The sequence below is a fragment of the Columba livia genome, chromosome 4 (genome assembly GCF_036013475.1).
Source record: "Columba livia isolate bColLiv1 breed racing homer chromosome 4, bColLiv1.pat.W.v2, whole genome shotgun sequence".
In the NCBI taxonomy this organism is placed as follows: Eukaryota; Metazoa; Chordata; class Aves; order Columbiformes; family Columbidae; genus Columba; species Columba livia.
Genome location: NC_088605.1, coordinates 72,506,000 through 72,754,095, shown reverse-complemented (window position 1 = coordinate 72,754,095; position 248,096 = coordinate 72,506,000). Strand labels below are relative to the sequence as shown.

General features: G+C 40.2%; 5 protein-coding genes and 3 long non-coding RNA genes across 28 annotated transcripts; 3 read left to right on the top strand and 5 right to left on the bottom strand.

Moving 5' to 3' along the window:
• Nucleotides 1-30,313: 30,313 nt before the first annotated feature.
• Nucleotides 30,314-64,453, bottom strand: PPA2 (inorganic pyrophosphatase 2). Its single transcript, XM_065062815.1, has 12 exons — nt 64,291-64,453; nt 62,574-62,638; nt 60,844-60,888; nt 51,883-51,936; nt 49,830-49,949; nt 48,065-48,151; nt 46,737-46,863; nt 38,945-39,072; nt 37,117-37,202; nt 35,929-35,998; nt 31,519-31,558; nt 30,314-30,492 (listed from the first exon to the last, which is right to left on the bottom strand). Exons 1-12 carry the CDS (start codon nt 64,427-64,429, stop codon nt 30,464-30,466), a joined length of 990 nt encoding a protein of 329 aa, XP_064918887.1. The 5' UTR covers nt 64,430-64,453; the 3' UTR covers nt 30,314-30,463.
• Nucleotides 64,454-65,353: 900 nt separating this feature from the next.
• On the bottom strand, nt 65,354-73,505 carry LOC110356372 (uncharacterized). The gene is made up of 3 exons (XR_002409581.2): nt 73,104-73,505; nt 67,675-67,779; nt 65,354-66,043 (listed from the first exon to the last, which is right to left on the bottom strand). It is a non-coding gene; the product is annotated as an uncharacterized LOC110356372 (long non-coding RNA).
• A 1,223-nt stretch (nt 73,506-74,728) lies between these two features.
• ARHGEF38 (Rho guanine nucleotide exchange factor 38) lies at nt 74,729-108,781 on the top strand. Its single transcript, XM_005515257.4, has 14 exons — nt 74,729-75,083; nt 84,966-85,156; nt 87,332-87,455; nt 91,728-91,875; nt 94,898-94,915; nt 98,991-99,190; nt 99,707-99,840; nt 101,513-101,617; nt 102,502-102,618; nt 104,421-104,741; nt 106,203-106,343; nt 107,198-107,396; nt 107,575-107,798; nt 108,554-108,781. Exons 1-14 carry the CDS (start codon nt 74,888-74,890, stop codon nt 108,737-108,739), a joined length of 2,304 nt encoding a protein of 767 aa, XP_005515314.4. The 5' UTR covers nt 74,729-74,887; the 3' UTR covers nt 108,740-108,781.
• On the bottom strand, nt 75,959-107,237 carry LOC110356313 (uncharacterized). The gene is made up of 5 exons (XR_010472577.1): nt 105,472-107,237; nt 96,942-104,567; nt 95,383-95,526; nt 81,762-92,826; nt 75,959-78,212 (listed from the first exon to the last, which is right to left on the bottom strand). It is a non-coding gene; the product is annotated as an uncharacterized LOC110356313 (long non-coding RNA).
• Nucleotides 108,782-116,809: 8,028 nt separating the features above from the next.
• On the bottom strand, nt 116,810-132,874 carry INTS12 (integrator complex subunit 12). Of its 6 annotated transcripts, none has more exons than XM_065062810.1 (9): nt 132,648-132,742; nt 131,048-131,161; nt 129,322-129,507; nt 126,309-126,472; nt 124,197-124,349; nt 123,477-123,664; nt 120,841-121,000; nt 119,375-119,533; nt 116,810-117,779 (listed from the first exon to the last, which is right to left on the bottom strand). In XM_065062810.1, exons 4-9 carry the CDS (start codon nt 126,462-126,464, stop codon nt 117,198-117,200), a joined length of 1,398 nt encoding a protein of 465 aa, XP_064918882.1. In that variant the 5' UTR covers nt 126,465-126,472; nt 129,322-129,507; nt 131,048-131,161; nt 132,648-132,742; the 3' UTR covers nt 116,810-117,197. The 6 variants fall into 6 exon arrangements, with proteins under 6 accessions (XP_064918882.1, XP_064918885.1, XP_064918881.1 ...); XM_065062813.1 differs by having other exon boundaries at nt 129,336-129,507; XM_065062809.1 differs by lacking the exon at nt 131,048-131,161 and having other exon boundaries at nt 132,648-132,874.
• Nucleotides 132,794-184,456, top strand: GSTCD (glutathione S-transferase C-terminal domain containing). Of its 5 annotated transcripts, XM_065062805.1 has the most exons (13): nt 133,025-133,209; nt 134,375-134,538; nt 139,182-139,613; nt 141,387-141,845; nt 147,375-147,629; nt 148,361-148,454; nt 171,083-171,198; nt 171,416-171,460; nt 171,867-171,995; nt 173,571-173,704; nt 175,477-175,507; nt 179,614-179,683; nt 183,373-184,456. In XM_065062805.1, exons 3-13 carry the CDS (start codon nt 139,203-139,205, stop codon nt 183,507-183,509), a joined length of 1,881 nt encoding a protein of 626 aa, XP_064918877.1. In that variant the 5' UTR covers nt 133,025-133,209; nt 134,375-134,538; nt 139,182-139,202; the 3' UTR covers nt 183,510-184,456. The 5 variants fall into 5 exon arrangements, with proteins under 5 accessions (XP_064918876.1, XP_064918877.1, XP_021138629.2 ...); XM_065062804.1 differs by lacking the exons at nt 133,025-133,209; nt 134,375-134,538 and adding an exon at nt 132,794-132,905; XM_021282954.2 differs by lacking the exon at nt 134,375-134,538.
• Nucleotides 169,628-173,576, bottom strand: LOC110356306 (uncharacterized). Its single transcript, XR_002409423.2, has 3 exons — nt 173,309-173,576; nt 170,270-170,338; nt 169,628-169,763 (listed from the first exon to the last, which is right to left on the bottom strand). It is a non-coding gene; the product is annotated as an uncharacterized LOC110356306 (long non-coding RNA).
• Nucleotides 183,563-247,633, top strand: NPNT (nephronectin). Of its 12 annotated transcripts, XM_065062799.1 has the most exons (15): nt 183,563-184,765; nt 185,039-185,189; nt 201,397-201,497; nt 209,573-209,623; nt 216,792-216,884; nt 218,928-219,020; nt 224,767-224,886; nt 225,688-225,807; nt 230,465-230,599; nt 231,834-231,956; nt 233,842-234,231; nt 239,484-239,579; nt 239,956-240,054; nt 243,240-243,496; nt 245,675-247,633. In XM_065062799.1, the coding sequence occupies exons 2-15, from the start codon at nt 185,182-185,184 to the stop codon at nt 245,768-245,770; spliced, it is 1,782 nt and encodes a 593-aa protein (XP_064918871.1). In that variant the 5' UTR covers nt 183,563-184,765; nt 185,039-185,181; the 3' UTR covers nt 245,771-247,633. The 12 variants fall into 12 exon arrangements, with proteins under 12 accessions (XP_064918871.1, XP_021138636.2, XP_064918874.1 ...); XM_021282961.2 differs by lacking the exons at nt 183,563-184,765; nt 209,573-209,623; nt 218,928-219,020 and adding exons at nt 195,707-195,886; nt 197,832-197,933 and having other exon boundaries at nt 184,899-185,189; XM_065062800.1 differs by lacking the exons at nt 183,563-184,765; nt 185,039-185,189 and adding an exon at nt 197,854-197,933.
• Nucleotides 247,634-248,096: the final 463 nt, after the last annotated feature.

The following is a 248,096-nucleotide window of genomic DNA, read 5'->3' as shown; positions in this document are numbered from 1 at the left end:
TCCAATCCCAGCCATGCTGTGATTTCATGAAGTGTGGCCTCTAGTACCAGCCGTGGGGTCAGGAGCCCCAGGGAAACCAGATCACAGCCACAGGGCCAGGGAAACTGCTGGTCTGGAGAACTTAAATCTCAAGTGGGTTATGAGAAATGGAGGACGTTGCATACTTTAGCAGCTTAGAAATGGAAAGCATCAACCAACAGAGCAGGACAACCCAAACTTTGCAATGAAGGAGGGCAACACACAACCCACCTCCATCTTCCGACTCCAGCACCACACTCAAAATGCATCACTAGGGACGTCAAAACAGGAGCTCTAGACAGCACATATTCCCAGCTCTGCTTGGACTCTTGCCTATAACAGGTTGGGACACCAGCTACCCAGCCCAGGCCACTGCTCAAGAAAATCTGTGTTGACAATGAAGGAGGGAGGAAGAGGGTGCAGAGCATCACTGCTGGTTTCCTACTGGTGTTTGTGGACACAGATGAACATCCACTGCTGTTGTTTCCTTGCTGCTCGAGTAGCAGCCGCAAACACACACCCGGCAGAGGCAGCACAAGGGGGAGACTGCAGGGGTTCATTGGTTTATTTGGGGTACTTATCTCTACCTGTTCATGCGGGGTTTTTTCAGTTGAGTTTCAAGTTATTGCCAAATGGTGGGATGCTCCAACAGTATTGTGCTAGGGGAGGTTTAGATTGGATATCAGGAAAACATTCTTCACCCAAAGGGCTGTCAGGCATTGGAACAGGCTGGAGCTACCATCTGGGGAGATACTTAAAAAGACATGTAGATGTGGCACTTAGGGACATGGTTTGGTGGTGGACTTGGCAGTGCCAGGTTAATGGTTGGACTCAATGACCTTAAGAGTCTTTTCCAACTCAAATGATTCCATGATTAAGAAAAAAAGACAAAATTATAAAAGCCTAAAACCTCTCATATAATCCAAATCACATGTAATCTAGACAAAAGCAGAAGCAATAAGAGTGTCTAAACCAATACCAGGACATACATTCTTGCAGGCATCAGGGAAACGTTAGTTTTCATGGTCCTGTCTTTTAACTTCAAGGGATATCAGGACAGAATCCTGAAATACTCTCTTCTCTTTAAAGGCCCTGAGTTTATCGTCAGCCCTGGTTAGTCCATCCATCAATGCCACACGCCTTGGGAAGGCGCCCTGCTCTGTGCATTCCATGGCTGAGGGTCCCAGGGAGGCAATGATTTAAAACTAAGAAGACTGATGTTCACCCAGCTCTCAGCATATTCACAGATGGGAAGGTTTTGAGGCAGGCTGGCACCCTGCGCACCCACATGCCGCTCTGCTCTGGGTGCGCCTTAACGCGTTACACAGCTGGAACCCACAGGTGTGCTCCTTTAACAAATGCCTGTTGCCCCTTTAGCTTCGCCCAGAAAAAAATCCAGCCATTAATGAACGTTCCCACAAGCCACCTTTTAACATGAGCAGCTCTCTTGGGTGACTTCCACGGTTCTCACTGCAGAGGCGGTGCTGCCGTCGGCACAACACACCGGGAAATCAAACCCACCCTGCCGACCGTGCTGCCCCCACAAACACGCTGTCCCTGAGCGAGACAAGGGTGGTTTCCTCATGTGGCTCAGGTGGCAGTGACCACCACTCACCATCACTACCCAGACCACAGGCAGCCAGCCCTGATACACCAGTTACAACTGGGGATGACCAGCTGAGCATCCAGCTCCCGGAGGTGATGCCTTGCCTTTCCTCTTACCCACTTGTTCTGTTGTCTTCTGCCTTTGGACATCTCATAGAGGACAACACAGCTTTGTCATGGAAATGACTGAAAAGCCTGTGATGACAAGCCAAGCCAGGGTGAACAAACCCCAGGTAACATTGAAGAGGAACAGGTGGCCAACAATACAGGAAAGTATCCAGCATAGAAGAGTGGGAAAAGAAAAACAAACCAACCAACCCCCAAAATCTCACACACTTAAACAAAAGTATTTATTTTGGAGAGGTAAAACACCTTATGGAAGAAGGCAGAGATTCAGAGGTGGTGGATAATGGTGGTTCCTCCGTATGCACGTTTTCACCACTACATTCAAATACAAATCGGGAACTATTTTAAAAACCTCCAATCTTTTCACTCAAGTAAAACTCGAAGCAGGGTAACAAGACCTTGGATTTAAATGTGAACCCTGTGGTTCACACCTCTCTGCAAAGCACAGTCCTAGAAACGCTCATTCTCCGGCCCGCAGGCTGTCCGGGAGCACACAGCACCGTGTCCGCCAGCAGAGCCAGGCAGGACCCACTGTTAATTCTACACTTGGTGACAAGTGTCACACCAGCCTCACTGAGGCTTGCTGATGGCCCAGCAGCACTGCCATTAGAATGGGTAGCTATCATCACCTCCGCAGTAAATTAATACTCTGCTACTTCACTGACACAGTAACATGTTTTTTTCAGAAAAACATGCATCTGCCAAGTTTGTTGCACACAACTAATAATTCTAAGCCACTTGGTAAATGAGCATTTTGTCTCAGAGGACTGACAGTTTTACCCGCACCACCCCATAAGCTACAACAACAGCTCTTCCTCCATCAACTGTGTGTGAGACATTTCATTTTCCAACTAAGTTTATGTATTAAGTGGGTCCCTTTACTTCGACCTGTAAATGATTCCCTAAGTTAGTTTCATTACGGCAAACACTGTACTAGGAAAAATTCATGCAGAACTTACTTGTAAGTCCATCAGCTCCACGTTTTACTTGTCTCACCTCCAACCGGCAAAGTGAATAACTAATGTGCATCAAGTTAGCACAGAAAGTGTTGCTGATTTAAAGAAAAAAAAAAAATCCTTCTGTTTCAAGGGAAGAAAAGATAAAAACTGAGATAAAAAGAAGAGAAAAGAGAAGGCAAAGGTCTGTTAAAGATCTACTGCTGCTCTTGTGATCAGAGAAACCTGTGGCTGGAAGCAGTGTACTTGACTTGCACGTTGCTGGCAGCCCCTGCAGGGAACACAAGGGAGGGATCCCTGGATGCCAGGCCATAGGGAAGGGAATTGTATACTTCCCACAACATGGTATACAACCAGAGCAAAGCCTTTCAGTTTAGAGATCTCCTTATTCTTGACTTCAAAACATTGCCTTCCTTCCAGCTTTGACACCTGCTCCTGTTCCTTTCAAATGTAGGAATGAGGCCACACACTTTCTCCCCCAGACCATCTGGCCCTTAGTTCAGTGGTCCAAGTACTCACAACCTTGACGTTCAGGTCCTCCTTGTCTGAACTAATTCAGAGGACCTCCTCACAGGATGCAAAAGGCTTAAAATACTCTGGGGTACACACAGGCACATCCCATCAACCCACTCCTTTCCACATCATGTTAAAAATCCCCTTCAAATCCTTATGTAAAGGAGCGGGAGGAGGGAGAGCCTGCTGTTCCACCTCCTTTTGAGATGGGGTAAAACCCATGCCCCTCTCCTGGCTCGTGGTCCCAGCAGAAGCACAGCACTCGCTGCTGAAAGACACCAAGAGAGGCTTTGCAGGTCTTTCTTTCCAACCCAGCCAAGCTAATCGAGGTTAACCCGTTTCTCCTGCCAATGATTTGCTTCAACTAGCACATCAGATATTTTGCCTTCATAGTATTTTACACAAGGAAAACGATCCCAGGCTAAGCACATTTCCTTCCAATGTCACAGCAACACAGCTGTACGCTCCTAAATCAGAGCAGAGAAGCCAGCCCGGTGCCTTGCAGGAGCCGCTTGGGACTGGAGTTCAGCTTCCTTAGAGCTTCCACTGCATTAGCAACTGGAGCCTCATTGGATTTTCAGGCGTAATCGTCTTCCTCTTATTTTTCTGCTCCTGTTGTGATTATTTGTAGAAATGACAGCACCATTATCTTCTTGTATGTAAGCCTTCGTACAGACCACTTTGGTAAAGAGATTTAACTGGAGGGGATGGCTTAAAGTGCAGTCTGCTCTGAAAAAGCATGGGGAAAGTGGCATCCTGGGGCTCCCAGTCTGTATTGTCAATTATTGTTGCAGCTAATGTGCCCAGTTTGGAAGGGGGGGGTGGCATTTTCCCCCCATCTATTCCTCCCTAAACAGATGCAACATATCTCCTCTGACTAGCCCTTCTCCCCACCTGTGTAGTCCTGGCTCTGTTGACATTTGTACAGGCGCAAAGCTGGTCGGATGGCAGGAATCCAGTTCTAATTAATGGGAGCAAACGGTTTGCTATAAACAGAGGAAGGGTTGGCATGGGGGGAGGTGACAGATGTCAAGCAAGGGGAAAACATCTATTAGCTGTTCCCCTCCTCCACCACCACCCCCAGCACATTTGTTTTGCATGACAACCCTTCAGTTCAGGCCCTGGTTTCAGACATCCAGACTCTATATATTAGATCTGTATTTGAACCTTTGCAGCATCCACGCAGCCTCCTAAGGCAGAAGGACACGATACTGGAAGGGACCGTATAAGGCAGAATTTTAAAACCTCAAGCTTGCCTGCTCTTCAAGAGTTTATATAGTCTTCTAATCAGTAACCCTGGCAAATCTCCCCTCTGTCTCTCTGCTGTTAACACTCTCCGCACCAGATGCAAGCACGCATTTTATCAGAGGGCTGCAGTCCGCACACATTTATTCTCCCAGCTCTTGGAGCACTCCAGCGGCTCTGGCACAGGATGCAAACGAGAGCAGCCCATTCCTGCCTTGACCCAGGTGGTGCAGCACCCTCAGTCGAGCTGCAGAGACTCCTCAGCCGAGCTGTGCCAAGAAAGACAGGGGCCAAGGCCACGGCATGACACACATGCCTTGCAGAGGACGCCTTGACCTCCTCCTGTCCAATCCCCAGGCAATAATTACAGCTGATTTAACGGTAGCACTGAGAAAACTCACTGGTATTGAGACAACACTGTGAGGAGGTGACAGGCAAAACTGAAGCAGTACAAAGAGGAAAAGGGGGTTGAGAGTTCCCCACAGCGCTCAAATTGCCAGGTGCAAATCCCAGATGTGTAAGGTGACGAGGCAAAGGTGAGCCTCTCTCACAGGACTGCCAAGAGGACACGGGGAACATTTTACCTCTGGTATCTCGGTCATTTTCCCAGCAGCAGCACACTGTCATTTTACAGAAGGAATTGTGACCCAGGATACCTAGCCCCAGCACAGGCAGAAGCATGGTTTCCAGGTTAAATAAAACTGCAAACCAGATGTGCTTCTGTCAAGGAAACCAGGTCAAGCAGAGCTCCTGCTGCCATGTCTGTTATGTGAAGAAAGCAGTGCCTCCTCTTCCTCCTCCATGTTCACTATCATTGCACAGCAGCAGCTGCTCCCTTGGGCAAGGCAGGCAAGCAGCTTTCTTACACATACTTAGACCCAAAACCACCCCACATCTTAAGTGCATGGGAAAGAAGAAAACTTCACAAAGTCTGAAGAGGACCTGACAAGTTTCTTGAATCCAGCAAGTATTCCTGTGTGCTCTCCTCATATATTTGCAGTAAGATGCTACAAAACTACTCAAATACACAGCTGAGTATGCACAGAGTCAGGTGCAGCTGACATTTGACCAGTGGGGAGCTTCAGGAGCCGTTTTCTTCCTCTTCCCGAGAAAGCAGAGTTTGCTGCCAGTTGATGGTCACCAGTTACACCCAGCTGATAGGTTTCTCTGTAGATAGATCTCCACAGTGTAATTTATTGACTACAGCTCTAGGAAATCGACTGCCCTCTTTTGGAGGGGTTATGTGTTGTGCTGATAAAAACAAACCAAAGAGATTTGGTGCTTATTTGATGTCTGCCTGCTTGCATCTAGAGCACAGACAGAGCAGCAAGCAGACACTCTTTGATCCGTGGAGGGCCCTGCTGCTAGTGAGTGTTCCCAAACAGCTCCTGGGAAAGAGCAAAGTTCTTACTTGCTCAGTTAGCCATGATCAATCAATTACAGTTAAGAAGAGAGATGATACATTACACATGACGTCTTGCCACACCGTCCGGAAAGAGATCTCTTGCCTATCACGCATGCAAACGTCTTCCAAAAACGCAGCTGGGTTCCTGTGTGGAGGCATGGTCACCATTTTTAAATGACTGTCAGAAGTCATTCAAGCCTTTAGTGCAGGGCTGAAAGCAAGAGCATTAGTCCAAAACAGTCCCCTCCTGCAGGAAGGAGATTGCGCCCACCACTCAGCCCAAATTATAATAATGTATTTGCTGGGCCAGAGGGAGAGAACTGCCTAAGGGGAAGCATGACTTTGTAGTGCAGGAATGGAGAGCTCTGCTGCCTGTTCTCATTTCTGCTCATGGATGTGATGTTAATATTAAACAGCACATTAAAAGACAGTGCTCAGAGACAGCACTTGACCCCTGCCTTCCTCTTCATAGACAAGCCCCTTCCCCAGTGGGCTCTCTCCTTCCCCAGTTATACTTTAAAAACAGCCAGAAGAGCAACGTGATGCTTGTCAGGAGCTCAGCCCCCCCGAGCAATAACTAAGCTTTGATCAGCACTTAGGCAAAGGAACACTTGGCTGTGGGGTGAGGTCACGCTCCTCCAAGGGCTGTGCTGCAGGGCTCCCATTCTGAGCGGTCCCGGCGAGAGGAAAGCAAAATCCAGCTGTTTGCAGATGGCGGGGAGATGGATCACTTCAGTAGCGACTGAACAAGGAATACAGGGACCACAGTTATGGATTTCAGCATCTAAACTGTGCTTAGAACCTGCTTTAGGCACCCAAGCCCATTACTGTGTTTCTGGGTCACAGTTTCCTTGCAAAAGAGTCTCTTCCAAACCACACACGAATGTTATAGCAATAAAGACATTAACAATTTAGGTGTTTGGACACTATGGTAACTGCACCTGAATTACATATCCTTGAACTGGGAGAGCTCTACTGTTTTTTTCCTGTTTATGTTAACTTCCTTCTTTCCTGCTTTAAACTTTCACCCCTTATGAGATAGGGCCTATTAAAACACTTGGCTTTTCCATATTTTCACCTTAAATATACCTCCTTTAGAAGACTGTTCCATTGTTAATCTGCAGTTTACTAAAAATAAATAAAAGGGGGGGAAGGGAAGAAAGAAAAAGACTGTTTTCTGTAAAACCTTCCAGTTCATCTAGCCCATCTCAAAGCAGGTGTAGACAAGAATAGCTGCTCAGCGTGCGTGGAAAATTGTTTTACTAAATGTGGAAGGAAAAGCATTGATTCAATCTCATGGACATGAGAAGTCACAATTGCACAGAGTAGCCATTAGTGCTCTTGCTGCTGTGAAATCTGAAAGGATGGAACAGCCACTCGTTCAGAGGCCAACATGAAGGCAATGAAGGAAGCCAAAATTACTCTTCTGAATTTCCTCTTGCTGCTGCTGTAATTGGGCACCCCAAGGTTTTCTCTTCTCAGCCACAATGGTGAGCAGTCAAACCTGTCACTGCACATACAGTAGGTAGCACAGAATTGACAGCCAGGGAAACTTTTTCATTGATTTTTCGTAATAAGATCAATAAAATATTTTGTTATGACCCGTACAATCCTATTTGCATCATCAAGAGATGGGAAGGACGCTGCCATGTCTGAAAACGACAACAAACCAAAAAACAAGAACCAAAAGACAGCACATACCCCAAAACCTAGTGATGCAGATCTGCTATAGAAGTCAGTAAAAATCCATACAGAATGATTTATTTCTCAATTCTAATCATACCATGTTAAGTACTGGCTATCTGCAAGGATAAAAAACCACTCTCTAATCCCTTGGGGTAAGGTGGTCAGAGGTAAAGATATTTACATTCTCTTCCTTTAGTTTAACTTCATGTATGTGGAAAGTAATCCCCCCAGTTTGGGCATTTTTTCCCCCCACTACCACTACAGTTTAAGGGAAAGAAAGAAGCAACGTCTTGAAGTCTATAGAAAGTACATGGCTAAATACGCTATAAGCTCTTGGAGCCTTGCGAGGCTTTCAGAGCGCACAGCTTGAAAGCTTTTAAAGCCGCCTGATATTGGAATACAGACAGCTACTTCAGCTTCTTTTTGACATCTCACATTAACCATGCAACACTCAGCCAGCCACTTTGAAAATTATTTGAGCATAGACCAACTGTAGATCAGACTACATAAACATCTAATTCCATACTTATTAATTTTTTTTCTTCCTTCAATTACAGATTTAGAAAGGTACACCTTGTTCATACAATTTGTGATTGCTCACAAAATAGCCTATGGCACACTGCAAAACCTGGGATGCGAGTAGTACACATTCTGGGAGCTGTTTTATGAAATGTATGGTTTTCTCAAAGCCTTGGCTTACAAGACTAAGCTCAGACTGAGAGAGCTATTCAAGACACTGCTGCCCTGACCCTCTTCCCTTTTCAAGATGCAAGAAACTCTCACAACAGCTTAGTTCTCCAAAGGTCCTTCCCAAAAAGCAATTCATAAAGTTTTAAAGCACTATGGTTGCACTGGATATGGGACTTGTGGGAAAGTTCAAGGCGACACAATGCAGCCATTCTGCAGAGCACTACAGAATAACCCTGGACGTGTAAGAAATGACACCAAAAGTGAGCGAGCTGCCCTCACCCTTGCCTATTTGTCAGTAATAGAACAACCGAGTAATTTTTTTGCAGAACTCTAGCCAGACTCATTCTTTACTCCAAGATGCACACAAGCTATACTGAACAAGAAGCACCACCTTGTAACTGCTACGAGTCAAAGCAAGACACGGACCAAGGATTTCTGGATGTATCATATGTGACAGAGGAAAGACTGGCTTGAGAGACAGAAAAAGGAGAAAACTCATTCAATCTCATTCAATTTCCTCCTTAAAAGAAAAAAAAAAAGTGAAATAGTGAAAAATCAGCATAATCCTGGCATAACACAAAAGGGGCGAGGAGAGGAAGGACTGTGTGAGGAGAGAGATTGCAACACTTTCTTGCTGTGGATGTGATTTTACGGTTGCCTGTTGCAATGCTGCAGGAAGCGAGGCCGAGACAAAGCGGATCGTTTACACAGCAAAGGGAATCTACTGAGTGTCCGGGGTCTCATTTATAACATAGGGCTCCCTCTGATACACTCCACAAGCTGCGACCTGAATGCAAACTATGACCAGACAACACTACCTACAAATTGTGCCCCTGGGAACGGAGCACAAGAAGGTTGGGTGTAAAGTGAATCCACAGGAGTGGCAGAGAAATGGATCTGGGTCGCCAGAATACAAATCTCAGAGCTGGCACCACATCTAGCATGGGAGCACCCAGATGCCAATAATGACCACAAAGAGTCTCAATCCCTTGGGGCCACATCAGTTTCTGCAGTTTCCAAATTCCTCCAAGGGATTTGAAGATTTGCTTCTCTGCATTCCTTCTTCAGGTGCTGATGGGATCTATTAAAGTGAGTGAGCTGCCCTCGCCCTTGCCTATTTGTCAGTAATAGAACAACCGAGTAATTTTTTTGCAGAACTCTAGCCAGACTCATTCTTTACTCCAAGATGCACACAAGCTATACTGAACAAGAAGCACCACCTTGTAACTGCTCAACACAGGTACCTCAAGAGGAGATGCAGGGGTAGACAGGCAGCAGAAGCTCTTACAGCTTGCCCAGGGCCTTCAAGGGTTTATTAAGGAGCAGCATCACTGGTTCACAATACATATCCTCTGATTAAAAGCCCCTCTAGTTCTACCCTTAGTGCTAGACTCATTTCCTTCAGACCACAGCTAGTTTGGCATTTGAGATGTGGCAGACTAAGCCTTAAAGCCCCTCTCTCTCTGGAAGAGATCCAAATTTGTAATTCTTAGTTCCCATGAAACCATCCTCACCATTAAGCTAACACTATCCCAGAGCTGAGATATCCACTCCTTGCTCAACACGCTAGAAGTTAGGCAGTGCCATTACCCAGGTTGATATTTCTTTAGCTGTCCAGACTTCTTTGCATCAGTAACAAGACCTCTTCTTTTTACTAAGAAATCACACTCGGTCTCAGCAGTTTAAACCTCACCATACACTGACTGCAGCTTTGCAGGACACATGGTACCTTTCAGAGCTCTCCACTCTTCTGTGAAGCTCACCACCCTGACCAGCTCAACAGCATCAGCTGGCAAACAAATTTAGAGAGAGCTTGCTTTTTTAAAAGGCATTATGAGAATTATTAGATGACCCCTATCTATCAGATTATTTCAGTAAATTGATTTGAAGCCTTGCTATGTATACTTGTCCACTACAGTCCATCAGCCAAGAGAAAAACCTGCTTATGCCTTCATGATATTTTCCTGCCATGGAGCTTTATTACTATGAACACCCATACCAATTCCAGAAAATGAACAAAAAAAATCTCTGCCATTGACAGGAGCTCACACATGACTGCAGAAGGGAACAGCCTACCAGGTTCTGCAGGCACTGAAATGCAGCTCTTGGTCCTTGTGATTCAAAATGTTTCCAGAAGACCAGAAATCATACCTATGGTCTCCACTTCCCTTCCTTTTTTTTTGATCCTCTCTACCTCCCTTCATAGCAACTCAATAATCAGTTTACCATACCTATAAAAACCAGCATTATAAAGAGAATAGCTGTAACCTGTAAGGAAATTAATAGAAAGGCTTTTTACACAGAGTGGCAATGAACAGGATCCAAAATGATGCCTTTCATTTTAAAAGAAGCATAAAAATACAAACATTAAAGCTCCTCACTTTGGATATTTTCAAAGGAAAGTCAATGAACAACAAATCACTTCAAGTAATCTCACATGGGAGCCACACCCAAACTGTGGTGGTTTATATTTGATTTTAAGGAACCTTGAAAATGAGAAAGGAAGAAAGGAGTTGGAGGATAACTAATTCCCTTAGGCTGGAAGATGGCGGGATGACTGAATCACTAATAAATTATATTCAGAAAGTCTAGAAAAAAGTTACTTTAAGGTTACAAGCAAACAGGAGGTAAGAAAACCCCAGGAGGGAATGCCAGAACTTCCACACACATTAGAAGAAAGTCAGCCTCACTCTTTTTCACAAGAAGAAAACGCTTCTGTAACCAAAATAGACACTTTGCAAAATGACCTGACTCATTCTGGATACAGTCAACACACAAGTTTATTTATTTGGTTAGTAAACTGTCCCTAAGTTGTCTAAACAGGTTAAGAACACACAGTTCCTCCACCTGCCCTGCCGAAACATGGGGTGACCCAACTATTGTTAAATCAGCCTCCACCCAGCACAGCTGGAGCTGTGTCTTGGTCTGAATATCTGCCCTTCCGACATGGTTTGCTCCTTATCAGCCAAAGCAAGAGGTTTCACGCGGCAAAGTAAACTCTTGTGAGCTGCACAGGAAGAAAGTGTAAGGTATGGTTTCTTGCTGTAATGCACAGAAAGCATTAGCCGGAGAAGTAAACAGAGAGAAAGGTCAGTAACAGCCAGTTAATAAACCACACTTCTTAGCTGGAACACAGTCTCTTAAAATTAGTAATAATTTAGCTGAAGCCTGAAATGCTTCCAGACACAGGCAGTTTCTCCTTTGTTTGCTATCTCAGATTTCTCTTTGGTAACCCACGATTAAATGGCATCATCTTGGTAAAACCAAGAGGTTTTACCTGTTTTTTGGGCCCCAAGACACTAACCTAGTTTGAACATACAAGCTCTTGTGCTCAACCGCATATTTACTTCCAAAATGTGTTAATTTATTACACTAACAAAGCATCCCTATCAATGCTACACTAAAAAATTCAGGCATTCGTTAGCTGGAAGGGCATTTAATCACAGGATTCAATGCAGGGACAGACTCTTCCATACATCACAAAGCTGCTTTTCTGCTTCCACCAACACACACAAGCCTTTCACTTTCTCATGGCATATCACAAGAGCCTTAATCACAGCCTCACATCAAACCCCAACGCCTGACACACATCACAGCCCATCTCTGCTTTTGCTTACAGAACAGCCCCAGGCAGGGAGGCAGGGGTTACAGACACCCAGCTCCCTCCCAAGTTACTTTATCACACATGGAACACAGAAAGAACATGGATAGTTACACCGCAGGATGAAGCGGCACAACCCAGAGTGCTTTTGTCATTTATAACTGGATTATTTTTTTCATTTAATGAATTAAGCTATGTTTTGCACCCCCCTCCCCCTTTTAAATATAAATTATATAGTGAAAACAAGCAAAAAACCACCCCACCCAGCTATGCCAAATCAGTTGCCAGGCTCTCAATTGCACAAAGTATTTTCACATGTTTCAGTGATTTCTCCCCTGGCAGGGCTGATGCCTAACAACAAGGAATTTAGCCCAAAGAGGGACTCAAGCAGCTCCACACTGCAAAATCTAACTGATCACCAGGCCTTGAGTGGCACTTGGGACTGCGATGACACAACCACTGAGCTTACCCAAAGCCCAGGGACAATCAGGTACCTCAAGAGGAGATGCAGGGGTAGACAAGCAGCAGAAGCTCTTACAGCTTGCCCAGGGCCTTCAAGGGTTTAAGAAGCAGCATCACTGGCTCACAATACATATCCTCTGATTAAAAGCCCCTCTAGTTCTACCCTTAGTGCTAGACTCATTTCCTTCAGACCACAGCTAGTTTGGCATTTGAGATGTGGCAGACTAAGCCTTAAAGCCCCTCTCTCTCTGGAAGAGATCCAAATTTGTGATTCTTAGTTCCCATGAAACCATCCTCACCATTAAGCTAACACTATCCCAGAGCTGAGATATCCACTCCTTTCCAAGGGCTTCTAATGCATCGATCACTACATAAAGAAGAGCATGAAACACCAGAGCCTCCCTCTCCTCCCCAACCCATTCCCACCTCACCAGAAAACCCCATTGTGAGGCATGAGGTGGGGACTCCAAACTCTGAGCTTAAGGAAAAAAATGACACTTTCTACACTTCTCAACATTACCTACTATCATAATCTCCCTTTTTCTATTGAGCTTTACCCCTCAGCCCAACTGGGAAATGCCCCTGTACAGCCCCATTTTACCAAGGGAATTACACTTCTGGAGCACCACAGCAACGATATCTGAGATAGCAGTAAAAAAAACCCACAACAGTCCTGTTAAATCTTGTCAGTCCAGTTGCACTACAAGGAAACACAACACATGCTCTGAGGTACAAATGTGGTGGGAAGGGTAAGACAACAAAAAGGCAGCTGTTAGTGCCCTTCAACATACACTTCAGCTTCTTCAAGTTTAAGCTTCAAGACTTCTTGCCAGTTAAAGCTGCTCAGTGCTTTCCAGACACACCAGTAGCTTAGCCACTTCTTTTTTAAAGTAAACATTAGCTTTAACCAGGCTTATTTGAGATCTCAGAAACAGAGCATTGCATTTAAAAAAAACACTGAAGCTTCATGAAAACCAAAGGTACTAAAACCAAACTCACCTTCTTAACTCATTTCCCCCAAAGGCTGCTCAGATCTACCTCAAAAAGAGTCCTCCTCTCCTTTGCTTTTGTTCTGTAGCCTCTGTTCAGAGGCAGCTGGCCTTTGCCTGCCCTGGGGAGGGAAAGCCCACCTGGGCACGGCAGCCCCCGCCCCAGCCCTCCATTAGTCCCAGTTACACCCACCCTGCACAGCTGTAAACACTCTCAATCAGCCCAAGTCATCAGGGAGCAGGTGAACTCATTAATAAAAAGCTGTAGCATTGTATCAAAACAGTTTCATTTGGATACTCTCCTCCTCAATACTGAGATTTTCACCTATAGACTGAAACACTGTGCCCTTAAATGATTCTGCCTCATAAGCTTGCCAATTTATCTTTAAAAAAAAAGTAGAAATGACAGAACCTGCTTTTTGTATTCCTCCCAGTTAATTGGATTTAACTGGGTGGGGAGGAAGGGAACTCTCTGCTGGTTTGGTGACTTTCTGAGTGATGCTGTAATTCAGCTTTTCCCTGACACTCCAGAACGTGCCATTCCTTGCTCAACAGCAAACTCCCATTCCTGCCATCCAGACGGTTTCTGTGGCTCCACAGCAGACTGTCTGAGATTTCTGTCTAGGGTACAGAAGCATAATTATACTAATTATGAGAGAGAAAAAATAATAGACACAGAAGTCCTTTTCCCTAATCAGCTCTAGGTCAAAGCTTTACCTACAGCTAACAAGGAAATAATCTATTAATGAGGAACCAGCATAGTCACAGCAGTGCAAACATAGAAAGGCATAATTTGCAACAAATGGGTTAGAGCTACGTTTTAAAAAATGGCAGAGTCTTGGGTTTATTTAACTAAAGACATTATTATCTCGAAACTAGAACTGCCTCAGTGCTTGGTCTTGGCTTAGAAAGATGCTTTGGCATCCATCCAAAGCAATGGGTGCAATATACTGAAACTTCAGAGTTCAGGGCTACCAGAGTAAATGCTGAAAGTCCAGAAAAATCTTTGAAAATGCCAATGCATTATATTGGCCATTTGAAAAGATGCTTTTTTTCTTATTTATCCTGCTAAGCATGCTGCTTATTCAATACAAAGATGCCATCCATTCTTGAATTACGGTAATGTGTAGATCATCAGGACTCTGGGCATTAAACCACCCTAGGCAGTTTAGATCTTTCTAGAGAAACTGGGCTGTTTTGTTTTCTTGTACAAATATTTCATTACATATTTTATACGCAAGCGGGATGCTGAGAAATTGTGAGGTTCACAGAAGCATCAGTGCGGGCTTTGCATATGCTACAGGTGGATTTTTTTGGTAACTGCTGGTAGATGTCCCACCCGCAGCAAAAGTGCAACAAGATGCAAGGAACTGATTTTCAGTGCTGTGCCATCTATGCTTCCAAGAGCAAAGTGATGCAAGCGTTACAAGCTATCCTCGCTGTGCCTTCGCTGTTGCTATGACTGATAAGCTTTATCAGGGCAGCAGTCTGGAAGGAAGCCTGCTTTTTGTTTTGCTTTTTTTCAGGAAAGAAACACGTGCACAGATGCAAATCATGACTGACAGGTGCAGTGCAGATGGGACACAGACTCTGGCTTTATGTTACCTCCTTTAATTCTGTTTCAACTGTTGAAATTGTGTAGTTATTGGGGGGTTAATGTATATTTAATATGCAGACTGCTCAGAGGAACGTTTGGGAGGAAAGTAGTACCAAACACATACTCAGTACAAGCACATACTGCTCTTCAAAAGTATTAATGTCCCCTAAGGAACAAGCTATTGATCTACTTGTGGACCCAGGTTTGTGGCACAGCAGCGCCACACAAAAGCACTTAACTATTCCAGCCTGTGGATTCTGCAGCAGAAGCAATTGTTGTGATTTCAGCAAGTAGGTTCCCCATGCAACATGCAGGAAAGGGCTCAAAGCTTCAAAGCGCGATGCACACAAAACAACTCACTGCATGGTAAGCTGCGTCAACCAGCACCAGGGAGCATCAAGGAGCTAACACCCATGTCTTTGGGGGGCTTAGGCTCTTCTTCATCTGCAGTTCAGCATGTTGAGCTCTGCCCTGCTTGCCCCTTTGCTCTCGTAAGGAAGGGCAACATCTTTACTACACAGCGTGGCCAGAGGAAGCAGCAGTTTCCTTGCCCTTCCTCAGCAGTTAGAGCACTCGTTCAGGATGTGGGAATTAAACACAGCTCCCTGCCTACTTGCTGGGACTCAGATCCATCTGTTCAGCTTCACAGCAGCTGAATTTTCTCAGAAATTAGAGGGCTGAACACGCTGACCTCTGAGCCGTCTTGTAAAAGGACAGGTCCGAAAGCTGCCTGAATGGAGCACTGCAGGGAGAGCAGCCTGGCCGCGGCTCAGGTGAGAGGTGGCTGTGCCACACCACTTGGCCCTGGAGAAAAGGCTGGTGGCTTCTGAGAATGGCAACAGCAGGACTGTCTGCGGCTGAGGATCAAATAGTTTTTGAGCTCAGACGATCGCAAACTGGCTGGGATGGGAGGTGTGCTGGTCCTTCCTCCAGACGAGTGCCTGCGACACCAGTGCTCCAAATTAGAGGCAGGGAGAGGCAGCATTTCTTGTCCACAATAAGCAGACCCACCAGAACAGAGCCCAAGCACAATGCTTCCCACCAACCAAGAAATAAATAAATCAAAGGACTATCTGCCTCTTCAGGAAATTAAACAAACAATATCCAAGGCCATTCTTGTTGCCTTTTTACTTATTAAAATTTCCAAACAAAAATGAGGCTAAAACTCTGAATGTCTGCTACTTTTATTTGCCCATTTCCTCCCACTTTGTGGGTTAGGTGACATATGTAAGAGCAGACACATGACACAGTTTACTTTGCATCTTCCCTGGGATAACCTTCCATGTTTATGGCTGACCAGCAACCCAGGATCATAACCTGACAAACATTAACGTGATGAAGGATCTTCAGATACCACCATCCCTTCTAAAAATATATATTTCATTTCTAAAGATAATGGGGAACAGCTGTTCAAAGCAAGGCAAGGCAGCATCCCCTGTCTGATGTTAAGAGAAGTCTGACAACCTCACATCAAAGACAGAGGTCATAGCTGTTTTGTTTGTGGTTGTAGCTAAGAGTTGAGAGACAAATAAGGAAAGCATTCACTGTAATGGAATTGTTAAATTCAGTTGCGGGAATGGGAGAACTAGCTTACACTCTAAACAGGATAAACCAGCTCATACTGGTTTACATAAAACGCCCTAAATAACAATGCCAACACTGTGTGTCAAATCACCGAACTAACAGAGCATGAGATCAAATTGCTGTTGGATAATCAACAAGTCCTCTGAGAGACTGTGCTTATCTTCAAAGAACTGGTATCCACCTACCGACTCTTCAGGGTGTCTCAGGCTCCTACACCCCAATTTTCTTCATAAAAGCTTTCAACGTTGAAAGGATGGTAAAGAGAAGGGACAGGCTGTTGTAAGGCAGGCTATTCCCTAACACATGGCATGGAGAACATGTCATCTCTGCTAAAATGCACCTTTTTTGGCTATGGCTGGCACTCTATGTATACAGCACGGTGCAAAGCTTTCCAAGTCCCCTCCTCGTGCCTCTGCTGTCTCCACTTCTCCTCGTATCACCTTGCAGGCTCCCACTGCGTGCAAGCAGGCAGCTGGAATGGCCTCGCTGGTGTGCATGTGAGAGCACAGACATCATCCAGAAACGACTGTGTAGAGCCACATACAGAATTTAAAAGTATCTGCAGTGCTCTGGGTTTCTGGTCTAGCAACTCTGCCTCAGTATGTCCCTGCGCTTTTATTTCTGTAAGGCAGCAACAATTCAATCACAGTTCCAATCTCAAATCTTGTTCTAGAAATGACACAGCAGAAGCCCATTTTTATTTGTCCCTGCAACTGCAGATCACAGCTACCTGCTTCTCAGCTTTTGGGGTAGTTTGCTTGTTCCTGAGTTTTCGGTGTTTTTCAAGGTAGGTTCTGTTTTGATTTGAAAGCAGGAGAAAGAGAAGAGAAAGTAACCATTAACCTTAAAAAATCTGTGAACATGAAAGTTGTGTGTTCCTTTTCAAGTAATGCATGTTATTTCCTGTCTTTTTATTTGTGACTGCAATTATTCTTGTGTTGATAATGTAGGAGGCAGAAGGCAATCTGTTTGCTTTCAACTATGTTGACCATGCAAAGCAGATTTTAATCTAAACAATAAGCAGATTCAAGCCAGAAATAAACATGTTGGTCTCCAAGTAAAGGAAGCCTACAGGACATTCTCAGAGTAAGATTTTTCAGGATTAGTTATCTGTTAAGTGAAGTCAACTGGCAGCAGCCCCTTTATTGACAATAACAACACAAAATACAGCAATGCCAATCACTATTTCAATTTCTTAACATTTATACAGACCGTTGGTTTTTTGGGCTTTTTGGAGTTGGGTTGGGGCTTTTTTTGTAAGTCATTACACAGCACACACATAGTTAAACAGAGGATCCAAAATGCGTCTACCCACCCTTGTCATTGTTGCATTTCCCCTGACCTATTTACTAAAGAACAAATTTCACTACAGATTTATGGGGTCTGAAAAAAGCTATTAGTGAGAATTTGATTTGCATAATTCAAGTATCACCATTTAAAAGTAAATGTTGTTTATTATCACAAAAAAGCAACAAAATTGAAGTGGTGTTACTAGGTGGTCACTCGCATTGCAATGGGGAGAAAGGTCAAAACCATTTAGTGTTTTTAAAAAAGGAAAAATATCTTCAGAGTAGGTCACTTCCAAACACCTAATTCATCCCTAATAGCAGTTCACTGTAGCTTCTGTAATTTATGAGTCCCAAGGATGTACTTAAACATCTGCAATTTCATTATTTCATTTTTTTATACCATTAGCTTAAAATTTTGATGAGCCATTGTGCAGGTAGCAAGTGGAGAAGTTGAGGATTACTACTGCAGGAGAAGCAATGAACCCAGCTGTTCCCCATGATCAAGAAAGGATTATTTCCTGTGACAGGTCATAGCTGAGGATTTTCTTGCTGTCGTTTAATACCTGCGGCAGCTGAAAAAACAGCTGCTTCATTTGAACATTTCAAAATTCCCCAATGAAAAAAATAACCTTTGGTTTTAGGGGTTTTTGTGTTTTGAGGGGTTTTGTTTTGTGTTTTGGGGGGGACTTGGGGGAGTGTTGTTGTTAATTTGTTTGTGTGTGTTGGGTTTTTTTAAAGAAAGAAAGAAGAAAAAGCTGCAGAGCTCACAATCAACTCATTTGAGATCTCTCCAGTTCATACAATCCCACTCCTCTCTAACAAAAACATAGCAGTCTTTCATGAAACACAGCAGAGTAGGCATGTCATAACAGCCTCTCGAAATAACCAAGGCTGTTTTAAATACATTCGGCATAAGGTACTGAAGTCTTGGAGCATTTCCAGAAGAAAAGCAGAAAAAATATTACATAGCCAGTCACAAAGAGCCACTCACTTCTCCCACTCTTCCATGGCCACAGCCACCCCGACACGTTAGGGCAGCATCCTGCCCTTCTGCCCAGTCCCATCATCTCTTTAGGATACCCCTTTGCCTCCTGGAAGACAGACTCCCCTTTAGCCAGGGTCTGACCCCTTATTCCAGTTTCGTCTCCTGGTAATTATGGGAAGGGAAGCTGGTGTCTCAATGACTCCACAGCTTGGAGATTCACACGCTTTCTCCAGGAGTTGCTCCATCACCACGTGCAGCCACACGTGCTCCTCCTGTCCTTTTCTGATGTATTCCATGAAGCCAAAGGATCACAGCAACAGAACTAAATTAGCCACTCCCTGTCTGCTTTTCCCTCCTCTACCTGATTTTTACATTTAGTGTTGGACTAAGTTTAGAGCAGGTCCGATTCAGCAACGGACTGCTAATAATCAGAGAAGTAGCACCACCACTGGCCTGCTGCACCTTGCTGGTAACAACTCCTTTGAGAAGTACCATTCACTTCTGGCACCGCACTTTCAAACAGGCTGAGTTCCCTTCATCAGGTCAGTGCTTCCCAAGCTGTGTCACACACCCCACGCACAATTTGCAAAGCCAGTTTGAAGAGATACGCGCTAAAACCAGACGTGCCCGCAGTTGTTTCTCTGGGGGAAATGGGAACAGTAAATACAGCCCATGCTGCTGAATGCTTCTTCCTCTGCCTGCCAGCAGCCTCGGACCTGCCACCACCTTTGTATGGAAAAAGTCAATGCTGCAGGTGGAAATTAGCAATCGTTGAGCATTTACTCGTCTGCACAAGAATTCTTTATGCTGCTTTGCCCTCTCAGCCTGCATTTTCACAGAATTAGGCTCTGTGCACAAAGGTATTTCACTGTGCACTGTTTTCACATCTCCCAGTATGGAGCACAACACCAGAGACCCTCCTGTACCATATGACAGTTGGTCCCAGGAATATCTTTGCCTTTCCCTTCCTCAACTTGTTCTTCTGCAGTAATCAACAAACTACTTAGTGACAATGAGGACAATGTGACCATGCAGCTGTGCTCAGTCATCTGACTGCCGTGTGGTTTTAACTTGGAAGTTAGTCTGGATGAAGCTGTGAATTCTCCTCATCTTACCTTCTCTCTTCCCTCACCTCCTGTAAGTCTCCTAGAGATTAAAATGGCATTTCCCCACTCAGGGTATTGAAACATTTCTCACAAACTCATTTCAACATCCAGAAAGCAAATTGCAGGACATTCAACCAGAATTCTTGCATCAGTGGGGGAAGAAAAGGCGATGACAGTAACACACAGCCCTCCATGGGAAGCAGCTTCCAGGAAAGCCGCCCTCTGAGCTGACACACTGCACCACTTCCCCTTTCTCCATCCCAGCGCTGTGGTTTCTCTTGGCCCCTTCTGCCAGGCAAGGAAGGGGAAGGAAAGGGAAGGAAGAAGGGCCGCCAGGAAGGCAGCAGCTGAGCTACCCCTGCTGATGGCAGGCAGAAGTGTGGGGTGTCACAGGAACCCCCAGCCCGTCACCGCTGTGCCCGTCTTGGCCAAGCCAAAGGGGCGCCTGGGGAAGCTGCAGCTGACCCTCACTGCTCAAGATCAAGCTCCCTATGTAGGTGCTTAACCAAGAGTCACCCAAAGGTCGCTAAATGATTCAGTCTGCAATTGAACTTGAAAGTCCCAATGCTCTAAGTCTGCTGCTTGCCGTAACCACTAAATCACATATAGAATCAACATCTGCAGTAAGTCTTCAGTTTCACAAAGCATGACTGCACTTTACATTTGGGATCTGGAACGCAAGAGGCAGTTTTCCAACTACTTTAAAAGGAAAAATTAACTCAGACTTAAGCCCCCTGTTTGTTTTGGATAATGTTTTCATTTTAACTTAATCTTTATGCAGCTCTCTCCCCCCAAACTTATTTTCTTAAGGTTGCCTGCATCTCTGAACTATGCTTTCTAACCAACTTCTACATGTAATCACCTTAACGAAAAAAACATTGTCTATTCTAACTCATACAAGGAATTGGACAAAGAGGGAAAAAAATAATTACAAAAAAATTTGGAGAACCATGGAAAATGCATGGCCAAATGTTAAAGTTTCTGCAAACATGGAAGTACTCTTTCTGTTCCTCCTGACATTTCCAACTACTGTTTTCCTTCTTGGGTCAGTGCCTGCATTGTACAGGATCTTTTCTTGAGAAGACACTAAAACTAGGAAAATAACACAAGATGGCTTGAGAGCTCGATGGCTTTCAGAAGTGCATGAATCAACTGTTCCCTCTAAGCTCATCCTCCTTTCAGAAGTTGTTGGGGAAGCTGAGGCTACCATCTGTATAAACCCTAAGCATCGCCACAGTCCGACCATATTCTCAGAATTAGAAACAAGCTACCGTGGTCAAAGTGTGTGTCACCGGGGTTTTGCCCAGCGATACAGAAAAGCTGATGGGCACTGAGAAAAGAAAAAAACAACAAGGGAAAGAGGGTCTCTTTCATTTGCTCCCACTCACGAGTATAAAACCAGAGCAGTAACACACAAGGTGGGAAAAAAGATCCCTCAAAAAAAAAAATACACTTATTTCTTCCATCTCCATAGTCTCCTTAAAACCCTAATCTCTCTCTCTCTCCTTTTCATATATTTCACCTCCTCTCACCTTGAGCACCCAGACAACTCCAGTTCCAACACTCCTACAAATCTGTGCTCTCCAAACATGAGTGCACAAGCCCTCGCCTTGCCTGAACACCCACCCCCCCAGCCTCAGCAAGGAGAAAACTGTCTACAGCTCTATCGCTGCCTAATCCCATGTGACAGATCAATTTTTCCTCTAAGTTCCTCAGCTTTTCATTCTCCGCTGTGCACCCTTTCTGCTGACTTCTTGTCTCAACAAAAAGGCAGAACTCCTCTGAGGGCAGCCATATGGCATACGAAATACACATGGGATGCCAAATGTCCATCATCTGCAGAAATCGGTTGTGGCTGGATCATACTATAATGCTAACTCCCTGTCAGCCCTCTACAAGATCATCTGCAATGGGCCTAACCAGAATTAACTTTGGAAGGGGAAAGAGGAGAGGGAAAAAAACAAAGAAAAATAAAGAATAAAATGGCCTTGTGTTTGCCAACAAACAAACCATAAAAGTGTGGTTGAACTTCTCCTTTCTGTGCTCCTCGGATGGTTCTCTTTTTCAGATGGAAAGAGGAACTGTGAAAAGAAAGACTTTTCTCATCCTCTTTCCAAACTGGCATGATGAACATCCAGAGTTGCGGTTGTTGTTAGTTTTGTTTTGTTTAGTTTTTAAGGATGAATACTTCTTAAAATTCTGAGCTCCACAGTCACATCATCCTACCAGTAGCTGGGACTCCACTAGAGAACAACCTGTTTTCTTACCATTTAAAACAAAGCAGAGAGATTTTATTCCTGCATTGCAGCCCCAGTTCTGACACTATCTATGAACAGACCACTTCTCCTGGCTGCAAGAGAGCAGAAGACACGTCCATCACTAACCGTTCAGTTACCACTTCCTCAAACCCGCTGACTTCTTTACTCTGGTTATCCCTCCATTAGCCATTTCTAGCAAAATGCCCTTGGTTCAGTTATACAATCAAAACTCCCAACGAGGGCAGATCTGCCTGAGCCTGTTCTGAAAATTAAAGAGGAAAAAAAGCAAGAGATCACTCAATTGATTATCACAGCTGGGTTTTGCTGATAATACTGTAATCCAGTTAATGAAGTTGCAATTGAGTTTAACTTGGCTCCACATCCTTCAACATAAATATTCTGCCGCTGGCATTAAACATGTTAACATTTGAACATATGGTCCAACCACCACACTTTTACTAAAAGCCAAATACACACACTACTAAACCAGAATTTCTTATTAATGAAAAACTATTAACAAACGTAGTTAATTATTCGGACTGTATGAATACTTCAACTGAAAGGGCTCAGTCCCATCACAAGTACTTTCAGTCACGCTGCCTAAAGTATTGTCTCTAGTGACAAGATTGAAATAAGCAGAAAGACGAGACCTCGGCAGGTCTGCATTAGATGCAGAAGTTCCTTCATCTAACAAAGGATTTTAACCTCCCGTCCCTGGCACCAGCTGTGAGGTGACAGGTCTCTGTCAACACTGTAAAAGTGTTTTGCAGTAACATAGTGTAGGCCAGCTCAAAGAGTTTGTGAAAACAATCCAAGTGATGCCAGCTTAACTCCAGAAAGGCGGCAACTCATCATAGTTTGGTGGCACATTAGAGAAATACATGTTGGTTGGTGTCATTTGTGGAAGCTCTAGGATTCAGTTGGCAAAAGGACACAACAGACAGGTTTTAGTCCAGGGAAAAGTACTTCCTCAAGGTGAGTCATGTTTCATTTACTTTTGCCTCCTTTGTGAATACAAGGCTGACTTTTCTGGGCCTCAGCAACATGTGGTACATAGGCCATCAACACACTGAGATACAACACCATGGATTTAAGGTCCCAATATCCTACATTTTTACTATTTAGAGTATGCTACATTTATCACTTAAACTTTGGTCCTGCTTCCGTGACTGCTTTGTGTTACAAACAGCCATTATCGCTCCATATAATATATAGCTGTTTGTCAAACAATAACACTGTGATACTACAGTACAGAGGTTGAAGAGTCAGGATAAGCCTCTGTAGAGTCCACTCCCTTCACGTATCAGTCACTGCCCCTATGTAAGTAACCCACTAATGTTCACTGCTCCCCTCAAGTTCTCTCTATAGCAGAACAGGAATTGCATTTTATTCTTGTCCCATCTCTTATCTGTCTCTTCTGTTTAGACTGTCAGCTCTTTGAGGTGCTATGTGTATTTCAACATACCTACTACAAAGCTCCTGATCATGATTCCAAGTTTTAATAGATGAATAAAATGGTTATGGCTGCAAAATTTGTTTTTTTTTTTTCATTATTTGTATTTTGGAAAACAGCATCTTTAAAATCAGAAAAAATAGCTTCCTAGTTGTAATACGGAATGAGTATGTCATTTTTATGGATACTCTGTATCGCTCAATGGGTCAGAAGACTTCAGTGTAACACTGTTTCAAAATCAAGCATTTTAAAATAGGCATTTTTAAATCGAAAAATTTACAATTGGAGCATTCAGAATGTAAAACCCAATTATTACAAAAGAGAACTGGAAATGAGTCAGCTATTCCTATTCACTATGCAACTAATCATCATAAAGAAACAATTTTTGCTACACTTATTTTAATAAACCTTTATTTAGAGAGGAATCAGACTTTAAAGTACAAGGAAAAAAGATCCTGAAGTTTCAGGAGCTGATGTGCATTAATAGCTACAGTTGACTTGGTCCCTTCCTGCTAAAGGGCACTTCCCCCATTTTTCTCCCTTCTCTGACAAAAGAACTTTTGGTTTGTTATGTGAGATCACCAGATCATGCATTCAGTGACAAATATCACCCGCTGTGCAACTTGCATACATTACACTTTCAGGAAGACCATAAGCATACTGGTATGATTCAGATGAGCTATACTACATATATAATCAAGAGCTTGCACGTCACAGAAACATCATTATGGTATTTTCAAGAATTGTGTCACTTCTTCCAAGAAGCGTGAATTGAAAAGAGACATCTAAAACTAATTTGCATTTTAATTTTAGTTGGAGGTCCCACAAACCATTCTGGCTCAAGACAGTTCCAGCTAAGTAATCAAGAGAGCTACTTTTATAAAGCAGATTGTCATAACCAGGCAGCAACACCTGTACAAGGTTTGTAGATAACAAAGATGTTCTGATGACACTCAGGTCCATAGAAACACGAATCTCAAATCTCGTATTTGGACAGAAGATGCCATTTCCCTTTCCCTCATTCTCCTCTTGTTCACCCAGTCAGCTGCATGACAAGCTACAACTTTTCATATACACTTCACAATGACCCTTGTTCAGCTGCCCTGCTCTTACCCTGACTCCTTTTCTCTTGCAGGATTTCCCTTCCGTGCTCACACAGCTATAGGAACTTTGACAGGATTCCAAAACTCTTCAACTGAATACTCAGAATGTTTCTGCTGCCAACCTGTAGGGTCAGAGCAACATCTGTTAGTAATAAGGCTTCCTTGATGTTTAAATGTTTAAAGCAACTAACGCTCACACCATTACTGTAACATAAACAGACACTGTTCCTATTTATAGACAAACACAAAAAGAGATTTATATGGTTTGTCCAAGTCAGAAAACTGCCCAGGTAAAGGCCTAGGAATTCCCAAATTTTCAATTCCCAAATTATCACATCCAGGGAATAAATAATCTAATTAAAGTAAGGCAATAATGAGGCAAGAAGTAAATTTCAGTGAACAGCTCTGTCAGGGGAACTTTGTCCTCACCCGACTGCACCTTCCCTCTGCTCCCAGACCTCCAGGGAAAGCAGGCTGCCAAACCCAACTTTTTATCACATAGTAGGTCTTCTGAATAGCAGGAACTAGCAGGTTATTTTCACTTGGACTCTTAAATCAGCTTTGTTCTCAGGCCTTCTATGATTTAGAGTTGAAACGCTCAAAACTCCCAGGTGGTCACAAGTTACACTTTGAAGTTGTCTTTTCTGTGCTCCCAAAACACCACGCACAGGTCATTAGGGCACTTAAAGACCTGCTTAAGAATTGAGTCTAGTCTCCTGCACAACTCACAAGGACAAAGGAGCCAATTTACACCTTGCACTTTCACTACCATTGATGCTCTTTTCACTCTTAAGATAATTACGCCATCAGACAACCCTCGGGCAGATCAGTCTCCATCTGAAGTCCTTCAGAAAGCCTGGCAGTATAGCCAACCTTCTCACTGTACACAAAGCTGAATGCATCCTGTGTTTTCCTTAACACTGAAGGAGTTCCCTTCTCAATACTGTGGAAGCGTCAGGTCTCTGGTAGAAATCAGACCACTGACAGAAGAAATCTTTCTACCCATTTTACAGGTTACATAAAGATTACATGGTCTGTCCAAGTCCACAAGGTACACTATGGAAAAGCAGAATTTGAAGTTGATTTTTTGTATTCCAACCCAGGGCTTTTGACACCAGCTAGATGTTCACTCTTCAGCATATTTAAAATGTGAAATACAAGATGCTTTAGAAAAACCCCTGTAGCTGGTATAAGAGTAGCAGACAGCAGTAAGATAGACTGATAAACCAGTTTCATAACTCTCCAATATCCCTGTCCTAATGTAAGCACCAATAAATGAGCATAAAGCTAATTATGGCTATGAAGCACAGCTATTTCAGTGACTACATTTACTCTCTTCATCCCGCAAGAAAAGCTTAGAGGACCATCCAGTGATCCACTAGCATGGAACACTGCACACAAACCCCTATCTTCAGGTCTGAAAGAAACCCCTTAATTTCCAGGCAAGCATTCATGCATATGCAGAAGCAAATCACAAGGAGTACAATCAAACACAAACATTTTGCATGTGTGCTGTAACTCTACATAATGCAAGTATTATTCTTCCAAAGGTAATAAACAAAAAAGTTAGTATTGAACTTCGTGACATCTGTGAAGAATCTAAAAACTTTGAGGATGTTCCAAGGGAAAAAGCTAATGAGCACCAGTGTTCTGGCACAGAAGATATAATCTTCATGCCCAGAATAGTGCAATTCTTTTTAACTTCTGCATTTTACAAAGGGAAACCCTTTGTTGATCCTTCCCGTAGGCCAACCCATCAACAAAAATCTTACGTTTGACTTAGCATACTGAATCAGTGGTAAGACTTTCAGTTGTAACATCAGATAAATGACAGAAAACATGCAGCAGTATCTGAATTCTGCCCATAGCTCTTAAAAGCTACTGCCGCAAGAATTAGGAATGAGTGAATGAATTAGCCAAAGCCAACAAATAACCACAAAGCAACAACCTCCTGCAGTGAGCTTGACTTTTTTCGGTCTACCCTCTAGACCCCATGTGTAGATGGAGCAGCAGAGCACCGTGTACACCCAGCATCCTCTGCACAGAACAGGGAGCTGCAAGACATCAAAGGCTGCGCCTGGATCAGACAGTCAAGGTTTGCTGAGCGCCCAGGTCGTGGCTGCACAACCCAAACAATACCCAGAAAGTCAACTCAGCAATAAATATAACTGCTGCTTTACATTGTATTCCCCCACACAAGAGACCAAAGATAAAAGTAGTACGTGGCTTCCAGGAGCTCAGGGAAGCAATCCCAACTTCTGTGTGGTAGATACAGCATCTTCTTCCTTGCAAATGCATCCTATTGACCTCTCCAGTCATGTGAAATCAGCATCAATAAATATTGCTGCAGTATTTAGGCAAAATTGTTTTAAAGCATTTCAGTCACTGCTATTTAATATTAATTAATACTAATATTAATATGGGTTGTAATTAATTAATATTAATAATGTAATTAATTAATATTAATTTGCCTGAACCTCCTAGATCTGACCTCCATTCTTCCAGCTAACTTTTTCACCTCTGCTTCTGTAAATCCCTGATCTCTTGTCCTCAGGGGGTGGAACCCAGGTTATCAAACCTGGTAAGAAATCACCTTAAGCTTTACAGCAAGGGCAGAAAACTAACAAACAAAACCGCAACAACCCACAAACTCACGAAAAAAAACCACCCAAACCATTTTGAACCCAGTGACTTCATATTGGTTTTGCCTTTTAACTGGACTAAAAAAGAGCTACAACCCATTAAAAGACTCAATCCCAGTAAAAGCAAAGAGAAGCATGAAATCATAGTTTGGTCAGATTAGGATTGCTTCACACCACAGCTCTCAAGTGTTAAAATAAGCGGCAACCCCAGGCAAGTTATGGTGAGGCACTCTCCTTGCATAACCTCTATGAACAGTTCTCCCAAACACACTTCAGAATTACTTTCTATTCTTTTGGGGGTTCTCAGAGACTGTCTGTTGTTACTAACAGCATGAAATAACATCCTGACAGTGACAATCGCATACTATTTTCACAATCCTTTTATTTTCACACTTTTAAAGAATAATGAACATTATTCCCACCTAAGTAAAATTCAAACCCCATTTTTGACTGGGGGGACGAGAGTATGGACTCTATGTCAGTAATATGTACTATTTTAAGCAGCAGCTAATGATTTATATATGTAAAAAGAACCTTCACTATCACAATAGCGGGCGGGGCAGGGAGAAGCAACCTCTCCTTTCTCTCCAAAACAGACAAAAAGAGGAAATCAAGATCCAAAGTTAAAGTTATCCTTGAAAGATATATATTGAACACAGAAAATACAGTTCAGATGATTTATTTCCTATGGAAAACTAAAAAAAAAAACAACCCAAACTTATTTCCCCTTCAAGACTTCTTTCCAGGAGGTATTAGTATCAGATACAAAAGAGTTGTTTTCATAGAACTACTGAGAAGTGAATACTGCTACGCTAAGCTTCCCACTACAATGAAACCAATTTTAAACACAATATAGGCATATAAATGCAGCCAAACAGAAGACCGAGCCTGCAAAAAAAAGTCAAAATAAAATTAAAAATGTGTTTATTGCACAGACTGTTTTTTCCTGAGAAGATCTGAAAAACATATTCTAGTTTCTCTTGTCTCATCCGCCTAATCCTCTTATTAGCAGACATTCTCTCCATGGGTATTTCATTACACTACATGTCAGTAGCATTCAGTACATTTTAGTAGCAAGGTTACACATGATGTTACATCTTTTTGTCCCACTTGGGAAAAACCTCTAGAAAATGTACATAAACACCTGTTGAAAGGAGCCCAAAGAAGGTCAGCTGTTTATATACTCTATATCTAAGAAATATTTTACCATTTTCAAATTATGCAAGTATTGGGCGTTTTCTGACCACTTCAACTTTCAGGTTTCCCAAGTACTATCTGTTATTTTCCAGCACAAGGTCTAATCTGATCTAGAAACTTCTTTCTCTTTCTGAATTCCTAACCACATGCTATCAACACAGTTATAAATGAAAAAACACTACTAAAATGATTTGAAGTAAAAATGAAGTAACTGCTATCTATTCTTGATAGTTCAGCATGGGTACTTATTTTTTCATATGGGTAGATGCTATCATTCTATGTCTCAAAAGAAAAAAAGGACAGCGATGACCACTATATGAGGAAGATAATTTGATTTTACACAGTGGCCTTCAGCACTTTACAGAACAGTAAGCATCCTAGATATACCACCAAACAGGCAAATCCAGCAGCTATTCTGCACTGTGCAAGAGCTCACCTCAAACCAGAGTAATCTCATACTCAGAGGCTGCACATGGACCCAAGACACTAGGAAAGCATTTACTTTATTAAAAAAAAGCTATTATATACCTCTAGGTGTAACGCTACATGTACTTACAACTCTGAAGTGTAGAAAATCAGTACTATAAATGTAGGTTGGACTTAATGTATCTTTTAGCTAAAAAAAACAAATATCTGAGGTTTACGCTGCATTTTTCTGTGTATAAAACAATTCAAAACTCTATGCAGATGGGAGAACTCCATTTACTTGTAAATGCTGAGGCCCCAACTGAGATTTCCCAAGTGACTGCTGCTTATGCACTGGCCAACATTCTAGAGAGTCTCTAAATCAGGAAAATTATCTCCTAAAATCAAAGAAACATTGTGAAAGTCAAAAGCTTTCTTACTTATGACTTACTCTTGTAAGGAAAAGTTAGTCCTCTACGGCAAGCCACAGCCCAGCTTTTTCAGTTCTTTCCATTTCTATCATGTGTCAGCAATATTAACCTTTTGTTTCAGTCATCGTACAAAGCAGACAATGCTCACCTTTGGTGTTAGTAACAAGCTCGATAAAGCCATCTGTCTATATTATCATTTCCTCTGTTCTTACTCAACAGCTGTTTTTTGGGTTTTGTTTTTAATGAACACTGTGGGTGCAGACAGGTCAGATATAATCCTGCAGTAGAAAAAGTGGCAAATATTTTTTCCATCCAAGCACAAATCTCCGTTCTATACATTTTATTCATCTTGTCGCACTGAACAAGGAACTATCAAAAGCCTTCAGGCACACACAGTTCTAAAAATGGAAGCTTTCCATAAGGAAAGTCCTGCCTGTGTGATGGATCACACAAGTTACCACAACAGGATGTGGTGCAGAGTGCACACGTGCATCCTTACTTCAATTGTTATGGCCTTAGCCCTTCCTAGTTGAATTACTCTTTAGAGTGAAGTCGTGTTTGTTTTCTTTAGAGCAAGTATGTTCTGCTCATAACTATGAAGCACGCAAGGAAAACTGGGCACAAAAGTGAATACAACTCGGGAAACAGTGCACAGTCATATTAAAGAACATGGTAAACTACTCAACCTATTGTATAAAGGTTATTGTCTACTTGAAAAGGATTACAGTCACAGTGGCCTGACAAGCCCTAAAATACAAATTCAAACAGTATTCTATGCACCTGATGGCTGGATTATTCAAAAATCCGGAGAACAAGGTTGAAGATACCTTATCTCCCATCTCATTTGATACTATGCTTCATGAGTGGCTAAGAGCAATTCTGGAGTTCTGAGATTCAGAAACAAACAAGCAAGCAAGTCTTCTTCCCTCCGCTCCACCCTGCACAAAGAAAGACATGGAAACATTCATTTTATAACGGCAGTGTTTATTTACATGAGGGAAGGTTTACACAAGTTGAAAAGTTGTTTCAACAGGAACACAACAATTACAGTCCTTGCCTGTCTTCAAAAAGGGATGACTTTAAGATTTGATGATGCAGCTTCAGAACACTTTGACGATCACTTGGGAAAAAAGTACCAGGAATCAACTAAAACAAAAAAATATACATCAAGAATGACATTAGTTCTCTACAACTAACCAGACACAAACACTTGAAAAAGAAACATTGTGCCCTTTCAGTTGTCTCCCACAATAATACGTCTGAGTCCTATCCCCAGCCTACATAAAGCACAGCCTCAAAATAATATCTGTTCACTTTAACAGTCTGGCTGAAACAATCCTGCAACAAGTTACAACAGTGACGTGACCATCCCTGGAAAACATCAAAGATCAGGCAGATTATGTTCAGTTGTCTGTCAGAGGTCTTAGATGTAATACTTCAGTAAATAAATGCTATTTATTGGCATGCTATATAAAGGCAAATGGAATGCAACTTGCTTTCCCATGACACAGACTACACAGATGTTACTTTGCAAACAATCTGGAACTCGACTCACGATTAGGTTTTTCTTAGTGTTTCTGTAACTCCCTCCACCAAAAAAGTGTACAGATGTCTTCTCTATAGTTATAGCCAGCAGAAAAAGATCTTTTTTTTAAATAGTTAACAAAAATAAAAATGTAGGATGCATTCTTATTTCTTGACAAAAAACACATGTTCTGTTAACATGAAAAACAGTCTCAACAGTGAAAGAGAATTTTATCTTTAGAACTTGCACTTGAAAATTAAGTATGGGTATGTCACTTCAGAAAAGGGGCTGTTTGATTAGTTAGCTACTGTGAAGAATGACAAAAACTAAGGCAAAGTAACCTATCTCTTTTAAAAAGGATAAATGTCATGCATTTGGCCTTCACGATCAGTGAAAGAAAAGTTTAGTCTTATCTTTTTATGTGGACTACACTGCCACTCATACTCAAAAGTAATTTCCCCCCCCAAACCATCCATGATTTTCTGCCCATGTTCTATTTAACATCAGACTGGCTTTGCAATCTGATAGAATGTAACTATTATCATTCTCACATGCACAAAAACACCTTTTTCTAATACAGCCGTTTTTATGTCAATTTTTAAAGCAAAATATTAAAGAAATCACATGGTGTTTGGGGAAAAACTTACCTTGTGGGGAAACAGAATCTCCAGGCACAGGCACTGGTGCCTAAAAAACCAAAACAAGGCAGAACAACAAACATCAACAAAAAAATCCCCAACATATCAACATTTAAAGTTTCAGACATAACACCCAAACTTAAAGCTGTTATATTTAATTGCTGAAGTCAAGAGATATTACTAAAAACAGAACTTCTGTTGCCCCCACAGGAAAATGCTCTACTTTACAGACTTTCCTTTTTATTTTTCCTTTCTCCACCTCCTTTAACTTCTATACAAGTTTCCTGCTTGCTCATAAATGACAAAACAAGCACATTAATAATGAGTGATAGATTAACACCTTACCTAATGTAAAGGAAATCTTCCTACTGTATTGTCTTTGAGGATAACAGGATTTGCTGTTTACACACTATAGAGTAAAAATGCCTTTCCCTTTACATTACTACACGTTTCAGTATAAAGGTACGCATGTGAATATATATAAACACACACAATTTACATTGCATATATGCAAACGTTTTTAAATATATGTCTAATTAAAATATTTTACAATCACATTTTGACAGCGTAGGATTGAGTTCTGTGGAAAGTGACAAATAGTTTTAAAATGCAGGTCTGTAAGTCTGGGTCCATTTCAAAGATGGATACACCACTATTCAATCACAGTATTACACAGCACACCTTGTTCTATTACTTAAAAGGCAAAATTAAAGCCAGTTCTAACAGCAGCAGGAAGCAACCCGCCTTATGGCGAGGATGCTGGTTACTTGCATAGCAAAAATCCTCCACTGCCCTTCCATCAGCTTATAAACAGACAAGTTTTCCAACTGCCATAAGGGATGGAAAAGCAGCAGAGAGCACCTGAAGCACGGGGAATCCCGCCACGCTCACCTGCACACACAAATCAAGTGCAAAAAACCATGTGGATGCTGGCCTTTGCCATGACACAAACCCACCCAAACCAAGCCTACCCAAGCAGAAAACCCCAGGAGTAACCACTTAGGTGAGCCATGCAAAAAAGAACTGTCCAAAGCAGGGTTTGCAGCTGTTTGAAGCTGCAGGAGAACAAAGACACGCAGTGATCACCCATGTCATCCACACCAACAGGTGGAAGTTCCTGCACGTGAAGACGCTGCTGAAGCCTTTGCAGTACTGTGCAGGCAGACAAACTGAGCCAGCAGACACACAGCCAGCTCAGCGCAGCACTGCTGCGAAATTCCCTCTTTACCTGCACAGGGGTTTGGTTATGTGACTGGTCTGAAAGGATGTGCCAACAGAACAATTGTAATCCAGGTCTTAGAATCATAGAATAGTTTGGGTTGGAAAGGACCTTCAGAGGCAAATATTTTCTTCTGTAAGACACCGTTCTGCATTTTATCAAAAGAGAACTTATCTAGCAAAGCTTTCCTAGTTCACTTTTCAGTATTATAAGTGAACAATGATGTGATAAGTCTCAGAAACGCTGCTCTACAATAACTATATATAGATTGTCCTGGACATTTTCCAACTTGCAAAGTCCTCAGCAGCTTCTTCACAGAACAAGTGAGCAAGCAATTCTCAGGATTGATGTTAAACAAAGGTTTGGCTGTCCTGGGCAGTTTTACAGATGGCAACACTTAAAAGCCTGAAATAAACTGTACATCTTAGCAGTAACACATTCAGCTACAAAGCTCTATCCCTCCTGGGTTTAGTTTCCAACATACACTAACGCTGGACCTGAGAAAGAGATGAAACAATTTTCAGAGGCTAGAGAACACTAGACATTTTCACCACCTTAGTGTTAAAACTCAGCTGGGTCTGTAGTTGGAGGGGGCTGCAGTAATTTTGGCTGGTTCAAATGTTCACTGTGTGTTCCCATAGACAGAGACTGACTGGACATGGCAACTTCACCAGCTACACAATCATTCCTAGTTTGCCACCAATACAGATGACAGTACACATGTCCAGTGTGTAAAACCCAACTTGGTGGAGTGGAAACTCCCTAGAGATAAGCCATTCTAGTACAACATCTGTAAAATAATGATAAGTCAATAATAGCACAATAAATCCTACTGAAATCAACGGGAATATCTTGGGAACTACCCAATCAAAATCTATATGAAATTCTGATTAGTGCACAATTTGGGAAGCATTTGGTAAGGATTTGTTTGCTTTCCTTTTGGTTCATAGTTATATTTCTCTCACCATAAAAATGTGTTCATACTAATATTGAGTGTTGTGTTTTGTTTTTTTGAGAACTCAATATACCTGATTAATTATCACTCACTCAAAAATTCCGTAATTGGAGTGTGACCCAGAAAACAGAATTGTAGGGAACCAGCTCTCATTGCATAAGCAACTCTGAAATTTTGCAGTAGCTGAAATATGTTTCTCATTGTATTTGCAAAGCAAATCTCCACCTCAGCTTTCATTCTTCTTTTTCATCCACAAGTTAATAGATGGACATAAATCAGAAGAAACTGTATCTGCTTTTAGTTTAAAAAAAGACCAAAACAACACAAACAAACAAACCCCAGACAGTGGCAGCTTTCATTTAAAATTACCACAGCCATTAAAATTCTGCAGCCAACGCTCACGTATTTTCACTTCAGTTTGAAAGAGATGAATGCCTGACAACCGAAGTGGGTGGCGTAGTGTACTAGACAAAAAGATACCTGCTTAATATGTGCAAGTCAGTCTCCCTGCTTATATTTAAAATTTGACTGTCCACCAATCATATGTGAAGAGCATTTTACCTTTTTTTTAGTTATCGTAGACTGGTAATTGTATGAATGGTATTTAAGACTATTGCATGTTTTCCCTGTCTGAAAAGTACCAAGAAACAGTAGCCTAAAAGACACAAGATACGTAGACTGAACCGAAACAGAATGATGGAAAGGAGTCTGTGGTAACAACTTCACGAAAACAGTACGACTTCAAGAAAATAATGTGAGGCACAAAAAAGCCAAGAAGTGACAATTTTTCATAGAAATGCACACACAATAAGAAAGACTAAGTTTGATACAAGGTACCTACTTTATGAATTGGTTTTACTAACCACCCCCCCAAAAAGAGGAAAATTTTAGATCTGTTATCAAGAGAGAAAATAACAGATAGTTCTGATTAAAACAGGTAATTATTTACATGCTTCAAACAGCACAGAATGCAGAAGGAAATATTCCTTTGCAGGTTTGTCAGCCTGTAAATATGTTTGAACTTGAAATTTTAGTTGCATTTAAACACTCATTAAAAGTTATTGTAAATTTGAAAGTATAGAGAAGGTTAAATATTTGCTTATAGCTGTGACTGACATGTCTAAAAATATACTTGAATTCCAAAATGAGTTTTTCTTTCATTTAAAACATACAGTCCCATTAATGAACATTTGCAAGTGCAACCATAAAGGTATTTTTAAAGAACTGCTGAAAGCAAGAGACCTGAATAGGAAAAACAGTTAAGTTTTACACTGTTTTACAATTTAAACCAAATTTTCTTTGCAACTGATAGTCTTATTTGCTTGTGACAAAACACCACCCAGGACAGCACATTCTTACTAGGAAGTGCTGTTGGAATATTAACTGCACAGACAGCCGATGGCATCTCTTTGACACCCAGACTTGCATAATTACTGTGACTACCAGGACAAAACGGTGGCTGTCCGGGCAGCCAGCCACATGTGCAAAGTACCTGCCACGCTCATGTGGTCGCAGGCTCAATCATGGTGTATATATATATATTTTTTAAAGTGAAACTTAAGGGTGCTTTTTGCCACGTAATTCCTAGTAACTTTGCTTAATTTCCAGCATCCAAACTAGCATATTTTAAAACGGAAGAAATTCTCCTTCACTAGCATTTGCACATGAAAGCTTCAGACCTGCAGGACATTCCTCTCGCCTGAACAGGAAACCTGCATGTTTTAATTTTATGTTAATTTTCAGAATATGACAGGCATTCTTTAAGAAACATTCAAAAAAGCACTCCTGTCTCTTATAGCAATGCATTTAATTATGCAAGTAGACAAACAAAGGATCCCTTTAGTGATTAGGGACTACAGTCAGCTAGTCAATGAGTTCTAACACTGGGTGGTAACTCATGGCAACAGGGGAGACAGCAGGCTAGATACAAATAGCAGTCCATCTTGCCATTCAAGATCAGAAGAAACAGCACTGCAAGGCAAGGAAAAAAACAAACACAAAAAACCCACCCCACCAGAACAGTAACGAACCTGCCAGAGAGCACAACTGGACCACTGCAATGAAAGGTTATAATAATAACGCTTACATTTCCCCATGAACTTTGCACTTTTCTTTCTACTTCATGCCTTAAATTTTTGTTTACGGATCATTTCAGTTTAACTACTTTATTTGAGTTTTGGAGCTCCAAATCATCCTATTAATCACTTTTTTAAAAAAGGGGGGGAAAAGTAAACATTATCCTTACCTTCTGCACAATCGATCGGGCATCCTCCTCACTGCAACAAAACGGGCTGCTGCTCACCAAAACATTTGTGCTGAAAAACAAAATCAGAAACATGTTTTATCAATCAGTGGAAAAAAGACACACATAATTAAGCATCTACAGAAAAAATATCTTCACACATAGCGCTCAGAAATGTGTATCTGAAAGAAACAAGGAAGTCAGACAAAGAACTAACCAGTAATGCTGGAAGGGAATGGGGTTGTGGAGGGGTGTTCTTTGTTTCTTTTGAGGGTCTTTTTAGGCTACACATTCTGTATCAACGCAAGTAGTGCTCACACTCAGTGCTTCTGGCAGCTAACCTGGATATAGTTCAGCAGACCACAGTTGAGAAACTAAATCCCCCCCAAAAAGTCAGGGATAAACTGGCCCTTCCTGGGGCAGCTGAAGAACACCCAGACGGCCAGCACAGCTGGGGTGAATATCCCCCGGTCCCTTGTGCCTTGAAGGACGGCCTGATTCTGCAGTAGGTCACCCCTGGTTTGCAGTACCCTGCCTGCAGTATCTAGTAAGAAAGAGGGAAAAACAGGTCGAAATTCTGTTCCTACATCAAGCAGCAGATACCTGTACTGTTTCCAGAGAGCACTCAAACTCTGAAACCAAATACTTTGCAGAAATGTTCCCTATGAATGTATGTCCTTTCACACCAAAAGTGAGTTTGGTGATGAGTTTTTAAGGTCTTACACAGTGCCCAGTAAGAAGTTCCATTCCTCAAAGCAAGACTGCAATTTTAGTTATTTTTTTAAATATTGTCAATATGAAGCTCAAAGTGCCTCTGATATGATCAAGAACAACATCTGAATATTATCCTACAGTATTCTTGCCATGCTAAAGTACAACTATCAAAGTGTACAACCGCTAAGCTGCTCAATCTCTCAAGATGGAGAGAAAGCCACATTTTCCCCATAAAGCAGAAGATGACAGTGACTATCTAAGCACAGCCTCCCCCACAGCTTTTACCCTCTGGTTTAGCTAATGGCAATCTACAGCCCTTGGAGAGCATCAGGCAGAAATTAATTATCCATCAACATCATGAGCATTCCTGTCATCTCAAGCTAAGAAAATCTAAGGGTTTCATGCACAGCTGCCACATGTTAAATACCTCCGGTACTAGCAAAATACAAAGAGGAAAAGACATGACTGAATACTTACCACTGAATGGTACCTCCATCAGCTTTTTTATGAAGCAAAGCCTTCCAGTACTCGTGGGTGGATTTAATAATTTCAAGAGCAAAATCCTAGTTTACATTAAGGAAAAGTTTTATTATTTAAAATGTTATTATGCAGAAAAAGGCCACAGAACTGGTTTATTAAAACATACTGTTTCATGTGTTATTTTAAGTGGCCTCCTTTGAGGCCTCATTAGATTTCTGGAAAATATAACACCCTTTTTATGAAAAGAAACAAACTTCACTATCTGTCAAATACACCGGCAGCACATTCAGAACTTTCCCTCAGTCCGCAGCCAGAAAATACAAACGCTGCACAAAAAAGTTAAATCAGCACTAGATGTTAAGCAGACACCTACAGCTGTAGAAAACTGCACCAGGTCCTAAATGGGACAAAGTGTGTGAACTATGACTCCTCTGTTACACGTGCACATCAGGGTCAGAGTTCAGGTTTCCCCTCTAGTGGCAAAATTTGCATTTACTTCATTAATTGCCCAATCATACCCTTAAGCATTTGCAACGATGTAACATGTCAGCTGTTTAACAGTTTGTTCAAAAACAAAAGTAATATTGGGGGTGGGTAGGAAAAAGCCTCAAAAAAATAAAGTAAAAGAATCCCTCAGTGTCCAGATGATGATATCTAGGCTGGTTTGCAAAAAGCTGTCAACACAACTTTCACATTTCCTAACAAGGAGCGACTTGGCAAAATGCCACTGGAACATTGTGAACTTCACCAGAGCTGCTGGAGCGAAGCCACGGCCGCCTCCCCACATCCTGGGTCTCTAGAAATGCTGAGAATCATTCAAGGGGTCCAAAGCAGCTACCTCAGGACATTTAATGCCTCAAGCCCAAACTCCAATGGCCTGACAGGGATACACCCTGTTAAACTGTCCATACAGCACAACACTGCTTTACAGAGCAGGAAATACCTCTCAGAGCAATTCCTGGGAGAACAGGGGAGATATCAGGTTATCAAACCTTAACAGCTCTACATTTGATTGATTTAAAAGACAGCTTTAGTGCAGAAGGGAGTCAGGGCATCTCTTTAACCAGACAAAACATGTAAAGTTATCTGTGCTGGATAGAAGGTATTTTAGAACTTTGACAGCACACAGCAAAGGCTGAGCTAGCTGACACATGGACATCATTCATTAGGAACCTGTGATTCTTCGCCAAAAGTAGTTTACAGAGAGTGTGCAATACAAAGCACTTCTACCCAAATCACACCCAATTTCCTCTGGAAAAATCCAGCTATTTTCTTCAGCAAGGTCTATTCCCAGGTCCACTTTCCTTTCAAACACTGGCCATTTTTACTGAAGATGGCTTGAAACCCCATTTTTTCAGCCTTCAAGCCCAAAACAGCTCACATGCTTTTACACAGAATTACTGGGAAAAAGTACACCCTGAGCAAACACCAAATACAAAAAAATCTGCATCCTACTGACTGTCTTAAACTGCAGAGCCCTAAGAAAATGTCAGGAGAATTTATCAATCAAGACTGAAAAAATAACTGAAAAGACAATCTGTTCATTCCTCTGACAGAGAATGAAAATGCTTTGGAAAAAGAAACCTACAAACATAGATGCATGTGTAGACCTCACCAGGATTAGGACTGAATGGGTTTTTTTGCAGACTTCCTTTAATAACCTATGAGTTTTTGCCTGAATGAAAAGGAAGACAACAAACATTATTTATTGCTAGCCTAATAAATTGTATTCAAATACCCCTCATATAAAATTCTTCTTTTTAAACATCGTCCTTTACAATTCCAGATGACAGAAAGTACATCTTTAATTTTGGATTATCATTACCTTGTCTTTAAATTCTCCGTTAAAAGCAAATTGGTTTTCTGGTTTACCATCAGGGACTTTATACAATCGGAACCAGTCAACCGTAGCCTCAAGGTAACCTGGTTTGTACTTCTTAACATCATCAATATCTGTAGGTTAAACAAAAAAGAGAGAAAAGGACCAGTGATTTTTTACTCACAGTTTTTGTAACATTCATTTTTCAAAGTCTCGTCAAGGATCTGCAAGGAATTTGATTTCACTGAGCACTTTCAAAGTCATTGGGGAACTTCACTTCATTACATTAGTTGCCCATAGTTGATACCTTATGATTTCCCAACCACACTAAACAGGTAAACCAGTTGCCTCCCGCTCTTCGTTAATTAAGACCCAAAGGGACAATGAATAAAAGGACCACACTTGTGACAGGAGAGGAAGAAAACTCCACATTTATAGGCTTTCATCTCAGTAGGTACCTCTTGCAACACTTAGGATTATTCAGTGAGGTATTTTTTTCCTGAGCAACTGCTGCGACTACAGGCATTTTTTGATAATGAAAGAATAGCTAGTAGTAACAATTTTAACATATGGATTTTAAAACCAGCACCTCAAAACAAAATATAGGCTTGGCTTCTCAAAGTTACAGTAAAGGCATCCCTTTGTTCATATTACTTCCAAATTGAACCCTTTAGATGCAAGACAGACATGTGCCAGGGGCACTACACACTAACTCTACTGATTACCCTGTGATATCTGCATACTCACAGTGATAAGCCAGTTGTACCTTTACCTCTGCAATCCTACTGTGCAAAGACAGAACAGGACGCAAAGAGGAATGCACGTCGTTTGCAGGACACCCCCGGAAGGCAGCGATGAACATTGCCCCAGTGGGTACAGAGAAATCACACAGTCATACACAAATTTTGCTCAAGGGCTGTACTGCTATAGGATATATGCAGTTCATGATCTTAAACGTTTACTTCTGATGTGCATGTTAAAATTTACCGGGTGTCCTGTGAGACCAATATCACTCCTATCACTCGCAATGAGGTGGCCCTATTAGCCCCTTGGCAAATTAACTCTCTGGCTATATGTTTACAAGGATGTGCCTTCAATACAATTTTAATTGATTTTGACACAATAAAGGATTTTGTCCTTTCTGGAAGCCAAGTACTTTTTGTAGCTGGTGTGATGCTTCTCTTTCCATCTATTTCCCTCCTGCAGACACTTCTGATTAAAGTAAGAGTTGACTTTTTTTTGCTGTGTTTTGCATGCAGTCTTTTGGCTATTTCATAACCTCACTCTGCCCAGGCCACCTTCCATGGTGTTATTCTGTTTCTCTAGTGTTTGTAAGTCACTAGCTCATTTCTCCTATCCTGATTCCCTGGCATCTCATCCTGTCTCTTGCTCTCTCTCTCACTCTCCATACTGCTTGGCTACTTCACTCTCTTCTCCCATAGATAAGCCCCACTCATTGACCTCTCCTAGTTGGCAGCGATTCCTGATGGATACTATTCTGTCTATCCAGTCCTATAAAGCAGATTTTCAGAGCTGCTTAGTCCACAGAATTGACACCTGGTCATGTGCTTTCCATCTTCAAGTGCCTAAATGCCTTTGTAAAATCTAGGCTGTGAACCTGAACAGACACATTCAAGTATTTCTAAAGAGAACAGTAAGAGAAGGGGAAAAGCCTTGTGCTACAGACCATACAATTATCTGCAGACCACCAAGAGAGAGGACGTGTGGACTGAACTGTGAGACCAAATCTGCGTGAGAAGATACGCTGAGTGTTCACAGGCATCTGATAGATGCCACTCCCAAATTCCACTGGATCACACACTACCCAAAGAATAGAACATTAAACTTTGAAGAACCCTATGTAAATTTTTGCTTCTGCATGCACTTAATGGGGCTACGTGTTTATGGACTTGGAGTAAAACACATTTTGAACTTGGCTGCTGGCCATCTGCCCGTAAAAGATTAGGGAGTTTTGTTGACAGAATCCCAGAAAAAAACAAGGGCACATAAGGCTGCACTAGAGGCAAGTCTTCTAGCTGGAATACATGTTTAAGAGTACAAGAAGCCTTTCACTGGGGTGAGGGGTGAGATCAGCCAAGAAGGAATGATTTAGAAAAGGCTGGGGTCTTGGTAGGGGCATGATGCTTCATCTGGACACTAATAAAAATGCAACTCCAATTCAAATCAGTTTCAGGGCTCCAGTGTATCATCCTGTTCTCGACAAGCAAGGGAACAACCCTCCTCCCATCTTGAGCCCCTGTCATCTCCTCCTCTTGTGAGGTTTGAACTCACAATTTCCAGTAGTTGTTTAAAAAACAGTATCTCCTCAAGTCTGTAAAGCAAACCAGACTGCTGAAGCAATCTCCTCACTTTCAAGCAGCACATGAACTACAGGTCTCTATCTCCAGACACTGTTTAAATTCAAGCATACTTTCTCAGACCACTGCTCCTTTTTTCTGGTTCCTGTTCCAAAAATCTTCTCTTCTCACTCTACTTCTCCATTTGTCCTACTTGGTTATTTGCCTTCTATTCCCATAAAAACTGTTCATCAAAACTGCTTTGTTGTCTACTGACTGACGCTTGGGCCCTTCCCCATCTGTGTTTCCTATCTAAAGACTCTGTTCTTTAAAGAAATCAAATACTAGAATAGGATTTGGGGCAGGCTTTCCTTACCTCCTTAAGATAGGAATGACCATCTTCACAGACAGCATCATCTCTCCGAATTTCACACTCTCTACTAGAACATACCTTGCCTAGGTAAAACGGCTCTGGAGAATCAGGCTAACAGCACTTTATGGCCTCTAAAGTACTGCCCGCTGTATATTCTGGTTTTGAGGACTTAAGAAGGGGTTGCTTTCATTTTCTTGGTTCTCTGCAAGTTATTCACCATCTCCATGCTTCACTTCACTATTCTTTAGTATGAAGGACAGCTACTGGACACCAAATGAAGCTCAAATGGTTGGAAAAAAAGAAGGCGGCAACCAAAACATGTGTACTACAGTGGGATTTGGTCACAAGCAGCAGGAAAATGAGAAACAACGCAATAAAAAAAAAAAAAAAAAAATTATCCAGTTGCTGTGGAGTCAGCACTTAGCACAAAATACAAGGAAAACAGCAGCTCTCACATCACTCAACAGCTACCTCTTCAGTTCATTAAAAGGCACCATAGAAAAGCTTGAAAGACAGCTCGTCCTCCACTCTGAAATCCAAAACAGCATCTTTGGGATATCAGGGTGAGAAGGAGAAAAACATAGTAAGAAGACTGAAGAGCAGGCAAAGAAAAAGAAAAGAAAGGATCACAATAAGCAGTAGTGATTTACTGGACTAATATCTATAGAAGCTAGCTGCATATTATAACTAAAAAAGAAAACACTTAGGTGTCTTTTCCACAGCAGACACTGTTAAGACACTTCTTTCTGATCCAGGCTGCTTACCTTCCCTTAGAGCTATGTACTTGCGCTGAGGTCAAAAGGGGCTGAGCAAGGACAGGAGTAGCAAGCATCTACCTGATCTAACACAGTTTCATCTCCACAAGCAAGACCTGCTCAGAATGACAGAGGAGAAACATCAGGCTCCTGCAGTTACATTATCAGCATGTACTCACTGGGCTCCAGGCAGTAATTTCTTTACATTGTCTACATACAACCATAGGTGCCATGTTTCTGGTCACTAAAGCACCAAGGGTTAAAAAGAGATGGCTAATCACTGAAAATCTCTAGAGGTTGGCACAAACAACTGCTGCTAGCTCTCTGTCAAAGGACTGAGCCAATGCAAACGCAGATCCCAGTTCTATCTGGCTTTACAAAAGAGAGCAACAAAGGCATTTGTACAAAACTACCATTTTTAGTACAACAGATGCTGCTTCTTGCAAGCAAAGCTAAAACAACATGCTTGCAGCAAGCTTTCTAAACAAGGTCTGTGGGAAGAGAGGACATATGTTTTTAATAACATCTTATAAACATTTACAGGAAGCAGCAGCTACATTCCATATAAAGGCATTTGGTGTATTTTGTGCAGCATGGTGTGAGGGGGTAGGAGGGGAGCCTTGGTACAGATAATTAATTTCTTTATATTGAATGCTTACACAAATCCACAATAAAGGTTTTCAGGGCCTCTGCTGCTGCTCTGCATATAAATACACTCACATGCAAGGATCTATAACAATATATGGTAGAAAGCATGCAATATGCTTTGTTTTTGCTATGTAGGGTTTGATCACTTAACTCAAAAGGCCCATCTTGAGTTGCACATTGGAAAGGAAGAATGACAACACACCACAGTTAACTCTACCAGGGCCAGCAAATGGTAGTGCAACAAGACCAGTGGAAATCACCAGCTGCTGTTGAATATACCCAGGCATCTTTCCAGTGAGCAATGGCAAAAAAGGGCTGCTAAGATTCCAGGCCAGTAAATCACCTCCAAAACACCATCGAGCATTCATGATTTCTCCAATTTGCTAAGGGAAGGTAAGATGACCTTTTGAGAGTCAGACTTTTCATAAGCTGCTTTAAACGTGCTTTCTGATTCAACTGCCAGTGATTTTCAAAACCTCTTGCCCAACATAAAGATGCTGTATACATTTAGACCAAATTACAGCACAAAAATATCACTCATCCTTCCTGAGTCTAACCTTGTCAAGCGCATTAGATACATATGTGTATTCCAATGTTTTTAATACAATCCAAAGTTTGAGATAGACATGCGGCTTTTCCACTCCAAGAACTTGCTGCTTCTCCTGGCCAGTTTTTTTTACAAAAAAGCAAACAAAAAGGAACAATAACAACAACAAATCAGCCAGGTCTATTATTAATATATCACCAAGATTCAGCATTTTGGTGTAGAGGGAACTTTTAGGCTACTTCCCAGACTTGCTTGGTCTGAAGTTGCTTTGCTGGCCCGCTAATGGCCATCTGCCCTAGCAAGTGCCTGAGCAGAAAGACAACACAGCGGTTTTCAGGTAAGCCACAAAGACAGATCTTACTGAAATAGGTAAATCTGAGGGTGTCCGGTTTTAATCTAAAAGAAACTTTCTCATACAAATACCTGCGTCTGACATACAGCTTGTATTTGGAGTGGGATTGTCCCCAGGCCCACCAGTATTAAGTGCTAAAATTTCAAACACATTACCTTCCAAAGTCAGTCCAAAAAGACACTAAACCCCTGCTATTCCCATTGATGACACAGTTCCCACTTGAATAGGTGCTAAGCATTGCTTATCATTCCAGGGTATTGTCACTATAAACTGGAGTTTCTCATTGCTCTGTGTGAGAGAGAGTTCTAGGCAGGGTTTCCAATTTAAACCAGTATTTATCAATAAATGCCTGCAGGACACAGTACAGTGGAGTGCCATGAATAAACAATGAGAACTGTTCAGAAATTGGGACTGCTCAGTTTTAAGTTCTGTGAAGTCTCAGAAAAATCAATTGCACTTATGAGAACGATCACAATCCCAGAAGAAAAATATACAGAGTACCTGGGGTGTGCTTAGAGCATCAAGAGGAGTTAACATACTGCGTGGGCTCAGGATGGGGTTTGCAAGTAATCACCACTCTGCTGTCTCGGAATTATCTTTTCCAAATGTTCACTGGGGCCTGTGCACACACTGAGCTGAAAGCAAATGTGATGATTCTCAGTCCAATTCGAAATGTTCAGGAAATGATACAGAAATGGCTGGACAGACTTAGAAGGCAACACTTCACCTCATCTTTCCCTAGGAGGCCACCACCATAACACAGCAGCATGTCAATTATTGCAGGAAATACCAGTTTTATCTGTAGCTGCTATCCATTTATGCTGAAATAATTAACATTTTGGGGAAGGGGGAGAAGCAAGTATAAAAGGACATATTGTACTGCCTACTCCAACAGATTTGTTTGTTTTCCGACTGAAGAAGGATTGCTGTTAAACACTGCAAGCTAGTCATGTTTTACGAAAGCAGATGGGGGTTTTGTTTTTCTTCCTTTTTCTTTCCTTTTGTAAATCCTGGACTGCAACTCCCATCCCAAAGGGAAAACATATTAAACTGGATAAATACTTCCGCACTTCTCCAAACCTCAGAAGGACAGTTCTCTTCCTTAAGTTTTACACCTATTCTCTGATAAGATACACACAGAAATCAACTACATGCAAGGGTTTGCAGGGCTTTTTTCCTTTTTTAAACAAGACTAAAACTCTTGCTACCCTCCCAAAAGTTGTAACAGTCATTACCTAAAAAACCAAACAACCACCCACCCACCCACCCACAAACCGAAACACCAAACAAACAACAACAAAAACCCAGAGGGCTTTCAAATAGAGTTATTTAACCCAGTGGCATAACTATTTCCGTTTTATCCCTACTTAGTGGACTTCTTTTTAATTCTCTCATCTACTTTTCTGATTAAACTTTCAGAAATTGCTATGGAAAAAAGGTAAGAGTTAAACAGAACAGTGTATAGAATTAAAGTGCTTATTACTTGTCTTTTAACTACTGACACTCATTTCATATATCACTGCACATTACAGAAAGGTTTAAATTGATACTAACATTAACAGCAGACTATTACTTACTATTTCTTTAAGCTGAACTTCTTAGTCTCTAACTGTCAAAGTAGTTAGAGAGTCATAAACACTATGTAGTAATTCATCTGCCCAATGATTTCAATCAGCATCAACCCAAGAGTTTCTTTTTCCTCATTTCCTCTTCTCCCCTTCTTTCCCCACAAGCCAAGTATTCTCCATGTGAAAGCCATCTGTAAGAAAACTCAGAATGAAGGGCCAGTCCAGTGATATACTTACTTTACATTCAGAAACCAGGAAAAAGCCTCAATGGCCAAGAAACAATTCCTTAAAAAGCTACTGGATAGCCCTATTCCTACAGAAATGCCACTCTGTAACTTGGTGCTCCCTACCAACAAACAGGAGGCTTTGGTCATACATACCTGATGGTATGTACAGTCTTTGGTCTCGTAACAATCACTATGTTTTAGACAAACCTTCTCACTTAATTCTCATGATTCCCAGTAACATTGCTTTTGAAGAAGTGAACCCCTATTTATCAAGAGAAAAGCTGCACATTACCCATGCTGTAAAAACCTAACTCCCTGCAGATTAAACACATCTGTACCATCTTCTTAACAAACAGTCTGCAAGCAGAATTACACCTCACATACTATTCACACAGAGACATTTTAGTACTGGAATTCCATTCAGATACCAGAAGAATGCTCACAAGAAGGACAAGTCTGGACAGGATATTTTCCCCTGCACAGCTAGTCATCATCAAGGCTGACATTAGGGTGAGCTGCATTAGCAGTTTACTTGGTGAATTTTCAAGCTAAAAGGTGACACCTGATCACTCATATTAGGCAACAAACCCTGGACGTAATCCAGTTTTAAGTGACAAAACACTGGAAATGTACAGCCCTTTTCAAAATGTAACACAATGCCTGCAAATATAAAAGGAACAAACACTTTCAACAAGTAAAATAGCAGTGTGCTACATAAACTTTGGTGGGTAAACATGTGCTACTACATAGGAGATAAGCCTGTGATTTTAAGAGGTCACTGAGGCAGTTGTGTTTCAGAAGCCAAAAGACTTTCTGCATGATGGGTCCTCTTGAAAATCCAACTGAACCTTTTGAAATGCTTAATGTCAAAGCACATATGCCCTCCTTGAAGGAAGCACTTGATTTAAACAACAACAAAAAAGTCCTGCCTTACCACTGCCTGCCTCTTCTTGTTCTGGGTAGCCTAAACTCTGGTACCATTCTACTGTGCAAGTTGCTGACATAACCTGCATTAAGATAAAAACACTTGCCGTGGATTTTCTGCGCTTCTGGGTCATCCACACTGATAGCAATTATCTTCCAATCGGTCTCTCCTTCATCAACGAGGGCTAAAACACCCAAGACTTTCACCTGAACAATCTCACCAGAAGAACGAATCTGAAACAGAACATAATGTCACAAGGATTTGGAAGATACTACATAGAAGTTCCCTTCTACTGTAAAGACAAAATAATTTTACTACATTTTTGACAAACAGCTAACAGAATCATAAGACAGACCTGTAAACTCAATACATATCTATTTAACATTACTAGTCTTTGTCCCACCATTGCTATTCTTCAACCCTCAATTCTCCAGTCAGCATTTATTTAAGGAGGCAACACAAGCTAGAAAATTTTTCATTCTCTTCTACCCTCTTTCTCCCACACCTTCTTGATCTTCACCCCAAACTGCAAGTCAAAAGTATCTCATACTCATTTAAATCCTTCCTGCCCCTTGACTCTCTACTCTCTCAACTCTTGATCTTAATCTATCTCTTGCTGTTCCCTTCTCTAGACTCCAATATACACATATAAACACACATCCCTTCCCCAGAAATATCAACACAATTCTTTTTTGCATTTTCTTGGGAACCAGCTAATACTCCCTCTATAACTCTTTCTGGATCCCTTCAAATTCAGCTTTAGGCTCCTTTCCTCAAATAAAGACACCTTCATTGAGGTCATCAGTTGTTTCCCCTTACTTAAAATAACCCAAGAGATCTCTCTTCCAAACTCATCTGTTTCTTAACCCTGTCTTTCTGTGATACCACAGAGGACTGCTGCATTCTTTGCTTCCTCCAGATACACAGAATTTTATTTCAGTGAGCTAAACCTTTCTGCTATACCTGCTAATGATATTTTCTGCAGCTCTTTTTCATTCACACACTCTGGATCTCATAACTCTGCAACAGGTTCGTGTATTCTCCTCTAGAGAAGACGAATCGACTTCTGTTTGCACCCAGGAGAAAATGCAAACCCACCTCCTTAGTGGATCTAACCTTGTAATTTTATGTGCACGATGCGGCCATATTTCAGAAACCTCCTCCTAGCTCCAGTACTGCTAACAGGATGGTGTTCTCTTATTTTCCCTTTTATGTAGTACACAGGCTTTACCCAATCTTGCTTTTTTTCTCTCCTTTTCAAAAATCTACCATTTCTTTACCTGTTCCCTCCCCAGATCCTCTATTCATACGTTTGTCATTCCCCGAGACTATTACCATCTTTTCTTGTTTTCCATCTGCCCTTCTCTTTCAAGAGTTGTTACCAGATTGTTAAATTAGCCTTGATAAATTAAATTAATCCTGATAAAGACAAACCTTTGAACCTATTTCACAAACATCGATAGGATCGTTATCTCCACAACATCCCGTAACATTGTCTGTATGGTTTGGATCTTCCCAGGTCTGTCAAATAAGAAAGAATTATCATTTACCAGCTGATCTGCAATTACAATTTGTCAAACCTAAATTATTAAAACACAAATAAAAGCATCAGCTTTCTGAGAACAAGCTTGCTCAATGGGAAAAGAAAAAACAAACAAACAGCCAATGGATTGACACTGAGGTATGAAATATTTCTTTGTATTTTGAGACATGTACATTCCCAAGAACAGCCAACAGTTTAAAATCAAAGTGGCTTCTCCAGGAGGCAAGTTCAAATCCCTGCTCCGAGCTCTGTACAAGCAACAAATCATAGCCAAGTTATACTACCTTAATTACTAGACCAGTACTTGTTTTGTCTCTTACTGGTTAGGAATAAGTAACTCATTACAAGTTGAGAAATTTTCCTGGTCACAATTTTGAGTCCAAAGAAATTTTGTTGAAAAGGTATTAGAAAACTTTTTTTACAAGGATCTACATTGTCAACTCCTTTTGCCCATGGCCAAACCTCCACCTCAAACTTGTTCTTGAGAACTTGACTGATACTAAAAGGCAAAAAGTCCTCTTGTGATAATGGAGACACTGAATTGGATTTTGTTTGTTACACCTACTAGTATAAATCTGCAGGATCACCTAGACTTCAACAACTGGCGGTGTAATAATACAACCGCTATTTTAAAGTCATCACAGAAAATAAAAATTACAATTATCTCCAGCCCTGTCTGAGTCACAAGGTAACAAAGGGAGCTGAACATTTCTCCTGAGGGAAGTGTCATCAGTCCAAAATAATGCACTCCGTGCAGGAAAATATTCCAATGTTTAATTTTGGTTTTGCACTAAGGCACATATGAATTTCGAAACATTAGATGGAATTGCTGGTTCCCAACTATACATCCTCAGAAACTTTGTCTACTGAGACTGCTGACTGAATAAGAACTTCATTGCTACACTCCAGCACCTGCCTGGTATCTCCTCTTCAGGAATTAAATACATCAGCAAATTTTCAGAAGTAAACTTTCATTGCTTATGCAGTTAAGTGTACAGAAAATAAATTACTCTTTTCAAGGTCCATCATGTTCTTCAGTACTAATTTAAGTTCAATGTGTTACTCACAGAAATTAAAACAGTTTAAAACTTTCCCTTACACTTAAAGTTTCAGCCATTAGTTGAGCTTTTTCAAGGCTCGAAATTTTGAACATCATAATCAGTAAAGTCTCAGTTCAGAGAAAAGTTAACTAAGGCAGTTGAGGTTTAATCTAAAAAAGAACAGCACTTGTGTTGCTCTGTTAAAGATATTAAGAAATCCCAATTAAAATTTATGCTGCAATACATAAAAATACTAAATTCTTTTTTTTTTAAATGCCTTGTTTAAGCAGAAAAGTGCTACTTAACAAAGTGTTCTTGAATGGCAGGCCATGACAGCTTAGTTCTGTCAATACAGTACAGAGATACAGACGAAAGATTCAAGATTTCTTGATCATTTAACTCTTTGCTGAAACACAGCACGTATTTATGCCCACACCCAAATTCTGATCAAAATTTATGGACACAATAAAACTCAACATAAAAAAATCCTAATTTACAAATGTATTAAAGAGAAACATCCCTCTTGCAACTGATTTGCATTCAGGCAGTACCCAAGATTTACAAGGCAATTTACACAGAAGACAGAAAACTTTCACCATTATAACAAAAACGTTACCTGTGGGAGGGCACCATAATTCCATATATAACCCTTGTGAGGAAAGATATTTGCCACATATCGAAGCTTGCCTTTCTTTATATCTTGTTTAATGGGATTCAATGGCTCCTCAGTGGCAATCTAAGCAGATCATGAAAAAGAAAGAGACCAAAAGAGAATGGTAAAACAGAAAGCAATTCATTCTGTACCCAACCAGTTAGAAAGATCCATCTGGGAGCATGTGCTTGTTGTTTGAGAAGTATTAAAAGTATGATGGCCCCACTCAAAATCTCAAGGGTCATGTTCAAAAAGCAGTTTATTAAGGTTTTAAATAATCTGAAGTACGCAAGGAAAAAATGAATCTAGAAGAGAAAGTCATAAATTTATAAGCAGGTTGTCATGGTCAAACATAAATATTGAAAGGAACTTAAGTTGGAAGCTCTTGCACTTTATAGTAAAAGTTCAACAGGCATACAAATAGGCAGCACAATTTCTTCTGACAATGGGGACTTTGACAGCAACAGGTAAAATGTTTCATCTTCTCACCCCCAGTTTGTTGCTCTCCTACTGCATAAACTCTCCCCAAGAGCTGAGACAGAGGTTCTCAAGTTTCCGGTTTCACACTTGATTCTACCTGTTTCTGGTCATAATTTAACAGTGAAGACCTCAAATATGCCACCTGGGACTTTGACAGAAATGGAGCTCAGCAATGCTTTTTCTTGATGTAAACCAAGATGAAGATGAGTAACTGACAACAGCAGACAAAAGTCTCATAAAAACCACCTTCAGTAAAATCAAGGGAAGAACAAAAGAAATACAAACAACTGATGAGCAGGAGATCTGACCACTGGAGGTGTAACTGTGGGAAACATTAATCCTAAGGCAAGGTTTAATTTCCTACAGGGAATCTCAGCGGAGATGCCGAGAAGACCTGGTATTAGCATCTTACCACAGTCTGGACTGAAGGACTGCCAGGACACAACAGGAGGCAAGACAACTGCTGTAATGATTAATTCAGGAAGTTTCAAGTATTTTAAAAGTTATAGATTAGAGAACTACATCTGGCTCTATCAAGCCAGGAAAATCTAAACCCACTGATTTCTGAACCTAACAGGACAGCAAACTTCCCTACGCTTGACATAATGTGCCGAGAGGAGGAAGAGCAATCTGACCTTTACACAAAGAGCTCAAATAGTGTTGTCAAAGGGAAACTCTGCAAAAGAGAACTCAGTTTCCACAAAACAATCATCATCTTAAAATACAAGGTAAATATCCAATGTAACCCTGCTTGCAGAATAACAACTGTGGTGGTAAACACAGTTCAAATGATTTTCCAACATCATGGAATGGAGAAAACAAAATTCTAAAATAACAGGCTGGGAAGGTTCTTCAGTGTTATTTTTAATAATCAAAATACTTAACAGCTCAACCGCAAACTTCCTTAAAAGTACCCAGGAAGCATGCCTAAAATTAATACAAATGTTCAGTAAGATCAGACATATCCTGGTGAGATCTGTTGCTTCATGAATGCTACAGATGAAGCATTACCCAGCTCCAATATCGTAACTGCAGAGGAACAACTCACTAGGCTCTATTTTTAAAATATCTCCCTGCAGGAGTAGATACTTCCAATCAGTGAGGTCCCCAGGTATTTTTTTTTGTCACAAGGAAATGCTTTTTCATTTGAAACTCCATTTGTCAGCACACTATACATCAGAAACAAGAGGAATTGTTCGGAGTGCAATGCTGTATGAACAAGCAAGAGTAAACCTAATGTTGGACAATGTCCTGCAGGCCAGTGCTCTGGGACTCTGCTGCAGGTGTGCTGCACTCTGCAGACAAAGGGCTGTCAAGAAGCAGTGCCCATCTGCAGAAGAGAAACTAAATTAGAACCTCCACACTTTGTAACCACGAGGAAAGTGTCTGTACGCACAACTTCGCGTTAATTTTTTAACAGGTAAATTTCATGTGTAAAGAGAAATCCACACTCTGATTGAACTCTGACTATTGGAAGCCACTGCATTGTCGAAACTTTCATAAATACCTATATAATCAAGGTAGTTTTCTTCATTACCTCCATTTTTGCATTCGTCCAACGAGGCACTTCTACAATCATATTAAGCAGGACCTAAACCAAACAAACAAAAGGCAGAAGTGAAAATAAAATCTACTTGGCAATTAGTATTTTACAGTAAGACAAATTCTCTCCTGCACATTCAGCAGCAACATCACATCTCTCTTCCAGTTGCTTTTACCTTAAGTAAAATTCACTTACTTCTACACAACAATATTCAATCTCCTTGGTTCATCCTTCCCCCACCACACACCTTTGAAAATATGAACAACTACAAGTAATGGAAATCTACATGATGTTTTTCATTCGTGTATCAATATTAGTCTTCAAAAATATTCAGAAAGGCCATGGAATGGTTTGCCACAAGGCAGTGGTTCAGTCTACTCCTCAAAGAAGACTGGATGTTTCTACAGAACAGAGTCAGCTTCCCTCAAACACTGAAAAGGAAAATCTTTCATTTTTTCCCCTTAAGATTGATTTTTTTTCAGGCCCTCCACTTTTGCCTCATTCATCTTTTTAAGTGTAACCACCACTGACAGTTCTGATTCTCAGTCAAATCTGGCTGAAGTGAGGCAAAATGAATCCACAGTTGATGGCAGAGGAAGGACATGGGCACAGACACCTCATGTTTGTGTTAGTCTTCTTCCTAACAGAAACAAAGTGAAAGTTGTTTTAAGAAGAGGGTGGGAATAAACCTAAAACATGAGCTTTCATGCTTTTAGAAGAAAAAAAAAAAATGTTAATTATGCCCTTCTTACTGAGGAGGTTAAAGCGACATTTTCCGAAGAGAAAAACTCTATGTCACTGTCGTATTGTTTCTTCTTCTGAAGCTGTCAAAAGTTAAGCACTAGCAAGGATCAGAGTATTAATCCAAATGGGTAATTTGAACAAACCACCCAGTGATGCCTACAACCTATTTTCTCCTAGATTACTAAAATAACCCCAAAATATCACATTGTCTGAGACATATCTTCACAGGCAAAGAAAACTTGCACTGGGGTTAAAAAACACAACAATTCAGGAAAAACAAAATATGGTTTTATAGAAGTTTACAGGAAAAAAATACAAAGCTGAAGGAACTGAAGACTTGCACTGAGCCTTTATCTACACTGCAATTAAGGCTCCAGCAGACTCTCAAATATTTGTATTTTTGCTCCTTGTATTCTGCAGCTGCAACAAGTAAATACCATTACCAGGGTCAATGCCACAATCTGATTAAAGTAATTCAAATGGTTCTATGATCACCTCCTCCAAAAGAAACCTGGAACATGGAAGGCAAGAAAGCAAAGGAAAAATCACAACTGTCACTCAGCGTTTCTCCCATGAGATCACAAGCCATGTAATCCTGACAGCAAATTCCCAGTAACTTTAAATTAAATTTGCCATCCATAAATACTGTTTGCATACTGCAATCAGTGGCATGTCAGATGGAATCACTCTTCCCAATCAGGTCATAACCAAATAAAACAAGAAAAAAAAAAAAAAGGGGAAAAAAGGGGGAGGGGGAAGTGCTTCAGATCGGTTTCATAAAGTACACCTTATGGATATAAGAACGGTTGAAACAGAGATGTCAACACTAAGGAAGCAGACAGAACAAAGCAACATGCATGCAGCAGCAGGTAAGGGAAGGGCTGGGAGCGAGCCAAATAAAGCCTGCACATCCATCTGAGTAACACATGGAAAAAAATGCACAGCATGAAAGCCACGGCTGACAAGAAACTCTTAGGGAACTGCCAAGCAGGTCAAAGAAATGTTCTGACTGGTAGCTACAAGCAGAAAACTTACAAACAACTCCTGGAGTTATACACAGTATCTTCCCCTCCAGAAAAATCCTGTATTTTTGTTGTTTAGATGCCACTGTACATTTTCCTGACCATGTCTAATATAATGGCTCCAGTAGACTGTAAATCTTGGGTTTGACTTTAAATTGGTCAAAAGTTATTCCAGGTCTTCATTAAAACAACTCTCAGGGCTGGACAACAACAGGAATGAAATTAATACAATGCTGCTCTCAAAAACAATAAAAAAATCACTTGGATTTAACTCGGCTCTAAGAGCAGCCCTTCATAATTTGTGGTATCAATCAAATGCGAATTGTCAAGAGTCTTAAGTGTGACAGCTGGACAGGTTAATTTGTATGCAAAAAAATCCCCGAAAGTACTCTAATGCTAAGCTGCCACCAGCATTTAAAAGAGATTAATAACTTCATGTAGTGCTTCCATTTAAAAATAAAAAGTTTTATTTATAGGGCAATTGCATTTTCACAGTGATGACACAGCATTCACTGGGGTGGAAAGGAGAGCACATACTAGATAGATTGACAGATAGAGAGTAGTATATTCCTCTGCTTTTCTAGGGTTTTTCCCTCCTCTTTCCTATATGTTTCCCTCCTTGCCTAAATATCATCCAGGAACTTTTCCATCACTCTTATTTTCCCAGACCAATCACCTATTTCTTTTGACCAATTGGATGTTCTCCCCCATCCCTTGCTGCAAAACTGTCCCTGCCTCAGCTGCAAGCAGAAATGCACGTGTCAGACACCACCTGTCTTCACACATTAATTACCATCTGCATATACCATTCATTGATTAATTTTGGATGGTGAATTCATCTGGTGATTGATGTTTTTATCTTTATTTTGAATCAGTAAAGCAAAAAATTCCACCTCACCAAACCCCCAAGTGAGCAATTCTACCCCCTCAAGCAATGGTGAGACTGTTCCAACAGGCCTTTGACATACCTTCCGGTGACAGAAAAAGAAAAAAAAAGATCTCTCATGAAACAAAAACTACTGCTTTGGAAATTTTACCATTTAACTGCCTTAGTATGACAGCAGTCAACTGGTTTGCCTATGACATTGCTGCATGCTGCAGTCCAAATTTAATCCAACCCCACAAGGACCTAATACAGACTCTATACCGGGGCAGATGGAGCGGTTCCTATACGCCAGTCTCACACCAACTCTGCTGATGGTTCCTTCAGAACAGGCTCCTGATTCATGCAAGAAAAGAGGAGGAAAATGTCTCCTAAATTCAGAAAAAGGGACAGAATTCATATGCTAGGCGAAGTGACCTGACAGAGGCCAGAAGGACTTTCAACTCATGGTATTACAGCTTGTCTGACTTTGGGTGAATGTGAACACAAGACAGACATTTGTACTTATGTTCTATTATACCTTGAAGAAGTGATGGAAAAAGAAAAATCCACTTGCCCAACACAGAAGAAGTGAATTCCCTAATTCCTAAAATCAAATATGAAAATCAGCAGAAAATTACATCAGAAGGGACAAACAATATGTCTAAATGATACCCTTTATTTCCTAAGAACTACGCATTACATGGGAACTCATGTAAGATATTAGTAAGTGTTTGCTTAATTGGGGTGTTTTCTTTAACACTGCTTGGCAACTGATTGCATTCCATTTCAGTTGAACATAATTTTTCATGTATCATGATATCATTTTGCTGAGACAAGCAAAACCACCTCTTCTTCACACAGAGAACAGGACCAGTTTTTGTTTTGTGAAATAAGAAAAAACACAGGAAGGTAAAAAGATATACAAATACACTTCAACGTATTCATACGCAAGTGCTAATATCAAAACAAGGAAAATATAGACTGTTGTGCCCAGGTAAACTCTGAGTCAGCACTGTCTCCACTGAGAGCGACGGATAAAAATAACTGCTAGCTCTGGCTGTACGGATTCTTATAGAGGATAACTCCATTTTGATCAGGGTTTGTTATTACAAACCTGAATATCACAGGAAAAAAAATAAAGTATGTACATTTCTGACACTATTTTTACAACCTTCCTCCCATACACACTTCTCAGAAACAATTCTTCCTTACCTAACTTTCCCTTTCTTGTTCAACTATTTCCTTTCCCAGTCTTCCCAAGTTCCTTAGCCGGTGCATTTGAGGGGAGGGATTTTGAACAGGCACCATTTGCCCAAAGGTTGCAACACTTAATGCTCAACTCCAAAGGTTCAGCTAATTTGAAGCTAATTTCCTTTGCAGAGCAAGGAAAGCGACAAAACAAGAGAGATATAAGAGAGGAACAGAAACTCAGTACAATTTCATAAAATGACAAACATCACCACTTTTTAAGGCCTGACTGGCATTTGCCATCACCCTTGCATGACCAGGAGAAGAGATATGCTAAAGCTTACAATTACTTGAATCATTTTTATAGTAGAATGCTTAAAAATCTGAAAGCATTAGAGACAGCATTTGGGGGCTGCTGAGCATTTCACAGAGAAGCTCTGAGCTCACTACACAGATAGAAGAAAAAGCATTTATCATTTCCATTTCTTTTCTGTCTGCTCATTTGCAATCTTGCAGGGATTCTCATCAGCCATCAACTAAACATGGCAGCATGCACCTGAGGACTAACGGGAACAAACCAGATGATCTGCAGTCCAGCAGCAGTGTGAACAAAGGATGATGTTTAAAAGGAAAAGGAAAAAAAAAAAAAAGAAAAAAGACAGAAGGAAAATAAGTACTGTCATGAAATATACTCAGAAATAAATGCAGAGGGTCCTGCTTATAAAATGAGTACTCATGTTACAAGCATTCCCAATGTAACACTTGCTATAAGGCATTTCCCAATGAAAACAACAAACCAGATGCTAGCGACATCTGGAGATCAAATATACTGTATCTAAATAAGAAGTCAATGGAACTTTTCCAGTATAAATTAACATGCCACATAGCAAAAAAAAAAGGAATGTAGGACCCAGCATAAATGCAAAGTGCCTGCAGCCTCTTCATAATGTGCTTCCCCCATGTTATAGTGAAAAGGGAATCACGAATACTGTGTAAGTTTTTACCCACAGGCACCCCGGAGGTGATGTCAGGTGTATTCTCTGATAAAGTAATTACAGGACAAATTCACCTGCAAAACTACTCAGTGTACAATCATGACATGAATGAAAACAAAACACTGACTTTCTCAAGTTCCATGAACCATTTAGTTGAAGTTAAGCTTGACGAAATCACTGACAGAACTTTCTCTCAGTAAACCAACTCTACTCGAGTAGATTCTAACTGGACCATTGAGTGACAATTACTTCTGGTCAAGTTCAAGCATCAGGATGAAAACTTCACTGATCATCTAAAATTTGGAACACACAAAACCTTGAACGTACATAATGGACACACTACAGCCCATGTTACATATACCAAAAAAAGGTCAAATGTGACCAAAGAAGGTTATAGAGGCTGCAGGTAGTACACACAATACAAAGTACAAAGTTTGCACCTGTACTGCATTGGAAATGACGACAGCTTTCCCTTTCTTATGAAACGTACTGACTTTATCATAACTCTGACACCAGTTTTGAATGCTTACAAGCACGTGGCCATCTATCAGATCACCTATTCAGATGACACAATCACTCTGATGACCGCTTATATCTCACCTAACTATTTACTTTATCAGAAATTTTTTCCTGATAAAAGCGATTCAACTCAAGTCCACAAGGGCACTCCAACACTGCGCAACCCACAGGATGCAACAAAACAAAACTCGTCTTGTTTCTTTGTATTTTTTTTCAAATGCGCTTGTGGGTGTCTGCTAGTTAGAGGACTATAATCTCTACATGCTTGGACAGCTTCCTTAACCAAGGCCAACATTTGAAATAAAACTTTGTATTCAAGAACACCTGGGTGCTCTGAATGAGATGACATGTGAATACTTTACCAAAGACATACAATGACAAGCAGATTAGAAACCCTTTCACTATACCAGGGAAACAACATGTCACATTTGTCTTGAATAGAAAACTACGACCTCTGCAAACTTTCTTCCAGCTAGACATGGAAGACCATATTCAATAATCAGCCTCTGACAGTTTTGACTGTAACCACAGTGGGAACATCCATTCTTCCAGACAGAGATGTGAAACTCTTCACACCTTTCACAAAGATTTACTTGGGCACGAGTGGCTTCTGAGTGCTTGCAATGCTTAAGACGAAGCAGAGGTTCAGATTGCAAGCTGGTAATAATTTTGAGAATGAAGCTGAATATGGTTTCTTTCAGCATAGTTTCTCCCTCAAAGTACCTTCTCTCTAGTCTTCAAATGGCCAAAAAATATGTGCTAAATCAAAAAGATCAGCTGTCAACAGTGGCTGCAAACCTAAAGTTAATTGAGACCTGGGAAAGTCTAACACAGTGCAAGAAATGGCTGCAGTACTGAGAACAGTTCATACAGAAACACCCCAGTGTTTGCCTTAGAACTACAAGCGGAGACTGCAAAACAGCTAACAGAGACTTGTACCATGTGCACTCCCTTATCCCATGAATTTTGAAAGCTGAAACCCCTCTACCTTGAGACCTTCTTTCCTGGTATCAGGAATGCCAAGAACAATTTAAAACAAATCAGACAGACTGAGGAAACTCATGCAGAATTATCTTCATCTTCCATAGCTAGACTGCTATCTGATAAACACCAGTTCAGAGTAATTTAGCATGCATGCTTAAGAGGCCTTGCCCTTGTTGAGAGTAACAAGTAATTGTCACCCTAAAGGAACAAGTTTTGAAGATGCCACTGTGTGTCCAGGGCAAGAGGCACTATCACATTTGAATTCTGACCGAATTCAGTGCAAGTACCAACTGAACACCAGGTATCAGAAATAGCCTTTGCATCCCTAGACAAGAGTAAGGAGTACAGTGCTTCAAAGGTCTTCAGAAATCAGTAGGTGGCATTAAATTCCTCGTTTTCCCTTTATCCCTTAAGATAGGCTCTCTCTACATACAAGCACACAGGGATGTGTTTCCACCAGGCCCAGGTAAGGAGAGCTGCTGAAGAGCCCAGTATAAGAAGAAACTGCTTTCCTGAATCCAAAGATCCCTCTATTATTTTTCTTCTCCCTGAGTCCCAAAAATTATGATGAAAAAGGGTTTTCTGAACGATTTGTGTTCTCACATTTCACTATCTAAGTAAAGACCAAGCACGTTTGGAAAGCCTATAGCCTGCACATTTGTTTGTATCAGAAGTCCATGAAAACTGGAATGTACATTTGCCCTTGCTCATTTTCTGTAGTTCTATTAAACCACAGTCCAGAGGTCGCTCATAGCAGGAGTTATGTGAAGCACGTCTGCAGTCTGCACTGGCCCAGGAAGCAAGAGCTGCTCAGTGTCACTGGCATTTTTGCCCCCTGCTCCATAGCCTCATCCAGAGATCACAAAAAGAATACTAGAAACATGGTTTTCAACAAAATAACATGCTTCCCACTACACAGACAAATGCAGTTTTGAACAGTTTTAGACACTGAATAAAATAAGACTTTGCATCTTCGTACCCAGCAGGTTTTGTCACAGTATTCATAAGCAGGTAAGAAACAGAATACCTGACTTCCAGCAAGAGCAGTAATTAAGAATTCATAGAACCAGAGAATCATTTCGGTTGGAACAGACGCTCAGGATCATCGAGTCCCACCTAACCTAACTCTAGCACTAAACCATGTCCCTAAGAACCTCATCTAAACACCTTTTAAACACCTCCAGAGATGGTGACTCTACCACTTCCATGGGCAGCCTGTTCTAACACCTGACAACCCTTTTCATGAAGAATTTTTACTAATATCCAATCTAAACCTCATCTGGTGCAACTTGAGGCCATTTCCTCTGGTCCCATCACTTGTCACCTGGGAGAAGAGACCAACCCCCTCCAACCTCCTTTCAGGCAGTTGCAGACAGCGATCAGGTCTCCCCTCAGCTCCTGTTCTCAGGCTGAACAGCCCCAGCTCCCTCAGCCGCTCCTCATCACACTTGTGCTCCAGGCCCCTCACCAGCTTTGTTGCCTCCTCTGCACTCTCTCCAGCACCTCAGTGTCCTTCTTGTGATGAGGGGCAATGTTGCACGTCAATGATTTTTGATAAAGGCTACCGGCACATACTCTTTATCCTCAACAATTCATCTTTCAGACACAACTCTGCATCTACTAGGTAGTATTTAAATGGGCATCAAGCAACAGGAAATCTAACAAGTGTTACCTAGGCAATGTAGGCTGAATGAATCACAGAGCAAAGAGAGAGGAAATACATAGTGCAGGACTGCGTGGGGACTGTTGCACAGTATAAAAATCAGTGTACCATGCACTAGTTGCAGAACTATGAGAACTCAAGACAGTTAGGACAGTTCTTCCACATCAGACGGGTAGTAACAGTTTTGCAATATGACTGGCCAAACAGGTAAGAGAAGTCAAAGATGGGGACACATGCCCACACAACACACCATGGCCTTAAAGCATAGTTTCATTTTCTTTACTTTTACTTTCCTCTACTAAGTTCTACATACTCCTGTGCCAGGGAAAGCACCACAAAAATGCTACATTTTGGGAAAAGACACTTGCATAAACAAATCTTGTTTCACAGAAAAAGTCTGAGCAGACCTTCCGTTGTTTGACTTCTGTTAGGCTTAGCTTCAGTGCTGGTTAATGCTGGACTGTGCAGATGTGATTTTTCTCTCTTTGGGCTTCCCAGATGAGTATAGAAAACAGCACATCCTCAGTTCAAAAAGTCTCAGTCTGATTTTTGCCTCAACATACTTGAGATTTCTGAAGTTTTGTATATATACCAAAGATTGCCCACAGTCAGAGCATAACGAATATTTCATTAATGGAGGTTTTATTGCAAATGTTTCTGAATGCAACAGCAAAATGATAACATATCTACACTGCAACAGTCATAATGAACCTTTCAAAGAGTGGTATAAAAGTGTTTGCCTTTGAGAACATCTTGATGAATAAAAGAATGCTGACGCTTCTGGCTCATTCAAAGAAGAGAATATTAAATCCCTTTAAGCCTTCTCCTCCTAAAAGACTTGCATTTGAAGATATGTCAACTATATTCAGTGAGAGCAAGTTCACTTTGCAGAATAGCAAAGTGACGTTGGAAATGAAATATAGGGAATAGTTAAAATTAAAAAAAAAAAAAAAAGAACAAAAAGCTTAGTAATACCTCAGTTCCAATAGTCTTTGACCTCTTTGCAGGAATCTCTTTATCCTATAGGGAAAGAGAGAAGTAAAGAATTTTATAAAGAACACTAGAGAGCAATACAGTATTCACATAAATATAGACAACAGTAGTTTTCAATGCAATTGAAACATCCCTTTGTGAGCATAAAAGCCTAAAGTATAACTTTTAAAACTAAGTACTCAGTTCTGTTTCATTGTGAAATTATAACCATCCAGATGTTAACACACGAAGATGAAAATGTACAAGGACACATCCACTTTCTCCCAGGTACTAAAAAATGTAAGCAGCAATTTAGGCCTGTCCTGAACTGATTAAAAACACAGTCGTCCTTCTGCTTGGTTGAAAAAGATAAAAAACAATATAAATAAAATCATTATAGAAAATAAGGCTGGAGTTATCCATCATAAAATAAAGCCCACATAGATAGACTAGAGGAGGGAAAGAATATAACACACAACCCCTTATGTCTTCCTCTTGCAAAGAAGGCAAAATTAACAGAGACCTTCACAATTACTCCCTTTCCTGCTGCCCGCTCAGGCGCTTACGTCCTCTGGAATGCTCTTTCTTTGCTCACACACCAAAATGAAATCCTCTCCACATCAATCAGACATCACTGTACTACATTTTGATCTACAGAAAAATCACAGACTATTATCCACCCCTCCAAACCTCAGACTCTAGATGCAAGGACAACAATGCCCCAGGGAACATGTGATGAAAATACCCATTGCTTTTCCAGCAATAGCACCCGCTGAACAGTAATGACTCTCCGAAAGAGACTTACTTCTTCCATTGACTAACATGCTTAGGGTCTGCTGAACAAAAAGGTTTTGTGCATATTTTTAATCTCCCATTTTAAATAATTCAGGAGATTGGTTCATTAGTTCAGAAGTCTCAATCTGAACACGTTACAACTGCTGACCTTTCTCACCATTCATATCAGCCATAGAGACCCAGCAACAAATCAAGAAAACAGCCAAAACCTTCCCAACCTGTTTGTGTAACAAGCATGCCATAATAAGAAAACCTAAGTCTAAACCAAAGACTGGCAGTTCCCACCAGTGACACATAAAACAGGTGTTTCATTATTGCTATAATGAAACTCCAGGGAGTGTGGCTAACAAGACGTGAAAGTGCTCAGCTGCACCTCACGCCTCGTAATTCTCTAAAGGTGCGATTACCACTTCTCTCTTGGGCATTATTGTTGGCGTCCAATTGTAATGCTCCTTTTGGGAATTAAAGAAATACACGCTAAGTTATATAAGTGTGTGCTGTACAACTCCTACTGCAAGGAAATGCACGCTTTTAATTGCAGATATAGAAAAATACCACTTGAACAAAAGTAATAGTAGAAAATTAATTCAAGAGCACGTAAACACAAACCTAAAATGTACAGGAGAACAATCACTCGGCCCTAAATCACTTGGAGACTTAAAGATACACCTAGGCTTGTCTACACAGTAGTCATTATGTTTCACTGCAAGTTACTGAACTCAGTGGAGAAAAATTGGTGGAGTTATCACACCTGTATTACATAAGGAATCAGCCTGAGTTAAAATTGTCCTTTCTGGTGCTATACATTTATCTGTTAATTGCTAAAAAAATATAAAAAATCAAAATTGCATTTTTACCTGAAGAATTTTCTACAAAATAGAAATTTAGAAATTTTAGAAATTTAGAAATTAATTGTATTTCAAGGCATAAATACATACCTCTTTAGATCCAGCAAACAGTGGAATGTCATGAAATGGGGAAATATATTTACCCTCTGCATTCTCTGGAAAACAAAACAAAAAAATAGCATTACGAATCTAAAGATGTGCCATAAGATGATGGTATTGCTAACTATTATGCATTATAGAAATGTATTATATGCCACTATTATGCATGAGTTGAACTTTTTCTGAAGTTTAATTCCAAGGACTGAAAAATAACCTACATGCAGAATAAGAAATTTGATTGTTTCACAAGGATTCATTAGAATCAAAATTGTTGTTTTAGTATTCAACACCACACTTCTCTTCTGACTACCTAGCAATACAAACTATGAAAAGAAGATCCTTTGATTCCCTTTTCTTCTCCTCCCTGGCAATACACAACCATTAAGGGAGGAAACAATACCAATGGATCCTTTCCATAAGTAATCAGTGAATTCCTCTGGGTTTCTAGCAATGTTGCCCTTGTGAATTCACCATGTTTCTAACAAAACTGAGTTTCGTGACCACAAAAAGAAAATCCCCAACTTAGGAGGCCAAAGTCTAGTCAAGAGAACAAGTGGATAATTGAATAACTGCTCAGGCTCTAGAAATGAAACACCACGCCTCAAAACACCAGAAATTGACATTAACTAAAGGGAGGCCCAATCTGCACCTCAGTCTTGTTCCTTTCTACAGTGGGAGCAAGACTCACCGGAGTGGGTGGTTTAACCTTTTCAAACTACTCGGAAACTTTTCAACGTATCAAAAGGCCAAGTACTGCATCGAAACAGAAACATCAACACCACCATAAGGTACTAACGCACTTCAAGGAGTTTCTCCTCTGCTAGCACCCCTCTTCACACTAAAAAAAAAAGCAGACAAGGGATTTCATTTAGCTTTGGGCTGTACTTGAACCACCCCAGCAAAGAGGAGTACATGGCCGTTGTTTTTGCAACTCCTGGAAGCCTCCCAGATGCTCCTCACAAATAAAACCAAGTTTAGTGGTGGGCTGCTCATTTCCACTAACTGAAGTGACGTTCTCTAGACAAACCCCAGCGCTGGCAGCCCCCCAGGGACGGAGCACAAGGGATGTCTGGCAGGGTCCTGCCCACAGGGTACACGACTCCTCCGCTTTCCTCACACCAGCAGACGTCAGAATTAACCGCTTGTAAGTCAATGGACCAAAACCACTGGTGGAGAAGTGGCGCACAAATAGACAACGTTGCTAACAGAATGTGTAATACTGAGACTGCACAGCGCCAGCTCTCACTGGAGCGCTGCCCGTGCCCCCCAGTGCCGCTCACTGCCTCACAGGCCCCTGGGGGCTGCAGCCCCACGTTTTGGGTGGCAGCCAAACACAGGGACAGGACTGTCAGCACCGCAAAGGTGAGGTGAAGCCAGGGCCTCCCAGCCAAGGCTGCCCTTGGGGTCCCAGGGCACCCCCTGGCCACTGTGCCCAGGATGCGTTAGCACTGCATCCCCAGCACCTCCGCCCCAGCAGGGACTCTGGGGAAGGGCACAGCATCCCCTCCAAAAGCGCATCTACCAGGAAATTCCCCGTCTTTCCACACAGAACTGTCCCCCTGCGGCTGGGGGGGTGGCTCAGTGGCGACACCTCAGCCAGCCCGAGAGGCCTCGGCGGGAGCGGGGAGCCGCCACCGCCTCTCCCCGCCGTGCAGCGCACCGAGGCGGGGCAGCAGACGTTTAACGGAGCCCGGGGGCTGCTACTTACTAAAGTAGAGGCGGTAATCGGGAGAGTCGGGCCGCCCCCGCCGCTCCGTGCCGTACCGGGCCATGGCGCCGAGGCAGCGGCACGGCGGCCGCCCCCACCCCGCCGCCAGCAGCCGGACCAGCCCCGCCGACGCGCGCATGATGGCGACGGCCGCCGCCTGCCCTCCCCTTCCTGTGGCCGCCGCGCCGGCCCCCGCCCCGCCTGGCCCGCCGGGACACCGCGCATGGCGGCGGAGGGTGCTGCCGGCTCCCGGGTTGTGCCTGTCCCTGTCCCTTCCTGCCTCAGCGGCGAGGAGAGACAGCCGGCCGCGGCCGCCACCTGAGGGAAGCACGACCGACAGCCCCCTGAGGCACAAAATGGCGGCGTCGCCCCGCACGGGCCCTGTTGAAAAGGCGGGTGGTTTTTCCTGACGGGATGACCGCCGCCGGGAGGTGGCTGCTTAGAATCAGAGAATGATTTCAGTTGGAAGAGACCTTAGAATCATGGAGTTCAACCATAACCCAACCGAACTCCAGCACTAAACCATGTCCCTAAGAACCTCGTCCAAACGGCTTTTAAACCCCTCCTGGGATGGTGACTCCACCACTGCCCTGGGCAGCCTGTTCCAATGCCTGACCACCCTTTCCATGAAGAATTTTTTCCTAATATCCAATCTAAACCTCTCCTGATGCAACTTGAGGCCATTTCCTCTTGTCCCATCACTTGTTACCTGGGAGAAGAGCCCAACCCCTCCATGCTCCAACCTCCTTTCAGGCAGTTGCAGACAGCGATCAGGTCTCCCCTCAGCTCCTGTTCTCAGGCTGAACAGCCCCAGCTCCCTCAGCCGCTCCTCATCACACTTGTGCTCCAGCTCCGTTCCCTCCTCTGCACTCTCTCCAGCACCTCTGAAGAGAAGCTGCTAAATTAATGTACACCGTGATTAATTTACAAAAGACATACCCATCGTTACCCAATTGACATGATAAATGCTTTCTGACCACCCGCAAAATGACGGGATATTTTTCAAGTTTTACATCCTTCTGCATGACAAGAGGGAAACAGAAGATTAAGTCACACGTTGTTTAGAAGCAGAGTGCTTAGTTTATATTTAACTAATAATTAATAGATGTAAGTAATGAACTAAACAATTATAACCAACATAATCAATTATTTTTTAGTATAGATGTATTGTATGTCAACAATTTCAAAACTTGTAAAGCATATGTAATAATTACGTGAATATAACCGATGCAGGAACATCCAGTCCTTTGTGCACTTTGTGGAGGATGATCCCCAGTGTTCCTCAGCACTGATAAAATAAAGAATGCTGCTTAACAGTATAACTGACTCTGCTGTTTATTTCTCTGTTTCAGAATCAGGTGATGGCAGCAGGGTTTTCATCCTTACCTGAGGTCCATGTTGGTGTGAGGACCCTTCCCTGCTGGTCCCCAGGGCGGGAAGGGTTCATTTAATCTTGGCATGTACAGTTTTATGTCACTCAAGCCAGTCCGGGTCTGCAGCACGTACAGGCAGGCTCTGTCCAAGGGTTCCCAAATGCAGATGCATTTTCGTATTGAACCCTGCTGACGCTTAAATTAGATTCTCATCTCTATTGAGGTTGTGCTGTTTTAAATGTTTATTGCCCCTACGTATGATCAGATTCCTTTGAATTCTGTTTTCATCGTTCTTTGAGGAGGATTTTAAACAACTTTCATCCAACGATACAGGTGGTAGTTCTGAGAGTAGTGCCTCTTCATGAATCTTTCCAAAAATCCTGAAAAGGGGCAGAAACCAGTAGTTGTTTTTTATTGGTGCAGACAGTGAGGCAGAACAACTTCTGTTGTTGTCATCACTCAAATCCCGAGCCAGTCATCTTATGTATTCACCTCTAAATGTGGTCAATATTAGCTTTGAATTTTAACTCTGATTTGAATTAACCTGCAAGATAACTCCATGTTATTGTGATTATTTTACACGGTTATTTTAAATGCTATTGGGAATGATTTATTTGCAGCAGAAAGGCTATGTCAATCTCTTCCATCAGACTTAAACAGTATATAACTTCTGTTTATTTGTCCCTTCTACTGTTTGGTAGATCAGATCCCAAAAGAATCAGAATTGTCTGTTTGGCATGTGCAGTAAGGACCCAGAATTATTTTACACCAGACAGGGATATTGTGCTGATGGCCTCAGCCACTGTTCAACCCATGTACTCCTCTGACAGTGGTCTCCTCTGATTTATGCCACTGATTGCTGTATTTGTCACAACAGACTTATCTCCAGCAGAACAGGCAGAGAGGCTATTTGGCAGGCTGATTACCCAACTCCGCAGGAGCTACAAAATAGTGCTTAGTGTTTTGGTGTTTCACCAGGGGAGTTGGCATCGTTCTTCACTGAGTTCAGCAAACACAAGGTCTTCAAGGGTAACCTCTTCACCTGGGAATACGGAGGTGAAATTCCTGATGTACAGTCTCTGTTTGAAGCTCTTCATTTTTTTTTTTTTTTGTCAAAGGGGCAAATAATCTGTTTGTCATGGGGAAGCATAAAATAAAATTAAAAAAAATAAATTCTGTTATAAAAAAAAAGTCTGTTCTGTGCTTTCTTTGAGTTGGCCAACTGCTGAAACAGGTAAGGTTAAACCCAAACATGTGCCATAGGCTTTGCCTTCCACCTCTGCTTAGTTCTGAGCTATCTGGGTTTCGTTTGTGGATGATCAGAACCTTTGAAAATCACTCACTGAGCACGCACACAGTATTTTTACACTTGCAAAGCTGGCAGTTGGGTGTAAGGTTATTCTAGAAGGACTCTAATATGTATTTGTTTCCCTATAGGAGTTGGGAAGTGAAATACACTGCTGTGGCCAAGAGTCCCTGTAAGATGCACAAAGTCTGAGCGCAGAGTTCTCCCCTGCCTTGTGTTGTCAATGTGGTCTTATCTAAAGGTTTCTCACCTGTAATGGGAAATCAGCTGTGAAACACTTGGAATTTATGAAATATAAATGAGGTTCTTTTTAGAGGCATAAATAGCCGCCATGGTGTTACATAGCAAGAGTAGATGATGCAGCAGAAAACCACACAGAAGCCCTGTTAATGCTGCCAGAGCAGACAACGTGATGTTTTAGTACTCTAAGGTATCAAAAATTCTCCTAATACTGCAGAAATTGTAATAAAGCTCTAAATAGATTTGACTGTATTTCTCAGTATTATGTATTTTATTATATAGGCCATGGCAGAAGTACGCACAGTACTCCTCAGGTCAGATTTGGGTAAGACCAGCTTCCTGGTGAGAATAAATTTGCCTAACATTCTTGAATCTTTGAAACAAATGAATGTTTTGATTCCAGTATCTACCTCAAGCAAATCCTCCAGAACTACCAAGGCTTTTACTACCAAGATATCATTTCACCTCTTTTTATTCCCGAGCATTTTACATCCAGCTCCTTGAAGTAGCATTCCAGTTGGGCCAGCAAAATGCGTGTGATCCCATCCATTAACCTTGAAACAGCTCCCACTGAAAGACAATGAAAATATTGCTATTTATTTCAATGGAATTAGAGGCAGGTCCTTAAGACTTAAGTAGGCCTTACATGGTACTTAGGTTTTATGCTTGCCCTCTGTGCAGGGGTGAATCTCATTCCAGCAGAATGCCACTGGAGTATAGCAAAAACTAGCAGCAGTATAATCACCTAAGCCTGAAGGACATCCTTACTTTAAAAGTTTGTACTCTGCAGTGTACATTTAATTTATTTTATGTATATTTATGTATATATATATATACACATGTATATATAAAACTAGTGGTTTGCCTATGAAAATGTTGTGCAAATTAAATGCAGAAAATGTCTATATTATAATTTAAAAAAAATACAAAAACACATCAAAAACCAAACAACGGTTTCTTTTCCTCCTGAATGAAAATAATTTTCATCTCTTCAGCTAATAAGGCTTTGAAGAATTCCATTAGTACCACTATGTGCTATTTCAGTGCGTTTGCTCTTGACTGGTGATCACATCATTACCATTAAATTGTGCTGTAATGTGACTTCTATCTCCGTGGCTTATAAGACCATTAATCTGAAGGAATCAATTCTTGGCAGCCTTCTATTTGACTGCTACCTGGGTGCAGACGACCAGCAGTCGCAGACACCCGTCCTCGCTGTCCAACCGCCTCGGCGAGGAGGTCACTGCCCGCATTTGCCTGCCAGCGCTCACCGTTCAGCCGTCACCGCGTCACCGAGAAGCTGATGGGTCGGCTCGTGTCAGCGCTCCCTAGTGCAGATCAAGCCAAGCAAGACTTGCCGAGGCAGCGTAGGGACGTGGGCTGAGTTAGTCAGGCTGCTTTTTGGCCAAAAGAAGTTAAGGAGCGTTAACAACTCCTTCTGCAGATCTTTGCACTGACAGTCTGCATCAGGAGGAGGATGACGAGGTGTTGGAGTCAGTAACCTCTTCCATTGGCACCACTGGATTTGGGAGAGGGTCTCTATTTGTATTTTACACGCTGACAAATGCCTGGTGGCTGCAAAAGACTACATCATCTAACTGAAGGGAACAAATTGTGTATTTTGGGAAGCAGAATTAAGTTTGTCGGGTTATGTGAAATATTGTGTCCAGTTGTGGCCCCTCAGTTCCAGCAGGACAGGGAACTGCTGGAGAGAGTCCAGCGCAGGGCAACAAAGATGCTGAAGGGAGTGGAGCATCATTCGTGTGAGGAAAGGCTGAGGGAGCTGGGGCTCTGGAGCTGGAGGAGACTGAGGGGCGACCTCATTAATGTTTATAAATATATAACGGGTGAGTGTCATGAGGATGGAGCCAGGCTCTTCTCAGTGACAGCCAATGGTAAGACAAGGGGTAATGGATACAAACTGGAACACAGGAGGTTCCACTTAAATATGAGAAGAAACTTCTTCTCAGTGAGGGTGGCAGAGCCTGGCCCAGGATGCCCAGGGGGTTGTGGAGTCTCCTTCTCTGCAGACATTCCAACCCGCCTGGACACCTTCCTGTGTAACCTCATCTGGGTGTTCCTGCTCCATGGGGGGATTGCACTGGATAAGCTTTCCAGGTCCCTTCCAACCCCTGACATTCTGTGATTCTGTTAGTTTCCATCTCAATGTAAATAAAGACAGAAGCTCCTATCCCAAAGAAGCTAAGGACCTTCGAACAGATTGTGAATCCTTTTTTTGTAGCGATAAACTCGCTTCAGTAACCCTATTGCTTTAAAAAGTCTGGTGCTCTGTATTTATTCAAAAATCATTTTTAGTCATAATATTTGCTACTGTGTGTAGTAAGATGTCAAGTTTACACTCTGTTTTTATCTGAATACATTGTTTCTCTGAGCTATTAGTTTCAGTTTTAACCATGCATTTTGTTAGGCTCCCCATAATGTATGTTAGGATTCACTTGCCGGATAAACTTATCTGGACCTCTGCCTAAAAAGTGATTTGCCTGTCAAGCGGCCAGGACACTGTGGCTGAGTCAAGCTCCATCAGATACGCTCAGTTCTTGCCTGCTGGGCATATGTACTGAGTTCATTTTAAGCCCCATGAACCAAGGATTTTCAGCCTACTGTAACTCCCACCAAAACTTGTTTTTGAGTATGAACTGAAACTCATCTTTTTTTCAAGACTCTTATCTTTGTTAGTCCAAAGCGACTTCCCCATCACAAAGCAGAAATCACCAAATTGTCGTCTTTCCCATTCATCCTTTCATTTGTTCTTTCATGTACGTGCACATACACAAAAAGAGAGAGAAAAATGATTCCAGTTCAGCTGTAAAACTACTGTCTGGAAACATAAAGTTTCAGTGTGAAGCTGCAAATCTATGATCATTCAAAACAGAGACCTAGAAGGAAAATCTTGCCTATCACTCATGACAGTCTTTTTTAGGCTCCATTCTCCTCGTGATTTGTGAATTGCCAAACATAAGGTTCTCAAAGAATCCCACAGAAAATTTTTCATCTTTGGTAATTTCTACACCCCCCTATTTTACATCGAAATGGAACGATAATGAAGATTCATCTTCCTCTCCTTTTATCTGTGCCTTGCTCACTTGCTTGTCTCTCCTCATTAGCTTTGATATCACAGTGCCATCTACTTGATCAACAGAATCAGGTTATTTTCCTTAGGAAATAACTGCCTGGCTGTAACCCCACAGAAATGGAAGGGCTGCCGGGTTCCTCAGCCAGTTCTCCTCTTCAGCACCTCCCAGCCCCTTGCACAGACTGACACAAAGCCCCAGCTGGACACTGATGGATCCGCTGGTGCTGTGAGGACAATTCAAGCCCTGCCGACCCTTTTCTCAGCATCTCCTCTCCGGCAGGTGTTTCGTTTTGAGAGCCAGGTCCCTCTCTCCAGGCAGAAAACTCATCTGCCTTTTGTATATGTAAACTCGGGCAGAGCCTTTGTTGGGAGTAAGAAAGCTTTGCAGCAGTCGGAGGAGATGGATTGAATAGCCTGATAGGTTGAGCCATCCCTTCCTAAAAATACCCACAGCCTAGCCTGAGCCCCAACAGGCATCTGCTCTATTAATTTCTCCTACAAATATTTAGACAAGAAACACTACAGACAGGCCTAAAATAAATGATCGCTGTGCACTTACTTCTAGAGACCCGTTTCTCTACAGGAATCACCAGTCTGGCAAGATCAACAACAGGAGTGAAGGTGACACTGCCACACTAAGTAACTTTTCACCCACAAGACAGGCTTTTTTCTCTTCTGGTACAACTGAAAGATGTTTGAAGATTTTTTTTTTCTTTCTGTGTATATTTCAAAGTAATTTTGATTCATTCATTGTGAAATATCAATGTGTAGACTCCAATTTTACCTGTCCTCAAGCCTTCCTTTTTTGATTGCTTTTATCCTCACCCATCACTTTGTTCTTACCTTCTCAGTATAGCTGCAGCAGGTGGGGTGTAGCAACAGTGCTCAAAGTCCTCGCTGGGCCTTACGTGTGGTTCTCCTTATCAAAGCCTCAACTTTTTGTCCCTCAGAGGACATCTTCGCTATGATTGATATGACTGATATGATCTGTGCCTCCACGCAATGGGAGGAGGCACTGGAGTCACCCCACAGCACCATTTTTCCTATGCGCTCTGGGGTATTAAGTTATAAAGAAATCTCCTGTAACAGCTGTGAGGTATTACAAGAAAACAAATAACTGTTTGCTTACTTAATGGCCATCAGTCTTCATGGCGCTCCCAGTTGGTTTACAGCTCAAGACTGAGATAAAGGTTAGCATTGACCGTGCAACAATAACCTCTTATATGTGACTAATACAGTTGCTTGGGAACACAATGCCAATATTTTCTCCGTTGACACCAGCACCTGTTGTGTCCCTTAAGCAGGGTGGCTTCTGTGCAAATAACTCCTATGTGAGCGCTCACATCTACTGGATTCCAGTTTGCTTTGTGGAACGAAATGAGCACAACACAGAGCGGTTAAAGAGATTTTCACATTAATTGTAAAAAGAGCGTTTTGTCTGCTTAGATGCCAAGTACTGCCTCTTGTTTTACGAATTAGTGACTTTGATACTGCTTTACCATCAGTTGTCACTGAAGACAGAAGGGAGCAGGCGTGATTTGGAAACTGAGAGAGGGTTGTTCGTACTATTGCGAATGGTAGCTGAAGTAGAGTACTTCACATACAGTTCTGATCATGTTTTCTGTGCCGTTTTGTTAGAGTCCAGGTAAAGTGCAGTAAAGAGTAATAAGAGTTTATAGGGGTATCTTGCTCAAAAACGCATCTCGTTTTTACATATTCCTCCCACTGACTGCACGGGCACAGGTCATTACTGTAAAGTGATCATCGGATTTAACATGATAATGAATGAACCAGGATGTGTCTCAAACCTCCTTCCCTCCAAAGGTGATAGAGAAGGCACCAGTCCTGAAGGCACCCCCCTCACCTGGAGTATTATGCTATTTTCAGCCTTTTCCACGCTGAGTGACACAGAGGAGATGTTTGGAGGTTGGTGAAGGTATTCATCTACATTTCCAAACTGCGGCGTAAGCTGGCCCTGGGCTCCTGGCTGCCTCAGAAGTAGCGCTGCTGAAGCCAGGGAAACCATTGCAAGTACCAAGGCAGCAGCAAACCACAGCCAGCTTTCCCTGCAACCATTCCCTTGCTGAACAAACACATACCTTCTCACACTCCGCAACTGAGCTGAGGAGGAAGAGGAAGGCAACTTTTGCATGTGGGCAGATTGCTGTCGTTATAAACACCTGAACAAACTTTACTATATGCTATCTTGGCTGCAACTCTGCGCATGTGGCAGAGAACCTACGAAGCCAAGAATGTATAAATTTGCTCTTCAACCTCCACCCAGCCAAAATATATTCCCCAGTTCTTCCCCCAAACCATCTTAATTTAAATAAACAGAATGAAATCTCATATAAATGGTGGGATCTGTGTCTTGAAAAGCATGACACCGTAAAATCCTGGCTGGGGGAAATACCTTCTCTGAGCAATGCTGGGTCAGCCTGAGCCCCAGCTGCCCACATGTGCCCTGCACTGTCCCCTGCCTTACGCTGCCACAACTATTTGCGTAGTACGGATGAACTAAACAGGAGCACGGATCCAGATGGAAAACAGCCCAGGGGAAAGGGTGGAGGGAGGAAGTTTTCAGCCAGATCAGTTCCTCCATCTCATCTCAAATGCGGGTGTTTACACTCTGCAGCAATTGTGGGAACAGAATTATCCAGGGGAGGGGGGCCATTGGGGTGGTGACTGTTTAAACCTGTTTTACCGCACTTGGTGAATGCTAAGCCATTGCTTTGGAAAAAAACCCTCAGAAAGTCCCCAGTGTAAGGAAATGGGGTTGTTGATTTCCCTCAGCACCCACCTTAATCTGTTTACTTGTTGCTGGGGTTTTGATGGTTGTCACAGGGTGTCACTGGGTCAGTCTCTGCGTACGCCTCTCCTCACTGTCACCACTGCTTTGCTTTTCAAGGAACTGTTGTGATCTGCCTTGCAAAACAGAAAGAGTTTCTTAGGGAATATCAAAGAGGAGGCGAGACGTCACACATGAATTGCCTACGTAATATGTGACTTCTCTGCGTTAGCACAAAAGTCTTCCCAGTATCACCCTCGCCTCTTTATTCCTCTGCCAGTCTGTGTTTGGGCTGGACACTTTGTGCTGCACTGGCACAGCGCTGCAGTTTGACGTCGTAAATTGCTGAACAGTTTCGTAACCTTTTCCTTTCACTGCTGGGTTAAAACGCGGGGCTTTCATCAGGAGGTTGCATCACAGGACCAGCTTCTTAAAGACAAATAAAACTTGGAAAGGAGGTTACGCTACTACATCGCATCCCCGCTTGTGTTTTACTACGCAGTCCTTTGGGGACACAGCATGGCGACGCTAAAGCAATACGCTCTGCCAGCGTGTGTCAGAGGGACGTGAATCAGCGTATGTCGGGGGGACGTGAATGTGTCCCCTGGCAGATGCTGTGGCAATGAGCGTGCGTGACACTGACACCGATTAGGCTGCGCCATGGGGCTCCCGCCGGGCAGGGAGGGCTGCAGGGGGTGGGTATCACAGCAGCAGCAGTGATTGCTACTGATGGCTGCTGGGGCTCTTCCCAGGATAAGTCCGATCCAGGCTCAGATGCCAGCAGCTCCTGCTGTTTTAACATGAGCTTGATTAGACTGGCGCTACGGAGGATCACTAGACAGTCCCTGCATGCCAGAGGCTAACAGACAGGATAATAAGATTCTTCCAGGGGCTGATCCAGAGGTATTACGAGCAGGTGTTATGGTGTCCAGTTCCTCAGCCATCTAAGCACAGTGATTTGTTACGACAGCCTCCGTGGGTCCTTGGCAGGCTTTCGTGTCACCTCTCTCTGCGTAGTGTAACACAGGACACATCCTGATTTGAAATGAACCTTGGCTCCGTGCTGCTTGAGGGGTTTTCATCTCACTCCCACCCTTTTTCTTCATTGTGCTGGTGGATCGGTGTCCCTTCAAACCTGTAGATCAGGATTTACCAGCCTGAAGGCTACCCATCTTGTTGGGGTCAGGAGCCTGGTAAATGCAGTTTGATACGTGCGGGGTTGGTGTCCTTGCTGCGCTGCAGGTTGGGCACTTCGGGGAAGGAGAAGGAACGAGGGTCAAGGTGGTGGCTGCTCTTCCCTTCCCCTTTGCCTGCCCTCTCTTTCCCCGCTGCCCTGGCAGCACAGAAAGGGAAGGCGTCCGATGAAAGCGTGGCCGTGCCCTGCGACACTCGGGCATCGCGCTGCCAGCGCACGGCAGGGGCAGCCCATGCAAGGCCATGAGAATGCGGCTGCACTTGGGGGTGCCGGCACCCACGGCCCTGCAGCAGGGTGAGGTTCCGTGGAGCGGGGAAAGCGGGCTGGAAACGGCCGCTGTTTTGGGGCTGGCTCTGAAACCGGCCCCGCCGGGCGCGCTTGCACACAGGGCAGGTGAATGCAAACACCGCCCGGGGCGGCAGCTTGCCGGGGGTGGAGCTGCTCCAGCACAGGTGGCAGGGCTGAGCCCGGGGCCCTGCGCTGCCTGGGGAGCCCTGATCCAAAACCAAGCCCAAAGCCACCAGCCTTCACCTGGGCAGGGAGATCACCTCCCTAAAAATCAAGCTATTGTCCCCTCCCCAGCCACTGCCACCACCAAGCCATGGCGAACACAGACTGCCCGGGGAAGGAAGGCGTGGGGAGCAGGAGGAGGAATTTGACCTTGCTGAGGAACAAGCTGTACATGGGGGAGAGGAGGAGGACAGAGCCCGTGGTGGAGGGCACTGCCGCCACCGGGGACCACGGCGCCTTGAGGAGGAGTCAGTCGGACAGGACAGAGTACAGCCAGAAGTTACAAGGTACAGGGGACGCTTGGTTGGTGCTCTGCTGCGAGAGATGCGCTGGGCTGGGGTGGGATCTCGACGCCCTCCAGCCTGCAGCCTTGAGATGATGAAGGGCATGTCGATCATAGCTGGAATGAACAACAGCCCCCTCTCACCCCTGCCCCCCGCTTCCAGGGGGTGAAAAGTTTCCCCTAATTTTTCTATATAATGTCGTGCAGACAGGATGCAAAATCGAAGGGTTTGGTGTGTTCCTGCAAAACCCATATGCAACCAGGATCTTTCTCCTTTGTCACCAGGATGTATTTGCAACACAAACAGTAATGTGAAAATACGATGGCTCCATCCTATCTTTCTTTAGTTGTTGTATCAAGTGGGATATATATATATATGTATATATATATACACATATACACACCAACCAATTAGAAGCATCAAGGGTGTTTTTTTCTTTCAGTTAAAAATACCAGGATCTATAATGTGTTTATCTGTTGTTCAGATTGTACAAGCCTGAACTGAAGTACATCCAAATACATGTTTTGATGGATATGCTGATTCAAAGCACATTATTATAGAGAAGGTTTCTTTTCAAATAACCAAATTGCATCTGGACTGGAAATTGGCAAATTATGTCTGTATTGGGCCTGTCAATGAAAAATTAAATGTGATGCCACAAATTGAGGAAAAGCATGAAGAATGTGTGTGGCTATTTCTGGGAGTGCTCTGGAACACAGACTTCTGAATTTCTGTTAGTTTCCAGGGTCTCGTCACAAATGCCGGGTTTGACTATTATTACCATATGCATATCACTAATAGTGATTTAACTGCCTAGTGACAGTCACTCTTGTGGCAATAATCCTTTATGGGGAAATAAAATAGGAAAATACTTTGGGTTGCTGTATTATGGTTTTGATGCATTTAATTAGGAAGTAGCATTACTTCAGAGAGACAATAAAAGCAGCAAATAAAATAATAAGCATTAAAATAATAGGGTTTCTATGGGGGCTGCATACACTGAGGACAACAGAGCGGTTCATCGATTATGTTGTTCCCTCCTTGCAATAGCTAATCAATGAGAAGATGAAGAATTGTCGGTTAAGTCAGGCGTGTGCTGCAGGGATTTGGCAGAGGTGTTGCAAGGTACGAGCGTGGATCGCCATGGTTGGGCAGGCAAGGTCCTGGCAGACGTCCCACCAAAACAGCAGCTTTTTACTCATGAAGGGGGTTGCCCAGGTGAGGTTGAAGTTGTCAGAGCAGTATCCAGCAAAAGTGTGAGATTTTCTGTCCCATGTCAGGTGTATTAAGCTGTGAACGTCTCCTGTTTAAAATCTGGAGCAAAGGAGGAGGAAGCCTCGGTAGTCACGGCAGAGCATGAGGTTATGTTTATGGCAGCGGTCCAAGGAAACGGTAAATCCAGCTTTACAGCTCCTGCCACCAGCTGAGACTGCCACAGCCACCTATTGCAAAGCACTGGTCTGCTGATGGCTCATTCTGCTTGCTCATGTTTGTTCAAGAAAAATGGTGATGGGTTAACAAGGTACCGGGAGGCTTTATATTGGATTAGAAGTCGCTTGTCCTCAGAGTGAAAATACAAAGTCGGTAGAAATTCCTATGAAGTGTATTTACGGTCTTGAGAGAAATAAATGGTTGTGTGCCAAGGCCTGATCTGGATCAAATTTTGCTGAGCTAGATGTGCCTGAATCTGATAACGATCACGGATCTCAGACCTCATGTGCTCCCTGCCAGCGCTGACGATGTGCTATGACTGAACGCCTTTATGTTCTTCATTTTTCTCACCAGCACTTGGATGCAAACCAGCTTACTCCAAAGTGAGGGAAGTGGGTTTGTTGGCACAAAGCTTTTGAGTTCTCCATTCTTGGTAAGAAAACCCAACAGATGTGTTGGAGACATAAATGGCCTGGTTTGTATCACCAGAGCGGGACTCTCCCATCACCCTAGAATGGTAAATGCTTTGCAAAAATATACGGATGGCAATAATTTGCACTTGCCTCCCATATGAATTGGAGGAAAAGCTCTTGTGTTTAATCGCGCCTCCCTTCTATAGTCCCCTGTTAATAGCCTTTCTAGCACACAGTCTGCAGAACCGTGGTTGGCATTAGCATGGACAAGGATGTCTAAGACAGGAGCAAACCCTACAGAACGGAATCCCCCATCAGCAGGGGTGGGAAGCCGAGAGTCAGAGGCTGCGGGGCGCCCATCGCTGCTAGTGGCAGGGAACACAGGCACCACGCTGTCCTAACTCGGCAATGCCTCTGTCAGAGTTACAGCACGTTTGTGCGCGGTAAAGCATGGGTGAGACAGCTCTTGAGGGCCCGTCCAGCCCTCTGCGTGCTTTGAGTGGTTCTCTGAGTAGAAACCAGGCTGTTGCCTCCCCCCGCCAGCCATTTCCAGCAGCTCTGAAGTACATACGTGCTCAAAGTGCAGCTCGGTGTGCTAGAAAAACAGGTCCCCAAATAAAAGCCTATAAACAAATAAAACCCAAACAAACCAAAAGCATGTGAACAAGCAGTCAGGCATGCAAACTCCTGACAATTCCATTTCTGCCCTTGGATTTCTCTTAAGTTTTTCTATTTTATACAGAATCCAAAATATTTTCTATAAAGAGTGGGGAAGGGTGCGTACCACCCAGATCTCCAGGGTAATCAAGGTGGTTTGTGCTGCGAGTCTACAAACATCAGCACAAAAGCATTGTCAAAGGTGCAAACCTCTGCAAGTGTTGTTCACTTTAAAATTAAGGATTCATTAAAAACACAAGAAAGTATTTTCATTGTTAATTATTGTACTAGAGACTTCTATTCAATACCTTATCTGGTGTGAATGGCCATGCAACACCTCCTGGCTTTGTTCTTTTTAAAAAGGAAACAAGATGCAAAGTAACCATTATATTCTCAAAGAGCTTGGCAAGCATTAGTGCATTTATTTCAACTCATCCTGTGAGATAATCAGATGCCTGCAGCCCCGTTTTAGACAGGGGAAAATAAGTGATTGCTATCAGAGGACAGGTTTGTGATACAACCATGCAGTCATCTGCAACTCACTCTTAGATGAGCCCAGACATACCTTGATCAAGCCATATATGTTTTTTCTTCCATAGTTCTCCATCTGCTAGACAGAAGCATCATTTTTCTAAAGAGGGAAGAATGAGGTTAAGTAAGATACATTAACTATATTAATATCTATGTATTGCATTAATGTTGGGATAGGTCTTTGAATTAATGTGAAGCTACCGTTCTGTGAGTACCTATGTATTTCGGTAAGAGCAGTTTGCTTGATGTAGTTATCAGCACATAAATGTTTGTATGATGGGGACAGATGCTATCAACCAAAAAAGGCAGACCATGAAAAGGAATTTAAAACGTAGTTCACTGTCTGTTAGGTTTTGGACAGATTGTTGGTTTTTGTTAATAATCATACTCCGAACTCATGCTTGGTGTGAAAAATGAGCTATAGAAAATAGTGGGTTTCCAGAAGGAATCAGAGATCACATTTGCAGTGTTCAGCAAGACAACACATGCTTTGAAAATAATCCTTGTCTTGCAAATCTATCACATATTAACTCAATAACTTTAGCTGAGAATAGGTCAACTGCACTGTTAAATGGTTTGCACATGCCTCAATTTAAAATACACCAGTGACATACATGTAATACAGTGACTCAGATCACACAGATACCACAATATACGGCCTCAGAGCTCATATCTGAACCTCAAATTTTACACTTTGCCTGTGTCTGATGCAGTTATGAGAAATAATCAACAGCAGAAATGAAGCAGAAACCTGCAAAATTATACAAATTCCTGGCAAGCTGCTACTCCTTGGTGTAAAAAGCACAGTCTGAGGCAGCTCATCCCCCTTCGCGCCATCACAAGCAGGGCACCTTCCCCCATCCCATCCCATCCCATCCCATCCCATCCCATCCCATCCCATCCCATCCCATCCCACTGTACCCCACCCCATCCCATCCCATCCCATCCCATCCCATCCCACCCCACCCCACCCCACCCCATCCCATCCCATCCCATCCCATCCCATCCCATCCCATCCCATCCCATCCCATCCCACCGTACCCCACCCCACCCCACCCCACCCCACCCCATCCCATCCCATCCCATCCCATCCCATCCCATCCCATCCCATCCCACCCCACCCCACCCCATCCCATCCCACCGTACCCCACCCCATCCCACCCCACCCCATCCCATCCCACCCCATCCCATCCCATCCCATCCCATCCCATCCCATCCCATCCCATCCCATCCCATCCCATCCCATCCCACCGTACCCCACCCCACCCCACCCCACCCCATCCCATCCCATCCCATCCCATCCCACCCCACCCCACCCCATCCCATCCCATCCCACCCCACCCCACCCCACCCCATCCCACCCCACCCCATCCCACCCCACCCCATCCCATCCCATCCCATCCCACCCCACCCCATCCCATCCCACCCCACCCCACCCCACCCCATCCCATCCCATCCCACCCCACCCCACCCCACCCCACCCCACCCCACCCCACCCCACCCCATCCCATCCCATCCCATCCCATCCCATCCCATCCCATCCCATCCCATCCCATCCCATCCCATCCCATCCTCCCCCTGCCCGCAGAGCACGCTGCTCTTCGCTGGCACCTCCGAGCCTCTCCCCAGTTCCGTGTTTGCTTAGCACTGTACTTACTGATTAACTCTCTGTGGACTACAATGCAGGGAATATCCTATTTCACTGCAAAATGTATTGATCTTTGGAGCGGCTAGTTTGCTAAAGTAAAAGTCAGGACTATTTCCTGAAGTGCAGGAGATGGCTTGATGAAAATAACCTCCCTGTGATGAGAAATCACAATCTAATCTTTTACAGTGTCCAAATTTAAGCTTGGAGGATCTAATTCTGTTAACTTGCACTGTGATAAAGCTGGGGTTATTCCATGAACTTATTGTAGTGTCAGTCAGGCTGGGAAACAGGCTCGTCTTTTCAGAGCAGAATCCATTTTGCGCTGCTGTGTTTGCACAGCACTTGCGGCAATCAAGTCCTGCTGTGTGGCTTAGGGCTCTTAGGAGATACTGCAGCACAACTGCTAACAGCAGCTGGGGTAAGAGAGGAGACTAGGACCCAAGGAGATTTATGGATCCTTCTCTGAGCATATTAGCAAACGTTTTATTAATTGGGAGACTTTACATCGTGGGTCACAATGCAAATCCATGGCAAATCTTGAGGTGCGTGTGTCTCAAGGGAAGCGGTTCAGATGCAGCCCATCCTTGGTTCTTACTTTATTAACATATTAGCTCAATGCCACTGGAGTGGGATATTTATACCGGTGTATGACACACTGGAAAGGTTTATTTGTAAGTATCGGTGCTAACAATAAGGGCATTCTTCTGTCACCTGATGATAAGCTTTCTTCCCTTCCACCACGGTCACATGGGATCTCTCTGTAGTCCTGTCAGCACACGTATAATTAAGCGGTCTGCTGTCAAGGAACTGAAGAAAGATCTTGTGTGTTGAATGTAAATATTTTCTGTACCTTATGGAACAGAAAAATGATCAAAGATTGAACGACCTAATTGCAAGGAAGTCTCTGATGCAGATTTGATGAGGGAACCTGTTGCCCAGGGAGGCTGGTGCAAGGTCATGCTGGTCCTGTGGTGTTCTCCTGTGTTCAGAAAAGGAGCTTTTTGCACGTGTAACCCACAGCGCACATGCAATGAACCCGCTTCTGAACAACGCTGCTGTTGTGTGCGTCTGTGAGGAAAAGGAAAAGCATTTTCCACAACCCTCTCCTGATACTTTTGCATTTCAATGCCCAGCTTGGAGTTCAGCGGATCTAATCTGCACCATAGCGTTGCACTATAATAACTCTGGTGCAAAACTGTAACGACAGCCCTAGGAAGTGAGGTGGTCCCTTACAAGGGGAGCGGGGTCTGCAGTAAATCTCCTTGTGTGTTGTTAGCTCATGCGATGCGCTTGTCTCGCACGCAGTGGGACACTCCATCCTTTCCTGCTGCTCCCATTTCAGACTCCCACAGTCACAAGGATCCCACTGCCCCGTGTCCCGGCACCCGTGGAAGAAACAGGGGTGCAAGAGGCAGAGCCACAGCACAAAGGGAGGTACAAGTGGGGAGAGGAAAGCTGCCACAGCAGCAGTCTCTGAGCTTGGCTGCCTGTGTTTCACTCTCAAATCCAGCTGATAACAGCTGGTGTAAATTCCCATCTGTACTCACTCGGTTATCTGAAGGTGCAGGCTATCTGAGGACTTGCTTTCATGGAGGAATAATTTATCTGGGTGTTGTGAGACTCAGGTTTCACACGTGCTGTAATTTGTTTGTTATACCTTGATAACTTAAGCCTTCCCTGCTCCCCTGTGCCAGACAAAATCTCTATACCTGCACAGCGCGAGTGCAGAACTTGCGTTCTTTGGTGCCCTCCAAACGCTGCCCAAGTAATGACAGGGCCTGTTCCTCATCCCACGCCCCAACATCACTGTACTTGTTGCTACATTCCTTGTCAGCACATTCACTTCCAGATGGGGACAAACTTGGGTCCCATCCCCAAGGGCAGTAGTATCCAAACTGAGCATCTTGCCCGAGAGGAAGGATGGATAGAGCAGGCCTCTAGGAACTGCTCAGTCTCTAGGTGGGAAAGCCAGGGAAATTTGCACACATAGATCTTGCATACCTGCTCTGGCTGCTTCTCCAGTTGCTTGCTGTGGATCCCCCAGTATCTCCCTGGGTCCTATGACACTGGCACATCACAGGCTCTGCTCCTCTGTGCTCTCCCTGCACTGCTGGGGGGATATTTTTAGGCTTCACACTTGCAAGAAGCTTCTTTTGTAAGGCACACAGCTGCTTTGTCCATGTCACCACATAGTGAACCTCCTGCTTTGTGCAGCTAGAGCTGTGTACTTCAACACACAGCTGGAAGACCAAAGTCAACACCTTCCTCTCCGAAGCAAAGTCCTCCAGAAAGGCGGCTCCTGCAGATAACTGACACCGCAAAGCAACAATTGCAAGCATTGCCTTCTACTTTACATTTATATGCCTACTAAAAGTACCAATTACCTTTTTTTGGTAAACTGGTCTTAAGATGTAGCTGTCTAATAAACCATTCAACAGACAGGTTTTTCTTTTCCTTAAACCTGGCTTCTGCAAGGATGAACAAGCCAAATTCTTACTGTAACAGTTAATCTTCAGCAATGCCTCTTCCTGCTAATCCTCTCTCTTGAACAATTCTGGGGCTGGTACACATTACCAGCTAGAAACAAGGCTGCTTATATTCCAGATATGAACTTGCTGTTTGTGCATTCACAAAACTGTTACTTACTCCACAAGGATTTCAGCAAGCTACTAATGTCCTCAAACTGGTTAAAAGCAATCAGCTGAACACGAAATCACAGGTTTTGGCTGTAATCATCACTTCAGGATCTTGATGTTGCATTCTATAGAGACAGACATGTCTGAAAATGAAAATGTTAATGTATTGAGTGAAAATGGACAATTATATTACTTTTAACAAAAGAATACATTTATTAAAAAACATGTTTTCTATAAGGAAACAGCACCTACCTGATATTTCTCATGGTTATTTCTTCCTGTTGAGAACAGTTTTTATTTCCTGGCATTATTATCTATCATGCAATAAGGATAATAGATGAGCCCTGACATAGTTCAAGCATCAAATTTGATCAGGGCAATCTAGTGACATAAACGGAAAGAACAGCCTCTCAAGGGACTGAAAATTTGAGCCTGAAGTGGGATAACAGCGGCTTTGTTTTGCGCATATAATGCCCTTTCCTGTTCCAGTATAGAAGATAAGAAAGTTCTTTTGCAAAGAATCTTGTGTTTACCTTCAGATTCCATCTGATATCGTAACAATGCTGCATCTGAGATGAAATGACACTTCTGAGATCTTCCAGGACGTCTGGTCCTCTCTGCACTTTCTCAGGAGTCACCCTGGACTCCCACATACAGACACATGCATGCAAACATTTTCACATCCAATCTCAAGAAAAACGCTGATTTTGGTGCAGAACTGGAACAGAAATTGATTGTTCATGTGGTTCCTTGTGATTTATGAGTGTGGTAACATACTGTAAGTTTTTAGAGGAAAAAGTACCTGCCGTTTTAGCACGTAAGCAGCAGGTAAGGTGGTGTCATTCTGCACCCCTAGCAGAAAATCGCTCAGAGGGAGCTGTGGAGTGGCGCCAATACCAATTTCGCTCTCTTCCTCACTAAAGTAATGGCGGAGTCTGTTTCTTCCAGAACACAGCACCTTTGGTCCTGTGCGCTCACACCAGCGTGGATTCAGCTTGGAATTCTTTCAATAGCCCAAGCCTTGCAGAGGGGAGACATTCTCATCGTGTTTCTTTTTTATTGTCCGTGTTCATGCCTGTGTTACGCAGACACTTCAAGGTTAAAAACTCAAAAGTAGAAAGTGCCCCTAAATACAAGAAGTCTCAAAAAACAGCCCCTCCTCCCCAGTTTGTTTGGGTTCCTTGTCCTCACTGCTTAAATCCATCAGTAAAGAGGCAGAGATGCAGTCCCAAAAGCAGCTATTTAAAACAAAAGCTGTGGTCACATCAGTCTCACTAGAAAACCTGATGGGAGAAGGATCAATAACAAACCTGTCCTTTCTGAATATCAGTGGCCAGCATAGTTGTAGAAGGGGTTGAGGACGGTGATCCTTGGCCTTACAACATTTCACAGCTCTCAGCGGAAGGAGGTTCAAAGCTTCTGAAAGCTGCTCGGTTTTCCCACACGTCCAGGTTGTCACCTACAGCCTGGTGAGACACACGCTGCTCGGCGCTCACTTGAGTGCTCATGACCTCAGCCTTGACGATAAATCCAAAAAACTCCAATATATTCTGTATTGGCTCTCAGCAAGCAAAGCATCAGATACTGCTTGCTATTGCCTCATTATACAGTGTGCTCCCTATGAGAAGTTGACACCAAGGCTTAGCGTTCTGATCCTCAGCACAGATTTCCATCCTTGGCCGCTAAGCAATAAAAGCCCGTGCTGTCAAAGCGCGGCCTGGGTAATGCAAAGATGAGTAGGGTAATGATATGTCCATTTTTCTTGGTGCTCTGCACCATCTTGTGGCTAGCAGAAAAAATCCACAATAGCCTCTGAAATCTTTCACCTTTTTTTTTTCCCTATGTGTGTTTTTCCTAATGCAAAATATAGATTGTCAGTGTACACAGATAAAATTTGGTGCCCTTCGTACAGATGACATGGATGTCTGCAGGCTGGCTTACAAACCAGCAAAAGGCAAGACCATCAGATAAGTAGGTCCTGTAGCACACATAAATTACCTGTCTGTAGAAGATTTGCTTGCATTTCCATGTGTTTGGAAGAAATCAGATATTCTAGGTCTGAAGTGTGGAAAAATAGTTAAGAATGTTTTGATCCCAGTGATATTTGTTGTTCCAATATTGATCATTAAAGGTTTTCCCACATTCTCCTGTAATTCCTTTGCCTCTATCAAAGAAATATTTTTAAACAGAATTATAGGTTTCATCATCATTGTAACATTATCTTAATTTAAAAGTTTATCTTCCAGTACCTACAACCCTCAGCCTTCCATGAATAGAGGTAACATTACATAGTACGGAGCGAAAGTTATTCCGGTGAAGCTTATTTATGGTAAATACAGCCTTTTTCTTCCGCAGGAAGGTGTTTTCTCCCATCCTCCAAATCATTATAGATGTAGAAGGGCATCCGTGATGGGACAACATCCAGTCCGATCCAGGATTGCCATTTCTTTTCCTGCTCCCCATGGTGATTTTGGAGTTTCCAACAGGCACTGTTTACGTTCCCCTGTGGTCACGCAGGGCAAACTGGGGAAGCACTGGTGCTCCTCACAGATTTCCCTCTTTTAAACAGAAAAGATGTCCCCTCAAGTGGGGTCCTCATCCCCTGCCACTTCACCACAGGAGGATGAAGAACAAGTCAGGAGGCGCATGATGGCCAAGAGGGTGAAAATCATCGCAGAACTCATGCAGACGGAGAAAGACTATATCAGCGACCTGGATCTCTGCATCAAGGAAGTGATTCAGCCCCTGAGAAAGAAGCAGGTGAGCGCTGGGGGCGGAGGAGGAGGTGAGGTGGTGATGTCAGGGTCTCCACTCACCCACGTTCTGCTCACAGATAACCTTAATGCAAGCACAGATAACTTTATCCAGCCTTTCAAACAGCTGTTGTGGAGAAATACCATGTCTAACAGCCCAGTGAGCACTTCAGAATTTGCATTCTACATGGAAAAGGTACATTTAAGAAGGAAGGCTCATAAGCTATCTTTCAGGCAAACGATCTTATTAGGCCAATGATACCTATTTTCTTTTTCAGCTGAGACTTCAAAGACCACCTTTTCCTCAACAATATTGCAATTGTTAGAAAAATTGTGCAGCGGAAAGCTGGGAATAGAAGGAGAGGTTGTCCAGAGAAAGACTCGTATTTATGTGGCCTGCGACATAGCATTAACAGAGGCTGCACAAATGATGTCTGCTGCTAACACAGAATAAAAATAATTTGAAACAGACCTTAACCCAAATGTTCTGTATGTAGGGTTTGTTATGAAATCGGTGACAAAATAGAGATGCAGGGGCCAAAGTGTCTTTAGATGACGTTGGCACTGTCTCTTTGGGAAACACCATGGCCAGCTGAAGCTTGTGCTGTTTAAGGACCGTTTTTCTTCCTTAAAGCTCTGTCAGAGTTTGTTCCAAGCTGTTTTCAGAAGACCTGGCATCTGCTGACATAGCTTTAAGGAGTTCTTGACTTCTTCCTCCTCACTTGTTCATCCACTTAGAAGTATTCCCCACCTGAGTCCCTCCCCAGCCTGGCCAACACTGAGCAAGAGGAGTCCCTGGTTGAACGTGCTGAGATTTTTGACAAGTGTGCTGTATTCCTTTGCCCTTTTCCAGCCAACTGAAAACATACATTCAAATTCTGCCCTTTATCACTGTATTAAAGTGTTCAAGTGTCCATGCACAGTGTAGTTCGAAATACTATGTAGGCATTGTACTGGAGCAGAGGTCGGAAGTCCTGTGCTAGATGTATACTGGAAAAGCAATTTAGAGATTATAACTGTCTTAATTTAATAAACTCGGCATTTTTGAAAGGCTTTCAAGAATGTTATATGGTTTTAAGGCTAGTTGGCGGATAAACTACTGTACTGAAAGTTTGTAATGTGTTTAGAGAAGGATAGCATTTAGAAAATTGACCTAGCAATGAATATGTTTCATATTTCCAAATGGATAAAACACACTTTAGCCCCTATAATACTTACAAAGAAATTAACTGCATTAGTACTGAAAATATATTTCTGATTTTGTTACAATGGCATGCAATTTGATCCTCCTGGCATCTGGTAAGCTGCTATATAAGTCAGCAATTCTATTTCTAATAGACATACGCTCAGAGGGTATCATTATGGATGTCGAAATCAATCTTGCCTTTGTTCTCAGTATCGGCACATTACCACTGGCTATCTCCAGTTGTCCCCAAATATTAACTATTGCTCTGCTGTGCAAGGAATAACTAATTACTGCACGAAAAGTACGTGTCCTGGAAATTTTTTACTTGCTATAAAATGAGTAGGGACACGGATCCAAATTTTCTGTTGGTGTAAACTGATGCAGTCCACCCAAGTCAATGTTGCATGCCCAGGATCTGCAGGAAGCTCTCTAGGTTATATTAATACCCAGAGTTGTAAATGTGTTTCTTTTAGTGGAAATTATACGATCTCAATTGTATTTTTGGATTTATAGGGAACTAACTTAACATGGTACCACCGTCTGGAAGTCTTTGTACCTGGTAGCTGGCACCAAAGCACCAAGGTCTCAGTTTACGTAGTGGCTGCTGTTAGCAACTGGAATCAAACCCACTGTCAGCTATTCTTTTCCTAAGTGGGAAAGTAAACAAGTATTTTAAAGCCAGCTAAGGATCTTTTCTTATTCAGATGATAATATGTATTTCCTTCCCAGGCAAACACTTTCAGGTTAGGGTTAGTTCAAAATAAGGTTAAAAGCACTTGATAACATACCCTTTGTTAAGTGCGTCAACCATATTATACTAATCTGAAAACTGTATATGTGTCCTTGAAGTCACAAGGAGGATGTTTATATGAGGTTTTGCAGAAGTGGTGCTTCCTGGAGTGTTGAATACTCAGGGTTTAGCAAGAGAAGGTCTGTAATACACAATGTCCTTCTTTATCCTTCGTCAGTAGCCACTTAATATTTGTATTCCATTAGATTGCTCGCTTTGACGTGGATGGCTTGTTTAGCAACATCGAATTGGTTCATCAAGTATCAGCCAAACTGCTGTCATTGTTGGAAGAAGCCACGACAGATGTGGAACCACCCATGCAAATAATCGGTATGTTTACTGTCCTCTTGAGTTCTACAAAGCTACGTGAAAGAATAAACATAACAGTCTCCTGTCCTCTACCCTCATCAGACTTAACTAGTACCGCTCCCAGTGGCTAACGTGCTACAAGCTGTCCATAATGACACCGGAAAAATGACATGTGAACCCTGTCCAGTTGCTCTACTGTACTCATATGATCATGATGCTCTTCTTCCATCTATCTGGATGTTGAGGGGAAGGGAGGAAGGGAAGAGTGAGTTTAGCATGAGTAAAAACTGCAGCACTGGGTTATGCCACATATTGATACTATCCTTTTCATCCAGTTTGATACTGCCTACCTAACTCTGCTTGCACACCAACTCTTATATTGCATACTCAGAATCTTACCATTCAAGAAAAGCATTAAAAATGATTGGAATAATAAACACATCACACCTCCCTTGAACATTGTAAACATGTATCTACTGGCAATACAATTCATCTAACAGGTGGTTAAGGCTTAACAGGGACACGGTCAGTAAAGGCAAGAAAGCTGTAATTGTTACGAAGTTTGTGAGAGTCTGGGCAGGAATGTCCATAGGGATCACGGGTATTTCCAGCAAACTGGTTGCTCCTGGATATGTCACCAGTCACAAATTCTGCAGGTGAGACCATGAATGTTAAGGCTGTGATCTGTTTATTCACTTGACATTCTGGCACAGCTGGAGAGATGTAAGAAGTTAACACCCACCAGCTCTCCCATAACTGTTTCTTCAGAGCAGGGGCGGTACCCAATCCACCCTAAGGGATCAGGTGAGAATTCTTAACTTGCTTCAGTGCAAAGTCAGCCAGTTTAGTTTAAAAAACTTCCAGCTATGATGCAGAGGTCAGAGAGGTTCTTTCTTCCCTAAACTGACCACAAAGAACAGGTAACATGTTATAGAAAGGCCTCCTCTTCTCACAAATAATGGGGTAAAAAATTATCGGTTGCTGTTTGACTAAGAAACATGACATTAAAGTATATGAGGCTTGGGAAAGGTATTAATCCTAGCAGGTCTCAGTCTGGTTTGCCAAGGCAACAGCTTAACGTAGTTTGATGCAACTGCGTTGTCTGGCGGTATTTCAATAAAAGTGCATCATGATGAGTCATACCCTTAATAAGCAACGTTCTATTCTAGCAGGAAGTGCTGTGCTCACAGCCAAGAGAATCATCCTTTTAGTTCCCTGCCATATCCAGAAGTGAAGACAAACAGTTCCATCCATCTATTAGGTTGTATTTCTCCAGAATCAGACAAAGAACCATAAAAATGTATGGGACTGTGGATCACAAAGTTGGCTAAATTATATCAGGGAAAAAGATGGCAAGTAAGGTGTGAGGTGTTCCTCTGAATGCTGAGACAAAAGGAGGGAGAACAACTGTATCACTAGAAACAATAAGTTAGTAAGTTTGTCATCCCTTAAAAGTACAGCAAGGTGATAATTTTGTCTTCGGGATCTTCATAATCAATGTATAAATTGTTAAAGTCAGGCTATAGAAAAAGCAGGCTGACAATCTGTTTAACACTCCCATCATATTCTATCATGTTTATGGTGTTTAAACAACTTGCATTGAAATACGTCACTTTGGAAGGCAACCCAGTCCTGGTAAGGTTGAGGAGAACTGCTAATCACCTGGTTTGAAACCAAAACAATGTGGTTGCTTGTATTCATATCTGATTTTAGTCTATCGTTTCTGCAGCTTATGCTGTGTCCACCTTGATGAGTAGTAATGTCCAATAGGAGCAGACTTGTAAAGTGAAACAGTTGGTGCTAAGGACTTGGTATCCATACAACATGTGTCAAGAGGTCTTACTTCAGATGGCTATAGCCTGTTCCTGTAGATTGAGATACGCTCTTTATGGTTGGATGCATAAAATGTGCCGTGGGAGTGTGTCTTCTGGTAATTACCATCCTCAAAAGGATCCGGTTTGTGTGTCCAGTTTTGTGTTAATACAGACCTTTTCTGGTGCTTGGTCTTCTGATGCTTAAACATGGCTGAGGTTAAATACCTTTCTAGTTCTCTCCTGTAGTTTTTCTGCTCTCTGTTCTGGATGCTGTATACAGAGGAACATGAAACCTTAGCAAGCTTATTAGCTTTTAGACCCCTTCTTTCTCCCTTTCCCACTGCTGTCCATGCAGGAAGCACCACTGAAAGCCACAGGGAAAAACTTTCTGTTGTTCAAGCCTTCCTCCTCAGATTTTCTCTTTGAGACTGATGACCACCACACTTAAGAAGAGGCATCAGGCACATTTGGATCTGTCAGAATGTGCAAAAGACTCAGCATTTTTAAACCTGTGCTGAAATACCATGTGGTTTTGGCCCATGAAGCAAGCTCCCACAGTGGTGTGCCCAAAGCTCATCTGATTTGGTCCGTATGGCTCAGAACCAAGAAGGGCTTCAGGCTTAAGAAATCTGTCTGCTTTTAAAAGGCCTAATCCGTGAAATCAGCACATAATTTTTCTCATCACTGAGTATCAATGAAAGTATCTGTCATCGTGGCACAATACATCAGTGAACAGATTTTGCTCATCTCTTTCATTCTGGAGAAGTGAATGATAATTTCCAGCCTCCAGTATCTGCTGAAATAAGCTATAAGTCTACAGCTTGCATTTTTGCTACTCAAAACATAACCTCAGTTGAGGGCTTAGCATAGTATGGGCCGTGCTAAACACTTGGAGCTCTGCTTAATGTTGGTGAAAAGCGTGAGAGCTGTGAATCAGGTGCCAAGGGAGCAGGATCAAGAGAAAGTTTGTTAAGGTTTCCCCTTACCCCCGTGGCTGATAAAGGCCCATGTAGCGAGTTCATGGGAAAGTCAGAATGCAAAGCGCGTTGGTAGCCACCTGCATTTGCATTAAGCACAAGACAGAGCAGACAGACAGCTCAAGAGCATTTAACTATAGTGTGTTTGTGCTTTTCTGGCCGTGGCCTCACTGTAACTAAAATGAACTCATGGTCTTAGCTCTGTCACTGTTTCCTTATTCACACCTTGGAACCAACATGCATTAGAAGCCCAGTTAACCTTCACTGCTAAGGGAAAAAACCCAGAGCTGTGTTACTGTGGTAACTGAATCATTTTTCACTTTAAGACAGAGCAGTTCAATGCAATGTATTATGAAACAGCCCGCTCCGGTCAGGATGAAACATGCAGGATGCCTGACAGCTTGGCGCTCACTCTGTGAATGAATAGAGAGCTCCCAATTAATGTGGTGTTCGGCTTTTAACTTTAATAATCACTACCATAACTCAACCGGAATGTTTATAAAACATTGGACTGGTTGCCACATAGGTGTAATTTTCAGTAAATTCCCGAGACAGGAATTTTCACCATTCCTGTTGTTTGTTATCTGCATTTCCATGGATGCTGATCAGCGTGCTGCTACATCACGGTGTAAGAACCGAGTGAATATCCCAGCAGAAGAGCTGCAGTGTGTCTTCTCCGCTCAGATAATATTTCTTACACATACAGAAACCAATGCAGGAGTTTTCAGCTGAAAGGATTAGGCACCGGAATGAAATGGGAAATGGGTGCAGGACTACTTTAGTGCCTCTAAAATTCCCAACTGTTCTTTTGGGAAAACGGTGGTGTGGAGGACTGGAAATGGAAATGTTTTCCCCCTTCAGTTGTATATCAGCCTAGATACTATATAAAAATGGCTGTAGTCCATGGCAGTTTTATTTAATTAGGGGAGGAGGTTGTTCCTCTGTCAATGTGAAGAAAAATCTCTATTCTAGGCCATAACAATTGCCATTTCAGGATTTTGCAAAACAGATAAAAGTGAAATGGCTAATGGAAGTTAGAGTCATTATTCCTGTTATAACCCATTTAAGTTCATATTCAGTTGGAAAAAAAGTCAAAAGGAAAATTAACAGGCTTACATCCATCCCTCTTACCAGTCCACAGCACAAAAATGGTCTCTCCTTAGCAGTTAAGCTTCTCCTGTGTGGTTTCCACTGAAGGGGCATTTAACTGGGGCAGTGAATTAGGGGGTTGTGTATGAAGGGGTGCAGAGTGTAGAGATTTCATGCTTTTTCCTGGGGGAATTTTTGTGCATTAACACTGATATAATGGTGCCTGGCTATGACAAAGATGAGCAGCTGAGAAATACATGTAATAAATAATGCACATAAACACGCAAGATCGTTTCTAAGGGAAGTAAAGTGGAAGCCAGCCTTTTTAGCTCACGGCTAATGTGGTGGAATAATAAAACTCCTTCTGAGATGCTGTTGTCTGGCTTGACACGCTTTGTTTTTCTCCTTAACAGGGGAAGTGTTCTTGCAGATTAAAGGCCCACTAGAAGACACATATAAAATCTACTGCTATCGCCACGATGATGCACACACCATGCTGGAATCCTATGAAAAGGATGAAGAACTGAAGCAGCATTTAAGACACTGTGTACAGTCCTTAAAGTAAGATCTTTTCAAATGATGATTTCCATCCATAGTCAGTTGCCTGGCAGGGAACATTTTAAATGGATGTAGATGAAAGGTCCCCTGTAAATCTGGAGTTTTATGAGGCTTGCTGGGAGCTCTGGCTTATGCTGCTTTCATGAAAAGATGACAAGCCAGGGGCCATGATTAGATTTCTTTCTCTCTAAGATGGCCAAAAATAGCGGAAGAAAGGTTGCTCTTCCCTTAGCTTCAGTGCCCCATACTGGCAAAAAAAATCCTGCATCATATCACGGCCAATTTGGAACACCTTACCCAGCTCCCAGGAAACTTGCTGCCCCCATCTTCAGTAACACTATTGCATGAATTAAAACAGCGTGTGAAGACGCTATTCACACACACTGGTGTTTCTGGGCCCGTGTTGCAGGGCCCCCAGGACCTGGAGCAGCTGTGTGGTGCCGGACCCCTCATGATGGGGGTGTTTGAGAGTGATCAGTGTCGGAGCAAGATGCCAGGTCCCACCAGTGGAAGGTGCTTTGTGCCCAAGATGCCAGGTGCCACCAGTGGAAGGTGCTTTGTACCATCAGCTCCAGTGCCAGCCCCTTGCAGAACTGTGTTGAGAACTGGGGATGCTGCAGAATAACAGATCCATCTTTCCTCCAGCTGCAGGAACCAGCTCATCCACTCCACAGAGAATGCTTCTTTTCCCACCTATAAACCCCCTTGCCCCCTCACTTTCCCAAAATCGTCATACAGACCTGTCAGGAGGGAACACACCACGGTCTTTCAGATGGGAGATCCAGCCCCAGCTCCAGGAAAGGCCCATTGCTGCATGCTTGTAGGAGGGATGTAAAGCTGTCACAAATAATGCAGCGTACATCAGCAACTCACATTTCAACCATAGCCCAGTTAGTGATCAGTCTGCAGAGATGTCTTAAGACTTAGGAGGTAGGAAGTATGTCCAAGTGAAATCTGGAAAGAACAGTGGAGGAGAATATTAACAGCATTAAAAGAGAAGTGTTCACTTTGAAGACAGGTTATGCTGAAAATAAGGCTTATTTTGTGCAACATGTTCAGTTATTAAATATATAACAAAGTATATGTGCAGGGTACTTAAACTTTAGCTAACCTGGAAGTTTAAAAAACAGATTTTCTTATAAACTCAGGCTTTCAGGCTAATGGGTGGCCCAGTATCTCCCCTAAAGGGGTGTTTTAGTTGCTGATGCCTACAATATTCTTTTCCAGCTGATCAAGAGAAGCCGCTTCTGTCGTTCATTCATCCCTGTTTCTAAGGCAAGGGGACATGGAAGGAAATAAAGATAAAAGATAGTGTCCACATACATGCTAGGGTGGATGCTGCCACTTGAATTCCAGAGCCAGCAAGAGGAGCCCCTGTTCTAACATCACAGCTGGGATTTGTGAAGAGAAAGGTTATTTTCTGCTGAGCCACTGTAGCCTTGGCTAGCAGGAAGTGACAAAACCTTCCCCACAATGAAGCCTTGTTTTGTCTTGTTCTTTCCTGATCAGCCTTTAAAGGGGAACCAGCGAAAAAAGCACTGGTGCATGTTTACTATGTTGAGTTTTTCCCCAGTGCCTAAAGATTGCTGCCAACTCAAATATTAAGGTCTGAAAGAGCACACTCAAAAACAGAGCTGTGGTCATGTAAACCTGTTATTACTGATTGGAGAATACTTCTCCTGGGAAGAAAATTATGCAGCGTTTTTACCAAATAAGTTATAGGCCATTGTGAGAGACAATAAATGCAGGGGCTGGTGGTGACTACTTGAAAAATGTTTACTTCTTAAATATTATTTTTCCCTTTGGAAAGACTGTTGTTCAAGTTTTTTAAAACTGAAATGGGCTCACCTCACTAGGGGCTTCTGTTCCTCAACTGAGTAACATCTCGCATGTGAAAAACAACTTCTATATCAGGAGCAATTTGAGAGTGGCACTCTGCACATCTGCACAGACAAATCAGATTTAATTAGCCATGCTGAGATTCTTGTTCCTGCTGTTGGCTGAAGAGGAGAAATTTCATCCCAAAATGTAGGTGTCTGCCCTGGAGATGTGTGCAAATCCAAATTCTGCGGATTCCTGTGTTTCAGCAGCAATTATGCAAACTGGGGGTGTTGTTTGCTAGCTTAGCCAAGGAAATGCAGCTGGTAAATATGAAAGGATGCTGGCAACTACCTGCTCTGCTTTCAGCCTGAAGTAGCTTGGTCAACTGTTGCAGGGGCAGAGGGACATCATAAGCATGCAAAGTGCTGACAGTACAGAGGCAATGAAAGCACCAGCTTCCAGATGCTCAGTGAGGCACCGGTGGGCAAGGAGATAAGAGCGCAGGCAGTCAGGAAGCAGTGACTGACAATGTGATGTCAGGAAAGCCTAACCCAGAGAAAGAATGACATTTTGGTTCCCTTGCATTTGAGGGAATTCACAGCATAAGGCATTCTATGCATATGTTTGCATGTTTCCAAACTATAATTGTACATCCCTGCTGCTTTCAGTGTATGTATCAACACCATCCTACTCTGAAGAGGTTTCAGTTGATGTGCAGCCTACAAAACACTTAACAGCTTCGTTGATTCTATATCTTAAAAGGCTGAAGTGTATTATTTCTCATTTAGAAATACAGTTCTATTTAAATAAAGTAGATAAGAATGTATGCGGAGTGTAAGAATGACAGGTTTAATTTTACTTTTTGTATTAAGGACTTGATATTACTTACCATTGTTTGCACGGCAACCCAAACTTCCTTCTCTAACAGTGTTAGTACAAAGCTGGGTCTTATAGCCAAAGCCGGGTTTCTGACAATCCTTTCTCATTTGGGGCTGTCCTTTCAAAAAGATATAGGGCCAGATTCACCGGTACCCTCTGGCTGTTTTGTGCAGTTCTGCTGACACACAGCAGCCATAAACCTAAGTTAACTGGCCAGTTACAGCTGCTCTGTGTCACTGAAGTGTACCTGGGAACCTGGCCCCTGATCTGTATAAATCCTTTTAGGAGGAATCTAATCTATGTTTTGTTTTCTTCTGTTTTGCAGAAAGATATACGAGGAAGAGTAAGTACTATGCCTTTCTTACATGCGAAATAATCTTTAAAATATATTTATCTTCAGTATGCTTAAAATTTTACACATGGTAATTTTAAGAACACGAGCCTTTTGTGTCAGTATAACATATAGATTTTTCCAGGACATACAGGATAAAGACTTTCGTTTTAATTTCCCTAAGCCTTTCTAGTTTTCTAATTACCACTGCACTATCTTTGCAGTATCTTTCAAAACTTGTGGTTGATGAAGCTGTGTAGTGTCAGTCTCTGAAATGCAGACGCTGTGAAATCATTTTGCATAGGCCTCTGTAGACCTGCTACAACACACATTAGATTCACAGGTAAAGCTCTTTCTAAGACGATGACCTCTTTGGTAGCCCTGTATGAGAAGCCCACCTTAGGATCTTCCCTGTGACAGTGGCTGGAAGAACATCAGAAAAGAACAAGCTCATTGCAAAGCTTTGCCAGAATACTCACCCAGCCATTGAAAACTTGTGGTTAAGGGACTTCTGTGCCAAATCTGACATCTTTGAAAAGCTATAAAGGAGAGTTTTTCACAGTGGTGGTTTCCGGACATCCAGCAGGTCGGGATCATTGAAATGCAGCATCTCCTGATGTTACCTGCAGGGAGAGGTCAGAGGAGGGGTTAGCTGAGCTGAAGAAAATGATTGCAACCCCAGACAGGAATGTTAAGAGACAAAAGAGCAGCAAGTGTGGTCTATATTAGTAGGTGAGGAACACCTGTGAAGCCAGAGAATTCATTAATCAGTCAGTCGATCACAGGTCATAAATAAGATCAGTGCAAAATAGACTTTGAAGGATTTGCCTGTTGGGGTTTTCAAGCTTTAGTCAATGTTAGGGAATAATAGTATTTCTGCATTTTGTTTTGGTAAGGGACATTCTTGTACACTCCTGTCTCCCAAGGAGGGACAAAGTACCCAGTGAGCCAAAATAAGATCATGTGAGACAGCAACACATATAGAAATAGCACAATACTGGCAGCTCTGCCTTGTGTAACTGAATCAGAAATGAACACCCCATTTTCTCCTTCGAACAGTGTAGGATACATCTCACTTTCTGAGCTTAAACTGGCTCTTATAAAGCTGTGCAGAGTGCAATGAGCCAGGTTTAGCTACAATGCCCTCCCTGAGCTTGGTTGCCTTGCCCAGTGTGGTGGCATTTGCCTTCCCAGCTGACCGAGGGGACACTCAGAAACGCCATCACCTGCAACTCTGCTTAGAGGCTGCAGAGTCTTGGGAACCCTCAGGCAGGACCGCACCCAGAAATCTGGTTAACGTTGAACCGGAAAATACGGTGTAAGTCACCCCAAAGGGTCTGTGATGTTGCTGCTCTGAGATTGCTTTTCATTCAAGCGTGATCAAGAAAACAATTACATAAATACCAGACAGTGCTGCCCTTTGCCAGCAGCTCGACAGGTTAAATTCTGCTTGGCTTAACAACTGTGCAGCCTCAGTGAATTCCCTGGGTTTGCATGAGGGTCTTAAGGCACATTGAATTATTTGCCCTGCATGTCTTGTACTAAAATGAACTGGCACACAGTAAACCACAAAGCCCAAGACTTTAAGTCGCTCTGCAGCCTATGATGCCCATGGAACATTTCAAAACTGCCAAGCTGAATTATGCCACCAGCCTCAGCCCTGCTGTACCGCACTCACTGTTGTTTGCCACTGGACCCAGGTGCTGGGTAAGGAGAGCGAATGAAATTAAATCCTGAATCGCCTGTCTCTGCATAGCTCACCACTATGTGTTTTATAAACAGGTGGGAATCTTTCTGCCTTTGTGACTTTGTTATGTTGGGAGGAGAGAGGAAGGGTATGCTGTGAAACTCACTGCAGTTAACTGAGCTGCATTTACTGTGGCGCTATGGTAATAATTAGGGATGAGATTAGTACAGCTACATATGACATAGAATACTTGCTAAATTCACAATAACATGGTGGGGAGGCTGAAGTAGCATCACAAATGAATTATCAACTCCATTTTCTGCACAATAGATGTCACAAGCCGTTACTCACCTGTCACAGCTGTATGGCAAGGCCATGTCCTGCCAACGGGGTGCATTGCAAACGGGGCTCGGCCATGGAGAGGGGCTATCGTCAGCTCATCTTGCTGGGGAGAATTAGATGAGTTGAACTTTGTGGCATTTAGTGCCCCAGGGAGTCATTATCTTATAACAAACCTACTATCTCTCGAACCATATTGCAAGACTGTGTCATGCAGATAGGCGAACAGAGGGCTGTTTATCACTTGGGCAGCTGTCCAAAGTGCAACTATATAAAAAGAAGACACTTGAAGATTTTTCCATTCATGAGGCAGCTTTTAGAGATTTGCATTCATGGGGCTTTTCAGAGAAAACAATAACAATTTAAGATTTTTTTTCATTATTGCTGCCAGAAGCTAAAAGAAGGGAAAATAGCTCTCTATATTTAATGTAGGATACAGGGGAAATGAGGGGGATTGAAATGATGAGAGGGTTTGGGGACATCAAGAAGCCTTAAAAGGCATCTACTGTTAATTTTTTTTCATGCAGAACTTTCTTCCAGATAATGCCTGTGTGAGAGAGATGCTTTAAATATGCAGATGTCTCTTCTCAAAGGCATTCAAATTGTTAGTTAATTAGTCAGCAGTGAGGATTGGCTCTTGTACTTTTTACACATATAAAAGTGGGAATGAAAGCTTTTTTTTCCTTACTCTTCCTGCTGCACAAAACAATAGATGTCAGCCTGCAAAACCTAGTGGCTGTTCCCTATTTTTTGTGCTTTCCTTCAACATTGTGTTATTCCACCTTTCCACGTGCAGGAATCCTTCTTCGCTTAGCATTAACTCTTGCATGGTTAACCTCAAACAAGCTTTTCATGTCCAAAGCAGCCTTGTTGGGCATGCAAACCCGACAATGCTTGCTCTGCTTTACTGCCCTTCACTCTGTTACCACCAGCTCAAGCTCAGTTGCAAAGGGGAGGTCTGGACGTCACAGGTAGTTCATACCAGCAATGGTGTTAGACCGTTGTCTGGTTTGCTCAGGAACGTGCTGTAATGAGGAGACACAAGGCATGTCTGCTGGACCATCAGTAATGACTGACCCTGGCTCTAGCGCTTGGCCACGTGGTGTTACCTGCTCCATGTTTCTACCATCCACGTGGAAGGTAATGAAGGCACGTGTGGCTTGGTCCCTGTTTTCTCCAGGCTGTTGTGACGACCTGCAAACTGTACAGCCTCTCACCTTCAAGCCTAGAGAGTGTGAGCAAAGGAACAAGCCTGGAGCTGCAGAGCATCTCTGTGCCCGCAGGGGAAGCTGAGGCTTTCCTACCCTCATCCTTCTGCCACCCCAGGCTCCTGCCTTGGTGTAAGGTGACTTCCAGCAGGTTGGATCAAGCCTGGGTGAATATTCTGTTCAGCATTTCCCCAGGCCAGATCTGGTAGCCTTTGGAAGCTCAGGTATCATTAGAAATAGCCAGCAAAGAAAACCCACAGGTAAATGACAGTAAAGCTTAAAAGGCGCTGCAGTGAGTTGAGAAACATTGTGGGAAGCGATGCAGCCATGAACGGGCATGCCAGTTACTCGCAGCAGAGATATTGCAGTTTTAAGCCTGAGGGGCCAGACCAAGATGTAATGTCCCCACTCATATGTGTTTCTCAAACTTCCTGTTATTTGTTCTTCCACCTACATGTCCCTTCCTGGGTGTTGCGGTGTGTAAGTTGCACCACACGCACCCTCAGACTGAGTGGGACTGTTTCAGAGGTGATGTCTAAAGCAATAGTCTGGCAGACTGCTGAAAATACAGAAAACTCAGCGCTGGTGTGTGTTTCTCATTGAGGGGGTGAAAGGAGGGGTTTGTTTACAACGGCCCATGTTCCCTGACAGATGTATCTTATTTTTTGACTTAAGTGGTAATTGCATTTCTGTGACTCAGTGCAAAGCACCACTCTGGTTTTGAAATTTTCTGTAGTTGAAAGCTAAACTGAAGGATATGAAAGGCAGCAGCTTCAGTCGCTAGACAAAAATGATCAGTTTTTGTGTTCAGGGAGTTTATCCTTATGTGACATTGTTTTTGTATAAATTACAGAGGAAAGCCAAATCTAATGGACATGGGATCCCTGATGATCAAACCAGTACAACGGGTGATGAAATATCCCTTGTTACTCTGCGAACTCTTGAATTCAACTCCTGCTTCTCACCCTGACCACAAGGCACTAGAAAATGCCCTTTTTGCTATGAAAAATATTAATGTGAACATCAACGAACTTAAAAGGAGGAAAGATTTAGGTAAGAAAAAGGCACAAAAAATTCTCTGTCTTTGTAGGTTTGGGCTGGTAATTACAAGAGACGTTTCAACTCCAGTCATATCACTACAACAGTTTTTGGCTGGTGCTACCCAAGTTGTGTAATACTCTGGGTTTCAAGAAGGTAACAGATGCCTTGAGGTCACTTGTCCTCAGCCAGCTGTGTTATCTGACCGGTAACTCCAGAAATATGAAAATGATGAAATAATTCATGCTATATCCATGTTTATTGTCCGCAATGCAGTTGCAAACGCTGATAATAATTAAGACGCAGTGATAGTAACATTTCTTATAGACTTGCCATGTTGAAGCCCTAACTTCACTCTTCCCAAGGCTAGTGTTGATAACAGGGTTTTCATCACCTCAAGCATTTTCACACAGGATTACAGCAAGTGACATCAAAGCGTCTGCTCTCAAATGGTTTCATATCTGTGTGCCCATCCCTGTGAAAAGCCCTGCGAATACAGATTATTAGTGTCATGAAATTCTCTGTCTGCAGTGCTGAAGTATAAGAGGAATGATGATGATGAAACCCTTAAAGAGAAGTTTTCCCGACTGAATATCCACTCCATTAGCAAGAAATCCAAGAGGGTCACCAGCCACCTGAAAATACTGACGGGGGGAGAACCTCAGGTACTTACTGATCCAAATGCAGATTTGTATTGACAGCTTCAGTTCTGCCGTTGCACTGGGTATTTTTTTGAAACGTTCTGGATATGGAGCTTGTGGCGTTGCTTTTTTTTCTGTGTCGTTTATAAAGTCATTTTCTGACTGTCACAGAAGACAGGAAAGATCTTTGTGATTGAAACAGAAAATAACGTAATGCGTTCTCCACCTTTTTCTTTTTTATCTGAGTTTCTCAGACATGTGATCTGATCGCCAAGAGGAAGCGACCGGTAGGTTTGTGAAACTCAGCCTGAGATCAGCTTGTTGCTGATAGACCAGCAATAGTTATTATTGGTGCTGAGAAAACGTTCAATCCGTCTTGCTCCGCATTATAACATTCAGGTTCTGAATCTGCCAAGGAAGATGATCAATACTTCTGATTAGGAAAGGCCATGTGGTTTGGCTCTACCAGGAACTGTCAAAACTACCAGATGCAAAGAACACTGTGATAAGTCTGATGGGTGTCAGGTGGCAAAAAAAAAACCCAACTCCTTCATAATTTTGAGGTTGTAATTCAAAACCTAGCAGGATAAACATTTTCAGGAAAGCTTAAATCTAAATCTCAAAGAAAATCAATTACAACTGACCTTGAAAATGACACACAGTGCACCTCACCGCATTAGATGGCTGATTGTAGAAGGTCACTTGCCTTTTTAGATGTGACTTTAGAAGAAATGTGTCTTTTTTTCTGTTTTGTTTTTTATCAGTGGTTTCCCCCTTTCTCTGATGCAAACTACCCCCATTTTTTTTTCTCTTCATTTATTTGTACAGTGGAAATTTTTGTATTCTGAATGGGCAAGGCTAGAAAGTCAAGAAAAAACGGGGAATTAAATTCCATTAAGAGGAGGTGTGACTTTTTTTTTCTGTTGAAGCTTCTGTTTTCTGTTGTTTTGTGGAGTTTGTTTTGTTTGGTTTGAGAAGCATTTTAAGAACCAGGATACATCTGTTAAAGATTCAGTCCTCTCTCCTGCTTAATTAGACTAAGTTCTTAGTTCATATCTCCGAAACATGCTGTGACCACTGAAAAAGAGACTTGACATTTCTCAAATTTCTCAAGTCAAAGGTAGGCAGAAATAAATGCATTTTCAGGGTTGGTTTGTTGTTTTTTTCAGCTGGCATTAAGAAGCCCAAGCCTATTTCCAGCTGCTAAAGGTTTCTAGCAGGTAACAGCTCCACCTGCAGCCAGCCTGGGGGAAATCTCCCCATCACCCACAAAACAGTGCAATGGAAAAATATCTTACCATTTTCACTATTGTTTCCTCAAACGGAGCAACAGCGTATCGAAAATGAAGAGTTTCATTGGTACACGTGGGTGTGCTTGTAATAAAGCAACTCCCCGCTTCCACAAAGACTAAAAATTAAATCTTCTGGCATGTTGCCCTGTGCCTTTGACTTTCCTTTGACTAAAACTGGATCTTGTGAGAATGAGCGGCCAAGCTGTTCTGTTTTCAAAGGGAGGAGTTCAGGGAAGATCTGGGGTTTTTTTCAGAAGTGCTCTGGGCATCTCTCTCATTAACCAGGCAGGGGGATTGGACTGGATGATCTTTCGAGGTCCCTTCCAACCCTTAACATTCTGTGATTCTGTGATTAACCAGGCTCTTTCAGGCTGCCAAAATAACAGCACAAACATCTATTTTAGGTAAAAGATCAAACTTTTAATAAGGAAGAAAAGTTGTTCCAAAGTTTAGAGAAGACTGTGAAATCGTGCGTGAAGAACATTTCGCTCTCCTCGCAACAACTACAGGTGGGTACACAGGCCTTTTTGAAATCTGTGGCCACAAACCATGTCCGTAAGTGGTTTAACTCACGTATCTGCCACTGGTTAGGCAACACCACTTTATTTATAAGCAGGCCTGTCTACATCACAGTATTAAATAAATGAGCTGTGATGTTCCTGCATTACTGAGCCCATGGTAAAGAAGTTTAGAACACCACACATCTGCATTTTTCCCCTTACATGAGTTGTTTGCACACAGACCCATGGGTGCAGTGCAGAAAAGAAGGTGCTGTCTGGTGGCACAGTTACTTTCAGTCACTGCGTGAAGCCGTCATTTGGGTCCCGCACATCTGCCGCAGTGCACCACCAGCTGCCTCCCATTAAAAATGGAACAACTGGGTTGCAGCCATGTGAATTAAGATGTCCTAAAACATATATTTTGGCTGTGAGGACTCATTCCTTCATCCTGATGCTAGGTTGTGTTGAGGGCTGGAATTAGATGTGCAGAATGCCCAGGTGCTGTAAATGTCTTTGCTTCAATCCTCCTCTCTGAAGATGTGGGTTGGCTTGTAACTTGCTTGTCCCTCTTCTGGACAACTTACAACACAGTAGATGCATGAGGCCCCTCAAAGCATAAGTTTGCCCAAAACAGACATGAAGGTTGTTTGAGAGGGCATAATTTTTTCAGCTGAACATTAACAACTTCACTCTTAAATAGTGGACATTGAAAATGTACCAAGCACAGGAAAATGTTTTCATAGTAAACAGTCCCACAGCAGCTGGAAACTGTGCAGGTATCAGACACCGAAAATAGTTCTGTTTCAGTATTACTGCAGCATCTGCATGAGTGAATGCAGTATTTTAAAACAAATTGCAATAAAGTTTAATTTTGCTACCATCTTCTCATTTAGGATTCCATACATCTGGCTGCACAGAATATAATTGGGCTTCAGGAAATCTTGCGAGACAAAGATGAAGTTGACGAATGTTTGAGAAAACAGAACAGTGCAAATCTCTGTGAAGACCTTGTAAGTTTACGCATTATCCAGTGTTACACAACTACCTGTATGTGTGAGAAAACGGGTGTGTGTGAGGAATACTCAGGACAGAAAAGAGGGAAACATAAGTAGGAATCCATTGGGAAAGATGAGTGGGTTTTTTGGTTGAGGTTCAGTAAGAAATAAGATAAAATTCAGTGTAAGTGCACTGTGCTTTTCCTAGAAGAGCTAAAGAAAATTTCTCAAGGTAAATTCTGGGTTTAATCTTTGTGCTAAATTTGCACGTTTCACTTGAGCTTCAACCAAGAGCAGTAGATCTTTGCTTTGCTACTTCTGTTACCAACACTTGTGGTTTTAGAGTGACTTCTGTGATCTTGGTGGTGCTCATGAACTATTAGCTCCCGGAATCACAGATGTGTGAAAATCTCAGCTTTGTTACCTTTTCAGGTAAGTTACTATCCTTCATATAAGGAAACCATGAAAAATCTGGTTATAGCTAACAGGAATTAAAAAGCAGTTTCAAAAAACAAAAAGGTTTTCAACTGGTCTCTTGCATTCAGGGTCCAAATGAACTATAATGCCTGGCCCTACTAAGATAGACTAAAATGTCTCTTCCAAATGGGGTAAGCTGCTTCTCCAAACAGCTGCTCAAGCTGGAAAAATTCAAAGGTGGAGGTTTTCTTATACTTTCCTATGCTTGTGCTGACTAAAACGTAGCCATTTAATCCTTTCCAAACACTGAGAACAGAGTCTGCCAAGAAACAGAAGGATTTTTGATAGACCACATCCTCCCAGATAATGACAGGCAAGTAAGATGTATTTCCTTTCCTTTGAAGTTTCTGCATTTAAGAAACTCAATAACCAGAAAGATACTTTCAATGTCTTTACAATGGATGAGTGCATGAAGGGTGGAAGAGCGCCCCTCTGTCATTGCAGTGTTGTGTCCAGTCTGGATGATGCCCCATCTTCAGAAACATCCAAGAAAAGTAGAAGCAATTCCACAAAAGATGAAACAGAAAACTTTTGCAGAACAATATTTGTAACTCCTATTGGCTCATGACCCAGTTATTTTGTTATTTTGGGTATATATATATATATATATATATATATATATATATATATATACGCTCACTGCACATCATCTTGGCCTTGGGAGAGCAATTCTGGTGCTACAATGGATGTGTGTCCTCTACTGTGGTGTGTTACAGAGGGTAGAGGGACAGCTGCTCTTTTATTCTCACATTCAGCCCAACAACTTAAATCACAAAGAATGTCCAAGAGCTTTAATATGCTGATGAGTTTCACTCACTACAAGCCTCTGATGTATTTGAATAAGTGACTTACAAAAAATAAATTTTATTTCATGCAATATTAATCTCTTGAGACCATTAGAGACTAATGGAAAAGTCTGAGAAAGACTTTATTTTATTTTACCAGGTGTTTAATTCTGTTGGTTACTAGAGATAAAACCAACAAGCATAACGTAATTTAATCAAATCAAATGATGGTTTGTGTTTGCTTAAAAAGGAATTGAGTTACAGCCGTTTCCAGAATAAAATAAAACAAAACAAAGTGCTTTGTTAGCATTCAAGACTGCAATACTGCTATTTAACAAGACCTCATTGCCTCTAGACTGGATACGGGCATGGTCCTTCCAGTTATAGAAATCCCAGTTTTATTGGACCACTGTAGCTCATACTGGACTCCACTTGACAGCAATGCTTTGGGAAGAGTAATTAACAGCTTACTTGACACGTTACCATCAGGATTAACCTGGGTCTGAAGAACGGCATGAATAAAGCGGTAAGTAGGTCTGGTTTCTACCTTTCCAGATGGCTCAGCTGGACAAGCTTGTTTTGACTCCTCTCTCAGCACTACAAGCCTTGTTTCCAGGCCCACAGAAGCTCATCCAGAAGCGCTATGACAAGTTATTGGACTACAACAGCTGCCTTCAGAGGTCAACAGGAGAAGAGCTGGACCTGGCAAAGAAAGAGTATGAGGCTCTAAATGCACAGCTAGTGGAAGAACTTCAGGTATTCAACAGAGCGGCCAAAAAGATTGTGTTGAACTGCTTGTATTTCTTCATCACCCTCCTCAGGAATATAATGTCTGCAGCGCTTCAATCACATTCTGCTGTGGTGGTGCCTGTTCCAGTAAGTACAATAGAAACAGATGCAACTCTGCCTTTACTTGTCTTTTTTCTTTCTGTGTGATTTCGCTATGGTTATGTGGTGGACACACCTGGGAGCTACACTGATTGTGTTTGCTCTGCTGAACATAGTCAGGTTTGGGATTTTCTTTTTTCCTTGCAGGCTCAGCAAAGGTTAAGTTCTGAGCCTAATTTTTGGTAGGCCTGGACTTTTCATTGAAAATTATCCTAAAGCAGCTGTTCCAGAGATAGTAATGGCAAGAACATTACAGTAAGGCCAAAAGAAGGCAGCTGCTAGCATTTTAGTCTTTGTTTCTTAGGGTCTACTTGGAGTGGCCCAGAAAACATGGGAAGATAAATTCTAAGAAAGTACATTAAGACTCCTGTTACTGCTAGATCTGCAAAAGAGAGACAGGTTAGGAGATCTGATTAAATAATTCCTATCAAAAGCAAGTTGCTTTTGAGACCAAATACGCTGCAGAAGCTCCTGCAGACATCTCTAGGCCACTAAAGAATAGCTTTATTGAGCCAGAGATACCTGAGCTACACAGAAGGGCATTAACTCCTCCAGCCCACTCTACTCTTTCTGGGCACCATGATAATTACCTGAAGATTGAAAAATTATTCTGAATTTGTATGAAAATCAGGCAGTGTTTCAGTTTTGCTGTACTTTTGCCTAGAGGAATTGAACCCCCCCCGAGAGGAATGCCTTCCACATCTCCAATTCCACTCACCTGAACTGGAGCAAGATGCTATATAGGAAACCCATTGGATTCAGGCAATTCTGGAGTGTTCCTTTCCATCAAGGCTTGAACACAGCATTTCATTGTCAGGGGCAGATGAAAAATTAAGAAAGAAAGGTCAGGATCAAAACATAGAGCTGAGCTGTTTAATGGGAAAATGAAAGCTTTTATCGCACAAACAAATTGCATTGTTGTAATTTGACTATTACATGTTTCAAAAGCTGTTGTATCAAACATTGTTTTCTATGAGGTTCTGCCTACAAAATGATTTTTAAAATTTTCCTGTTTACATCAGCAAGTACATTTGGGGTTAGGCATGGACCAAAAGCACTTACTCAGCACCACAAATCTTCAGCTTATCCAACTGTTTTCAACCTGTTTGCAAACACAGGGCTGTAGGGTAAGCTGCTTCAAGCCTTCCAGCACACTGGCCACTCCGATAGCTCCTGAAATGCACATTTGTATGTGAAAGCAGCAGTGCAAGGCTGATCATTTTCATCACTGTTTAGAATATTTTTCAATTATTTAACTTGCAATGTTTTAAACCTAATAGCAATCATTAGAAACTTTCTTTAAGCAAGTAATTTTCTTTCCAAGTCATACCTAGCACAATGAGTGCTCTACAGAAGACAGCAATAACTTGTCAGATTTCCTGGCTCACAGCATTCTCAAATCTCCTTACTATCTTGTTTATGAGATCTAACCCACCTTTGTGTTTGCAGCTGTCTTCCTCAAGCATCTGTGAAGTGCAGAATCAGTTGATGGAGAAGGTTCAGAAACTGAATTTTGTAAAAGAAAACAGCAGTGCAACCTTTATTGAGAGAAAATTGAGCTGGGATAAAAAGAAACCTGTCCCTTCTCCAGTGAGTACAACACATCCAAATCGTGTATGAAGCACCATCTTTTGATCACTTTTGAAACAAATCCATTTTTATGCCACCTGGAGGTTTGGGCTTGGCCTTTTCATTGGGGCTGTGAATCGGGTTGTTGGAACGAAGCTGTTCTGTTGACCAGTAACTTCTGAAGATTTTTTACTCTCTTTTCATGTTATTATCTCAAAAATACACTTGAAATTATCTCAGATTATCCTTAGGTCTTTAAGCACGCGTTAAATCTAAGGTTGTATATGTAAACTTTCATCACTTTTCTTAAATACTCTTACAGTCTGTCTTAGTCTTCTAATTCAGAACATTTTGCTTCTCACCTTCAGCTGTGGTTGTGTGTACTAGTGTTTACACACATATACACACATACACCCCCACAGCAGAAGACTGAGAAAATCCAGTTTATATGTGACTTTATGACACTTCAGCCGATTTCTGGATTATTTGGGGTTTTTTTGTTTTTGGTTCTTTGTTGTACTACATATGAATTCAAAGATCATTACTATGGAAAAACAGTTAAGCAAGTGACAGCTCACACGGTGAACACAGGTTCTTGGAGAACAGCAGAAAAAGAGATGCTTCATTAGTGAAATTCCTACATTTCTTTAAAATCAGCCCTTTACTGTTCACCTATTAATATAGTAGTTGGACAGGTCCTTGCTGCATATACAAAGGAGATTTGGTTACATACAGCTGTGTAAGTAACTCGTTGACATGTATGTAAAAATGTTGGGTCTGTTGCCACATGCAGCCCGTGCTGGTTTTTATGCATCCGTGTTGCTTTAGAAACAGCTTCTGCATCATTCCCAATGAATACTTTTTTTGCTTTCCAGCTTGAATCCCCACATCAAACAGAAAGCCATAGGTCCAAGCTACTGTCTACGTACGGCACAGAATCGCTATACCAAGCTAAGCGCAAGTGCAACGCCACACAGGAATTTGATATCGATTTGCGCGAAGGAGAACTGGTGGCTGCTGTGGAGCAGAAGGACCCCTTTGGAAGTACGAGCAGATGGCTTGTTGACACAGGGAGTAAGTTCTCTGCACAAACATCCCAAGAGCAGCTTCCCTTTGGGATATTGATTTTCTTGTCACTCTGGCCCCATCTGTTTGCCTCTGTCATACTGACAACTGCATAACATGGTTGGTTTTGAAATGGTTTTAGCAGTATTTTGCTGCTTATTTTCTCTCTTTCTATTCTGGTGTCTAGTCCATAAAGGGTACGTGTATTCCTCCTTCCTGAGGCCTTACAATCCAGCCAAAGTGAATAAGGACATAGCAGAAAACGGCTTCGGTGATGACGATTTTGATAACATCAGCCTCTTTGTCTCTTCACGGCCCTCCGCTGACAGCAGCTCATCTTTTCAATTGTGTGAAAACCCCACAACTAATGGCACAGAGACTGATGTTTTTCAGGATATGGATGATCAGCATGTAAGTATAATACACACTGTGCCTGTCTTCTTGTTTTTCCTGTTTCACATCTAGAACTATACTGCTTAAAATTAAATGGTTTCCTTTTACACTGTAAAAGATACAGTAATCTGTCAGTATGACATGGGACTCATTATCCTCTGCCCGTTGTCTTTCCTAGATAGCTACGAGGTAGGAAAAGATGACCAGTTAAACTGTGAGTCGCACACACCATTGTATTACCCCACCCCATGTATGACACCTCAGGGTTCTCCTATGAAATAGGAACCTGCAAAATAGCTCAGTTTGGGAGATTTTCCACTTACTGTTGATGAGAAAGATGTGGCAATGCTGATCAGCAAGCCACAGAACTGACCTGGATACCACATTTCAGTACAGGAGCTTTAGGAAAGGTGGTTCTCCCTGAGGAAACATTGCTGGAAACAATCTCTGTCCGGTCCAAGGCTGCTTGGTGTGACAGAAACAGGCACCTGGTGTGAGCTGAAAACCTTACTAGTGTAGTAAAGTGATGAGGACTTGGAGCTTGGTTCATTCCTCCCCATGAAGAATTCCCTAGATCCTTCAATTTTACTTTTTATTTTGGCCCTGGTCATTGTAGTCTGTCTAGCAATTACAGACCATACAGTTATGGACTGATTCGTATACATTATTACAATTTTTCTGTATGTAGAATTCATACTAATACACAGCCACAGGTCACGATGTGACTACATTTCTGAATTAAGATTTTGGGTTTTGTGGCTTTCTTTTTTCAGACCTTCTATGCTGTTTACGCGTTTCAAGCAAGAAATGATCAGGAACTCAGTCTTCAGGAGTACCAGAAGGTTAGGATACTTCGGTTTTCTGACCTGAGTGGCAATAAAGAATGGTGGCTAGCAGAAGCAAAAGGTCAGAAAGGATACGTGCCATCTAATTATCTCGGGAAGATGACATACGCTTAGGAACACAAAGGCCCATTGAGACAGTTTTGCTGAAGTAGGCAGAATAATCATCTATTATGGTTTGTAGCAAGCAAGGCAAACTCACAAGTGATTGACAGAAGCCATGGTATCTGGTACAGCACACAGATGATATTGAGAACCTTCGTCCTCCAAAAGCCATCACCTTTTCAAGACCCGAGGGACAAAATATTTAACAGGAAGACTGATGCTGATTAACATCTTGAGGAGGTTGCTTTTCTACTACCCCATAATTTTCTCTTTTGTCAAAGAGTCCTACGGCAAAAATCAACCTACAACTACAAGTCACAGCTCAAATTATGTTTTTCTTCTATGATATTTAGCAAATAATATTCAGGATGAAGAGAATTAGCCTCAAAAAAGTAAAGACTCAGCCTTCAGGAATTTTGTAGTTCAGGCTGAATTGTTCCTGAACCCTTATCTCAATGAACATAGAAACATCTTAAAACTTGAGCTTTTTGGTTGCTTATTTTTATCCTTGGACACTCCTGTAATGAACTTTTTTCCAGCAGAGATTATTGGAGTGGGAAAAGAAAAAGGGTTTCATTTTTGTAGGGAATATTTCAACTTTAAACATATTAAAATTGGTGGTACCAGCAGCTGGTTCCAGGGAAGAAGGTATGGAAATGGGGCAAGGGGAAGAGGGGGCAGAAGAAACAGGTACTGTGAAATACAGAAGTTAGTTGTTTTGGGTTTTTTTAATTACACAACTACTTCATACAGTAGGAAACATTTTATAGCAATATGAATGCACCTCAGGTTTGAAATTCCACATACATCTCCACACTAACTGCTTTATAGCACAAGATCAGTCTAGTGAAATGAAACCCGTGTTAAAAGACTTGGGAAATTTATTAAGATCTGCAGTGGTGGGGGCGGAGTAAAGTGAAGCAGTGCCTTTCAATGACTATTTACTGCCTGTCTGACTCCTTAGGTCAGATACAGGGATCATAGTGTCTAGTGAATAAGTTATGACTTAAGATGGATCAACATTTCTCTTCCAGGGGAAAAAAAAAATATAAAAATCATCAATTTGCATTCTTAGTGTCTGACGTTAGATTGAACAGTGAAGAATATCACTGAGATGATTTATCGTTTGCAGAATTCGGAGTCAAAAGGCCTGTATTTTGCTAAAGTATCATTAAAATGGCCAAAGCTATTTTAACAAGTTAATATAGTTCACATTGCATCCTCAATGAGCATACAAAACAAAAAATCCCAAGGAAGGATCTGAATGTCAAGCAATACTTCTTTAGGTTCACTAACTACCGTTACCCTTAGGTCAGGCTGGTGCCCTGCACTTGAGCTAGACTGAATAGCAATCTAAAAACACGTCATTGCCATCATCATTGATAACTGAGCATTCATTGCAATTTATTTGAATGCGGTAATGCTCAGGTCCTCTAGTGATGAATGAGGACTGTCTTGTGCTAAACATCACAAAAAAATGACTACGCCTACAGCAGGTAGTGTAACTGAAGGTAAACGCCCGTCAGGTATTTTCTGTACTCCTGCGTAATTGCTTATTATCAACTGACCATTAAAATTACAACACTATTAGAATTAAGGGCACGGGCAGGTTTTGCTGGTCAAGGCTATACAGAACTTGTTGTAAAGGTTTTGTGTAAATTGCTACTTCCTATAGTTGAAGTTCAGGGTATGGCGATGAAATTATTCAAAACCCTTACCAAGACGTAATAGGAAATAACCTGTCAGCAAAGAAAATATGAGAAAAGTTAGGGCAGTTGATACAAAAAATAGTTTTGCTACACTAATGAACCTAGTTTCTTTTTCTTTAGCGTCCCACATTTCCATATGATTTTCTTCAAAAGGTAAAGAAAATTCTCAATCTTGCTTGGAAGATTAATGCAGTAGATCACAGAGCTGAGAACCTGAAATTTGTGCTAGATTAAATCATATGATAGAGAAACTTTTCCAGTTCTCCGAGATGGACATCCAGAAACTGGTATGTGAAACTCTGTGAGCCACTGCAATCCAATAGGCAGTAATAATAGATAGTGCGTTATTTAGCCTAACCGTACATCACCTCATGCACTTAAATCTTGCTGTTTCCATAGCAAGTGAAAAAGGTTTCCATCCATTTTATTGCTGGATGTAGCCATTTTTACAGAAAGCTTTGCCTTTAGTTAAATGAAGAAAATAAAGCTTTGGAGACGGAGTATCAGCTTAGAATAATAGACTGAAAGACTGCAATTCACTCTACCCTACTAAGTTAGCCCTGCTTTGGCTTTTATATTTTAAGATTAAGGGGAAGATGCACACAAGAAGCTTTTCTCTTATAATTTAGAGCATTTTATTTGGACGTGATCTACACTTTGCCATACCTGAAACGGTTTTAGAAATTACTGAATTGTACTTAATAGGCTTAATGCAGTCATTTAAGCACAATGATGAAGTTTTGTATTTCAGACAGTAAAAATTAACTAAGGGCAAGAGTCAGAGAAAAAAAAAAAAGAGAGCTTTCTGAAGTCTTAGCTCTGAGAACTCAGCTTGAATCACAGGGAGAGCTCTGATTTTGAGTGTTAGTACATTGCCCATGAAAAATCAGGCTCTGTGAAGGTGTCTCTAAGTGCACTCAAATGCTGTTCTCTAAAATATTCACTAGGTATCCTGAAGTAACACAAGTGAAGGATGAAATCTACTGAAGTTGGTCACCTAAGTTTCATTGAACTTCTGTGGGATTTGGGAACTTCTAGTAGGCCATATGAAATCACAGTGTATAGCTAGGACCTATAATAATTTTTATATTACGGGATAATTTATATTACTTTATTATATCCTTGTAACTTGGGATCCACAAAAAGTACTTTATGAGGTACCCAGGTGGATTGGTTTGCTTCCTTTCAGAGATTCAAAGTTTTAGCTGCTATCATTTGATATTACAGATGCGTTGCAAACGTTTTGCTGTAAATAGATGAATGCAAACTAAAGTTGCAAAAAATTAAGAGATGCTCTTTGAATCTAAAGCCTTCCTACATTAAGGAAATTTACACCAATTCATATTAGACTTGCTCAGACATATTTTTGTTAAGATAGTGCTTTAAATACTACAAACTGAGCTATGTTAGGTCTTCAGAAATTCCCAAGAATATGCAATGTTTCTGCTGCTGTTTCTTTAATGTAGAAAAGGTTACAGTATTCTAAGAGTTTTCTTATTCTAATTAATGACAAAATTAATTTATTTTGAAGCAGGGACAGGCTGTAGTTTAATGGAATGATCTTGCCTTTATTCAAATGTGCGTTTTACTTACTTGAACCATTGTGACAATAAACACGTGCAAGTACTTCTGAGATTGGGTCCACACAGAATGAAGAATTATTCCTTCTGACTTGTCATCTTCGGAAGCTTCACTGAGTAATTACCTCCTTCAAACACTAAAGTATACTTTTGCTGTCATTTGAAGATAGCTTGTAAAAATGCAGATAAGTGAAGTAAACCTAACACCTGCAATGGGAAACGCAGCCATGACAATCCTCGTGCCTGTAGATCTATTACTGATAATTCCTCTTACAACATTGTTTGTTCAGAAATGGTGATAAATCTTTTAAATTATTGTAACAATAAAAATCTATTTTTGTAAAGATATGTTTTGGTTTGGTTTTTTTTTTAAACGAGAATTTTTCCAGCAGCAAAGAGCTTTATGTGGAATCCAAGATCTGCCTTCTGTCACTGCAAAATTAGCAGAGCAGAAGAAATGGACCCTTGCCTCAGGTAAAATCCTGCATTTCCAATACGCACACTATCTTATCTATTAACATATTAGAACTTGTAAAAGATTATAAAAATACTGAGCAAATACTTCAAAATACACTTCAAGTTTCCAAATGTCACCTTAGTTCTGTTCTTTTGTAGCTGCTCCTGAGGCCGTGTGACAATTATTTACTGTTGTGTCCAGCCAGAGGTCTGTCATGAGTTGTCATAGATAAAAGCTTGTGTTACTAAAATAAATCACAGAACTTTGCTTTAGAACTTTCCTCTTAGACCCAGATATCACCAGCATCCCCAGGTCTGGCCAGAAGAAGCACTCATGGAACCAGAGTAACTTATCATTTGACATTACTTATGGTGTCAGAATTTGGGCACCTATGACACCATATTTAAGTGGAAGTAAAATATTATCATACCAATTTATAAAATGGATAAGGAAAATCAAGTAATATTAAATCACACAGCCGTTTGCTTTGGGAATAGAAAAATAACAGGACTATTTTCCAGTTATTTTTTCTAAATATGAGGTATACTACTCAAAATTCAGAAAAGCCTTCCTTATTTCTGCCCTACACCAGATTCCTCAACCTGACGTGCAAATTCTGTCCAACAATACTGTGGAACAGACTCCTTTCCTGAAAATACAGTTGTTAATTCCATCCTAACTATAACTTCAAAGCAGAAAGCAAATGTTCCCTTCAATCTACTCCATTTTTCAGCAGTGCCTATCTTACATATTCGAGCTAAACACTTGATTTAAAATACCAGGTCTATGCTATAAATCCTTCCTGATATAATACTTCAAAGAATCACAATCCTAACTGACATTTTTATACCAACAGAAGGAGATTTTATATTTCATATAGGAAGCTGGGGAAGTTCCTGTGGAAGAAAGCATTTTGCCAATACAAATTGCAGCTCTACTGCAGATTTTGCTAACATAGTGATATCAGCAAGTCCAGCAAGACTTGGTCTTGTTAGAGGGAGATCGGCATGTGTAAAAGGTACAGCATAATTTTTTTATGCTAAATGAATAGACGATAACCTACACAAGCCATGCCAGTTATAGATGTAAAAACATCAGGATACACTTGAAGCAGGTCTCAGAGGTATTCTAAATGGCACTAGCTTCCACAACTTAAAAACAAAGGTTAATTTTTCTGGCTTTTGTTCACCCCATACGCATTACCTGAAGTAAAACGCACAGTTCAGGTGCCAACTCCTGAACTCTCGCAGGCAAAACTAAATGTATATTCAGAGGCAAGACAGAGGCAGTCAGTTTACTGAATCGTTCTGTGGGAAAAGGTTTTACTACTAGAGTGAACACTTTACTTAGGAGCACTCCAACCATTAGAAGAATATATCTTCACACTCTGCTTTATACAGTAAGCAACATTTTTCTGATTAACATTTAGGAAGAAAATATGCTTTTTATTTGCTAATGGAAACTGCCCGTGTCTTTTCCTACCATAACACTATTAAAAACCTGTGTTAGATAGGAAGAAGGATAGGCTGATCGAAAAGCAACAAAAATTCAGGATTCTTCCTCCTCATGCTGTTACTTTAAAATTGCCCTGGAAGCTGCAGGCACTACAAAGACAAAACCTTTGCTGCTTTCCTCCACAGGAAATAATAGTTGAAAAAGTATGTAAATTCTCCAGGTAGCTAAGGCAATCCTGAGTAAATGAAACTGTTCCTTTGGATGTTTAAGGAACCTCAGCCTAAATCTTAATTATGGAAAATAGCTGCATGTATCAGCTTTACACATGTTTAAAAATACAAGATGACTAAGAAAAGCTGTAGCTTTCACCTACCTATGAAAGTCTGAAATGTTTACATGTTTAGAGACGTTCCCCTTGCCATGGAAGGAACGGAGAGAGGATTGCTGGGTGCTGGTCACAGACAGCAAGACTCAAGAGCCTTTTCCAGTGCTCAGCCTGAGCCAGTTCTTGAGAGTCAAACAAAACCTGGAGCTGCTGGGATGAAGAGAGGGAGCACAAGCTGTGAAACGGGCTGCGAGTGGAGAGCTGGAAGACCCGATACTTCCTCAACTACCTGTCTTAGTTGTGGCGGATAAAGAATTAAGAGTAACCTGCACATGGCTGGGACAAGTTTGAAGGAGTGTAACAGAATCCAGCAGGATATGCAGAAATAGATGAATGGAGGCTTGTGGGTGTGAGAGGTGGATCTAGTCAGGAAAAAGCCACAAATGGCTCCACAGGGAGCTCCTGAGAGGCAGTCACAGCGTCTACAAACCTCCTTTGCAACAGCAGATGGGCCGAGCACAAGACTGTGCTGGGGCTGGGTGGTGAAAGGGGCTTCTCTTCTGCAAAATCTCCCTGGAGGTGTTTAAAAGGCTTTTAGACGAGGTTCTTAGTGACATGGTTTACTGCCAGAGTTATGTTAGGTTATGGTTGGACTCAATGATCCTGAGGGTCTCTTTCAATCGAAATGATTCTATGGAAATGAAGAGAGACAAAACTGATCCCACCCAAGGCCCTGGAAGCAGGAACTTAACTTATTCAGCTTGAAAAATACCCACACACAGAGACAAATTCCCCTTCCTCCCTCCATGCCCTCCAAGTTTGTATAATTATTAGCAGCTAGGCAGAAGACTCAAGATACCACGAGGATACAAGTCATCTTGGACTCTGCTGCTGGCTGGATGCAACTGCCCCCACACAGGTTCTCTCGTGCAATAATCCCGTGGCATCTCCTTCATTTGCTCCTGGAACTGAGACACCAAGTAAACAATGCAACACAGATATGTAAGCACAGATATGGCAGATCCCATGTGGGATACAACACTCAGCATAAAGAGAAAACTTTTCCTATGCAGTGTTAAAAAACCCCTATTTTTTTCATTATTCTTTATGAACGCAAAATATGAACCCTCATTTTCATGAAGGGCTAACGGAATATATTCACATCTCTCAACAACCTTTTCTATTTAAAAGTCCATGCTATTACAGAAAATTTTTTACATATTTTAACAGCTAACATACCTTATATCACTATTTCAGACACTTGGAAATCCACGAAGGAACTAGTAGAGGGGAAGAAAGCTGAGGAGAAAGGAAAATGGTTTCTGAATACCTCTGCCCACTGCCCAAAGCAAACCAACCTTTGTCCCATGAATGCTATGGGAGGGACAGTGGAATACTACCAACGCAGATCGTAATGCTTTGGCCTCCCAAACTCCATGCCCAGGCCCTTGAACCTTCAGACACTCTAGGCAGGCCAGCTTGCCACAAGTCTTAGTATTAATACACATCGACACAGTGCATAGCAACTCTGTCCTGCAACACTTGCCGGTAGATTCAAATCGGAGTCTTCCAGCAGATTTGGGAAAGCATGCCTGAGCAGAGTCTTTCCTGTGAAATACAAATCACGGGGAGAAAGGGGAAAGAAGCTGAACTTTTAGAACATACACAACCCGTTTGCTACTTTGACTATCATGAAGGAAGACACGCACTTAGAAACAGAAGTAGATGTATACATCTCCTACAGAAATTGTTGGAAAAGGCTAAAACAGGCATATTTTTTAAAAAGGAACAACACCCCCCTGGTCATTTACAAACTAGCTGACAGAGCTAGACAAAGGTTTTTATCCATCCAAAGTGTTGAATGGTGACCAACACTGTCACTAACTACTCCAGAGATTTTAAATTATAATCATACAGGCTACGGTAGAACAGTTAAGAGACTAGAGGCTTCATTTTCTAAGACAGGTTGGCAGGCAATACTACTTTGACACATGCAAGGCTTGTGAATTTTGTAGCAGTACTTAAAAGCATGGAATACTTAGGCGATTAAAAAGGCTTATGCGTTTCAGGTATGCCAGAAAGGAAGCTAACTTATTGACACCTTGGACAATTCCTTTCCTTTTCTTCTGTTTCTCCCTCTCTCACGTCAAAGCAACACAGTTCAATTGGACTGTGCTTTTAAGTAAATATACACTGCCTACCACTTATTTTCCATTCATATTCACCAGGACAATATCAAGGTCCTTTACAGATTAAGAAAGCTTGAAAATCCTGTTGTGGCTCTCTTCTGCTCTTTTTACAGGTTGGGGGCTATTTATCTTTTGCCAATGCTCTTTTTTCCTCAGAGAATTACAACACCATCATCGCCATCACAACCCATGAAGTTTCTCACTGTATAAAAACAAAATAGGCCACTTAAAACTCTCACTTTAAATAGAATATGTTATTTAACAGTTAATTTGGGATAACTTCATTAATTCTGCACACCACAGACAACACTCAACAGGTGAAGCATTCTAAGTACCGGAAAATGGGGTGAAAGAAAAGCAGCAATGATTTCCCAGATTAATAATACCTTTATTAATAACATTTAAGAATGACAGTTTCCATAAGTTCAATTTATTAAATGTCCACATAAATCTGTTGTGGTTTTTTTTTTTTTTTAGACTCTAAAATACCCAACTTTTACAATTTCAACTTTCAGTGCTTTGAGCTGAAAATCAGGAGCATATAATAGTGAATTCCTCCAACATATTCAATTAATAGATTTGTCAAGTCAGAAGGAATACTAGGCTCATCAAAGTTTGACCTCCTGTATAACATAGGTTTTGGCTTCCCTGGTTTAACTACCATTTCAGTCCAGTTACTAGGGGATTTTCTTTAAGAAAAAGACCAATGCTGCTATTTAACAGAACACAACCAAGACATTTTGCAAGCAGCCATACTACTTCTTGAGTTTCTTTTGAGCAGCCTTCTTCTTGACCATTTGTAACCTTTTCATAGCATTGAGCTGAGATTCCTGAGAAGTCGGGCCTTTCAGGGAGGTCGACTGATTCCCAGTATCTGCCACAGTTTTGCTCGCGCTGCCCCCACTGTTACCTGCGGTCCCAGCGCTGCCGTTCCCACCGCTCACCTGGCTGCTGGTGCTCGGTGCCGCACTGCTGGGGCTGGGAAGACCTGCTTTGCTGACATTGTCGCTGCTCACTGACCGGCTAAGAGTGGGTTTCCCCAGTGTCAGAGGTGGAGGAGGTTTTGGCTGAACAGGGCTTGTGCTGTTGTTGGCAGATGCTATTTTTGACCCTAGTCCTGGTTTGGAAGTTGCCAACCCCGACAAACCGACAGGTTTCTGGTTATTTGAAGAAGCTGCAGGCTTCCCGCTGGTGCTCTGTGCTGTTGATCCCATTTTGGCAGTCGATGGGTTGGCAGAGGAGGTTTTGGCTGCAAAAGCAGCCCATCCTGTAAGGCCACTGGTTGCTGAAGAGGAAACACTTGTACTGGCTGAGTTCCCAGACACTGCTGCTGAGGTCTAAAAGTAAATACAGCATTCTTATTTGGTAGCATCTACTCATGTAACACATTGCTGCAGGAATACATTGAGCCTCCGTTTGAGTTATTTTCCCAGGAACACCCAGTGGGCAATATTTAATCACTAGTCACTACAGTTTAAAGTATTAACAAGAAAAGGAAAGGATGCCAGGTGCAGACACCTTTTAATTTCCCAGTCACATAAAACCAGGGTTACCTTTTATCCCTTTTTTCTATAGAGCTAATAGCCTAACATATGGCATTGCAAACGCCTGTAAACTCTAAAAGTTGGTTTAACTATAGTAACTACAAAAAGCCCGAATTTGAGAAGTATAAAAACAGAAGGCAACCCACCACCTTTATTGTTTACTGTCATCACTTGGTGTCACTTCTTAACAAGATGACAGATGCTCAGACAAAAATCAGACCCGAAGCAATCAGGTATTGCATTTATTGCAGTATTTTGGTTAAAGTGGGTGCATCTAAACTTTACCCTATCCTTCCCTTCCCTTTCCCCCTCTTGGTTCCTAGCAGCCTGTACCATATAAAATTAATGTCACTGACTTCTTTCCTTTATTTTTCCCTTTCTGGCAGTGCAAAAGACAAACCTCCCACAAACATAGTTTTCTTTGCCTGCAAAGTGCTACACATTAACTTCAGTTCCCACACCTCAAACCCTATTCATCCCAAGTTTTCAGCTGAGAACACACATGAAATTATTAAAAGAGTTACATCAAACATCAGAGTCAAAACAGAAATTAAAATTCTCTATTCAAGTAATACCCTTTCCATATATATCCAGACTGTTTCTAAACAGTAAAGATGATTGATGAAATCAGGCATCACTTTTACAACCTGCTAGGCATATAGGAATAAATAACTTTTTTCACCTCAGCAGAGTTAAGTGTAAATGCTTCAGCAATAGCCATCATATAATATTACTCATGAAAGTCTGCATCCAGACAGAAAAATGGCAAGCATAACTTTGATTACACGAAAAATTACTTTGACTCTGAGCTACAGATGTGCTTTCCTAGGTTAGGGTCATGCTTTGTTAGACTACTTAGTTATTTATTATGCTGCTTCTGGTTTACCACCTTTGACCAACTAGTGACAATATTTATTAAATAATTTTGAGAATCAGAAACGTGAAGTAACATATATGAGAAGGAGAAACCTCCCACAGAGTCAGCTAGAGCTTCCCTGTTACTGTGGGGAGAAGCCTTATAACTACCAAAACACGTATATGTTAACTTGACCACAGACAGCAAATCGTATAATCTATACAATTATGAGGATTTCTACTTGTATAAAATACCATTTAAAAAGAAATCCCTACAGTAAATTCTATTCTCTCCTTTGTAATAAAAACATAGTGAAGAGCTGGATGCTTTAGGGACTCAGTTGAATTGAGATTTTACTTCCCACTCTTTTAGTGTTAATGCAAACCCACTATGCTATAGTACTACTGAGGACACATAGTATAGCAGACTATTTTCATTCATGGTTCTTGTAAGAAAAGATTGGTCTGATTGAAAAAATTATTATCTATGCAGCAAAATATAAACTTACTTTGGAAAATATAAGCTACTTTACCTTGACCTCTGTTGTCCTCTTAAATGCTAGAAAAGTTGTTGGTGGGTTCTCAGGTTTTAACTTAATTTCTGGCTTCTTGACCAATGGATCCTTCACAGCTGGTGCAACTGAAACAACTGCAGGAGCTGGTTTTTGAGGTGGCTTTTGTGTCTTCTGAGCCTGTGTAAGTGGTAGAAAAGAATGCCCCAAACTAGTTAAAACATTGACTGCCCTGACTGTCAACTTGAGCATTATGAGACTGCAATCTAGCCTTTACAATTTCAAGCTGAACAGTGCCTGAGAAATAAGGTAACAGGGGATGTGGAGGTAGTGCTGAGTATGGTACTAGGGACAGAGTCCAGCCAAAAAGCATATTGAACAGGACTTGCTATTTCAGCGTAGATAGAGCAGCAGTATTAACACCTAGGGAACAGGAAAGCACTGGGCCTTCACAGAAATAAGGCAAAGACAGGTGAACTGGAGGAAGACAGGGCCATAATCCAGCAATACTGGGATGCAGGCTGCAGGAGTCTGCTAAGTAGTGGCAGATAAAATGGTAGAATTTATGTCAAAACAAAAAAAGAAAAGGGCATATTGAAGGGAAACGTTGAATGGCTGCAATGGCTACCCTGTGCAATAACTGACCTCAAGCAAACACTCCTCTGAGTTCAAGGCCTGATGATCATCAGAATAATCATGTACTTCAGTCAGTGAAGATAACTCCTAGGCCAGGATCTTACATTGCCTTCTTTTCTTGTTTCTTAGTAGAGCCATTTCAACAGATAACAATTTGCTAAGTTATCATAGAACAGTTCCAAAACAGAACACATTTTCTGCTGCATAAAAAGGTTTGATTTTAAAATGTCAGAACTAAAGTCGTGCAAATTAATTGTCAGTGTTTCATGCACCCAAAGATGCTTTCTTATTCTGATGTTTGTTTCTCACAATGAGATGAGTGGGATCAGAAATAATTAGTCTGTTTAGTCAAGAAATTAACACGCAGATCAATCAAAATAAAGGGATTTTTTTTTTTCCTGGAATATGCTACTATCAGCTTATTGTCAAGTCTGAGAACACTCAGCACTTCAGATTTGGACTGAAATTTGCAGTCTGTTCTTACAGGAAAACAACCACTCATGTCCGAAGTTGAAAAGAAAACTAAAACTGTAGGGCTGTTTGGTAGACACGTACTAAAACTTAATCACCTGAAATAAGTTTTCAACTGCTGCTTACCAAGTAGAAAATAATCCTATTTTATTCTTTTTCACTCAATTTATGTTTTTAAAAAGTATTGTTTAAACAGCACATTACAGAGTACTCTGAGATGCTGCATTAAAAAACACAGCTGTAGCAAGAAAAGCACTGCCGAGAAAAATTGTTCTCCAACATGCTTCCAAAGATTTCTGCAACCTACGAATAATCTACAGATTAGAAATAGCCTGCTGGACTCAAATAGTGCTCATATAAGACAAAAAACTGACTCCTACCATTCTCTTCATCTGCCTGGTACAGCGGGCACAATACCATACAAGTCGAGGATCATTCACTTCCTTGTCTGTCACCTGAGGTTTATGGCAATCCTGGTGGTAGAGATTATGGCACTCCTGACATTCCACTAGCTGATTCCCAGAAATAACTGTCATTTGCCTGCAGAGCAACAGTTAAGAACAGATTAGGGGAGAAAGCACTTAAAGGATTATCCAATTGTTGCAAATTTTGCGAGGCTTAAGATAAAAACTAGAAATATTTTTGCTTTCACATATATTTTCTACTTGTGTCAAATGAACGTCTGCCTCTTCTTCCTGTATGAGCTCTTTCTAACAGATATTTTAGAAATTTTGTATTTTTTTAAAGGTAAGTTATCTCAAGAAAATCTAAAATCTCTGTATTTTAAAATGTGTATACGACACTTCTGATTGCCCTGTTTGATTTTTGTATCAGAAATTTAAAGTCTCACCTGCTTTGCTTTACCAGGGTATTTTATAGATACCTCACTGTATACCAAATTACGACTTCCTCATTATATTAGCATATAAAAGCCTAGTCTACATTTGAATAATTTTGCTGTAAGATATAGAGCAATTCAGTTCAAGAACAAACAATTTCTCAGTAACAGGCCTGTAAGAGCGCTTTCTGCTACAGGATCTAAAAGCATCATCATCCAAGCTGTATACTACTAAAAGATGTTTTATTAGCCATTCTTTTGGGCCCTACTACACAACCAGACACTTGGAATTTGAGCTAATACCAGAATCATGGCTAGATGAAATAGAAAGGATTAACTGTGCAGTACTACCTTGAAGCAAACATGTAAGTTGGTGATGAGGACTTAATTTTGTGTGGGCCTCTGGTAGAAGTAATCACGCTGTATAAATGACAAATTAGTGATATACACGACTGGGAGTATGTCTGTGAATTAGCCAAATACCATTTTCCTAATGATTTCTTATTTCAGATGACAAATCAGGCTATTTAATTGCTAAGCTGCTTTTGCTCATATCCCCAAGGAACAGGTACCCAGGTAACCATGGAAACTCTATTTGTAGATGGGTGGGGAAAGGTAATAACTTATTTCTTTATATAACTGGAAAATGAAGTCTGTAGATATTGTCCATATGGATGCTGGGACATTTTCTAATAAAGATTTCTCTTATAGATGGGCTATTTAAAAACAGAGGGAGAAACCCTTCTGAAATTCCAGGACCCATTATTTTAGATGCAGGATATTTCAAAAGCTGTTTTGTTTGTTTCTTATTCCTAAATAAACTGTGTCAGAACAAAGCAGTGACGCTTCAACCCCTTGTCTCAAGGGAGAAGACTCACCCTATTTTAAAGGATGAAGAACAATCCCAAATTGACTAAAAAACCACAAACTCTTAATGCCCAGAAACAAGTTAAACAAGACTTATTTTTAAATTATATGACAACCAAGAAACAAACCCAATGACTTCTTAACCTTCGGAAAACAAAAAAGTATTCTTAAACACTAAATTATTCTTTCAAAATCAGACTTTTTAAAAGATTTTTTCCCCAGAGTTTTCATCTGCAAACTGCACATGGTTTTTCTTCTTCATATAACTGGGAAGCTTTATAACCAGTGAGTCTTGTTTTTCTAAGATCTGCAGCTATTGGAGAGGGTGAAGTTATTTAAATACTCCTTCTCTCCTTAAGCCTAATTTGATATAAAAGAACAAGAAAAACATAATAGGCATCAATGTTCAATACTCCTAATCACTGTAAAAATACATTTGACACTTAGCAAATCTTGAAGAAACATTTAATGTCTCTAGTTCTTAAATCCATAAAAAAGGAACAGTTAATATTCAAATGCAGTTTTTTGCATTTGGGAACCCACAGCTGGGTTCTTGTTGTTAATATGGCTTCTTGAGTAATATAAATATAAAACTTTTGGCTACGAACAACCCCTGAACAGGACAGGGAAAGATGTACAATTGGGAGAGCCAAACTGCTCCTTTTGGCAGCAGTTGGGACTTACAAGGACAGAAATCATGTGTGAAACCAAATCCTGACTGGAGCGATTTGATGCCTTCAAAAGCATATTTTAACTTCTGTTAACGCTAAATGTATTGTTAGCAAAAACGTTACAAAGATCCAATTTTTGAGCCCTTAGTGAAAAGGAAAAAGAACCTGTCTTGACTGCAAGATACGTTTACGCTGTTAACTGGAAAAATATGCTCATGTGTAAACTAATGTCAAATGATTACAAAAAGAGGATCAACACACATAAATCTCATAATAATGCCACTAAAAATGTTTCCACTATAGAACAGGTTTTATTTTCTATAAATGCTTGTCATTAGCTATTAATATTTTAGCTTGTTTCCCAATAATTCAAAATCAGTATTTATCATGACAGGTTTTTGTATCTTGTCTAGTTTTTTATTTGTCATTTGACCCTTCCTGAAGAAAAGTTGGTTTTCTCATTAAAGGTTCCATTTTCAAGAAGCAATTCTTATTCATGAAGGATGCTTACAGGTATTACTATTTCTTTATGTGCTTAAGTGATTTCCAAGATAAAAACTACAGGAAGCATTAACTCAATAGGTACACAGAAAAGAAAGAAAGGTAACTACACAATTGCAGTGAAGCAATGTTGACTTACCTGCAAACAACACAGGCTAATCCCATTTCCATAGCAAAGTCATCAGCACTGGTCTCCTCAAAGCTAGATAAATCAGGCATGGATAGATCCTTGCTTGTCTGAACCGTGATGGGAGATGAACGAGCCTCTTGCTTCTCTAGTCTGGGCTTCTTTGGTGCATCAGCTCCTTCAGCGCTATCCCCTTTGATCTATTACACACATACACATAGAGAATGTGAAATTGCAAAAAGCTAACGGATATTATTAAAATGAGAAAATGACTGGAACAATTAGATTAAGTAGTATAAGAATGTGTACTTTACACAGAACAAACACAACAAATTCTCTTCAAACAACTAGAAGCTCAAGTTCACTTTTTTGTACTTCGCATCAAATTCCTTGAAAAAGCCTGGGAATCCTGCATTTCAGTTTGCTACGTTTTTGTAACCTCCTGTTATCAGGATATTTAAAATATAGAATCACAGAGTAGTTTGGGTTGCAAAGGACCTTTAAAGGTCATCTAGTCCAATCCCTCTGCAATGACCAGGGAAAACATTCACAGAATAATTATAGCAAGACTTCTGTTGGATTGCCAAAACGGCAACGTGGTTGGATAATGAAGCTCACAGGCTATGCCCAATGAGATGAGTTGACCCACACAAGTTAAAAGGAGACCTTTTGTCTAAAACATCTTCAATTTTATTAACCAAGTGATTTCATTAGAGAACAAAAATTACTTACTTTCTCAGCAGGTCTCTTTTCTGTTTCTTTTTTCACCTTTTCTGATGCAGTGGGCTTGCCATTGCTGTTGCCAGAAGGCAAACTAGAAGCAGCTTTAGCCTCTTGCTTATTGGAAACAGGTTTGGCAACAGATACTTTTGGTTGCTCTACTTCCTAAAAATAGACACAAAAATTGAAGGCAAACCCCACACTTGAGTTACTTACTAGTTTACAATTAGTTAGGTAACAGGTTAGGCAAACAAAATGTCATACAGCATTGATCACCTATATATACACTTAAAAAAAAATATTTCTAAAATATTTTCACATCACATTGACAAATTAGCATGTTTAAGCTGCAGTCAATTATTAAAACTTCCCCTTATCACCCACCTTCCAGAGGAAAAGGTGCTCTTTTTCCAAATACAGATGCTCTTTGGAACATTAATTAAAAAAGATAACTTTTCTGCTTTTAAAACTCAAAGAGGTAATGAACACAAATTTTCAGATAGTTCTGAGGACAAAATTCAATATAAGATGAAAACATAAGTTGACACGTCACTAGATATCAATACTTCATTCCGTTATTGAGAAAACTATTGATCTCTACTTAATCTCAGTCTATACTCACCTATCAGATTAATAACATTTAGATCTCAACAGAAAACAGTAGTTCTTATTAATGATGCGTTAGTGTCAGCAATGGATAATAAACAAGTGAGTCTGTAAATGAGTGATTAATCACAGCAATGTGCATTAGGAAGGTACTGCCCCTCAGCCTGGTAAGAATGGGCAATTCTCTGCTGAATGCTGGGTCGGGTCTTGAGCCCTGAGCTTTAGATCTCCCAAGTTTGCTGATCTCTTCATCTGCCTGACTGTGGTAATCCTGTGCTCCTTACTCTGTTCTTGGATTTTATGGAAAATCACAAATTAATCCTGTTTTCTGAAAATACAAGGAAAGGAATTATTGTACTTTTTTCCACTGCTGAGCGGCAAAGTCCAGCTGATACTGGAAGCACAAAAGACTTCCTCCTCTGTCCTGAGCCTCAGTCTCACCTGAGGGCAGGTGACTACCAGCCAAACTGTTTACTAGAATTGGCTTCTCAAGCCTCTTTGTACTATTATTTAGCTTCCTGCTTCCTCTTTAAACTACAAACCAATGCTTCTTTGAGCTCTGACATAGAGTGATCCTGAGAGTTTTGAGACCTGTGTTAGAGGGAGCTACAGTTTAGGTTTAAGGGAGTTAACAATTTGAACAGAAAGGACACTAAAAACATCACTCACACAGTAGCAGTAATCGTGCCTTTCAGTTATTTGGAAACACATACACATACAAATTAGGTATTACTAATGTGTCAGCGTATGGACCATCATTAGAACACACCAGGCTGACTTCTAGGCATCCTAGGAGAGAACACCACCTCATTATCCATATGGCAATATATAACACTATAAGGATGTCTCTGCTTGGTTATTTCTGTGTACTAATCTCCGATTCAAATATTCTCTCTAGCAGGTGTTTCAGCAATTTTCAGAAGATGAAAAAAAATATGTTTATCTATTGGATGGTGATGGTTTCCGCCTGCAAATCATTTCTGCTTTAAACCATTTGGTGTTTTTCATTCTTGTATGAATTCACCAACAGAACTTCAAGAAGAGAGATCCAGCTTTACGAGTAAATACTTTGTTTTGTTTGATATTTATCTGTGGCAAAAATAATGTGCACTTTAAAGGCCTTTTTGCTCTGATTGTAACTGGAGAAATCCATAATTTTGGGTTTGTCTTAGATAACATGTATGATAGCTTACTAAGAAAAATGCCCAAACCAATACAAAAGTGAATACAAAAAGTACTATTACAAAGTCAGGACACTTGCAATATAGTATTGAATATCTCTTTTACAGCTCTTGGCACATCACCATAGTAAAGAGATTTTCTTTTTCCATTAACTTCAATTAACCAGATTATGTTGCATAAAAGAAGAATTATGAATATGGACATTCCACAATTACTTATACTTTTTTCCTCGATTTCTGATTCTCTTTTAACTTTTCAGCTCTAAAAGATGAATAAGGAATAGCAGAAGATTTAAAAACGCATAAAAAAATGACCCATGCTCTTTAACACCAATACCTTCTGAGATGTACGATAGCTTGAGTCAGTTCCTCTGGCCAAAGACTCATCAAGAAGTGCTTTCAGCTTTTCAGCAGAGTCCTTACTCTTGGAATGCAAGAAGCCAAGGGCTTTCAAAAAAATGGGATCAAGCTCCAAGTTCACTGTAGCAGCCATAGTGTTATCTTTGGAGGTAAAAAAAAGAAAAACAATTAAAACTATATTAATGTGGAACATAACTAAAACAGCATGTGGCTAACTATCTCACAGAAGGTGTTTTGTTTTTTTTTTTTTTTTTGTAAAATGAAATTACATTAAGTCACAGCAAGGATAGTATGTGAATTAATTATCATCATTACAAGATGACTGATTGTGAACTTCAGAGCTGTAGAACTGGAATGTGGCTCTACATCTGAAATGCTGTCAAATCTGCTCTTTGGCATATCTGATGTTCAAAAACTAAGCTAACCATGCTTACATAAATGGAACAAATAATCCATATTCTTGATATTCCATACATACAGAATCTTGAAAAGTATGCCAAATAAGTATAAACTTCAGGAAAAGCAATTAATACCCTTCTTCTTAACATTATTTGCACATACAGTGATTTCTATCTCACTGGTAATTCAAGAATAACAAAGAAAAACTGTTATTGTAGAAAAATTAACTTTTGAAACTTTGAAAAGAACAGCCTTTTGTAACATACAATTTAAGAAATATAAACCATCTAGTATACAACTTTATATATATATATATATCTCAAAAACCTGAAAAAATATGTTGTCCGTTTTTAAATTTAGCTGAAACAGTGAGAAAATTTATAACTCAGATTGTGATTTATCTAAGTTTCCTTGTGATAGCCTAGGTTTTCATGTCAAGTAATGACTATCCAGAACTCTAAGAGGCCATAGTGTCAATGTAGAAGGAATAAAGTGAGGAAAAGGGTAGAATGAGTTTAAAAAAGGTCTGTTTCACAGCAATACAATCCTGCACCTCAAAGCCTTCTCTGTTAATTTCTTTAACAAAAGCGCTAAGAAACCACATTTACATCAGAAGTTGTCCCTACAAAGATAGATATCTGTCTAGCCTGAACAGTGATTAACAAGTAAAAATGTAAGAAATAACATAGAAAGGGAAGTTTCCTGCTCTTTTCCAAAATGGATGAGAAGTGGTATTCATAATAATCCCTTCAAATCTCACTTGAAACACATCAGGACTTCTTTTTTTAATACAGCAATCTAGAAGACATTCTTGAAAAGGCTTCTATCAGTTCTGCTCAAAAGCACTGCCTGGAAAGCTTTTACAGCTGGTGCTTTCAGGGTTTTGTCTGATTAATTCCTTTTGATATTCAACAAGGTGAACTTTTACCTCTCTGGCCAAAACACCAGCAGTGGCAGCGTGCTCCCTCAACACTTGCCTAGAAGTCTCCAGGAACCTTTATCTCATGCTGAGCTTTCACGAGACACCAGAGAATTGCTCAACTAAGATCATCAAGGAGTTTGACATACAGTAGACTTCATAGGGATTTTTATCAATGGACCCAGCAGAGAGTTAAGAATCCTCTTAAAGAGCCTCTTCCTTAATCTTTGCTACTTGTCAAATCATTTTCTGGTGGCCACAGAACTTCTGCTAGTAAGTACCACACATCAGTTACTCCACTTTTTCACTGATCAAGCAGAGACTGTGGTGCAAGCCCCATCCAGCCAACTCAGTCTCTCACGTTTACAGAAAGTGAATTTAATGTATGCGGAAAGCACATACCCTCTTTTCTTTTATGCATCTATCCCTGATAAATTTTCAGGCTGTTTCTGAGTTCTGTGGGTAGGCTGTCTCTTCTATTTCTTTGTTCTGTGAATATGCCTTTCCAAGCTCCAGTACCATTTAATCTTAAATTAGGCCTCTGCTAAACCCGCTGTTGAATGAAAACAGCAGAATTAAACCACCAATTTCAAAAATTTGGAGGGATTTCTTGCTATAACAATCCTTCAGGTTATTTTCTGTGGCTTCTTTTAAGAACATATACTTGTGTACATAAAGAATGGGTAGCCTCAACAGTCATTAGCAACCAACTCAGGATGTCTGTAGCATTTAGAGAACAAATGTAAGCATACTAACTCCATTTTCATCTTTCTGAAGGTAACACTTCCCGGATTCACGACTAGCTCTAATTTTTTTAAAGATATCCATTGTAAAGGAACTGTTAAAATCCAAATTTCAAAATGGTTCTCTGTACTTACTTTTTTATTTGTATATGAAATTGCAGCAATTTTTTCTCTGTTCTCAATAATAAATAAGTTTCACAGCCTACTGCAGTTATAACTAACATATCACAAGAAATTTTTCACGAGAAGGGAGAGAACTGGGCTTATTAAACAATTCAAGTATGCTCAGTTTGGGCAAATATTGTCTTAAAAATAGCATAATCTAAAAGAAGTAGATTGATAAATATGCTCTCCTTACTGGACCACAATAACACAACTATCAAACAGGCTAATACCAATAACTGGCCTGGTCCAAAAAGCACATTATTGCTTTTGGTAGTGGATTTTTCCAGGTGTTTACAGATCAGAACAGTGGTTTGATACTTATTATATAAACCTAAGACCCAATTACAGTCATTCATGTTTTCATTCTGGTGTTCTAGTTCATTCATGTTCTTCTGGCAGTGAAGTCAGCATATAACAACTTGATAGCCTTGGAGCAACAATAGTGCAGTGGTTTAATGATGATGCCATAGGTTATTCTGCACAAGAGCACTCCTTGACTTCCTTGTTGAAGGGGAATATTTGTACGCAAAATAATTCAAATGTTGTTTAGGAAAAACAAATAGGAAAAAAAGTGAGCATGACACCACCATTTTATTTTATAGCTGTTTATAATGCAGCTGTGAGATGAGAGGGCTGTGTTATAAACCTTGAACCCAGGGCAGAACTGGTTTTACACAAAGCAATAACTGGAAGAAGCACACACAGGAACTCAAGTGCAGCCTCTGCAACTCAGCACTAACACATTAGCCCAGCCCGGAAAGTACCTTTCTCGACTTACGCCTCTTTTTGACACCTCTTCACTCTTGTGTAAGAACTGCTTGATGATAGGTAGACAGGACCAAATATGAGGCAACAAAACTCTCTGAAGTACATGAGATGATATTAAAAAACCTATAGCTGGTAATCATTGAGTAACCTCCAATGTGGACTACTCTGAGTGGCTTAAATCCCTGTTGGGGAAAAAAAAACACCTTAATTAGTGGGTTGTCTTAAAATGCCTAAGAATGTGGGTATCTTTCTGAGTCCCTTTCTTGAGCATACTATTGTCTTCTGCCACATACATACAAATTAATTTAGCACTTTACAGAATACGTGGTCTTCTAGTTTAATAGACTTAATAACGATTTCCTGGGTGTCAGAGGCCTTTTCATTTATTTGTCAGCAACTATTTTGCATGCCTATTAATGTATTATCTTATTTATCATTAGTTTCATTTAAATGGATTTACTTACATTAGATTTTCAGGTATGACCATATTTTAATCAACCTGTTTCTGAACTCCTGTTTCTATTATCTTCTGAGACAGGTGTAAAACTGAAAATATTTTTCCAAGAAACTGCACATTTAATTTATAATGCAATGCCATTATCAAACCCCTTCTTTATAAACTCAGCAATACTTGTATTTTTCACGGACACCAATGAGTAAAAGGACTTTCAGTCACATATCCTTTTCAGCTATCTTCAACATCTTCAGCAGTTAACTTAAACCCCAGTAATATGAATCAGTAGCACAAAATTCCTTCCAATGCACTGCACTGTGTTAATTAACAACTAATAATTACACAACCATATTATCAATTCACCTTTTTTCCCCCCACTTTGGATTCCTCTGTGGCTCAAGATTTTCTCTCTTCTTGACTAATCTAATAATGGTGATTATGGCAGATTTTGCTTATTTAACAATGCCTTTTCCAGATCACTTTCAGATTTATTGTAAATCTTGATATAGTAGATTAAGGAAAATCTTAAAAGTAGGAAAAACTGAACTTCAATTTTCAGCTTTTGTTTTAGTATCTTAATGAGGATTTGATTCATGACAACAAAATTTCTTAGTTATCTCCCATGAGGGACATTTCAAAACTCACACTCTTAAGTAGTCTGGACAACTGTATTAATTGGAACAGTTTTATTAATCAGTTGTGTTGCCACAAACATCAGTTTGATAAAAAAAAACATTTATTCAAATAAATGAGATAATCACATCTATGCAATTGAGACTCGCTAAACCATGCTACCACCAAGTGCCAATATTCTGCAAAAACAGACCTGAAGATGGTGTTCAAACAGATGTCACTGTTCACTGGTTTAAGTCACTAGTAAAGTGATTCTATCTCCATTACCGTTTTCACCTTTCCCTAACTTAATGCCTACTGAAATTTATCAGGTTTACAAATTCCCTAGATATCATCCTCCTGGTGATTACTCAGTGGAAGAACCAAACTTTAGTGAAAAGTGAATTTCTGAATTAGCTACAGCAAAGCCACGATCTGATCCTTTGTATCATATTTTCCACAAATTTCTCCCTGATGAAGAAAAAGCCTCACATCTGAAACTCGCTCTTTAAAACGAAAACGCTTAAAAAAAAGAGAAACTCCACCATCTTTTAATCTAAAAATATTCTATACTGTGGTTGAAACTTACATATCCTGTATTGCACACACATCACCTCTGTTTGCTGGGTCTGTTTCCTCTGAATTTCTATACCCACCTGCAGGCAAGTGCTGACTCATTCTGGAGCTCCACCTGGTGCCGGTCCCTATTGCAAGGAAGGAGCAGAACTCCCCGCCTCATTCTAGCACCAAAAACTGGGTTTGAGTCCCATCTGGGTCGCCAGAAAATGATACCGAAAAGTCAGCAAAAAGACTCTTTAACACTGTGTTGAAAGTGTTAAAAAGCAGCATTCTATTACAGCGCGCCACGTGGAGGATTGCTCCTCTAATCTAGTGTGTGCGTGATTCTTGGTATTTATTACATACACCTATTGCACATTCATTTGTCCCTACCACTTAGTTAATGCTGTAAACATAAATTATTTCCATAACCCCGCCCTTCACCAGTAGTCCATCTTTGGTATTCGAGAGTCTTCATCAGGGGTCTCCACAGACTGGTGTCCCCCCAGTGTTGGCTTCTTGGCCTAATTTCTTGAACATGCATGTTGTCATTTTGTGCTGCTACCCAGCAAAAGCCATGTAGCTCTTCCTTCACTTAGCAGAATATTCTGCTTCCCCAGCTTGCAAGCCAAGGACATCCCAGTTTGCCTCATGCCCAGTCTCTACAGAGCTGTTGTTTCTCTGTTGGGTTTCTTCCACATTATGCCTGGTCTTGCTACATTAGATCTAGGGTTTTTTTTCGTTCCTGTTATCACCCCCGCCTCATTACAGCACCAAAACCGAGTCTCTCACAGAATCACAGAATGTTAGGGATTGAAAAGGACCTCAAAAGCTCATCCAGTGCAATCCCCCCATGGAGCAGGAACACCCAGATGAGATTACACAGGAAGGTGTCCAGGCGGGTTTCAATGTCTGCAGAGAAGGAGACTCCACAACCCCCCTGGGCAGCCTGGGCCAGGCTCTGCCACCCTCCCTGAGAAGAAGTTTCTTTTCATATTTAAGTGGAACCTTTTGTGTTCCAATTTATACCCATTGCCCCTTGTCCTATCATCGGTTGTCACCCAGAAGAGCCTGGCTCCATCTTCAGGACACTCACCCTTTACATATTTATAAACATTAATGAGGTCACCCCTCAGTCTCCTCCAGCTCCAGAGCCCCAGCTCCCTCAGCCTTTCCTCACACGGGAGATGCTCCACTCCCTTAATCATCTTTGTTGCCCTGCGCTGGACTCTCTCCAGCAGTTCCCCGTCCTTCTGGAACTGAGGGCCCAGAACTGGACACAATATTCCAGATGTGGTCTCACCAGGGCAGAGCAGAAGGGAAGGAGAACCTCTCTCGACTCTCTCTCACACCGGAGCCCAGCACCAGGACCCGGCGACTCCCGCCCTGGGCAACTCCGCACGGCCCAACGCCCTCAGCTGCGAACCGCCCGCCGGACACGCTGCCCCCCAGCAGCTGCTCCCGCCCCGGCAGCGCCCGGAACGGCTCCAGGGACCCTCCCGGCCGATTTCCTCAAGAGCCAGGAGGGTCCCTCCCTTTAGACATCTGCAGGAGGGACCGCAACACCCACAGGGCCAACGCAGCCGCCTCCGCCCGGGCCCTCCCCGCGCCACAGGGAGACACAGCGCTCGCCCCGGGACTGGGGGAAACAGCTCCCCTCTTCCTCAGCCCCCGCGCAAACACCCACTGTGCTCTTACCGGAGAGGAGGAAGGTGCACGGGGACAGCCACAGCCACCTCCAGCCTCCCCGCCCGGAGCCGGGTCCGGCGCCGCACCGGTTCCCCCGCGCAACCGAGGCCCAGAGGCGGCGGTTCCGGGTAGGCGCTGTTGGCGGGGAGAAGAGTGAGGAACCGGGGCGGGGCCCGGCCAAGCAAGCGCGCAGGAAAGGCCGGGGCCGGGGCGGAAGTGGCGGTGCCGGCGCTGGGCAGGACCGGGAGAGCGCGGCGGGCGGGGCGGGTAAGCGGCCGTTGGCGCCCGCCGGCGCCCGCCTCGCGCTGGGGACGGAGCCGTTGGGAGCTGTCTCGCGGCGCCTGTGGCCGTTAGTGCGGTGGCGGGAAGGGGGCGGCGCTTGCAAGGGTTGCCTGAGGGGGAGCGGGCGGCTCAGGGGCTGGCCCAGCGTCCTCCCCGACTGAGAGCGCTGGGGTTTGGCTGCCCCCGTGCGCAGTCCCTGATTTGAGCCTCTTCCCCGCCCGTCCTCCCTCCCCTTTGCCGTTAGTTCTCTGTTCTGTGAAGGAGAGTTGACTGGAAGCTACTTGCTGAGGTGTTTATCGGTGAATACTACTTGTAGTCGATGGCGGCAAGAATATAGGTCGAGAGGTTCTTCTTCCCCACTTGTCTGCCCTGGTGAGACCGCATCTGGAATATTGTGTCCAGTTTTGGGCCCCTCAGTTCCAGAAGGACAGGGAATTGCTGGAGAAGGTCCAGCACAGGGCAACAAAGTTGATGGAGTGGAACATCTCCTGTGTGAGGAAAGGCTGAGGGAGCTGGGGCTCTGGAGCTGGAGAAGAGGAGACTGAGGGGTGACCTTATTAATGTTTCTAAATATGTAAAGGGTGAGTGTCCCGAGGGTGGAGCCAGGCTCTTCTCAGTGACAGCCAATGATAGGACAAGAGGCAATGGATATAAAGTGGAACACAAGAGGTGCTACTTAAATATGAGAATAAACTCAGTGAGGGTGCCAGAGCCTGGCCCAGGCTGCCCAGGGGGGTTGTGGAGTCTCCTTCTCTGGAGACATTCAAACCCACCTGGACACCTTCCTGTGTAACCTCATCTGGCTGTTCCTGCTCTGGCGGGAGGGATTGGACTGGATGAGCTTTCGAGGTGTCTTCCAGTCCCTGACATTCTCTGATTTGCAGCTTTCGTGTCGTTAGCATGAGGAAAAGGTTCTTTGCCCAGAGGGTGCTGGATACTGGAATAGGCTCCCCAGGGAGGTGTCATGGCCCTAAGTCTGACGACGTTCAAGAAGAGTCTGGACAGCGCCCTCAGACATGTGGTGTGAACATGGGGTTGTCATATGGAGGAACAGGAGTTGGACTCAGTGATCCTTGTGGGTTGCTTCCAACTCAGGACATGCTATTGTTCTATGGCTAAGCTTTTTTTTGAATAAATAAATAAGCAAAAGGTTTCATTGTTGACTACCAGGTCCCATTTTTCTGGGCTGACAAACTGCTGAGAGAAGCTTGGAGTAGATGTTTTATGTAGTAGGTTTGCAAAGGAATTTAAAGTCAGTGGTATTATTTTCTGCAATAAGTGAATTCTAATGTGCTGTCTTTCTTAAGTTTGGCTTCTGTTCTTCATGGCCTATGTTTTATTTTATTGAACCATTAACTTTTATGTCATTGATAGTAATGATTTAGTTTGGTATTTGAGCCTGAACTATCGTGAATTTAAAGATACTTAATTTAACAGATTTGTTTGGAATTTAGATGCAAGTTCTTCGGCAATGGTAAAGGAGGTGTGTCCCTGGACCACCACGCTGGGCATAGCATAGCAAAGGAAAGAAACAGCTGGAGGATGCAAACAGGAGCTTAAAGTGCAACATTCCTTTTGTTTTCCTGCTGAGTGAAGCTCATCTTTTAATCCTTTGAAGGTTAGCTACGAAAACAGAAAAATATTATTGTCTTAAATGCACCCTAATAAAGAATAGAATTTGTTCCACTCCACACAGTAAGTTTAATAACTCAGATCTAAATTGACCATATCAGTAGCAGAACAGGGCGTATGATTCTGTGAAACCAATTTCAGTGTTCCAACACTGCAAATTTGAGAAGAGAAAGGGACTTTGTCAGGAGAAATAGTAGTGGTGTAGTATCTGAGAAGAATTTAGGACTATATTTGAAAATAATGGTGTAGTGTATTGCAAAGACACCTTCAAGTCAGGGACCATGAGCACTATCAGGATCCTTAGTTGAGAGAGATCTGGTTGCCTGTATGAACCGAAATGAATCACTGTCTTATAGATAATGAAATGACAGGTTGCTTTGCCAGGGTCTGGAGGTCATTTGTGGTGTGAGTACCTGTTCTCAGATTTAAGACCCGATCTTGTGGAATGTGCAAGGTTCTTAAATCTCCCTGAAAACCAAAGAAATGAGACATTTGTGTGTTTGTGATGAGAGCTGGAGTTTGTTCTGCTAAGTGTAAGATATTAGTTGCTTGCACTATTTTCAAAAATTAACAATTTGCAGTTTGTTTTTATTTGGTTCAGAATTGCTAACTGGAATGATGTATTATTTCTGTATTAATAGTCTCTGTTTTTGTGATTTCTTAAAAAGGAAATTCTCTAATATTGACCATAACTTTCATATTTGGATTTATCCTTCCTCCTCCCATGTAGGGAGAGTCTAATTAACTGAAACAGCTGCCTTTGCTTAACCCTTCTCCTCCCCCATCACTTTGATATGAGAATCTCTCTCTAAAACTTTTTAATGAGTACTGAATGCTTTACAAATGAGTGGTATTTAATTTTTGTTTTTGCTTTTTGGGATAAACGCAACTTCATTATGTGCACAAAACCTAGCTAAAGAAGAATCTAGCTGCTAGAAAACTTATTAAGAAGAACTGCCAATCAAACCAGAAGAAAATGTGGAAATAGTTTTTCTTATATGTCTGAAAATTCAACAGCAGTTGTTGCAACTTCACTAAAAGCCCCGAGATTCTTGTCAATGAGTATTGAAAGCTTTGTTTTTATTTTGGGGTTAATATAGTTACCTGTGTTTGAGCAGCTGAACTTCAGATGGTACTGAGCATTATAGTTACCTCTGTAGGCCTGTTCACTGGTTCTCTGTGCTTCATGGAGGCAAATCGTACAATTCTGCAGACAGCTACTGGAGAACCTTTTTGTCCTTTTGAGCTCCTGAGTAGATAATTACAGGCAGGTACTGGAGGACTGCTAGCCACTGAGTACAGTAACTTGTGTTTTACTGGACAGTCTTAAGTAGAGAGCCCATCTCGTAGGCCATCTAAGCTTATTTTAAGCACTTCCATACCTGTGTGAGGTGGCTTTACCTGAGGAAGGAGAATACAAGAAAGAACCGAATCGGAGTCCCTCTTTGAAGAATCTGTAACGAGTAATGGGACTAGAGGGTATTGCGCTGATTCAGCATGTCGTACCAAGACCAACTGACCCTATCTAGGTCTGAGCCACTTGCAAAACAAGTAATTTCCTGGGTTCCCTGTTAGCTGCAGTTGCACACTTCTACTGTGTCCTTTACATGGGCACTTTTGTGGTTACAAGCTGAATGACGTTAATTTACTGCTCTGGCTGAGAGGAGGGAAAGTCTTAGCTCTTCCTTTCTCCTCTCCCAAAATTATTTGTTCTCAATCAATTCTGCAAACTTTTCTGATTTTACAGAGCGAGGACAGTACTTCTGTGTAAGTAGATAATGAATGTCACTGTTTTTGTGTCTTTCTGTCTTTGTAGAAGTTCATTTAGGTTCAGAAAAATAATTCAGTCTCTCTGGCATAGTTCTCCATGTTGCAGCTGAGTAGTGGTAAATTACTGTGTATGTTTACAAAAAATTACTTTGAGTTTTGAAGAAGTTAGTAGCCACCCTCAAGCTGTCTGGCCCAGCTGTCTTCCAGAGGTTCTCTTCAAGGCATTTAGAAGAACAGACCTTTCCTGAGTATACCTTTGCTTCAGTCTAAAATCCAGAGCCTTACTTAAAAATGACTGAGAGGAGTGACTTTAATTAAGATACTATGAACTAAATGAAGTGGGCTGCATGCATATTTCTGTTCTCTGACCCTGTCAAGAGAATGGAGTGTGTAGCTCTGGACAACATCTGCTTATCCTGTTTCAGCCAGATCCTAGTATTGGTTTATCTAGTTTGGTGACTTATGCATGTGGTAGTTGTATACATGAGGGTAAGAATAGCTGAGTTTAACCAGACAAATTTCAAGTTGAATTTGAAGCTTCAAAGAGACAGGTGGGTTAATAGGATAGCGTTGTCAGATGTGGCATTTACTAGGTTGAATACAGAGCAGACCAATAACCAAAAAGTCATTCTTTTCAATCAGTTACTGTCTGTGGAACTGACTGACAGCTGCTATCTATTACTCATTGCTACTGGGTAGAAATAGATTGGTTCAACAGATTGAAGGAGAATTCACATTGATGGTGTTCACTCTTTCATCTGCCAGTTTTCATGGCAGGATATATTTGTAATTTTAATCAGTAGCCTGATTAAGTAGTACCTCTATTTGGGCATTTTTCAAATATTTATTTTTTATTTTGGTCTAATGCTTTATTATCCTCTGTGGGGAAACAGTGCTTCAGAGCTGCTGCTCTGGATGAAAATGGACAAGGGCTGGTGTACCTGTACCTATTGAGAGTACCAATGTGGTGAAAAGGTTAATGTTTTACTTGTGCTGTCCTGAGTGATGAATTCGGAATAATTTGTCAGAACAGGTGTTTAACAGATGGAAACTACAGAATAATATACTTTGGAGACAGAAACCTCTTCAGAATTTACCTAAATATTTAGCAGCTCTGCACAGTGTGATAATGAGCAAAAAAGCTGATTATGTCCAGTATGGTCAACCAGAAGAAAAAATTCAGGGGTGAAGTGACTTTTAAGGTGAATGTGTATGTCTGAGTAGCTAGAGTGGCTAGGAAAAGATGGTTCCTTTGGAAAATAAAAACAACTCAAATGCATATGAAGGTACTGTTTAGTATTGAAAGAAGTACTATAGTTAGTACTAGTAACTATGGATTTAGCAGGTAAGACTAACTCTTGACTAATCTCCTCAATGGCATCTTTGCTATGTAACTTTTCCACAGAGCTGTACTTACAGTATTCAATCTGTCTCAACTTATATGATGTCAAGATTTATTAAAAAAAAAAATAGCTTTTAGGAACTACATGGCAGGTGTATTAATTAAAGAGAAACAACAGTACTATTACATTGAGCCACTGTTGTTCTTAGAGAAATTCATGTAATGATTTCAAAATATTTCAACAAACATTGTTACGATCTTTAATGTCAGGTGGACTTGATTTTATTCTTCTACTGCCTCTTTTTAGAAAATTGATTTGCTCCAGTGATGGATGATATAAAATAGTAAATTTGATATACACATGTACAATTAAAAAAAATCAATAAACTAGATCTATCAAATGAAAACCTTTTTTGCTTTTTAAATAATTACATCATATTCATGTAACTGTACAGAGACCTTATTAATCTAGACAGTTATTTGAAAGACTGATGCTGTTTCAATGTCACTTGTGTTTAGTGTATATATATATATGTATGTATATAAAAAAACATACTGGCCTTTCTTAGCAACATCCGATTTTCTTTCTCTTATTATAATAAAGTTTTCTACTATCATGATTGTTTTTAGAGTGCCATCTAGTGTCTAAAGCTTTTCAATATGACTTGTGATTTATAGGTTAATGGTCAATTTTTTTGAGTGATGGAGCAGAAAAATTATTGCATCATTGTTTTACCTTAAACCAGTGTGGAATAGTTTAATAGGAAAAATGTAATTTTCAACCAATTATGAGGAAAATTAATATAAGCTTTTAATATAATGAGAAGACATTAATTTCAGCTATGCTACTGTTGTATTTAACCACTTTAAAGAAGTTGTGTTTGAAGGTGTTCATGTAGCATTCTTGAAATGAATGGTTTTTGTTTTTTTCTACTTACACATCTTCTTGACCTTCAGTTAGTATCTCATCAGGGTCTAGATTAATTTTTAATACAGAAACCAGTATTATTTCCCATGGCCTAAATACCCTAATGTATGCCTTGTAACAGTTACAGAAAGACAAATGTGTGCATTAGGAAACTTACTGTTGTAGATATGTGCTCAGGAACTTGTTTTTTCAATAATATATGGTCAATGTTGTAGGAAATTGATTAAAAAAAAAAAGCCTTGCTATAAAGTGTTGATACACTAAAAAAACTAAGAAGAAATATTGTCTTTTGGTTTTGTATGTTTTGTTTAATGTAGTTTAATGTGAGAAACATGCTAAAATTAAAAAAAAAAAAAGTACACTGATCATTTCCCTGTCAGTGATTTGTATGTGAAAAAATAATATATATATGGAACTATTCTTTTCTCTCAAGAAGGGCCTGCAGTCCAATTATTCAGACAGGATGTCTTTAATAGTGTCTTATGTTAAAATCAGTTTTATCAGATAGTAGAGGGAGCACTATTTCAAACGTTTTTTGTTCTAAATTCTGTATTCTTTTATGAATGTTGTGTTCCGATTTCTATTTCAGGAACGTCAGTTCAGGAGGAAGATGAAAGATAGTGTCGCTGAAGAACATTTATATTTGGATTTTTCTCATCAGTACAGAGATGGTATCTTCCCTCTTCATACATCTATTTCACTGTTTTTGCTATCCTACTGTGACTGCAAATTATTCAAAATTTTCTTAGTGCCAAGTGGTGAAGATGCAAATGATCAGCTTGTGACCAAAAACTTCCTTGGCGGTCTGGAGGTCCATTTAATCTCCAGACATCAGCTTCCAGTGGTTGTGCAGAGCTGCTGTTTACCTGCTGTTGTTGTGAAAGATGGCAAGTTCTGCCGAGCTGGGCTTTCTGTTGTCTTAAGGCATATAATACAGAAAACATACGAGGCAGATCCATCTAAAAAGGATGTTTTGGAACTCTTAGGCTTTAAGAAGACCTGCTTAAAAGCCTGTGCTGAAGTGAGTACATCTTTCTCTTAGATACGTTAGGGTTTTTAATAAGCATTAAATACTCTAAAGTAGACTTTTAATATTGATGTAAACTAAGTTATTTTGGTAAGAAACTTTCATTTGCTTAGAAAAAGAAATTTTCTCAATGAAGAAGTATCAGTATTTTGACATAAACATGAAAAATATTTCTTTTTAAAGATACTACTTTTTGACAGCACAGAAAGGATCTCATATTAAAAAAATAGGTCAGTTCTTTGTTTCATGTCTAGCAGTGTAGTTTCAGTGAGTTATCAAGTACAGTTCTTGCAGTTTAAAGTGAACTAAGGAGTACCTAATGGCTGCCCAGAGAAGCTGTGTGTGCCCCATCCCTGGAGATGTTCCAGGCCAGGCTGGACAGGGCTTTGAGCAACCTGGTCTAGTGGAAGGTGTTCCTGCCCATGGCAGGAGGTTGGAACTAGATGATCTTTAAGATCCTTTACAACCTAAACCGTTCTTTGATTTCAGGAGCACCAGATACTGTTAGCCTTCATCACTGCTAGGGTGCACTGCTGGCTTATGTTTAGCTTATGCACACCAGGATATCCAGGGTCTTTTTAGCAGAGCTGCTACCTGGCCAGGTAGTCAGTCCCTAGCCTGTGCCATTACTGGTGTTCAGTCCAGCCTAGGTACAGGATATTTTATTGAGTTACGTGTCAGTTCTTGTCGACCTGTTCTCTAGCCTGTGCAGGTCCCTCTGAATGGCAGCTCTTTCTTGAATTTTGTTGACGGCCCTGCTTAACTCACTGACATCCTTGATGTGAGTGGATTCCATGTCCCACCCCAGGTCATTGGTAAATTAGACAGGATAAGCCTCAGCATAGACACCTAAAGAGCTCCACTTCTAACGGACCTTCAGGTAGAGTGTGAGCTGTTAACCATTGCTGCTATTTGAGTTTATTTCAACCCATTTATCACACAGCAGTTTACTCATTTGGCAGCTCATCCATCTAGAGTTGGCTCCCTCACTGCTCTCAGGAGGTTGAACTCCACTATTTTGTCATCACTACATCCGTTGCTGCCATTGGTTACTGTGCCTCCAACCTGGGTCATCCCTATTGGTGAGTAGCAGATCTGGGGAAGCATATCCCTGTATTAGACCATCAAGCACTAGCATGAAGAAATTGTCCCTGACATCGTCCAGGAACCTCTGGTTCTAATTTCTTCTTGGAACATCTGGAAAGCTTGATTCTGTATTTGAGATAGCTGCAAAGTGAGTAAACTGCATAAGAAAATACAAGAGTTTAAAAAATTTGAAATCTTTAAGTACAGACAGTAAGAAAAAGAGGACAGGGATAAGAACATGATAATCTTTTTTGAGGTGCTGTTTGGTTAGACTAAAGTTTGTCTATGTTGCATGCTAAAAGAACACTAATAATGCATTTCTGTAAAATAAATGTGCTCAAATCTGTTTGGTGTATTCTGGTTTTATTACCAGCACTTGGTAGAGATCACATACATAAATTGATCACAGCTTTGCTTCTTATGAGGTACTCAGCCACCCTAATCTTATGCCAATAATAAGGAATAAAAATATGCTATACTGTATAACTGTTCATTCTGTTATATATGAGACTTACCTTCCTAATTCTGGTGTTGCAAAACTAATACAGAATATCTGAGCTTCTGAGATTATCGAAGAATGTATTTAAAACTAGAATTTCTTCACTTAAAGTGGACAGAATGGTACTGTGGATTTTGTTTCTCTTTTCGTAGAGACATTAATTATATAAATTTATCTGACAGGTTAGCCAGTGGACCAGACTTTGTGAGATCAGCATACCTCGGGCTGTTGAAGAATTTTTGGCGGCATCTACTGAGCGCTGTCAGACTGTTCCTCCTGACATTTTACAGCTTGAAAGGAAGCTTGGAGAACCTGTCCGAGTACATAATGATGACAAAATTCGAAGGCAAAAACTTCAGCAGCAGAAAGCAGTTGCCAAGGCTGCGGTGCCTTTACTTGGTAAAGAAGCAGCAACAGAGGAAGGAAAATCAGTGGAAAAGCATGAACTCCCAAGTTTGGAACTGAGCATCGCTTTCTCCAAGCTACTTGTCCAGGAAGTATCGGATGCAGTCAACAGGGAGGCACCGCACATCAGGAGAACAAAAACCTCTGACCTTCCACTTTTGGACCACGTTTTTGCAGAAGGGCTTTATTTTACCTTGGCAGATATAGTGCTGTTGCCATGCATCCATCAGTTCTTGGTAAGATGACAAGTTCTTCGAATATTAAGTATTGTATATGTATTTTTTTTAAGAGCTGGAAAGTTGTAAGATATGTTAATTTACAACACAGGGTGTTCCAAAGATGGACCCAATTTCAAAGCAGCATACAGGATGTTTCAAAAAGATGGACCCTATCTCTCCACAACCATGAACCACCCATGAATGAAACTTACCACTTGAAAGGGTAGGGCACAGAGTTTCAAATTTTTACTCCTAGATGCCTCATTAAACTGTTTGTAAATTTTTGTGTAACATGTTGCAATTGTGAAATACACTGCTTTGAAATTGGGTCCATCTTTTTGAAACACCCTGTGTATTGTGATATTAGCAATGTGAACTTAAACTGAAACAGAATATTGAAACGGAATATTTGTCTTTGTTTTTGTACAGACAAAACCAGGGATTGGTGAGATCACCCAAATTACTTTTAGACATATAGCATATAAATAGTCAGTAAATACTGTTAACTGTTAAAACATTATGCTGAAATATTTTTGGTATCAAATTGCCTAGGAAGTTCCTTCATGAAAATACTTAAAATGGACACTTAAAGGGTATTCTAATATGCATAAAGCAAAAGTAGGTAAGCATGAGCCTATTTTAATTTTCGTTTCATTGTACTAAGGGACAAGGCAAAATGAATTCCTACCTATTTTGTTGCACTTTTACTACATGAATATTATCTGGATTGAAATTCTTTTCAGGAAAGATTTTAAACTTTATGTGACTTTAACTGGACATGGACAGATATGCCTAAAAGAAAACAAATAGCTTCTAAGAAAATAAGAGTGCATTTTAGGGAGGCAGTGAATAGAGAGAGATTGAAGGACAGTGGTGGCTTCGTAGAGGTGTAAATACTTGACTTTCCTTACCCATACAAGACCTGAAGAATTGACATGGGAGAGTTCCAAAAGCTCATTTGTTTATGCTACTGCTATGTAATTTCTTGAGGTTGTCTTGTGAATATTTTTTGTTTACAAGTATTTATCTTTAATGTATGGTGTGTTATGATTTCCAGTGTGCTTATTTCTCCTCATAATAGGGTAATTGTTCTTAATCTTTGCTATTGTTTTCTTCTAGTTCCTAGAATGAATATGCTTTGGGAGGAAACATTCCTATGAAGCCAGCCTGGCTTTTTATCAAAATAAGCCAGTTTAGTTGCATATATGTAGATAAAGGTGTGTGCCTAGGACAGCATAACACCTACATATCAGCAAATCTTTTATTCTTCTGTGCAGTTTTGTTTTTCCAAATCTTAGTCTATATTCTTCGTCAAGCAAGGACTGATTGCTGTGACCCTGCTTAGAAATGAAGGGTTGTGTCCAGGGCTTCTTTGGGATGTGGTTCAGCCCCTGAAACTTCAATAATGTGTAGTTTTGTCATTCATAGTCTTGTTGCTGCTAAACTGTTTTCTACAGTTTGTGGAAGGTCCTTTGTTTACTGCAGTGAAAGAAGTTCCTTGGAAAAGGTTACCTTGCTTGAAGCTCTTGGAGTTAAGTTTATAACTGAAAAGTTATGATTGAGTTACGATTCTCCTTGTAGTCCTATGAGATTGGCTTTTTTTTGTAATAGAATCTGTGTTAACTGGATGGTTCAATAAAATACTGATAGAAAGTCCACACTTTCCTTTAGGGGATTTGAGTGGTTTCCTATCAGATTGTGCAAGTATTTTAGAAATGTCGGGAGTGTGGTCTATTCAAAGGTGCCTTTGTCTCTCTTTTCCTTTGCAGTCAACCTAGCATATTCCAAATCCTGGACAAACACCCATGGGCTGCATTCAATTGTCTTAGTCCTTGTTTTTTTCAAGAGGTTTTCTCAGCAAAATGAGGAAAATATGATGTATGCTAGCAAAGTACTATTGACACTGTATATAGTGGGTATAAGCAAATTTCATTTTGAGTGTAGGACTATTTTGCATCTTGTGATATGTTTAGAGATTGCAAAAAATCTCCCAGTCTGTATATGGAGGAATTTGAAACCTTCCAAGAGTTTTACCTGGATGAAACAGGAAAACCACTGACACAGCTGGCAGTCAGGGCACCACATGGAATGTGTAGAAATGGGGAATAAATCTTTGCTCCCCAGCAAAGAATGTTGTTTTAAAAACACTGTCGCAAGTGGCAAAACTGATTTTAGCAGTTCCTGTGCTCCAGGATTCTGTTGGCCAGGCTATTGGTTGTGTCAACTTGACTGTAATTTGAATCAGTAAAATACTCATATCTCTGTACCTTTAGATCGATGATCTGTTAAAAGCTCATTTCACCCCTATTGTAGGGCAGAACCTTATTTACCTGAGTATTGAATCTTTTGTGGTGAACCTCTCACTTTTTACAAAATTTATCTGGGCCTGAGAAGGAGATTCCATGTGTGTGTGTGTGTGTCTTGGTTGCTTTTTATAGCACTTCTCTAGTAACTGCCAGTGTCTTGCAGATTCTGTTGTACAAATATCTAAACAGTGGGATTAGGAAAGTATATCAGAATATTTTTGAGCCTAATAAAGCCGTGCAATTTGATTTTTATTTACTTTTTTTCTTTTAACCCTCCCCAGGCCACTCTTTTCTCCCTCTACCCTTTTCTCACCTCTGGAAAGAGGTAGGGCTTAGTAGTGCAAGCGACTTGAGCTCAGCTTGAAAACCAGTTTTTGGGTGGAAAAGCTTCTGTGATAAGACACTGCGAGAGTCTTGCTTAGCACAATCTGTGTACTTAGTTTTATGAGGATGTATACACAGAAAAGAATTAAGGAAATTACAACTGTGCCTCTATTTCCCATGACAGTAAAATGATACGATTTTGCCGACTACCGATATTCCTGCAGTTACTGTATGAGATGGATATCTAAGCTGGTGTCAGGAAGATCTCTGACTGAAGTTGGTATTTGCATTTCAAGTTTGCAAGTTGGTTTGCCAAATTTGCCTTATGGTGTTTGAAAACAAATGGAACTCCCGGAGAAGATGGTGTCAGTCAGATTCAGAGAAACAATCTGTAAAATCAAGATAACTACCAAAGAACTTTAATATGTGACAAATGTCCAGTTTATCACTTCTTTAACCAAGATTAACATCCTCACTGTATTTCTGCATGATGATAGCGGTATAGGAGTCCAGAAGTAGGTTTATGTGGCTACCTTTGAATTAAGATGATGAGTTATTTTACAGTAATGGTTATTAATTCATCTCTGCTTTGTTGTTTGTTTGGTGTTGTGTTTTTTGTTTTGGTTGTTTTTTTGTTTGTTTGGGGTTTTTTTGCAAATTACATAATTTAGTAGTAACAGCAACTTCTGTATGGATGATACTAAACAAAAGTAGTAAGACAAAACACTTTCCTAGTATTTAAAAAACCTTTAATGTATTTCAGTTGTCTTTATTTTTCCAAAGCCTTTTTAAATAAAAAGGGCATAACTTTTTACAGTAATGTTTGATTTACTGGTGCTGGGCATGAGAAGATTCTTGGATCAGATGCTTAATTGATTTTAGCAATCCAATTGAAATGGTTCTGTTAGACGTTCTGTGAGCACCTGAGAATGCTGTATTTATTTGCTTTTCACGTGTGACCCTTGAGCCCTGGTGGTCTGCATCTTATGAACTATATATTGGGTAATATATTTGTGTTAGCTCACACCAAGGATTGTCCTTGAAAACTGGTATTCAGTTTCATTTTTACCTAAATCATAAGACCTCTGCGATAATGTTGCCTTATTTCTGTTCTCTGGTGAATGATTGTTTTCTAAGCATTTATACTTTAACTCCTACAGTTATCATCAAAATTGAGTAACTGGTAACTTAAAGCTTCTTGCAGGCAGTGGGTTGAAACTACTCTTGTGGATGGAAGTGCCAGAGTTTAATTCTGTGTTAAAATATTATTATCATTTGCATAACTGGACTTGCTGCACTGTGTTTAAAATAACCATTATAGTTGCACTTCCACTTTGCTCTATGAGTGTGAATAATAATGAAGTCTTCAATGATTATGTGTCTGGAAAGTATCATACAATCAGCTAGTCAGGTCTCCTCATATTTATTGTAATTATAATTACCAAAAGTAAGATAATGAAGCTGAAGAGTTGTTTTTCATTACCTCATTCCATTTCTGTTATCTTTCTGAGGTTAGCTTAGTCATGCTTTCTATTAGTTGTAACTGTTTAAAATTAACAGAAGAATAACAAAAGCTTTCTTCTCCATCTGCGAGAAACCACTATTCACTTTTTAAAATACAATTTAAAACACTTGTTAGCAAGTGTAACAGTGCCTCTTAGAATTGCTTTCCAAACGACTTCTTCCTTAAATGAATTAATGTATTTCTGCCTGTGTTACTATTAGGATATTGAATTAGATACTAAAATTACACAGTTGATCCTCCTTTTGCTCCTTTAGCTATTAATAATTATTTGTGATTAGCCTCAGAACATTATAAACACAGCATGCAAGAAATGCTTGAAATTTGGTGTCATTTCAAGTGTTCTTTACCAATTTCTGTTTCCACACTGAGGACAGATATATGGAGGAACACTGCTTTTGCATGGCCTCTTCTGCTGTTTCCTGTAATCACGATTTTTAATCTTCTGATTAAAGCAGGTATGACATCACAGAATACTCAAGGTTGGAGTAGTTGAGGTTGGAGGGCACCTCTGGAGATCATCTTGTCTACGCCTCCTGCTCAGAGCAGGGTTGTGTCCAGTCAGATTTTGAGTGTCTGTAAGGATGGAGATTTTGCAGCCTCTCCTGTTAGAGGATGATCTTCACTGTTCTAAAACATTTGGGAACCTATTGAAGGACACTTCATCTCACCATCCTATATACTTCATTCAGAAAAGAAAAATACTAATTACCATTTTTGTATAAAAATATGAAGTGAAGATAGTAAAAAAGTTTGAATAAATATATGATTTTTAAAAAAAGTTTTGGATTCAGTGCTAGTAAAACAAAAGTGACAGATATAGTGCAAAGACTTCAATAAAGACCAGGGACAAGGTATGCTTGTGCCTGTTTTGCTACATAGCCAAAGGTATTCCAGACTTGCAGTTGCCAGCTAAACAGCTGTCAGTGGATGGTGCCTCTGGAAAAGAAGAGCAGTCAGGTACCATTATGTCTTGATTAGAGTTCAGCATTCATTGCAAATTGCTGTTTGAGTGGGGGATTTTTGTGTTGCCTTTGTTTTTTGGTGTTTTTTTCTTTGTGCTTACCAACCAAAATGAATCATCCTCTTGTTAGGAAATAGCAGATGATTCAGAATGTTACTTCAGTTGTGTTTTCCTGTTACTGACTGAAATAATGATTAAAATTGGTCATGTAACCTTTTTATCCTATTAAGCAAATAGGAACTGCAGATAAAGTCTACTGGCAATTCCCCCGCAGGCCTGAGCTCCTAACTAGCCAGCTTTTTGCGTTAGCCTCATGCTCTGAGTGAGCATTCTCAGCATGGAGCCAAGCTAATTTCTGTAGTTCATGCCACCTTATGGCTTGTAGGATGAAATTTACAGTAGCAAGTAACCTTTCCGTTTTATTTTTCTAGGTTTCCAGCAAAAACCAAGGCAAAAATCTGGTAAATTTGCCTCTGATATCCAGTTGGTATCGAAGAGTTCAAGAAGTACCTGGAGTAAAGAAAGCTGCTGGCAAATGCAATATGGAGCTTCTCCAGCTTCCGGAGTTGATGTCTGCTCCAAAGGAACAGCTACAAGAATTCTCTTCTGTTCCCGATGAATTAGAAGAGGAGAATGAAGATAGCCATTTTATAGGTGGTCCAAGGCCAACTATGACTAAGTTAATGGTAATTAAACTTTTTAATGAAATATTTTTAGTAATAATATTCTGCTTGATTTGAAATTGGTGAAATTTATTAGAATTGCAGAAGCTAAGTCTGACAGCCTTGAACAATTTAATACCTTTGGCTGTTTCCTGTCTGATATGCATTGACTTAGAAGTGATTTTACTTTTTTGTTCTGTTATATTTGATTGATTCAGGAATTGAGTGAAGATAGGACTGCTGGAATCCCTATTAATAATTATGGATAATCAAAGTAACTTTTTGTTTGAATTGCAATATTGCATTCCTCTTTTTAAGATATTTATATAAAGTATGTCAAAAACTGTTGCTTTTATGTTTGGCTTCATTATTGTTTCTGTGTGGTGTTGTGGTTGTTTTTATTTGTCTGCTTGATAAGAGCTTTGAATATCTGGGAACCCTAATGAGTTTTATTAAATAAAACTCTCCATCATGTTCCATAACTCTTAATATTTTTTTGCTTAGCAGCTGACATCATTTTATGAATGAGTTTTATGAATTTTCTAAAGAAAATTAACAGGGCTTTCTTGTGAAAATGAGAGAAATACACAATTTGAATCCCATAAAATGTAGAGTTAACTGCCTATTTCAATTAGACTGAAAATGTTGTGCACAGTTTGATCTGATGCTGTTAAATTTGGTGGGAATTTCCCTACCAACTTCAGTGGGGAAAGCATCAGGGCCTTATTTTCTCTTTCTCTCTCCCTTTCACATAGGAAAACGGTGTTGAAGCAAAGTTTTTTCCTCATCCATGTCCCAGCTGGACCCTCGACTGGACCAATCTACCATCTGCAGTCAGTCCTGGAGAAGGTAAGACTTGTTATGTATGTGTGTATGTATTTAACAGTACCTTTGTCTGGTGTAGTTACTTAACTCTTTCATAGGAAAATATGTCACTTTTAAGCGTATTTTTCAGAGCTCTCTAAAACAGGCAAGCAGTTTTAAGTCTGTTTTAAAATTCAGTGTGTTTGGGATGCATGGTGACATGACTTCCCTCAGCTCATCAACAGCTGATGACCGAACTGGGAATAAAAGCTTGGTCTTGATTCCTGAACCATTTTTTTCCCACTGTTTCCTACTTTCCTGAACTTTTTTTCATATCTAGAACAGTAAATTCTGACTACATGATGTTAATATGATCGGCATGAATGTTGTACGTGGACTGTCTCTCCCAAAGCAGCAGCAGCTGATATTTTTTCTGATGAAAATAACATTAATTAGCAAAGCTTGGTAGCTACATATGAGTCAGTCTTCCCTTTTGTGGCAGAGTTCCCTGCCCTGTAGGGGTTCTTTGCTTTGCTGGATTGCAGGGCAGTCTGATTCCTAGTGCTATAGTTCTACAAATTAAAAACTGATTTACCACAATGTTTGTTGTCTTAATTGGTCTTGTGAATACTGAATACCTCTTCTACCACACAGTTTCCTCTAAAAGGTCTTATACATACTGCCTGAAGTAAGAAGTTAGTGAACAGTAACTCCTTTCTACAGGGAAGAAAAATGTTTGTGTTCTTTTTGTGTAAATAAGGTAACGTAGATACTTGGGTCAGTCTAGCCTCAGTGGCATAGAACTTCTGATTTAAAGAATACAGAAATATACATACAACATATAGATGCTCTTCAACGACCAGTATGTGAAATTCCTCACAGAATATGTTAGGAATCACTGAAGAGCTGTAGACACTTACAGAAATACTGCTTTTGTTTTAATATCTGTGTGAATACATGCATGCATTCCCATCTGCTATATATAGGCAATGAAAATGTTATCGTAGTTGAAGCTGGTTTTGTCTGGTTTGGATCTGTGTGTAGTGCACAAAGCCATGACAAAACCCTCATGTGTACTATGAGTAGATTTATAGTTTTATATGGAGTGTCCATCCTTTGAACATGAACTGTTTCCCTTTGATTTTTGTCCTGAGAGAGCTCTTTACTGGGATGTTGCACACCCTGCTTTAATTATTGATCCTTTCTTTCCTTAACGTGGAAGAAAAACAAAACAAAACTTGAGTTTGCATCTGTCAACATTACATCATGCTTCTTGGACTTTATGTGGATGTTTTGGATATACTTCTTATGTTAAAATAGCTTTGTAGTCCGATTGCTGAAATGCTCAGGGAAGATTAAGTGTGGTGAATTTCTGTAGCAAATTCCAGTGTTTTGTCAGAAGTGAATAAACATTTTTGCTTATTTCCAATGCTTACTGTTTTGGCTGTAAGGTTTAGTTCATAATTTTGTCCAAATATCTCTTCTATTTGAAAGAAAATTTTGTAATACATGCATAATATACAAAACCACATAATGAATGTATATTTTGAAATCTTGTGTTGGAAGGAGTCTCTTGGACTCTGTCTGTCTGGGGGAAAAATCAACGCCTGCTGGTTCCTGCCTGTGTGCTCACTCTTTTTTCACATTTGCTGAAACAGTTACTAATGACGTCAATATCTGAAATCTATTTTCAGTTAAATTTTTGGGAAGATTTGCGAACTCAATAAGGTGCCAAGAGTTATTTCACCTCCCTTGACCCAAGATCACAGTGATGCTGATGCCATTTTCTGATTTAGGGAAACTCCAAATTGTTGTGCTTTTCATTCAGAAGCAAGTGTCACATAGGATAAAAATAAATTTCCTAATATGAGAATTGATTTTCAGTTGGATGCATCTGCATGCTTACCTCTGCTCTTCTAAGTGGTACTGTTCCCTTTCTTGATGCTTTTGCTGGCACAGCCTAATTGTTGTTACATGAATTGAATTCTCAGTATTTTAATACTAAATCCTACCTGGCACACTAGGAAAATAGTCACTGAACCTGACTGGATTTTAAACTGGATTTGAGTAATGTAGTTCAAGCTTCCTAACAAATTACCTCTATAACTGTAAATAAATTTCCTCTTACTAATGTTTATAGCAGTTGAGACAAAGTAAAGAATGTTACAGTTAAAACTCACTTTGTTTTTTATCCACAGTAAATTTGATTTCCTGGCAAATCTTAATTTGTTAGCATATATGATATACTTTCTTTGCTCTATCTCAGCTAGCTCAGAATTTGTGTTATGTGTATGTGGAAGTTCTGGGATTGAATTGTTCAGTCGGTCTGATAAGACCACCTTGCTGTCACAGCTATTTACTACAGAAAAGAATTACTGATGATTACAGTTTCAATGTATTATTTAGATGACACATTTAAGTTTTTTTATAAGGATCATTTACTGTTGCAAAACCAAAGATTGTGACATTTTAGGCAGCAGTAGAAAGGATTTTTTTGCCCTTTTTGGACTTTCAGTCAACCCTGGAGTTTTTGTGTTCCTGTCCTGTGTGTGTGTGTGAAACTGTTCCTTGTCTTCAGGTTAATTTCCTGTTAACTGCCAGGGCTTTGTGGAGATCAAGATCAGTTTGACTGGTTATGGTTAGAGGTGCTTCCTTTAGACTCACCCAAAGCACATTAAGAGGCTGGGGAAAGTGTGTGTCTATGTGGGGAGCAGAGTGTGATAACTGTTGTTGCTGCTTTATTATTCTGATGATATAAGGGGCGTGTCTTTGGTACTGTCAACAACTGCTACATGTACTGAAGCCCTCTTTCCCAGGGAGTGGCTGGACATTACCTGCTGATAGGAAGTAGAGAATAAATCTTTTGTTTTACTTTGCTTCTGCACATGGCCTTTGTATTTGCTTTATTAAACTGCCTTTATATTACCTGCAAGTTGTTTTTTCCATCTTATTTTCTCCCCCTCAGTTCTGCTGAGGAGGGGAGTGATGGAGAGGCTTGGTGGGTACCTGTCAGGTGAGTGTGCAAAAAGATGACTATAATAAAAACCAGGAGTGCATGCACAGTAAGAGACAGTTTGATTATAGAATCTGTGAAGAGTTTGAGGTGGAGGAAGTTAGTATAAAAAATGTAGGCAAATAAATAAAGCTAGAGCAAAATAAATGCATTTTACAAGTGCAGCTTGCTCTTACCAAAATGGAGGACAGTTAACCTGTTAACTTTGTAGTTGGTCCTCTTCATAGGGCCAATTGTTCCTAAACAAGTGCATTTTAATGGATTGCATATAAACACAACTCCCAATGAAGCATGTCAAGTATTCTATATGCTTCATTATTCCTAGTACGAAATTGATTAAATCCTAGTATTGAACTGATTGGGACAAGTGTTTGACTTGAAGAGGTGAAATTTTCCATGTATGAATGTAAAAAGCCAATGTGGAAAAGGAAGACCTTTCACCTCTTCTGTGTCCGGTGTGTGAGAAAGGGTGTTAATCCACCGCAAGGCAATGCGCCCCTGCCTGCCTCAAGACAGAATAACTCTGATCAAGTTGCTTGATTTACGCTTGCTTTGTGATCAGTAGCAAGTTGATGGCCAAATTAAATTATTATATAAAACAGTCACAGAAAGGTTAGCCCGAACAAAACGATACCCTGATTGATACTTGCCCTTTGTTTGCATTCAAGTCTTCAGACTTTTGAGAAAGTTGCTACATTTTTAGAAGTCTTAGACTGTAAAGTGAGACAAAGTTTAGAAAGCCCAACACCTACTCTTCAGGAATAAGGCGCTCCCTGAGATGGTTGTTGAGAAGAGATTTGTTACCTTGATTTATAAGCCACAGAATAATTAATAATATACTGTAAATGCTTTTTTTTTTTTTTTGAGGGGGGGAGAGAAGTAGAATTCAGGAAATATAGGTATATAATACTTAAAAGGTTGCCTTTACGTTGTCTTCCTAAATTATTTATGTCACCTGAGAATTTGATCTTCAGTGCTTTTCCTTTTTTTGAGATGTCTGCTTGTATTAATAGGAGTATTTTAATATATGCAAGAATATAAATCTTACTCAAGGTGCCATATTCAGTTGTTTATGTAAAGATGGAGTACAGAATATTCACATCAGAAATAGAGAGCTTGTCTGATTTACGGAACGAATAGTGACAGGAGGATGAAGCTCTTCATACTGTGCCGCCTTTCTTTATGTTTGCTAGTGGTGATATTTTTTCCCAAAAGGAAATGCTACATTTTTGAGGTTGGGGTATTGTTTTGTTTGGCAAAAATGTAAGTGAAACTGTTTGAACATAATTTCTTAAGACTGGTTATCTTGAAATCATTTGAGTGTGATAAGAAATGCTGAGTAGATCTAGCATGTGGCTTTGAGAATTGACATCACAATATGTATGGCCAGATGAAGAATATAAATTTTTTTCATAAAACTAATTAACTGCGTATGAATTAAGGATATGGAAAGATGGAAATTTCCACTGTCTTTATGTGTTTCACTTAAAAAAAAAAAAACAACAACAACAAAAAAAACAAAAACAAGAACAAAATAACAAAAACCTCTTGATGTTATATGTCTACAGAGAAATTGTTTGTCACAATATCTTATCCTCTTTAAAAACACATCTTTGAAACCCTAAGGCAGTGAAACTTCCCTGTAGAAGGAGGTTCTTTGTGTTGCACAATTGTCACATAGAGCTAATGCTTGTTTTTTCTTTGTGGCATTAATGATTTGCAAACAAGGTTTTGTTTTTAACTTACTGTCCAACAGAACTTAGTGTTATTGTAATAGAAGTATTTTTCTGGCAGTAAGAAAAAGGAATTACAGATATTTGGCTGACACTTTGCACTGGAATTGTTAGAGTATCTTAGGAAGGCAAGAGTGTTTTCCTTTATTGGCAAAATGAATCTGCTAAATAAAAATTCACTGAGATGTGGACCTCAGAAATGCTTTTATACTTGGGCAACCATTGATCTTGGAGATTCCATTTATGTATATTATTCCAAAGCCATTTGGTTTGCCCGCAGGGGTCAGCTCTCAAGGACTGGGTTCTTTCATTGTAAGTGCTTTACATATACTGAGCACTGTGTCAGTAATTTGTTGCTCAGCATACTCTCCCTCCATACCCTACTCACCTTTCCTTCTCTGTCCATAAACTCTGATTTTATGAGACATTTTATAGTAAACTTGCATTAGACTTTGAGAAAGTATTTGTAAATAAAGTATTGAAAATAATTTATTTCAATAGTTTTCCTTCTCATCTGCTTTCTGCGAGACATCATCTTAAGGTTTTTTTTCATTTAGAAGTTAACTATACAAATGTAGTCTGGCTTAGGAGCTGCAGTTCTTTTATCAGATGACAAATTAGCACAATCAAACCAAGTTTCTCCGTGATGCTTGTTTATCAGGTTTGACCTTTGTCACTGTTTAGCAATCTCTATTCTTGATTTCTGGCGTGCCTAACTTAAGAATTAAGACATCAGCTGGTTGCTAACAGAAATGGCTAACATAATAAATGTAGAATAAATGCTGTATTAGATGGAGAGTTACTTGATTTGAAATAGTTGTCAAGATTGATTCAATATATCCAAGTTGCTTCTAGGGTTGTTTTGTGAAGATAGGTTACAGTTATTTTATTTTCTTCTGCTTTTTATATTGGTATTACCTTTGGAATATTTTGGACTTAGGAGATGCTTTCTGAGATGAGAATACATAATGCTTAAAAATCAAAGCTGGTTTAGGGAATCTGATATTGTATTAATTTCCTAATGAAGAGATGCAAATTATCTGTTTTACTTTACATGTTAAAAACAACAGTGTTTCTAAAATGAGATCCAGGCAGTCATTTATTATATATATATATATATATAAAGGAGTTAAAAGAAGCACTTTAAAGTTCTCTATTTCCCTTCCAAACCTGTCAGAACTTTTTGAAAGACTTTGAAGATTTTTTTTTAATAGTTTTGTATCCTATTTTGGGATCTCAAGCATCCTGAAGCAGGAACTCATCCTTCTTCTTCAACTGATTTTTCCATATCAGACAGCTCTTTGCCTGCAAGCCACATGGGTAACAATCCAAAGGAAACTCAACTGAAGCTGCTTCTCATTAACTTCTCCTTAAACTTATGGTTTTGCTGCACTCATTTAAAAGTTTAAACCACATTTATGTTTGTATTGTATTTTGCAATTCAAGATCTAGAAAACCTGTGATCGCAATGGAGCCAGGTTGCCTCATATTCTTAATAAATACTTGAGAAGTAAATGATGCACAGAGAAGTAAATGATGCACAGTTACAGAGAGAATATAGGCAACATTGGTAATTGAGGTAGCAAGTATAAGAAAAGGGAAGCTTATTACTGCAGTTTCACTCTTTTATGTGGCTTATATTAAAAAGAGTATTCTTGCAAAACTTTAGATTTCATATGCAGCTTATTCAGATCTTTTGACTGTTCTGGGATATAGTATTACATAGTTGGCCTGAGGACAGTTTTGATGAGAGTTTGAATGCAATTAGTAATTTTTATACAAAAATTCTGTATGTGTAGCTGGAAACAATAGATATGCATGCTACCAAACCAGGTAACTTGTCCATGGCAGTATACACTGTTCCTACTATTACTGTGTTCTCCCTCCATTTTTCTTTTGTGATTGTCTTGGTTACCAAACTAAACAAAGGGAATGCATTATTTTATATTTTTAAGATGCCTAGTTGGGGACAGGAGGCAAAGCCTTTATATTACTAAGTTAAATTAGTATATAACAATGATATTTAGATATGATGTTGGACTGAATTGAATACTTTTTGAAAACACAGATGATTTGTATGCCTTATGAAAACAATGCCTCTGTATTATGAAGGATGGAAGTTCAGTATGTTTATGTTTGCCTGGAGTCTGTTGCATTATTTTAAGTGATGTTTTGATCTAAATGACGTGCCTAACAGCCTCTAAAATATTGCAAATCTGCAAAGAAAAACCAGCAGTTGCTAGCATATCGTATTGAAAATCATACTAGAAAGAATAATACCAGGTTCTAACAGCTACATTTCGATTCCATTAGGACATATTCTCATTGGTGTTTGGTCTGTTCTGTAAGAAATCATTATGGTGGGAGTGACTGATGGACTTTCCATATTGCTGCTATGCATACTGCAAAGTATCACCTTTGTTTTAGTGTCTTGATTTGTGGAATAAGTGTAAATCATCAGGGAATTACTGAAGCCTTAGCCCTTCTTATTGAATATCCCTAGAGATATGGTTTTACGATTCAGAAGTCCGTGTTAATTATGAGTTTATTAGACTTCTGAGAGATTTGAGTTACAGAACACAGTATATAAAGTGCAGTAGAGGCTTTTTTTAGTCCCATTGTGGTTTGTGTTTGTTTACTGAACATATCTAAAGAATTAAAATTAAATGCTGCAATTTGCCATTTGAAATGGTTTAGGGATGTATGATTTTGGAACTGAAGGCAATTTTTAATGATTTGCATTTGTAAACTCGCAGTCCTCTGAGTTCTGACAGTTAAAATAAAGCATGTTCTTGATTAAGCAGATTTAAACTGATTTAAATCTGTGTGTACCTGATTTTCAGCATGCTTTTGTCGTGATGTGCCTGGTTTTGGAATACGAATTCCTTTAAAAACCTTTGGATTCCATCTAAAAACTTGTAAAGATATGCAAAGAAACCCTGTCCTGTTTCCACATAAGCAAGTGGAAAGATTGCCTTTGTTTCATTGGGGCAAATATTTCCCTTTTTGAAAGATCTGTCTTAACTTTCTAAATATTTCAATCAAATGTTGTAGTAATTAATTCCATATGGATTAGCATATTTGTATTAATTACTAATATCTAGGAGGAGGGGGAGTTAATGCTTTTGTCTCCAAGTATTCTGAATATGCTGTTGAATAAAAACTTAAATTGTTGATGACATTAGTCTTCCAAATTTTTTTTCCAGAATATACTAATATCTTAGTATTCTGGTTGCTGTATAATTCAAATTGATCTTTTGTAGCACCAGCATTGTCTTTAAAAGACATAACTTCAGTATTCTGGTATTTCTTGCTGTAGAATTTCTTCAGTGCTTATTTGAAGGCTGTTCTGTAGGTTTTCTCATTAGACTTGAAACCCAGCTACACTGATGTTAGGATGCAACCACTCTACAGCTTGTGTCCTTTTGCTATTTCATATGTCATCCCTTTGCCACAGCTGAGAGGATGGGGATTCATAATTCATGTAACTATGTAGTGCAATCAACACAAGCATTTAAAGGTAGGGGTTGGTTGGTTGGTTTGTTTGTTTTCCTTTAGTATTTTCATAGGTCACAGCGTTGTTTCCTACACGTTGTAACTGAGGGACAGCTGAGTTTTAAATTTATCAGCTCAACTGTTAGGTGATTATGACTGATCATTGTATTTCAGCTACAAAGCCTAAGCAGTCCTTTCAAGCAGAGACACCAGGAGACCTTGGTTACCTCTGCAACAGCATTTTGGCTTTTTTACTTTCTCCAAAGTGTAATACTGAGTTGTGCAATCTGTCTATCAAGACAAAAATATGAACTGGTTGAGCAGAATCAGAGTTCTTTTTGCTGTTTTCCAAGTGCACTGGTGTGTGTGTGTGTGTGTGTGCCTTTTGGAACCTAAAATCTTCATAGGCCACAGGAGGGCAGCAAAATCTGCTTGGATAAGAAACTCTACCTGGGTGGATGGAGCTGAGCTCTGCAACTAAGGAATCGGTTTGGAGAAAATGCTTTTTATGGGGCAGTTCTCAGCTCAGTTACCTCTAATCCCCAAATTTGGGACCATCTATTGGAAAATGTGATTTGAAACAATTTCTTCCTTCAAATTAGTTGGTGATTTAACAGTTGACATATTCATTGGGTTGGAGGAGGACCTTAAAGCAGTAATTGCAGAGTCCATTGTGCTAGGTGCTATATAAACATGTAGCAGAGTAATGTTGTCTGCCTTCAATGTTCTCAAGTCTAAGAAAAGAGGTAACAGCTGATCAGGGAGTGTTGGAGATGGAAAGTTATCAGCTCAGCTTCTGCAGGAGTTTTATATTCGTTGGAATAAAGGAAAATGCTGGAAAGATATTTGTAAGAGAATGAGGAGCTCAGTAGAAATTTCTGGGATTTTTTCCCTGGCACGTAGGTAACAACATGAGAAGAATTGTGCAAGTGATCAATTAAAAACCGGTCATTTGTTTTTCTTTTTTTTGTAGCAGCACTCTGCGCACATGAGAATGTGTGACTTTCTTCATTAGGAGGGGAGGTCAGCAGACAGAATGTGAAAGAGCTGTCTAGCCTATGTAAATGTTTGAAAACGTTCCCCAGAAACAAGTAAAAAAAATATTCTCTCTGTTAATTGAACCTGTCACAGCTTCTTTTCCTGGTATAATATTTCTTTCAAAAAAGGAAATGTAGGCACTGGGAAGTTACAGAGAAGTTAAGGTGAGAAGATTAGCTAAACATGAGAAAGAAAGTATTGTTTCTGTGCTTGGGCACAGGAAAAACTGCAGCCCAGAGAAAAACTGAAACTGAGCCTGATTTTTCCTCTTCCTTGGTGACAAAGTACTGCAAATGTATTAATGGAGTTTATATGTTATTCTCACTTAGGTTTACTGACATTCACTCATTTTTTTCTGGAAATAGGGTCTTTAAAAACTTTGTTATTGATTTGGGAGGGAAGTAGGAGATATTAGCTGCAAGTTGAAATACCTCAAAAATTATTTGCATTGTCTTTTTTGTAATAGTCTTTGGAGAACCCATTAGATTATTTGTAGATTATTTGTGAAAATTAATTCAACCTGTGTTTTTAGCTTAGAGTTTCTTATTTTACTGCGTTACTGAAACTCTATTCTATCCTACTTTGTATTGAATATCCTTAAGGAGTTATTTTTAAGACTACTGCTTGTTTCCAGAGTTTGTGATTGCTGAGGTTTTATGTCAATTCATAAATTATCATAATAAATAAACAGGAGTTTATTTTGTGGTTATTAAATTTTCCTTCAGAAACGCAGGCAAGCGTGTTTTGAACAACCTTATTTTGCAGTGTCACTTTTGCACGTTGAGGAGATGGAACTGCTTCTTTGTAATGTAAAAAACATAGCACTGTTGAGATACTGTCAAGTTTTGTGCAGCACTAGTGAATTTGTATAAGCTCTTTATTGACATTTTATAAAGAGTTTATGAATCGCAACATATTTCATCCAGGCAATACAATAGGCTTGTGTATATAAAACATACTTTGAAACTAATGTTTCTGCTTGTGTGAACTCTTAAAGGTCAGCATTGTACAAGTCGCTGCATAGACCTTTTTTTTCCATCCCCCAATCTTTGTTGCAAATTTGAGGTACAGATTTTGTTTGCAATCCATAAATCATTCGTAACAAAACATGACATGAGAATTTTTTCTGTTGAAGTTACTTACGGTTGCCATCTGCACTTTCAGTGCTTTTTAGATTTCCATGTTAAGAACCATGAATGTATTTCTTGATTTGGATACAATTCTACATTGGATAAAATCAGAAGTTTCATTTTAACTCTTCCTGAAAGTGAGTTCTTAGGCCACAGTTGTGGCCAGAAGTTTCAAGGAAGACAGCGCTGCTATGTTTAAGAAAAAACCCCACAAACCTAATAGTGTAAGAAGGAAAACCAAGAGCAACAAAACCAGTAAAATTATTTTGTTATGAGTGATTCATAATCTGTTCTGAGTAGCCTGATACTTTCAGAGCTATTAATTGCACGAAGGAAAGGCCACACTACTGTATGTTTAGTGTTTTTGAGAAGATGGTATTAATCATTTTGTATTTGAAATGCATCTTCTCCAGATGGCCTGGAATAGCTTCTGAAAAGTTAATTTTTGGTGCATGTCTCATGTCAAATTTCTGGCATCTTACCATAGCAATATTCACGTCACAGGAATTCACATCCTTTAGAAACTTTTAAAGTATAGAAGAACAAAGGTAAGTAGGAAATTCAACTGTTCGTAGAATTATCTTGTTAAGTGGAGAAGAATCGGAGAACAATCTCCATATTAAAGTCAGTCAAATCTAATCTGAAGCAATAAAATTTGTCCCCTGTTCTTGTGAAACATTAATCTGACAATCCAGAGATAACAGAGAGAGATATGACGCTTTATTTCAGTTTGTGCCAGGAGGTTAATTTAAAACTTTTGCGAATCCGTCATATAGTCGTTAGTCTTTGTGTTGATGTTTAAATTGCTTAGGTAATGTGAGTAAATCAGTTGATAGTATTCATTTAGTCATTCCATCAGCACTCTCTACCTGAAATTTTCTAATGTGTCTGATTGGTGAAGCGCTCTTAAATCTGCTTAAATGCTCTTGCAAAGAAAAAACCCGCACTCCTAAACTTCTGGTTTATACAAACACTCCTTGCTGTCCTAGGCTTTGTACCTGGTATTTTGAAGGCTGCACTAAAAGTTAGCTCAGGTTGCAAATGATTCTCGGCTGTATCTTCCTTTCTGTATCCTTCATCAGTTAAAGGCTTTGGGAAATAGTGGTCTGTGTCATGGACTTTCATGGGCTGGCATTTTGTGCTGCATCCTGGATGGGTTCACGTGTTTCAGTGGAAGTTCAGTGAGACCTAACTGGCCAAGATCTCGAGGGAAAAGCACGGTGCTGTTACTTGCAGCATGACAGACTTATTTTGTGCAAGAAATAAGGCAATTTGTAGATGTAATACCTTGAATCATGCCTCATCTCGCCATTGTGTTTCATAGTAATGTTAAGTATGTTTTGCTTGAAATTGTATTTATCTATCTATATCATTCTTATGTTTCTGTATCATCAACAGAAAGTGCTTGTGTATGTGTTGCCACTTCTCAAAATGCATGTTTCAATATTGTGAATAGGGGTTTGCTGTTTGTAGCTTATTTTTCCCTCATACAGGGGAAGGAATGTAACTAAATCTTTGTTCAGAAGCAGTAACTTGGAAAATGAACCAGGGTATCAAATATACATAGGTAAGCTGGAGAAACCTGACATGCTGCACAAGAGAACTTTTGTGGACTTTAATGACAAATTGGACAGTCGTATGGATAAATTTCTAAACATTTTTCATATTTTGATGGTTTGGGCTTGTTTTGACTTGTATTCTTTTGAACTTGTCAACTGTAATAGGCAGAAGTATTGTTTTTATTTTTAACAAGTTTCATATTACTGCTATAAACCTAAGCGTGAAATGATTTGTATTTTTGTTTACAATGCTCTTTAGAGGTTGTTGCAGTATCTATATTCCTCCACATTCTGTCAACATGTTTCTTTCTTTTTGGTGAGTACATTTTCAAATTCTCTGGCTAGATCCTTTGGTGGATTTTCTTTTTTTAAATAGGTGCACTAAGTAGTGTGAAGAATGGAGAATTTTTATTTTCAGAAACAGGAGTTAACAGTTTGCCCGAAGTCTGTCGTTCACCAAAGATGGCTCTTCACGGCTGCTGATGTTACTTGTTGAGTGGAAATGAATTATTTTGATTCTGAAATCGGGAAAAGAGAGGAAAAGCAAAGTTTGTTCTGCAATGAGAAGTTAAACCATTTTTTGTTGTTAGTAGTCTGCTGTGAAGAGTGTCCTCTAGACCCTGAAAAAGCTTACTGTTATAGTTAGCAAAATGGAAAAAGGGATGAAGCAACAATGCTAACACTGAAAAATGTTTGTTTAGTTATATTTATTTAGTTCTATATTGTTTGTTCTGGTGCTATGTGTCTTCCTGAATGCATGACTTTTTATAAAGAAAAGAGCAGTATGTTGCTGCAGAACAATGCAGGTAAATAAGAGAGGCTGCCTCAGGCTTGTCACCGTGACCTTAGTCAGGAATGGCTTTGCTGTGACTTCTTCACTTCCAGTTTGTGAATATTTGCTTATTTTGAGCTTTCTAATCATAGTAGGCATCTGTTGGTCTGCAGAGGTGTAAGGTCAGGGACTTTTCTGTTGTTTGTATTCCTGTAGTACTTAAGTTTCTCAACAGAAGCAATGGTTTCCCTGCCAGCTCTCTTTGCAGTACAAATCTGCTCTGAATTACACACTGGTGTGCTACTGTATCTGTGACAAATTAGCACACGATTTGGAACTTGTGCCTAGATACTGCTATGCTAACAGTGAAAGGATACCTGAAACCTGACTTGGCTTGCAAACAGTGCTATAGAGAAAATGTTATCTAAATTAAAGCTTTTCAGTACAAGTTGAATGTAATAAATAAATAAATAAATAAGTGAAGTGGAGGGTGTGCAGAATTAGAAGTGTTATTTGAGCCCTAAGGGTGATACCAAAACAACACTTTGCAATGTGAGGAAGCAGCATTTTTGGTCTAGTAGTAGTAGCACCGAAGCATGATTTAGAAACTCGTTTAGCTTCCACCTGACCTAGAATCCTTTCTTGTGCTTTATAATATATGTGCCCGTAGTTAGAGTCCTTGTCCCAGAAGAACCTGCTGTCTGGAGAATATGTCCATTGTTCTTCCTAGAAGAGTCTGATTGCCCTTTCTTCCATATATTGAATTGTACTTTGATTTCACTTGGTTTGTTTCCAGAGTAATTTCCCAAGGAAGAATATATAAGGATGTAGAAATCAGCAAAGAGTTGTAGGTATCTTCGTTTTCTAATATTTTTTCATGTGGTTTCTCTCAGTTTACCTGATCAAAAAATATGAAAGCCAACATAAATGGGTATATAGCAATACTTCAGGATTGTTGGTGTCCCTGTATTCTGTAGCATACTTTTTGAGCAGAATCTATTGCTGTACAGTTTTTGTGAAGCATTACCATAATCTCTTCACTATGCTCTCATCTGTTTTTGAAAGATTGGAAATGATTTCTTAACTAATCTGTTTCTCTAAAAACAAAACAAAGCAAAAACCAAAAAATAAAATTGGAGTGGAGACAGCACAGTTCTTAATCCTATTTTCTATGCTATTAAAAAAAAACCATCTGCCAAATGGATTACTTTCCATCTTATCTGCAGCACGTATTTGACATTCCTCTGCTTGTGCTTGTTACCGGATGCTTGGCCCAGTTGTGATCCCACTTGATGCACATTGGATTTATAAGTTCTCTGTAACTTATTTTGGATGACATTAAGTAAGATGTGATGCAGAAAATAAAACGTACCTTCAGTCAAGCTTTCTTGACATTTTGGATCTTAATTGCTTTGTAAACAAAGGTTAGATTGTTCTTTCTATATTCGAGTCCTCAATTTTTTTTCTAGTTTCATGGCTAATCCATGCACTTTACATTTCCGTGTTTTTAACTGTGGTATTAAGACTACAGCCACAGTTGATTCTTGCTTTTAGGGAGCAAGTAAAACATATGGCAGAGATTATGAATGTTGAACTCCTATGCGAGCCATAACATCAGAAATTTTGTTTAAAGTTTCGTAGCTGTGGCAATGGTAAAGAGGAGAGCTGAAATTTCCTGCAGTGACTTTCTGCAGAACAGACTGATGGTTTGTAGATTCAACTTCATCTGGTTTTGTGTCAAGTTTGAAATGTGCAGGTCTATACATACGTATCTGTTTATGATTTTATTATCAGGGACATGAGCAGATTTTGCGCTATATTTTTTATGAAGGTCCTGCAAGGATAAGTTAATCTCTAATAATTAGGCAATATATCTAGTTCAAGGCGTTTTATGAACGCAGAACTTTTTTTGCATAAGTTGTTCATTGTTTTGATAAATACTATAGGGAAATACTTGCTTAAAAACCAGTAGTTCCTTAAGGCAGTTAAAAAGATATAAGGAAACTTCCTTTTTTAAAAAAATGAATTTAATTTTTATGGTGACTTGTAGAGCTTATTCTTCCTTGCTGCAACCCTGTGTGTAGTTTCTTTAAATGTAGGAGTATTCTTCTTGAGGTGAAAACTGAGTGACAAGAGCTTCAGCATAATCACAGCTTTAGTTTTATGTTGTTGATGAAGGTGATTCTATTAGATATCACAGACTGGTTGGGGTTGGAAGGGACCTCTGGAGATCATCCAGTCCAACCCACCTGCTCAAGCAGGGTCACCAGAGCAGGTCACACAGGAAGGTGTCCAGGCAGGTTTGAATGTCTCCAGAGAAGGAGACTCCACAACCTCTTTGGGCAGCCTGGGCCAGGGCTCCATCACCCTCAAAGGAAAGAAGTTTTCCTCATTCAGATGGAACCTCCTGTGTTTCAGTCTGTGCCCATTGCCCCTCATCCTGTCTTTTGGCAACACTGAAAGGAGTCCAGTCCCATCCTCTGCTACTGTGCAATATACACAAAGCTAAATAAATAAATTTCAAGACTATTTAACCTGTTCTTTCGGTTTTGTTGTTACAAATATGCTGCATAGTCAAGTGCTCCATACTGCATTAATTTCCCATTTGATTTAATTTGTCTGTCTGTTAGAGGGCGACAGCAAACATTCCTTGGTTAGAAGAGTAATGAGCAGTGGTATAATTATTGTTTTTCATCAATATGCGATGACTGTGATTGCTTGCCTGAGAAAATAAAAACTTAATAATTTTATATATAAAGGAAGACATTTTAAGGAAGAAGTAATGCTAAAGTGGCTTAACTTTTGTGTGTTATCCATATGTTTTGAGCAGTTAAATAACTTCAAAAATAATATCTTTTCTACTTTTATGTAGTGATTTTTTTGAGTGTCTTCATTTGTAAATGATGCAAAGCATTCCTACAGTTGGTTATCAGAAATATGTATGTTTATGTATGCTAGAATAGATTTTATCTTTAAGAACTATTAGCTGGGATGTTGCTTAGCAGATGCACTGGCAGGTTTCTCAGAAACGTATTGCTATAAAGTATATAAACTATTCGTTTTTTTTTTTCTGTGCTGGACATCCCCTATTACAATTTATTAGGTGGGGAAGAGCTCTATAGCCACAGATACTTGGGCACCTATTAGGTCAATTTCTGCATCAGCATTAAATGATGATAATACACTAAAAGTATCTGCATGCTTTCCAGCACCACAACTCTGTCCACAGATGATGTTGAGGAAGGAAAAAGAATTCTATGAGATGATCGTTGCAGTAGAAGGGCACATGGCACTTAAATGGGTTACTAAGGGACCTGTGGTATTTACACGCTTGGGGTCTTTAAAGACCTGGCAAGACCTGACCAAGGCTTGACGTAGCTCTAACTGGAGCAGGAGCTTGTACCACAGTATCTCCAGAGGTCTTATCCAAAAAAGCATCGCTATGATGATTTGTTTGGCTGTTTTTTTTAATATCAGAGATAATTTTCTACACAACTCCATGCAAATATTTGCCTGTTGTTTAAAAGTCTTAGGTTTATGTTCTATACTATTCTTGAACTACCTCATGTTTTTACTATTTTCTTGTGCTTACTCATGTATTTTTCATTAAGGCAGATGTTTCAATGAACCTGCTTTCTGGCAATTAGTAGGATGTATATTTCCTTTTTAAGTTTCTGAAGGCAGATGTTTCTTTAGCCTGAGTCTTTGTTTAGTTGACTGAGCTGATTAATTTTTCCGGAAAATTGTTAATAATTTTTCATGTCTGTTGGCTTCAGATCAATTTCTGAAATATTTATGGGAATTCAACAAGCTGTTTGAATGACTTCAGTCCATGCTACCCAAATTTTCCGTCTCTTTCCAACCCCTCAAAGCTGCTTGTCTCATTTTGTCCAAGTATAATTGTCCAGTAATTTTAATTGTTACAGTAATTAAAATATACTGGGGAGACAAAGGAGAGAAATGCGCCGTTTTCCCTTTTGTAAAGACCTCAGTGTTGACATGAGGAGCAGGAAGATACTACCTACATTTAATCCTCTAAATTAATTAATGCAGAGTTTTCATGCGGTTGGTACGTTTATGGATGTCCTTACTGTTTAGTTAGATGACCCTAAGGATGCTGGTAGATTGTACAGTAAACAGAAGCGATGTGTAAAGTTAAGCTGGAAGTACAGCTGTTTGTCCTGCCACCAGCTGTTTGGAGTTGCTTGCTATGGAAAGGCCAAATGAATCAAGTCTTTGTTGCCTAATACTCTTTACATGTAAAACGTAGAGTACTGGGCTGCTGCCCACAGTTTCATCAACTTTTTTTTTTTCCATTTAAATCCTGGTCACTGTTTCAAAGTGGTTGAAGAGATTTATGGGTTTTCTTGGCTATTTGCTTTCATAAACTGTGTAAGAATAATACAAAAGGCCACCCAGCAAAAAGCTGCTTAAGACACAAGTAAAAGGAGCTCTTTTTGTTATTAGAACCATCGATTAGGCCACGAGTGCCCATTGTAATGGAAACTCAATTTTTGCCTCTGCGTTGGGTTTCACGAAGATGAGTTAACCTGTGACAATCTTTGCAAGCTTGAGTACTTTTATTCCTAATAATATCAGTAAAGAAAAACTCTCTTGCTCTTTTGTCAAGGGCATGTACGTTCGTAGTGAAGAACTGTATGCACGATTAGGTTTTCAGTGGTGTTTCCGTGCTGATTTTACATTGCATTAGCCGGAATTAAAATATTTTCTATCTTTAGGCAGCTTTCTGAATTGATACATCCAAATTGTCTCTAATCGATATTTTATATTTGTTCTGAAAGTCTTCTTGGAATGTATTTATTTGTGAATAAATGCTATATAGCAAAAGCTGACACTTCTGTATTATCTGAGAGGCATTTCCCCTTATGTGTAGTCCTTCAGAAATGTGCTAAAACATGTTGAAATTTTACTACATTTTATAAACTTGATATATAATGTTATTGTCTGCATGTTCCATGTTTTCTGACCCATCATGAAAAATTTCTATTTATGGCAGGTTTTTTTAACTTTGCAATCTTTCCATCATAACTTGTGCAGTCAAGTAGCATTTGTTTGTAATGGGTGACGATTGTTATGAAGTATGATCCAAATGATCACACTAATTTTTTTATTAATGGAAAAAAGCAGATATTTATCTTGTTATTTTCATTGATTTGTCTTCCACTGAATTAGAAGTATTTTGTGGTAATTATAGTCAGTTTGTGCTTTACCTAATTTTGAAGGATTTGAATGGTCGATTTGCATTACTGACAATGAAAAGGACCAGGTGGAACAGGGGCATTCAACAAAATGCCCTGATTCTATTTGTGTGAATAAATAACATATCTATTACATCTCTAAAGATGATGGGAGTACCAGTTGACTGTCTTAATGAATACATTTGTTGTGAAGCCTGTTTGTTTTTTTCATAGTAGTAAATGTCAGAATTGCTTAGCAATTGGTCTGGTTTTACATAGTTAGAGCTCCTCAAAGCCAAAGCCAAGAATACTTTGGGTTCTGACCCAAATTGGTTACCCAGAACATGATAAACATAAGAAATTAATAGTGTGTAACTGTACTTGGCTGTCTTGTGCTGCTGCAAAATCTGTCATATGTACTTCTTATAATGAAAGTGAATTATATAATGCAATTCTTGAGGTTATACAAACTTAAATGCTGATTATCAATGGGAGACTGGTAAGCTGGCAGATGCAGATACTGACCTTCAGCTTTAGAGATTCAAAGAGCGCTTAGCCAAAGCCAGTGGCTCACTTCAAAACTGTATAGAAAACATCCTACTTAGCTAGCTATTCCAAGGAATTAATTATGCATACTGGCTAAACTGCAGTTCATCTTGATGCCTCCCCACCTCCCAATTTTGCTAAGAAATTTAATTAGAAAAAATAAGAAATGAAAGGAAAACAGTTAAGTCATAAAGCAGTTACTATTACTGAATTAAAACCTTATGATGGAGTTGTGTAATTCCTATATTTCCTATGAACTCTGGAATGTTTTTTCAGCCCTTTTAACTAACATAAACCACATGTATACCAGATACACTCATTTTATACAGTAAAATTGATCGAATTGACTGAAATTTTCATGAACTCCTAATTTATCGAGGATCACGCTATAAGTGTATGCTAATTGCAGTGTATATCAGACAAGGTAGAAATCTGTAACCTTAGCCAGAATGCCTGGTTTTGAAAGTCATATCCAGCCATTCTGAAATGATGTGGTTATTTGCATATTAAAATGTCAGTGAATTATGGATCAGTCATCAAACCCTTTGCAGTGCGGAATTTAATTTTTGTAATGTTTGAAATGTAGGATGAAATTCCTTTTCATCAGGGTACGTGTAAAGTGAAGCTGTAAGTACTGTTGTTTGTCCGGCCGCCAGCTGTTCAGGGCCAAATGAATCATGTCTGTCTTCTAAGCCAGTTTTTCTCTTTCTAAATTATTAATTCAGGCTTTCTCACTCTTATTGATAAGCAAAGCAGAGACAGGAATAATCCAAATTATTACTATACCTAATATTTAATATTTTTTTTGCTTATTTTGAGGCTGGTGAGAATGAATGAGATTATATACATCAGAAAGTGTCTTTTGGTCTTTCCTTCACCTACTGGTGACTGCACCTTATTGTATAGAGCCAGTTAGCTCTTTTCCTTAAAAGTCCAGGTATAGATATTCAGCACAGAGAGCTCAGGAAGGGAAATGGGCTATGTTCTGCATGTGCTGTGAACGGGCTGCCTCTCAGCTACCAAGAGTTGGTCCCCTGGAGGCAAGATCCTGCTGAACTGCTTGGGCATGAAAGACAGGGGCTTCTGGCCCTCGTTCCGAACTCAACAGGGGCCCGTCTCTGGTTCATGCTGTGGAAGGACGTCTCCTGTTTCTGCAAGAGATAACTGCTTTTAGCCCCTGGTGAGCACTGAGTTTAGCAGGAATTAGCTATTCCCCTTTCCCCACTAGCCAGTAGCTGTCAGTCCATGTATTGGGCTTGTGAGAGGCAAGAACCACATGCTTCTTGTTTTGTTGTCAGGTGGTGATGTCTTCATTGGAAGGAATCTTGCAGAAAGTGAGCAGTCCCTACCTCCCAAGCCTGGAATTTGCAGAGATTTGGTATAATATTTTGCATAGGTAAAGCAGCACAACTCTTGGAGTTGGAGGCCTCTTTCCACATTAGCACAGCAGAGGTTGCTTTTCCTTTGCCTTTATTCTTCACCAGAAGTTTTGCCGTCTTTCACTTTTTAAGGTTTGTATTGATGTGTCTCCCTCCTCACGTCTTACTCAAACACTTTTCTATAAGTGAGAGATGGGTTTGGGCACATAAGGGGTGGAAAATAAAGGCAAACGGATTGATACTTCTGCTGTAAAGCTGTTGCAAACCTGTCTGCTGTGCTGTGTTTGCTCTGGCACCTGCTCTTTCAGCAAGATATTTAGCATTACAGGCAGTAAGAATGTTTGATATCTTCCTTGAAATCCCATGATTGAATAGTATTGCCTGTTTTTATTTTCAAATAATTCCCTAAACTCTGGGATTTTGGAAAAATAGCTTGAAAATATGAATCTCAAAGGCTTCAGAATGAGAAAGATGCACAGAAATTGCAATTAGCTTAACTGTGTAGTAGCTCAGAATTTTGGAACTAATGTTGTGTTTTCAGAGAGGTGGTTATACTAAAGATTTTGCTGCCGGCAATATTAAAATGTGAAAAACTTAGATGAGCATGGTTCTAACAGGTCCATACTAGTGGATAACACTTGTTAATTTGAGTGCATGTAGAGGCTTCATAATCTAATTACGATTTTTTAAAAATAGTGTAAATACTAGATTAGATGTGTAAAAATTGTTAGCTCTTTGTGCCCGCATTGCTTTTTGTTGACTATTCAGATTATGAGTTTTGAAGATGAGCAATTCAAAACCAAATCCTCTAATACAAGAAAGTAAGCAGGCCAAATTCCTGCTTAGGTTGTCAAAGGTCCATTTTCATAGCTATCTGGACTTTGTAGACTACACCAAGATAGTGTATGTGAGAGAAAGGGATTTTTATACCTGAAGTGCTAACGGTATTTTTGCAAATCTTGCTCTGTTGCTTACGTCCATGATAAAGTGGGATATTTCATGATAGGATTAATGCATTAAAATTCTGATGCAGAAGAAGGGAAATATGTATACAATCAGAGCCAGATTTTTTTTTCCCTTTGACCAAACTCAGTTACTTTTGAAATTAAATCAATGGGAAAATTGTTTTAAGAGGAAATCAAATTAAGCCAATGCAGGAAATCCAGGCTGAAAAGAAATGAGACACTGGCATATTTCTAGTGTACCTATATTATATTAACTAATGCTGAATATCTACGTTGTTTTTACTTAAAATGTAATACTTCAATATATATATAGGTTAAATATATATATACACATATGTGGTTAAAAGGGCAAGTCCATACTGAATTTTGTCACGACAAAAACTGTTTATGGTTTTATTGTGCTTTTGGAAAGCCCATTTTTCTGGTATTAGCTGAACCTGAAATTTTATCCAGTTTTGATCAGGAGTTGTGTCTCTGCTTCCTTCTTGCTGTTTGTGCTTGCTGCTGTCACCCACTAGTTCTGGACCTGCAATGTCACACGAGTAGGCTCATAGCACAGTAGGCTCATACCACGTATCTTGAAAAGTGTTGCTTTTGTTTGTTTGTGTTTTGTTTTGTGATTTTTCTCAGAACAATGCAGTGATAATTCTATCTGAGTTAGTTGAATTTGATTAATTATTTGTAAAGTGAAATGTTATTTAGAATAAAATATAATACAAAATAATACATTTTCATGATAGAGATTTAGACAGTAAACTGTATAATAAATGCAATTGATGATGATTTGAATTGCTTTTTTTAGTAAACAGGAAACTTCGCTAATTTGTAGGTTTTCTTCTAAACTACTTCTCAGTACTAGGAAAAATTATTTTTAATAGACAAAGTTAATGAATTTAGTAGAAAACTGGAGCGTGCTTATAGTCAAATAAAAAATGGTGCTCCAAGTAGGAAATACATTAATATTTCAGAGAACATTAGGATTGGTTGGTACACTTAAACCTTCATGAAAACTGATTTAAGAGAGATCAGTACCTTTTTTCTTAGTGTAAGGATGAGCTCATGAATATTTTTACAGTCAATATCTGTGTCAAACTCTGCTCCCTGAACAAGCAAAAAGAATATTAAATGGATCCATTAGCATTCTGTTAGCCCCACAGAGACAAAATACATCTTTACAAATATGTAAATGCTGACTAACCTATTCCTTATATCTGAAGCAACCGTATGTTAGACTTTACCAACCATATTTGAAAGGAATTAATAGTTTTCCCCTTTCTGGTAGTGTTACAGATGTGATGGACAGCCAGGCTTTGCAACACAAGAGTAGTTGCTTTGAGAAGTACCTCCTTGCACATACAGTCATTCAAATAAAGAGGGCTGCTTATTGTGAAAACTTAACATTGGCAGGAGAAAGAGTACAACTTTTAAAAACAAGATGCTTAAGTATAACGTATAGATAGAGTAAATAAGGATTTATTTTGGCAGCCTTACTGTGAATGGATCTGAGTTCTGTGTCTGGGCGTGATTCATAGGTTTGGGATATCATCAGGCTAGAGCTTACACCAATTTGATTACTTTATGTTAAGTTTATACGAGTCTGTTCCTAAAGGTACATTAACAGCAACAAGTGGAAAGTAAATTTTTAAATACGCTAAAGGTACAGAGAAAGCTCTCCTAAATATTTGTGAATTTAGCTTAAAGTAGATTTTGGATGCCCGAGTGTTCCAGACAGCTTTTAGTCTCAGCCATGAATTTCATTTGCAATGCTTTGCTGTTTCCCATTTGAAAATATCAGTGTTGAGAACTGCTGATCACTACTGGATCATTTTTCTCTGTCACCCCCAGGAAAGATGTCTAGAGACCGAGCTCTGAGGAAGCAGCAGCAATTGAACAATTTGGTAGCAGCGGTGACAAAGCTTGCTAAGCCTGGAGATGTGATCGTGGATTTTTGCAGTGGAGGGGTAATGTATATTTTAATTTACATTATGTAATTTCTTTTAGCTTTTATCTTTGGCAGTTCCAGGTGGTTGCTGCCACAAATCAAAGCCAAAGTACAAATGTTGTAATTTTAGCTGTTTTCAAAGGTTCTGTCACTGGTTAGGGATGCTTATCATGTAACGAGTCAACAACACAGGACACTGAAAAGTGACTCAGATTTTGTTGGTTTTGTTTTTGCAGGGTCACGTTGGAATTGTTCTTGCTCACATGATGCCGTCCTGTCAGGTAAATTCTAAATAAAAATTATAGATGGTATGAGATTTCGGTCTCTGATAATGATCTTAAAAAGGTGTGTGTGTGTAGTGAGAATAAATATGAAGACACAGTTGTCTCAGCAGGGGACTTAGATTTGAAACATGCACATTGTTAGCACAGTCCCAAATGTTTGTGGTGCTTTCCTGAGAAAACATAAGTTATAGGAAAATATACAATATTTGCAAACTGATTGATATGGGCGAGTATTAAATGCTTTCCATTGCTGCTGGTTTTCCTGCTAATAATTTTGAAGATCTGCCACAAGTAATTTAGAAGTTTTCTCAATTAAACTACAAATTTTTGTGCTTATTGACTGTGTTGTACTTTGATTTCTCGGTATTATTTTGCCTTACTTTCTCCTATGTATGAAATCTAGGTGGTGCTCATAGAAAATAAGGAGTTGTCTCTGGTCCGTGCTAAAGACAGAAGTGATGAACTAGGTTTAAACAACATTTGGTTCATTCAAGCAAATTTAGACTATTTTAACGGGACTTTTAACATTGGGGTAAGTGATCATAACTTTTCCACTTCAAAACTTCAGTGTCTGGTTAATAGTTCTTAAAACAAGTAAAGTATCAGAGAGAAGAATACTCTGTAGGTCCTTACAGACAGGTATTTTTGATGCTATGAGAAGCTCCTTTCTTATATTAATCTGTATTAAGTTTTCTATTTATGATTTGTTGCAAATTGGCATGGCTTTTGTATTACATGAGTGAAGAAAGAAGTGTCTGCCCTAATCAAATACAAAAATATGAGTGCTGCCTCATGTTGAGGAAAAAGTGGGGTAGATGAGGAAGTAACTATTATATTCCATGATAACCTAATAGCTGTGATATTAAGAATCTATTTCTAGTGTTAAAGTAGTTTTTGTTGTTGTTGTTAAATTCATATGAGTAGAAAACTTTAATTGTGAATTTAGTTTCTTATTAATTTTTAATGTTCTGCTTGAGCCAGAAATATTTGTAACCATGATAGTTCAGTTGATGATTAATGATTGCTCAGCTGAGCTTGCATCAAGCAGTCTGCAAAAAAAAAAGGCTTTGTTTTAATCTGTATCTGAGAGCAACGGTTGCTGTACCTTGAAAAACAACTTTGAACCCTGAAATCTGAGCTTTGCAGTTTTAAACCTTTTTCCTAAATTTACAGTGAACAAAAAGCAAAGAAAACAACGCAAATTTACAAATCCACACCACTGCCTAAAATGTCAAATGTGCTTCAAAAATGCCCTTAGTTTAATGAAAACATAGAGCAGTGTGTATGCACCAGGCCTGTTCTTCGAGCTAGTATTGAGAGGAGAGAGCTGCTTGCCTTTTCTTGCGATGTATTGAGTACAGCAATAATTTGCCTTTCTGGAGAAGAACATAAAGAATTGGGGTGCAACCTGTGCGTTGGCCAAACACACATCAATGCTTGCACAATAAGCTGTTGTGTTTGAATGACATTCTAGTTTTAGTTTGAAAGCACATCAATAAGAAAAAGAAAGAAAAGAATAAGGAGGGGGTTGATGGAAACAGGAGGGCAAGTTGTATTTGATGCTTTCTCCCCCACAGTGTTTGTCTCCTGAAGTTTTTACTCAACGCCTTACGATCAAATGATCAAAATTTATGGGTAAAGGTTGTCTTTTAAATGTGGTCTTCATGTGTATCTGTTACTTCTCTTGTTGCTAAGTCAAAATACAGTTTTGAAGTAGTTCTTTGTATTTCTAAGTCTTTTTTGCTTGACAAGAACTTTTGACTAATCACCACAGTAGTTTTTCTTTTAATATTTTTCTGGAGCTTCATTTTTAATTTATTTGGTATCACAATGCAGTGTACCTACCTTTTGAGTTCATTTGGTGAGTGACTCTTGTTCAGTGTTGATGGTTCCATTGTTAACAGAATGGACCATAAATTTTCGTCAGGTACGAAGGAGAGGAAGAAACAGGAATTAAGGACTAGGCCTTTGGCATAACAGCTTTCATTGCAAAAACTTCCTCATATATTTAAGTAACTCAGTCAACCAAAAAATGCTGCAAGGGGATTGTATTTAGAATATTGCTATAAAGAATTTGCTTGTTCGTTTGTTTGTTTTTAACACTCAGGTGGCTCTGCATGCATGTGGTGTGGCAACAGACATGGTGATTGAACACTGCATCAAGGCACGGGCAGCCTTTGTCATCTCCCCCTGTTGTTATGGCTTCATTCAGAACACAGTGAAGTTTAAATATCCACAAAGGTAAACTAAAGCTAACAAAATAAGCTTTAAAGTATCAACTTAAGAAAATACTGAGATTGTAGAGTTAATCAATTGAAGATCATTGCAATGTCTAGGCTCCGTTGGTTCACAATTCTGATGCAACTGTTTCCTCCTGTTTCTCTTTGCAATCCTGTCCTGAAAGGGAGACAGACTGGTAATTTCTGGGTTATTTTTCTTCTGGATTTATCTACTCATACTTCAGAAGACTTTACACCATCCACATAGTAGATACAGTATGTGGGAATCTATGTAATATGCTGACCTTCTACCTTGAAATCACAAAGTTAATAGAAAACTCATGAAAATTACTGTAAGAAGGGGAATTGACATTTTAATGTTGGAGAAAGATGTAAGCAATCAGCTTAAAGAAATGGGTCTGCTTTATACCACAGTTCACTGCTTGTGAAACGCTCTGATTTATTCCCAAGTAGACAAGCTCTCCTGTATTTCAGTTCATATTTTAAATGCTTTTTCAATTGACTGCGTAGATATTTTGTATTCTTCAAATCTGTCGTGTTGGAGATACTTACGTATTTTTAGGCTTGAGAATTTTAACGCATTTGATATAAATAAAATGTAAAGGGTAAGCATAAAGCGTCAGAAGAGGCCAACAGCTTTCTGAGGCAGAACTAGGTGGATTGTGGTGTTCTTTTGGATTTTTTTTTTCATAAAGCTGAGCTTTGCATTTTGAATGTCCAAGATGAATCAGATTTAATTATACTAGGAATTGCAACATTGTCTTAGATATATATTTGCTAAAATAAGAAACTGAAACTTGCTGGCTTAAAAGGAATCAACAAATCTAAAAAAAATCTTATGCGTTCATGTTAAATATTTTTTGTGTTTTCCTGTAATATCGAAGGCTACTCTCAGAGAAGTGCATGGCAAGCAAATATTTAGAATTTGTCAGTTTGATAAACTTTGCACTAACAATGTTTCTTAGTCAATTTGATTCTTCCATCCCGTTTTGTGTGTCCCTTTTTGTTTCTCTTATGACACACTAAAACATATTAGTATTCTTAAGGCAGAGACAATAAAAATTTCAGCCTTCTAAAGTTAGCAGGCATAGAGCTTTTCCCTGTTGACTAGTTTTAAAATTGACTGGATACCGTTTAACTTTTGACCCGTTATGTTCATAAATCATGAAGACCAGAAATGCTTACTATGTTAGAAAACTTCGTTGCTCCAGATGCTGCGAGATTGTAAATTATGGTTTTGTGTTTGCCAGAATTTTGAATGTGACATCATAGGACTATGTAGAAAATGATCAGCTCTAGCTTGAGCAATGTTTTAGGGTTTCATTTTTTGATGTTTTCCTTATTTGGTATGATCATAAAACATGATAACCTGCCCATACCCCATATTGCCTGTGTTCTATACTCCATTCCATTCTAGAGGGACTTTACTTCTGTGATGTAACAAAATATATGCATGTCTAGAGGTTCTTTACATGTAATGTAAAGTATTTATGTGACAATGTGGAAATGCCAGTAAATCTGTGTTAGCATTTATAATGATTTAAAGAGAGAATTTTTATGAATAATGCAGTAGAAAAAAAAAAGACAACACCAAATACACTTTTCCTTTTCTAGCAAACTGGAACTGGAATGGTTTCTGGTTTTCTTGTAATGCCTTCTGGAAGATACAGATATTGCTATTGTGTTTAAAATGTGTTCAAGTATGTAGTGATTGCTCTGTTTCCCACCTCTGCTTTTTAGATGTTAATTGAACTGGTCTATTTTATTTTTCAGTCATCAGTTCAAAGAAATATTGTCCTACAAGGTATGTAAAAAGAGGGGGAGGCGCAGGGAGAGGGTTATGTGCGCTTTCCTGCATTTCATCAGTTTTCTGATCAAATAAGTGGTTACCTTTTAATTGCAAGGATGAACTTGTGTTATGAGAAATGTTCATTAGTAGCACAGATGTTATTGTGTTTCTTTCTCTCCACTGTCCATTTTTTAAGGCTTTTATTCTTCAATAAAATTAAATAGTTTCTCCACAAAATAACTCTATTATAATTTATGAGATATTCCTAAGATACTTGAACATTTATCAGTTATCAATTACAGGATACCAATTTATTTAGGTCTTAAATACGATGTCTCATCATTTCTTAGGTAAAATTATTGCTTTTACAGATATTATTTTCTAATAAACATTAGATTTCTCCTTCTAATTTATGTCTAGAAGACTGGACATAGTGAGTAGGAAGAACTTACACTCAACAGCAAGAGTTTCATACAGTATTTTTTTAAAAACATTACTCGAAATTATTTGATAAACACTCACGTGTTTTGACCCTGGGGAGCCAGGGTCTGGGTGGAGATAGTCTGCAAAAAAAGACAAAAGTGGGATAAAGAATCACCGAGGCATGCGGATCTGAGAGAATGAAGATAACAGGTAACGGGAGTGAAGAAGGACCAGAGCAGAGAGGTGGACAGCAGACAACTGCTACCAACCTGTTAAGCTTTATCTCGTGCTTTTCAACTAGTTAGTGATAAGCAGCCGGAGAATTGAAGGTTAGATGCTCTTACTGTGGTATGGAAAGAAAATGTCTCCATTTCAAAGAAGCAAGGCTATATAGAAACTTCACTAAGTTTACATGTCAAATGTACAGGGCCTTGGTGTTTGCAATGTAGAAATAAATTTTGGATATGCAGAATAATCCTTTGTAAGAGAGTATGAGAGACGGTATTTCTAATATCCAAATTTTTTTGGGGGACAGTGAGCATAGCAAAGATGTAGCAGGAAAATGGAGATTATCCTTTTTAATCTTCAAGTAAGAGGATGTTAAAAAAATTCAGAAAATTTCCAGCCATCTTATACAGGGCAGTTCAGTTATCTGGTAATACACTAATCTTATCTTCATGACAGTCTGGTTTATGTACACTTTGTTAATTTACATGGAAATAAGTGGCCATAGATTACGATGATAAAAGCAGCAGGGTGGATTTGGACCTGCCATTATCTTTTCCCTTGATTAGCATTCTTTTCAAGACATTTCTATGTTTCTAATACATAATCAGGAAGAACTGGAGTTTCAGTTCAGAAAAAGTTTATTTGCTAACGTATTATTTAAAGTAGACCTGTTGACAGTACAGAGGGAGATGGTGACAATTATAGAGCCAAAGATGCTTAGATAGGATAGTGTGTATAATGTCATTAAAGCTCAATGAGTTTTTTTTCTCAATCTGTTGATCCATGGAGGCTTAAATCACAAGGTGTGTCAACACTGTAGAAATTCCAGCATTTTATTATTTGTGTTGCAGAAGGGCACAGGGGCCAAGGGCAATGCTAAAAAATATTGCTGCTCTTAATAATGTAAGAGTCTATACAAATGGTCTAGGCTGGTTGGTGCCTCAAATAATCCTAGTTATAAATAACTTTTGTTATACTTCTAGCTATATATATTTTTATATTTCATATTAATAAATTGTTACAGGTTATTGGCTAGTAGCCAAAGCTGCCATGTGTTAGCCAGACTTTGTCTGTGTCACCCCCCTCCAGTTCCTGTTTTAAATTCATTTCTTATCTTTCATTTTAGTGAGATCTAAAAAGACATCCAGGAGTCTGGCAATTCCAAACCTTTTTTGATGAGGACATTATGCTGTAATTCATTAGTTTATAGCTGCAAAGAATGAGGTTATGATAGCCGTAGATTTCTACCATGACACATTTTGAGACTCTTTGTCAAGACACTTTCCCTATAGGAGAACTGGAAAGTAAAACTGAATAACTTTGCATGTACAGCTTAGAAAACTTAATAGGAATTGAAGGCGCTGATGTTCTTGTAGGTCATTTAACTGTTTATGCACATACAAAGTTTGGTCAGTTTATAGTTATTATCCTCATGATCTTAGAAATGCTTTTCTTATTATTTCTGCCAACAGGGAATGTGACAATTTAACAACTGTGTCATGGGGAAATGATGTAGTCATAACTTAAGCTCTTAGTTTAACTTTTTAGATCATCTCTGTAGGAAGCCAAGGCATTAGAGTCAGTGCAGGTTTTACCTTGGCTCTGCTCTAGTCGGATGAGCTGAGACCTGATGTTGCAAAGAGCTGGGTTGTGCTGGGTGTCTGAAGGCTGCTGAGGGGGTCTGTGCTAACACGGATCCTCTTCCTCTCCTCCGCATCCCTCTTTTTCTCCCCAAGCTGCCTGTCGCTCCTTCTTCTCTCCCAACAGCAGCCACGTTGCCTGTGGCTCTCCTCCTCCATTCTCCAGTAGTCGGATCTGGGTTTAATGTTTTCAGCTCTTTTGTACTACAAAAATAACCATATTTGAACTGAACTGACCAGGTGTAACGTGTATAAGTCCTAAACACGCTATAAATATTCTCATTTTGTTTGCATATTTCTTATGGAGCTGTGAGCTGCGAACCTTCATGTGAATGAGCTGTAGTAGGGAACAAATAGCTGTGCCTTAACATATGGTGGATTTATTTCAATGGTTAATATTTGAGTACCAAGTAGTGATAATATTTTATTTTATAATATTTGGGCGAACTTTTTTGTGGTCAGGTATCTATTAAATTTATAGATTGGATGGATTGTACTATGGAGGGAGTTACCATCTTGATTTAACATGAAGATGGGATTTCATTCATTTTTTTGTGTGAAACAAAGACTTCTGGATGTTTATGTCCCCTTAATAAAAAGCTAGGGTAAGTATCATTAATTGAGGATACTGAAGGAAGCTGAAATATCCTTAGGTGAAGTTGATATCTCCATCTGTTAAAGGAACCAAATCCTTACAATTGTGATTCTATGTCAGGCAAGAATTAAAGGAAAAGAAAAAAAAAAAGGAGTTTTCTTTTTGATGCAAGACACATGTCTTTTTTTTGAGAACTGTAGCTCTGGAAGCTTTGCTTAGCAGAGCACTTTTTGCTGTTGTCTGTTTCTATTTTCTCCCCATGACATTATAGGAGACTTGGGAATGTTGTACAGTTCTATAATGGTTCTGATTTCCTCTGTCCTGTACTTAATATTGTAGCTGTCCCAAAGAGCACAGCTGTCATCAGAGCATTAATTTCACTGCTACACCTTCGAGGCGTTTTCTTTCACCATCTGGCTAACTTGTGTTCCTTGGCTTGGCCGGGCCTTGAGAAGCTGTTCTGACAGCACGAGGGCTGTTTGAAGGCAAATGGGGATGGGATTCTGCCTGCCTGCAGCCCACCTTGGCTGACAAGACAGGGACAGATCAACAGCAGCTTCTCTAGAAGCCTCTGCAGAAACTTTAAAGTGGAGCAGGGATAGTTTGAAAGTGAATTGTGCTTATTTTGATGTAGGAAGCTTTCCTATTCGCAGCCAGGTGTATTTTGCCTCCACAATCCATTTTGCCTTTGGGATCTTTTGGGTTGAGGCTGAATGGATTTAGCAGAGCAGAAGAATTTTGACCCACAAGGTAATTCTTCTGGGATTCAAACTCACTGCTTGGGAACAATGTGCCACAGTTCAAATCACCCATTTAAGAATTTTGTCTCGGCTGCTTATTGGTACAGAGGTGCTGCCCCATGTTGACTTTGCTAAAAGAAATACATATTGCTCATCGGTAATTGAAAGCAAAATTAGTTTGCAACATGTCTTTGAAGAACGCTATGTGTATACGTTGTATCCAATTCAACCGATGCAGAGAATTAGAGAAAATTTGGCAAGAAACACTCATTAGCAGAAATGTGGTTGTGGTTGCAAACACTTGATGTACATGCAAATTTGCACGCCCCAGCAGTATCAAAATTTAGGATTTGCCCACAAATAATTTTTCTACAAATACAGGCTTCAACACGATAGCGTTTTTGATACTTCTAAACATTTAATTATGTTTTTCTTACTTTATTTGGAAGAGGGAAATGCTACTGGAGCAAATTTCTTTACTTTTTTTCTTTCTAGGAGCACATGGTCCTTTGCAGATTTGCAGATCAGACAGCTGTTCAGCTTCCACCTGAACGCAGGCTAATTGGTATGAATTTCTGTAGCTGTTGTGTAAACTATCTCAGTAATGAATTTACCTTGATATATAAAGGAAAAAGTAATGCGTATGAACAGGACATTAAGTTGCTGTCTTCACATAACACTTGGAAAATGGGAGTTTCTTCACATTTCAGCTCTTACTGTTCTGTTCTGTATAGAAACACTTTTCTTCTTTCAGAATTATCGATATGAGATAGATGATTTACATTTTGCTGGGTTTTGTTGCTTCACCTGTTTCTTTTCTTCCACCATTCTCTGAAAATAATGAAGCCTTTGTAAAGTTTACTAAAATCCTTCTGTTGCCGGTTTATCTTACATTAAAAGCACAGACTATCTGTAATAGTAATTTTCAGCATGCACCCTTTGTCCTGCTTGTAATTGTTTGTTGTAGCTCTCTTTGAAGGGCAAAACCTAATGGCAGCTGGAAACAATCAGGCTAAATTGCAGAGGCTGGACCAGCTTTGGTACAGGCTGGCTTAAGAGCATACAAACCTATTTAGCCCACCTCATTATTAGGATCATCGCAATAATTTTAAAAAAACCCACAGGTTTTCTGTGATTATTTTTTTTTAACAATGAATAATATTTATAATCTGAAGACTTTGCCAAGAACACGGTTTGGTTTAGTCCTATATCTGGAGTACCAGCCTTCCCATTGTAGGGAAACTTATGTTAGAGCTACAGCAGTGCATGACTCAATTTTTACCTTTCAGTAATCAGTTCTGTTTCAGGTTTGTAATTTATTGCCATTCTGAGTAAGAGCAGCTGCCTTCTGTTGGGTTGTTCCTGTACAATTAACAACCAAAGCAAGCTGATCCCTGAGATTTTAGTTTCTTGGTCAGGTGTTAATGATTTCTGAGGAAAAGAAATGCAAGAAGCTCTCATTAAGATAGTGGGAAATTCGTTACTCACAAGGACAGCAAATTACATGACACTTCAAATATTTGGAATAAGTAAAGTGATTTCTTCGTTATGTGCAATATTCTAGTATTCTTTGACTTACCAGACAGGAGCATATTATGCCCTTTTGTATTAATGTTCTGATGGAAGCTATAAAAAAGCTTCTGGGTGAGAAAAGAGAGAAGCGTCTGCAAGCTCTCAGGATATAACTGTGCATTTTTGGCTTGCAAAAAACACTTAGAAAGTATATTAAAGCGGTAGTAACGAATAATCGTAATGTTTTTAAAATACTTCATTTGAAGAATTTAAAGTAGTTCCTATGCTCAGTACACAGGAAGAAAGTCATAGATTCTGAGATAACTGTCTATTTTATAATAAATTTATTGGCTCATTAGCTATCATCATAGGATTTGAAAAAGAAAAGTGTAAAAAGGGCAGTGTTCAGTTACCAGTGTACCACCCCACCTTGTCTCCTGCTTCTTGCCAGGTGGACTGAAAACTGGAAAAAGACCCAAAAATCTTTTTTGAAAGACTGTAACTTTTACCTGTTCTTTGTCTCTGAAACTGCAATTGTTTTCACAAATTTAACTGTTCCCATGCTTTACTCCGACAAAAACAAACCAACCAAAATCTTATTCCTCTCCCTTCCCCTACACCATTACTTTGTCTGGTTTAAGGAATGTTATTTTTTCTTTAAGTTCCGTTAATGCTAATCTGTTTTGGTGAAGATCATTTCCATTTCAGTGTTCTTTTTCAGCTTTGGTGCTTGTGGTATGGGAATCTTGTTGACGTACTTTTAGGTTTTGCTTGCAAATAATTGTAGATTGAATCAGATCAATGCTACAGCCATAGTGAGATTATTATTATCATTATTATTATTATTAATAATAATAATAATAATAATAATTTCATTCTGTGCAATGCATGATCAGATATTGAGAAAACTATGTGGATTTCATTTAATGAAAATATTCTTGAACAGATGGAGACTTTATTTTCCCTGTTGTGAATGGTGGCAAAATGACTCATTCTGCTACTTTTAGAAGATTTTAGGATTGTATTGTAAACTGTATTTTAGCAATTACCACTGAATTTATGCAGCTTCAGTGAAGTGACAAATCATTTTGTTTAGTTGCCTGTAAGCCCCTGAAGTGCTAAAGTGCGGCATTCTGTCTATGACTGTCGTGGCTGAAACTGTATGTTTGTCAAAGGAGTTCTCACCAATTTCTATAGTATCTGTGAATGTAAAAATATGCAGCTGGACCCAGTTCCGCCACACACCGCAATTCCCTCTTAAATGAACAAAGTTCTGCTTCCCATTTTCACTAGACGTGTGTATTTGATCCACTAGATGCAGCAGTGGGACCTGAGTGCAAACATATTGATGGTGTTGTGAACATCACTACAGCCCACCTGACTTATTCTATCTGATCACAGAACTGTTCTATGTATTTCACAGTGTCTTACTGAGAGAACCTACGGAACCAGGCCCCAAATGTGACTCTCCCAACACCCCTTTAGTGTGTACACTTTGAATAGTAATTATATTGCCGTCAGTGGCTGGAGTGTCTACATGTGATTTTCTATGAAATTACAAATGTAGAATGGTGCCACAAGAAGTAATTTACAGAGATCCATCTTGGTTGGCTATATAAACTGGTGATTTCTCCCTGCAACATATAAATCCATACAAGACTCAGTTGGAAATTTCTTTTCCAGGCTCAACTTTATTATTTTATTTCTAAATTGTCTCCTACCCCGTTACTACCCCAATCAAATTCCAAACTACAAAAAGAGTCCAAATGTCATAGCATTGGTGAAGTCAAAATAGTGCATTTCCTTTGTAACTAAGGAATTCAGCTGAGAAGGAGAAGATACGTAGACCCTCAAATATATTTATCTGTACAGTTCTATCAGGACGAGGTAAAATCATTGGCTTTGAGACTGATGCAGGATTGTACCTTGTTCATGACTTAAGACTGTGTGACTATGAGTGGTAAAACATTTTGGGGAAGTGCTAAATCTTCCTTGCAAGAGAGTTTCAACCTGCTGAAAATACCATTGATAAATCAATTCTGTATTTCAAAACATAATTATTATAATGAGTAAATACGTAAAGATAATGGCCTCATCATCTTGGCCTGGCTGCGTCATAATACAAACTTCTAAGCAAAAAACCCCCTTGAATTTATCCTTCCCATTTTTTCTTCAGGTAAATCTGAGATAAGATTAGTTTTCATTAGTAATTGAGTATTTATAAGCGGTTACCATTCATATGTCTCAAACCAACTACACTGAATCACTGTTTGGTATTTTAGTCTTTTATTGATATTGAATCAAATTTTAGATTAAAGTGCAGGAAGAAAATAGCTATGGTTCTAAAGGGAATAGAAGTTTGGCAATTCAGAAGGCTGAGGGCTAAACTAGGCATTTTTTTTCCTTCCTGTGGCTTTTACATTTTATATGGATTTTTCTGTGTTTTGGGAATATTTAAAAATAGTTGTGCCTATTATATTTCTCCATATATAGAGTTAATAACCGTTTTCAAGATCTTTGCTAAATGAGGGTTACAAGTTGCAGATGTGATTTAGAACTATTAATGACTGTGTATTTGAAATAAAACAGATAAGATAGTGGTTTTTTTAAGTGGATTTGGAACTTATTTTTTAAATGAATTACTGATGTGTTTTCCTAACATTGAATATTAAAGTGTATATTTTTTCTGATACTGGTTCTACATTTTAAGAGTTTCCATGCTCTCCTTTGCTCTTGTTTTAGGAAAGCAGTGTATGGGGCTTGTGGATCTGGATCGGGCATGGGCTGCAGAAGAACACAACTACTCTGTCCAGGTTATATCTATGGAGCCAGAGAGTTGTTCTCCAAAGAACAATATGCTTGTGGGCATCCCTACATAGAGTGCGAAACTTGCATTTGATTTGAAGTTGAACGTAAATCTTCAGTGTATAATGACATTTGGCAGATACAACAAGCACAGCTGGGAACCAGACATCACGCGTCTTGAAGCCACTGCGTTTGGAAAAGGAAGCAGCACAAAAAGGCCTAGAAAGTGAACTGCATGTGGAGCACCACAAACTGTACTTGTAATGTGTCATTAGGCAGCTTTTGGTTCTACTGAGGAGTTTCTGGATCTAATGACTGTGCATGGAGTCATCTGTCTGTGAAGGTTTAGAAAAGAGTTGGTCTTATTCAAGGGAAAGTGATTTCCTTTTTAGTAAAGCTGTCTTGGCTGCTTTCACATTGCATTCATGATCAAAACTGGATTTGCCTTCCTAAGCAGAGCAGTGATCAGCCAACAGTGCACATCAGAAAAGATCAGATTTAAGGTGTTAATGAAGAAGGCTGTGCAACAGGTGGTGGCTTGGCCTTGCTGAAGAATACCACACTGCTGGAGGAAGATGATTTTTAATAAAAGTTCATCAGAATACTTCGGGCATCATTCTGCATACCAAAAATGTATTCTAACTTACCAATCTTTTAAAAAGACTTAAAAATTCTCTTTAAATATTACACAAGAGCTCTGTAACAAAGCATTTGAAAGTGTCTTTAGTTAAAGAAAGCAAACCTCTAATTATCCATTGACCGGATAACGGGAGCTAGTGACAATGTCAGCAAATGGATACTTCACTGCCACCAATGCTAATGGAAGTGTGTTGCTTCACATTCTCAAGAAACGTGATGTCAGAAGAAATTTTTAAGGACAGTTCATGTGTCTCTATGCATCATCTTCATTGATTTTATATTCAGTTTAAAATTTGAGCCATGTTGCAGTTGGGGAACCATTAGAAAGGATCAGCCACAGTCACGTTACTGTAAAACAAAAATAAATATTCTGTGCTCTGAATAGTAGGCAGTTTTCTACCCTAATTTAAAATCATCTTTTGACACTAACACAACGGAAAAGAGCTCCTGATGAGATTTTTACTGCATGCTTATGGGTTTGATACATTTATGAATTCTGCCATGGATTAATTTAAATATATCTGAAGTGTGGTCAGTATCAACGTGTGCATGTGGGAAACAGAATTAAAAACAATAGGTATTGAAGGAAAAGGAAGGATTCTGAAATATTTTGTTCTTCGTGAAACTTATCTCTAAAGGGTCTAAATGTGAAGACTGAAGGGAAGCTGCACACTTAGTTGGAAACAGGAAGGTGAGCATGTAGCTATGAATATATACCTTTAGATAATGACAGAGTACCTTTTCTGCAACTTTTTATAGTTAGAGGAGTAACTGGAGGTTAGAAGAATATATAGTATACTTAAAATATGTGGCAATACCAATTACCTCCAGGATTTTCTCTTATACTTGCTCAAAGATAACTCAGGGTTTGTCAATTCTGATCATTATTCATGTTAAATTACTTTATTTAGAACTCCAGATACTATTTCTGGAGTGATAAAACGTGTCTTCTGAAATTCTCTAGGTTGCTACAGTAGACATGCATGCAGCAGAATGGAAAACGGGTATGGAATGCAGAGCTAGAACAAAAAATACCTGGAGTGAGCCCTTTGTATTTTCCCAGGGAGATACAGCTGGTAGTTGCTGAATGGAGCAGACATACAAGTCATGGGAATGTAAGTAGAGACGGGTCATGGCATATGTAAGTACCAAAGCGTAACAATGCAGTGACAGCCCAGAGAGCTGTGCCACGCGTGTCCCGCTCCCACAGAAACATGCTCACGGTGGAGACTCCATTGGTTCAGCACTAAGGAAGCATTTCATCAGCAGGTTGTAAAATTCTGCACCTGTATATGGGACAACCATATGTAAGATGTATTGCAACCCAGTTTTATTAGATTCACCATGAAAATCTTATAAAACATTTACGTTACCACTGATCAAAATGCATAGATAAACCACCTGCAGAGAAGAACCATTATTGCTTCCCACTTAACAAATCTGAAGGTTGAAAGATGCTGCTGATGTGGTGACATCATGCTGATGTAATATCATTTGTTGTGCTTTTTAGATCTGCTGTACCTACATACTTCTCTGCCACCTGTGTTTTCTTAGTTCACAGCAAGTACATTGGAGTATAGAAGTAATTTATTGCTGATCATATTACTCCTGATACAGCTTTTTTTAAAATTATTCCTTCTTTTCGATGGATGCGTTTTTGAGTTTGGAATCCATTCATCAACATTAATGATGTTGGTATGTTGGTGAGGATTGCGTTAAGTTTTGTGAAGCTCAGAAAGAAAAGATCTCTGTTCTGTCTGCCTTCAGAGTGCAATTAAATGAGTGGTGAAGTCGGAGAATCTTACACACGTGAGAACTAAAGTAGTAATTACGATGTTGTGTATGTGATTATGAAATTGGATAGTTGCAAAAAACTTGCTAGTTGCCAAAGGGTTAGAAATAGAAATAGCATACAGAAAAAAGGCAGTTTTCCTGAGCTGTGTTCACTTCACGTGCCAAAGCCGAAGTCTAATTTCAGAAACTGTTTTTAGTATTTTTGTATACTTTAATCCATCAAAAAACTTAGTTTGCATTGAAATTATTTTGCCAGTCCTAAGTGATTGCCATTTTATCTTCCTATTTGTGTGCTATTACAGCTCCCCATTTTCTTACTTTCCCCTCTCCAGTGCTAGTTTTCCAACCCACATCTTTACTTCGCATGTGTTGGAACAGCATTCCATACATATTTTTAACTGCTAACGGCTTTTTCTGATTGTTAAATTGTCGATTTCAAATAACATGCCAGAGTACTTAACATGCCCTTTATTCTGTGATTGTGGTCATTTTTAACATTTTTATTTGTATTTGATTGCATTTGCTACATTGAGTGTTGTAACATTTCATTTCACATTATAATGAGAATTTGGAGGCTTTTGGAAGGAATATATATTTGAATTTATGAAGATAGAGCAGGTAACTGTACTTTGAACTGTTGCAAGTACAACTGTGTTGTAGCTCAAACACCTTCAGTTACGGTAACGTAATTCTAAGCTTATGTTCAAGAGAAATGCAATTGTCCAGTCATGGACACAGGAGACAAAGGAAAATCAGCTCTGTTAAATCAAAGTAATAAATAGGAAAATACATATCAAAGGTAAACGATACAACACTAAATTCATCTGTGCTATGGAACAGAAAACTCAAACATTAGCTTTCCCTTATCTCCGGCATTGTCTTGTTGCCCAACTTTTGATGCGTTTCTTACTTTTGGTGTTTTTTCCATGGATTTCTGTCATTTTGTTCATCCCCAAACAGTAGCATGTCAAAGGCCTCAGCATGACTCCAGTTACAGATGTGTCATTTTGGCATGATTAGGGATTAACGTGTCAGAACAAATGTTCCTAAAGTGATGTTGCACATAAGGAAAAGGAGAGAGAATGTCTGTAGTTTTAGCACTTGTGTGGGGACATGATACCTCTTTTTTTATTAGGAGGCTACAAAGTTAGATGAAAATCGTAGACTTAGGAGGTTGGAGGCGTTCCAAGAGGCCTTGCTCTTTTATTTTCCTGGGGATGGAAGGGAGGGTGACCTGCATATAGTTCCCTGTGTTGTCCTTGCTGTAAGATTTACCTTTCAGAAATCATTGGTGAGCCTACCTGGGCTTCGCAGCTTCTCAAAGACAATAAAGAGCAGCCTCATGATCATACCAGCCACCTCTCCCAGTCCTCTCAGATGTGTCCTATCTACTGCTGCGGGCTCGTATTAGAAAACAGCACCTAAGTGGAGGAAAAAGGTTGTGATATGATGGGAAATGTTAAACATGGAGGAAATGCGTACACTTTTCTCCCCTATTAAATAAACATGAACAAGTCTAAAATTAACTTCACTCATTAAAAAAAAAATAAAAGAACAAGAAACCACATAATAACCACTCTGCTGTGGCACATCTGACTTTTATCAGATGTTTTAGCCTAATATTTTTAAGACAGCCAGGGTACTTTTGGTGCAGGCGTGTGGAGAAGACCAGGGGGTGTAAATAGGGAAGAGTGAATTGCATGGAGGATGGTTATTTGAGATATTCCAGCTGTGGAACTCACTCTCTTTAGCAACTTCGTTTCCTTACCCCTCCCATTTGTTTGTAGAGAGGTTTTTCATCTGGTATTTCCTGGACCGTGGAACATTTCTGGGTTATCTATGGCTGTTTGAATTGATAGATGTAAGAGCTGTTTCTGTGTTTTTTTAATGACAAACTGACCTACTATTTGGTTGCATTTAGTCTATAAAAAATACATATTAAAACACAAGCATAAGGTGAAGAAAATAATGTAGGTGACGTTAATAGCTTGTATACAAAGAATCAAATTATTTTGCAAAGAAAATACAAAAGTGGTGGTCTGGGATAACATAGCCAACTTGGTGTAGAACTCTAGGGGTGCCAGTAAGTTTGTAAGTTTAAAGTTAAGTGATCTTGTTTATAACATGCATGTTTCTTTGTGGCATCTATATTCAGACAATGGAATTTCCCATGACAAACTATCACCAAGCCAGGTTTTAAATAGAGGTTTTTAAAATAAGGATAATGAAGTTATCCATAGTTAAAATAGATGGTAGGGAAGGATCATGGGGGATGGAAGCCTCATGTTTTAGAACCTAAGCCAAGAACTTCGAGCCAACTGCTGTTCACTAAAAACATAATCACTCCTTTCTCAGAGGCCTCCAGTCTGGACCACTGTTGGCAACCAGAAGAATCAAAGTTCTGATTCACTGTTGCAAATTCCAGGCGCCTTCCTTTAATTGAGGTCTGCACTGCCTGCCTTCTGAAAATTAACTTTTATTCTCTGACCACTGAAAGGCTGCTGAACTGCACAGCTTCTGGTTATTATGGTTTTTGCCCAGCTGACATGATTTTTCAGGTACTTCAGCATAAACTGTAGATTTCGTTCATGAATAGATACCCATTTTCGTACCCCTGCTGTGCTGCACTTCCTGAGCTATAATGCATATACATGGCTGTGGTTCAATATAAATTTGGATGGTGACATAATGGGCTGGTAATAACTCCTCGTGTGTTTTATTGACGTTACTTTCTTAAGCAAAATCACATCAGTTATAGACTACTCATGTTGCCGAAGAAGCTGGTGGTTATAGTACGTGTGTGTAATTTTGCACATTGCTTTTGCATGCTTTTAGCTGGCTTTGTAGAAATAGCTAATGTTTGGCACCCATGAAGGTTCTTTTTATTCAACTGGCATGTTCCTATTCAAATACCCATTTCATGCGGTCACCGACTATAGAAATAGTTAAACAATACTGTAAATGGACATGTTTTCTTTGTTGGGATGATTGCTGACACACTGAATTCTTTTCATTAAGTAATTTGACCGCAAGCATCTCTTTACTTTGGAAAAAGAAGAGGGGAAAAAAGCTCTACCAAGTAGGTTTTCCTCTCAGTTTTCATATTTGCAGTGCTTGTATAGAGGGATATAATTAGAATTTCAGGGTAAATTACACAAAGTATTGGATGAAAATCAAGGCTAAAGTAAACATTCAATTCCTCTTTTTTGCATTTGACCATTACAACCAAACATTAGGTTATAAATAGATACCTCATCCATGTTGGAGTAACATTTCATGTTCGAAGTATAATATGAGTCTGGAAAAGAAAATCCTTTTAAAAGTTATTTAAAGCAATTATGCAATTTGAAACTTTTGGTTAGTTTATGAATCTTTATTACAATTGGATTACTTTTCTATGCTCTGTAATAAATACCAAAAAGCCCTCTAAAGTTAAACATATTCCAGCTGAATAATCCTTACTGAGAGAATATGCAACTGCAGTTGTTTTTAGCTCTTGATAATCTTACATTGGTAGGATATCTATATATTAGTATACACAATAGCTGCTGTTAAAAGAATAAATGCTATTGACACGTATACTGTCAACCTGATGGACATAAATAATCTACTTAATTTGTTTTTAGCACTTTGCCTGAAAGAAGCGGGAGCATTCAAGTTCTGAGGATAACACGCAGCACCATTCTGTGTCTACCATCCTTATTCTGAATTTGCTGCACTATGTAGAGATCACTAGAAAGTATAGTTTAAAATCTTTCAAGATAGTTGGTCTTGTATATCTGATCTTGAAGAATGTTACTGTCTTTCCAAATGTCATGTTAACCATGAAAATGTAGCCATATGTGTGTACAAAATTTCAATGACTCAATTCCTACCTTTTTCTACAGGGAAGAGTCAATGAAGTGCAGAAAGTAGTAAGACAAAGTTTTTAAGCTATTGCTGTCAAACTGTTTTTGAACAGTAACACTTTATTCCTGGGTGATCAAGTCCCCTAGACTCATGCCTTACATGAAGCACGGCAGGTTTTCTATGAGTGCTCTCTGGCTCTCCTGGTTGTATGTACCTTCCACACATTGAGAAAGAGTAGAAAATACCTTTCTTTACTCAGTGTCTGGTTTGAACCAAGAAAATAAAAGCTGAAGGTGTCATCAATGAGCCAAGCAGGAAGAAATTACTCAAAGCAGCAAATGCCAGGCAATGCTAGTTTAATTCTAAGCTATACTCCAGACCCTGTTGTGCTGTCATGGTGTGAAGAGTGAAAAAATCAGTCAGGCTTTGACATACAGGAGAACTCTACATTTCTATAACCTCTCTCCTTGATGAAGCGTGTCCCTAGTGCACAGCGGTGGAGCGTTCTTTGAGGCTGTGTGTAATGTAGAGAGTTGCCTGACAAGTGTGCACATCTAACGTTTTATTCATGTCAGTAATGCTGTTAATATTGGGGATATGATTCATAGATTAACTAAAAGTTCATTATACCTAGGTGTGGGTTCAAATATTTGTTGGTTTGAATCCCCAAATTATAAACTTCTGGGAGCCAGGAACTAAAGGTTAGCATCCTTAATGTCATTTACAGTACAAGCAAATCTGATCGTTTAAGTGGACTTCCTTTGCTTCCTGATTTAACTTGTTTAAAATGTATTCCCTTTTCCTTACATGATCATTGCCTTTAGTTTCAGTAAAAGTAGAATCTGAGTACTGTGCAAGCTTGACAGTCGAATTTTCTGATGGGAAGCTGACATTCTTTAACTGCACCAAAAGGAGAAATGACACCTCATTTATCTGGCTAGCTTCTCTCTGTCTTTGAGAGCTGACAGTGTGTCAGTTTAAAGGTGCAGCTTTTACACTATTCATATTATTGCAAAATATTTCAGAATAGTTCAGACTATAGTTCTTGAAAGAAGATAAAGCTTTTCATTGACACTTTCCCAGCTGTCTTTTCAACTCTAATACTTTCCCTATTTGACCAAGCGTAGTTCTCTCTCATGGTTATTTATGTATTAGAACTAAAAAGACAGGAATAAAATTTAGTTTCTGAAATGTGACAGGAACCAACTTTTATCACTTTGTCCTAGTTGTATCTTCTGTCTGTCCATAGAACTGTTCATTAATTTTGTCATTAATTTTGTAACGTGTGGATTCTGCTGTTTAAAGCTCTACAGGGCCCTTTAAAATTTGGACTGTTTTCCATTTGTCCTAGAATGTTTTGATATGGTCTGCAAACCAGTTTTTATAATCGTCGACAGATTTGTTCCAGTCTCTTTCTTAGGTTTCCCCTCTCCTTTCATGCTAACCATTACAATTTGGTTTCTATTCCTGAAATTTTCTCACTTTCCCTTCTTCGGAGTATCTTCATCACTGATAGAAAAAGCTTCTAGTTTGCACCCAGTTCATCTCAGCTGGAACGATTGTATTTCTCTACCTTATAAAAGCTGCAGCTCAGAAAAATTCTGGTTTATTTCATCAGTTGGAGGTCTGTATCGAATTGCATTTTAAAACTGAATCCCAAATTTATTGTCTCCTTTCAAAAGATATCCTTGAAAACCCCTAGAAGTCTTTAGAAGTGTTATTTGGACTACCTTACTGTTTTTCAATCTTCAAGAAGAATATAGTACAAAGTAAAATTGAATGTTACTGCATTTTTTAGCAGAATGTAGAAGAATGAGTAACTGTCTACCAAACCCTGTAGATAACCCTGGAACTGCTTCATTTCCTTTCATACTGAGCACTTAAACCCATCTTAAATCTTTTCCATCCTCTTATCTCTCACAATGTATTCCGAAGACATGAATTTCATGCACGTTTTAGTCTCTCAAATCCTACCTAATGAAAACCACAAACAAAATCTGTGATGCTGAAAGGCATTGAAAGGCTCTCAAGCAGCCAGCTGTGCAATAATCATCATTCCAGTCCTGTGCTTCATTCAACTATTACCACACTATGCCTCTATCAGATCTTTTTTGGTTTTAACTTAAAACATAACGAAAACTTTATTGAAGAGGCAATGGACACAAAGTGAAGCACAGAAGATTCCATCTGAACTTCAGGAAACGCTTTTTCACTGTGAGGGTGGCTGAGCACTGGCATTGGGTTTTCCACCCTTGTGGAGTCTCCATCCTTGGAGCTATTCAAAAGCTGCCTGGACATGGTCCTGGACAACCAGCTGTAGGTGACCATGCTTGAGGAGAGGGCTTGGACCAGATGATCTACAGAGATCCCTTCTAACCTCAACCGTTCTGTGATTCTGTGAAACAGCGATACAAATAATCAGCTGTCCACGCTTTTAACTTCTGAAAGTTCTTTCAGAGATTGCAGTTACATAGAGTTGAACAGTGGAGCTGAGTCAACAAAATAATAACTATATGAAAACTCTCCCTCAGAGCATGCACGGTAGGTTTTCTTGCCTACTAGTCCCCCTCGGAGTCTCAGAATGTACTAGGAGTTTTCTGTATGTCAAAACAAGATTGAAATTAAATAAGGAATTCAGTTAATTAGACAAACCCATTTTCCCTTTGAGAACTGCAATTTAAACTCATTTATATAAGTAGTTCTATGTCAATTTATCAGCAATCAGTAGCAGAGGATACATCTCATTACACAGCTGTAGCTCAGCTCAGGTGAGCAAAGTTACAGCACCTGAAACCAAATGAAACAGAGGGAAAAACCAGGACCCTGAGTGATGGATATATTTTGAGCTGATTTATTCTCTATTTGCCAGAATTAGTGTAACATTTCAGGTTCAGTAAGAAAAAGAAAATCCAAAGGGTTATGTTAAAGTAATACTTGATCATTTCTCTCTGGAAAGTCATTTTTATAATTTATAAATTACAGCATACCTGTATTAATATATGGACCTCCTGCTTTTTTCTTTGTCTGATATTGGCAATGAGCCCAAGGCATGGGGAAAAACAAAGTTACAAAAACAGTGTGACAGTCTATGCTGATATCTTAGGCTACTGTAAATCATTTCCTTCTGGTTCTGCATCTCCCAGTGTATTTCTTGCTGTGAGGAGTATATTTCATGAGCAGAAACAAATGAATCTGTGCTGCAGTAGATTTTCTTCTTTTGTGCTAAAGACAATTCCAGTAACTTGTCAGGCCAATTTATGGCTGTTCTTATATGTTAAAATGCTTACGTAGCCCAAGAAGTCCTAGCTTGCAGTCTGGGCTCATGAAAAAGAAAACTATGTGAAGTTGATAATTATTACAGGTAATAAGCAGGCCAACTGTTCTGTATGATTCAAATCGGTTTACATTAGAACTGTGGTGAAGAACATCTTCATGGAGATCTCTTCTGTTAATGTTGCCTTTTTCTGTTGTTACACTTACAGCAGAAAATGTGATGTTAAGTTTGGTTTCAGCTCACGTACTTGTGGCTGTTTGATTCATAACAGCTTTTCTGTATAGTTATCTTCCGTATGACATATGGGACTCTTTTCCTGTTTTGTTTTATGTGTATTTTCTTTTAGTTGTAGATAGTTATCTGGTGATTTGATTTTTGCTTTGTGATTTATTTTTTTTAAATAATCTGTCATCAGCCTTTAAGATTGTTGAACAAAGGCTTTTATGCACTTTTTTCCCATGAAGGAGATGGTACACTGTTGATTCTGAGTGTTGCCCAATATGTGTATTTTCTTGCCATATAATTAATATTTCTTTGGTAATTTCCAGTCAGGCTAAATGTCTTGTTTGTGCGTCGGTTCTGGTCTCTTCACTCTGACTGCTAAGTGCATGTAGCCCCTGGAGATGATGGTACTTTAGGTGACAGTGTATTAGTGATGTATAGAAGGTTTTTCTTGTGTTTAAGTGTCTGGTCTCCAGAGGAGAAGAGACAGCGTCAGAAATGGGATGCATAGTGTAAAACTGGACATGAAGAACTGTAGTACAATCTGCAAAACACATCACATAAAGCTATAGGAGTTGTATTGGACTCAATGTATTACTGGAACAGTAGGACCTTACAAAGATTATGTGGAAAATGCTGTTACAGAAGCATGACTAAGCCAGGCTCCTTAGGAAACTTAGTCCTACTTCCTTTTCACCAAACCCAGCTAGTTTGATGTGAGGCTTTCTCAGAGGCTGACTGAACTAGAGCACTGAATAATGAGAACTAACTGGTTGAAACAACCTGAAGTAGATAATGATGCTAATGTGGTGGTGTGGGCATTCTAGTCAGTGCTGACAATCACACTGAGTGCATAAGTTTGTCGGTCATTCATTCAACAGGTTCCTAAAGCTTTCTTCTCTTTCTCCCTTTTGCATGCAGGCTGAGGGGCTGTGTGCATGTTTGCCTGCTCAGTCTACAAAGGCATTCCCAATTATTTCACTCACATGCAGAACTCACGCCAATTCAACCCTGTTGCTTGCCTGCAGCAGGGATCGATGCCATGTCATTTCTGGTCTTGTCCACAAAGAACTTTCTCAAGCCCATGTTTTCCAGCAGTTGAATCCCCTTCATCTCCAGCATCACTGAGAGGTGCAGGATGTCCAAGGCTGCGATTAGTGCAGGCAGTTTAGCACCATTTTTGAAGCTGGCTGTGCTGTCCCTCACCATCCTGATGATATTTTTTGCATCACTTGCAGATTTTTCTGCATATAGTGATTGTGTTCCAAGTGAGGCCAAGTAGACTGACTCCCTAACAAACAGAGTAATGTTAAATTTGGGGGATTATCATTCATATTCCCCATATCCACCTTTGGTACAAAAATGGATAATGTGGACAGTTAGAAATAATTTTAAAAGACATATGCAGAAGGGAATTTGGAATTTTACTGGGCTTCAAAGGGAAAATTATTGTTTATTTAGAAGGGAGAATAAATTCTTCACAGAGTAATGAAATGCAGGAAACTTCAACACAAATACCACTTGTAGCTTTTAGAGAAGGATCAAGTGTGCGAGGAAAAAAGCTTATTGCAAAAGGCAAATTAATTCAGTGGACCTGATGCAGAAAAAGCATTTGGAAGATATTGAACTAGTATTTCCAGAGCATAGTGTTATCTGTACAGAAGATAATTTGATACTACAGTGGTTTATAGTTTTGATGATTTTCCTACACTTTCAAGTAGGTCTACAAAGAGAGAGGTGGATTAAAAAGGCCAATTTAGCTGACTGAATTGCTGGATTTTCTTGATGCCTCACAGTTTTCCTACTAGCATGGGACTGACAGAGGTTGTTACCTAACATATGATGGAGATATTTACTCAGTAAATACTACTTTTAAATCTCCCACATACAAAGTTGGTTGAAGAGCTGAATTGCATAGCCCTGGGGAAGAGTAATGACATTGAAAGTTTCATAGGTAATTTGGACTTGGATTCTTTTCTGTACTGTTTTGCAAGAAGTGCACATTGCATTAGCATCACAGATGCAGAATATGATCATGCTTGCCAGTAACTACAAATCAAGTGTTTTTTACACGTGTCATAGTGTGATTTAGTGACTTGGGGTAGTGTGCTATTTGTGGTTAAATTGCTTAGCCTCAATGAGGGTGAAATACTCAGAAGGGAGGAAGGATGGATTTGTGGTTTACGTGTGAAATTGGAAAACAGGAGTTGTATTTTTGGTTTGATGACAGATTATTTGATTTGTGGGAAAATCATTTTCTGTTTGTTAATTTCTGCTTATGTAAATGGGACAGTTACAAACAGTATTGCATGATTCCACTGAATGAAGATAAATTTTAAAGTCATTTCTGTGTGATTTCTGTCCTACCTACTATCTCTACCAGTATCTGTCAGTCCAGCATACAGTCTTTTCAGCACATTTTTCTCAGTATTGCCTGTCCAGTCAATGAGAGTGTTCCAGAAACTGTTTTTGTTCTGTGTTTTTTCCCCTTAGGAATGGTTATAACCACAAAGAGTGTATCAGAAACCTGTATTTAGCCCTGCAGCTGAAGTTTTAAACCCTGGGACTGCTAGGCACAATCTACCCCAAGTGAAGTAAAAGTAAGCAGTATTGTTCAAGAGGAGCAGGTCCCACACAGACAAGAAAAGTTCATTTCACTTGAGAAAACTATACGTAAGCTTCATTTAATTAGAACAGAATTTCCTGTTGTTTACATGCTTTTTTAGTTGATGTTACCTATATTACCTGTTATATACTGCTCATGACATTGGTTCTTTAATGGAGTTTAATGCTGCCCTGTATTAGGTTTTTCTGAAAAATACAAGTGCTGTACTGAGTGGTATTTCAAACACATTCCCGTCTGCGTTGTATAACTGTAGTGTGCCAGACGCCACTCTTGTCACACTTGCCATCCCAGAAGCAGCAGTTGTCATCACGTCTGTTACCCTCCTTGCAGCAGAATTGGCACGCCCCATTCTTTAGAGCATTTCTTCACTCTCTGCCACCTTATCACAAAAATTCAGTTTTATGTGTAGTCAGATGTGTCTTTATGACTTATGGTGTAGAATACAGCAATATAATGGATACCTAAGGCTTCCTCCTCTGGGAAATTCTAGATAATTCAGAACCTCATGGGCACAGGCAACTGCAAGTATTTTAAACTTGTCCTCTGCTCTCAACACAGAGTATCTTAACAAGTCTAGGGTCTGGATTTTCACAAAAAGGTCTCAGCCTGAGTTCAATATATCCATGAGACTGAAAGTCTGAAATCAGGGTCATGGCTGATAGTGTGGTTTCTTTTGCACAAGGTACATAAAGATTTTTATGGGGGAATGGAGAAGAGTAAAATAAGAATGGTGGGAAGGATCCCTATGCTTGCATAAAATAAACGCCTTTTCAGGCAAAATTTACCTTCCTAGTAGCAATTGCTGCATGTGTTTTCCCTTTTTCATACACAAGGGTACAGCATTGCTGTTCAAAATGCTATGTCTTCCTCTGTATTTCTGCTTCACTATTGCTGATCTGCAGCAAAAAGCCTGACTACTGTGGCCAGGAAGGCCAATGGCATCCTGGGATGTATTAGAAGGGGAGTGGTTAGTAGGTCGAGAGAGGTTCTCCATCCCCTCTACTCTGCCCTGGTGAGACCACATCTGGAATATTGTGTCCAGTTCTGGGCCCCTCAGTTCCAGAAGGACAGGGAACTGCTGGAGAGAGTCCAGCACAGGGCAACAAAGATGATTAAGGGAGTGGAGCATCTCCTGTGTGACGAAAGGCTGAGGGAGCTGGGGCTCTTGAGGTTGGAGGAGAATGAGGGGTGACCTCAATAATGTTTACAGATATATAAAGGGTGAGTGTCAGGAGGATGGAGCCAGGCTCTTCTCGGTGACAACCAATGATAGGACAAGGGGTAATGGGTTCAAACTGGAACACAAGAGGTTCCACTTAAATTTGAGAAGAAACTACTTCTCAGTAAGGGTAACAGACACTGGACCAGGCTGCCCAGGGGGGTTGTGGAGTCTCCTACTCTGGAGACATTCAAAACCCACCTGGACACCTTCCTGTGTAACCTCATCTGGGTGTTCCTGCTCCATGGGGGGACTGGACTGGATGAGCTTTCGAGGTCCCTTCCAATCCCTGACATTTTGTGATCCTGTGGTAGCTGGGTATATGTCATCCATCTAAGTGCTTGATCTATTGCTGCTGGACTTTTACTGCTCATGTCTTACTGAACATCAGGTCAGCCCACCCTGTGGCTTCACCATTTGCGAGGCTTTCATACTGCTTCACAAAACATAAGGCACAAAAGTGCTCCTGGTGATACTTCCAGCACATCTCCATCTTCTTTATATTACCTTGATGCACACCCACACAGCAGTGGGGTGTGGAAGACAGTTTTATGCACATTGAAATGTCAAGAGGTTTGGTTCTTTGCCAGCTCACTCAGTAATCATTCTAGTATCCTGCATATGAGAAACTACATTGTTAAGAAAACTCCATTGGCATTGATAAAGCATTGCCAAAATAAATGAATTAACAAATGACTGGATGCTCAGTCCCATTGATGGGTACAGAAGTGCAATACGTGATCTTTCAGCGGCTGGTTAACTTGTTTTTTCAGGCTGATGTTCCAAACCAAATTCTTCAGGCAGCGAAAGTTAACCAAGAGCAGACGGTCTTAATTGGAGCAGGCACCACATCAGACCAGCACACTAGTATTAAGGTATGAGAGTGCCAAACAGGCTGCTGAGGAAATCTTAAATACTCAGTGCAGTCTGGAGACATTAAATGATCTTACTATCATTTGTGAGTATGCATGCTTTAAAGGAGTAGCATGTGCTTTAAAGTTGTTGTGTATGTAAGTACCACTATGCAGCATTGCATGAAAGGAATTGATTTTATGACATGTCCCTTTGGACATCACCAGGAAAGTGTCAGGTTGCCATAGACTGTAATTCAAAGTGAAGTTCAAATGTTGCTTTTGGCACCTGTCCTGAACTTGGCTGTAGTGTAATTTGTGGACACTTTTTCTAGTAGTTGGAAAGATGCAGGCAAATGTTAGCAGAAAGAAATCCCTGTGGTTATCACAAACAGGATTTCTCCCCCTTTGCCCGCAAAGTCTTGGCTGCCACTTCATTCTGCAAGGTCTGTTATTCCACATCATGCACTCAAGTGAGAAAAAAAATGTGATCAATCAGTCAAGAGCTGGAAATCAGCTCTATATTTCAGAAAGAATGTAATTGGAGCCAGATGCTCTCCTGTCTTTCCCAGATGCCACTGTGTTGTTGTCTGACTGTCAGCTTCTCATGTGAATGAAGGGAACTGAGTTTGGTCCTCTGTGCAGTTTTTGTATCTGAGTCCTCTAAGGGGGCTTGCTTGTTATCAAAGCATCAGTAACGAGTGCCTTGCAGAATCATCACTTTGTAGCTTTACAGTTTGTGTCTGAAAAGTGCTAGGTTGAGGCTGTGGACAGAAAGCACCGGGAGTGTATGGGCCTGAAAAGATGACAGAAGGAAAGAGTATTGGAGGGGCTTTCTGCTGCAAACTTGAGCAGAAAGTGGTAAAACCACTCTGGGGAAGGATATAATTTTCAAAAGCTCAGTGGCACAATTTGCATCTTGTGCACCTTTGTGTAGGGTTGCTTGAATTATCTGTGTTCTGAAGATGGAAAAACGCTCAATACAGAACTACCAGCTCAAATCTGAAGGCTGAAATGTTATTTGGCATTCGAATGCTCTCTAAAGGGTTTGGTTTTGTGTTACAACATAGCCCCATTGATCTTTGTTTTCTGCTTCTAGGCTGCAGCCAGACCTTTGTAAGAACAGCTGATGAGCTTTAGCCTCGATTTAGCTACAAATCAAAATCAATGCTGTGACCTAGTCCAAGTTGTTGGCCTCATCTGTCTGTAATCAGAGGGATCTCAGATCAGTTCTGACCTTAAATTGGTGACAAGCTGTTATTTCAAGTGTCCCCCAGTAAGTCACAAGAGTTGCAGATCATAGAAACGACACAAAAATAACTGCTGTATTTTGCCATGTTAATGTGGCGTACAGATGCGGTTGTCACTCTCGGTAGTTGTGCTAGGATGTCACTACACAGATAATGTTTTAACTTGTTGCTTTTTTCTTCTGGACGAGGGCTACGACACCTTATGTCACACATGCCAACGTCTGAGAGCTGTTCCTAGGCCTGTGTGTGTAGAAAAACAAAACACCACATCCTGTAATTCTTTCAAAAAGCTTGATTCTGGGAGAAGTTTGGTTGGCAAAAAAAGGCCAAATCTTAACACTTTTGGCTTTAGAGGTGCAGAGAGCAAACTTCGTGCAGTTCAAGCTGGAAAAGCTCATAAAAACAAAGGCCATCCTTCTTGGTGTCTTCAGCCTTCGGTTTTTGTTTCCTACAGCTCGCCCGGCCCCTGTCAGGAGGAGCTGGGGCTCCCACGCCAGGTGTCCCGGTGCGGCGGGCGCCCCTGCCGGGGACGGGCGGCGCGGCCGCTCCCCGTGCGGCGCCTCCTCCGCCAGGCGGGCGGGCAGACACACAGGGGTTCGCCGCCGCCGCTCCGGAGCCGTCGCAGCTCAGCCGGCGTCGGCGGCAGCCGGACCCTCCCGCCCGGCAGTCCGCCTTGCAGGGCGCGGTGGGGGGCGCCTCCGCCGCTGCTGCCCAGCCCGGGCTCCCTGGGCGGCCAGCCCGCCCCGCCGGCCATGGAGCTTTCCCTGCGGCTGCTCCTGGCGTCCTGCCTCTCCCTGGGGGCGGCCGGGGAGTTTGACAGAAGGTAGGCGCCGGCTCCCGCGGGGCGATGGTCGAGGGCTGGGTAGGGAAGTTGGTGTTTCCTCGGACAGGTCGGAGGCGCCGCGGGGAGAGCGGAAGGGCCGGGGCTGTCCCCTGGGAGGACTAGGGGCTCCGCCGGCTGTAAACGGCCCTCGGGCTCCGAACTGACACTAGAGCGCCGGGGCGCGAAATGGCGGCGGGGGGCTCGTTACAGGCGCCCGGAGCCCTCGGCGGGACTTGTCTCGGTGCTCCCGCCCCCGCAGCCGAGAAGCACCCGTGGGCACGGCCGGCGGGCTGAGGGCCCCGTCCGGCGGGCGGCTGCAGGTGGAGACGTGCGGCCGGGAGAACCCGGTGCCACCCGGTGCCGCTCCCGGGGCTCCCCCCGGGACGCACTCTCAGTGTCCCGTCGCCCCGTCCCCCCGCCTTTGGCTCGCTCACAGCTAGTGCCGCGCGTTGCTCGGCAACCTAAATACGGGATAAGGTATAAAAAGTTTATTGCCCTGGCAGGGTTGCATCCTGCAAGAATTAAAAACAAAGCGCTTTGCGTGCTGTAAGAGTAAAATTAATTTATTGACGCCTCGAGGCCTTGAAACAGAATATGGCAGAGATTGCAGCTCAAGTTTTGACATGAATCGGTGAAAATGAACGGTTGGAGAGCGTGTGTGTCGTGCGGAGCTGTGTCAGGTGTAGTGAGCGGCTGTGAGGCACCTTGGAGATCAGTTCATGGATGCTGCGTGAGTGGACAGTAGCAGTTCTGTGTGCGTATCAATCAGCCAGCATGATCCCCTCTCCAAGGATTTCATTTTAGGATTTGTTCACATGCAGTGTTCACATGAGTTTCAGTTTGTTATTGAAAAATATTTAATGATTTATGCCAATGCTTTGTAATTGCTTGAGGCTGTGGTGTCTTTTCCTTGGACAAGGGAAGAATACGGCTCTCCTTTTGCATTCCTGTTTAACAGCTCAGAAAGCTTTTGTTTTGATTTTTTTTTCTTTAATGTTTTAGTGAGAAAATTTGGCCATATATTGTGAAATAAACCAAAGCTGAAACTTCACGGTGGTGGTTTATTCTGTGTTATAAATTCTGTGATTCAGATTTCTGAAGTTATTCAGTAGTAGCCTGGGAGTGGCAGCAGTGAGCATATAGCAAAGCGTCTGTTGTTCTAAGCTTTACAAAGTTACCCTAATTGTCTTTTTCCTCTTTGCTTATAGTCATTTACATTTTCTGAATTACACACGATACTAATGATCAAAATATTATAGACTCACCTTAGAAAAGTTTCTGTTTTCAAAAAAAATATATATAGATCTTCACGCAGAAGAGGTTTGTGCTGGTTTTTGTCTTTTATTTTTCTTAATCTAGAACAATTTTATCTAATTCCAAAATGTTTTACCAGATTTTAACTGTCTTTTTTCAGGTGGCCCAGACAAATGGTCTCCTCCCCAGGACTGTGTCGGTTTGGGAGTAGAATTGACTGCTGCTGGGGCTGGGCCAGGTTGTCCTGGGGGCAATGCCAACGTGAGTAGCATTGCTGCTGGGGCTTCTAGTCACTTGTAGAAGAGGCTTGTACACACCTAGTCACATCTTTCACGTGTTCACGCGCATCCTCACAACGCAGGGCTTTTACACGTGTGAGTCTGAATTCATTATAAGGATGTTGTCAGGTTAAAATTCTGTCTTCTATTAACAATACTAAAAAGTATTGCAGTCAAGCAAGGTAAAATTTGGTTAGGGCAATGAGAATTTGGGAATTTGTTTGGTTTTTGCTTCATTTCATGCTGTGGTCTAGTAGCTTGATGTAACACTACCCTGTGTCATGTTACGAGCACTATAAGGCAAGAACATTTGCATCTGTGAAGGAAACACAAATTATTGACATTTCACTTAGAAAGTTGATGGAAATGTCCCAGTTGGTGTTAAGTTCAAACATTCTTTCAGTAACCTCAAACTAAGGGTACAAATACACCTGACAGCATCCTCTTAGTGGCTCACACGTGAAAAGAAACATCTCTGAGATTCTCACATCTATCTAGAATCTTTGATATAATTGCAGAATAACTAAGGAGATAAGTCTTCATCATTAGCTACAGCTTCAAAAGGTATTCTGTGGTGGCAGCAGCTAGCACTGTGTAGAAGTTAAAGTTGTTAGGAGTGTCACAGGGACCTCAGCTTGGTAAAATTACAGCCTTTGATACTGGGAACACTTGCTCATGTGCTTAACAGTGCATACATGAGTGGTATCTCCCAAGCTTTTGCAGGAGTTAACCTATGAATATTGGTTCTCTTATTTATTTATTTTTTTAAATTTCAATGTAAATGTCTGCAAACTAGATCATTTTCTGCCAAGTCATTTTTAATGCAAGGCAGGTATTAAATACTGTAAGTTCATTGGTCTTCATGGCTGTGACTGTAGGTGGCAAATATTAGGTAAAACATAGAAATAGAATTGGCAATCCGACTGTAGACTCTCAGCAAAGGTTTTGTTCAAATCTGTAAACAGCAAGACTGGCTTCTTCCTTCCCAAGTGTATTGAAAGCCCACAATGTTTAGTAGGTATATAAGATGACTAGTAAAAGAGCTATGTAAAGTATTTCTGGAACATAACATCCCTGATACTGTTTTTTGATGCAAAGTTCTCAGGTTGGTATCTCTCAGGCCATACTGTGAATCATATTGATTTTTAGGGCTGTAGTTGGTAACAAGTAGTCCTTTCCCTGGGATGAGTGTTTATAGAGAAGGAAGGAGAATGTGAAATAGGTTGACTGAGGCTACTCCAGAGGTGATAGAATCTGTGTCCATCTTTCATAGATTTTTATAATTTGAAAATTGTGGAGCATTTAAAGGCTTAACTGGTAAGTATCAATAGTTCACATTGTTTAAAATAAAACCAAATACAAACAAACAAAAAACAAACAAACAAAACCAAACATCCCCCGCCCCCAACTAAACACAAGAACAAAACTAAAAAAGTCCAAAACAGTAGAAGAGGCTCACAGTGACCCTTTTCTTAAACAAGTTGTCTCCTGTGTTGTGACAGTAAATTTCAGCTTATGTTTAGGTGGAAGTCAATTTCAGTTACATTTGTCCTTCAATTTCTCACTGTCACCAAGTCTGATTTGGGTTTGCATTTTAGTGATCTTGGGAGACAGGCATAGCATAAAGTGATAACTATCAAAAGATAAATAATGAAAAGTTGAAAACAAGATGCACAATACACAGAAAGTATTTTTCTTATTTTTTACTCTTTGAATTTTGTCAAAAGTTCATTTGAGTGCCAACATTTTCAGATACCATACATCCTCTTCTAAGGCTAAAGCCAGCTAAATTCCCACTTCTTCCACTGCACCTTAGTCCATTATTCTCAGATTTGTTCTCCATGGACGTTTCCAAGAAGTGCAGAGATGGATTTTCTGTGGTCATCTCCAATAGCTGGGACCAGACTTTCAAAAGAATACCATTATCACTTAGATGTCTACATGCATTTTTCCCCATTTTTTTCACACTGATAATTTTTGAATTGCTGATTCAGAAGAGTCACAGATATTTGGGTGAAGGCCTCATTAAAAACTTAGCAGCTCCTTCTAGTTTTCAAAATCAAACTCTTAGAAAAATAGAGCAAAAAAATTGGCCCCTGTTGTGGGTGGTGAAAATTCCAGTCATATCACAGAGTGGGAGAGTACACTAAATGAAAGTGAATCTTTCTAGTGCTCGCAGCCAAATAGAAGATCTGTAGTTAGCTCTCCACCTTGGGAATGTGGCATTTGGTATGAAGGATTAACCTGGCACAGAAGGCAGCATTCCTGGCCTCAAAGGGAAACTTGAGTGTTTTACTGTACAAAGGAATATCCCTGAAAAATTTCCAAAAAGCCATGCACACAATTATTTCTCCTGGTTTCTCTATAGAGAAAGGCAAACTTCTCAGTCCTGTCCCTGAAGTGAGTGGTATAAATACATGTCAGACTTTCTCTTTTCTGTTTCTAGAATAAATTGTATTTGTACAATGAAAACAAGTATAGAGTCCTGCTTAAAGATTAGTAGTGAGACCCAATTTACAAATGAGTTCAAAAAAGAAGCTGTAAATATTCAGGCAGTAACACTGAACTCTTTATTAGTGAGCTCAAACTGCTTTTCTCAAATAGTTTGAGCCATCCTTGCTATGCTTGCAAGTACTACAGCACCTTTGGACTCTCGCCTGCTTACTCATGCATGGTTTACTACGTAGGCACTGATGATGTCTGAATTTATCTGACAACAAATGTAAGGTGAGAGCCACGCTGGAGCCAGAGTGTAGCAAGAATATAGGCTCCAATATATGGCAGGGTTAGGCACATGTTAGGTTTACAGTTGGACTCTATGATCTTAAAGGTCTTTTCCAACCTAAATGATTCTATGATTCTGTGAGCTATGGGCAAGCGATCACTAACACACCTGGATACATTTTCTGGTGTCCAGCTGAGCTGCTCCACCAAACATGCCTGGGCATGCCTTCTGCCCACAGCTATTGAGAAAAAAATGCTGGCTTAAACCAACTGCGATTTAAGGTAATGGTTTAATTATGACAGAGGTTTTAGCCTAAGTCAGCTCCAACAGGGAAGGATTGTGGGACAGCTGACGAGCCTAACTCATTAAGCTTTGGTAACTCAGTGCTCCTGATCTTCGATCTGTAATCCATCCATAGAGATGCAGATGGAGACTGAACTGTGTTAGCTAAACTTGCTTTTGTGAAGTGTAAGCAGTAAGCATAATTGTGCTTACTGCTGCTTAGTAACGCAAGTCAGCATAACTCCGCGGTCTTTTTCACTCTTATAAGCGTGTAAGAAGTTGAAATCAGACCCCTCCTTTAATTTATGCTCTTTAAAACATCCTCTTTCTCCTGTTAAAAACGTACGCCAATCAAGACTTGTACATGTAAGGAACTGCATGTAGCTGTAAAGTCGCTTCCAAAGCCTGCCAGTGTCAGCTCTAACATCTCAGCTGGTATAAATACTCTCTCTTCAGTGATGTGAAAGCACCTCCACAAATGCACTTTCCAATTCCAGCAAATGCAATTAGAAGGTGTCTCTCCAACTGAAATAATCAAGAACTTTGAAACAGGTTGAATTTTTTTCCTTCCTTTCAGGTTGTGAACACCAAAGTGAAATCCATGTTAAGGCAACTAGATCCATTTTGCCATTGTTACAAATATACCCATCTTTTCAAAGGGGCTCAACAGATGTAACTCAAATTCATTGTCATTTCCAAGTATTTTGAATTGAAAATCCATCCATACTTATTTAGTGGTCTAATCTAGATATGGAAGGGTGGATTTATTCCATCACTAATGTTATCTTTCTGAAGTTTTGATCTGGTATGTAGACCAGGTTTATTGGTAAAACCTGGTGTACAGAAGGGCTTGTTTTGGAAGCATAAGCAGTGATGTTTAAACAATAACTCTTAGTTCATATGAAGTCACCTCATCATTGTCAGAACTGATCCTTTACACTGATGGACTCGCAGCACCAGTACTTTAAAGTTAGATGTTAAATATCCCAGTTGAAATTAGTCCAGAAATCCCATTTTGTTGCCTAGACTGTGGGATTTACTTACACCATAATAATTAGTTGGAGTAGTAGCTCAAGTGGGAGTAATCATATAAAAGCCTACTTCTGTGAAAAATGGTATGTTGATAAAGTACCTGATGAAGTGTGTGTAAAAATAGGGATGTTTTCTTGCATTTCTGTGTTATTATTGTGCACTCAGCACAACTATAAAGCAGAACAAAAGTGAGAGGGTAGAAAGAGTTTCTTCTGGATTTCTTCTCATAGTAGGGAGTTTTGCCTTCTTGTGGCAGAGCACTTTTGGTGAGAGCAGATACCAACAGTACATTTTAAATTCATAACTCCTTTTGCATTATAAGTCAACTGTACCTGTGCTACTGAGTGTGTTGTCTTAACCCAGAACCCCTTCAATGGGTTTTAAAGCATACAGGGAAAACCAAGTCAGGGCATGCATCATTGCATGTTTCTTGCACAAGCACACTTTTCCACGTGCTAGCAGAAAATCTCGCATTAGAAAGTTGATTTGACTTTACTTTTTCTTTTTAGTGTGTTCTTCAGCATTAATTTTCATGGTTTGAAATGCTTGGGGGAAGAAAATTACCAGCAGTAGTAGGGCTGGAGCTCAGTTCTTTAAGCTGGATGAGGAACGTCAGCTGCAGAATAGAAAACTGTTGTGTCCCGTCCTGTATTGTAGCTACTGTAGTCTAGGAGACCTGCTGAAGCCTGTTGTCTCATCCCTCTAACATGATATGACATTATTCTGCAGGGATGCTGTCTTTCTGAGTATTTCTCAAGGAGAGGGTAGTCTGGGCCTCGTTGTCCAAGTCTGCTGTGTCAGAGGTAGACCAAGCAGCAGGAAAGTCCTTGAAAGCACTGCTGACTGACTCACCGTGTACAGAAATCAGCTGTGAATATAAACTCACGTACTGAGCTCTGGAACCTGGTTAGCATATCAGAAAACTAAAATATGGAATAAGAGGTGCACTCACTTATGTGAGAAGTAGTGTGATGCTTTTTGTTCTTCAGTATGGAAGTGGAAGTTATTCCGTTCGGTTTCCAACAGGCCATGCTAGGGGTTATCTGAAAAATAGATCTACGTGGACGTTTTTGCCACTAACCCATCTTGGTTCCCTGGAAGTTATTCTTAGAACTAATGGTCTGCCTGCCTTGCTTTTAGCTAGCTTACAAATATCTCTGTAGTTCTTTCAAAAGCTATAAAAGTGGTTTCCACATGCTTGTGTCTTTCATGAACAAAATACACCTGCTTTGTACTTGGCTGCATGTCTGTTTGTAATTGATTTGTATGCTGGTTGTATGTAGTCAAGGCACACTGAAGATGTAGGCTGCCTTTTGCTTCAGAATTTCAGCTGCAGTTTAACAGCCAAGAGCTATAGAAAGAGATACTACTTTAACGTAATTTAAAAGGTTAAGCAAGATTTATTTTTTTTTTTTTTTTTTAAGAAAAGCAGTATAAAACGGCTTCAATTCTCATTCTGCATTACAGTTTGGACAACTCCTTTGCTAGAGTTGATGGCAAAAATGGTTCCTTTTGCTGTGTACACATAGGTACAAAACAGAAGGTTGGATCTGCAGCTTCCAGAAGCGGATGCAGATCTACCGTCAGATCCCCTGTTGGCATGAGTCTGCATGACTTCTGCAGACAGCAGGAATACTTTGTGATTTTGTCTGGTGGACAGAAATTTTGACTAACAGAAAAGATGCTGAACAGGAATGAAATCCCAGTGATCATGGAGTTTACAAGCAGTGATGTTATTTGATTACTTCACTCATTTCCATGTTAAATTCTCCTTAAATGATAACAAAGTCTATAAAGTCTGTCTTGAGAAGGAGTTGTGAAGATGAGTGCGCTCTTTCAGAGTGTTCAACTGCTGTAACTCCATCTGGTTATCTCCTTGTGCTGAGGTTCGAGTTGTTCTGCTTAGAGAGCAACACTAGAGTAGGTCAGCAAAGTAGTTTCTCACCACCTTACACTAAATCCGTGTTATACAGTAACATAACCCATTAGCAAAAGTATAAGTCAAGCCATCAGTTTACAGCTCTCCTTAGCATTGCATCATTAAAAACTTTAATTGAAGGACGTAAGGTTAGCATTTAGATTTAGTTAAACCTAGTAGAAAGCGTTGTATTTTGAGAGATTCTTAAGAGGACCAGCAAGAGAGGGAGGGGCGCTTGTACAAGCTGATGTAGCAGCTGCATAACCAAATGCTTTGCTGGGGACTGTGCATGCTGCTGCCTTCTTACAACAGTTGTGAAGAAACTTACACTGTCTGTGCTGCTGCTCCTGTCCTAATGAGCTTAAAGACTGTGTATCTGTACTGTGCAATCTGTTTTCAGAGGTGTGAGGTGGCGGGAGTGGGGGGGAAGGTGGCTGTGCTCTCATTGATGCCCAGAGGGAGATTTTGTATAACCAGTGATAATGTTGATGGGAGTTTGCCCATATAAATCATCTCATACATCAATGGGAGAAGAGGCCATGAGCTGCTTAGGACTTCTGTTTCTTACACATAACAATGCTTTCAGTGGAAATGGCAATTCTGTATAGTCCAGGATGCACAAAAATAAACCATTATTTCGTCAATAATGAGCCATGAAAATACTGGCTCCCAGGGGGCTGACCCACTAGTAGAACCTCCTTAAAGTCAATAAGAGTTTTGTAACAGAATTTGCGGTTGCAGAAATACGATCTGTATTAATGCATTGTGTTGGAAGTGTTTCATTAATATTGATATGCATTCAGTCCGCTTCTTATAAAATGACCGATATCTTTGTGCATCCCTGGTACTTTTCAAAGAAAAGACCTTTTATACAGAATTGCAATACTGCTTTAATACTGCTATGCAAGAAAAAAATGAGGTTTTGCTATTTTTATTCAGTTTGTTTATTTTGTTTTTCAGTTTAGAAGCTTTATGCTTTTAAAGCAGTTATGACTTTACTATGTTAAAGATACAGTATCCTTTTCTACTTCTCCACTGCATCCCTGCTGCACTACGTACATGGAATAGTAGTTTTGCAGTCCATTTTTTTTCAAGGAAATCCCAACAGTAATGGGATTTGACCATTTACAACTGTAGTGTATTCGTATTTGGAGCTTCTCTCAAAGACTAGTGACAGCTTGGGGAGCCTCCCTCCACTGTAACAAATGCTAAAGGACTTTCTGGTTAAAACTAAGTTAAACCAATGTAAGTTGCAGTCATAGCACACCCTTAAGTGTTGGTCACATAGTACTCAAAATACAAAGAGCTGCTGTTGCTTAAGTCCCAGTCTTTTATAATAAGGCTATGTAGCCTAACAAGCTGTGCTGCTAACATGAATTTTATTGGCAATTAAACTGATTTAAAACAAGCCTGAAACATTAATCTGTGTTTCCATCTTATTTAACTTTGGTAGCATATCTGGTTTCATATGGTAGTAAGAGCTAAAAAGGTCTCAAAGCATTAGTTTTAATTTAGATGACATTCAAAATTTAAACATTATAAAAATGACCTGTAAATTTATATGCCGGTATGTTTATTGGTTGCACATGTTCAGATACTTATAAATGGGTGTAATTTAATTACTCTCAAATTAGCATCCAGATGTTAAACCTTTACGTTTGCTCTGTGGAGATGCAGCATTAAAAATATACACCTATATTATAATGGAAGGATACTGTCTCTTTAAGAATAGCATTTATGTTCTGTTGATAGAAACACTGAACCTAAACCATGAAACTTGAGAATTTTTACAACTACATACCATATGAAACATGACAAAGTGTAGCTCCTTAACTGATTGAATAAGAATAGCATCATGTCATTATATTGAATTATTCTTACGTATCAGAATGTATTGGTTAAAGCTCATAATGAAATACTGATGTAAGGTATTTCCATTTTTAAATGTGTACCAGAATTTTGTTTTATTTCAGAAGGGCTCTGAATGTTCAATGTGTGTAAGTCTCCAGGAATGTAACAAGTTGATAAAAACCCCAGCCAAGTCCATCCTCCTTACAGAAAAAAAAGCTGGAATTTCTTTTTTTGGATATTTGTTTTGCAGCTTTCTACGTCTTAAGGCAGAGAATAGCCAGCCTAAGGTGCCAGCCCAAAGGTTAGCTGAACATATTTCTTGAAATAATTTTGACAAGGTTATGGCTTGGAGTTATGCCCTCTAAGTCCTAAGTTTACGTGAAAACTATAATACGTGACAAGAAGATGTAGATTCTTTTTTTAAACATTTGATTTGGGGAAGACGAGGGGGGAAGGAGATTAACAGGGCTGTTTTATGCCAGTCACTTACTTGATGAGATACTTACTCTCTAAACTGTTGCACTTTTCCCTTTCCACTCTTTTTCTTTACCCTCAAGCCCCAGGCAATATTTTTTCTTTCCTGCGAATTGTTTATACTCCCAGCATCATATTTACAAGCTGTCAGACTTAGGAGGCCTAATCTACTTCCCCAGTATTGAATCGTGTGGTGGGAGGTTACTTTGGGGTGGCTGAAGCACTTATTGCCCGCCATTGCTTGCTTTGCACCTCCACTATAGGTTGTCATTCCCACAACAGGGAAACTTTCCAGCAGTGTACAACCTGGCACGTTAGAGCAAAATAAAATCAACACTAGTTTACAGTTTTACCCAGGACTGTCCTCTGCTGCTGCTCAGGAATTGATGTGCCTTGTTTGCTTATCTCTGTAGCTGGAGCACCAGTCTTCAGAAAGGGGAACAAAGCAAGCTGCTGTTCACCTGTCTGTGGAAGTTTGCTTTGCTACTGCGACACACAAGTTACTCTGCTGAAAACAGTGGGTTTTAAATTCTATTAAAATTAAAATTTAAATTCTATTAAACAAAATAGTGATAGGGCCCAGTTTATTTTCTGCCACCACACGTAGGCACACTCATGCTAGCCTGCTCCTACCTGCTGGAATTCAGTAGACACGCAGAAAGATTCAGGTAGCAAAGAGGCGTTTGAGATGATAAAGCACCGTTCTTTCACTGATTATCATGAGCCACTTGAACTGCAATCACGAAAAGCTTGACAGAGCATGAAATATTTCTTGCTTTCCTAATTTTGCCTTGTGTTGGATCAAATTTTCACTGATTTTTAAAACAGCATTTGAGTGCAAAAACATTAGATTAGCTTTCACTGACTTCCTGAAATCCTGTTGATGTCAGTGTTACTCATACTGAAGTTGTGCGTGCTTTTAAGTGCTGTTCTGAGTAGCAAGGCATTCATGAACCAGGGTCTGGATTTGTGTACACGGTTTAGAAACACATTTGGCAGCAGTCGCAGGCAAGCGAAGAATTCGCTGCAATGAATAGCCCACACTGGCTGCGGTTTGTCATGTTAATGTGCTGTTACTGGAATCATATGTGCAAACTGAGTAACTGATTTACCCAGGCAAATGTAGTGGTTGCGCATGAAAAATTAGGAGCCACTTACTTAATGGAACTTAAGTGTTACACAGATGTTTAAGCGTGCATTTTGACGTTTGTTACAAATAAGTAATTTGTGAAAAAATACTCAGGCGTTAGATGCTACCATTTTATCTGATGACATTATCAGCCTCTAGTTAACAGAAGTTGGTCAAGGACATTTATTATCTTTCAAAAAATAGGATAAGGAATGTTTTGCATATGAAATTATCTGAGAATTAATACCCAGTTGCCCTAGTCAGGCTTATTAAGCTCTGCAGAGCTATATGTTGTGGCTGCTAACATACTTAATTTGGGAAGCAAAGTTATTTCTTCAGATGTAGTTCTGTAATGTGAGTTATGGGCATGACATGTTTTTACCACCTACTGGTAACTGTGGTAGGTTAAGCTTTATGCATTCTCCTGCCTTTTTTGTGTAGTTGAACAAACTAGAAATGTGTAACTCTGAAAGAGCTGCAGTGATTTATTTTACAGGTTAGCTCATACCTTTAGGTCCTAGATCAAAATTACTCTGAATAAGGCAGATTTATTTTCCAGTGTGTGTGTTTATGCAATTGCATAATTTGCAAAGAATTGCAAAAAAGTAAATAGAAATAGATGTGAGCTGAAGTACAGATCTTGACATTGTGGTCTGTTAATACCACAGGAAAAACCACCAGTTCCAGGTGAAGGACAAAGCATAGAGGAGAGCTTGTTTCACCAACATGCAAGTCTTCTTAGAAAGCTGGCACTTGGGAATGTATGCAGCGATCTTAAGATTGGGAGTCTGCTGTGTATTCAGCAGTGTAAGATGAGCCAGTAGAGGTTTGTGAGGCTGACTAGTATGTAATCACCTCTAGGTTGAAGCACAAATTAATTTCTGTGTTTGGGCAAACAGAATTTTAAGGAGCTGTGATTCAGAATCAGAATAAATAAAGGGCTATGTGTGACTTGGGAAGAGAGGGCAGAAGCAAGGCCACTTAAGCATATGGCTGGCATAGCTTGTTTCAGATGCTGGTATTCTTATGCGGGTTTTTAGACTTCGGAGAGGTGAAAATAGAAGTTCAAGGACTGGTTGAACATCAGCAGTCTGTCATTTTGAGGGAGATTTGAATGGAGGGATGCAGAAAGAACAATCAAAGGGCAACTTCTGTCGATGAAAGAGTCTTGTGGGCATTACACAAGAAAAAAGATGCAAGGGATAAGAAAAAAACTATTAAGGAACAGAAAGGAAGTGGAAAACCAGATAAAAATAATTGAAGAATTATACACAAAATTATATCCAAGGCTGTTTTGATGGAAGATGCAGCTAGGAGTGTTGGAAAACCCAATAAGAGTTAAGTTGATAGAGATACTCCACTAGGAAAGCTCAGGGATTTCCATTGTTTGCCACAAATGAAGAGGAGTTAAGCAGGTAGGAACCAGGCAGTACAACTGTCTGGTTGGGACTCTACAAAACAGTGCTTTGGTAATCAAGTGATAAGTCATTAACATTAAAATTATAGATGAGAAGGAATAGAGGGGACAGCATGTGGTGGTCACCCCTGTCCTCAAAAGGTGGGCAGCTTGGTGCAGGGGAACTGACAAAACCGGAGAGGGACTTGCAAAGGGAACTGTGTGCAGGGAGAAAATACAGATGAAATTTAAAAAACCCGACATTATAGACCCATAATAAGTTGACTGAATGTGTTTTTGATTTATTGTATTTATGCAGCAATTAAAAAATAACAGTTCAGAATGTTTGAGTCATGCTCATACAGCACTAGCAGCCAGTAGTGACTGAGAAGATGGGTGGCTTCTGGCTTTCACACAAGCATAACACGTGCTGACAGCATGTGCGTTGCACTAGAAATTCCTTCTCCTTTTCTCCCATACCTCAAAAGAAAGAAAACCCCAACCCTAAACTCAAACCACTCACTCATGTTTCAGTTCCTTTTATTATTTTTACAGGAAATAGAATTTGTCCTGAAATTTAGGTGAGATTTAAGTGTGGTATTTATCGTCTTGTTTTTGAGGGAAAGGTAATTTTTACCAACCTTTAAAATAGATTTATGGCCAAATAAAAAGCTGTAGAATACCTTCCTTGACTCTGAACTTGGTGGGAACCCAGACAGAGCAAAATTAAAATTATCGAACTAAAATGAATAACCATGAGACCAGAGTTTATTTCTAATACCTCTTGAATGAACTGGGCAACAATTGTAATGGAAAGTTTAGTTGTAGTTTATTCTGTGGCTTAGATAAATAAGCGGCAGTTGGCTAATAATGAAGATAGCTGTGCTTAGGGTTTCTTCCTGTCTCAGTCCACATTACTACCCAATGGGAGTGCCACTTTAATGCTTCCAGAGAGAAATCCTTGGACAAATAGTAGGTCTTTGTTGAGCTTGATTCAACAACAAGTTAGCAGTTTTGTTTTTAGTGGCAAGCTTGTCTGTAGCAGTGTATCTTCAACTCCTGTTTAAAGCAATTACTATTATAAAGCATAGGAAGTTTTTGCTGCTTTTGGCAACCTTTTCAGATTCTACAAATGGCTTGGTGAGAGTGGCTTCATTCCTGAGAGGAGATGCTGTGGAATGGCTCTGTGGTGGTGGCTGAGCTACAGATGTTGTGACGCTTGCTCTAAAGCACTTTTCTCTCGCGTATAGAGATGCCTCAGTTGTAACGTATTGAACTTCAGCAGCTGTGTATAAATAAGATGCATAATACTTAAGTAGCCAAAGTGCATAGAATGTACTCTAATAAACAGGTTTTCTTAAAGTACATTATTTGGCAGCAGACGTAGGTTTTCAGATACCTGTTTAATGTGCAAATAAGGCGTTGTATGATGCTTTGAACTTATGGATAGTGGTTTGCTAACTTCCCTTATGGTAGCAGAGATTTTTGAGCTGCAGGCTGCTGAGGGGCTGAGATCTCCTTTAACTAAGACATTTAAAAACAAAAGAGAGATATCTGTCATGTGATTTAAGTGCATTTCATAAGTGTGTCTTGAGACTAGGATGTAAACTAGGTTAGGAGTTACCTGTATGTCATACAAGACATTAAAAACTGCATAATACGGAGCTAAGTTTGAGATGTATTGGACTAGATGATCTCTTGAAGATCCCACAGATCCAACTGCTTGATTTAATAACAAGCCTATGTTACCTGTTTTATATCTGTAGACAATTGTATGATATTTGTTACAAACACTAATACATAATTTATTGTCTATAGTAGTACGATATCTGACCTACTTGGTTAACTGAGAGAATTAAGCAAAACATCTGATTCCCAATACAAACATATTTGACATTCTGAATTAGAGGAACACGTTCATTTCTAAATGAAATTGAAATCTCATTTATTTTGTTACTGAATTTTATGAGGCTTTTCATCTTCAAGTATGAGGTCTTTTTTTTCTGTCTGAGCTGCTGCTAATTTACAGTCTGTGCAACTGAGAGAGGGACCAAGACTTCAAGAAAGTCAGCTAAACTAAAGTCGCCACAGGTTCAACTACTGGACTTCAACACTTCACACAAAGCTGATCCCATGGTGCTTTGTGTTTTTTAAAGCGTAATTATTACCTAACACTGTCTCACTCCATAATATGGATTTTCTTTAAAGTGCTGTTGAAACTTCATGGAATCTTTCAAAAACATATTTATAGTCATTCCTGTTTCTGTACTGTAGTTCAAATCACATATTTTTCCCCAGTGTCTTCAAAGTCATGAGGTTGGTCTTCATAGTCTTCATTTTGCTGCCATCACCTCTAATTAGTCTTGGGTCTATGACATCAGGAAGATGTGAGTCTCAGTGTCTAAATGAGCTCTTACAAAAAGATCTTTTTCTGTTTATGACTACAGTAATTGTGTTCAAGTACAATGTTCTAGAAGTTTTTAGTGACGTATCAGTTGCTTTTCCGTCAAATCTGTCCGGTACCCAAGGGCGTGCTTTTTGAAACATACATTTTAGTAGTGTAAGTAGCCCCTTTCCCTAATGCTTTAACAAAGAGATGTTTCTGAATCTGAATCCCATTTCTTTGTTGCTGGACAGTGTTTATTGGAAAAAAACCCCAAACTTTAACTAGAAACATCCTTCTCTGTTGCCTTTTAAGATATTCCTTAAGACATTTGTCAGAAAGGGGCTGCACCATTGTGTTAGGATGATCCCGTTGAGAGCAGTGCTGTAGATTTCAAACAAGGTATGATGCTCTCAGAGGAAATCACTGACATGTATATATGTATGCGATGTTTAAACAAAAAAATGCCCTGATAATGAGGGGCGAATGCAGTCCTAAAACTGGAGCAAACTCATTCTACACTAACAGTTCCTTCTGTAGATGCGTTTGTGGGAACTGGTGATGCTTGATACTTTCAATCTTATGGAAAAGATTGTAGAACATCAGAGATGTATTAGCATAGTTCTTCCACAACCAAAACTAATTTATCGTTTCTATTTTGATTTTGTTTAATTCAGCCCTGTTGAAGAGCTTGGCTGGAGTGCAAGCTACATTTTTGAGTGCCTTCTGACAGATTTCTGTTAAATTACATCCTTAATGTATCCAGTTTTATGATACAGCCTGTTGTCAGATTAATTAATATTGCAGCTGGATCTAGTTAGTTAGTTTGCGGATTCCAAATGATACTGTTTAAAAAATGAACTTAAAGCCAGGGTAAACAGTAAATCCTGATTACAGAGTATTCAAGTTCTGCCAGTCTTGCTTAAACAGTAGAATTTTGTGTCTGCAGTTTCTCATAAAATGATAAACAACATTTTAGAGCATAGTAAATAATCTAATTTTCCACTAGGTTGAAACAATATGCTTACTAATAGAAAGACATTTCTAATAAAAAAGACTTGGAAAAGTTGTTTAAAATTTTCAGCTTTAAAGTGGTTTCCGGAGTTACGCAGGATTCGTTGTGCTCTGAAAATATTCTTGTTAGCTAATCCTACATCAGTAGAAATACGTTTGTGCAGGAATTCCTGTATTTCTTCAAAAGCAATGCTTGTTCTATTATTGAAGTTTTAAGTTAGTGTTATGAATTTTATTGGTGTGCCATTGAGAGAAGTACCAAAAACCAGCTTCCTTTCTATTACCTATTGGAGTTCTGTATTTATGCTTCATTTGGAGAATTAGAAATCACTTGGCAAATTTGACTCTGGAAGCAGAACAGACCATCGAGTTCACATTCGGAGATTGGCTCTGTACATCAGACTGAGTAATAAATGCTTGCAATGTTCTGAGTAGAAGTGGTTTGGATGTGTGCAGTGATAGTGCTGCTTTTACTTTTACCCTGTCCTTTTTTTTATCCAAAAGAAAAAAAAAAGTCATTCCCATGCTAGAATCCAATCTCCTAAAAGGGAGAGATTCAGGCAAAGCATTGCTTAATAAGCAGGTAAAGAGTGTTGCTTTGTAGAGGAGAACTGTGAATGCACGGATTTGTGCTACTGCCTGCCAGTGACCAAACGATGGCTTTGTTTGTATGTCGCCTGTGACATGGATGTACACATTTTCCATATAGCTGGGGTGTGTTTCACTTTTACCCAGTTTAATGGCATGAATGGTAGTACATACATGCACAGAGACACCAAGTGAAGGCACAGCGCCAGCTTGCTGATCAGGTGTTAAGAGGGTTTAATATCCCAGAAACAGCACAACATAGTGGTGTACAAAAATAGACCGCGAACGAGTATCTCACTCTTCCCACATGAATTGGGGTGTTGATTACTTTTGCAAGTGCACTTGATGTTTGAACAGTGGTATTTGAAGCCTGTAATGATGCTGGAGGGAGGTACTGTTTGTTAGGTCTTTGCCATTTGTTTCAAAGTAAAGCACTGTTAGCTGTGGCTGGAGTGGAAGAACAACCAGTATTCCTCTATTTGCAGCTATATGCCAGCCAGGATGCAAACATGGTGAATGTGTTGGGCCAAACAAGTGCAAGTGCTACCCGGGATACACTGGAAAAACCTGCAACCAAGGTAAGACAGTCAAGTCCAAGAAAGAGAAATTCTTCTTGAAATCACAGAACATGTGATGGTCTAAAGATCATAAACAGAATTGTAATATGTGATTTATTAGATTTTGATGCCCAAGACACATTCACATACAAAGGTATCGCAATGAGACTGTTTTCTTTTCCAGTTGTCTCAGCCTACAGAAAAAGTTAATAAGTTTTCGGAGTGCTGAGGAAGTATGGTAGAAAATTTAGAACTTTGTTGTTCAAAGGTATACCGTGATGTTTGCTAACCTTCTTTTGACATGCTGATTTTAGAGTGAATTATTTTCTTTAAAAATAGATACCTATTTATATTCAGATTTACTAATCCTTCTCAAACTGATGTGGAAATGAATATTGTATTTTTCAGTTTTAAGTCCATTTATTCTGTCATCTCTCAAATTACCTTGTCTCCTTTTCCTTTTACTCTGGGCAGACATTTTAAAGGAAGAGTTGTTATGATTTTATTATTCTACACCTGCTTTGGTCAGTCTGGAACTTTTTCAGTTGACATTGCAGTGAACTAACAGTTATGTGTATATGTAATCATTTTTCTATGTACTAATTTCTTTAACAATATCAAAGAATGCTGTGCAGATTGCTGGAGGCTGCAGTCTTGAACTAAACTATTCACTTTCCACTCAAGGCTAAGGAAGGAAAAAATGGTGGTGATAAAGGGTTAAAGGAAACCTTTTAGGTGGTATTGCTCAAATATTCTTGCGTGGTATTGGTGGCAAAGTTGCCACGGCAGATGTGCATGAGATTTCTGAGCTGGCTGCTGACTGTGGTGTCTCAAATATGTCCCAGCTCAGGTCACTACAGCTTATATCTGTTCTGTTATATGGTGAGACACTGGAGCTGTTCCTGGGGTCAGGGTGTGTGTTCTTGCCAGGTGCTGATTCCATGTTAGGATAAGACCTGAATGTTTATAGTGGATGCAGAGTCTGCTGGGAGGAAGTTCAAATCACACAGGATAAGTGTGGCCTGTGTTATTATACCTTAATATAGCACGTATCCTGCTCAGTCCATGGGCCATCTTTCTCATTTTTCTTCTAGAATAATGATTAGTAATAACAGAAAGTAATAGTGTTGACAGAAGAAATGTTGGAGTTCTCCTGCAGAGACAGAAGTCTTTCTAGGATGTGTGAATGGTGCTGGGCTGTAAAGTATGCTCAGGTTCTTGGTGAAAGATGTTCTTAGAGTACAAGCACCGATAAACCATCTTTACATCTCATCCTTTCATCGGCCTCGTGGATCAAGTGTATTCTAGGGACCAATACAACACAAGAACCTGGCCTCACAGCAGAATTGTTGAAGCCGGGCTGTCTGATGATCCCTGGATAAATGTCCTTTTCCAGTGGCAGTGCAGCAGCTGTGGTGATGTAGACCTTGCTTTGGGTCACTCACACCTTAGGATTAGCTGATACTCTTTTATTATGTTGCTATCAGCAGCAACTGAATTGCAGTGACTTGCACAAGGGCTAACCATGTGCTCCCTCACAGCCTTTGAATCTTCTGAGTGGTTTTAGTGTTTCCTTTCTAGCTTTTGATTCCACATTTGCAGCTGCAAACAGTCAAGGAAAAAGCTGAGTAACTTGAAAGAAAATACCCTGTACCAGCTCTCTAATTTATAGTGATAGACAGAACTAATATTTCTTTCAAAGTATGTTAATCAGAAAATTGATACCTGCCCTTCAATAAGATGTCTGTTCACAGACAATGTGAGTAGTTGTAAACTTGTGATTTTTGCTAGCAATCTAAAGCATATGCAGGTTATCTTCTTTTGGCTGGGAAATGCTTTCTTTATGCAAAGCATGTCACGCCACTTTTCTGAAACTTACTGTCCTCTTAACCTGTTTATTTCAGGAACATGATGCAAAGTTTGCGATTTTTGGTAACACAACTCTTGTCAGCACTTTATTTATATATAGATATAGATGTAATTTTTTTTCAAGTGATGAAGTAATGTGTATTACAAAGATCTGGTAATTTCCTTTTTATTATGCCTTCTTCCCATCCTGTGAAGATGAGCAGCTCTATACAAGTCCCCCTGATCAGAGCAGTGAAGCACTTCTGTTCCACTTTCTGGATGATCATGAAAGAAATATAGCATCAAGGGGTGAGACAATCCAGTATTTCAGGTGGCGTGCTCCTTCTACCTGCACAGCATGAAACACTAATACAATTTCTTGCAAAGGGGTTGGAGGCTAATAACAAATGGCTGCGACGTGAATGCTGAACCTGCCAGTGTTGTTAGAATACAGAGCAAAAATCTGATTGTCTTTCCTTGATGCTGCGTGTCTGGATTCTGAAAAGGCTTGACAGTTCACCGTACTCATGGTCATAACTTGCTTTTGTTTCTTTTCTCTGCTCTTCTTTCAGGCCATGCACTTTTTATTTGTTTCTGAGTTCCTTTTTAAAGTGAGGATGATAGAAATTGTTTATCAGGTTAAATACAAAATTGATTTACATGAAGTTGGAAGTTAAAGAAAATGAGGGTTGTTAACTTTTGTATTTGGCAGCTGTTGATTAATCAGACTAAGTGATGTGAACAAAGTGCTCTCAGGGTGATACAAACCTCTCATAATGAAGTTTGACATGGTAGTGTGATGATAGTTGCTGGAAATGAAAGCTGATCTGCTGTTTATAGTATGGTGACAACAGTTTCATTTTTGTCTTGGTTTCTAGTCCCTGTCTCTGTTTTCAAAGTCCGAGTAGATTTGGTATTGAATATTTGACCTTTATGCTGCCTGATCCACCTCAGCTAATAGGCAGAAAAAGGCTGGAAAGGTTTGAGTGCTGGAGTCTTCTACAGAAGCTAATTAAAGAAAATAAGAGTGCACTGCATCCTCCTATGAGTGCCCCATTGTTAAGTGCATGCTAAAGTTGGTCATTATTCAAAATCATGTGTGATGCTGTGTAGCAGTCAAAGAAGTCGCATCCAGATTTACCAGTATAGCACTGTCATTCTCTCATTCTGTTCACATTTCATTTCTTCAAAAACAAAATACTTGTGCTCAGCACTTGGCGCTTATATATGGACCTGCTTTCCATAGTGCCCAAAGTTGTCAGTCTGTTTTTTATGTACAGTGCTGTCTTATGTTAGTTTGAAATTGAGTGCTGCTTTTGCGCTGACATTTGTAGGCAACATGGGCAGAACAATGACATTCTTAAGTGCAGGACGGTGAGTGGACATTCCCACAAAAATATTCAAAGGATTTGTTAAACCTTTCAATCTGTTTGGGTATGTATTTTAAATTCCAGTGTGAGATTATAAGTGACTAAAAGAAATTATGATATTTTATTAAAAAGAAAAAGGATGTGAAAGTGTTGTTTTTATTACCCTTTGAGTTTATACATTTTAGCTCTCATTTATTTTTAGAGGAAACTTACGCTATTTTCTTATTTCCTCTTTTGATGCATAGACATTTATACTGAGACGTCTTTATACATACTGCTTGAAATACACAATTGATGATAAGTAACCTGGTGTTTTTTAAGCCAGCATTTGTTCAAGAGGCATGTTGCTATAGCTGACTTTTTGACTGCTAACGTTAGCCCCAGGTTGTTCTTGGAAAAATAGACCTTGCTTAAGGAAGAAGAAACACAGAAGCAGGTAGAGTATATGAACAGCAGGAATGTTTCTGTGCTCCCCCAGTCTGTGTGCAGTCCATCCAGCCTCTTTGCGCTGTTTCACGTTGTAGCGCGGCAGAGCAGGAATGCTGATAGCAGATCCATGCAGGCTTTATGAGGAACCCGTGGGACCTGCCAGTAACCACACAATGTGCCTCCCAGGAAACCGAGCGGAGCTTGTCATGCAGTTTCCAAGTGTGTATCTGTCTGCACGGGGGGAAAGGAGGCAAAGAGAACGTGCGTTTTGGGGAAAAAAGATGAGCTGAGCATACGCTCTAACACACTTCACCTATTTACAGGCTGGCTTCTCTCTTAAGCAGCCACAGCACTGCCAGTACTCATTTCCTTAAACAGTAGCATTCATTCTGACTCCATAAGGTTAAAAACATCTTAATAGCTAATTTCCAAGGCAGAATTGAAAACCCATGACATGTGAGGTTTAGGTTTAAGTGGAGTTGTGCTCACAGCCTGTTTCTGCTGACCTTAGCTTTCTGTTATGTTAGCCAAGGTTAAAAATGATGTTTTTTTCCAAGGCACAGACGTTTTACTTTCAGTATGTTTTTAAGATGTGAATCAAAGGAGTCAAAAGCTGATGTGACAGCATTTGTTCACAGGCAGGCAGAAACAGAATGAAGCAAAAACCATAGAAATAATGTAGTCAAAATTCCACAGACAGCATGTGATATTTTGTTTGCCCTTAAGTTTATTTTACAGGTACAATTTCCTGCTCATAATGTAGATCTCATCTGACTTGATGGCAGTTGGTGATGGAATGTGGTACACAGGTGATACAGCAAAGGTGCAGCTCGTGGGGGCATGTTCCAAAGCTCTGCAGGCTGCACTCTGTGTGACTCTCCTCTTAAGGACCAGGAAGATCTTCACTGGCTTAAGGCTGAGAGGAGTTCTTATTTCTTTAAAACAACAGTTTTGTTAGTTTGCTCCTACTCTATCTAGGCTTTTTTGCTGCTCAACAGTCGTTTTTAGGAGACAAATGTATCAAGACCTACATTTCCCAGGTAAAAGGCATGAAGTAAAACCAAACTATCTGCTAGATATTATAATATCTACCAGAAGGAAGGAGTTGCTCAGCCTTCAGCTACTTTAACTTGAACAAGACCTTTCCCAGGTTTCATTCCTGGATGTTAAAGATGATAATACATCTTTATTTTGGCTCCTTTATGGGGTGTTTTGCAAGTGCTGAGCTTTTGAGTAGGTGGGGGATCCATTACAAATTTTTATTTATTGCTATACCCAAACACTGGAGATATTCCATTTCTGTAAAAATGCTCTTTAATTAAATAGCATCACCAACAGAGGTGGTGGCAGCTCCGAAGGCTAATTTCTAATTTCCAATACAGTTGTTGCACTTTCTTTTTAATACCAGGTTATTCTCAGAGTACATTACTAATAGGTGTCTATTTGTCAGTACCAGAGCTTTCATTTCTGTACTAAGAATATTTCATACCAAATGGTGGTGTAGTACTTGGAGTCCTGTAGAAAGATCTAATTATTTAAGGCTCATAATGCAGGATGGTAAGCTGAGAACAGTCATAAACTCTTATTGCTTTCAACTTTAGATTTGTGGTTGTAGTTCTGGAAATAAGTGTGAGACAGTTCTTAAGGGTAAAGTCTTCAAGAGTATCTAAACTTAGGGGCTGAAGCGCAGTGGGATGTAAGCAATAGGAGTTAACACAGGCACTGTTCAAATCCTGCCTTGTCAGCTCAATTTCAGCATTACCTTTCCTCATTGTCTCCCTTCCTCTAGTTAAGTATTTTATCCTTAGCTCTGTTATGCATTTGTTTTGTAAAGTGATGTTTTTTGTACAGAAGAGAAAGAATACAGTTATTTTAGACTTACAAGCCTTTCCTTTCTCTTACTTCAGAATGATTTTTGTCCGTAAATCTCAGAATGGTCACTAGTGTGGGCTCTGTGGGGATAGTTTTATGAATTGAAGTCAACTCTAACAGAGTTTTTGAACTTAGCAATGACTTATTTAACACGTCTTGCATGTGTAATAAATATGTTCGTGCAGCTATAATGTCTGTTAGGACCTACTTAATTGTAAGCTTTACAGAAAAGAAAAAAGCAGCTTTTTGCGCTGCCCAAAGAGGTTTGCCTCCCAAAATGCAAGCTTTCACCTCTTTATTATTGAGCGTTTTTATATAAGCTTTTTTTTTTTTACACAAAAATTTTCATGATGAAAACTTTCCCTTCCCCTCCAGCATAACCATTTGCTGCTTTTACGTATGCATGTGCTCTATCAATAGTCACAACTCTTAGCTGAAGGTCACGCATTTACCATAGAAAACGTACGTCTCTTTGACAGCTGTTGTTCTGAAACCCAGCAGGTACACTCTTGGAGAAATAGGTTCTTCTGGCAACTCCAAAAGTGTTTTCACTTCATGAAGAGTGAGAGCGGAGATGCTCTTCCTGCAGCACGTGCTCTGCAGGAAGCCTGTGTGGACAGTCATCAGTCCTTGATTATCAGGCCCAGGTCCAACCCTTATTTTGGCAACCTTTCCTCACTGAGGCCGTGCCTGCGCTCACCTGGTCTTCCTTGACACTCTAGGGGTAAACATTCCCTGTCAGGCTTCCTAGAAACATCTTCTTCAGTCTTCTGTAGGAAGAAAGGTAAAATTATGTCCCTTGCCACCACCCCCTCACAGCACAGGGGAGCAGGCACAATTCTTATCCCTAAACCTGCTGCTTTTCCCGAGGCCTCGGAAAATGAAATAGAAAAGGTCATATCCAACAGTCAGGGGAAGGGTTGTGAGGACAGGCAAATACCCGTCTGCATGATGCTCATTCTTCCTTGGCTCCATGGAGATGGGAACGAAGTAGATCAGAACGTAATAAATGTTACGACACATAAACAGGAACAGGAACAGCAGTGACTTACCAGGGTGCTCATTACAGGCACTGGCAAAATCCTTGTGGCTGGTTTTGAATTGCATCGGTGACTTGTAGTCTGATACATTTATTTTCTTTTGATTGCTTTGCATCGTATCAGTCATAATGAAAGGGAAAACACAATTTTAGAATGTAATTGGAAAACACTGGCCCGAAAAAAAAAATAAGATGAAGGATGGTGACCTCGTAAGCGATTACAGTGTTTCAAGATAATTTGAAATCCAAATCCTAGGAATTTGAAGAATTCCAGGTGTAGCTGTCTAGAAACAGTGCTTTCTCTAACTTCTCCATAGTGAGCACAACTTCCTCTCACACCATTTACAACACAGAACTTTTTAAGGTTGCTACTTGTAGTTTCTTAAGAGATCAATGAATTACTGACTTAATTCTAACCAGAGGTATGTTTGTATTTCTGTTCTAATGAAATAATTGTGACTCTCTCAGTGTAACAGACCTCCAGACAGCATTGTGCAGTATTAGAGATGAGGGTCAGTAACTCAGTTGTTGAAGTACTTGCTGGCTCGATTTTTGAATAAGTTTATTTATTTCCACCTTTATTGTCATCTTTACTTATCTGTATGCAAATAACTAAGTGACAATTTATTCTGCTTTAACCAGATAAAACCAATACATATTCTTGGAAGAGAATTCTGAAGGAATTCCTCACTCAGTCTTTACTTCTTGTTAGAAGCCTTGTCTACTAATACGAAAATTGTGGGTTGAATATTCTCAGTTTCAGTCATGAATTCTGTATTGGATTGTACATCTGAAGTACTAGCCTTCATGAGTAGTCCTTGACAAATATTACTGATGTTAGATACTTTTTCTCACTATTTTCTATATAGTAAGAAATACATTTTCTCTGAGATTGTTTTAAGTAGGTTAGCATCAGCTTTCTTACCTTCCTTTGCGACTAATTTTGAAGCATGATAGTGAATCACTGAGTCGCTATCAGAATCACTGACAGTGATTGCAGCAGTGACATTTGCTTTCTCCCTCCTCCAGAGTCCTGGCTGCTCCTGGACACGGCATAAACATGAATAGTGGTGAGATGTTGGCAGACTGAGCTTGTGCCTTCCCTAAGGAAACTGCTGTTGGCACTTAATGCTAATACTGTCATTTCTGAAAGGATATCTGTGAAACGCAGGAAAACATTCTACTTAGCAGGGGGGCTTCTTCATGGACACTTGCTATCAGCTGGACTGCATATAAAAACCTAATTGCCATATTTTTCCTTCTTTCTCCAGGCACTTGAACTAGCAGCTTTTCCACTTTATATGTTTTCTCTTCCCACCCGCTTCCCTTGTGCCCTTCATTTCAGATCTAAATGAGTGTGGACTAAAGCCACGGCCGTGCAAACACCGGTGTATGAATACCTACGGCAGCTACAAGTGCTACTGTTTGAATGGCTACATGCTTATGCCAGATGGAACGTGCTCAAGTATGGCAAGGCTTGTTGCTTGCTTTTTTCAAAATCCTCGAGATCCCGCTTGGGTTTCCCTGGGAAACTTTTATGAAATGAGTTCCAAAGTAGAAGATTAATCTTGATGGAAATCAGGCAGTTGCATAAGATGAGCGTTTTTTTTTCTAGTGAAAGCAGGCTGAACAAAACAAGAGCAAATATTTTGGTTTTTATTAGTTCTATTACAAGTTTCCCCAAAAGCATTCTTCAGTGCTGTAAATCACTGTTAACTGGCCTTCCAGGACAAGTGCTTGAGGTTTGCATTGCAGCAAGACACCTGCAGTTCTGCTCTGTTAATATCCTTACGAATGTAAAATCATTAAAGCTGCAGATGTTGGTGTTTGACTGGTATAAAATTGTGCTGTCATCTCCCTGGAGATCAGGTTCCTACTTGCCCCCATAAAAGTGGATATTTGGAGAGAAGTGGACAGAGAGAAGGGGAAAGAAATTACCTTTAGTTAGAGATGGTTCTGTTTTAAAATGGCAGTATTGTCCAGGAGGGTTTATAGTACATACTGGGCTTTACATTCCTCATAGGGGCTGCTTTCCCTGACAGAACTTGCTATAATTATGGTGGTTGTCTTTTTTTGTCTTAGAGATGCAATTTGTGGGAAAAAAAAAAAATTACTGTGCTTTTTAAAGCCTGAATACTTGTCAAATTCAACAAGCTTTTTTTCACTTTTATTGTAATTATATGACATCTTAATTCTTCCACATTTTTAGTCATCTTCTGGTACTGATCAGAGTCCTTATCTAACTATGTTCAATTATTTTCCCTAGATGCCCTTTCTTGCTCCATGGCAAACTGTCAGTATGGCTGTGATGTACTGAAAGGTGAAGTCCGCTGCCGCTGCCCTTCTCCGGGTCTCCAGCTAGGGCCCGATGGCAGGACTTGCATAGGTACGTGATCCCATGTAAATTCAATTTTTTTTTCTCCAAAATGTTTTTATCCTTATTCTGGATGCAGTTCAAGAGAGTTTATCAGATGTATTTGGAGTGCATCATACACGTAGTTTGACGCTGTTACTAATGAGAATTGGGATAGGCATGTTGCTCAGGGGCTCTCAAGTGGTCTGTGTCAGAGGTCACCGGTGTTTTCCTCCTGTTACTGGGTCATTTTAAACTATTGCTAATGGAGACTCCAAAATACCTGCCTGTGTAAATAAAGGAATGGGAAGGTCAGCTCTCCCTCAAACCCAACAAGGTGATGTGTAGGCTGAGGGGATGAAGAGGTAATTTGTGCAAATCGCTGGGATTATATTGGGACAAGGTGAAGGTCTGTGCATGCTCCCAGTATTAATGGGATTGAAGCTACCTTCTTCCAGACTGTGAAAACTCCAGGTTAAAATAAACTCAGGAATTCAGACTGTATAAAAGTGAAATGTTTTTTTCTCATGTTTGTGAATGTGGAAAAGGTGCTTATGGTTAATCAGACTGTATTGTGCCACACTCTAGTATGGTCTCAAGAACAGTGTGATGTGTGATTTCATTAGTCATTAACCACACATCCTGAATGGATGTTATGCTCCAGTGATTTTATTATTTATATCCTATGCAGTGCTGCAGTTCCATAACCAGTAACAACACTTGCACTGAAAGAATGTGGATGCCCTGATCCTCCCTTTGGGTGTCATGGCTGTTCACAGGGGAGATGGTTCTCCAAGTGGCTGACACATGCTGACCAAGAATTTGTTGGCAGAGCAAGGGACAGATTCTAAATCTTCTGATGTGAGGAGCTTTCTGAAGTGCACGACTGGGACATCTATATGTACAAAAGAATGGGTAGAACAGGAGGAAAAAACCCACTGTTGTCACATGCCGAAGGGATTGAATTGTAATTAATCAGGCTGTGGGCGTTAGGGCAGACAGATCTTTGGAAGAGACTTGTGCAATGCCATAGTGAGCTGAGTGATTTTAAGTACAAATTCAAGAAAGTTATACCAAGTATAGAAATTGCCTAGAAAAATACTTGCAAGATTCTCCTAGTGTGCTTTTTTCTATGCAGGCAAACTTGATACTTCGAAATAAACAAAGTGCACTTTTAATGCCGAAGGCTAGCGCTCAAACCAGTTAGATAGAGCACTGTAAGTTCTTCAGTGCAGTTTTCAAAGAATCATTTCTTTTGCCCAGAAAGGTAAAGAATTGTGTACCACATTTCAACTGAGTGTGCATCATTCAGATTGATCTCATAACCTATTTTAAAAATTTTCCACAAAAATGTCAGAGCAGCTTTGTACAATACAGAGAAAGCAGTCACAGCAAGCGGTGTCTGTCCTTTGTGGGCTGTAACGTGATCTACTCCCCTGTTTTGTAAGAAGCGATAGCGACGCGCACACTTTTTGTGTTATTTCTCTATCAAGTTTGAGTTGTACTAAAACCAGTAAATACCTCCAAGAATTGAAGTAATTTGGGGCTACGCCTGCACCTTTTTCTCCCATGTGTATAAGCCCGTCACTGTTGGGGAGGTTGTCAGCTCCAGCAAGGGCCTGGTATCGCTGCGGTACAAATAGAAGTGTAGATGATATTTAAAAAAATGAAATCAAAATCAAAGTGTGCATTGGCTGCAGCTCATTAAATCCTTGTTTGAGGAGAGTTTGAAAGACAGCTGGGAATGTAAAGCTTATTTTTAGCCCAGGTGGAAATTCCTCTAGGCATTATTCTATTCTTGCTTTAACCCATGCTGATCATTCTCTTGGTAAAACGTTCCTTCCAGAGAATCAGTAGAGAGCCATCAAACAATTTGGCCATGAAGATAAATCGTATCAACTAAATAACAACAAATTGAAAAAAAATTCAGCAAAGTATTCAGTGAAAATATGGATTAATTAACTAACTGATTAACGACTCTTGAATCAATAAATCAATCAGTGCTGCCAGCTTTTTGCGTTGGGATTTTCATTTAATTAAATACATTTTGGCTTCAGAAGGTCTTAAATTATTTGAGGACTGAAAACAGTTATTTTCACTGTAAAAGAAATTATAGTTGTTTTGATTGTGTATAGAAACTTGAAAATAGGGCCTTGTAAACTTAAATATCATACTATTTTTAAATGAATCTCATAGCTAGTGCTTGAAATGGTAATATGTTCATAGAGCAAGAGAGAGGCTTTGTAATTATTTTGTAATTGTGCTTCTCTGTTGACCACTGTCCATCTGACGCGCTGGGTGCCGTCTGTCTCATGTGCTGCCCCGGTGCAAAGTCTTTATTGTTAGAATGTGTAATTGCCTAGAAAATTAAGCGATACCACTACAGTGTTCTCATCATCTGATGTATTTCTTGCCTTATGAGAATTTGTGAAAACGTGAGTATGTACAGAGGGAAAGGTAGGACAAGCTATATTAGGTTTTAAAGAACATAATCCATGGCACGATGAGGTATATTCAGTGACTATTATTTTTCTTACTGAATTGCTGTTTGAAGTTGTGGTTTAAGGATAAAAACAACAAAAAAGAATCCCCAACTAACTCATAGTAATCAAGAGCCTGAAATTTGCAGCTTTGAAATAATATTTTAATAAAGGGTAGAAAATTGCGGCTTGTAAATTAAATAATAGTCAGGAACACAGCAGAATTTATAAAACTGTTAATAATGTACTCAAAGCCTAACTAATGAAGATTCAAACCAAGAGGCGGATTTATGGGGGTTTCAGGCATGTGGAGAGATGCCCAGTGTTGGCCTTGTTTGCTCCTCGTTCAGGCCTTTACCACGGCATCATAGAGGTGCTCACAGCCCAGAGGAAAGCAGAGCTGTTGTTTTGGAGCAGTCTGACAGGCCAGGAGTGTGAGAGCTCAGGGGCTGGATCCTTGCTGTCCTCCGTCATTCTTCATGCAGGGTGGGACAGTGCCAGCAGGAGCCACTGGGAGAGCCCATCTAGCCAGTCATCCATGGCTCTAGCTCACTCCTTTTGGCTGTGGGAAACATGGCCTGGAGAATTTTGAAGCTGCATGTCCCGTGTCTCAGGTAGCTGCCCTAACTACCCAGCAGGTTTGTGGTAACATTTTTTCTGTGCTGGGCAAGACTCAGGCTTCTCTCTGCCTTGTTCAGGCCTCTTTCACAAGCAGCAGGGCATCAATCACTCAGCTTTGTTTTGCACTCTTGACACCTGCACCGAAGTGCTCCTTTTGGGAAAAGAATTGTTTGGAGAGCAAAATCTTGCTTTCCCGTAGATCAAGAGCCTGAGAGAGCTGCAGAGCAAAGGCTTGAACTGTGGCCCATAGATAACTAGCAGACATCAGCAGCAGTGTGCGCCAGAGGCAGCCATGCACGGCAGGTCTCTGCCTCAGTGAAGAATTAGGGTTCAAGCACTCAGCAGACTTCAGCTCCGTTTCCAAGTGCTGCAAAGAGAGTGGCAGAGCAAGTGGCTTTTGTGTACCAGCCTGACCTCTTCTCAGAGTTTCCCAGGCAGTGAAAGCAGCCCTGGGTGAGCATCAGCTGCTCCCGGGGCCTCTGCCTGACTTGTTAGTCTTCATGTTAGTCGGCGTGAAGAACAGCATCTTCTGAGAGATGAGGAGCATCAGACATTTGCTGTGCATCACCAGAGTCTTCCCACTTCTCTGTCCTTGGCCTGGACGTCGCTTACTGAAGCACGGCTTCAGGTTCCGCTGGGAGGCCCTGGCAGGGCAAATGGGAGCCGTGTATCTCAGGCGTATTTTAAGATCACTTAGGTAACCTCCTGAAAGAGGGGTCAGCTACAGCGCAAGCACTACAGGGTAAGAGATTGCAGAGAGCGGGTATTCAAGAAGCACTTGGTCTATGGTAACTAGCTTGTATAGGTGACCCACAAATACTGCATCCCTGGCATTAACTTGAACTCCCTGTTTAGAGCAAGTCCTGAACAGATGAACATTTCCTGATAGGTTCATTCGGCACGTCATGGATTAGGGACACCTGAGATTAAAAACAAAACAAACAAATAAAACCCACTTCCTGCTGCAGGAAGATGTACTTTGAATATGCACGTATAACCTGTGCTACAGGAACAATATTTCAGGAATGTTTCAGAAAAAGAATTACTGGAGTAGTTTTTATTATTCCTTGCCTGTGCATCTAGGTGCTGTCTTCATAACCAGGCAGGGCTTGGTGGAACAAAATGAAGTTATACAAAAACACAGAATAGCTTTTCTTTGGACAAGTACTGTTACAGTTTTAGGGATGAGTGTTTTCAGGTCTTGAAGCTGGTGTGTATTCTGTGGGGAATTAGAGAACTTCTCCTTTCCAAGGGGAAGGGTACCAGGATGGCAGGAGCATAGAGGAAGCGTTCCAGATGTAGTAGCAATCCTCATTATGCCAGTGTCTCTTGTGTCACCCACAGTATTTGTAAAGGCTTCTGGCGCAGGAGGCACAAAAATTTGTGTGTGTGACCAAGAGCTGAACTGAGATGGCACAACCATAAGCGCTCAGGTTATGCCTGACCAGCTTGTAGCCAAAAGGACCTTATCAAAAACACTTCAGCTATTCTTCTTTAATTTTTCATTGTGTGAAAACAGTTTAATTTAGATGGTATAGATTGTATTTTTTACTGCTATTAAGGATAATACAGTTCTTTTGTTTCCACAGATATTGATGAATGTGCTACTGGGAGAGTTATCTGTCCACGATTTAGGCACTGCGTCAATACTTTTGGAAGCTACATTTGCAGGTGTCATAAAGGCTTTGATCTAATGTACATTGGAGGCAAATACCAATGCTATGGTAATTACGACTTAATTCTTATGTGCATAGAATCATAGAATTCTATGATTATACATGCATGTAATAGAGCTGCATATTGTAACGTCAAATTAATGGTATAAAGAAGAATGTTTTGCTTATTATGGCTGAAATGTTGAAGCAGGTTGTTTTAGGTTGCACTGCATCTGTATTTTAGGAAAGAGTGGATTACAGAAATAGACTGTGAAAAAGAAAGCATGTATTTGGCTACCATTCTTGTAACTGGTTCTTCTGTGGAAGCCAGTGGGAGAGCAGAGCTGATGACCCCAGGAAGTCCCTTCTGAAGCCTTTGTCCCCACAGGTTTCACTGTGCACAGGCAGTTGTAGCTTTGGGGCTGTGTATGAGCTCAGGCAGTGTATGAGCTGTAATGCAGCTGTGCTCCATAGCATGCCCCAACATCCAAAATAAGAAAATGTGGCTCGAGCACAGCCCAGCTCCTTCCAACCCAGGCTGCCCAGCTTTCCTTCCCCTCAAGAGAGGTGGGGAAAAGGGGTTGGGAAATAACCTGTCCTTGTCTGGACATGAGGCTGGTTTATGCCCTTCAACAAAGGTGTTCCCACATCCCACTGTCTTAGTTTCCCAGGGCCTCAACTGGTTATGATCCTTTCACTGAGGAAAGGATCATATGGAGATAATGAGGCTTTGCTTTATGTTTGTTTAAGTGTACATTTTGGGGAGAAATCTCTAGGCAGAGCGCTGGGATTTGGAGATTTTCGCTTGCATCACTAACAACAAACATGGAAATGCCACATAAGATGCTTGAAGCAGTTTCTACTTGATGTAGAAATATTTATACAGATGCATAATAGAGAGGGCATTTTATGAAAAAACAGTTTAATATCTGTGTGATTAAGAACATGCGTATTCCTACACTCAGTTTTTCTTGTCAAGTCACCTTTAAGAAGAGGTTATTAAAATTCTGATCTTCGTGATCTCAACTGCAACCTGCCCACAGCGCATCGTTGGAGCTGATGTTAAGGTGTAAGCCGAGCAATACCGGGGTTGCACAATAGTCCCTTTAACCCTGACTTTTGTATCAACACATTAATGTGTGACTGTCTTCCTTTTCCCATTGGCCATTCAGTTTTATTCAATATTTCAAATTTAATAATATTTTCCTAATGGCCATACTGCTGTTGGTGTTTTTGCAGGAATAAGCAGGAAGTCAAGTTTCTTTGATGTAAATGGTTTTTTTTACGTAACTTTCTGTTGCAGATATTGATGAATGTTCCCTTGGCTACCATCAGTGTGGCAGTTTTTCACGATGTTACAATACACCAGGATCCTACAAATGCAAGTGTAAAGAAGGGTACAGAGACAATGGAACAAACTGCATACGTATGTAATGCTCCTTTTAAAAAAGGAATTCTGAAAGTAAATGTATCCCATGTTGTAAATTTTGAGCTACAGCACTATCAGGTTCAGTTTCTCCTAATTATTTTTAATACTTAATAAGAGGCCAGGGAATGTAGTTAGAATTTTCTGAGTCTTAGCATGCCTTGGTAAAAATACCTTTCCCATAGACATTTTCATAATTAGAAAGAAGTTCACCTCTCCCTGCTCACAGCTTCATTCTAGAGATTGCTTCATGATGAGAACAGCTGAGTGAGCAGGGTAGGTCTGGTCGGACAGCACACATGACTCATACCCTGTTATTATTTACACTCCGCCACTGGCCCGTTTCAGCAGCTCACCCCATCCACTCCCCAGTGCTCCCCAGATGTGAGCAGAACCAAGAGGGAAGATTTCCCTGGAGCAATTCCCTGCTGGAGAGTTCCCTTCCTCACTTCTCTTGGCAGAACAGGCCATGGGACATTTGACATCCCTCTGGTGCAGCTCTGTGACATGTGCTGTATCTTTTTGCGGACTCTGTGTTCACGGGTGGGTTCTGGTCTTTGGTGACTCACTGATCTCTTTGAAGAGCAGTACCACTGCGAACTAGTCCTTTGGCTGTAGCTATCATGGTAAGGTGATCTAGCTAGGGTCGTCTTTTGCAACCTGAGTTCCTGCAATTCTATGTGCACACACCTCACATGTGTTACTGGGACATAGGCCTAAGATGTGTTTTATATTTAAGTGTACCACAATATAAAAACCACAGGGAATTCAAAAGAATAGTAATAAACAGGTGGCCAGAGAGAGAACCTTCTTACCTGCTATCATCAAACAATTCATTGTTTAACAAACAGTAGTTCTTCATCTTAGCAGTGTGTTAGACTTGAAACACTTGTACACAAAATATGTGACTAGAGTTCTTTTTGGGGCTTTTAAGATCTCCAGTGAGATATAAAAGGCTTATTAACAAATAGAAAGTTATAAATAACAAAGCAGATGTTCTTGCATTTCATGTCTGCAGAAACTGCCCTTGTAAAACCAAGTTTAGGTTTGTTGCCCTTTCTTATGAAATATTGGGGCAGGTGGTACTGTGGGCACTGTCACTGTGGTGTAGGTGGTGCTCAGTTCACCTTCTCCTTTTTGTGAAGGCTAAAAAAATGCCATTTACTTAGTTTCCTGGTGTTTAGCAAAGGTAAAGATCTAAACGAAGGCTATTGGCTTAGGTTCAATCTCTGTAAAATGCTTAATGCTTATTGACAGGGAGGAAAGTTTAGAAGAAGTGGAGAGGTCTGAAAGATAACTTTCTCAAGACAAAAGTATCTGCCTCATCCCATTGTAACACTGGAGTCTTACTAAACTCGCCTCTGCTCCTGCGTACAAACTTGTCCAGTTTAGAGAGCTGCTTAACACACACCTTCCTGTCCATTCTTTTTTACTAACAGTGCTTTTAGGTAAGTTTTACCACCTCTGAAAGGAGCTGATGGTTAGAGGAGGTGGGGATGGAAGTCTCTTCAGTCATTCTAAATCAACTCTAAACTGCTGTAATGAGAAGTACTATCTAAAGGGATGTGATAATTCAGCAGTGCTGGTGCTAAATTGTGTTTCTAATTAGTGGAAACATTTAGAAGAAAAGTTATTTCAGCAGACTCTGCATGTCATAATGAAATGTATTAAGTTAGAGTGACAGAGTCAGATGGCCATTTGGGTCCCATTTTGATTCTGTTTGCAGTTATTCCTAATGTTATGATTGAACCACCTGGTCCATATCATACATTCAAGGGCAACAGCACACTCCCTAAGGGAGACAGTGGTATAACCAATAGGATTCCTGATGTTGGAAGCACATTGCAACTCCTCAGACCATCGTATGTACCTGCTATTGTTACAGAAAGGCCGGTGACCAGGCCAACAACTCGTCCTACACCTGGGCCAACAACTCATCCTACACCCAGGCCGACAACTCGATCTACACCCGGGCCAACAACTCGACCTACACCCGAGCCAACAACTCGTCCTACACCCAGGCCAACAACTCGACTAACGCCAAGGCCAACCACTAGGTACGTGCCGATGACAACAAGGCCGGTGACAACAAAGCCAGTGACAAGGCCTGCACCGCCAACACCACCGCAACCTACAACATTAAGACCCACGCTACCACCTCTGATGACAACTGAAGAGCCTTCACATGTTCCTGTTGAAACTACATCTTCCCGAGGAATTACAGATGACAACAGAATCCAGGTAGATCCTCAGAAACCCCGAGGAGATGTGTTCAGTAAGTAATTTTACGTATTCTTTCATTTATCAGAATTGTGGATGCAGTGAGGTGAAAGCACGCACTTTACAGTTTGGGGGTTTTATAACACTTTATCAGTAGAACAAAGACATGAAACTGGAAGTGTTCATATGGTAAAGCTGCAAAAATAATTGATTTGATGACCTAAAAAAGTGTGGGGAGGAAGTTCTGGATCAATTCAAGCAAAAATGTCAGTTTTTCTTCCTGAAGTTATTTGTGTGTTGTCCTGTATAAATGCTTAGCCTAATTATGCTTTCAGACAAAAGTTTTGGAGAATGAAAGGCATTTTATTGAAAAACATTGAAATGCAACATAACTGATAAAAAGGTAATGGATTCAAATTCATGGAGTTGAGAGTCACTTTAGCATATTTCCTTAACTTTAAGAATGGTAAGAAATGGGACCATGTCAGATTACCTAAAGACTCTGTTACGTCACCTTATTGTATAAATTCAAATAGTCTTGGATGTTTATGACTAAGCAATAGGAAAATTGCCTAAAAATAACAGGCTAATTTTATAGACAGCATCTATGAAAACGGATACATGAAAAGCTGAAGATAGTAAAGATTCTCATAGCATGAACACGTGTCATTTTAAAAGCTGCTCTGAAAGCTGCTGCGCCAATTCTACACCAGCTTTAGTGCATACCACAGACGGCATTACTGGCACACGCAGAGTTACCCGTATCTGCCAAGAAATACTCAACGCTCGATTTAATCTTTAGTTCTGCCGCTAATTTTAGAGACGGGGAGGGTGTGCTGGATCAGCCCTTCTCCTTCAGCTTTCCATACAATAAAATTGCTGAAGCAATGTAGGAAGAGGATGAGTTTGCTGTCTCTGAGCAGGTCAACAAGCAACGTGGGAGATTTTTTCCGATTGCTTTGGCATCTGTGTGGTGACTCCTTGGGCTGTGTTCTCTTAGGTCATTACACAGTGAAATAGTTGTTTTCCCTGTTGATGTTTTTTCTGTCACAGACAGTTTGTTAAATTTAAAGTGGAGACAAAAGCTGACTTAGAATTTGGGAAGATACATCCTGGTACTACTCAGAGGAGTGTGATGTGGGCTTTTTCAAGGTTATTTTTGAAACAATCTATATTCAATTAACATATAATATAATAACATATAATATACATTCAATTAACATATAATATAATATAATATAATATAATATAATATAATATAATATAATATAATAGCATTGTTATGTAAAATTTGAAAAATAAATATAGTAAATTCTCCCAAAATTTAATATAATGGGAGCCAATAGTTAAAAATATGGAGTTCTGTGGAAATTATTCTAGGGGCAGCAGGTGCACTGGACACTGATCGATGTCCTAGTGCACTAGACCAAACCCTTTAAGCACACTGGTGGTCTAGGATTGGTCCAGATCATCCCTCCAGTTTTAAGTTTTGATTATTTAACCTTTTCCTGAGCTTACCCGTGGTGACTTGTTGCTCTCTATTTTCTCTCGTTATTTGACCTGCCATCCCACGTGCCGAGTAAACTTGTCCTAAGCTTTCACTTTGGAGCACTCTTGAATGTGGTGCTCAGCTTGAAATCAGCTGAGGGCTGGTGAAATTGGTCTGTTCAGTGCTGACAGAGCACAGATGATAATAATGCTGATAACGTTATTTAAATATCTTTGCAATTTTGGAAAGGTATTGAGTTGTTGCTTTTCTTCAGATGCTTTACCCCCTTTCTAAAAATGCCTGCAGTGACTCTTTGGGGAGCTGCTTTTTCTGAGAACAGCAACAAAAAAAGAATATTTTTTAGAAAGGAATTCCTACACTCGGCCTTTGAACCACTTAGTCAGATGCAGACAGTGGAATCTGGCACCAAGGATAATCTTCTGATACGGATATGGGGGGAATGGCAATGAGGGAGGAATGCAGCAATGGCTTAATATTTAACTATTTCAGGACTGACAGAAACTAGAGTGAAGTACAGAAGAATCTCTTCTGGTTATTCAGATGCATAGAGTCTCTAACAAATAGAATGTACTTCTCAATAGGACTATAAATTTCTGCTGCCATCAGGATCGAGGTGATAAGCATTAAAAGCATAATACTACATATCAGCAGAGCAAGAACAAAACCCTTTCTCTGTATTAAAAGATAGTTCAGCAATTTTCCTTCTTAGCCAGCTGGAAAGATTGCAACTAGGAGACTTTTCTTATAACAGCTATTAAAAAAATTAGAGATTGGATTAAAACTTAATGCTTTCTGCTCCCCCTTTCAAATGACAGAAAAGTCCTTAGAGCAATAAAGGCAGCTCTGCGATCCTTGAAGCTGTTGAAAAAGGGGAAATGCTACAAGCAGAGTGTGGGTTCTATTCCTTAACATCGTTAGAGTAACATCATTTTACAGTAGCGTTTCATCCATCCTCACTGTTTTGCCACCTATTAATATGTATTTGCCTTAATATTGAAGCATTTAAGATAGGCACTTTGTTCCTGTTGGTGCTGTGCTGCTGAATCATAAGGAGTCTTACAAATCACACCCACCATCAATCTTCCAGCTGTTTTTATCCCAGGTCTGGTGTGCAGGTTCTGCAGAGTGCCCATGTTAGCTGTGCCTCCCGGGAACTCGGCTGGCACTCTGCACCTCTGCTCATAGAAAAGCCAGCGGGTTACTTTTCAGAAAGTCTTCTGGGAAGATATATAATAAGGTGTTTGATTTAGGTCCAAACTAATGAGCCTTGTAACTGCCCGAGAAATGCAAGATCGGAGTGATCACACGCCAGCACCATCGCTCCCCTCCCATGTAAGTTTTGCTCTAGACGGGGGACAGCCCAGGAAAGCCCTTCTTGAAATAATTCTCACTGCAGAATTGGAATTGGTGAAGTTTTAGGCAACATGTAATGGATAGTGCTGGTATCCAGATAAAAGGGTGAAGTGAACCTCTCTGTTGCCCCTTCAGTGTAGCCCAGCGCATATCAAAGTCTTCCCTGGAGGAGAGCACCACTTACTCTTGTTTACAAAGTCTGACTGACCTTGGGACTCCCCTTCCTTTTAGCCATGTTCTGCTAGTTTTGCAGGAGACCTCCTCACTTGCGGGGGTTGCTTTGGAAGTTGAATTGAACAACTCTGAATCCTAACTATTTAGTCAAAAAATTTTTGGGGTTATTGTTTTTAACAAATGGGAACTTGGTCATGATTATTGTGTGGAACGGAGTTGCACAAGAATGCAGTGTGTGTTGTAAGGCAGAAGACTATATTATTAATAGTAAGTTATTAATAGTTATTAACAGTTACTAATAACATGAAGCTTCAGTCAATGTTTTGTTTTGGTTTTGTACACCAAAATAGTGATTATTCTGTAATTGCAAATAACCTGACATACGTACACACCATCTCTTATACTCTTCAACTCAGCAATTAGCAAGTAAATGAAAAAAAAGTCCTACTGTTTTCCTAAAGGATTAAAAAGCTGAAAAGGCATCAGTCTTACCCAGTTTTTAAGTGTGTCCCCACTAATATTCACACGTTTATGAAGAACTTGGCCCATGAACTTTTGAGAATATGGTGCTGTTGATGTCTTGGCTCCCTCAGAGCTTATAAAATTCTCCAAGAAGCAGCAGCCAAGTTTATATTTAACAAGCTTTATCAAACCATTGAAGTTAAGTGAAAAGCACACTGATAGGCTATATAAAGTACACAGAAAGGGCTTGGAAAGCTTGCCGAAAATAATTGTGCCAAATACTTTCTCCCACGATCGCCACTCAACGTTATTAGTCGTCGTAGCAAAAAGAAGTGTACACATGGATCGTATTTAGAGTCCTGCATCTCTTGTTTCATATTAAGTGCACATTCCTCTAATTAGGTCTGAGCTCTGCAGTGAGTGGTTTTAAAACACGTTCTGCTACAAGTTCATAATAACAGTGTTTAGAGAAATGTTTTGAGGAAATATTTTATTGTAGAGATTTAGCTATAGGCAAATATTTGAACTTTAATTTTCAGCGCAGTCCAAGAAGATATTTAAATGTAGCATTTGTACAGCAGTGTACTGCAGGGTGAGTATTGGCCTAGATGGTGTGGACTGCATGCATCTGTAAGGCTTCTTTCATGGTAAATTCTAATCACGTAAGCAAAAGAAGCCACAAACAAACCGGATTAAACAAAGCAGCAAAAGTATTATGACAATGTATCTGTAACAATTAACAGGCCTTTGCTGCCCAAGCCGTCCTTAAGTCTTTGAGGCTGTTTGCACATTAATATCCTACACCGCAGATATAATCAAAAATTTACAAACTATTTAAATAAAAAAAAAGGTTAAAAAAATATATGGTAATATTAAAGAGTCAGTCAGTTTCCTACAGATTTCAAGCTTTTTATTTGTTTCTTTTTATTATACAAAAAAATACTACTTTTAAAATACATCAGCATTTGGTCAACCTTTTGCCAGGCTGCGTATTTTGTCCTAATTCCAAAAAGCAGGGAGCTTCATTATTCTTATTTTTCATTTTCTGGCTCCAGCAGTGCTGTTTCCACCTTGTCCTGGTGCAAGAGAAGCTCCGTCTTAACCTTTGATTTGATCTGCTGAAAACCACAGTCCTTTATGTTGGTTTAGAACTGGAAATCATCGCCGTTTTTCTTGTTCTCGCTTGCCCAAGGAGGCTATAGAGACATTAAGATAATTTTTTTAGCACTGCAAATGGAAAACGTGACAAGGTTTTAACAGATAAGGCCCTTACAGATACTGTAGGTGTCCGAGGTGTCTATAGCGTCGAAGGACACGTCTGAAACACGTTACTACTGATAGGAATTATGTGTTAGACCTGTCTCTAAAAGATGAATGTCCCAGACAGCTGCCTGCTCTGCAGGTTCACCCGAAACATCTGGGGAAGGTGGGGGGATCAGCAAGTTTGCGCAAGGACTTCAATGTGGCTCTATTTTATTGAGAAACTACAACCTCTTATAGTGTGTTTGGGGGGGAATAGTGTGCTTCAAGGCTGCAGCTTATTTCTTGGTTAAAAAGGAGCTTTGATTTGAAGACGCTTTAGCAGATTTGGAATCACCTTTTACAGAGCTCAGATGAAGGTTACAACGTAAATCCTAAATCACATAGGCATAAAGTTTATGAATCGTCACGTCAAATACAATATATTGAATTGTCCATGAGAAGCACAACACCCAGAGCTGTTCTGCTGGGTTTTTTATTCAAGATAAGGCAGTGGGTCACTAATACCTTTATCTCCTTCATTTCTGAAAAACCTGCTTTTCTCGCAGTTCCACGCCAGCCTGGAGTGAGCAATAACCTGTTTGAAATACTTGAAATCGAAAGGGGAATTACCGCCGATGAATTTGAAGCCAACGATGACCCAGGTAATGATCACATCTCCTGTTCAGGGCTCAGGGTTTAGGACTCATTGAGTTTTCTTGTGGTTTTATACATTTTTACAGGACTCCTGCATCTCATGTTTAAACTATGCTTTGTAAAAAGAAATAGAACAATGTAAGTGAACCTTTATAATTTTGTTCCCTAACAGATTAGCACAAAAATAGTGTGAATTGTTAATAGCGACATTAGCATCCCTTTTATTTAGTATTTTTGTAAGTTCTTTTCCTAGTGCTCCTTCTGCTGCATTTAATTTTCATCTTTTTTCCCAGTGTCAGCCAGCAGGGAAACTGCTGTAGTTCCTCAACTAGAACGACCCAAATCATCACTTTATTTTCATTTGTTTTGACCTGTTCTGCCCAGGAGTGCTGGTGCACAGCTGTGATTTCGACAGCGGACTGTGCGGCTGGATGAAGGACAAAGACGACGACTTGCACTGGGAACCAGTGAGAGATGTGTCAGGTAAGCGACCTGTGTGCGATCGCATCCTGTACTTAAAGAACCGGCCAGTTTGGGGTTGATGATGCCATGATGAATTTACACAGCTTCTCTTCCCTTCGGTTCCAGCATATATTTCACACCCACCCCTCTTCTGTGTATAAAGTGAGAATTCCCAGTTTGAAAGAGCAATTGAGAATTTGCACTGGTAACGTTACAACAGGAATGTCTGTGAAGGAGCAGTAAATGTATTCAGTAAAATATTATCTGAAAGAACAAAAATGTGGACTAGACAACAACTTTTATTTCTGGGGAAGCAAAGCTTATTTTTCAAACCACCATACAAACATAATTATTTCCGTATTACTAGCAAAATTATTGAAAGTGCTGGCAATAGTCTTTGTTCTGCTGCCAAATACAATGTTCTAGTTTAACCTCTCCGTTTGGTTTTATTGAGTTCTGCTCTAAGTTACAGCAACCTGTATATAGGGAACCTGTTAAGTAACTGGAAGGATGGCAAGTTAGGTGGTGGCATGCAGAGACTTCTCAAAGTGGGTCGGTCTGGGATGGTGAAAAGTGACCTTGCAGGGAATGTGAGAGGGCGAAATGTGCACTAGCCCCGCATACAGGCAGGCAGACCAGCATCGGCGCTGTGCCCGGTCCCCCTATGATTTTAGCGTATGGCACTGAGGGGTTTTGGGTCCTCCTGCACACCCCACAGCGCCGGGAATCAGACACACGTCTGTGGCTCGCGGTAACTACGGGATTACTTCACACCCGGAGGAGCAGCCTTTGAAGTGCACAATGCTCCCATTGTGCGAGGGGACGGCGCGTTGGGGAAGAAAATGCGCTCTCAGGCCGTAAAATAAGTTGAGGGAAGGTGAGGGCAGTGAGAGTCATTTTCCTTATGCACCACCCTGTCATCAGTGTGGGTCCTGTGCCACTGCAGCGGTGACCTGGCACCTTTGCCAGGCTGTGCAGCTGACTCAGTGCAGGCCCTGGTATCTCCTGTGCTCCTTACAACACTTCAAAACCCCCTGAGTGACTCGGAGGGCAGAGCTGGGTCCTCCGGCAGGTGAGAGAACAGGCAGCTGTCTCCTGCTTGCAGACGGGCACTTCAACAAAGATCACACCTAATTCAAACAGCTTTTGGAAACAACGGATTTAAAACCAAGAAAGTAAGTCACTCAAATAATTTTAATTTTATGTACTCAAAAATTGTTGTTAATACATATTAACTTCCAGAACTAGGATATTTTTTTTTCTTTTTTAAAACTTTTTTATTCTCCCCATCAGTGACAATCTCAGCTTTTTGTTTCCTGTGTACGTTCTGCTGCTGTTGACATAACCTGTTAAAACTAGTCCCTTGAAGTCACCCACCCACTCCCTCCTGTCTGGAATACCTTGGTGCAAGGATTTATTTTCACAGCTTGTTACTGAGTGTTTGCTTTCACCTTTCCCAGTTTGCTATTTATTGGTTTTGTGAGAATGTGCCTTTTGAGAGGTGCCATGCTGAAGCTTTATGAGCTTATCTTGCATGCAGAAAATGCTGATCTGAGGGGACCGTTGCCTGCAGATACATTGGCTTTGTGCTCCCCTAAATCTGTTTCCTATTGATTGGATTCAGTCACTGGAACTATCTGCAACAGATGCACTTACTAAGTCAGTACTTTCGTAGTGATAGAGTTGTATCTGCAACAAACAGGTGCAGTTATTGAAACTCTATCATGCTTATTTTAGCATGATGTAAAAACAATGCATTAACGAACAAAACCAGGTCATTAACAAAACCAGAGGGATCCCAGTTCATGGCCAGGTGCAGATCCAGGGCCCCTGACAGCAGTGCGGTGCTTTGCTTTGTTCAGTCTCATTGAGACCAAAGAGCTTCCAAGCCCGTGTAGAAGAGTGAACTGGAGGCAAGGTTTGCTTTCCTTTTCTGTGTGCGACCACAGATTTCATTGTCATGAAATGTCACAGCTTTTGAGGGACATAATTGTGGCTTCCAGAAAGAAGCTTCCAAAGAATAAAGCTCTAGTTGAGTAATCGCAGAGCAACAATTTAAATGAAAAAATATTGTTTGATTCCATAATTCGGTAAAGACCGTGTATGTCAACAATATTAGAAACCCCCAATGTTTCTACATCATTGCTTTCAACTAAGGAGCCTAAATACCACCTTTATCTTAAATTCATTAAAATTAGATTTTTTGATTAAAATCTGAAATGAGCAAAGGACAGAGGGTTCACTTTAAAAAAAGAAATCTTCCTCTGAACCTAAGAATCTTTTTTTCTTTTAAAAGATCAATGATGTTTAAAGTTATCATCAGCCTTACAAAAGTCCTAATGAAAACTACAAATTAAAAATACAGGTGTGGGTTTTCTTTAAAATGTGAAGTCGCATTTATTGCCTCTGTGAAAGGGGGTGTGGGACTTAGGGAAGTATATGCCTTTATATTTTAAAGTTTAATGGATCTTGCCATACCTTAGATCCTCTAGTTTCTGTGTTCTGGGTGTTTTTATGAAGGCATCTTTGCTTCATACATGATCAGAGATAATCCCAGGGTCTTGAATTAAGTCTGTGTGCTCACTGACAAATTACTGCTGTTAGAGAAGAATTCAGGGAGTGTATCAAGTTAACAGCCATTTGGAAATCATCATGTTTCCAGCTTTCTGTATCTATTCCAGATTAAAAATTTAAATGATAGTTAAATGAAAAGGCTGTGTTTGCAAATGGACACACTTGGAGAATTAACCCGTGAACACCGTTCCCAAAGGAAAGGGAGAGCTCAGGTACACGGTGACATTTCTGCCGGTGTTATAATTCATCTGCCCCACAGCAAAAACTGCAGCTCACAAGGTGCAGGAGTGTCCACAGTAGCTTTAATATCACTGGGGGTTTAAAGTCACCAAGGGCTTGTCAGAAATGAAGGAATACTTGAAATGTTCATTTTCAAAATATATATTATTGGCTTTGTAAAAAAGAAACTAGATGGGCAAGACCTAAGCTGGTACTAATGTAAAGAGAAGAGCAGCTCTTAATCTTCCTCTGCAGGAGGCAGAAGCATCAGTTCTGGTTCATGTTCTAGCAACTGTCTGCCTTATTTAAGACTTGCTGGACCTTGTGGAGCCCTGTTTTATTTTTTAGTGCATTCGGTCTCACAACATAGTAGAATTAAAAAAAACCCCAACCTAACTGTTTTTCTTTTGCAGGGGGACAGTATCTCACCATCTCTGAGCCCAAAGGCCGAGAAGGAGGAGTTGCACATCTGATCCTGCCGCTGGGTCCCGTGGCTCAGGCCGGCGACTTGTGCTTGTCCTTCAGGCACAAGGTGCCCGGGCGGCATTCCGGTGCCCTCCACGTCTTCGTAAGGAAAAACGGAGCTCACGGACCAGCTGTTTGGGGAAGAAATGGTGGGCATGGCTGGAGACAGACACACATAACTTTACGAGGACTGGGCATCAAGAGTGTAAGTACCAATGTGTGTGCTGCCATGTTTCTTTTTGTGGGAGAAGCTGAAGACACTTTAGCTGGTGTAGTGCGGGTCTGTTTATCTTCTGGCTCTGATTTCAGCCTGTGTTCTACTGCTTTGTTCCCTGCCAATAGAGTCACATTAAGGATAAGAGAGTTATTGTGCATTTTCTCAAATTAGTTTTATGCCAAAAGAATCCTACCTGCAGCAATAGACACACAGGAGAAAACAGAACACCCTGTACTGAGCTACCTCCTATGGGCTGTTTTAAGGGGATCACCGTGGGGGAAAGAGCAGTCTGATGGACAGTGGCTTACTGTACATGGTTTTCCAGAAAGCCTGTATCAAGATTCCTCATAAACAATGTTTTAAATAACACAGCATCATGAAATAGGAAGAATTGTCCCCTGTGGATTGATAACTGGCTTAAACCAGGACAAAGATACTGAAAAGAAGTAATTTTTTTGGCGATGCAGGGAGGCTACATGTGCAGTCTCACGTGGTTTTGTGCATACCTGCGGCCGATCTGGCCAGGGAGGCAAATGGTGACCTAACTATGCCAATAACACACAATGGCTTAGTGCAATCAAAAGAATCTGTCTGTAGTGCCATGATGGAGAATCTTTTAATACCTGGAAATGTTAGAGAAATTGGGTGACAGACTGATATGAAAAGCTCAGCATTTTCCTTATCCTCTTCAAAGCGAAGGCTTTGAAGGTGGTTTCTGTTTCAGATCTGAAGGAAGGGGCTTGGCTGCTTCAGGGCCTGTTGTGCTCTGAGAAACAGATCAGGTGGTCTAAAACGCTCACACATCATCATGTTCATGGTGGGAGCAAGCTACGACACACACAGTATATAGTGCTAACATTAATATTAAGGCTGTAATTACCACAGATAATTTTAGGAAAACTTTACCTCAGAATAGTAACAGAGACGCCTCATCTTCTGTTAGCTGTAAATAAATGTCAGACTAAGAATGCGGAAATTGATAAGTGAACAGTATATTTGCCACACTCTTACCCTTTTTCGCCTAGTTTAACACTTGTGGCAATCCTCAGGTCTGTCAGAGCAGTTCATTAAATGTGTGTATCACTCATTTCTTGTCTGGCAGAAAAGGAAATGAGTTCTAGAGAGCCCAAGCAAGACCAGCAGTTCCCGCTGCGCTCTGCCTCACACCTTCTAGTGAATTAGCTCTGTGTAAATTATTTCAAAATATATCCCAAAATCACTCATTTCTAAAAAGAATAATAATTCATTTATTCAATATAGAGTTTATCTGACTTCCTCCATTCCTACTCCTTATTGAAAAGTGTGCTTTCAGCCAGCATCCAGACTGTTTTTAACTACACAGCTGGAATTGTGATCTATGAATCTGTATTAACTCCAGCTCAATGATAACAGCAGACTCTTACAAAGTTTTGCGGTAGACTTGGAGTAATTTCTAAGCTACGGTCAAAACCAGTGACCATATTAAACAGCTCAGGCTTCTGAATCGACAGCAGTAGCACAGGTGAGCAGTTGTGATTTATGGGAGGTGTTTCTGTATATCAGCTCTGATTTAAGCTCCAGTCCTACTCAAGATTTAAGTCTGCTGAATTTCTCCTACACAGGCTAAACCTGGACTGCTAATGATCTGCTCAGATCAGGCCCAAACCTCCACTGCCATTTTGCGAGGAGCCAAAGCATCTGCAGGTGACCATGAGGCTGCAGGAGCCTGAATTTGGCAGATAAAAGACGGGTGTTTCTAGTTCACACAGGAAGGCAGCTGCGAGGTGCTTTAGCAATAGAAAGACTCTCTATTAGGCAACATTTTTCAGAATCCAGGGGATTTTAAGTGTTTGCCATGAGGGACGATGAAAACAGTGCAGAGATGATACGTAGTAAATGCCCGAGATTCTCTTATGTGGAAAACCATCTCACCTCAGCAGATGGTGCAACTGGAGCAACTCTGTCCTGAAGTGCTGGTTCTTCACAAAGATCCTGCCAAAGTGCAGAAGGGAAAGGATCAGAAATAGAAATAAAAAACAAACCAGCCATTATAAAGAGGTTTTTGGGAGTCAGTTAAAATTGCCTGAGCTTTCTTTTGCTTTTGCTTCCTTACTGTTGAGATCTCTCTCAAAGCTTCTTCCATTGTACTTTATTTTTGCACTCAAATCTTTCTATTTCTCTTCCCAGGTTATTTTCAAAGGGGAAAAAGGGAAAGGAAGAACTGGGGATATTGGACTAGATGATGTGATCTTGAGGAGAGGACGCTGCTCTGAGGAGCATTAGCAAAGACTGGACCAGCAGAGTCTTCTCTCACCCTTCTCGTGCTATCCCCACCACGCTCGGAAACAGAACGACATGAAAAACAAGCTGGAGAGTGACAACTTGCCAGTGGTCTGCCAAGTGCAAACTCACTGCAACTGAAAAACACACCTCCCAGGATTCAGGAACTCCAATCCTGCGCTGGCTGTTTCTATCAACCCTTACCCCGAAATCATATTTTGTGTGTAATAACTTCAGCCCCTGTTGAGCCCGGTGAGTGCTCACACCAAGAGCACTTGTGGAAAAGGGAGAATTACAAATGCTGGCAACAGCAAGCTCCAGCTCAGACAGTTTTAGAGTTAGCTGATAGTTGTTTTCTTCCCCTAAGTGCTACTCTTCCATTGATTAGATGTGACAGCCAGTGACATTGATCCAGCTTCTGAGTCACCTCAGGTTAACAGAAACCTGGACCTGAGCTTTGGCTTCCTGTCATTGACCTCTGAAGAAGGGTTTGCTTCATATTAAATAGCATTTATTTTGGTGTATTAACTGTATTATTATTACCTGTATTAACAAAAAGCTTTTCTATAGAGTAGGCCTTGCATCCTGTAATATTGCTCCTGCTGTGTTCTGTGTATATGTGTATGGTTAGTAACATATTTATGGTTTTAATATTTAGAGTTGAGAGGTAAGGGGCAGCTGTGTTTGCTTACTGTACAAGACAGGAGTTCAGCACATCCTTTGATCCCGCTGGTCGTGCCAGTAGATGCGCTACCAAAGTACGTTAATGGTGCTCACTGAAAAACGCTGGTGCAGTTTTTCATGTTGTAATATGCTGAAGGCAAAAGACCAACCCCTTACCTGCTGTAAACCGGCATCTGCTAACGCTGTACGGGTTTGTATGGAGCTCGGGAAGTTCTCGGTCCTGCCAGAAGCTCCTGGTTCAGCTGAGGACGGAGCAGCCTGGAGAAGACAACTTGACTCCTGGTGGCACCTCCAGGAACGGTCCCTCCCCGCCATCGGTACAAACCTGCGCCTGAGCAAACGGGGCAGCTGGGTCAGTGCTGTACGGACAGTCCCCACCGTGAAACGCCTTGAGCGCTCTTTGTCACATGTCCCTATTCCGGCCAACCCTCCTGTATATAATAAACATTTCATTCTTTAGAACAACTCTTAGCTCTAGCTGGAACTAAGTATTTATCAGAACTTTGGACTGATTCTTTAGTTACGTATCTAATGCATGTGGTGTGCAGTTTCCCAGGGAATTCTTCTGTTTGGTTTGTGATTTTTTAAACAAGAAACATTATCAATCATCACTGCTGCTAACAGTTCTAAATTGGACAAATTGTAAAATTCAGTAAAATGACAAGAGACTGATAAAATGTTGTTAGTGCTACAACCTTAAAGCTTCAAAAATGTATATATAGAAGAAATAAGTCTCAGATCTTTTAAATACTTAATGTAACATAAACATCGGATTCATATCATGTTATACAGCCATCATTAAAAACCAATCATGTTAAGCCTTGCTTGAAGTCCACAGAAATACGATTGCAAGCCCATTAGAAGTCACCTTCCAAACCCCCATTTCTGACAAAATTCTATTTTGAAAATACTCTTCCAATTTGGCCCCCAGGACAAAGCACAGTCTGTGTAGCAAAGTTACTGTTTGACCAAACAGACCGTCTCCTGCAAAACTGTATTAAACATTTTGAAAAGGAAAAAACAATGCGTTTGTAAACATTTTTAAACTATTTTACTTCAAATATGATCGTGATCTTTTTCTCTTACGTTACTTTGTAATGTGTCAGAAATATTTGTGAATAATTGAAATACCTTGTCCTTATTTTAAAGTAACCAGTAAAGGAGGCTGTTACTTGCTACTAATTGGAATCTTGTTTTCATTTCTGGAACACAAGTGTCACTTTTGATGCAGTGGAAGGAACCAAAAGATGACAATTCAGTCAAAGTGAAGTAGCTCGTTACCAGATTTAAAAATAAAAGTACACTTCCCTATCGTTTGACAAGAACACTGTATGTATGTATTATTCAAAAGGAAGAATGACAACTTTCAACCCAGCTTCAAGAAGAGTTTCACGGGTAATTTAAGAGCTTCTGCAGTATAAAATGTCCATTTTACAGGAAGCAGCACACGGCCCAACCTGCACCATCCGTGACACCCTCTGACACCTCTCAAGATTAACACATTTTGGTCTCCAGTGGACGAAGATGTCTTTACCACGTACCACTACAGCTTCCTGAGGTGGAGACGCCCTGGTTCAAGCAGACATCTCTCCTAGCTCTGCAAACCTGGAAGAGCTTCAGTTCTTTGGCAAGCAAATTGAATGAC

Bases quoted from the DNA above. Each gene is read 5' to 3' on its own strand.
- PPA2 (XM_065062815.1), bottom strand. From the start codon at position 64,429: ATGCGCGCGTCGGCGGGGCTGGTCCGGCTGCTGGCGGCGGGGTGGGGG. The intron at 62,639-64,290 runs GTAAGTAGCAGC...TTTGTTTTCCAG, and splicing joins CGATTACCGCCTCTACTTTA to AGAATGCAGAGGGTAAATAT. The intron at 46,864-48,064 runs GTTTGTCTTTAT...GTTCTGTTTCAG, and splicing joins TTTGTGAAATAGGTTCAAAG to ATTCGTTCTTCTGGTGAGAT.
- ARHGEF38 (XM_005515257.4), top strand. From the start codon at position 74,888: ATGGCGAACACAGACTGCCCGGGGAAGGAAGGCGTGGGGAGCAGGAGG. The intron at 104,742-106,202 runs GTAAGTACAATA...TTGTGTTTGCAG, and splicing joins CTGTGGTGGTGCCTGTTCCA to CTGTCTTCCTCAAGCATCTG. The intron at 107,397-107,574 runs GTAAGTTCTCTG...TCTGGTGTCTAG, and splicing joins ATGGCTTGTTGACACAGGGA to TCCATAAAGGGTACGTGTAT.
- INTS12 (XM_065062808.1), bottom strand. From the start codon at position 131,069: ATGAGTCAGCACTTGCCTGCAG. The intron at 123,665-124,196 runs GTAAGTAATTTT...TGTGTGTAATAG, and splicing joins AAAAGAGACCTGCTGAGAAA to ATCAAAGGGGATAGCGCTGA. The intron at 119,534-120,840 runs GTAGGAGTCAGT...CCACTTACACAG, and splicing joins CCAGGCAGATGAAGAGAATG to GCTCAGAAGACACAAAAGCC.
- GSTCD (XM_065062804.1), top strand. From the start codon at position 139,203: ATGAAAGATAGTGTCGCTGAAGAACATTTATATTTGGATTTTTCTCAT. The intron at 148,455-171,082 runs GTAAGACTTGTT...TGTCACCCCCAG, and splicing joins TGCAGTCAGTCCTGGAGAAG to GAAAGATGTCTAGAGACCGA. The intron at 171,461-171,866 runs GTAAATTCTAAA...TATGAAATCTAG, and splicing joins ACATGATGCCGTCCTGTCAG to GTGGTGCTCATAGAAAATAA.
- NPNT (XM_065062793.1), top strand. From the start codon at position 199,912: ATGGAGCTTTCCCTGCGGCTGCTCCTGGCGTCCTGCCTCTCCCTGGGG. The intron at 199,983-201,396 runs GTAGGCGCCGGC...GTCTTTTTTCAG, and splicing joins GCCGGGGAGTTTGACAGAAG to GTGGCCCAGACAAATGGTCT. The intron at 243,497-245,674 runs GTAAGTACCAAT...TTCTCTTCCCAG, and splicing joins GAGGACTGGGCATCAAGAGT to GTTATTTTCAAAGGGGAAAA.